The sequence below is a fragment of the Enoplosus armatus genome, chromosome 4 (genome assembly GCF_043641665.1).
Source record: "Enoplosus armatus isolate fEnoArm2 chromosome 4, fEnoArm2.hap1, whole genome shotgun sequence".
Classification (NCBI taxonomy): Eukaryota; Metazoa; Chordata; class Actinopteri; order Centrarchiformes; family Enoplosidae; genus Enoplosus; species Enoplosus armatus.
Genome location: NC_092183.1, coordinates 9,139,154 through 9,371,910, shown reverse-complemented (window position 1 = coordinate 9,371,910; position 232,757 = coordinate 9,139,154). Strand labels below are relative to the sequence as shown.

General features: G+C 41.4%; 5 protein-coding genes across 9 annotated transcripts; 2 read left to right on the top strand and 3 right to left on the bottom strand.

Moving 5' to 3' along the window:
- Positions 1–3,379: 3,379 nt before the first annotated feature.
- Positions 3,380–4,494, bottom strand: pheta1 (PH domain containing endocytic trafficking adaptor 1). The gene has a single exon (XM_070904905.1). It carries the CDS (start codon positions 4,492–4,494, stop codon positions 3,592–3,594), a length of 903 nt encoding a protein of 300 aa, XP_070761006.1. The 3' UTR covers positions 3,380–3,591.
- Positions 4,495–14,821: 10,327 nt separating this feature from the next.
- On the bottom strand, positions 14,822–20,113 carry prr16 (proline rich 16). Its single transcript, XM_070905091.1, has 2 exons — positions 19,979–20,113; positions 14,822–15,691 (listed from the first exon to the last, which is right to left on the bottom strand). Exons 1-2 carry the CDS (start codon positions 20,111–20,113, stop codon positions 14,822–14,824), a joined length of 1,005 nt encoding a protein of 334 aa, XP_070761192.1.
- A 2,321-nt stretch (positions 20,114–22,434) lies between these two features.
- On the top strand, positions 22,435–48,992 carry hsd17b4 (hydroxysteroid (17-beta) dehydrogenase 4). Of its 5 annotated transcripts, none has more exons than XM_070903705.1 (25): positions 22,435–22,559; positions 23,075–23,128; positions 24,141–24,248; positions 24,860–24,919; positions 25,077–25,098; positions 25,246–25,292; positions 25,576–25,651; positions 28,007–28,194; positions 31,703–31,794; positions 31,998–32,022; positions 32,160–32,288; positions 34,954–35,070; positions 40,012–40,114; positions 40,260–40,383; positions 40,580–40,631; positions 41,913–41,984; positions 43,168–43,271; positions 43,371–43,436; positions 43,842–43,911; positions 44,083–44,189; positions 45,096–45,182; positions 45,330–45,416; positions 45,615–45,753; positions 46,856–46,983; positions 48,021–48,992. In XM_070903705.1, exons 1-25 carry the CDS (start codon positions 22,508–22,510, stop codon positions 48,108–48,110), a joined length of 2,199 nt encoding a protein of 732 aa, XP_070759806.1. In that variant the 5' UTR covers positions 22,435–22,507; the 3' UTR covers positions 48,111–48,992. The 5 variants fall into 5 exon arrangements, with proteins under 5 accessions (XP_070759806.1, XP_070759804.1, XP_070759805.1 ...); XM_070903703.1 differs by having other exon boundaries at positions 25,576–25,660; positions 34,954–35,066; positions 40,002–40,114; XM_070903704.1 differs by having other exon boundaries at positions 25,576–25,660.
- Positions 48,993–51,672: 2,680 nt separating this feature from the next.
- LOC139283777 (dmX-like protein 1) lies at positions 51,673–98,113 on the bottom strand. Its single transcript, XM_070903814.1, has 52 exons — positions 98,027–98,113; positions 96,751–96,876; positions 93,463–93,540; positions 92,811–92,886; positions 92,484–92,628; positions 92,103–92,169; positions 91,733–91,917; positions 90,668–90,872; positions 88,350–88,530; positions 87,578–87,754; positions 87,179–87,420; positions 85,620–86,337; positions 85,014–85,135; positions 84,450–84,539; positions 83,959–84,061; positions 83,665–83,784; positions 83,081–83,299; positions 82,303–82,568; positions 81,301–82,146; positions 80,846–81,104; positions 79,861–79,994; positions 79,433–79,619; positions 79,185–79,295; positions 78,720–78,889; positions 77,901–77,998; positions 77,583–77,748; positions 76,475–76,610; positions 76,248–76,379; positions 74,658–75,448; positions 74,161–74,259; positions 73,488–73,655; positions 71,925–72,116; positions 71,529–71,605; positions 71,275–71,280; positions 69,024–69,145; positions 67,675–67,932; positions 67,038–67,222; positions 66,557–66,705; positions 66,225–66,310; positions 65,880–66,081; positions 65,332–65,449; positions 64,865–64,927; positions 62,804–62,890; positions 61,236–61,354; positions 59,866–60,013; positions 56,665–56,725; positions 56,070–56,197; positions 55,436–55,513; positions 55,173–55,264; positions 54,925–54,977; positions 54,279–54,496; positions 51,673–52,428 (listed from the first exon to the last, which is right to left on the bottom strand). Exons 1-52 carry the CDS (start codon positions 98,111–98,113, stop codon positions 52,186–52,188), a joined length of 9,189 nt encoding a protein of 3,062 aa, XP_070759915.1. The 3' UTR covers positions 51,673–52,185.
- Positions 98,114–115,213: 17,100 nt separating this feature from the next.
- On the top strand, positions 115,214–217,949 carry sema6a (sema domain, transmembrane domain (TM), and cytoplasmic domain, (semaphorin) 6A). The gene is made up of 20 exons (XM_070903637.1): positions 115,214–115,307; positions 159,654–159,813; positions 160,659–160,776; positions 172,286–172,346; positions 173,728–173,790; positions 174,526–174,627; positions 181,349–181,439; positions 182,802–182,921; positions 183,449–183,537; positions 186,267–186,484; positions 188,229–188,360; positions 190,361–190,516; positions 193,234–193,407; positions 195,133–195,273; positions 195,419–195,496; positions 200,558–200,616; positions 201,502–201,522; positions 201,735–201,755; positions 205,210–205,389; positions 216,787–217,949. Exons 2-20 carry the CDS (start codon positions 159,714–159,716, stop codon positions 217,947–217,949), a joined length of 3,087 nt encoding a protein of 1,028 aa, XP_070759738.1. The 5' UTR covers positions 115,214–115,307; positions 159,654–159,713.
- The last annotated feature ends 14,808 nt before the right edge of the window (positions 217,950–232,757 follow it).

Sequence of the window (232,757 nt, the reverse complement as noted above, 5' to 3'; positions counted from 1 at the left end):
GACATAATCAGTGAACATTTTGAATTAACCATATATACTTACCTGTACTTAATCCTTGATATTGTACAAATATTGCTATATGCTTTGCCGTTAATCTGTTTTGACATTGTGTATATTTTGGATTTGTGTCTTATTGATTTTCTTTTTTATTTGCTCTTTCATACAATTTCCCTCTGGATAAATTAAGCTCTATCTTATCTTATTTTATCCTATCTTAAAAGAATCTGTTAAAAATACGTTTAACATACTGCATTCAAAATTTTACTTGAGGTAGGCTACTCAAGCAATATGTACTTAAAGCATACAAGTAAAAGTACTCGCTATGTAGGCAAAATGGGCTCTGTCAGTGTCACATTATACATTATACTATGTCATTATTTCTCATGCATTAACATGGAAGCGGCTATACCCTTCATGAAAGTAGGCTTTATTGCAGAACTTCTGTATTAGATTGCATTAATAATAAACTTTGGTAATGAACATTGTATGAGTTTTTATTCTTTTTGAGTAATTGGTCAGTGTTAAAAATATACTTTTATGTTGAAGATACCCGACCGGAAGTAGCTTCTCTGAAGTTTGGCGATGTCTGCAGTCAGCAGCCCGCTGGTCAAGTGCGGTATGTGCAACTACCAAGAAGTCCTCTCAGATACTGTACATTTAGTTTGGTAACTGTAATCTGTGGGTGTCTGTCACTGCTTCGACTGTTATTTCTACGGCGTCATATCCTACAGTATTCGTATGTTATAGCCTAAACTCTTTTTTTTACAATAATTCCTTAAAACTGAAGGATAGCGGAACAAACGCGGATTTGCTGCCAGTGCAACACAGTACATGATATTAACCTATTGTGCAAGGAGACGACCTAAAGCGTCACATTTATCTTGTGTATGTCTGATTTTTTAATGGATGACGACAGTTTAAGTGCTTACTATAAGGAGAACTGGGGAAATTAAAGCACACTGTCTATCCGGGTTGACATTAGAAAATGTATTTATTTTTTTTCTTAAAGTCCTACTGGTTTCTGTCACCAGGCCGTTAATTACATTCACCTGTCCAGCCAGGTGTAAAGTACTCATTGATTTCACTGAAGTAAAGGGTTAAAAAACTACTGTTTAGAGTTGTTGCACAGCGACACCTGGTGAAAGATGCTGAATAGCAACAAGAATGTGTGTGTGTGTGTGTGTGTGTGTGTGTGTGTGTGTGTGTGTGGTTTCATAAGGCCAGCCCAGGCCTTGCATGAGTTCAGGAGAACCATCATACTGCACTAAAAAGAATAATGAAAGGAGAAAACATCTAATGCTTAAACCAGCCATACTAATGACTAAAACATGTCATGCTGCAACTTTATTACAAAGCAAACTTCACCTCAAGTACTCAGATCAACAGATGCTGTGATCACAGAAAAATGAACTGTTCACGACACAACATGTTAACACCGTTTATTGAGTGGTTTACAGCAAATGCTTAGTTAACAAACGACTTTTCAAGGTACCATATCAGGATAATGTTTTAAATGTTATCGGTTATTTAAAATAATATTCATATTGTGTACAATAACATCAAAAGATTGTACTACAATTGTGGAAGTCAATCAAAAAAAGATTATTGTGCATTTAGGTTACATTCTTCATTTGGCACTCCTGAATAAAGATAGATACCATTATCATTTATTAGGTTAATCTGACACATTCACAAATTCCATTAAATATTATTGTAAAAGAAAAAACAGACTGTTGTCGTCTGTAATTGCAGTAATGCTCTTCTGGTGTTAATAAAATTGGCACAACAACAACGATTTTAGATAATTAGTGTCAAAAGCATACTGCCTCGATACTGCTGTTTAAAAAAGAAACAAACCACAATCCACACCGTATCACTCCTTCCCACATCGTCGTTTCTGTACAGGCCACATGTATAACAGTAATGATAGTGCTGTGCATTGATGCAGACTGAAGGAATTGAGCCATTGTCAAAACGTGATTGCACCATGATGAGGCTTTACCAAAAAAAGAAAGAAAGAATAACAGCTGCACAGTCACAAAAGAAGAAAAGACAAACCCTCCCATCACTGTAGTCCTATGGTAATGCTTGTAAGTGCAATAACGGCGTTATAATGATAACATAAGGCACATGTGCAACAAAAATGTAAACGGCTATGTGATTGGATATAGAAATACAGTATCATTTTAGGGCCCATTTCATTCCCAGTATGGAATAGTAAATATTTATCTACAAAACAAGATTTTTAGATGTTCACATACAGTATAGGCCTCTAACACTCAGTAACTTTCAGGTTAATCAGCTGCAACAAACAAACCAACAGTATGATCAAATTAAGATTATTTGATTGTTTAACATGAAATTATCAAATGTTAAAATTCTGTAAGTTCAAGGATAAATCTCCTTTCATGAAATACAAGAGTCAAAAGAGAAGTAAGTGACAAGCATTCTTATGACACAGCATCATCTGGCCGCTGGCTAATGAGGGCTAAAAATACCAGCATCTTGCTCTGAGCGAGACATCCAGCTCCCACCACAGTCCCCAGTGACTGTCGAGAGGATGCTCTGACCTTAGCAACCATGAGGCCTCTGGGGGGGAGACGTGCCCCGGCGGTGGGAGTATGGAGGAGAATTCTGGACTAGTTTTCCCCAACACCACTTCTTCAGTATCCTCGTTTCTCTACAAGTCAGTGAATTAAAGAACCAAAGTGGTTTTAAGTTTCAGGAAACTCTGGAGCCCATTAGATCGTTAAAATGTCATCAGCTGTACAAACGGCTTCCCTCTTTATTTTATCATCTTTATTTCATCGCTTAAATGCTCAGTTGTGAATCTTATTTTTCAAATGAGGAAAGCTTGGACATCAGCTGCAGGATTTTCTGTTATCTTAACCATTGTATGCCCTGGTTTCACTATGGCAACCTGATCCATGTGGATTTGTTTTGTGCAATGTCTTTAGATTGTTGAGGCCATCTTTATTTCATTTGCATATAACAGAAATATCAGTACCATCCTGGGCTTTCCCCTTACATCAGAAAAAGACTGTAGTGATTTGAGCAATTATTTGTTGTGTTTTGGTATTTTCCAGATGCTTAGATCTAAAAATATGATCCCAAAACAATTGCACAAGTATATTTGGAAGCTAAAAGGACAGAGGAAATCTTCAACATTGGCGATATTATAATACAACAGCATGTTTTTTCTGAATTGTATCTACTACAAGCCCAATCAAGGCCAAACTCTTTGCATCTTGTAAGAGAAACTGATGATTTTAATAAATGATTACCATTTTCAATACTGTATTCTTAACATTTTTAATTGTCCTTGGCAAAGGAAATACAACAAAACATTGGAAAAAAGCATATTTTGTGTTTTAAAATTTCTTGGAATGTACAATGGATAGTGTTAACGTTTAAGACAGATTGATTCCCTTGTGCCAGACAAGATCTGGAATCAATCTTTTTTTGTGATTGGTGGTTAGACTGAGAAGTTTTCTTGCCTTTCTGCTGCGTTCAGACAGGCGTAACATTGTAGAATGTTCAGGAAGGAATGATAAAACTGAGGAAAAAAAGATATGATCCACCTCTGTTAGCTTACTGGCTCTGCAGCCACTGCACTCTCAGTTCCTCCACCTCTCTGCCATACCAGTCATGGAGTTTGGAGAAGCAGCCGGTGCCAGGGGAGACGGGGCTTTCCAGAGATGCTCCTCTTCTCCTGGGTGGCACTGGTGGAGCCCTCACCCCATCAGCCCCATAACCAATCACGGTGTTATTCCCAGAGTCTGCGCAGCCTTCCCATGCCACACAGGAAGACGGTGCCTCTACAAAGCCATTAGCCAAGGCAACTGGTGGTTTACTCCATGCAACTCCATTCTCCTTGGAACACTCCTCATCTCTCCTCAACTCATCCGTGAGGCTCTTTTGAGCAGAGAAGGGGACTGTCATGGGAGGGGCACTTGATGATGATGATGATAAGGAAGATAAAGATGAAGAGGAAGAGGATGCTCCAGACCTGGACCGTGCCACCTGGTTTCGCCTGGAGGACTTGGGCTTGCCCTGCAGGCCTCCAACTCCAGCCCCGACACAGCCACCTCCTGCAGCCTCGTGGATCTCCTCCAACTGCCTTTCCAGCTCCTTCACCACCAGCCTCATGTAGTCAAAGCTGGCCCTTGACAACGCTTTCACCCATGACTCCATGGCTGCTTGGTTCTCAGCAGCCATCTTGTACACCCGCGCTTTAGCACAGTCAAACTTGATGGCGAAGGCGAACTCCTCAGCGGACTCGCACAGCTCCACAGTGCATCCTTCAAGGACAATGACACCGATGGGCTCTCGGCTGTCGCGCTCCTCAAAGTAGAAGAGCATGTTACCCTTCAGGACAAACCAGCGCCGGTGATAAGCTGTGTTGCGCTCACCCTTTTTGAACAGGAAGCCAGTCTTGTCTGGGGGTGAGTCACAGGTGGCGTAGTGCGCCACGCTGCGTTCGTTCAGCTTCATCTTCTCCCCTCCTCTTTTTCCTCAGTAGATTCTTTATTTACCTAAAGAACATTGTAAAGACACAAGTCACGCCCAGGGTGATTGTGCTTATTAGTTGCTCTCTCTGCTTTAAATTGTGCTAAACCCAGAGACTCTTTGTTCTCAGTGACACATGACTGTATACTTTCAGTTTATTGACATGATAATATAGTAATTATAAGGATGTGAAATGTTTTATGTTCAGTTGACAAATGGTATACTAGCTCGACTCCTGTTAAAAGGAGGTCAGAGTACTAAAAGAAAAGAAAGAGATTGCTTTAGTGTTGTACTCCTGGGCACTTTAGAGGAGCAGATTCTTGCCAACCAGACTTCAACCTACACTCTCTGGTCTCCTGCCTACTGTGAAAACACTTTTACTTTAATTTCCCTGTTACAGTACAAGTGTGCAGACATAACCATGGCCAAAGTAAAACAATAATATAACATACAAGACATACTGCATAGACTTGACCCACTGCAAATGTAGGCCAAGTTTAAAAGCTAACTTATACAATAGGGAGAAATTGTTGGGTTACACGCTGTGTAATCACATGTCTGTAAACTAGGCCTCAGACTTTCCCTCTGCGTAAACAACAACTAATCCAATGTTAATCTGTTAACAAGGAAGCACTGAGGTAAAGTGAGGCTGGACACTGGTGTATCTTCATCCATCGCCTTAATTAGCAAAACTACTTTGCTTGTGTTGAAGCTTTTACATTTGATGACACATTTGCACATTTAAAGTGTATTTCGACTTACGTGTTTATCTCATATCCTGCTGACATCCACCACTGTCCTGCCATCACATCTGGAGCTAATAACTTAACTTGTCTCCCATCATCTTTTGTCCTTTTCTGTCTCTCCAAACGAGGGCTGGAAAAGACAAAGCGTTGCACACTTTATTTTCACTCCACAACTGCCAGTCACATCCAAGCAGCAACGACCGTAGAGACTGTAGTCTTAACGGTTTGTCAAGTGAGAGGTCGACATCCAGTTTGTTTCAGACGTGAGAGGCCAACATGTTACACATTAGTTGTTTTTTCCCCTCCACACCTCTGCGAGCTATTCGTGTTTTGGACGAGTGATTCAGTCTCGAGCGGTGCTGGCTGGCTAGTCACGCTTTTGACACATCAGCACTTTGCGGGAATTCATCTCTGGCTACAGTAACAGTTTCCGTGACAAGGGGGACACAACCACAAATGAACACTGTCTGGAAGCGAGTCTCTCTGTGCCAACTAGCTTTTAGCGCATTTAGCCACTTTGATGAATACAAATGTGCATCCACCGTCGGCATTTTCAGTTCACCAAACCGTTGAGCACTAGCTAGCACTCAACGCTACAGTTGTACACTATCAGTAACGAACTTATGACAGCATTATGTTAACTATCAAAGCGTAACTCTGTTATTACCTGCAGATAAAGACACCTCCTCCGGTCAGGCGAGATAACCCCGTTGTTTATTTTTATTTTATTTTATCCCTCTTCCTTCTTTCTTTTTTTCCTTCCTTTCGTCCCTGTCACGTGACCGACAGGGAGGGCACATGTTGTGAGTTACGCGGCCAACTTGACTGGGCGGGGTCTTCATGACATCTTTCCTGCCGTCACGATGAAACGGTTGTCATCCGGATGAGCGGTACCTCAAAACATGCGCACCCCGTCTTTGCCCTTGGAAAGGTGGCACTTGGTACAGCTGCTACCGGCTGCCGCTACACCTGAATGGATGGACCATGGATGCTTCCTCTGACAAAGCCTATGCGAACTAACTACAATATTATACATCATTATATTATGAATTACATTATAGTTAACAATTAAATAGAATTCTATTGATCTATTGTTTTTTTGTTTTTGTTTTTACATCTATTCACTATCTATTTTTTAATCTTTTATTGTTTTCTCTATCCACCACACATTTGAGTTGATTTCCAACTGATTTAAGGAGTAGAACATAACATAACAGATGTTTTATTTGAGTAATAGTTGTTGAGCTGCAACAATTAAACGATTAGTCGCAACTATTTAGATATATCTGTCATTTTTTAAGCAAAAATGCCAAATATTCTCTGGTTTCAGCCTCTTAAATATGCTTTGTCTTGTGTGATTGTAACCTGAACATTTTGGGAATGGCAGGGATTTTTCACTTCTTACTGATATTTTATAGACCAAATTATCGTGATAATAACTGTTAGCTGCAGCCCTGACAAGTAACTTCAACACAATCAATTTTTACAGGAACAATTTCCTACTATATACCGCTCCTCGTTAGTATAGTGGACAGTATCTCCGCCTGTCACGCGGAAGACCGGGGTTCGATTCCCCGACGGGGAGATCAAATTTTTGTACAATTCACCTCCATGGATCCATAAAGTGATTCCCATATTATAACTTTGGTTTAACCTCACAGGTTTCCTATATTAATCCTATGCTATAGTATGTTGTATAATATCTTTGGAGTGGAGTGTCAGTGTGGCTCGGCTGTAGCAGGAAGGTTTGTAGAGGATTTAGACAGCCTCTCCTCGTGTCCAGCGTGAACAAAATACTTCCAACCAACAACAAAACTTTAAGGTTAAACCAGCAAAATACTCAGAAAAGCTTTCGTAAAATTGTACATCGACAGTAACGACAATAATAATGCCACATGTGGTAAAGTGGTTAAAAATATTTAGCTTTTTTTCCTCAGCAATGACTTGCTTTCCATTCACAATGCTACAAACAGCTGCCCAGTACAACCACAGTCTTCCTGTATAGTTTTATAGTTTTTCGAGTTGGGTGTGAGTTAAATGTACATTTTCTTACCAGATTTTTCCAGTGGATTTGACAGTCACAAGACTGCCTCTCTGTCCTCTAGGCCACCGCTGCCCTGTTCCTGTAACCCCATCCTTCATTTTTAGGGCATTGAGCTGCTGGCTTTGGCCTGTGTTATAATGCCTATGACCATGACAAGCCACTATGAATTCATTAGAATTTCTGGAGACAGCCGATGGCCTTTAGCTCCGCCAGCCTGCTATCTCATCACACTAATCTTCAATTAACTGATGCAGCTGCTGATGCCATTTAATGTATTTTTCTCTCTGAAATGTTTGCTCACACTGCTTTTTGGTAACTTTGATTAAGTGAGATACTTTGGCAGTTGGTTTACAGTAATTTCTTCTACTCGACTCACAGTTCAGAGTCATGACATCCTAAAAGATCAATTTGCAAGAGCACAGATTATAATAAAGAATACAGACATAAAAATCAACTCTTTCTGTACTTGAAGTTATAAGTCAGTCCATAAAGTATACACAGACACACCGACTGATTGAGTGTAAAGTGTTTACTTCTCACAAGTTATTTTCCAACAGTTTGTGGACACACAAAACAAAATACCACTGACAGCTTTTTGAGACATTCCAATCATCTTTAAAACTGATTCTTGTTTGATCCAGAGTTTGGTCATGATTTCAGTTTCTGTGTCCAGTGAGAACAAAGAGGTGGAGTTTACAAGTGTGGTGCCTCCGGGTCTGAATGTGGAGAGAGGGTATGTGTATCAAATGTTTGATGCTCTCCAGCGTATGTTTTTCACCCCATTATTGATCCAAAATGGCCTATGAAAATGTGTTCAACTACATTGTCAATATTCTTCCTTTTTATTATCTGTTTCTTTATTTTTCATTGTGTCCTTATAAAGCACTGTGTAATCTCAGATTTTGATAATTGTTATATAAATAAACTCAATTATTACTCAATTACCAATGACTCATTGGCCTAAGCAACATGGTCCAACCCAGGGCATTAGGTTTATAGCGGCTGCAGAAATAACCTGATGGACATCATATGAGGAAATGAGAGCGAATACTTCATAACTCTATATTATGGAGAGCAGAGCACCCTGCTTGTTGGACCCACCAACAGACAGCCTCTCCACCGAAATGCATAGAAAAACACAGTGATGGCAGGACAAAGTGAAGAGTCAGTCATGCATTCATTCAGCCCCATGCCTCCTGTCTGATAAAGCACAACTAGGTATTTGGTTTACGCCGTTTCCACCTGACATTTTCTTTCTCACAATACAGCCCCAAAGTTTCTTGAAGTGATAATACTGAAGCACTTGTTGTTCATCCATACAAACAATATCCTGTTGCTATATATAAATAATGCATCCTGCTATGCCCTGCTGAAAAACACGTACCACGAGGGAATGTCAGCTTTCGTCAAATTACCTCTCAGTCATCCAACACAATATCAAAAATATCATCTCTTTAAATGTTAAAGTCTCTGTAGAAAAATGCCTGAAATATATAGATATCAAACATGTACATGTATATTTGTATACAAAGAAAATTTGATGCAAATTATTACTTCTTCAAGGACCCTTTAAAGCTGTAACTATGCCATCTATCTCTGCATGTTATTGTGAAATAAAACATAGCTTGCATGGCACCAGTTGAGCACACAGATTTTGATGTACAATGAACATAATGTCTGGACACAGACCAGTGACCACATAATTTTTCATTTCAAACCATCAGTCTTTCCAAAAATACGCTGTGATTGTGCATACGGCACATACTGACATAATATTATTTTCTACTTATCACCGGCGGACCTGTCGGGCTCCCCAGACAAACAATTGCAATTCTTAAAAGGCAAATTCCATCGGTTGGGTGGAGCTATTGATTTCCATCTGAGTATGCACAGAACAAAAGTCTGTGTAGACATCAATCAAATACTGGCTGACATCATTTCACCCCATCGTGTACCTCTTCATCTAACTTGCCTCTTTACTTTTGATGATAGGGTTTCAGCAGCATTCTAGTATTAATTTCAACTATTTCTATGTAACAAAAATATCATCTCCACGTCTACCTGTATGCACTTACATACAGTGACTGCCCTTCCTCTTTCCCCAGTTTCACAGTAACAATTCTCTGTCTCTCAACAACTGCATCTGGAGGTTGTTCAGTGCTCAAAAGTCAAAGTATGAATTTGTCTAGATGATCTCGTCTCCTGGTGGCTGAGAGCCATTAGCGCTTTATGTAAAAAAAAAAGTTTGATGCTTGGCCTCAGCTCTGGCTCCTCCCTCGCTGATCAACCAGGGTCGATCAGTGTATGAAACAAGCATCCCTTCCACTTGTATCTCGAGTATCTCAATGGGCCCTGCAGAGGGAAAAAGAGGAAACACATTAGTGTGAATATCTGCCTGCACAGAGGAGAGCCACTTGACACAGCAGTCGCAGCACCAACAGTCGCTTTTCACAGAGCAAAATGAATATATACCAAGGTATCATTGCCCACACACAAGCACCCAGACACACATGCACAAGTCATCAAAGTTAATGGGACTGAAGCGTCTCGCACATTTCCTCTATGGATTAAAAAGCCTTCTCTTTTGTGAAAAAGACAATCACAGAGCCTCGATCTTATTTTGTCAGTGTTTCTTAGTCAAGTCAGGAGTGGTTCAATGAGCAGAGGACCCCATCTGCTCACTGGGTCTGTGGCTCTTACACATCCAGTTGTTGAGATATTGCGTACCTTCCCTGCGTAAGGTGCAGCTGATGCCTCTAACTTTTAACAATCTCCAAAGCAGCGTGAAATCTTCAGATTAAGTTTGCTTCACCCCCAAAGCTTTCTAAATTGCACTGAGCCATCTCAAGCCCTTTTCTCACACATGGCTGCATGTACTCATGCATGCCTTTTTCCACTTTCATACACCTTTAAGCACATGCACATGTATCCCTTTAACATCAAAATGTATGCATATGAGTGTGCACGGACATTTTGACAAGGACAAGGACACACACACGCACACACGCACACACACACACACACACACACACACACACACACACACACATACAAATGCCCACTCACTTTCCCACATCATGACTTTGTCTGAGTCACGGATAAAGAAGCACCAAGACGAGCTAGTATCCATGCCCAATGTGCACCAGATTCACTTTTGAATGCTCTGATGTTTGGCAATGTAGGTCATGTCTATTTTGTATTCTAATGAACTTTGCATACAGTATCTCAGCTGTAATGCCTCTGGCACGCAACGCCACAATTATTTGGCTTTCATTTTGTTTAATGCTTTCCTCATGACATTTTCATTTAAATGATCATATGACACGTAGTCGATTGAGGGAAACAAAAATCAAAGTAAATGATGCATGCAGAATGGGGATGAGCAAATAGACAACTGTGTCTCTTGGCAGACTATCACCACCAACAATCAGACAGAGAAACTACAGCTGATTAATATTCACTGGCAAAATGTGTGTCTCACTCTGACACATTTATTGAGTTTTATTGCACACTGTGCACTTGCCAGGTTGGAAATGGGATGAAGACAATACAGTCAGTAGAAGCACTATAAGCACACACATGACTATTGTGTTATAAGACAACAAATTAGGTTTACATTTACAAATGTAACAATCTAACCATTCAGCTCTGTGAGGTTTTTGATTAATTATGGAGGCAGCGGGTTTACTTATTAAGCCGATGAAATGAGGTGTCGCACTAGTGACGTCAGCAGAACGTGGAGGAGCTTCTTCTGCACAATAATCTATTAACAGATGTGTAACAACCAGAAGATTTTTTCATTCCCAGAAGGTCATTTGTAATTCAAAGGTAAGAAGTGAAAGATGCAGAGGCTGCTGCAGGAAAAAGTCAGTGAATGATTAAATACACAAATGTAAATGCTGCCAAAGGTGTTTACTGTACAAAGTGTCAGATATATTTTAATAATAGATACCCCACCCACATGTGTATAGAGATACATGTGCACGGAGAGATTGTTATGCATACAGCTGCTGCCGAGTGGGAGTTAAGCATCATCCAAGGGGAGAGGAAGAAAGCAATGAAGACAGAATGAGAGAGAACGAGTCAAGGGGAGAGAGAGAGAGAGAGAGAGAGAGAGAGAGAGAGAGAGAGAGAGAGGTGGGCTATGAACTAGAGCTGTGAGCTGTAGGGAGTAGGTCAGTACAGTTGAGTCAGTCCTGACTCATGATGGAGGCGGTGAAGATCCACCTCCTCCCTGCCCATTACAACTTTATTCTCAAGCCTGGAGCACTGGAGCTCAGATAGCCATTACAAAAAAAACAGTGAAAAACTCCTACACCCATGGTCAGAGGAGCCGTGGTTTCTGTGTTACAGGAACAATCTGATGGCAAGTCATGGATGTATTAAACAGTGAGAGATGAATCTAAACACGAGGGGCCCTTTTTTGCAAAAAGAGCTGGTCAGCCAGCGCAAATGTCAAAACTGTTTCTCCCACTTCCCACTGTGGGTGCCAATAATGCACACACTCCGCCCACAAATATGGGGTGGCTGGTAAATGTTTAAAGTGATTCATGTAAAATAATTATCTTAATATGTCATTTAGAATACATTTCAAGAATAAATGGGAGATTAAAAGTAGGATATGACTTGACATATATTATTTAACTGCAACAATACCCATTGTGAATAGGGCTGACTATCAAACCTCAATACTTTTTTGGTACAGACTGAAATGTGTAGTGTCTGGTGACATTCATAACCTTCTTAGTCTTAATAAACTTTCTTTCATTTAGGCAAAGTTCTTGTACAGCTGCTTGTGTTTAGACAATATTCAATATTTGAGATTTTCTTTTATGAAAAGTGTTTTGTAGCAAAATATGTTAATATGTTAAGTTACTGAAAAAATCCAAAAACTCAGCTATTGTATCGGCACTAGTATGAAATGATTGTAAACGATACCCAGCCCTAGTGAACACTTCACCAATGTCTACTTATTTAATGTTGTGGTGACTGGTCACCAAAATTTGATAAATTTGATTTTACAGACAGCAGATTTAACTTTTGATTAAAAACTCAGAAACACTTTAGTTGGGAAGAGTACATTAATGTGCTTATAAACATAAAAAAGAGGATTATAGGTTTAGTCTCTAGACCTCAAAAGAAAAAAGACACACGCACAGCAAAAAGAAAACAAACAAAGTGCAGATGCCTTTACTTTTCCAATATGCTTCCTTAATCACACAAAGCCAAATCCACGGTGTCAATTTCCTCGGTTCATTGAATAGTGCTTTAGATAGTAAGGCAATGCTACGACAGCAAAAACCCTTATGAACTGCATCTATTGATGATACTGGCTGCACTCCATTCTGTGTGTGTCTGTGTGTGTGCGTGTGTGAGAGCATGCTGCTGCCAGACTCATTAAGATCCATTAATACACGGTAAACACAGTGAACGTTCTACACTGAGAGCAATCATCTTGAGTACAAACATGCATCCACATACGCTCTTACATAGCAGCAAACACAATACAGCCAAAACAGCATCAGTCTCCACCATCTCTCTCTCTCTCTTCCTCGCTCCGTCCCGTACTTTCTCTCGCCCTCTGTGTCCTTACTCCCGCCCCCCCTCTCTCACCCTTTCTCGTTTTTCTCATGGCTGAATATCTACTGATCCCTAATCCAGACGCCGATTTTAGATTTGTAAGGCCAGCGAGGTCATCCATTGCATTTAGTCATCAGTGTGTGCTATTTCATACCCTGATTTTCTCATACTTAATCTCAGAGCTTCCCACCCCCACAACCCTAAACACACACATGATATACATATTAAATGTACTGTATATATAACATCCTGCCCCCTTAGCACAAACAACTGCCCCCCACTCATGTCTTTACCTTTCTGTCCCATCCCTTCTTTCCTTTCTCTCTTTGTTGGCTTGCTCTCTCTCTGTGTTTATTATCTAAAATATGTGCAGCAGCAGCTCAGAACTTTGTCAAGGCTAATGTTGGTACAAAGGCTGTCTGAGGCAGTACTGTTATCTCCTGTAGTCTAATCCGGCTAATTAAGGGCATCGCTGGGAGGAAGGTGCTACTATTCTCATCCAACTCCAGGGTATACTGTCTCCCCAAGTCTGCCAAACTGACATGTGCTTTTATACACACCTATGCACACACACAGACACAGACACACAGACGTGTGCACAGACACACACATAGTTAGATTCCTTGACACTTGATTTGAAAATGATTTCAGACATACGCATACCTAGCTTGCACACACACAGGGAACATAGACTTTATTAAATATGCTTCTTAATAAAAGCTAATAAAGTGGAGACTACCAACTGCTCATATAGACGGAGATGAAATTATATTACTGCTGAATTATATCCCCTTAAGGAAATAAAGTCCAGCATTTTTTCTGCCTGATTCTTTCCATTCAAGAGCGGAATTGATTAGCTCACCGCCCATTTAGTCTCATAGATATCACAGTGAGTGACAGTGGGGGTCTACACAAACAGGACTTGATTTGCGAAACATTAATTATATTAGAAAAGGAAATTCAAGATTTTTCAATTAGAATTGGCTTCAAGGCTATCAGTAGACACAAATCAAAATGGCAGTCTAATCTAAGACTTCTCTGTCTTCACCAGCCCATCAGGTCACTCTCCTCTCATTTACTCTCCCTTTTTTCACTCCTACAGTCTGACACGTCAGCGAAATGGGACTTGTAGAGACTTGAAGAGTTAGTATGAACTCACTTGTCTACCTCTCAACCCTAATTGTTCATCTATGCTGGACTTGTGTGGATGTATAGATGCCACTACCTGTCTGCAATGACTTTTATCCTCTATAACAGCCTTTATTCAAGCATATATATGTGTGGTGGAGTAGGTGTCAGTGTATGGGAAGATCTTTAGGGCTTTGAATGAAATCTGAGGGAAGCGGGTTTTCTTGTTTCATCCAGAAGGACATGAATTAATTAGAGCCCCTCTCTGAAAGAACTTCCTGAGTTTGAGACTCGTTAGTACCAAGAGCTTCCAGAAAGACACGAATACAATTTCGTTTTAAGTCTTGTCAGCAGTCTTTTTGTGACATTTATAAAGTCCCTGTACATTTTTCAGTCAATGCTCACTACATACAAACTTCACACACATACGCATGCACCCACAAGTATGTACACACATGAATGTATAGTACAAGAACAAATGTAACTTGTATGCAGACAGAGTCACAAATACGCGTCAGTGCACACATGCAATTGCTCTTTTTCTTCCTCCCTTTCTCTTCCTGACAAACACACTCACAGATTCACAAACACTCACCGCTTCTTCCAGATCTCTCTGTGTGCGTCCCAGCGCCCATGGCGACGCCTTTCTCTCTGTTCCACTCATTTCATCCATCCTTTTGTTTCCTATTTCCCAACCCTTCTTCTCTCTGTTTGGATAATCCAAAGTTCAACTGGAGTAGAAAGCGCTCTTAAAGTAGAAAACACTATGAATGATTCAAGAATGTTTAAGTTAGACAGAAGAAGGGGTTCGGTGTCAAACTGTGGTAGTGGTTGATTTGCGTAGGATTGTTTTCTGGGGCTTGAGGGAAGGCGGGTGAGGAGGCACACAAGGTGGAAGAGTGTTTGCTGTCGGCGGGAAACTGTGGCTGACCGAGAGACCGCCGTTTTCCAACATTAGTTCATGAGGAAGAACATGAGTAGGAGGAGGGGAGGAGGAAGAGCAGCAATGCACTGGGCTGAGCCTCAGGTCGTTCAGCTCAGCCTGTAAGTGTAGTTCTGTGTCGTCCACATCATATTGGAGGTCACAGTCTGGGCAGTAGCCGTGGTACTGGACCTTCTCACTGAAACGGACACGCTCCCTTTCACGGGACTCCCTCCCAGGGGCCTTGGGACATTTGTTCTTTTCATGGCGGAGAAGAGGCATGGGTCTGGGTAATGTAGGGACAAGACCCGACTCAGGGATTGCGCTGTCATTAGAAATGAAACACGGCGTGGAGGAGAATAAATCCCTGTTTGGTTTCAAAGGAAAAACCCCACCATTCCTCATTAGAGACCCGGTAGCCTTGGATATATTCCCTGATAACACTAATGTTGGATGAGGCAGATTCTTAATGTTGTGATCCTCGGCTCTCAGCGGGGTAAGTCTGGGTGGCGGTAGGGGAGGGTGGGGTTTCTTGAGTACAGTCAGGACAGCAGGAAGGTTGACAGGGACTGGGGATATGGGCACAGGTGTTTTGAAGATGCAGTCATCAGGGAAGAGTTTCATCTTCTCCAGGCTGGAAGCGGTGGTAGTGGTGGTGGTGGAACTCGAGCTGGAGTTGAGCGTGTCCGTCTTAGAGCTGTCTGTCAGTCCGTCCTCCTCCAGTTGCAGGTCACAAGTCAGGGTGTCAATGTCATGAACAACCTGGTGACAGGAAGAGGAAGAGTTACTGTGACAGCTGAGGTCAGGAATAATAAACTATGTGGCACGAGAGGATGAAATATAAACCTACAACAACCTCAGCTTATAAAAACGAGCAATTCTGGGAAAAGAATGATGTTCCAGGGCAAAAAAAGGATAGTTAAAAAATCTGTTCGTGTAAGGAGCTGATGTCTTTATCTCATCAAGTTTTTAATTTATGAATTGAAAACCTCATTGCATAAAAGTTTAAAGAAGATACACTTTGATTTAAGAGATTGATTAATGAGATTTAAGATTGACTGAGATATCTTTATGACAACCACGCCAGGGAGAAAAGAAATATCATTACAATTTATGGTAACACCCATGAGCCTGCCAGACTCTGATTTAGGTGATATACTACAACAATCCCATGAGAACTGAGAGAAGTAACAATACCAACCTTATCCTGTAAGCCAAGACACAAAAACATCAGTTTATAATCATTCAATCATTTCCTAACACAAAACCAGTGTTAGGAAAGAATGAAAAAGACATCCTCTACATATAGCAAAAGAGTGCAGAGGACAAAGATGAACACAGGGGTATAACAAATAGGAAAGGAGGCAGATGTGAAACATCAATTGACTATCAGTCTCCTATTGGGAAAAAATCAGTATAGTAACATTCTGCTGTGAGAAAGTCAGAGATTACAACTCAAGTACAACTCAACCAAGGAGAGAGTAAATACATATCACACTGAAACAAAGGCTATGAGAGGGAAGATCCATTTCTACTGACAAAAGTGTCATATTTCTTAACGACAGCACAGGAAACAATTCATCACGGAATGAATTAATCCCAAGAGAGCAACCTTGATATGACAGAAAGGCAAAAAAAAAAAGAAATCCCCTCACACACTGCAAGCAATATGAAAGAGTAAACAGTTGCAGTGGTGCAATAATGTACACAGTGTGCCAGGGTGGAAAAGGAGACAATATTTTGGGGAGACAGGAATAGGGCCAAACAAAGAACTATTTAAATATTTTAATGAAATTGCAATCTTGAACTGTAAGATCATTTAGGAATACAGTACACTGCCGTCCATGACATGGACAATAAAGAAAACTGTGATGAAGGGAAAATTGCAGAAAGGCTCTGCTCAGTGCAGTAGAAATAATAATAATAATATAAGACTTTGTATACAGTAGATATTTAGCCAAGAGGAAATTTGTTTTCACAGCCTGCATAGGGACAAATGAAAGAATTGTTGGAGCAGAAATTTGGTTTGTTGGCACTAAGTATTGTAGGTGACAGTAGGGAAGGGAGTGGGTGGGCTTAATGGAAATTGTTGGCAGGGGGAGGGGGTCTGAGTGGGATTGATTATTTGTATATATTGCATAGTTCATGTTGGGTGTGATGATTTAAATGTATATGTATGTTTGGATCTATGATTGGATTTAGAATGTATTGTTATTTTGAACTTTGTATTAATTGCATTAGTTGTATTAGTGTTTTTGTCTACCTGCCCAGGGACTGCAGATGGAAATTAGCTGGTTGCTAAATCTGGTAACAATACACTTCTCCTTGTGTGAGGTGAATGTTTTTTGTACATGGTCCCTGAAAAATAAATGTAATGAACTAAACAAACTAAAGGCAACAAGCAATACTGGAAATAGGATTCAGCAGCACCAGTTACATAAGAGATAGCACATAAAACATACACACAGTGCACACTATATAGACATGCATACATTCTAACTGTACATACAAAACATGCTTTCAGGGCATGATGCCTAACTGCATTTAATGAAATATCCACCAATCAACATGCACCAATCGAAGGCCAACAAAGGACTGACTACACAACTACAGAGACATACAGTGCTATCGATAGACACCATACTTCAAACGCTTCTGGTTATTATCTCCTGTCCCACTCGCCATCACATGCACTGTGGACACATCCATGGACTTAGTTACTCTCCCCTACTTGTATGTCTGCAGTGCTTAAACAGTACCTGAAGGGATTGAAATTGCATGTACACGTAATACATAATGTCCAGGGAGCCATTAGTACAGGGGATTACATTTTTAAAAGGGCAGTTTAACAAGCCGAATAGACATGGTGCTAAACTCTGCTGGGAACTAATAACTGATATTCATTAATAAAACGTCCATGTATCCAAAGAGAGAGAGAGAGGAGAGTTTCTTCCCTGTTCTCTTTCCCTGATGGAGTTATTATTGCTTCGAAGCCCATGACTGAAGTGTGGTGTTGGACATGTTATTACTGGCTGCCTGATTATTGAGGATCCAGCACTCAGGCCAAAGAAAGTCTAATATAAATTGAACTGAGCACAGTTAAGTTCATAGTATCATAGCTGAAACACAGTTCAAATAACCCTTGAGAAAAACTCACCAGAAAGGAAAATGTTTTTTCCTTTTCAGCATTCATGAAATAATTACAACAATGACAATGTGCTTATTTTCATTTTTTGAATTAGTAATGCTCGTCTCAGAGTACCCAGTACATCAGCCTCCTGTAAAACACCATTGCTATCATCTAAGGGTTTGAAATGCGTGTCCAAACAGCAGCTCGAGAAGAGGCTGAGAGAGAAATGAAGAGAGAGTGGTGAGGAGAGAAACAGAGAGCGATGAGGAGAGAGAGATAAAGAGGAAGATAGAAGGCTAGGGCAGAGAAGGCAATGGGGCTAAACTCTCCATGCAGTCTTTAAATAGATAATTTGTTGGGACACACACAAGAGGTAATACCAGTATCCCAGTGTGCAGCCTCTGCTGTAGGCCAGGCAGCGTCAGTGGCTGTGCCAAGCATCTGGGCAGGGTCACTCCTCAGAGCCAGGCTCGGTTCCAGCTCTGTCTGTGAGTTATAACAGATAACTGCATTTCAAATGGATTATATCCCAAACACCGGCTTTGATAGTAACACCCCCTCGAGGTATGTGTTTAGTGTGTGCGGTGTCAGAATAACTGATCCTCTACACAATTTACAGCCAGCAAAGAGAAAAAGAAAGAGGGCACATCACAAAAACATCACAATAGACAGATTACAATGCTGTCTTGTTCTCATTTATCTCTGGCGCCCGCTGTGAGACATTGTAAACTGCTGAAAAACACAAAGGAAGTCTAATTCAGCTCAAGTTGCAAAAACAGAATAAGGGGAGCAGAGAGGCAGAAGGAGACAGATGCTGTGTCGACTAGCCATCCATAATGTAGGAACCACAGGCTGTACGCAATAGGGTTTTATTAGAATGACAGCCTGTCATGTTAGGGTGATGAAAGGTTCAGCACAGCAGGCCGGATGCCTGGTGTGCGGCCGGTTGAGGAATGTAAACATAAAAGCAGGTAAGACTGCAGGTTATTGCAACTGATGTGGCAGCATGGGATTCAGTGATTGGCATTAGAGGAAACACTGATTTGAAGAAAGCACTGTAACATGCTAATGAAATGAAATGTCTCTGCACAATGGCGCTGCTCGATGTTCTTAGCTCTATGAGAACTACTTACTGTAAATAAAAGCATTAAATATCTTCATGTAATCCCTGAAAACTACCCCTGATTCCCAGTCAGCGCCCCTGTCTCTGCATCACTGAGATTTGAATGGCCAATCAGACAGCTCTGAGAGTTTTGATCTCTGAACAAGGACTCTGTAGAGAGAAGCAGAAAGAAAGAAAGCAGACAACAAGAGATAAAGAAAGGATGAAGATGAGTGGCGGCGATAAATGCAGAAATGTGGCGAAAGATAACGAGAGACAAAGAAAGACGAAGATAAAGAAATTGAGAGACACCACCAGAGACATAGTGAAAAGAAAAGACAACTGCTCTATTATTTGGCAGGAGATAATTCGCAGCAAACAACAGCCAGCATTAAGATGATGAAATGCAATGCAAAAGCGCCTTCCTGGTTGAACCAACTTGTCCATTAAATATTAATTGTGATTACATTTTTCTCACTTTCATTAAAGCCTGTGAGTCAGGGTGAAGAAGCTGTCCTGTCATTTCACACCGCACATCCTCCTGTGCCAAATGTCTTTCATGTTGGAGATAATGATCACATACATTAGTGGACAGGGGGAGGAGCATATCTTTATGTTTGTGAGTGTGTGTGTGTGTGTGTGTGTGTGTGTGTGTGTGTGTGCTGTCATAGCCTTTTCCAGGCCCCTGTGAGGTGGACGTCAGCCTCCCATGTCCTCTCAGACAAGGATGCTTAGAAAGAACAAGCCTGTAGAAATAACATAACACATGGCAGATTAGTGCTTATAAGGCGCTGTATGGTGTCTCCTGTTCATTTACCTCTTTGAGCTCTTTGGCTACATCCTTGAGGTCTCCCAGGATGGTTTCCAAATTCTCCACGATTGTCTTGATCTCCTTTTTCACTTTCACTTTGGAGACTACTCCTTCACCCTCTGCATTTGGTGTCCCTGACATTCTTCAGTTTATGGGCACAATCTATTTCGCGAAGGATCTAAAGTCAAATCCTTTGGTCGCCACGCTGCCACTTTGCCAACGCATTATTTAGTCCTCCTCTCCCTTCACTTTTGCTCCTACATCACGGCCAGGACGGAGCGAAGTGGCGTCGGGCAGCGTTCTATATCTACCGCTAGGCATGCGCAATAGAGCGTAACACAAAAAAATAACGGTTATGTCAAAATATTGTATCATACTGTCTGCGAAACAGCGCCTGTCCACAGGTTTGTGCTTCTTACACCTTCATGTCCAGCAGCAAAACATGACGTGCCACGAATATCCTTCACGTCGAGAGAGCGCTAAATTCAACATTTTGTGAGAAAAACACGAATGCGTTGAAAACGTGTCGGCTGTAGTAAATAAGGAGAAGACCACGAAGAAGAAGAAGAAGAAGAAGACGAAGAAGACGAAGAAGAAGAAGTATACAGGCAGTTATCCAAAACCGGCACACCGCCTGTCGTTATTGTAATGGTCCATAATCCTCAGGCATCGACATAATTGTAATACACTCCTCCTTTTTCCTCAAATATACGATTCTGGTAATGAAACACCCCGGAAAGCCGCCAGGTAACGACAGCCCAGAGGCACTTTCCTCCTTAAAACACCCCGTCAGTTTCATCCTGTCTCCATCGCAGCCTCCTCGGAGAGTCTGAGCATCCAACGTCCGGGCGCAGAGGATGCTCTCTCTCTCTCTCTCTCTCTCTCTCTCTCTCTCGCTCTCTCTCTGCACGGCTGCCGTTAGTTTGTGGTTATTTTATCACACAGCCCTGCCACGGTTAAAGAGGTCTCCCAGTTATTAGTTTTATGAGGACAACGGTTGTGTGTGTTGTGTTAAAATAACTTAATTACATTCCCACTAGCTTGTAATAAACCATCTAAAACATCGTATAAGCCATCTAAGATACTGCACCAGTGAGTGTGAATGAACCCTGCTCCTCCCAGAGCCTGAACAAGATGCTTGGCAAGTTTACTTTGATTAGCCGAAACAAAAAACATGTCAATAACCTGCTTACTGCTTTTAAATGTGCATTATTTGAGCACATTACTAGCCTCAGAATGAATGAATGAATGCTTTTAAAATAAGTGTCTTTCACCAAAGGGATGCCCTGTCCAAACAGGTATGAAAGACTGTAATAAACTCTATTCTTACACTTTTGCAAACAAAGGGTGATTTAGAATATCAATTTTAAAACAGCAACAATATCACAACAAAATACAGAATGAAATGATAACCCTGTGCTGTTTTTGCTATGATAAGTCAACATGTCTGGTGTGAAACCAGCCATAGAGAGTTTATTTCTTCACAAAAAGTTATTCCTCTTGGACAGTTGGTATCATACTGGCACAGGTGAATAACATAACACAGATTGTAAATCATTACAATACTTTCTCACCAGTTACATACACCATTTTTCTTATTTGCAGTCGTTGCTGCATACACAATTAACTTAACCTCTAATAATTAGGTGAATTTGGCCACTGCAGATTACATATCTAACATATCTAATTCAAATGACTCTTTAGAGCCATGTTCTACAAGGAACAGGAGACTTAGTATTGTGAGAGGCATAAAAATACATACATTAAATACAAATATTGTGAATAAAGTTAACTTGACCATTCTGTGTTGCCAACTTGATTTTGTTGATTGATTTTCTGCTGAAAAAAATGTGGATGATAAGCAAAATGCTGTGAGGGATGAGAACAGATACACTGCTGCTGGCTCAGCCAGGCTTCAGGTTTAAATCTTTTAATGTATTCATGTCATATTAATGAACTGAAAAGCAATTTCAGATTGAGTGTAATATTCTCAGACAATAGACATTAATTTGTTTATTTTTTCACTGGCAGAGTAGGAACTATAGTTGCCGTCATCATCATCATCACCATCATCATCATCATCACCACCACCACCACCCCATCATCATCATCATCATCATCATCAACGTCATCGTTATGGTAACCGTCACCATTTATGTCATTATTCCCTAATTTTGTTGCCGACACGGTGTAAAGTGGTGTAGTAAGGTAAAAATCAGTCAGTTATAAAATGAAAATTGACAGAATTTGTTAATGGTTCATAAAATAGATCACGGGATTCACAAAGTCAACAGATTTTTATATATTCAAACATAAGATCAAAGTAGACCACATATATGAAATCAACAGTGGCGAAAACAGGGTTAATAAAATCCTGGTTTCTGATTGGTCACTGCAGAGACTGCCCCTCTCGTAATTGCGGAAGTGAAACTTGCAGAAGTTCAGCCTGCTGTCACTGAAAATCGCTGTTGCTCTTGTAGCCCCTGTGCTTGTGTCAGGACAGAGAACCATATCTCAAACGTCTCTGTCTCTATCATGTCTTTGTCTTTCGAGGGAAGGGTCGTCCTAGTCACTGGGGCCGGTGGAGGTAAAGTCGCCGTGCATACGTAACTGAACGTTAGCTAGGCTGTCATATTTGCTAGTTAAGTGTAAATCGGTTTTGTAACGTTAGCTCCGAATGCTAACCTGCCAGTTGCGGAGATTTTGTTAGTATGTGAGCCAAATTAAGCACGAGTCTTTCTTTCTGTTGTATTAGCAGCTCAGCAGTTAACCTCGGGCTCTTGCTGATTGCTAAAAGTGGCGAAACAGTTCAAGTCTCAAAGTCGTAAAAGTAAACAATCGTAGACCACGGTACCCTGATGAACCTTCTGGAAACAATGAAACACCTTTGTTTTCTGTACAATATGCATTGCTTTGACGAGCAACAGGCAAACTTTTCATTTGAAGAACACAGGGAGCAAAGTGCATGTAACGCAATACCTTATAATCATGTCATGTGCAAGTGTGTGAAAGGGCACATGCAACAGAAGTGGTTGCTGACGGGGGTGTGTTGTTCTGTAAAAGTATCCATAGGTATTTTACTGTCTGTCTTTCTTTCTGCAGGCCTTGGCAGAGAATATGCACTGGCGTTTGCTGAAAGAGGTGCCTCAGTTGTGGGTAAATAAATGACTTTTATTTTAAGCCCAATGCAACCAGGCCTTGATCTTATGAACTGTGTGAAATGCCTGCTAAAAGTGAACCTTCGTAACCTTAATTGATGGGTTTTTTTTTGCTGTGGAGAGACAGGGATGTTTGTGTGCATGTTGACATATGGCCCAGCATGATTTCAGATGTTTTCCCTGAGTTGTTAGGGACTGGACATCAGTTAAATTTTTTATCGTAGGTTCCTACGATAATAGGTTCCTGCTGACAACATATACAGGAAAGCAGCAGCTATCTTTAATTTATGTGACATGAGAGCATGATTAAAAACCTGCAGATTCTTGCAGCTGCATGGCTCACTGCTGGAGAAGAAGTTTTAGAGATGTCCTGATTTTTATTTATATAGGGATGCACCGATCAGATACACCAGATTGGTGTTGGTACAGATACAGATCCTATTAAGTGAATCGAGTATCAGCCGTTACATGACCAATCCGCAGTAAATGCAGCGTCCTGAAGTAAGCACAATGTTATTATGAAAATACATTGCTTCTGCTACCAGTTACATCCATTCAGCAGACTCAGTTTTTAGTGTCACAGCAATCCCTTACTTATATTATGTATTAAATATACCAATGAGTTTCACGCAGTGAGTTATAAAGATTTTTGAACTTGGTGGAAAGAGAGCATTGGTATCAAATTATTGGGGGAGAAAAGGTTGAATTGGTGCATCCCTAGATTTAAGTGATTAGGAGATAAATTGTAACTCAAAATGAGGCATGTCAGAAAGAAATGTGCATTGCATTGACTGTCACAGTAATAATGTCTTTTTTTTAGACAACACAGTTGCAGATGTTGGCATAAACATTTGCCCTTCCCAAAATAATAACGCTGCCTGGTCTGAACTTGCCCTTGAACTCTGACAAGGAATCTGCTTAGCTCCACTCTTCTCCTAACCTAATCAGTCGTGGAGAATTGCAGAACTCACCCCATTATTGCTAATCTTTTTCTTCTTGTTGCAATAAAGTGAATGACCTTGGGGGAGACATTAAAGGGGCTGGAAAGAGTTCTGCAGCTGCTGATAAGGTGGTGGAGGAGATAAGAGCGAAGGGGGGCAAGGCCGTGGCGAACTATGGTGAGAAGTTTGGACTAGCCTTCTTGTCTTAAGTCGTCTCTACTATTCTCTTCTCTCGCACATTATTATCTCCATCTGTTTTTTCTCTCTTGCTTACCCTCTAGTATTTAGCTTACTACAGCTAGACTCAAAAAAATAATATTGATTTCTGTCAGTCTGACTAGCTCACTGATGAAGCTGTTGTTGTATTTAAGATTTGTTTGTGAATGTAATACGTATAGGTATAATTTACCAGAAAATTTGGCATTCTTTCTATTTATATGTATTTTTGGTTTATAACAAACTATGATGCCCAGCAATCAATAACAATGTTTCTTTGAAGAGTTGACTCATCATATCATCACATCAACTTCAAAGTAATAAAAGTAATAAAACTTTATCAAATGCGTCCCTCCCTGTTATATTATTGTACCTCTAACTCTTCACATTGTTTCTGTCTATAAACATAGATGCAACCAGGAACAATTTATCCAAGAATCAGATCTATAACTGAAGCTAAACAACACATAGATATAATCATCTGGAAACCCAGTCATGCAAAATAATAGAATCACTCATCAGATGCAAACAAATATCAATGAAACGTCTATGACCATTTCTGTCATGCACAGATTCTGTAGAAGATGGAGAAAAATTGATCCAAACCGCACTAGATACATTTGGAAGAATAGGTGAGTATTGTCTTTCTATGGCAATTCTGTGGCCATCACGCTTATCTCAAGTATTGCATCATTAAATCATTTCAATTAAATGATTGTTAGTAATGTTATTAGTGCTATTTGAACTAATTATTAAACTAAATCTGGTAAAATATCTTTCCCTTTCCAGATGTTGTTGTGAACAATGCTGGGTAAGTAATTTCACAGTAAATATCACACTTTTTAGTGACGTCTAATTACGTCATCTGTTTTTTGAGAGTGGTTATTTGATTGCAGTAGTATGGGCCACTATAATCATGTTAAAGACTTAACACCCATTCCTGCTTTTCTTTGCCAAGGATACTTTGTGACCGATCCTTTGCCAGGACGAGTGATATGGACTGGGGTAATTAAATTATATCATTCACTTCACTCTAATTAACATCTCATATTATCACATCATTTCCTTTTGTTTGGCTCACCTCATAATCAAACCGTGCCACCATGCTATAAGTAGAAGAATACATTTTAACTTGGGTTTGTTGTCGATGCACCGTATGCCTATACGAACAGATTGTTTAAAAATGCACTGTAAACTGGATCTCATCCACAATGTTCTAATGTGACAGAAGTGTATAATGGTATGTGTTGTTTATTAATGTGTACTTTCCTCTTTCACTCCATTTCAGACCTGGTTCACAGAGTTCACTTGAGAGGCTCCTTCATGGTGACTCGAGCTGCCTGGAACCACATGAAAAAACAAAAGTTTGGCAGGTGAGGAGCCCAGCTACTAACAGATATTGAGGTGGATACAAACTGTGCCATCCTCCTATTACGTGGGTAGGATTTTTTTTAGAACCTACAAAGTTACATTATCCTCAGCAGGCAGTCCTTTTCTGGACTGCAATCAAGAACATATCAGTATGATAAAAAATGCTGCGTGATAAGGCCGGATTCAGACGTCAGCTAAAGTACCAAAGAAACTTAAAATGTTTTTTATGTGCGCCACTTTAAGTGGGCTCTTGAGGATATGCACTTGATGTAATGAGTATATAAAGCACGTCTGCTATCACATTATTATACACATATTCTGACTCTGACTTTAGTCACTTGATACCCCTTAATATGTCTAGCTCCATTGGTTTCATGGTGTACAAAGAAAAAAATCTACATACTGATAAAAGCCCAAGATAGCAAATTTAATATGAATATGTAAATCACCAAAGAATGAAGGAAATTAGTTAATTTGGGTATGCTGCACTATAGGTTAATCTCTGAACAATTTGAATACTATTTAAATGGGTAACTCCACAAGAAGCAGCGAAGATGTCTGTGCAGGCTCATCTTATTCATCATAGTACAGCGTGCAAAATTAAAATATCCACTGGTCTGAAGTTGTAGAGTTGAAGGTGTTTTGCCTCTCGTCCGAGATTCTTCACCTCTAGAGAAGCCTCTCGGATGAGAAGCAAAACAGGATGTTGAGGATGTATGCAGATATGTATTAATCATGTTTTTAAGGAGCAATCAGTCGCTTATGGAAGATGATTTAAACAGACATCCAATGCAGATCGTGTTATTTCTCTAACAGGGATTTGTGAACAGGCCTTTCTCCCACATAAGGCATTTTAACTTGCCAAACACAGGTGCAGCTAATGACATTAACGATGGCTGCATTCTGAAACTGAACTCAACACCTGCGCTTTTCCCGCCATGACAAGTAGAAATGTGTGCTGTGAAAAAGGCCTTTTGAGGTTTGTATGTTTTGAATTATAATTGGCGGAAGAAGGTCACACGACCTGCTCTGCTCCCATGTTACTCCAGGTAGGTGTTCTACATGACTGGGGGAAGACAGTGGTTCATAAACACTGATGTGGCATTTTGTAGAAGGTTTCACTGCATTGAGCTCAAGAATGGCTTATTATTGGGTAGAGTAGATGTAAAAAATATTCTCTAGCAGACAAACAGAATAATCATGAGCATTTCAGAATTATGTTTGTTTTTAGCTGCGACCAGCAGTTGGTCGGCCCACAAAAACGTCCCCACCCTTTGGCGGTTTTCGCCCTGGAGGCTGAAATTTGGCATGTAGGTCGAAGATGTGTGTTTGTGTTCATGGCAATGGGCAAAAAGGCAGTGTGGCAGTGGGAGTGGCCTATAACAAAAAGGTACATTACTTCTAAGTGGATTCACGTAACGTGCTTGTTTTTCAACTGTCCCATTATAAACTTCTAGGTCATTCAAGCTAGTTTTCTTCATTCCTATGTTGATTTGGTTTACTGTTGGGTATATATTCCCTTCCAATGTCTTCTGGATTTTGTGGGTTCAGTAAGATTCGTTTCTGACTTCTCAGATTCAGGTCTGCATCCCCTTGAGAGTAGGGGTGTTTTCTCTTGTGCTTTCTAGAGGAGGGAAGTGAACGAAAGCACCAAGACTTAATTCTTTTTGCTCGTATTCCAGTCATCAAAATATTACTCCCACCTGGCAGATAACTTCAGGTTAGTTCAGGGCTTCTATCCCAGTTAGAGCACGGCAGGTTAGGGAACGAATTGTGTCGGGGGAAATTAATCATAAACTTTAGCGCATAAAAGTTGTTGATTTGAAAAATACTATCATTGCCAATCCTCTGGTTGTCCCATAGCACTATGCAGGATGAGTGTGCTGTGATACGGATCACTGCTTTCTGATGACCAGTGAGACGGCGTGTTTCAGATGTCTCCTACAGTTAATGTAGCGTTGGTGCTTAACCTCATTACTTTTGCTTGACTGAAGTGAACTCTCTGCGTGAGATTACTAGCAGAATTGAATGTGCAAGACTGTGTGTCTACTGTGCATGCATGCATTTATTCCTGCATATAGCCTGTGCTCACAGTTCACATAAAGTGTTCATGCAAATTTACTATGTGTGTGAATAGGCTAGCGTCACATAACTAGATGCTTACATATGCATAGTCCTGTGTGTTTATGCATGCATGAAAAGTGTGTACCACTTTGTGAGACTATATATGTAAATGTGTGTGTGCGTGTGTGTGTGTGTGTGTGTGGGGGGGGGGGGCTGTCTGTGTCTCCAATTACTCCATAGCGATGCTTGTCACTGACTTGTTGCCTCGGGTTGTCTGTGGCCAGAATCATCATGACGACTTCAGCTGCAGGCATCTACGGAAACTTCGGCCAGGCCAACTACAGCGCTGCAAAGCTGGGCTTGTTGGGGCTTGCAAACACCTTGGCCATCGAGGGACTTCAGTACAACATCAAATGCAACACTATTGCTCCTGTGGCCAGTTCACGCCTCACAGAGACCGTCATGTCCGAAGGTAAGCAGAGAGATTAAACAACATACATAATGTAATGCCCATGTAATGTTGATTTCCAAAATATGAGGCAACAGCACTCCCGTTTGACATGCAAATTTGTCATCTAATATTCAAGAGCTGTGTTTCTTTTTTTGCTGTTCCAACGGCCATGATGAAATCATGCACCCTGTTAGTGCTTTAAAAGTTTAAATGTGTCAGCCCTTGATTTAAGCAGGCTGCTCTGGCCTCCTTATTTTACTGTAGGTGTTAGCTGTGCTTCCAAACATTCACAAACGTGAGTAAGTATGCTAATGAAACATTTATATTTTTCATGTTAAGAATATTTCTTAAGACAGAAGGTAATGCAGCATTGAATACCTACAGTGAACACAATGAAATGTCGCTCACAACAGTTCATAAACATGGGATACTGTATTTTTTGCGCATTTACATTATATCAAACAAAAAACTAAAATATCAACCAACCATTTTTAGCATTGTCTACTGTGTTTTTAAAAGGATCTCATGAGCCCATAAAGACAGGGAATGTTTTTCCAACCCACTAAACCTACTATCTGTAAATGTCTATACATCATGACCATATTGTGCATGCTCTGTGACTGCACACACGTCAACTTCAACACACACTTCCACAGTCTTTCACTTTCTTTTTCTTTTTAATCTCATTATTACTTGACGCGTTGGCAATATTGTCTTTGTTACATTCATGCCAATAAAGCATATTGAAGTGAACTGACTGCATCCCTGTTGACAGGGGTATTAAGTGACAGATTAAAGGAATGGTTTTGTTGCCCTGCCGTGCTGGTCTACAGTAGCATCTGTCACGCTGTGCAGTGCCAACTGTCACAGGATGGCCTCACCTTAGTAAATGACTTGGTTCCATATGTTGGCTTTCACTGACGCAGGGTTTTCGAAAACACAAACACTCGTCTTGCTAAACATTGCAGAATGCAGTGAAACAGGATGCCTGTTCTCCAGCACATTTTGTTGATCGAAGGGTAAAGATTATTTTCAGCACACATATGGTGTCTGGTGTTAAAATCTTTAATGGTCCATACAGGGAATTAAAAGCCTGTGCCATATTTGCTTGAATTCAATCCTTATTATTAGGACTTCAGGCTTCTTTCCCCCGGCTGAGACTTTTAAATTCATCCCTCTCACTCCATGTAGCATAAAGGGACTACAAACGTAAATTTAATTATTCAACCTTGTGTTGTAAAATTAAAACCATTAAACGAGCACTTGAACCCTTGAATCCTTTTATTTGTTTTCAGTTTTTTTTCTTTTTTTTGAATATTCATCCAAAAATACCCAGAGCTTTTTTAGAGAGCATTTAAAATCTATGTTCTCATGCATTCAAACGTTGCTCTGTGTCCTGTTTCACTTACCAGAATCAGTGCAAGTGTCCAGCAGAAGACAGATTAGTATACAGCAAACAATTCCTACTGTATAATGACAGGACTTTGACATAACAAATACAGTGGCTTGCAAAAGTATTCAGCCCCCTTGAACTTTTCCACATTTTGTCACGTTACGACCACAAACAGAAATATATTTTATTGGAATTTTATGTGAAAGACCAACACAAAGTGGCACACAATTGTGAAGTAGAAAGAAAATTATACATGATTAAAAGAAAAATTTACAAATAAAAAACTGAAAAGTACAGTGTGCAAAAGTATTCAGCCCCCCTGAGTCAATACTTTGTGGAACCGCCTTTTGCTGCAATTACAGCTGCAAGTCTTTTGGGGTATGTCTCTACCAGCTTTGCACATCGAGAGACTGAAATTTTTGCCCATTCTTCCTTGCAAAACAGCTCAAGCTCAGTCAGATTAGATGGAGAGCGTTTGTGAACGGCAGTTTTCAGATCTTGCCACAGATTCTCGATTGGATTTAGGTCTGGACTTTGACTGGGCCATTCTAACACATGAATATGTTTTGTTTTAAACCATTCCATTGTAGCCCTGGCTTTATGTTTAGGGTCGTTGTCCTGCTGGAAGGTGAACCTCCGCCCCAGTCTCAAGTCTTTTGCAGACTCCAACAGGTTTTCTTCCAAGATTGCCCTGTATTTGGCTCCATCCATCTTCCCATCAACTCTGACCATCTTCCCTGTCCCTGCTGAAGAGAAGCACCCCCAGAGCATGATGCTGCCACCACCATGTTTGACAGTGGGGATGGTGTGTTTAGAGTGATGTGCAGTGTTAGTTTTCCGCCACACATAGCGTTTTGCATTTAGGCCAAAAAGTTCAATTTTGGTCTCATCTGACCAGAGCACCTTCTTCCACATGTTTGCTGTGTCTCCCATATGGCTTCTGGCAAACTGCAAACGGGACTTCTTATGGTTTTCTTTTAACAATGGCTTTCTTCTTGCCACTCTTCCATAAAGGCCAGATTTGTGCAGCGCACAACTAATAGTTGTCCTGTGGACAGATTCCCCCACCTGAGCTGTGGATCTCTGCAGTTCGTCGAGAGTCACCATGGGCCTCTTGGCTGCATCTCTGATCAGTGCTCTCCTTGTTCGGCCTGTAAGTTTAGGTGGACGGCCGTGTCTTGGTAGGTTTGCAGTTGTGCCATACAATTTCCATTTCCGGATGATGGATTGAACAGCGCTCCGTGAGATGTTCAAAGCTTGGGAAATCTTTTTATAGCCTAACCCTGCTTTAAACTTCTCCACAACTTTATCCCTGACCTGTCTGGTGTGTTCCTTGGACATCATGATGCTGTTTGCTCCCCAATATTCTCTTAACAAACCTCTGAGGCCGTCACAGAACAGCTGTATTTGTACTCAGATTAGATTACACACAGGTGGACTCTATTTAGTCATTAGGTCAACATTCGATCATTCAGCAATCATCAGGCAACTTCTGAAGGCAATTGGTTACACTCAGAGAAAAGGGGGCTGAATACTTTTGCACACCGTACTTTTCAGTTTTTTATTTGTAAATTTTTTTTTAAATCATATATAATTTTCTTTCTACTTCACAATTGTGTGCCACTTTGTGTTGGTCTTTCACATAAAATTCCAATAAAATATGTTTAGATTTGTGGTCGTAACGTGACAAAATGTGGAAAAGTTCAAGGGGGCTGAATACTTTTGCAAGCCACTGTATATTGCCTGGCTTTTGATAGATGAAGAGCTTCATTTTAGAGCATGTTGATTCATCATACACATATTGGATACTTTAATATTAGTTAGATATATATAAAAATAAAGTTAAGGGTATTTTCCACAGACTATATTTCCCCTATAATTCCTTTAGAAAATGGTTAAGAATAAACTGTAACTTGTAATTTGCGTCTGTTAGCTCTGTAGCAAGAGGACAAACGTGTGAGGCTTGTCTAATAACTCACACCATGTACTTAAACAAACACAGCATCATTTTAATGATACACTAACTACCAAACAGAGACACTGAAGCAGAAGCACCCCTTTGCTGTTTAGGACAATTATACAACAAACGTGCAATAGAAAGAAGTACTGTACTTGTATGTGTTTTGTTTTATTTAGACCTTTTGGCGTTTCTGAAGTCTGAGTATGTTGCTCCCCTGGTCCTCTGGCTGTGTCATGAACAATGTCAAGAAAATGGAGGACTGTTTGAGGTATACAGAAAAAAAACCCATGTTCTTTCTTTCTCTTCAATAAGACGAATAAGCTCTCACTTCCATTGTACTGCCTGTAGCTTCGTGTCTATTCATTTCTTTCGTAATTGAGAAAAGTAATGTACCATTGACATATTCAGCTTCCATAAAGAGACAGTATTTTTGAATATATGTGCATTTGCTCATGTTTCATCTCCTTTCAGGTCGGCGCAGGCTGGATGGGTAAATGTGAGTACTGTGTATTTTTCCTGAGGAAATGTCTGTATGCATCTATGATATTCATTAGCCCCTGGTTCACTAGCACTGTATGTGTGTGATTTTCACCATGCAGTGACCTCTTTATTTGTGTGTGTCCATGTGTGCAGTGCGCTGGGAGCGTTCTCTGGGCCACATTGTGAAACAGAAGAACCAGCCCATTACTCCCGAGGCTGTCAGGGACCAGTGGGACAAAATCTGTGATTTTACAGATGCCACCAAGCCTGCTAGCATACAAGGTCAGTAATGCATTGGGTTCACGTTCACATACACAATAACCTAGAGAAACACATCTATTGGTGCGTATATGTACAAAGTGTACAATGCACCCTTACACTTGCATGTGCATTCACACACACACACACATACACATACACTAACCATACCGGAAACCATATCCTTCCTTTTGTCTTGAATGGTCATTTATTCATATGAATGTGATAATATCTCTCAAAACCAGTAACTTTTGCTTAGAGTTGAGGTGTTGCGGAGACTGTTTTTTCTTTGAGTCTAGATCTGAGCTGGACCCCCCTCATAACCCCTCTGGTCAGCTTTCACACTTGTTTGACTCATTCTTTGTTGACTCAGAATGATTCAGATTGCAGATCACTGCATAGCTACCCTGAATCTAATCAAAGCCATCAGATACTTGCCAATGAAATAACCATGGTCACTGTACAGTTTGTTCTTCGGTTCTTGTGTAGGTTAACTCCCTGGTACTCTATCAACTATCTTTCATGTTTAAAAAAAAAAAAAGGATTTAAACAATGGGATAGCTCTCTAGCAACTTAAAAGTGCTTGTCTAGTGTAACTTGCTACCTCAACAGACTGTATACAATCACATCATGAGAAGACGATGTGTGTGTATGGTGAAACCCAGGAAGGTTGGTTAAACAGGGTATCTGCTGCAGGTCTTAAATGTCTTAAATTCAACTGCATGAACTCTGCAGGAACCTTGCTCAAGAAATCCAGGCAATAGTTGCCATAATTTGTTACTCTTTTTTAGACTTTAATGGCAAAAATACAAAGTAGTCCAGAATAATGCTGTTTAGCCAAATAGAAAGCTAAGATATTGGGTTTGTGAATGAAATTAACCTTTTTAGAGGAAGATTTTGACATTTATTATTGGGCTGTTGAAAGATATTTTAGTGTGACAGTGTGTGACATGGGTAGATTGTTATGATATGAGAAGAAAACAGGAAAGTTGGTAATTGTTAGTGTTTATATTCAGTTGGGCCATGCTTATAATTAAAGGTGTAATTAGCCTGTATTGAGTGGAACAGAAGGCATAATCAAAACACCACCTTTGGAGAGCTTTACACACCTTATTTTAGTGAAGAATTGCAAAGCACATGGTCTGTGTCGTTGTCATGTCGTCACAATGTGCGACTGAGCTTTTGGGAGAGGGAGACCCTTCTGAATCAACATGAACTCAGTTTTCAGCCAAATCAGCCCTTTTACTATCAGTGCATCTGTATTTACAGAGTGTTTGGTAACATTGAGTGGTGTTAGAGATCAAGCGAACGAGGAGGAGAAAAGAAGTGAAGGTTAACACAATGTTGAGCATTAAACAAGCTGAGTGTTGTTCCCGAAAGGTCTCATAGAAAACAAGAGGGTGGCAAATGTTGATTATTATTTCTCTCCGCCTCCTCCATCCCTCTCCACGCTCTCAGATGTACATTCGAAGAAAGGGCGGCGGTGTTAACATTCACTGAACGAGGGTGGCAGTCCCACAGGGCGCTAGCTAGCCTCATTAGCATGCCTTTGTAGTGCCTCCTCATTTGTAGCTTATTACAGAGACTTGTTGCTGCCTCTGTTCTGTAACTGCCTGCCGCTGAGTGACGGTAATTAGTGGCTGTGGTCTTCCCAGGCTCGCTCTGTTTCTTTTCCTCCGTTGTCTCAGCTGTCTTCCTTTGTTTGGTTAGACTGAATCTGCATAGGTATTCATAACTTGTGGTACCTGGGTGAATATATTTACATTCTATGTTTAGACAATCTTTAGGCAAACTGCGAACATGCAGTGTGGACTCAACGTCTTAAGTATGCAAACAACTAATATTAGAATAGAGAACTGGTCATGTTTATTCTTAACGCACATGGATCTCGCATTCATCCGTCCATCCATTTTAAAGCTGCTCCTGGATCAATATGTATTAGACTGAAATCCTTATTGTGTGTTAACATCTCCCTGGAAGTCTATTTAACTTGACTTTGATCCTTTTTAACTAGAGATAAAAAAAATCTGGATCTGTCGGAGCAAATAATCCTTAAACTCATGATAATTATCTGGGTGATGACTTTTCAAAATGGACGCCATACATGAACAAATCGTCAGATTAATTTGTGAGAGTTAGAGTTGCTAGGCGGAGGATTTTGTTACCTTTTGACATTAACAGGCTAGCTGTTTCCCCTGTTTCCAGTCAGTGGCATCATATTTAGCGTACAGACATAAGAGTGGTATTGAAAAAAGTAAAATATGTGTGTTTTTGAAAATGTCTAACTTTTGCTTTTAAGGAAACTAAAAGCTAAAACTAAAACTTCAGCTTTAGATTAATTAACGTGCAGCTGCAGTAAAATAGTGCTTAGTCTTAGTTGGCTATATGAGAACAGGATAAGTTGAGCCGGCTAACACCATGTTAGCCTTTATTAGTTAAACCACATATGAAGAATGGTTGCCCAGGTAAAGTCAGCTGATTGTTGATAAGCTTGTTGACAGAGGTAAAAGCTGCTTGCATAATATACAAGTATCTTTCTACATGGTCTGTGGCATCAGAGATTCACATTCCTAAAGTGTAATCGATGGCACTGATGATTAATTGTTTTATCTGTCACCTCATCTTCCTGTATTTTGGTGTCTTCTTCCGGAGTGCTTCTATTCATCTGTCATCTCTCACCTTTGTGTAGAGTCTCTACAGTCAATTATTAGTGCGCTGTCTCCAGTGGAGTCGGAGGGAGAAGTTGGTGCGAATCCGACAGCTGCTGCAGCCTCTGCAGCCTCGCCTTCAGGGATCAATCCTGTGAGTAGAGGCAGCTACTACTGCTTTTTTATTATCTTTGACAGTAATGTACAGGCTATTTGCAGGTCATGAAAAGTCTTCAAAATCATTTAATTTAGTTTCCACAAACACAGCTTTAAAAGGTATTAAAGGTTCTTAAATGTTATTTAGTTTCTCTTTCCTGCTATACACAGTAATGCTAGCTACACTAGCTAGGAAGCCCATCGACTCACAGTGGGCAAGTTTTAGCAAAAACTTCAAGTGAACTTGAATGAATCAATCGTTTTTATATTTGGTTAATCCATCCATCCATTTTCTGCTGCTTATCAGGGTCCAGGTCGCATTAATGTAACTACTTATATCATTAGGAATTATTGTGATGTGCTGCTGGGAAGTCCAGAAAAAATGTGAATGAATAATTGTAGGCCACATCGTCCCTACTGGTTTTCCACCATGCTTTCATAATTTGGCTGGTATGATTGTGAAATAGGTATTAGAATGAATTCTATGTGGCATTAAAAAGGCCTTAAAAATCTTAAATCTTGCTTGGTGAACTCTGCAGAAGCCCTGATGTAAATGCACGACTGGGATACGCAAATAAAACAATTTGTATGTTTTTTTTACCCGTTTTTTTTTCACTGTATCTTACTTATCCCCTTCCACTGTCCTCCTCCTCCTTTTCTTCTTCTTATTTTCTGGCCTCTGCAGTCCACCACTGTTACTTCATAGCGTCTTCAGCTGTAAAACCTCAGACTGTTTCAAACATGGCAACTCATGACTCTTTCATTACCACCACACTGTATTTAGTCAGGGACATTAATAACCTTCCCAGAAAAGCTCCTACAACATGCATAAGTACATTGATGTCTCCTGTAAATATGAAATGGTGATGCACCAGACATGTGCCAACTGAGATCTGAGATGAGCTTTTAAAATGTGATGTACAAAAGACGTCGGAGCACAATAGTGCAGCGATGGCTCCCTGGACGGGTGCTCCCTCTCTTCACTGTGCTCCCTATCACTGAATCACAGAAAGTGAACTGGTTACAGCTCACACATGGCTGACTTGTATAAATAAAACATTGAGCCACAAGTATAAGTGTATCACATGAAATAATTATCCTCAGAAACAGCCACCATTTTCTGTTCAGCTAGTTGTACCATGCAATAGTAAGACTACATCAACAGATTAATCTGGACAGATGACTGAACCCTTTCCTTACTGTGTCTAAGTTTCCCAAATATTTAGAAATCTGAATTGTGTTGTCACAATATTATGAAGGAAAACGCCTGATTAAGCATATTTAATGAATGAAAGGGTGAACGCGTCGTTTAGTGCAGTGTGTAGGGTGCAGCATGTATCTGTTAGCATATCAGTATTAGGCAGTAATTGCGTGAGACTCAGAGAGCTGGACTGATATCAAGGTAATGTCCTAGTGGCCTGGTGGTTACGATGCACACCATATAACCATAATGTCCCTGGTCTGATTCCAGCCGGGGACCTTTGCTGCATGCTATACCCTCCTCTCTCACCGTCGTTCCTATCTAAATCCAACATGCAGAAACAAGAAGTATAACATGAAATAAAATAAAACTATAGAGAGCATATTACACAAACAAAGATAAAAATGTGTTGTGCTGTTACTTTTGTTTTAAATGCTTCAAATCTTCAATAATACCCCGTGGTAAACTTTACTTTCATATCAGAAGCCATTGTGAATCTTAGTCTCCTGTGAGACATTAATAGTCTCACTAGTCTGCTTCAATAATATCATGATTCAGTACCTAAAATGTTAAATGATGTACACTCTCGGGTATTAGTGTCCTCTCCACTGTGTCTCTGGCAGGAGGTGTGTGTGTGTGTGCGTGTGTGTGTGTGTACTGGAGATTTGGAGCAGAGTCACAATGTAGCCTCAAGACAAACATCACCATTGTGTCCTCAGCTGACTTCGCTTTGTGCTAAGCGTGTGTAAATTTTGTATATTTGTGCAGTGCTACACAAATGTGGAGTGTTTGTAGCATTCTTTGTCCTTGTGCGTCATGCAGTTGTATTCTCTTGGTGGAGAATGTATTTACGTGTAAGGTATAAATGTGGCAAATGTTTTTATGTTAGTTAGTAATTACATTTTTATTTCCGTGTCATGCCAATATATTTGACCCACCTCACATGACCTGACAAGACTTCACTGTGTGTCAGATATCAAGAATACAGCAAGACATCTTCTGGTAACACAAAGCCAAAAGGAAAATGTCAATGAAAGCATTATACATATATTATATTTAATAATTGATTAATCATTTATGTCATTTTTCAAGCAAAAATTACCTGACACACCCTGGTTTCAGCTTCTGAATTGTGTCTTATGTGATAGTAAAATCAATATCTTTGGGTTTTTGACTACCCTACAAGCAATTGGAGGATGTCAGCTTGAGAATTGGGAAATTATGACATTCAACATTTTTCATCATTCACCAAACAAGAAATCGTAATAAATTGAGAAAATAAATGGCAGACCTAATAATGTCCCTGGCTGGACTCGATGCAGACGTTTGCAATTATATGGTCAACATCTTAAACCACTTGACCACCAGGATGCACTTTTGCTACAAGCCTAGTTTTCATGTTGGTAAAGGGATTTTTGTCCTCATCACCCCAAGTAACTATCTTACACCTACATGTACCACCACTGCTTTTTGTTGTAGCTCCTGTAGCTTTAATGTCTGTGTGTACGGTGTGTATGTGTGACAGCATATGATATTAAATCCCCAGTACAGGCACATTGGAACGGTTCAGAAAACAGAATATTTCCCACATCTGCATTTAAAAGCAGCTTTAATTTTAAACAGTCCAGGCTTTATAGAGATATTCAACCAGCTGAGAGGCGGTGTTATGCAGAGTGCGAATCATATCCTTCTGCCAAGTAATATATTGTTTTGAACAATAGCTCAAAACAAATGAGTAACCACAGGACTACTATGACTGTAATGTCACAGATGTTTATGTGCTTCACAGGATATTTGAGTGTGAGTCAGTCAGATTTGAGGGTCAGAAATAACTCTTTATAGATCATTCTTCTGATTTAATAATAAAGGGACCAGCTGAACTGTGGCTTTGGAATGATGGATTTTAATATGCTTGAAAGCTTACTAAAGCTCATCTTCCCTTTCACCCCCTTTCCTGCTCCATTTGACCACTTAATATAGTTTGTTCTGCTCTATGTGGAAGTTTATTTGTTGTGTTTGTAATACACTCTGTAATACTACTACTGCTACTATCTATATTATAATAATCTGTATTTATACAGCACAGAAACAAGGCTGTAGGGGTCCTTTGTGTGTTTTCTGGGGATTTGTGGATTTTTTTTCTGGAACGTACACATTTTCCAGGCTGCCTCTTGCATTTTTAGACTATACTTTAGTATGTTTAAATTGTACTAATTTATAGGCCAACAAAATAAATTAATTAATCAATAAATAAGAAAGATACCAAAGACAGACAGACATAAATACATGAATTGTAGAAATAAGTGTTAGGAATGAAAGAGATTGTGTTTATTTTATGATACATTTTGTTGGTGCAGGTTTCTCAGTTTGAGTCTTTAATTATCAGAAAGCTCTGCCACAGGATCTCAGGCTGGGATTGATGAGGGTTTTAAAACATTTACAATACAACATAGGGCTCCACCCTCCTGAGCTTTACAAGGCATCTGTGACTTTGTGTCATTAACACTTGATTACTACGATGCTCTGTTCAGGAGTTTTAGCCCATTTTCGAGCTGCTCGTTAACAGAAGTGCAAGCACAAATCGACCACCGCTCCATTTCTGGCCTCCCTGCCACCAGTCTGGCCACCAGTCAAGTTCAGGATCCGTTTTAAAATAGTGCTGATCACTTGCAAAGCTCTGCCTGGTTGGGCCACTGGAGTACGTTTCTGAACTGCTGATTCCTCCTAACTCTGAGACCCCACAGGTCCTCAAAGTAATGACTGCTGATGATCACAGATCAGATTAAATCAAACAGGCTCTTTGCTGCTTTGTAGGTTGTACCTTGTTTCCTACCTGTATTTCAATTTAGTATTTGCTTTTATTTGCTGTCCTTCAGACTGTCTTTTCTATCTTTTCTATGATCCTCACAATATGTAAATCATTTTAAATGCTGAATTGTTTGAAAAATATTTCTACTATTCCTGTGTGTTCTTTCACTGCATTTACTCTTTTTATTGTCTCCTAACAAGTCTAAGAGTCTACAGCCATGCTTTACTTTTTCTTATTGCACGTAGACGCTACGGTGCTAAACTACTGATGTTAAAGAGGTATAATATTTACCTTCTTAATTTAGCATGTTAGCATGCTAACATTTGCTAATTAGCAGTAAACACAAAGTACAGCTGAGGCAAATGGGAATGTTATCAGTTTTATAGGTATTTGGTTGTAAAATAAAGAATTAGAATTTGACCTGATGGTGGCGCTAGATGAAATCCATCCAACTGTTGTTGAGACATTTCACATAAAAACACAAATATCTGCCTCATGGTGGCGGGTCATTAGGAGTCATTAGGATCCATCATCTGGGAACCACCATCGGTTGCACCAAATTGTGTGACGATCCACCCAGTAGTTGCTGAGATATTTCAGTCTGACCAGCCCTAGAGCCACGCTGCTAGCGTAGCTAAAAAGCACTTTGAAACTGTTTAGAAAGGTGCTCTGTAAACAGGGATTGATTAATTATTTATTCTCTTAGTGTCCATGTCCCACCTATATGGTATAAAGATTAATTCATTCACTCTGACTGTATTTGTTGTGTTTATTAAAGTGTTTGTATCCAGGTGTTGAATCCACCGCGGTATAAACCATGTTACTTTTCTGCAAACCCTTAAAAAATGCATATTCATTTTATCTGTCTAAATTACAGGATAACTTTCATGTCGAAAAGCTAAAATCCTCTCCTCTCCTCTCAGACTGTGGCAGTGGGACAAAAACTATCAGCGACCACGTTCAGCTTCACCCACACCCAGTGTGTCCTCTATGCATTGGGGGTTGGCATGTCGACCAAGGACCCAGACCATCTTAGGTGTGTATCCGTGTATGTTTGTGCTAACGGCTGTAACTGTCCTAAGGGCTCTGAAAAGTCAACCTGTGTGAAATTGAACTTCCTATGAAAGTGTGATTTTTTTTTTTTTTTTTCACACTTCAGTAACACTAATGTTTTCATGTAGGTTCCTGTATGAAGGCCATCAAGACTTTAGCTGCCTCCCCACCTTCGGGGTCATTCCCTCCCAGGCAGCCATGATGGATGGCGGGCTGAGCTCAATCCCTGGTCTCAACATAGATTTAACACGGGTTAGAAAACATATATGTATCGTCTGAAATGTCTGTTTTTGGGTGCGTGGATGTGTTTGACATTGTGTGTACATGTGCATATTTGTATCCATGTGGTATATACATATTGCACACAAGAAGAACAATAGTAATACACACTTACTCAAGACTTTGGTATGATTATATATATATGACAGCTGTTGTTGTTTTGTGTCAGATGCTGCATGGAGAGCAGTATCTGGAGCTTTTCAAACCCTTACCAACCTCAGGTATTTCCTTTCTGCTATTAAAGTACATCTGACGTATTATATGTAAGTACTTAATGTAATTACTGTAGATTTTACATCATAAGTGCACCAGAAGCCATTTTAAAGCCTCACTGAGTCATTTTACCAAGATTCATGTTACTGTATGTAACATGTCATATAACTGGGAGCAGTCTGAGTTTAATAGATAATTTAGACTTGTAACTTTGAACCTCTCTACATCTTTGCAAGCCCATTGTTATGATGCATGCAAGAGTAGGACCTCTGATGTGGGTCAGTGTACCTGTTAAGCCATGAGAGATTTTTAACTGTGTAATTATATATCTTATAATTGCATGTCCATACTGAGGGAAACGACTGCATACGGACCAGTCTGGCCCCAGTTTGTGCCTCTCATGTATTATCATTACTTTCAGGTCTCAGAGCTAAGCATTTGTTTCTCTGAAAGATAAATCCCTGACAATCTTATCAAAAACGAAGAAGGTTGTGTAACAACACTTTCTTCTGTTTTAAAGATATTTCAAATATCCTCAAAGACTTCTGTCGGTCTATGTATCATTTGCTGTGTTATAAAAAAGATCTTTAACCTGTTTCCCATTTTTAAACAAAGATGTTGCCAGAAATGACATAGTTGTTCAAAATAAACCAAACTTTAAAATGTTATCATCAGCTATATTGGTCAATATCAAGGTTACTTTCCCTTGTTTTATATTTTCCACACACAATTGTGTCTTTATATTTTCCTTGTGTTATTCAAATTAGGGCTGCAGCTGACGATTATATTCATTATCGATTAATCTGCCGATACACTTTTCAATTAAATGGTAAGTTGTTTGTTCTTTAAAATATCATAAAATACTGAAAAGTGAGCATCTTAATTTCCCACATGATATGGTGACTGTTTTTGTTTGAGTGACCTGTAAAATATTCAGTTAACTATGATGTAAGATGAGGAAAATGGCAAATCCTCACATTGGAGAAGCTGGAAGCATCAAATGTAAATTGATCAAGCAATTAATTGATTATCAAAATAGTTGCAAATCAAACAAGAAGATGTGTTAAGAGTCTTTGAGGATTTTGGAAATACGTTAAAAGCTGCTGCTGTTGTTGTTAAATGACCTGATGGATTTGATTTGATTGAACAGTCAGACAAACATAATGATAATACATGTGAGACAACGTGGGGCTAGGTGCACTCATGAAGTACAGAGCTAGTTTAGTAACATTAAGTACGTACAGGACTAAATTATGATCCACTATTAAATGAGTAAAATACCTTTTCAGGTAAACTTACCTCCGAGGTCACCATAGCAGACGTGTTGGACAAAGGATCCGGAGCCGTCATCCTCTTGGATGGTGAGTTGCTTTTCCCTTCAGGGTGCACAACTTTTATCATATAGTGTATTTATTCCATATTCATTTGTTTTCATCCCTTTAATGTGTCTTTTCCTGAAAGTTGCCTCTCAGGCTGAATTAATGAAAGTTAATTTACAGTCTGTGTCTGCAGGGATTGAAATAATGGACTGAGAACGGCTCATATATTTGTTTGACAATTCCATAGAGATGGATGATATTAGAACCACTCTGATCTATAATTAATCCGACTTAAAACAAATAACATGGGACCTGAGGTTCCCTGAGGATTCACAGACGGAAACTTGATGTAATTTCTTTACTTTCACTCTAGGAAGATAACAGAAGCGGACTGGTTTAGTGCGTATAAAGTTATTTCTGGGTAAGATGACACGTTACAGTAACGTCCTGCAGAAACAGCTTTGTTTGTCTTTATGTCTGGTTATATTTTGAATTGAGCAAATGAAATTAACCAGCCAGTATGTTGACAGGAGTCTGGATGTGATTCCCTCTGACAGCTGCTAATTGTCTCTTCACCGTCAGCCTCCATGAGGCTGTTCCGCCTGCTCTAGTTTTACTATGAAATGTGCTGTAATGAGGAAATGTGGCTGAAGCGGGTGTTCTCTACTCTGTTTATCGCTATACATCATGTCATGATATGTGGGATTGTGTTGAGTTGAGTATCATTCAAAGTAATTGCCCATCATCACCATCATCAGCCCATAGAGATTCTACTGTATTTAAAACTGTTCTTTGTTTTTGTTTGTTTTACCTCAACCTTAGTCCGTAGTAGTTATAATTTATTTCACTGAAAATGTGAAATAGTCGGTCGTGTAACTCAACTACTGTAAGTAGCTACATCACTTGAGTATTTCCTTTTTCTACTACTCAACTACATTTCAGAGGCAAATATAGTTTTTAATGCACAACATTTATTTAAAGGTACCATGCAGAGTCTTCTTGTAAACAGACACGTCTATGCGTGCCCTCAGTGTTTGAATGCATTTCCCTCCCCATTAAGCATCGCAAAGTAGCCATGTTTGCAAGCTAGCGGTCCTCTGTCCCTGTCTTTTGTCACACGTGCATTTTTGTATGCAGGACATCAACTTGTAACGTACTATTTTTTGACTGTGTTATTGCTACTTTTACATCAGTAAATGCTCTGAATACTTCTTTCACCACACAGTAAACACCTATAGTGGTGACGAGCTGCTCTGCTACAACCAATTTTCCCTGTTTGTGGTCGGAGCTGGTGGGTTCGGAGGGAGGAGAACCTCTGAGAAAGCCAAAGTACGTGTTCCATATTTGAGTTACTTTACCACAATAAGACACTGGAAGTTAATTCTGCCTCGTGTTTAATTTGTATGATTTGTGTTTTATTTCCTTCAGGCTTCTCTGCCTCCACCTAAACGGGCACCAGATGCTGTGGTGATTGATGCTACCACAAGAGACCAAGTGAGTGTGTCTGTGTGGGATTAGTTGCAGAATAAATCAGTGGCGCTGATAACATGTGGGTGAAAAAAGGACATGTTGTTTTGTGCCTCTGAAATAACCATAATGTTTCAGACAAAATGTGAAGATGCGGCAGAAGTGTTGAACAAGGTTTTCACACAGTTTTAAAAAAAGAACGCCAACTGTATGATGCAGCAGAAAGTAAAAAAGAAAGGGGAATAAAAAACGAAATCCCTTGAGCAATTTAAATGACTGCAACCGTATCACTTCAAAGACATTCTTATTTTAGGTATCTCTTCTATTGCCTTCATGATAATTTAATTTCATCTCACATCTGTGTATGGAAAGTTCAGGGGTTTATGAATTAGATATAGATCTAAACAATATCTGTTTCCCCCGCGGTTACAGGCGGCGTTGTACCGTCTGAGTGGAGACTGGAACCCTCTTCATATAGACCCCAGCTTTGCTGCCATGGGAGGTGAGAGTCCATACATCTGTTGTGGCTTGATGGGTGTCATTTTCCATCAAAAAGGCCAATGCAATTTAATTTGGTCAGGACTACATTTTCCCTGGGAATTTTAGTTCAAATTATGCGTTTTGATCTCATGTATACTTAAACATGCTGTACTAAAAAATGTTCTTTGGTCAGGCTTCGAGGCTCCCATCCTGCATGGCTTGTGCTCGTTTGGCTTTGCAGCGAGACACGTCCTCAAGCAGTTTGCCGACAATGACCCCTCCAGATTTAAGGCTATCAAGGTAAGCATTACCTGGGATTCAAACCCTGTCATACTTTTTATGAGTCAATGGCCCTCATCCAAGGACCACTTGTGTGGACAGGTTTGTTCTTCAGTGGCACGTTTAAGTAATTACAGTAATCTAATTTTGTGATTCTTTTTGTGATGTTTTCATGTGACAATTTTCATTTAGGTATGAATAAAATTAAGTAACCCAGAGCAGACGTTCAAGACGTGGACTTCTCCAAAGGGGAAAAAACACCAACAAAAATAGACTTGCAAAGTGATTATTCTGTTCACCATCTCATCATCATGGCCTGCCAGTTTACTGAGAGGTTCAACAACGTTTCTTTTTTTAATTTAATTTCTGTAGATTTCAGCCTCAGGGTGTTTATTCAAGTTGCTCTCCACGTTGACATCCTCTGGTTGAACCCCACAGTTTAACATCGCCTGCTGTATAATACTCTCTCGTCCATTTCCATGACTGTTACAATACAGAAACGGCTGATTTCTGAAAGTCGATTCTCTGCCGTGTGAAATTCTTCTTTTTATTCCTGGGTGACATTTTTGTGAATGAAACTTGCCCACAAATGGAGTGGAACAATTAGCCTAATATGGCAATTTAGGGGCGTCGATTATAAAAATGAAACCTCAGAAACAGTATCTACACATGAAAATGTTGAATTCATTAGGTTTAAAGAGAATTTGGTGAATCCGACTTCTCAAACGTCCAAAGTTCACGGGAAAAAGTTAGAGAGGTTTAGGATAAGAAAACTAAAATGTGCATGTGTGAGGCCCATTGACATCTACAGTTTTAAGCAGTATCAACCTTTACATCCTGATAAACACAAACGCACAACAAGTCAGTTTAAATGTTATAAAATGCTTTAATTACAGATCCTGTCTTAATCTCCTGTCTCTTCCTCAGGTTCGCTTTGCCAAGCCGGTGATGCCGGGACAGTCACTACAGACTGAGATGTGGAAGGAAGGCAACAGAATTCACCTCCAGTGCAAAGTCAGTGTTTATCATCAGAGTGGAGTTCATTCATCATAACAGAATTGTGGATAAATGAGTCTGACGTGTCATTTCGGTGCTGTTCTCTGGTCTTTTGTGAATGTTGTGAACGTGTTGCTCTGATCAGTGCTTTCCTCTTTCATCCAGGTGAAGGAGACGGGCACCGTTGTGCTGGCTGGGGCCTACGTGGATTTACATGGCGCATCAGAGGCTTCTCCAGAAAATCTTCCTCAAGTACGTTAGTCTGAAAATGCTCCATTCAAACAACAATCCTCCTCCTTTTCCTTTTATCAAACCCCGTCATGGAGCCCTGAAGCTCCTTTCCTTTTAGTTTTTTAGACAAAGTTCATTTGTACTTTTGGCAAATCTGTGACATGAAAACAGACCTCCACTTATCTCATGAGTGTGTCTGTTACTTCTACCTTTGTGCAGGGAGGAGGCCTGCAGAGTGAGCTGGTGTTTGCAGAGATCGGTCGTCGTATTAAAGACTTGGGTGCAGAGTTGGTCAAGAAGGTGAATGCTGTGTTCGGCTGGGAGATCACCAAAGACGGCAAGAACGCTGCTCAGTGGAGTAAGTGTACTGAATGCTGTACAAACACATTGAGCACACCACTAACTCAATGTCATTGCATTGTGGGAAAAATATGAGTTAGGTTCAGATCTTTATTGTCACATAAAAGGAGTTTTAGTTTTGCAGAAAGGCAGCACAAAAACATTCACAGTAAAATAAATAAAATAATAAACTATTGAAGACATTGAAGGTACTGTTCCTATACACGCAATACAGAATATAATACATGGTTCATCTGATGAAAGCAAGAAAAATAGGGGTAAGATAAAGTGCTAATCTGTGTGGGGAACCAAGAGGACCAAAGAGCATCTATCATGTATATTTTATATCCGTGTGATGAATTGAAACTTTAACCTGTTGCGCCTAAGTTTTAGGAACCTGTATCTCTGACCAGAGGAGGAGGAGGAGGAGGAGGAGGATGGTCCAGATGTGATGGATTTAGCTTGCCGTGCCATTTTGTCTGTTAAAAATATCTGAGAAATGAAGGCTGCGATGATTTTACTGGCCACCTTGACACTGTTGCCCAGTCAATTCATGTTTTTCCACATTTAAGTTCCCACAGCAACAACTCACTGAGAGGGCAGGGACACCATGAACCTCCTGTCAACCTTAAAGTCCCCCTCCACTCCAAAAATCTGTTTTTCTTCTTGTTCCTACAGTTGGATGTGTGAGCTTCACAGTGCAGAATGATATTATGTGCAGAGTTTGACACTAGAAGGATGTTTTCACGTTCATCTGCTGAAAGTGGAAAGTTTCTCTGGGATTTTTAATGAGCTAGAAGGAGGATTTTAATGTGGAAATTATACCTTTTTTGTGAACAAATTATTTTTATATATGTTTTTAATGCATGTGTGAAGGGGATCTTTAAATTATTATATTGCCGCTCTCGCACTGAATTTGCGCTGAAGAGATTGATGAGGTCATTTGACCCATATTTCCTTTTAGCTAACAAGCTGTCAAATAAAACCTGGACAAAATCTGTGTTAATGAATGAATAATAACTCAACACAAGTGAGTTGTGAAAGCAAAGCAGACAAAGCCAACCAACCCAGGCAAACACTCGATGAGTGATTTATTCTGTCTTATGTCTGTCTTCCTCTAGCCATCGATCTGAAGAACGGCAGCGGCTCCTTGCATAAAGGCCCTTACAGTGGGAAGGCGGATGTCACCTTCACAGTGTCAGATGAAGACTTCATGGAGGTGGTGCAGGGGAAAGTCAACCCTCAGAAGGTAACACACAAGTAGTCAGACCTATTCGGTCACAATGAGACTTTTAATAAAAGGGTTATTTACATGCTGTGCTGTGAGGAGTGTTTTTTTGATGTGAAAGCCAGATTCATGCTGTAACGGTGTCTCACAGTGCCTCCCGCTTTACATTGAGTTCATTTAAAGCTTTCTGTGCCCAAAAGGGAGCGCTTTAGCTAAAGTTTAGCATACCAGGTGCTAAAATGATGAAAATATAGTCTCATATTTTATATCCTGTCTCTTTTCCGATGTAAAAATCACTTGTACATTTTAATTAAAGTGAAAGTGCCTTTGAAGAGTCCTTCAATCTCCCTTGATCTCGCCATGTCAGAAGAAAAATGGAACGATCTATCAAACCAAGTTCAGAAAGCACTCGCGCGGGTAATCAATCGACGCTGCTTGTTATGTCTGTAGCATCTCATCTGTCACAGGGAGTGGCCATCTCTGTACAGAATTTATATGCTTCCTGGAGCGCTTGATATTGATCTGAGGCCAGTGTGTGTGTGTGCTCTTTACAGTGAGTGTCGGCAGGCTGCGGAGCTGGAGATCCCTCAGGCAGGGTCTTTTCCAGCCTCTCTGACGATGAAAGGAGCAGCTGGAGAAAGATTAGTTGGCAGAGTTAAAAAGGACACTGCTAACTGTCATCTAGGGTCGTCATAACTGCCATCCCGCCATTGATTTTAGCCGAGGAAAGCGTCGCACATAGTCGGTAGTTCAGTTCACCCAATAAAGAGCTTTTCCTGCTGCACCCCCCAGCTCTGAACCTTATGAACGTGAATGTTATTTCATTGTTCTGCTGCTGGAGCACCAATGATCACATACTCCCTTTTTTGCCCGAGATCCGGCTTGTTGCTTTTCCATTTGTGTGAAGTGTTAGCCACAGGTGTCTTGGCCCCATTTTTACTCCCTGTGTACTTGAAAATAACAGCCAACCAGCTAGAAATCAGTGGAGACAGAGGAGTGCTTTCTTGGGGAAAAAAACAAAACAGTACTCAAGTGTGTCCTTGTTTTTTTTGTTCTAGGCGTTCTTCTCTGGCAAGCTGAAGGTTAGAGGGAACATCATGCTGAGTCAGAAGCTGGAGGTCATCCTGAAGGACTACGCCAAGCTGTGAGCACCTCAGCCAACCAATCAGATGACACCAGGAACTAACCAACCTAAAAGCTCTCTTCGTCTGTCTGCTTTTCTTGCTCCGATTCATGTGTGTGCACTTACAGGCTTTGCCTCCCAAAGCCAACACATAGAAAATGACTCGTATAAATTAACGTTGACTGTAGATATAAAATAACAGACTTTTCGATCAAATAAGAGGTTTTCTTCATTGTATCACACGGATCCAGATGTGCTTTAAAGAAATCTTTCGTCCCGTCGTCAGTTACAGCGATGAAGAGAGAAGAAGCAATAAGTTCAGAGTTTACTTGGTTGGGCCCTTGCTAAATGTGCACTTAACACACCTGCCTTTAAATATCCAAATCAACATCTACTACAGTGAACCAAACTTCTATTCTAAACTATGAATAGTAATGTAGAGTTAGTTAATTATGTAAATAATGATTTTCATTTAATTTGTAATGTCAGTGCAGTTGTAATGAAATTCAATGGTTGCTCTTCTTTGAAAATAAAGCAATTCAGACTAAAAGCCAATTTCTGTATATGTTTAATCGCAACTGTTTTGGTTCACTCCAAGGCTCTCATAGCGCAGGCAGACACAGTTAGCGACTAGCCAGATATTTCCCTCAGGAGATGGTAGAGACCAAAAACAGAGCTGAAGGAGAGTGAATATTGTTACGTACCTGATTCTGCAATCACAACAGAAACTGTATGAAATGTAGAGTTTACTTGTTTTGAAAAAATGATTACTTATTAATAATTTTCACTTTATCAGTGCAAATATGATGAACGTCAATGGTTGTTTGCTCTTTAATGGAAATTAATTCATAATTAATTAATTTAAATATGTTACCTTAATACTTCAAATCGACTTGTATCTAATAAACATGAGGCTCTTTAGTTTGAAATTAGTGTCATTTTCCATCATTTACTGTATATACAAGGTTTTCATGTATAAAATGTACTGCAGACTCGGTAATGGACCTCCAAATGTCAAAAATGTGGAGTAATGAGTATGGTGACTTTGTACAGGATACCTGAGAGAAGTCGTGGATGTTTTTTATATTTCACCTAATTTGTGATTTATAAATGACATCCCACTGAAGCCGAGACGATGAGAAAGAGGAAACATTGATATGATCGACTGTCACCAGTTTTCAAAATTACAAAAAACATCCTCTCATGTTACATCATTTTTTTTTTATTACATCGGTACATTTTCTGTATATAATACATCGATTTACACGACATCTTCATTATAAAATTAGAATTATCTGATCAAATTCACATTTGCAAGATTGAAGAGGGGAAAAAAGGGAAGCAGTCAGAATTTAATGTGATTTGGTTCTTTTTGATTAAACCAAGTGAGTTTGTTTAATCTACTCACAGAACAGCTACAACCCGACGCACTGATGCAGTTAAACTGATCAGTCCTTGATGTGAGTCTTTAAAGGACAAATAAGCAGTATTTGGGGGAACTTGCTTTGATAAAACATATTTTATTCTCCAGTTTCTGCAGGAGTACATATAGTTTGGCTTTGATAAAAATAATTTTATTCTCAAGTTACTGCAGGAATACACATCATTTTCCAACCACTTTGATTTGTGGGGATAACAAAAATCGCTGTGTTTGTTGGAACCCACATCAGGAAATAAATGAGCAAAAAGAAAGAAATGGTAACCCAGTAAGAGGCGAAAAAAAGCAGGACATAAGATTACATCAGCCTTTTGATCGATCAGTCTATAATCCTAAATATGAACATATTTCATAAATATACCTGTATTTGTACAGAATGATATTCTTCATAAAGTGTCTACCCACTGTTCATCTACGACTAGTCGTTATGAGTATGCAGTCATTATGAGAAGCCTCGTCTATGGATATATACACAACTGCAATAAATCTGCTTCATCTGAAAGCTTTTCCTCAGTTTATCCTCCCTGAAATCAAAGCTAATGTACATTTGTTTCCCTACAGCAGCACAACAAGGTTCTATGGGTAGTTAGCTTAATGGATTATACTCCTTCAAACTAAGCAGCTACAGGACAGTTTGCATGAACCCCTTCCTTATTTATGTGGAAGACTCATCATGTCACACACCAACCTAGATTACATTTTCCAAGCATGTACTGAAGGCAAATGTGCTGCATGTGGATGATATGTAAAGGAAAAAAACAAGGTGAAGTGAAGGTAAATTACTATAACTGTGACAAAGGAAGTAGTAGCAAGCCAGATGAAGCAAGTCTGCTAATAAAATGAAGAATACTACAAGGCAAACAATATTGTTTCCAAGGCAGTTTTCGATCACGGTCCCTAAGGAAAATGAAAGTTTGGAGTCGATGAAGGGGAAGTGCATTGTTATTCAAATAAAACATTTCCACAACAAAATAGAATATTCATTAAAATTTGTTTCACTGCCCCACCCCAAACCCCTTTCCATTGTCAACAGCAAAGTTTCCTGCTACATGTTCTGAAGCTTAATATTGAACATTTCAAAAAACACAATGTAGCCAGAAAAGGTATTATTCATGGTGTCCCATACCAACAAGGGCCTCGTTATATTAAAGCTACTTAGTGCAACTTAATAATATAATCAATAATAGGACCAACAGTACTACAGTACTGTGCCAGCAGGGCAGAAGTCCTTTTCAGAGATTAAGGACACTTAATAATAAAAATAATACCACTGATTAAATCTAGGCCGGGATAAACAAACATTGTACATCTTATATTAATCTTATTACCAAAGGCCTGGGCTGCTTTACCGACAACCGGCCTCGTGTAGTTATATGCATCACACTACATATAATTTAGCTTAATTCTTATGTGCAAATAGTGTAAGAGAAACAGCGCATTCAGGCAGTCACATGTAAACTCAAGTCACAAATTTCGACATTTTGGAAAATACGTGGGAGTTAACGTTAGATGAGAACATTGACACGACTGTCTAAGATAAGAGTGCCATCAATCTCCTCCTCTAACATCTAACATCTCCACCAGGAAGCCAAAAACTATTGCTTTAAATTTAAGATTTTTATTATTTCCACCTTCATAAAATCAAAAACGTTTCCTGTGTTTCCATTTCAAGTCAGGCTGGGAAAAGGGCATCAGCCAAAGCCTAAAATTATAAACATGAAACAATAATAGTGAAATGAAACTGACATCCTGTAATTCCTAAAATGTGTTTCGATCCTGGTCCTCTGCTTTTCCAACCAAGCTGGCTCATTTGTGTTCAAAACTTTAGATGGAGCACCAGAATGCGCCGGGAATCCTTGTGACTGGATATAATGTGCTTCGTACGACGTCCACTGGCCTTTACTGCTTTTGTGCTGAGCGGGTTCAACAGTGTCGCGCAGTCTCGTGGTGACGTTCAAACCCCTAAAGGGATCACTTATCGTCCCTGTAAGAGACACTGCTTACATTTTATCACATGAACGCTCCAGCAGCGATTCCAGAGGAGCTTCCGCAATCACGACTGCTTTACTAATGTGACCTAAGAGATAAGGTGATGCTGTATAAGACGCTGCAGCGTTAGACTCTTCACAGTCTCTCGTCGCTCCTGCTCCTTCTGCAGCTTCACTTCCTGTGCAAAAAAAAAGACAAGGCTCTCCACGTTCAGTCGACACTGAGGTGGCAGTTTGTTTTGGAGAATCTCAGTTTCACTTTATTCCAATCATCTGTGCCCTCGGTCGTTACCTTGTGCCCACTTTAACTTCCACCACAGTTTAAAACACTTGTAGAGAGGTCTCTCCTGCGTTTGGTCGGCTTTGATGCCAAATTGTCCCTCACAAAGCACAGCAGATGATATCATTTCACTGCACGGTCACTCTTGAGCGCCCTGGATCAGACGACACGCTCTCTCACTGTGTGAAAAAGTCTGTAAATCCTATGAATGAGTCCACCTTCATTTACCCTGGCTGATAACACTGTTCTGTCATGGCATCGTTCCCCCAAAATGAACCCATGACGGCTGCAGTTCCAATCAGGTGTTAAGGTATCTCCGCAACAGTAGTGCTGATCATAAAATGCACTTCACATTATTAGAAATTGCTTCAACACCTTACTTTTCTACACTTCTCTATATGATGAACTTGACGTCGTTCTTGAGGTTGCCGTGGTGGTTGTTGTTGTTGTTGACAACACTGAAGCGGTTGGGGAGGACCCTCATCTTCATGGTTCCGTCGGCACCGCAGGAGAAGATGTGGTTGGTCGGGCCCACCTCGATCTGCATGACGCCTGTGCCGAGGTTCCTGAACAGCGACTGGCGAGCGTGTTCATTTGGGAAGGTGTAGAGCGGACACTGCGTGGCCAGGCTCCAAACCTGGGGAGTCCAGGGAAGAAGGGAAGAAGAAAAGTCAGCTGATAGTCTGTATTTTAAAAGACTAAGTATTATCTGTATAACCAAAGCCTCATATAGGTACAAGAACGCTGTGGTTTATTTTGACTTGTACCACGGCCACTGATAATTCTGATTGGCTGGAAGGTTACACCTACTGTATGACGCAGGTGTTTGCATTAACATGCCCGTTGTTACAACAGTAAGGCTTAGCTAAAAAGCTTTGCGCTAGGGTTATTTGTGTAACCAATAAAATAAGAATTTGAATCTGAATGTTCAACGGCCGGAGGAAGAAAGCAAGGACATCTGAAATTCATGTTAATGCAGTGAAGTTGTTGGTCTGGGAGTGAGAGCGCTACGTAACGTTAGCTCCACTGGAAAGACAGTTCGTATCGTGCAGCAGGATGACGCACTAGTCTATATTCTCGTGGGCTGAGTATGTCCACTTATGTTCAAGATATCAGTAAAACGTCTCTTCTTCTATCCCCGTTTCAAACTTCAGGATTTTAAAACTCCTGACTTGACATCCTTGTGAACCCCCTTCCTGTTTAGCTAGATGTTGCCAAGCAACACAGACAGTGAGAATGCCGAGGCCCGGGAACCAGCTACTGTATATTTCATGATGTTGAAATCAGAAATGCAAAATAAAAAAAGAGTTACATTAGTAAATGAACAACTGGTATTTCTTAATTTGATTACATTTGGCTCTTTGTTGGCCGTTTACAAGCGAGATCATTTTTACGTTCCATGATTGTTGGATTTCACAGAGGCATCACAACCTGGTGGAAAGTACAACTTGTCAGGTAATATCCCTTATAGATCCCACATATACATACACTCATTAAACTATATATTTGTGACCCGTTTTCAAAGATAGGAACCAATGAGCACCCACTGAGAACCATGCTTAGCTCTGAGCATGATTTGATTTGTATTCCCAGCCTGGGAGCTTTATTATTTGATAAGGTAATATAGACTAAAGTCTGTACATATTCGTTAATCTCCCAGTTCCATGGACTCTCATCAAACACTTTAAAAGCTTATAAATATGCAGCACACCCGTGTTAAATTTTCTATCAGCCAATATACAATTAATGACTTCAGATGAGTAACATCACACAGCAGCTTTGGAGTTTTTTTTGTGAGCAATCATCCGGAATGGACGTCATTTGAATTTCAAGCAGAAGTGCTCTGCACCATTTCTTGTAACATCTGTGTGACGCAGCCGCTTCATCCTTGGAGTGACGGCTGTGTGATCTGCGCCAACATATTCAAGTCAAAAAGATAAAAGACCTGCGGTCTGTGGAAATACATTAGCTGAAGACAGTCACATCTCCTGCCTGTTCAGTCAGAACACTTTCCTTTGCCTTTTCCCCCGTGTCACCCCACTTTAACCTCACACTTTAGTCTCCCATCATTCACACTGTTGTCCCGAGCAGGTGGGTAATCACAAGTGTGACATTGGTTTCGATCGACTCTGATGGCGCTCACTGTCTCCATGGATGACAGCAACAGTCATCTGATTGTTGATGTGGAGGAGAGGGTGAGACATTCACACCTGGGTGCCAAACGCCCGGCAGGACCGTTGTGTCAGCTACGGGTTAACTTTGTGCAGAGGAAGTGATCAAAACTGTTTTCATAATCAGAAAGTTTTTAGAATTACTGTTCCCAGTGAAGCTCCCGTATAAAATTTCATATATTTCATTAAAACTATTCATATATTCCCCCGTCTGGAATACACCTGAAAATGACATATTAATTAAATAGAAATGTATTTAATCGCATCAATTAACTTGGGCATGAAAAATGACCGAAGTGAACTCAGTCTAAAATACCTTAATGTTGCCCTCAGATGACCCACTGATGAAGCAGTCCTCAGTCGGATCCACAGCCAGTGCTTTGACCGGTGAGTCGTGGGCCTGGAAGCTCTGGCGCTGGTGCCTGTGGGGAAGCTCCAGGACGCTGATCCAGCCCTTCCTCCCACCTGTGATAAGCAGCTGCTGCCTGGGGGCCATCGAGAGCACGGTAGCACCGGACTCGTGGCAGTAGAAAGCTAGGGAGAGAGAGGATGGGATATCGAGGAGAGCAAGATGGATAAGTCAGAAGGAGCAGGATAGTATTGAGTGAAGCATTAAGACTGGTGGACAGAGACAAGAAGAGACACAATATCTAGGGTTTCGTTCTCTTAATTCTTAATTGTTTGGTCAATAAAATGTCAGAAAAAAGTGAAAAATGCCCATCAGAAGTCCAAGCAGACTTCTTTAAATTCTTTGTTTTGTTCGATCGACAGTCAGTCAAGATATTCAGTTTACTATTACAGAAGACGAAGAAAAACAGCAAATATTCACATTTGAGTGGCTGGAAACATTGATTTTTGGAATCTTTGCTTCAAAAAATAACAATTAGCCTGTCATCAAAATTGTTGTTGATTGCTCAGCTGATTCAAAGTCAAAGAGGCTGTTACAAAAAACTGCATCTTACCGTGCACGAGGCTGTTCGCAGGAGTCACCAGAGTGTCCCACATACACACGTTCCTGTGGAGTCAAAAATTACCAAATTACCATCCTTTCTAACATTGTAATCAAAAGGCATGTCATTATCCCTGCTGGCCACAGAATAGTAGAGCTGAATGGGAAATATTCAGCATTTAATTAGAAGTTCATGGAACAGCGTTTAATTGGGGGGGGGGGCAGTTTTTGAAGACGACTCTCCTTCCAAGTCTCTCGTACCTGTTGTCTGTGGAAAGACCCGCAGTGGCAATGAGGGAGGAGGAGCCCACGAAGACAAAGTCGTGAGCCGTCTTGTTGTGGCACTGCAACGTCTGGCAGAGAGAAACAAAGATGACGCTTAGTAATAGTGACAGTAATAGAGAAGCAGAAGAAGAGTAAACAAAAATGAGAATGACAGGAAGAAAGCGGGAGGACACTACGAAGGTCTGGGCAGACAAAACCAAAAACAAACAGCATATTAATTGGCTCTGTGAGTCTCTTACCAGGTATGGTTTGGGTGCATTCCCGCTTGTGTTGGTCTGCCAGAGACTCAAACCTCCATCAGCATCTACGATACCGAACTACACGAAACATTCAGAGACGTTAAGTTAGCATTATCATTTATTTTACATCAGACAGACAAACAGGCTGTCGGGTGCTCCTCATGTGTGGGAAGCTTCACTCTGGATTGTGCTCAAATTATCTTCCAAAACACGTCAACAGCCTCATAAGTCCAAGCGCCACTTACATAACTAAAAGCAAGTGCTCTGCATGTCCTCTCTTTCCAATTTATTTATTTTTTTTAAAGCATATTTCACTCTTTTGGCCAGAACAAGCGCATAAGATAGCACTGGCACAGGAGAGGCACCATCTGAGAAAATTATTAGCTCGAGGCGAGTGCCTGAGTTCAGAGCAGTTGAATCACTCAGCTGAAGAACAATGTGCGTTGAAGCCAAACTCCCCACTGTGGTTCGTGCCTGAATGGCAAAGTTGTGAGAGCAAGTGTGAAAATGTTGCAGAATCTGACAGGCTCACATCACAATGCAGTCATTTTGTAAAGCTAAGGATAGTTTGACATCTGCATGGCGGCAGTTAACTGTTCAATTGCCTTGTACAGTATGAGTGTGACTTTGTAACCTTGTTTCCCTGGTGGTTGAATCGTATCCTGGTGACTCTGGAGTTGCCTGGACTTCTGAAGCAGATGATCTGCTGAGAGTGACCCCACTCGAACATCCTCACGCTACCATCCTGAGCTCCTGTCAGGTCTGAAAAACACACAAAAAAACATCCATTCGGCAAATTTTCCAGTGCATCTCGATGAGCATTCTGGTCCCAACATGAGGTTTTGGCAATTCTTTGTTTCCCAAAAGCATCCATTTTATAATTGATGATGGAAAGGTTATTTCACACACACTTCCAAAAACTGTTCTTGCGACCTGCTGGGAATTATTCCACCCAAACACCTCGCAACCGAATCCCCGCTCTGCAGTTTGACTGGAAAATACAAGGCTGTAACAAGTAGAGCTCACTCAGCCTTTTCTAAATCAACAGCAGCACTGGGAGCAGAAGAAAGAAAAACTTTGCCACTTGCTAAATATCTATATAAACTTTTTGGGGTGATGTAATCATCCTCCGAAGGCTCTTTTTAGCATGAGATATACGATGTCTCTAAAGCACCTTTAAGATGCGGCTTCTCTTCTGTTACACTGACAGACATCAGAGTTGTACTTACAGTAAGGCAGTGTGGGATGGGAGGTCATTCTTCTCACATTGTTGATATTTCTCTTGATCATCTGGGAGAAGAAAAGTGAAGAGGAGGAGGAGGAGATGATTTTTAGTAAGCCAACATTAGTAGAAAACAATGCAGAACTTCATTATGATAAACAGTACTTCTTTACAACAAGGACAAACTGCTAAGAGTTAAACAATATTACACTATCTTACAGCCCTTTTCACACATAGAACACCAGCTCATTGCCAGCTTCCTCCATCTGCTAAAGTAATGGCTTTTTTTGGGTGTCTTTTAGGTAAATATTATGGCTTCATTCAGACATGACAGGACTTTTCCAGGAAAAGCCACACGATGAAGTTTAATTTGCTGGATATTCAGAGGACTGTTGTCACAGTCAATCTACTGATAAACTTTCTCATCAACTTCCTCATTTATTAGAGAATTCTTCTGCATATTTAATAAAGTCTGACTGTACCAAAACATAGAATGACAAGACATGAAGTTGGGACTCTTATTTAATTCCCATTTTCTCATATACTGTATGTAACGTGTTTTTGTGGATATTCATAATATCATTCATGCAGCTGCCATGGTGAGGAATGCTCCCTTCAAATTACGGTATTCCCATTTGAATACTGTTCCCCGTACTGTTGCCCTACATGGTTAGGGAACGGGTGTAGGTTAGCTGTCGCAGAGATAACTGGTTGGGGTTAGGGTAAGGCTTGGGCGTTGGTCTAGGTAAGTGGAAAACACAAATCAATAGAGAAATGGACTTCAACACAACACCAATCTGATTAATTTTGTGGTTGTGGCTTTGAGGCTTTTATTTTTAAACCTCTTTTGCCGAAGAAAACTGGAGTGGTGTATGACATCACGTGACCCTGGACAAGAGACTGAATGAACAGACGACATCAGCTGTCCGTAAACATCAGAACAAAACGAGGAAGGTCGACAAAGATCAAGGACACCATTCACATCTGATGCCAGAGACCAGAGATATGATCCATCACCGCATATGACCACCAGTTATCACATGACCGTTGTTCCATACCTAAAAGTGGCTAATTCACACGGTTTATGAAACAGATTGTATTGTCTTGAGATAATAATTGAGAGATACACTTGCACTTGCATTGCTCTTAAGGTGAACAAGACGTGTGTTTTATCTCTCTGTGTCTATTTAAGATTGTTGTGCTGAAGCCTTTACGTTAATGTGACTGCATTCAATTCAGGCTCAAGCCATAGAAATGTTACTGGGTCTGATTTAGTAAGACTGTCATTATCTTTTATGTAAAAATAAAAAGTGCATTAATGTTTACATAACAAGGTGTGTGTCTGAAAGGGGCTCATCTGTAGATAAAAGCCACTTAAAAAGGTCAGAATTCTAATCTTAATCATTATGCCAAAGTACATATTTAATGCTGCCTAAATGGATGGCTGTTCAACCATCATATAGAATAAATTGTCTTAATATAGTGAAGCTCAGTTAGTGTTTTCTGTCCCGTATTATGACTGGTGGCCCAGAGAGACAGACATTAACAGCAATGTCTGCCAAGGATTTTATTTATTATTGTCTCTTAATGTATTCTGCTCCAACCTTGAGCACACTGCCTGGTTGGTAAAATAATTTCGATGCAGAGTGGCTCTTTCTGTCCAGCCTGCATATCAAGAGCAATGAGCGTGCTGCTTAATATCAACAAACATGACTCACAGCTACTCGATTCAAAGACACTGCTACCACCACAATCAAATCCATCTCCCTCCCCACTGCTACCGCCAAGTTTCTCTGCTCAGTAAAAATGGATTTCACAGACTTTTCCAGCATGAAAAATGATAGCGGTCTGGGCCTGGTGTCTCACAAGCTGTAGCAGTCAGCAACATCTTTGCTCCTTTGTAAGTCAATGAGGGAAGCTAATGTTAGCAGCCATGACGCTTTTGGCAAACTGAGCCCCGACAAAGATGAATTATTAATTAAAGTCATTTAAACTGCTTTGAGGATTTTGCTTTGAGTACAAAGAAGGGCAGATCCAGAGCAACAGACAACATCAATTAATTCCAGAAAAGCAGTGAAGAGTACTGTACACTGAAGCCGTGGCAATCATCAGTATGCCGTCTTTTTCGAGGTTTAGCTGAACAACAAACTGTGTTTACTTGACTTTGCAGCTGACCCCGATTGTCTGAAGCATATTGCCAAAGTTTACATTAATTTCCAAACTTCAAGACAAGAACTCTCTGGGATGTAGCACTTAGATAATCCAGTTAACAGTTAGCCAGCTTCAGTTTTTGATTATTTTATAATCTTTATGTAGTTTCCAAAAGTGACTGTAAAACATTTAGAGATGCTCTAACATCTGAGACTTGGCTACTGAACAGCAATCTTTTTTTAATGCAAAAAACAACTTCACTCATTAGTCTTTTCAACATGACAACCTTGCAGCATTGCACAACAATATGGGTCAGAGGGGAAAGGAAGGGGGGGGGGGGGTTGAAATGTGAGTGGGTGAATGTAAAAGGAGTGAAAAGCTGGAGAGGTGAATGAATGGTGAACGCGAGAGAAGAAGCATGAGGGAAAATGTAAAAGGAGTGGACCTGAAGGGATGAGGGGAGGGGATTCAAGTTATTGTACATTCATGATTGAACAGTATATCACTGCGGTGCCTCACTGCTTTCACTTTTGAAAAATAAAAAAGTATTTTAAAAAAGTAAAAATAAAAAAACTAAACTAAACCTTTAAATGAAACAGTGGCTTCCAAAAGGGTAGGAAACCGAAAAATTAGGGCTGCAACTAACAATTATTTTCGATAATTATCGATAAATGTGACGATGTTGTTTCACTTAATCAAATCATCATTTGATCTATAATATAATAAAATGTCAGATCATAGTGAAAACAACTTTAATAAAGGCCAGGGTGACGTCTTTAAAATGCTTTTTTTTGTCCACAGTCCAAATACAAAAATACTCAGCTTATGATCATATTAGACAAAGAAAGGCAGCAAATTTGTATGCAAAGTTGTATGCTTTAGAAAACAGTTGCCCGCTATAAAAAGTATAAGTAATTTGCAGTTAATGGCCAAAAACATGCAAAACAACTCGCACGGCCCTTCAATCCAATACAGAGATCAGGAAAATAACTTGATAAAGCAGGAGAGGAGGGGCCAAGGTAATATTATCACATACAAATTCAGGTCTAGAGCTCACCACAGATGCACCCCGGCCCGTCTGCACTCCACCCAGCCACGGCATGTTGATGGGTGTGCCGGGGCTACTGTGAGTGTACGGCGTGGTGCCGTGGAGAGCGGCAAAGTCGTCACGTGCGTGGACCACCAGGAAGTCATCACCCCCAACACTACAGAGAGAATAATAATGAGGTCTAAAATGTACTTTGATCTTAAAGAGAAGACTGATATCAAAGTAATCTCTGTGCGTTCAGATCAGAGATAGATCCGAGACATGTTTAGCAGGAAACACTTGATGACAATTTCATAAAGCAAGGTAAGACTAATAATAGTTAGAAGAAGAAAATAAAAAAATTCAGCCAAATCTCTGCCAGCCTTATCTAAGAATTCGAAGAGTGTTGTTTATAGAGAAACTACAACAGAGTAGGGACAATGATAACACATACCGACAAAAAGAAACCCTGTTCTGATAATATCTCTTACAAGAGCAGCCACGCACAAATAAATATAGATTATGCAGCACATCCACACATAGACACATAATACAGATGCATATACACCACCTACACGATCATTACTAAGCCAATCACATTGTCCCACACCCACACTCATATTACCTCTGTTGGTATGAGGGTGAAAAGGTGACTTGATGTTACTCTCTGATTAATGCTAATTTTGTCAGCTATTTTTTTTTAAGTCTTAGTCCTGTGTCAAGTTTTATTTGACTAAAATTCTGGGCATTTTCGTCTCATTTTAATCAAAGAAAATTAACTATTTCAGTATAGTTTTAGTCGATGAACTGTTGACATTTTTAGTCATCAGATTATATTGAACATATCAGTCAATCTAGTCCAGCCAAAACCAATATCAATAGCTTAAAAAATGTCTTTTTGTGGTGAGCCTTAGTGTGTCTCTTCAGGATTGTGGTATTCTTACTGGCTATTTTACAGCCACATTGCTTCCCTTTTGATAAAGCAATGCATTTGTTTTGTTTTTCTCAGCCTCATTGTAACAAAAATGGGCCCAAATAATCACCTCTTTTCTTTCTCCTAAGCCCTGTTGTTGTCATTGCTAACTTTAACTTGTTTTCTGTAAAATAGCTGATGTAAGTTACTTCACGTCCTCCTGACTGTGCTCATTGTGTGCTGCCGGTGTAGTCTTGATATGGTGCAACCTCTTTTTCCTGTTTTCGTCAACAATATTGCATGTTGATATAGTCACAGGTAAGTGTTTAATGACATCTGGTCATCGTCTCGACATGGAGAGGAAGGTTGTTGACAGACATATTTAGTCATCATTTTCGTTAACACTACTCTGGATGAACCCTCACAGCCGTTGGCCTCAACAGGTACAGTATTCACACGCAAACACACACACATATTACTCTCTTACCCTTTGACTTCGGCATCATCATCATCGATCCACGTCAAGATCTGTGTGGCCAAAATGGATGACACATCCAACTCCTGAATGTCATGGGTGGAGGCCATGACTAAACAGTTACGATTTGCCTGAGAGACAGACAGATGGGAAATGGGGAAAGGGGGAGCCGGGGGACAGCGTGGATAAGGGTACGGAAAACAGGGTGAGGGCTTAATGTATGTGCAAAATTTGCGAAAGTCCACAAAACTTTTTCCAACTCATTCTGCCTGTGGTCACAAAACCATCGAACTTTTTGCTTTTAATGACGACCCAAGGTACACCATCCTTTGATAGTTGAGAAGAAGCCAGCACCACCGCTTCCCTTTAAATAAATAGCTACATTCATGCAAGAGTATCACAGTGTGAACCTCTTCCTATATCAGACAAAGAAAACACGAGCGCAACAACATCAAAGGTGCTATAGTGTAGGAGTTGTGCCACCGGCAAAACAATTTGAGATTTGTTTTGAATTACGTGCTCTGAATTTGAAGGTGCATTGGTCAAAGTGAAGCTATGACTTTTACGTTTTTTTTATTCTGTTTGAATGCACCACAGTTTAAAACTTCAAATCCAGAATACAAAACGTTGATTTTATTTGGCAGGTGGCATTGTTACATTGTTACATTATGCACAGTTTTTGTCACTTGAGGAAATACAACACTGGCATATTATCACCTGATGAAGTTGAAATGACAAACGTGTTAGCAAACAGTTTCTTATTTACACATCAAGCAGGCATGGGGCAGCATTAACATTTATTTTATACCTATTAGTCCAATATTCTCTCTCCTTTTAGCTCTGTTTTTGGTCTCCACCAACTCCTGGGGGAAATATCTGGCTCTTTAGCTACTACATGCTCCAATGTGTTCAAAAGCTAGTTGCTAACTTTGTCTGTCTGCTGTCAGCTGCTGGGCAGGTACTGTACAGTGGGCTTTATGAGAGCTGGAAAAGACGTTGATGAGAGAAGTAACGCAGAACCAAAACAGTAAAGCTGAGCTAAGAAACGCTAAAATACGCGTTAGAGCTTCGGAGGGATGCAGAGTTGATAATTGTTCTGTGGGTTTGTCGCTACAAGCAACCCCTTTCAAAAATGACAATTTGATATACTGTTAATATTAAAATATTGATTAGAGAGCTTTAAATTGTTTTCAAAGAAAATCTCTGCAGGTGAGATTCATAGAGTGTGTTTTACAGTAAACGGCTCACACAGACAAGACACTTAAATAAAGCAGTTTTTTTGTTTGCAGTTTTCCAATAACTACAACTAAGGTTTGAATATGTGTGAAGGCATGTCTATGTATTTAATGTGTTCCCAGTAACCGAGAAAAAAACTAATATAACTTTAATACAGAGATTACCGCACTGGCTTTCATAGTACTGATTACTAAACAAATTGAATCACACATTATTCTGGAGTTGGACATTGTGAGAGTGTGAGGTTTAAATAAAAAGATAATCCAATGAAGTCCTTACTTAAAAACACACTATGCTTTTCTCATAGTATATAGTGTTGCAGTGACATCTGTGTGAGAGAGTACCTTGTTGATGGCGAAGGCTGTGATGATGTCAGATTCCTTGTGGATGATGCGTGCTTTTCCTCCGGGGCAGCCCTGATGTGACTCAGTCTGCACAGACGAAAAAACAAACAGACACAAATCATCACCGTGGAGATTCAATCATTACAGTTGGAAACGTTGGAAAACATTTCCTGCAGACAAATAAAAGCCATAACTTCAGAGACATTTCTTTTCATGCTACAGAACCAATGACCCGACAAGATCCATGGGGGGGGGGGGTGATGAATGAAGAGTCAAATTTATCGTAGAAGATAACAGAGCTGATGTTGTAAGCCTACTCTTTGTTTTCTACACTATATAATAAGTGCACTTTATGTTTACGTGTTTGTTTGTTGTGCCTTTCGAGGTTAGGAGAGGACATGTGAGGTGCATCAGGACACAGCACACATAACTGGGTTAGCGCCATTAGATAGCACGAGCACAACAACCCTTGAGCAATGAGCACAAGCACACACTGTACCACGGAGATCCTATGGGATGTATGCAGAGTAGGCTATACTGTAGACTGTAGCTCTGCATATTGTACAGAGATGGTACATTTCGATGCCAAAGTTGGTCAAAACGAGACAGGCATCCTTTGAGCATAAGATTGAATTAAAGTTTTTACTGCTTTTATTCAAGGGGAAAAGACCACGTCTTTTTCTGTCAGATGGAATAAAGTAAAACTTGCAGAAATCTAAATATGGTGGTTTGCCATTTTCGCCGAGCACATAATCCCTGTGGGACGCAGATTCACTGCGACAGTGTTGGGCCCATTAATCAGAAGCTATTCAGCTTCATAGCTTGTCCTCTGAGAGACTGGGTTAATTAACACTGAGCCAAATGGAGTAGCTACAACGTGGCAGCTTGCACAGTGAGAGCCACACGATTAGAAAACCTCTATGAAGCATCAGCGTACAGTGCAATTTAAGATTTATGGTTCACATTCACATTAATATTTAGACAGCTTAATGTAAGATTAATATCCAACACTGACAGGAACATACAGAGTTCATGGCCCGGAAAATACACAAACTGTAATTCTGTCAAGATCACAATTTTTATGTTTCTTAGATTTTATGTGACAGGCCACATTTACTATTCTACTGTAGGAGGCAAATACATGGCACATGATGGTGATGTCCCATATCTAATCAATGGTGCACTTTGTACCACCCACATACAGTATGGTGAAGTGAAGTATGTGTCAAAAGGTTTCACAATATCTGTGCAGAGCAAAGGAGTGTTTTCTCATTGATTTTGACAAATCAGAAGTATTGTTGTTAATTAAAACATCACATATTTTTGTGAACATGCAACAAAAACTCACATAAAACAATGCCATTTTCTGCTGCAGGCTGGTTCTTGGAAACTTAGATTTATTATTCAGAGTTACGAGAGAGCAGGGACGCATGATTAATCATATAAAAATCTCAATTACAGTTTTAGCTTCCACAATTAACCAAACATGACTTTGGTGTGATAATGACACCATTAGAGCGATGCTCCGGTCTATGCTGTAAAGCGCACTGGCAAACGGTGTGACCAATCATTCATTTCTGAAACCACTATGAAGTCCCTTTCGTCAGTTGTGACCAAATTCATCTGGAAGTATTTTCTGCAGTCTTCATGTCACAATCAATTTTTTTTAATGATATACTACAAAAACAAGCAAATGGCATGGTTTTATCTATAAAACATTCCATTTTCAGGATTATAATCTCCCAGACTTTTAACACAGAAATGTCTCTCCCACCCCGAGGACTGGGCATTGTTTGATATTTTTCAAATATCAGTGCTACTGTATACTTCACTGAATATAAACACGCACTTCTAAAAACAAGAACTTTAGTCATCTTAAAAATTATTCTAAATAATTTGAAATAATTTTGAATAGGATCTAATTAAATCATTTAGAGGCAATTTTGGTTCTTGACATTTTTCAGTACTTGTTGCCATGGACACAGTTTAGCCAGTACGGAGAGTTGGTACCCAGCCCACCCCACCCCAACCCAAGTCACAATTTATCTGAAGCAGCAGTACCTGATGGTTTCCTGTCTCCTCCATCCCTGAACATTTCATATTGTCAGTCTGGTCCTCACCCGACTTTAATGATTGGGGAAGCAGCACACACGCACGCACAAAACACACACACACAACATACAACAACAACCAGTGATCCATGCAGTCAAAACACACACAGAAACTGAATTATTGTGCTGTTAATCAAACAGGGTGTAATTATTTGAATAAAATTAAAGCATCAACATGCAACTGGAGGCAGTAAAAATACATGTGGTCGACATGCGGAACAGAAGAAGCAGAAAATGCGCCAATGGGGATGTAAAAGCAATAATGATGCAGTGCGCCTGCGGGGTAAATACAGAGACTTGTGGATTTTATCATAACAATAGTTAATGTGTTATTCAGTCACAATTAATACAATGTGCTAGCTGTGCAACATGGAGACAGTTCATGCAGTGGGTTGGCATGTTGTAAACATGGTGTACCTCGTTCGGGTCCCGTTTCTTGGTAAAGATGTGTCTAATGAAAGTCTCCTGCACTTCTTCCTGCTTGACCAGAAACTGCCACAGACGCTTCACTGGCAGCGCTGAAGGGTGGCTCGTCCTGGAAAGAATAGAACACCTCCAGCATATTAACACACACGCTCATTAAATCAGTTGTATCAGTCCACTGAAGCACAACTAAATGTGTTACACAATATTATTTCTGATTTGTGCCAGTGGTGCTGATCTGAAAACTCCACATATCTGGTGCTTAAGGCAAAACACATGAAATGCACATACAGTAACAGTAAACCCCTACAGTGCGTACAGTACGAGCCATGTGGAAATCTATAGGGGTCACATCTGCTGAAGGATAAAACTTTGAATCTATGGAGATTTAATTCATGATGTTTAAAAGCTGAAGGGTATATCTGTAAGCTTGGAGCGATATCATAAAGGATGAGTTGCTTTGTCTACTCAAAAACCTTTCGAAGCCCCTGGGTGAATACAAACGTACATCAACAAACAACAACTAAGGCTCATGGTGGTACCTGAACGGGGTGTTGGATGGTTCAAACAGGGCCTTGTGTCTGAGCAGGGCGGGACCAGGTGTTGCCGTTTCATCCTGGAGGTGGGTGGAGATATACTTGGAAGGGGGGCCCCCGAAGATCTCCAGCCTTTTCTGCAGCACCTGCTCCCAACGCTGCAGCGTCTTCAGCACAGCGTGACACAGTGGAGAGCCCACAGGCAGATCTGCGTTAAATAGAAGCAGGCACACACAAACAAACAAGAAGGCAATAAGATTAGCTAAGACAGGCAGTGAGAAATGGGGCGGCACTAACCTACATCCTGGACATCAGTACATCAGAGGGGGTGTGGTGTATTTTAGTGTTTACCTAATAGATCATATCCTGCCATTGGGTAAAAGGACTTGAGGTTGACCAACACCAGCTGAACCATTGCCAGACGCATCAAACACCAACTGGGAGGAGAAGAATCAACAACTCAGATTACAATTTTAAACATACTTTAAATGGGTCCAACTGGGGCCATAAAGTTGTGTTCAGACTGAACGTGGAGCTAAATTTAGAGGCAGTGTGACTGAATACAAAGTCAATGGAAAAACACAAACAGCTGTAAACACATGCAGGTTTACTGGAGGCAGCTTGGATTAAAGTGAAGAGGAGTCACTCTTCGCAGTGATAACCACTCAGCTGTGTGTCATTACCTGTATGAATTGTGGTTCGAATGCTCTCTTTGCGGAGAGTTGGGGTCAAACACATCTTCATATTCATCATCGTCTTCATCTTCATCTTGACTGCCCTGGCTCTCCTCTGAGTCATATTCAATTCTGCTTTCTGATGGTGGCAGCGAAGGCTAAAAGATATAACAACAACAACTATGAATAAGACAGAGACACAAACAAAAAATACCCAAATAAAAAATAATTTTTTTAAATTAAATTTTTCTTTCATTTGCTGCCATTCAGCTTTGTTGTTTATTATAGCAGGTAGACATAGCTAGATGACTGCAAATTGCCTGTGTACTTCCATAAGATATGAACTATAACCATAACGATAACATGATCAAAATATAACTATGCCGTTATACATGAACCCTGCATAAGAAACATTATCCTAATGAAAATAAAATAAACTCAAACTAAACTCATGTTAACAGATTTTTCGGGGGTCGTTACTTTGGATTACCTTGGCGATAAAGTAATCCCAAATGCTGAGCTCTGGAGGGACAAATCGTTCTTTAAAGATGGAGGCAGCTTCTTGTTCCACCACAGGGCCGTGCTTGGGACTGGATGGGGGCTCCTCTCTGGATCCGCTGCGCGATGACAGAAGCCTGAACCGTCTGGACTTCCTTTCTGAGCCGCTTGGTGAGGCTGGGGTGTCGAGAGAAAGTGTTTGTTAAATTGCCGCATCTATGATTTCAGCTGTCATCACAACCCTACGCTAAGCCTGACGTGATTTTATTTTGCTAATGGCAATAACATCAGCTGTAAATATTGAACTATCTTCCTAAAAATAGAAGAAAAGAACAGCAGTTTGAAATGTCTAAATTTTGTCAAGTAAACAGGAATTACAGTGGCATTACATCAGGTTTCCTCTACTAACCACGAGAGAGTAGCACGGAGAGTGTGAGGGAAACAGCTCCCACACTAATAGGTTGATGGATTTCACTATGACCCACAGACGGGAACCCAATTAATTTAGCAGGACTGATTTGATTTAGCTACTGGGTCACCTTTAAAAGAAAAACCCCACACAGAGAGACAGCCACTCAGGCAGAACGTCGGAAAGAAAAACCAGATCAGGCAAACTAATCCGTCCTAACCTGGTGGGGGTGTTCTTGTTGGGCTGTTGGGTTTCTCTATGACAGGGGTCCGGGCGCCTCCTCCGAACACCGTCACCCAAAGCTTGCTGTTGAGGGGGTGGGCCACGATGCGAAACAGCTCGTTGCAGGAGTGAGTGGCCATGCCGTGAACAAACAGACTGAGGAAGACAGCAGTCAGTATCTCACAGAGCAGCACAGCTAAGCCTGGCTGGCTCTCCTCACCTGCTGAGCTCAACAGGCGAATCAGAGAGGCGATACCTGGAGAGACGGATGAGAGGAAGGGAAAGCGGGGAAAGAGAAAGGAATGAAGAGAAAAGGACAACAGCATTTTAAGAACCATTTAAAAATGAGTAAACTACAAGGACTGCAGTGTGTATAGTAGATGACCAAAATATTGAGCTTACTAAATAAAATACACAATGTGAAAAAATGCAAACAAAACACACCAAGACCACATTTGCATTTGAAGAAACAGAAAGCAGATTACACTTCCCACTGTAAGTCAATTTATTGATGAATGCGTTAAAAGGTTTAATTAAAGGAAAAGGTTGTAAAGATGGATAATGGGCACCTCCAACCACAGTTAGTTACAGGTGCAGACCAGAAACAGCAAACAAAGGAAAAAGAGATGTTGTCCGCACACTCAAACAAGCTCCCAAAAGTTTGTATTGCTGCATCTTTTCAACCTACAAGATCAAACATTTGTGGTTGGGTTTTTTTTCTCACCTTGTACAGATAACCTCTCATTTTCAACCTCTCAAGTAAAAAGGCTCACAATACTCAAAAACAATGTTTTCTTATTGTGAACAAATCCCATGAAAGGAACCAACAATGTATTGATCCGACTAACAAGCTTATTCCTCAGCGCAAGACCTCCAATTGATGTCCAAAAACTACTAAAAACAAATCAGTGAGCCACGTTGTTGCACTGAGTGACACGTTCCTTCATTATAATGAACATGGTTGTTTATTCTGAGTCAATCCCACATACACCGTCCAGCTACTGTAAATACTCACTAGAGCACTAAATGTGTATTAATCCGGAGCTGAAAACTGTCCTCAGTCCTCACGCACTATTTACTCATGTTTTAGTAACGTTTGATAAAAACGACAGTGACTTGCAGTATAAGGAAATTACTGAGCCTTTTTAAAAAAATCTAACTATATATTCATGACCTGTTTTAAACAATGTACAGTAGTAGTTGCTCAGTAGCAACGAATGAGCTTGGAGTTGAACGGTTGGTAAGTACTAAGAAATTGGTTTGGGTCTTTCACTTGTTGACAAAAAGAAAAATATGCTTTGTTTCTTTTAATTCAAGCAAAAAATGTGTTTGGTTTGGCTCATTTACCTGGCCACTGTGAAGGGGAGGTGTTGGGCTGAACAGACTCATCCATGCTGACAGTTCTGATTGGCTGCTTCTGAGACAGCAACACACTCTGATATACGGTCCCTGTGAAATGGTTCACATGGCTGTGGGAGATTCAACGGGCAAAAGAAAGCAACAACACAATGTCAGTACGAGGTCACAAAGCAAAACATTCATATTACATGTGACATTTTATAAACTGGGTTAGGTGGTGTAAATATATAATGTCTAAATGTTTTATTTTAAATGTGTTAACTTTGTTCTGAATTCTGGGATGATGTTTCTAAGTTACAGGCACTATGATGCAGCTGTCAAGCTTTGTTCAGTCAAGACATGAAATACTAATGGGCTGCATCTCAGGTTACGTCAGTACTCAAGTTCTCGCATCAAGTGACTTTTCAACACATGAACACAAAGAAAAAAACTTGGATGGTTGCAGAGGAAATGTTTACAGAGAATGTTGAATGCTTAAACCACCAGGGAGTTGACTTTCTAATATGCAATAAGTCCCCTTTTAAGCTTCGATGAAAAATCATCAAAAAGAATTAAAAAGTCAAAGAGAACATCACTCAGAGAGGGGCTGTCAGTGTGGTCTTAAAGCACTTCGACAAATGTAATCCCTAAAGTAACACACCGCACTACAGGTACAGGGACCTCTAGTGCTGTTAGGCTTCATACAGATGTACCTGTTGGTTGTTAACGGTTAACTAAATTAAACTGTAGTCAACATGATAACAGAGAGAGAAAAGAGCAGAACACGTATATAAAATACTGTCAACTTGCCGGCAACACTCAACTCCCGCAACCTACATTTTGAAATATCTTTAAAAAAATTCACACACACTCTCACACACTCGGTCTCTTGCTCACACACCCAATAGGAAAAAAACAGAAGCACAATTGCATCAAACCTCTGCAGCGACACACCAGGAGAGTTTATATCATAATTACCATAACAAAGATGGTGTTAAATTAGAAACAGCCTTGCTAATTTTGTTCGACTGCTCAACTAACAAACAGTAAGTGATAAATGGTGGATGTGTACATGGTGGATAAGGAAGATGCAAGTTATGTGAGGTTTGAAATACCAGAGAGCTTGCTCTGTAAAAATAATGAACGTTCACTTTCTTAGTAAAAAAAACAAAAACCTTTTTGACACATAATTTAATTGATACAAGCAATACTGTCTCACTATCACTATAACTCTAAAACAAGGTCTCAGCCTGGTCAAGCATAAGTTAAAATGATTCTGTACAACATCAAGCAATCTGGCTGAACCGTGACAGGAACTCACACAGCAGGACAGCTGTAAGCCAAATGCGTTACTTAAGAAAAAAAAACAATCCCACACACACACACACACACACACACACACACACACACACACACACACACACACACACACACACACACACACACACACACACACACACACACACACACACACACACACACACACACACACACACACACACACACACACACACACACACACACACAAAGTTGAAATCCTACTGGGTTGTTGTCAAAGTGATTGGGAGTTATGGTACGTACGTGTCTTAAATAAACAATGTTCCTCCCATCTGTCAAAACCAGAAATCCAATTAAGTATTTACAATAAGAATGACAAACAGCAGCCTTGCAGCTTTCATAAATCATTCTCAACACGATCAAAACAGACAAGTGACTGTCATATTTTTGGTTTGTATTTTTCTTTTTCTGAAGTCACAGCACGCTTTGTAAAACCACCCTCAAGCATGCGCTAAAATAATTTTTCATGAACAAAGCCTAAGACATCTCGAATAGCATTTTTCATTTTGGTATTACATTTGTAGTGTTAGACTTGAGATGTATGTGTGCATTACCCTCTCATTATAAAGTATGCTTGGTTACCAGTAGTCATGTCCCTTCCCCCTTATCTCTTATCATTCTGCTCCAATAAGTCTAAAAACCTTCTCAAACACGCACACACACACACACAAATGAAACCGGGGGACACAAATTAACATTATTTTTGCCAGCAATTTGTCTTTTAAATGCTAATGCTTAGAATAGGCAGACAGATCACTCTTGATGGATAAATAATCCAGTGCCGGCTAGCGCTGTTAATGGAGTTGTGTCAAGGTGAATGTGGTGGAAAATGAAAAAGTTGTATCAAAGTTAAGCATCGCTTGAAGTCATATAAAGAATTCAAGAAGCTTGCTCAGAGAGATGCTGCAGTGTAGATACCCACTATGAACTCAAACCTTTTTTGAGTCAGGCTGCATGAAAGCACTTTTTCAAACACTGGGCTGGGATCTGCAACGATTTATTTCCCTAGATCCCCGAATCATTGCTCAGAAATGGACAGCTTGACAGCAGCTCAAGGTTTGTGATGTATTAAAGTTCAGTATGCAGCTGCTGATTATGTTTGTCGAACAGTCCCTGCAACATGAAAGCCTAGAGGGTTTAGAGCTTCAAAATATTGGTAACAGGTGAGGCACTTACCTGTGGGTGTGTCCATCACACAGACACTGATATATACAGGCGGACAAGGAGGCAGCCAGTGTGTGCATCACATAGATCTGAAATAATAAATAATTAGTGTTTGAAATGCATGAATAAAATTAAACACACCTAAAAGAACACAAAAAAAACCTTACAAGTCCAAGCATTTGTTTAACATTCACAATACAAACTTTAAAATGAGTTCCAATAATGATATATATATAGTGTTTTGCTTTTATATATGAACAATTTTGATGAATGTATTTATTTTTAAAGAATTGCAGTACTGAGTGGGACATTTTAAAAAACAACTTTAATGGTGTCCCTGTTTCTACATTTATGCAATCAACAGTACCAGAAGAAGAAATGGAAAAATGACAGCAGAGACTGTGTTACCTCATTGTTAACAACATCGGGATGTGGAGGAGAGTCGAGCGCATTGATGGTCTGCAAGATGTCATGGGTCAGATTGGTCAGGTAGACGATGGGATTGGCCACCACCGTCTTCACGTTAGCTGTGCAAGCCATCAGAAGAGGGATCGAGGTTTGTTGAGAACATGGCGTCACTGCTGATTGGATGGAGTCATCCTGTGGGGAGAAAAATGAGAGAGAAACATAATAAAATGTGGGTTCAGTCATTAGAGTATGTCTGCAGGTATACTAACAGATGCACTCATGAATAAACATTACACATTGACAATGTGGATCACGTATCAGTAAATTAAAACATTGAACAGTTTGTTCACAAAAAACACTCATCATATACACTGAGACATACAGTATACTTAACTACACTTCACACACACCACAGTAAACTTAAAAAATAAGAGCAGATTTATTCAACGTTCTCATTTCTTTTTTTAGAGAGTAAAACAGACAGCTCACAAAGGGACCTGGGAAATGAGGGGGTGCTGCTTTGAACTGTGAAACAACAGCCTTTTCCTGAGCCATAATAAGTCATACATGATCCCATACAGCGCATGATGCATTTTCTAGTGTATGTGTGAATGACATTAGATAGGCGATGAAGGGGCGCCTGGTTTTGTGTGTGTTTCCTAGATCCCTGAACATGACTCTCTGTGTGTAAGGATACCACAGGCTTATGTTCGTCACGCTTTATGAATCACATTCAGTTGTCACTAACCTCCTCAACAGAAGCCCTGCACACTGGCTGAAGTTAAGACAAAGATAAATACAAACATTTCCTCGACAACAACAGAGAAATTTGACAACCATGAGACCAGAGCTGGGACAAAAGAAACTGCTTTTATTTCTAAATCAAAGTAGGAGTGCACAAAGGACTCCCACTGCCCATCGACTGCACTAACATTCAAGAGTGTTGCTCCCATGGCGGCTCACTGAGTTGTTTACCTCCTGAAATTTGACTCAACCTTCTAATAGTCAGCCTAAGGCAGGACCTCCCTCAGGAGCTCGGAGAATCAGCACAACCTGTCAGCCTATTGCTGGCGGGGTGCAGGCGATCGCCAGCACAATAAGTAGGTCTCTGTGTGTGTGTGTGTGTGTGTGTGTGTGTGTGTGTGTGTGTCTGTCTTGGGAATCAAGCTTTCATATGGCGTCATGTTCATCTTTCATTTGTACTTTGCCCCTCATCTGCTCAGTACCCTTCCCTTCAAAGAGAATATGTTATCAGATAAATAATACTACAGCTCTGCTTGACGGTGAGCATGTTTTTAAATGCAGCTGATGGTTATTATCTTTTGTGTTGCAAAAAATATATTTTGTTTACATTTACAACGATCACAGTTTGAATGGCCAACAAGTAGCTTATTGATTAATTGACTTATTGTTTTATCACTTTCACCATCAACCTAAAAATCAGTTAGTGCGGTTCTTTAGTGGCAGCAGCTACAAAGCCAGACTTTCTTAGCTACCACTGAAAGATTGTCATGCTCCATCTATCAGTGTCCTTCACTGTGCATCTGTACTTTTTTTAATTACCTGGTGAGACTCTTGAAGCAATAAGATGAGCTCCATGCGTACAGAGGCCAGTCCTCCACCATGGGAGCCATGCAAGCTGCAGTAGCTCAGAAACATCCTCAGTAAGGGCTGGTTACTCTGCAGCCAGTGTCTCCTGCTCCTCTGGCAGTCACCACGAGGACTCCCGGGCTGGAAAAGCATTTTTACTTTATTAGTTTCATACACAAATCAATCAACATCACTGTAAATATGCCAACGTTATCCGTCTGGCTAGTGTTCAAACAAAAGCCCCACAGCGCTAAAAAGAACAATGTTTTAAAACAACGCACATTAATCTGTTCTGTCAACTATAAATAAACCAGTGGGTCTTTGAAATGCAATTTTAATATGTAAATACGCAGTACGTGTACTGTGCAAGGGTGAGAATGTGTAATTATGTTTGCTGCTGAAACTGAAACAATGGAGCAAAATTTACAGCAGCATGTTAGAAGGATGTTTGTAGCCCAACAATATAAACAGAGTTCAAACATTCAGATATCCAAGGAAAAATGCTGCAACAATTTTTCAATAAAATACAATTTTTCAAACTATGTTATAGTGCTGTTGTCTTAATTCTTTATTACAGCAAGTGTTGCATTGATTTTTCCTCATGAACATCTGACAGATCTAGAAGCAGACAGCTATCTACACCCACCTGTTCCTCCTCCACCAACCCAGAAACAGGGGCATCACCCTGGACAGACAGCTCAGGCAAGCAGGGCTTGTAGCTGCAGCAACGCTGGAGAGCCACCACCTGGAGAACACAGGATTTTATCTTAAAATCAATTCATCAAGAAGGAATTCATCTTGCATGAGTGGGAATGAAAGCAAAACATTTCACCAAATTGTCAAACAGGAAGAGGCAAACAATTTTGTTAGAGAAAAACCACTGGAGTTATTACCAATATGATGTTTATATGCACCGACACAGTGCGCACACAGAGATGAAATCTTGAAACATCGAGCATGAAGACAGGAGGGATGTGTGAGAGTTGTGCAAGTTATAAAAGTTTTATTGAGTGAACCTAAGGGTGCAGCCAGACTAATGCTTCACCACACAGATGGATATTATTAACAATATTTAAACGGAAAGAATATTATGGATTTGACCTTTAAGTCTGTAAAAGTGTTTAAATATGCGTGTGCCGTTACCTCTCTCTCTAACCACTGGTAGAGCTGATAACGTAGCTTCCCTCCATCCAGTTCATACCCCGTCGACAGGGTCCGGAGCTCATTGGTCATAATCTTCAAGCAGGCAGTAAACTTCAGCTGGGCCGCCAAGATGTCATCAGATGGTGCTATGAAGTCGTTGCCGTCCTGACTGTCCTCTCCCGTCATTGTCTCCATTAGCGGCGACATGGCTTCCTGCGTGTCCTGGAACACACTGCTGCTGTCTGCAGTTCTACCGCTCTGACCATTTTTAGTTTCGTCCTCTTCATCATCTTCATCATCTCTGTCACTGTCCCACTTCAGCTCCAGGGACTCATCTGGAATTGTCAGTGATGGCTGGCTCCAGTCAAAACTTAACACTGAATCTGACTGGCTGTTGGATAAGCTGTTTCCATCCGACTCGTAGCCGTTCAGAGCGGGCTGAGACCAATCCGGGTCTGAGGTTTGTCCATTCTTGCTCCCAACGCTGAGTTCAGTAGCGATGCCTGTATCCTCCTGGTTGGGGAGCTTGGAATGCTTGCGGACTTTGGGCATCTTGGAGAGGATTTCAAGTGCCAGCATGGGGCAGCCAGCTTGCAGGTGTGCGTATGCAGCTGTGAAAAACAGTCTTCTCTCCTCCAGGCTGATGGAGTCGGCCCTGCGACCTTCAGCGGTCAGGCCAACTTTAGCCTTCTCTGAAGAGCCAAAATGACGGCGAAGAAGGAGTGGGTGAGTACGAAGGTAGGTGTAAAAATTGAAAACCTCAGGGTTACATGTAGACACAGGTGAGGAACCTGTCATAGATACAAAGAGACAGAAAATTGGCTTTTATCTGTGTTGGTGGTAAAAAACAGCCACCTTTACTGCTTTAATCACAGTACCTGCAAGGAAACGCTGTGTAATTGGATTAGGCACAGAAATAGAGCTTTTGCTGGCCTGACTGCATCTTTGTTGAACTTCTAAACAAATTGAGACATGCGGCATGTGAGCACTTATACACAGACAAACTGCATTCTGTGGTCACTTAAAAGGCGAGTAGAGGGTAGATTTGGGAGTTCAAAAACTGACAGTTTATTGAGAGCGGCCGGTGGACAAAAAAGTGATGCATTAAGTTCACTCTTTCATCCAGGTACAAACAATCTCAAAAGGACCACACAATTCATACTGAAAACCCAGCCTGGACAGCACATCATCTATCAAGTAGAAGAACCATTTAGCCAGTGTTTTCTTCTCTGTGAGCATATTAAATGTGCTTTAAGAACATAATTTTGGAACACATGTAGCACAGGGATGTTAAACTGGGACTGGTTGGCTCTTAAGTCAAAGGGAGGTTCATATTAAGTTCACTTGTTCATCTATTCATAAAGGCAGGCTTTGTATATTTTCTTCTGTGTCCATCTGTGTTACTTTGCTTTGTCAATCTCACAGTGCCAACCCGCCTGGTTTTACCTGCAATGCTGCATTTGACGGGCTGGCAATGTCCACAAGGTGAACAGGGTATTGAGAAATTTCAAAGGCTTCTGACAATACAAACTTTGCATAAGAGCACTGCAGACCTACCAGCATCACATTTGCCCTCAGTGGACCCAGAGCTGGCGCTGTTACAAGGCTGATCGAGTAGAGTGTCCAAGGCCCTGCTGTAGTCCTCCAGGACCCAGTGAGCCATGCTCCGCAGGAACGGGTCCTGGTGGGCTCGAATCTGAAACACAAAGAGAATTATAATAGCTGCTGGAAAGTCTAATAACAATGGGTAGTTTGATTAAATAGGACATTTTCGCCAGTAAAAACAATGGCTTGTGGAGGCTATGACATAAACAAACTCTGCACCTGTTTGTCTTGTCCCAGAACATGTCTCTGGAGGATCTTCTTGTAGGTGGATGCTGTCTCGAACTCAGACTCATACAATCTGGAGATCACCAGGGCCAGCTGCAGGTCCTGCATTTTCTCTAAACACACCTGGAGGAGGAAATAAAGATAGATATCACAGTTGGTTTCTGAGCTATTGGCACAGTACTGAATGGGATGAGATAAGACAAGACATAAGCAGACAAATAATGTATATTCTGGATATAAAGTAATCCAGTAGGAAATAACGTCCCCCCGAAGTCATAGCTTTCCTGTTTATCTGTTAAAAAAAAGGAAAGAACCAAAAAATAAAAGTCTGAGCACACAGCAAAGAGTTAGTAGATAGTTGACGTTGTTGTAGTTGTCCCCAACTGATAAAGTGTGAGGTGCATTTCAATGAGACTACCTCCCAGCCAGAGAGACCACGCAAAGTCAATGATAGCCCTTTGCCTGGGTGACACTCATTTCCATAAAAGCTCCAGTTACTCACACAGATGAAATAATGTGACTCATTGCTCCGGGGACATTTGAAACAGAAATAACCTTGATGAGTAATAAAGGTCAAGCAAACAAGATGACCAGAAACAGCCCTCTTGATGCGTGAGCAAAAAGATGGAGAGCTGTAGGTTTTTTGTGGCGTAACCCAAACCTGATAAATGGCAGAAATTCTAGCTGTGACTAGTGCTGCTGGTTTATGAATGTGACAACATGCTATTGAAAATTCCCACAAAAAGGAGGAAAGACAGCGACACCCATCAACTGCAAATCAATAATTCTTCAGTGCATTGTGCTAAAAGCTCCTGGCAAAGACACCACTGTGGGGATGAGCTGTTTTAATAATAAAAACGATGCCGCACACTACTGGTGGTGAGGTCTGTTTTTGTAAATGTGGTTTCAAACACTGCCCTTGACTGTGACTTGTTGGAATAAAAAGACACAATTACAATGCTACAGACATTTTGTAAAAACAAATGAGCAGCACTTCACCACTGAAAGCAAGGTTTTTAACTTTGGCAAGTGGCATTGCAGCGGAAGGAACAAGTTCTTCTTGCAAACAAAGTGTCATTTCTATTTTCCACTTGCCTCCACAGCATCCTTCAGGGAGCCGGCTAGAAGGAAGAAGGCTGCAGAATGCTGGAACCGCTGCTTTCCCAACAGAGAAAAGGCATTTTTCAGTGCTGCTTTCCTCCACCGGTCCTCGCTGAAGTTGTTGCGGAAAAAGTCTGTCATTTTGGCATTCTTCTGAGACCTGGAGAGAAAGACATTATGAATTCAAAACAACAACAGTGGTGTCATGTCTTCAGTGACCTGACAGAGCTAATCCTGGTTATGGGTAGGGGCAAAATTTGTGATGACTGTATGTGCATGTGTATTTCATATGCATATGTTAGTTTTGCTTACCTGTACAATCCCCAGACCACTGCCTTCTTTTTCAGCGCGAGGTAAAATATAGCTGCATCCAGAGGATCATTGTTTCTCTGTAAAGAAGCCCTGGCAACCTGACAAAATAAATGAACAAAATACATTCAGCTCACTCGCCAGCCTATGCAGTTTTATCCACAGAACAAGTTGTAGCTTTATGGGTCATTTCAGGGAATAACTCAAACTAAAGTTATAGTGCTGTATTTTATAGCAACCTCAGTTTCACTTTCACCTACCTGACAGCAATTCATTTATAAATTAAGCAATCAATATGAAGTACACAGGGCTAACACGCTAATGGCCAACCTTCAAAGCCTTTATGTGTATTCTATTTCTATGTGACTATAGCATCTTTAAAATAATTCTGCGCAAGTTCTGTTTGGAGAAAAAGGAGACAACCCTGATCAAAATGAGTTTAGTCTATGTGTTGTTTAGTGTCAGACCAACAGTTTAAAACACAAAGATATTCAGTTTACTACCAAATAAGCAAAGCAGAAAATCTTCACATTAGAGAAGCCAGAAATAGAAGGTGTTGGGCTTTTTTTTGTTGAACAAATCGCCACATTCAAATGTAGTTTCAAATATAAATGGAAACTGTATATTAAACTTAACTCCACAGAGGTACTGGCTTTTCCGTTCCATATATACCTCCTCTTTTACACTGATTTACTACTGGACAATCTGCAAATTTGTACTTCAAAATTAGACAACCGAACTGGCACTGGGTCACTGTTTCAGATTCGAGCACAGCCACCTAAATGTATAATGATCATTAACTAATGTCATTAGCTGCCTCACCTTCTCAATACACCTGCGTAGCTTGTTGGTGCTGCGCAGCCACCAGCCCACACCCATGGAGCGCAGCTCAGGCCAGGTGGGCTCCCCCTTCTGCAGGGCAGGCAGCATGTTCAGCAGCTCCTCCTCAGCTTCAGAGTGGAAGGCCCAGGCATAATGACATGTTGACAAGCCTGCAGAGAAAAGAATGTGGGACATGTGAAACTTACATAAAGTCCTGCATGTTCATACAAGATGAAAACACATTAAGGCATTTTGGAAAAAGAACTAAATGTGTTAATTTTGAGGGACATCTGCCCTACTAATAAAAATGTATTTGTAAATTTGGTCTAGTTAGATTAGAAAAAGAACATTTGTATCGATGTGAAAGTGGCCCTGTACGAGTGTGTTGAATGCTACAGTCTTTGCCTGCTCGTCCGCGATGAAATGCTCCAATGAAACAGTTTGACAACCACTATCACACTGTACCTTGCCGTAGCAGCTGTGCTCGGTGTGCTGGAGGCAGGGAGGTTGAGAGGAAGGTATGGAGTCTGACGGCCAGCAAGAACTTGAGACCACACTCATCCAGTGTCTCTCCACCTGGTAAATGAATGACAGACGGCTCTTACTGCGACTTCAAAACATAATAAAATTGTGTTGTGGAACGGAGCTCTTATCTGATGCATTTCTAGTCATTTCAAGAGCCCTTATTTTATGTTTTTATTTCCCTGCCGTACCTTTACTCTTGACCTGGCTGTCCTTGAGGTCTGTGCTTGTGGTAGCGATGGTGTCGGCCAGCGCCATGAGAGACATCTGCTCCATACGGGTTAAGCCTGGCAAACTGGAATGAAGGAGGTGACTGGACAGAACCTGGGCATGTTCTGGACCAAAGTATGTTGGACTGTACTGGGACAGGTCAATAACCTAAGGACAGTGAACAAGACAGAGGACCGTCTGTAAAACGAATTATATGGTAGACAACACATAATAAAAAGGAAGCAGGAAATAATGTATTTTAAGGCAGCAATATATCTAAAATGAATCTTGACATGCACAATTCTGCATGTTTAAGCTACACACTGGAATAAAAGAGCCCAAAATATAGCTGTCCACTCTCATTTTTATGAATTCTCTTTTAGCCAAGCACAAGCCAACAGAAACTGACCTTGTTCCCCGTTTCCTCTTGATCGTTGTCCAGAGGTTCCAGGTCTGCTATGCTGGGTGTTTGAAAGAGCTCATCATAAGCATCAGTGTGACTGGAACTGTGCCCACTATCTCCGCTCACACTGCCCACTTTATCTGTAGGGAGGCACAAGACAGAGCTAAATTACATGCATTACATAAGAGGGGAGACAGCAGATTACATTAAAATACCAAAGAGCAGGAAAGTCTTTGCTGTATACATGTTTCTGCTTTCATTATTCTCAGTGGTGTCCCCAGAGACACAATGAGGAAAAACTAGAAGAACAGGGAAGGGTAGTAAAAATGGTAGTTGCTTTTCCAATGTAAATATTGTTTCTCCGCAGAACATTTTTGTGTTTGTCAGACTTAACAAAACAAAATTTTCACTCTTTTCAATTCAGCACAGAAGAAAATGTATCTACATTCTACCTAATTTTATTCAGTTGTTATCTATAAGTCTTTTAAGGTTAGTATAGTCCAACATTTCTAAGCATCTCTATCTCCATAGTTTTTCTTTTTCTTTGTGTTAATTGCTTTTTAAAGTGATGAGTGGTCCGGCTCTAGCTTTATGTTCAGACCTGTTATTTCCTGCACAGTCTGAGATCAGCAGGTGAAAACACTTTGCTAACAAAATAAAACAAAAAACACAAACAAAAAAAACCCCTAGGCAATGCCTTTGTAGACAGTGCAAGACATTTCTGCACAACTGTGCCTTAAATAAACTCACTATAATTGGCTTGCATTCAATAAATCATTTTTTTGTAACTTTGTACTGCAAGTTAACATCCTTTGTCCATTTTTTGCTTGGTTCATTATTGTCATTTTCCAACTTCATATTTTCTGAATATGATTATATTTTCAGTACTTTGCTTTACTTGGCTTATGTTCAATACTAATGAAATAAAGTTTACTATTATTTTAGTCATTACTGAATATTATTATTCTAAAACCAGGTGTTGTATACCAACCAGGTTTTGGCAATGTGTCCTCATCAGCTGCTAGAAGCGCGTACAGAGGCAGGGGAGGGATGGAGCTTATCTCTGTGTAGTCAGGGGTGGAGTTCTCAGTTTTGCTGAACATCTTCCGGTCTCTGGCTGTGCTGCCTCCAGCGCTGATGGTTCGAGAGCGCACACGTTTCTCTGGATTGGTGGTACTGTCTTTAAGTGCCACAATTTCTCCGGCAATGCATTTCACCAGGTGGGAGAGGATGGCTTTGGCACGATAAACCTTAAGACAGATAAATTATGTTACATATTTATATTTTGAACATAAGTCAAATATTGGTTGGTCTGCTTTGCTACAGCTTCAACCCTTCAATTATAATAACAACTGGAAAAGGTGCTTAAATAGAGAACTAATAATTAAAAGAAAAGATAAAATACATTTAAGTATAGACAGTAATTGAGTAATTTCTCTAACTTACCTTCCCTAGATCCATGAGCTCCAGTAACTGTACAGGATGGTACTGGGGCAGAGTGGGAAAGAGTTGGTGAGCTGCTTCAAAAAGCCCAGAATCTTCCATCTCTGCAGGCAGGTCATAAACTGTTCTCTTCCCACTGAGTTTCTGAGCCAGGCTCATCATCGATCTTGTCAGGGCCTTTTTCGGAGGGGCCAGAGAAGACATGGGGGCCCCAGGGCTGAGACCCTCCTCCTGGCTCTGTCTGACGGCTGAGATTATGGAGGAGACGCTGCTGCTGATGTCTATATCTTGGGCGATTGGGGCATTGGGTTTGGGTGGTGCTGGGGGCTGCCACTGGGAGTAGACGTGCATCTCACAGTCCATGCCTACCACCAAGATGCCATCTCGCACCCAGGAGAGAGAGACTGGAATGGGTAATGAGCCTTCAACAGAGGAGACCAGATGGACTGATCGAAGCAGAACCAGGCGAGACAAGCTCTGGTCTCTGCTGGCATCAGATGAGAGACAGAGTTCTGGAGGCTTCCCAGAGAGACGGCCGTACATGTAAATCTTTGTCCCAATGCCGACAGTCAGAACATGTGACCCGTTCTCTTGGGAGACCCAGTCCAAATGAACCAGGCTCTTACTACTAGAACCATGGCAGTTCTCGTTAGGTATAGAGAAGACCACGTTACTTGGAATATTGCCACTCCCAGTTGTGCTATTGCTAATACCATAGTTAGCTGTGGGATCTGTGCCATCCAGGACTATAGTCTGCTCCAGAATCCACTGCGAACCACCAGTGGACTCACACTGGAAGATGCCAATGTGGACCAATGGTTCTCTAGTGTTTGCTGGGTTGGGGCTTGGAGTGAGATTTGGGCTACGCTGTACAGTCAGGGTTGGGGTCAAGTGGGTGTTGTTGTTGTTGTAGTGCACATAAGGGGAGGAAGCAAGGGTAGGAGGAGAAGTCAACAGTCCGACAGAGTTCAGATGAGGTGTTGAGTTCAGAGGCATGTTTGGCATCTGCCTGTAAGCAACTGCAATCAGTCCAGTGTGACAGCAGCTGACCTCTACAGGGCAGCCTTGCACATTTACTGCGCTGCTGTTGGGAAGCCTCTCCTCCACCAGGAGAGGCCATTCCTCCCACTGGTACACCAGGTTGTCCATACTGGAAGGTTTTGTTGCAACGACATTACACCTCCAGAAGCGCACCTTTCCATCAGAACAGGAAGTAGCAAGGAGGTAAGGCACACGGCCAGCTGGCAGAGAACACGACGCGCTCAGGTGACCTAAGAATAGAGATGACAATTCACTTTTAGGCAAGGAAGTTTTTCTCAATATCTTTATGTTTTCAGCCCTTCATCAAAAAATCAAAACATTGATTTGAATCAATGTTCTAAATCGTTTGCTAACTGAAGCATCATTTCTTGAAGGTCCCATGGCGACACAAAATTTTCACTTTTGTCTATACCGGTGTCTGTAAAGACCTCAGTAGCTGCTAAATTTCTTTATCTGTGGTCTGCTATTAAACTGGCACATTTACATTGAGGACCCTGTTTTAATTCCATTATAACAATACTGTTTAGGCGCAAAAAGGAATGTAATTATTATTACTACTATAATTAATACCAACCCTGCTGCTGCTATCAATGTTGCCCTTTTTTTTACACAGAATGCCTTGTGTTGTGCTCATGGACTATGTACTTGTCCTGCAAGCTGTGATGTTTGTCTCCTGCATTTCACAGAGGAAGTTCATAGACGTATGTCATGTGTATTTGAGTGTGTCCTCATTGTCCCTCACCTGCTGAGGGTGTAACACTGATGGCTTCCACCCCTTCTGGCAGAGCCATCTCTTGGCTGTATAGCCTGTGTGTTGTGAGGCTGAGGCGACATGCACTCTGCAGATTGGAGGTGCAGGGTTTACTCTTCTGAGTTACTGGAGAACTGAACGTGTCAAAGTTAAACTGAGAGCTGTTCATAGGAGAAGCTGTGGTGGCATCCTTGTCAGTCGTGGTCTCTTCTGTGGGGACACAAACAGGAAGAGGGAAACCTCATTTAGAAAAACCAAGACAATTTCTGTTCCCACATTATTCATTTGTATAAATTACTTTGTGACTGACACTGCATTTGAGCCATTATTTGCATTTGAAGAGTCCATAAATATATTTTTTGTTAGAAAAATTCAGTTCACAGAATATTCTGAAACACTGTCCACAATTTCTTGGGGTGTTCAAAAGCAACTACTATTTCTACATGATCAATTCAGAGTTATTGCTCACTAACGGATATCACAATTTGGTCAAATTTCCAGTTCTTGTAACTTTCTCTAGGGTAAAACTGTCCTGATACAAGCGCTTCTTCAAGTTTTTTATTTAAAGTACCCACCCATGGTGACGGGTCGAGCTGCAAGATGGAGATGCCACATGTGTAGGAGCGAGCGACCTGTTGGGGTCAATTCGACCACCACGAGGAAAAAACGTGCCGAGAAGGCCGGCTCGCTAGAGGCTGCAGGGAAACACACACACACACACACACACACACACACACACACACACACAGAATATCAATGAACAGCGCCACTATCGATGTGTTTGATGGTGGTGCAAATGTTTGATATTAAACCTTAAAAATATCTACATTTTAAAGCACAGATTTAGAAAAAGTAGATTTTGTTTATACCAGTGTGAGGAGAATCAGAAGTTTCCTGCGTGCTCTCCGTTCTCTCACTGCCGAGGATCAGATCCTCCTCAAAAACATGCAGGAGCTGGGTCTCCTTCCCCTGCTGCAGAGAACAACAGCTATTACGATACAGACACTCATCCACTACGCAAACACGCTGACACAGACACAAGTTGTGTTAATGTTACACAAACACACACATATGCACACACACACTGCCTGAGGGGATGAGAGAAAGTATGCTCTGCACCCATTTTTTTTAAATGATCGACCTTTCACATTCAGAAGTCAACTGCAGAATATCTTATGCTACCAATGGTCTAGAATTCAACTATGGCTATTAAATATATTACAGTTTATATATCCTTTATGTCAGGGGATAAGTTTATGTTAATATTCTTTTCAGGCAGAAAAGACAGACAATGATCAGAGAGAGAGCAAGAGCAAGGCACCTTTGTTTAAATACACAGTTATACATAATGTATACTTACAAAGCCAGTAATGACATCCAGTTCTATAATACAGCCTGGTTTAGCTGTGGATTGCTGACTGATGATGTTGAACACCTCCCCAACATATTTCTAAAATGAAACAAACATTAACATTTTCATTATTTCACTATTATCAAAACATACAGTTAATGAGCCAATTGTGCTTCAGAAAATTTAAAAAAATATTACTATTATTTGAGCCGTCAAAGAAAACAATGAAATTGTTGTTTATATGCAATGCAAGAAAAATATTCTTAAAAATGACTATTAACTAAATATCAACCGTCACTTCTTGCTTTATTCAACTCTGATGTATTGGATCACTGCTATTCATCTTATTCCTCACATGTTGTTTGATTGTGTTTCTATGTAATTTTTCTACAAAGTCATTCAAGGCTGAAACTAATGAAGTGCCAAGACAAATTAACAACACCACATTACCTCACTGATTCAAGGGAAAACACTGATGTGTCGTTATTGGTGAGCATAAAAAAATGTTATTGCAATGTTGACTATACCCTGCAGAGTTTGTTGTGAGTTTGAGAATCCTGTTTCATGACTTACTGATATTTCAGGATTGGAGAGCTCACTCAGGAGTTTCTTAGCTTCAATAACAGCCTGATACAGCCTGAGGGAGTGGCCGTCACTTGCCACAAAGCAGGCGCTGGGAGAGTTACAGTACACACCTGAAGAGAGAAAGAAAGGCATAAATTGTAACAATTTATTACACTCGTTTTTCTAAATAAATATAAGAACAAGTACAGTACATTTAACAAACAAGCAAATATTAACTAGACTCCTGTTCAAGTCAAATAAACTATGTACACTCCAGCAACAATTGTATTAGTTGGAATCTATTTGGAAATGTAAAACTTTTATGGGTTTTATGAAGTTGAAATTAGTTATTTTCACAGGATTTGTTTATTTATATACAAATGAGGGTGAAACAGACTCAAGACTGTCAAATTATAGAAATTATATTTATGGAGATTTCATGTCCCAAAGCTAGTCTCAATTGGCCATAGTTAGTTATTCAGAAAAAAATAACTGCATTTCCTTCGTATTACTGAACCAAAATAACTGTTTGGGAAACAAAGGGAAATATGAAAATGAAGCTGTGCTAAATAAAAAGGCTTCAGAAATCTCCAAAAAATATAAATATTTTCTCACCTAAACAACTGCTGGGAATGAGCGTAGGCAGCCAGGCTACATTAGCAAATGCTGATGCATGGAGAGAATTGATCCGAGCTAGCTCGGAGACCCCGCCTGACAAAGACAGCGGGCCAACAGGGTCCACTCTCCATAAAATCAGCTCACTGTAGATCGCATTGGGATCCTGGGAAACCACACCCAGGGACACGCGGCTGGGCCGTGACCCACGGGGCAGAGACGTTGAATGAGAGAAAGCAGAGGAGCAGGCATCCGCAGGAGCCAGGATATTGTCTGCCTCTGGCGTCCTCAAGGCGTTGTGGTGCGAGGTGGTGAGGAGGAGAGGGAGTAATGAGTGACAGGCCAGGTCATTGAGGTGGAAGCGGTGGCCACAGTACCGGGACTTGTGAGAGACGCTGAGCACAGTGGAGAAAGCAGAGTCCTCCGCGAAGCTGACCGCCCACTGGTTCAGGGAGCCATCGGCATGTTTGGAGATCATGAGGACGTTAGGCGTGAAAATGCTTAGTCGAAGACTACTGCTGGGTGCAGATTTTCCTTGACCTCCGTAGCTTATTAGAGCAGATTTGGTTTGAGGCAGTGTGCTCCCAGGCGGTCGCTGTCTGCCATGTTGGATAGCCAGATCCACATTCTTGTTGCAGGCATACATGACCACACTGTGGCTCAGGGAGATTGCATCTCCTGTAGGGAATGCTACAGGGATACGGGACACAAATGACACCTGAGAGAGAAAGAGACACATCACAGCAATGAAATGTAAAGCAACTAAAACTTGCAGCTAAGAGAGTTAATGATAAGAAGGACTTTTTCTTTTCTTTTTTTAGCTTGAAACAGCTTAAGTTCCCATGTGAATGTGGTAATGACACAGATGGCACTGAAGATCATGAAATCTTTTTACAAAAGGGTTAGCTCAAAACAAAGGGCTGAAATTCTTCTATTCTCCATTCAGAAGTTGAGTGACAACTGACCTTCTGAAATTAATTCAGTCCCTAAGACAGTGATAGAGACTCGAGGGATCCAGCCTTCTTCACTTTCCCCTTCATATATGTAAAAAAGAATAATGTTCAACAGTACTTATGCTAATAATAATACCAGGATCCGGTCTGTTTTATATAATTAAAAGCAGCCAGGCCTAATCAACCTGAATGCCAATGAAACTAGGGATTCTTTTAGCTGCCTTGCCTGACTGACTAACTGCTATGTCACGAGATTCTCATTATTTCACCACTAATAAAAACGCATCAAGGGACTTCTGAATTTGATATGAAGTTGCACACAATTAGAATATAATTGTCTGAACGGCTGGATGAGAAGCCATTAGAACAGGAGCTAGACCATCACGGCTGTTAAAATGATTCACAACCTTATTGAGATGATAAATTCATTCCTTCCCACAAGAAGGGAATACAAACAAGTTGCTTGAAAGAGCAAAAAGACCAAAGGAAAGTCTGCTTAGTTTACAGTGCTCGTTAAATTATAAAGTAAAAATATAATTAATATTTGCTTTACTGTAGTTTCCCATAATAACACTTCTGGGTCTCTGTCATCACCAATGAACGTACCTGAGCTTGTCTGAACATTCCTGGCTGGTATTCATCTAACCAGTCCACATGCCAGACTAACAGAGAGCCGTCCATGGGATGGATACTGAACAACATGTCTGCCCCTTTATTCCACTCCTCTAACAGCACGTCCACCTGGTGCTTCACTGCTGCCAGAGGAAGCTCCACAGACTCGGGTCCTTGGGGGTCACTTGGTCTGTTACTAGTATCTTCTTCATCAAAGTTATCCTCATCTTCAGGATCTGGAAGAGAATGCAAACCATAGTGCCCAAGAGTAAATTGGTAAGACCAAGCATAACGCAATACATAAAAGTCTGACCTTTACATTGGAAAGTCAGAGTCTAGTTGCACACCGCTTTCAATAAAATATTAATGCCGGATCCAAGTATTTTTCTGTACCTTCATGGGAGCATTCGCTCTGTTGCTCAAGGCTGCCACGGAGCTGCTGCAGAAAGACCTCCATAGCTAAAGTGAAATGAAGCTCCTTGTTGTTGAGCCAGTGGACAGTAAAAGGACCTCCAGGTTCCTCGTCATCCATGGCACTCAGAGAGGAGATGGAGGGCAGCAGAGGAATGTCTGTGATGAAGACATTACAACGTTTAGAAAAAGAAGGCAAAGAATAACAGAAATTTACATAACATTAGATTGGGGGCATGCAGGACAAAAATAAATTAACTTCAATGAATACGAGTATGGTTTGAAGTATGCTAAAACATAACTCAAGCATACAAATACAATTCTACAAGACTTCTAAGCCTCAAGGCTGAAAGAATCTACAAGATTTTTCCCTGATTCAGGTCAAATTAAGCTGTCAAAACACAGAGGAACAAAATGAAAATGCCATACAATTACTCAGAGCAGCTCTCACTGTGCACAAAAGCTCATTGGGATGTTAAATAAACAACCTCAGGCAATCTACAAAATTTACAGCATTTTTGCCATAAGAAATACAAGGTGAAGGCCTCTGACCTCCAACTGATTTTATTCAAGCAGAGCTAACTATCTATGCAGTCTCCACGGTTTAGGAATAACTAATGTGTTGCTATACTGTAGGTGTCCTACAAATTCTTCACTAAATTTGGAGAATGTGTTTGGTGTTCAACAGGATACTGGTAACGAGGATCAACAGGATTATCAACTAGTTACAGAAACGAATGTATTTGAGTTTAACCTGTGGCAGGGTTGATGCTGGCAGCGATGTGGAAGTGGCAGAGAGCGTTGGCATGGGGCATGTTGCTGCTGCTCTTCTTGTGGTTGTAGTGTCGGCTCTGATGGTGAGGCAGGCAGCCAGTCAGAGAGGGCTGGGGCACATCCCGATACAAGGAGCCATGCAATGATTCTTGAAAATTCAACTGTGAGGAAAACATAAATTCTTCAAGTTAGATCATCGACAAACAATATTTTATGTGTTGTGACTTACAACATGCTGAAATTCTGATGCCAAAAATACGTTGATTGTGGTTACAGAAATTAAATCTATATTTTATAAATGTAGATTGCCTTGACTTTATCAACATGCTTTTTCCATAACTTACAAATGTATGTACAAATCACAGGAAGAATGAGATCTGGCATGAACCTCCACAGAGTTTTAGATCTTCTTAAATAACTAAAAGCAACAAGAGTTTTATATGGTTGGGCAGGGAGGTAAAGCACCATAGTTTCTCTTCAGGCTGGCACAGAGAAGCAGATTAAAAACTACTTTTGGAGGTTGATGTGAATGAATCAACTTGTTCTAACTAACAGGGCTTCACTACTCTCCGCCCAGCCTGACCTGAGCTACTCTGCTTTGGTGAGCAGGTGTTTCTCTTAGAGATGGGAATTTAATTTAATGTTATTGACGTTTAAATTACATTTAAAGGGTCAGAGCCAGAGAGAAACAGGCAGCATGGAAGAGTAGCTAAGCGAGAGGAATGTAAAGGGAACTGAAAATAAAAGTAAATGTAATTTAGTACTTGATGTAATTTGGGGTTTTTCTGTTGTTTCACAGTAAGGTGTAAATACCTACAGTTCTAGACTTGAGCTTCTGTGAATGCTAACGACAAGGTTTCAACTTGTATCAACAGTCTCATATGAATGACAGCCAAGAATTTGAAAGACAGAGCATCTATAGGTTCATGGAGAATATTTAACATAATAATGGGTTTGAATTTCAGATTTTATGCAGTAATATACTACAGCTGTAAGGCTTTGTCAAATATTGATAACAAATGTGTGTACACTTACCATTTGACTCTGCATGTGCCATACTGATGTGTGCAAAGCAGATACACATACTTTTGAAAGGTTGTGATGGAAATCCCATGTCCCTGTCTCCTCTGGAGGTGCTTAAATAGCATCCTTATCAAGAAACTTTGGGCTTAATTAACTTCATTGATTTTGTGAGAAATCTTGTACTGCTCATCCCACCCTCAGGCATCACACTAAAATGGAGTTTAAAACGGGGGCTCTCTCAGTACTGTCCATCCATTCAGCTTTGGAGGAGGAGAGTTAACTCAGACTACTGCCTGCATCACCCAGCACAGTCTGTGATGTTTAATGAATAATTCCACACAAGTACTCTTACAGACTCTCCTCAAGGCATAGCAGAGAAATTTGCATACCTATTTTTCTTGTAATCTAATGTGCCCTGAGCTCTGTAAGTGCCAGTGAGACCCATAACCATTTAAATGTCCATATCAAAATGGATGGAAGTACTGTGTTTGAGGCCTAGCTAGGCTGTCAGCAACAACGTACGTCACTTAATGCAGAAGACAACACCAGTACAAATGTGAGGTAGCAGCAGCAAAATGAGACAAAAAAACAACCATCAAAAGTCAAAGTTATAATTTTGAAGCGTTGCACAGATTACAGAAAGGAGGCAAATATTCTTCACTGATGCCTGACTTAAGCCCTACGAAGCTTCAAAAACCATCTTCATGTCTGATAGCCAATTAATTTTACCTTTTAACTCCACTAAGCCTTTTTTCCTATCTTCTTTCTCAGTCCTACATTAGCAATGGTGAAAATACAGCAGCTTGGCTTCTACTTCGGGCCCAAATGGGGCAAACCAGACATCATAGCATTTGTGCCAATTATTTTCCCACAATTATTTTTAATACCATTATGGTGACTCCGTTTGCATTTTGTAACCAAAATTGACGACTTAGCTTTTGGCACCTACAGTTATACTGTGTTATAATGAGAAGTGTTTCTGATATTTTGTCCACCCCATTTATATCAATAAGAGTAGACGAAATATTATACACAGCACTCATTAAAACGCAGTACAGCGCAACAGCACTGGAAACTACAGCCTCCAAAATGACCATAAAGTTTAATCAATACTTATCTAAAACAGTTTCAACAAAAACTGAATGTTTATACATCCATGGTTATAATTTATTGCAAGGTTGCCGGGCTGTTGTATTGGTGTGTTTTTTTAGTTAGTTGTACCTAAATAAACTGACTGTATTTATCTTAAGAAGAAATTACATTAAAGTAGCTTACTTCCTGTGCTGTTCTTCCTTGCGTCTTCCCATTGCAGGTGTTTTTCCTAGATTGACCAGCACATCTGAGTGTGTCACTGTGTTGGCCAGGAGCGTGGTTGTTATGGTAACCAGACAGGAGGCTGTCACCGGGCAACAGCGTCTCTGCCCAGAGCCGGCACACGCTGTCCTTGCAGCAGGTGAGCAGAACATTACACACTGCACCTCTGTTAGGAGAAAGGGAGGAAAGGAAAAAGGGGGGGGGGTAATGGAAAAGGATGAAGTCTGCTGAAGGGCACTGAACTTGTCAGTAGTGATTTCTATCATCTAACGCCAATAGTAGTATTCAACAGCAGGTCAGAGGAGAAACACCTGTAGAGAGATAAGTTAAGGTAAAGGCCAAAAAGTGAAGGTTAACAAAAATATTAATGACACAGGTGATGAAGAAATTACTAATCTAATCTTGTGCCTAATGTAGGTCATGCTTATAGAACACGTGTTTGCTTAAAAAGGGAAGCAATTGGAATATACAAACAGAGCAGATTGCCAAAGGGGGAATAACACTAATAACAATAATATTGTTTTGTTATTGTATCTGATTGACAGACCATAAACATAGCAGTAAAACCTGGATCATTCTGCCTTGGCATAACACTGTCTTACTGTCTAGGTTAATTCTCTGAGCTGATTGGTAGAGTAACAGTAATCTCTTCCTAGTCAGTTTCCAAAATGCTAGATCTGCTGTGAACTGTCACATTATAATTTCAGAGAACATTTACTGGTTACATAAGATTAGCAATGCTGTAACAAAACAGGGCAGAACAATGTACAGTGTGAGACTGTAATGGTGTAACAATTCTGAATTTGTTCCTTATAAGAGTTCATTCATTTTCATTCCACCCACAAAATACTGTACATTCGGCAGCTAAATAAACAGAAAAAGAGATACTACCCGTCTACCCAGTAAAACAGGTTATGTCAACTGGGTATTGTTTTAGTCATTATTGTGCTATTGTTAACTTGAGAAAATAAAGGAATCATGGCTGTAGCAAGGGGCTGTGAAATGCTGCCTTGACAGTGTCCGTACCGTGGCATGTACTTGCTGGTCTTCCTCCAAGAGAAGCCAGTAACAGAGCGGGGATGGGCCAGGTAGACAAAGGAAAAGGCCAGCTCTCCCTGGACACTGGTACTGGGTTCTGGAGGTGTGAAGAGTCTGGAAACACCTGACTTCCACTTACTGGTGCTATACCAGACTTTTACTAGGCAGTCATCCTGAAGAGGAGAGACAAACAGGGATCTAAATGATTCCATGCTGTAGGATGTGCTGTTACAAGTAGGTTGTGGGCCTGAAGTGTTTGGCTTTGTCAGTGTGAATAAACAATGCAAATGTAACTTGCACAAACTAGTTTGCATCAAAACCCGTACAGGTTTAGCAACTCCGGATAAAAGCCACTTACCTGTCCAGCAGTAGCAAAGAATTCCCCGTCAGGAGAGAACTTCATTAAACTGACCGGAGAGGCCGTCCTTCAGACAAAACAAAATAACAGTATTTTTAATATTAAATATTACATAAGTCTGTATTTTCAGATATATAATATAGAGCAAGTAATGGCAACTGTTTAAGACAGAATAAATAAGTTGAAATAAATGTACCAGTATTGGAACATCAAAACAATTACCAAATTGTCTATTAAGTACATAACTAAAAATAGTGTTGATATTGTAATAAGTTATCCAGTTTGAGTACATTTGGGGAAGAACAACACTCCAGTTAAAGGTTTCATAACAGAAAGCAATAAAATCACCATCTTAAAAACACAGTACATTACAGTTCTTACTTGCTCTGCCAGATGCATCTCCAGGCAGAATGAGAGTCTCTCATGGTCATTTCTGTCTGCTTTCCCGCTTCTTCAGCTTCATCTTTAACACCGTCAACATTAGACCACAACTGGAGGCTACTGGAGCCAGTTAAGAGAGTGCTGCCTGGGTACACAAAAACACATTCACTCTTTCAGGACGGATACCACCCAGGTCTTGTATATAATTTGTTAAAAATATACTGCAAGAGAGGTTTATGTACTGGAATTATAGTACCAACCCAACAGTGTTTTGAGGACAAAATTGGGTGTTTCTGTATTTTCAAAGAGCACAATGCATCAAAGTACCTGTGGGATGCCAGGCCAGGTTCCGTACCATAGACTTTAATACAAACTGACCAGTCTTCTGCCATTGGCAGTTCACCTTCTGTGCAAATAAAATAAAGAGAACATTTCTTTTTTTTTTTTTAATACGATGATAGAAATCGGACTAAAAAAACAACAATTTCCTTTTGTCCCTCATATCAGTAGTTACAACTGCATAACAAGAACCAACAGTGAAGCTGCTCTCATGTGATCCACATGTGATCATGCCGCATAGACAGCAGCTGTAAAAGTAGGGAACTTCTGCAATGAAAGAGGTACTGAGTTGTTTTTAAGATGTGTAAAATCTTTCCATTCCTTGAGACTATTCTTTGACTTCTCTAACAACAGAAGGCTGTTCAACACTGATACAGCAAACCTAGGACTTCTGCACTGCTATAGAACAGGAATAAACGGTAAACATGATTGCAAGACTTCATGCAATATTTCAGTAAGAATGTGTATGTGTGTTTGAAATATTTGTTCCTCCCTGGTGACTTTCTGATGAGTTTGGAGGAAAAATATTCTGCTCTATTTCAAATACCAACTGGCCTGAAAGTGAAAGGTCTCGATTTTCAGGATGATCTGAATATATGCATGACCAGCCTGTGACCGGATGATAATGTAGGCTACTCACAGTCAGCGATGTGTCTTTTTGATCTGGGTGCTGAACAGGCTCAAAGACACACACAATGCTTCCATAGGAAGCTGCAATCTGTCAGCAGAAAAAAGGAAAAGGCAACAAGTTACATAAATTTTTTCCAATACAGAATGAAAAGATATCAATGAAAACATATTTGCAAGAGCCATATATTATTTCACACATTATATTCCATTTCTAAATATGCAAAAAACTCAAACTATTGATTACAATTAAATGTACAACATTTGAAAGATACAACGAAGAACATTTCATTGTAAAATTGTCAACTGTATATCTATGTAATAGACTGCATGTTTTTGCCTACTAACTCATATTTCTTGTCGAAGTAAACTCCTTTTTCTTGACGTGATACAGTAAATAATGAATGTAGATCCTTATTCAAGATCCTAATTGGAAAGCCAACAAAAAAAATCTACAGCTTATTCTATAAACTATGACATGTCTCAACAGTAAATGAGTCCCTGGACAACAAACCAAAAATACCTTGAGCCGAAACAACCCAGTGTTGACTCAAGAATGTCTTGTCTAGCATATGCACACATCCCACTCATGCATTGGTTAGGGCTACATGCTATAGTGCTTTCCAACAGCCACAATGTTAAACAGACTGAATGGGTGAAATGTCTGTGGCAATGACCATAAATACCAAGCGTAACAAGGTCCGAGCCTTGGATAATACATGCTGTGTCTCTAACAGGGTAAATAATACGCCGACTGTCAGAGAATGAATACCATGAAGGAGTGAGCAACACACTCACACGTGCAAATGTGCATGTATTAATTGACTCACATACAAGCACAGTCTCACAAAATCTTTCTAGACACAAAAAATCTTGAGAACACAATTCATTTGTAATCAAAGTGCAGTGGAGAGCAAAATGTAACACATTTGCATATCTAACAATATATTTAACTCTAGTCCAGGGAATAAAGTAGTCAAGTCAATATAGTATATAATTTAAAATGATCACTATTTGTTGGTGAGATCATATTATGCTGCAAGAATATTATAACTGACATCTTAAAGCTCCTTTGAAACAGTGTTAACTTAACCAGGAACAATTTGCTGTTTTAGCTAACAAAGTTGATTTAATGCCACTGCTTTCTGCTGTTAGCAGAGGTTTCTCCCTGTTAAAATTGTGAGGTAGTCTAACACAGAGTTGTTTTGTGCTCTAAATAAATTTGTCTTGATGAAATTTCACAACGCAACCTGGTGGAACACCAATTAGCCTGCACTATTGTTTAATTATAACTAATTACTCGTTCAATATAACAAGTTTGGAAAATACATCGCGTTTCATTGCAGTGGGTCATTAATGCTTACAAAACGTATCTGAAGTACTACAACACAGTACGAGTGCAGGGGATGTGTGCTGAACAATGCTGTGTAAACAAATAGCATTGCAAATACCTCAGCATGGAGAGGGGCAGTGAGGTGGAACTGGCGAGCATAACAACTGAGCATGCTTAAACAGATGCTAGACCATGCTGGAGGCATGTGAGGTTACTTCTGGCCCAACTGAATTGGATTAAACATCACATGAGGGGAGTGGTTAAGGAATGGGTGAGCTTTTTTTTTTCTCCTCATTTGAATTAAATCAGGCCTGTCTGCTGTTTTAACAAGGCCACCAATAAAAAAATAAACCCAGATTACAGTGATGGCCTGTCAATGATGAGCTCTAATATCATTATCAAGTAATTTATCAAATGTATGCAGATGTAGTAATCCTGGAAAGAGGAATCGGTAATACTGTAGCAAAAATGCAGGACGGGATTCTATAGCACTCTCTCAAGCTTGAGAAGTATGGGAGATGAACATTAGAGGTCTGCAGAGATGGTACAATTTGTGATTTGGGGTTTTAACTGAAAACGGGTGACATTTGGTCATATATCCTCCAAATTCTGAATTATTTTCCCCTTGTAATCACTGCTACTGATATTAAAACAATACAAGATGGTATTATTATTATAAACAAACCCTGCAGATATTCAGACCTGACCTTTTGCAGCTTTGCAGTTGCAGATTTTATGGCATCAATCTACGGATGAAAGGACCAGACTCTAGAAGAAGCTAGTCATGAGTTGGGACTAACAGCGAGTCAGCTGGTGTCAGTAGTTTTATAACTTTCACATCTGTGTCTTAGCTTTTAACTTATTCATTTTAGAGTGTATAAATCATAGACATGAAACAGTGAATTCCAAACTTAAGGTCAGTGCTTAATCAAAATATACAATATAATTAATCTTGCTCCTAAATACTTTTTTGCAAATGGGACTAAGCCCAACACCAACTTCCTTCACAAAATCCACCAGAAAATCCTCCAAGACAACAAGAAAAAAAATCTGATCCAATTCTACGTTTAAAATATTCCTGTAGCCATCAGAAAGTGTACACACAAGCAATTCTCTTATTGTCTTTATAGACTCATCAGAAACATCAGAAAGACTACATAACATTAATACGTTTTTGCAAATCTGTCCCACATACAAATCGCAAACACACCACAACAGATCTTTTGTTTGTACCACTTAAAACCATTAAAGAGATCATCAATGGCATTACAGCACTGAATGTGCCTGCTGTACCACCGTTTGCTTTACTGGGTGATTTTTCCCTCACTTGGAGTTGATGACATGAAGCTCAAGTTCATTAAAAAGAGCCATTGATGTTGCCAACAAATGTCATTCCTGAAAACAAAAGCTGCCAACACTTATTAAGCAGACAACAGAGCTTGCCACTAATGTGCCTTGCAAAACAGTTACAGTTACAACAAAATTAGGTTGGGATTCATTGGGATTTTGCTGACACTCTGAACTGAGCTTGCCTACCACACTTGATCAAAGACACATTCCTCCAACCCCAATTATGTGGTCAGTAAAATAAAGTGAAGTAAAAGGAAGGAGAACTGTACGTGATTGTGCTGTGCAAAAACACACTTTTTAGTGCCCTCACTTTTTGTCACCGATCTCCTATTTTTGCAGTTTGATCTCTGTCAAAGTATTAAGGGTTGGGTATGAATATGATCTACAATGCAATATTGACTTAAAATATTGGCTTAAAGATAAAAAGATAAAAACTAAAATGCCCATCAAGTATTTGCATTTGAATATGCTTTTCCGATGATTAGCTGCAAACTAAAAACATTAATTTAAAGTGAAATGTTTGTACTGAACAAAAATGGTATGGCATTTCAGGAATGTCCCAGTTTGCGCATCAGCCTGAGGACCCAACATGACAGAGCAGCACTTCATTACTCTTACCTGTCCACCCTGCAGTGAGCAATCAACACAGCCGACCTGGATGTTGCCATGTTTGGCCCCTGGGATGATCTGCAGTCGCTCAAAGTCACTGCCCAAAATCACGACGTCACAACCTGAGGCATAGGCCTATTAAGAGACAAGGAGACAGCAAGAAGTCATGACGGACGGGCAGTGAGATGACGATGATAGTCAGATCCACCCAGAGAGAACTGCATGAAGGGTCACTCAAACTGCACTTGTCCTGGAGCCAATATCACTGCAAACATGTCACCATTCGACAGTTCTAGAGTACTAAGTAGAGTAGATAAGATTAGAATTCTACGCTCCATTTCTGTGGCTCTCAGAAGTAGATCTTCACATGTGCCGTGACTCACTATGACTGTGTCTCCTTAACAAGAGGACAGAAGGACAGAAACAGTTCTCCTATTGATCCATTCTCTAAATAGCATGGGAGTAGTATCTCATAGAGTTTGCTTTGAGATCACAGAGTGCAAAAGCAGTCAGAGGTACTGCCTTTGTATTACAGACATGCAGCACAGTCTAAACAAGGTCTTCCTGCAGTAGAGGGAAGCACTTTTGCACTATTAAGCACGACCTAATACAACAGTTAACATAACTCAATGAAATAAGCTCCATTGTAGTGCAAGTTTAAACTAGCATTGATATAATTAAGCATTTGACTAAGCTAACACATCCCTATCTGTCTGAATAATGGAGGGAGTTCATATTTTGAGATTTTTAGTAATTTACACCAGAAGTTTATGTAAAGTTGTTTTTAACAGAAAAGCTCCAATATAAAGAAAAACTTTTATTTTATCTGACAGTTTTCATTTTTAAGCAGTAAAAGTCTTATGAAGGTGTAAAATGTTCAGGAGTTAAGCATATTGGCTGTGGTACATCATTGTCATTCATGGATCCTTTGTTGCACCTGTGCTTAACTCGATTTGTTCCTTGAAAGATAGAAGACCAGTCCTTCTCAGCAGCATTGGATGCATAAAATTACCTGACATAAAATTCCTATTGCCTTATGGCCAGGTACTAGACAGGATCACTTTGACTTTGGTCTTAGACCATGGGGTAACACTACCCTTAGCAAAGCCTTCTTGCCATCAGTGCTTTTTTCCATACTGTACTTTCGCTCTGCTTTCTACGTTTACACTCAAAAGCAACTCAATGAACAAAAGTCTGTTCTGACAGATCAGTTTGGCCACCCGCTAAGACTCAGAGCTCCTCAATGGCTGGGAGGGAAATATTTCAAGAGCTTGAAATATCTTACCGTGAATGGCACATTGTTGATGCTCCCTACAGAGAAACAATTGTCTCCAGGGTTGACAGCCCCTGTGAGGACCTGATGGAGATTCATGCCTCTTGTTTATAGTCCCCTTGTGTTCCTTCCTCCTCTTTCCTTTCTCACAACACCCTCCCACTCCAGGTGAGATTCATAGGAAACCATGGAAAGGATGTGTTCATCTTCGTCTATAGCTTGCTCCACTACAGTGTCTCTACAGACTTTCTGTTAGGAAACAAGGAAGGGAGACATAAAAACAGAGAGATGTAAACAGAGAATGTTTTGCTTCAGTAAACATCAAGCCTAGAGCATATTTCTGACTCACGGGTATTGACTGCAAATTGATTTAACACTCTGCACTTACACACATATTATCAAGGAGGAAATAGATGATCTACAAATTGTTTCTGTTCCACCACATTGTGCAAACAGGCCATCAAGTGTTCTTAAGCCTTTTCTGCACCAATCCAAAACGGCATGAAATGAGTCTCACAATGTGACCTTGATGAACCTATGTGGCATACAGACAGCTGAAAAAGGCATATTGGCGTCAAAGCTCATTCGATCCCATTGGCCTATATTAAAATCCGTGCCATTTAGCGTGTCAGCCGTTTTAGAGGTTATCAGAGAGTTCTTTCACTGCAAAATAAACGCAGTCAGCTTGATTACTGACAAACTAATTACCATGCATAGGAACTGGAACAAGCAAGGTGATGCTGTACAAGTACAGTGTCACATTAACAAATAAGATAATACAGATAATCCTGGCACTGACTTTTAAGAAATGCATTTGTATGTACAGTATGTCACCTCAGTATGCTTGCAACAAAGTCCAATAGACTAAAAAGGCCATTGTTAAAAGGGTGCAAAGCAGGTGTCAGTGAGCCAAGTGGGTCACCACAGTGCAGACTTACACCTTACTACAACACTGCAAGCCCGGTTAATCCACTTTGTTCTGTGTCAACTTGTCTTACAGTCTTTGTCCACTAAACTTTGCTGCAGACACAGGTTTGGTCAACTGAGTAAACTAACACGCACAAAATATACAAATCCTTATCACATGTCTTACAGCTTTACTGATATATATCACTTTTTAGGCGCAAGATACACAACTTATTGTCATTTTAACGTTACAGAACAAAATAACATCTTTTGTGGAAAACAAGTCCTTGAAAGTCAACGTTTGGCCTACAACATTAATACAAAGTGCAGCAGTAACGGTATATTACAACTGGAGAAAATGTGAGTTAACGTTATGTTTCCTGTGCTGTGGCAACTCACGTGATAACGTTTCACTCGCCAGCACATTAAAACACAGCAAATGACACCACATCCAACTAACATTGTGTCACCCGTTTAGATAAAACGTATAATTAGGTAAGTGTCTCAATTATTTTAAGCAAACACTTCATATATTAGCAACAACTGTTTTAAAGTCCTCGAATGATGGCGCTAACTTAGCTGTCAAGTTTAGCTAGCCATCTGCAGTTTACAAAACAAACACCATTACACCACCAGTGTTAGAGAAAGCAATCAGCTACTTACCCTGTGCGGCTACTTTCTAACATGTCCTGTAGATACAATGATGACGGTTACCTCTTTCAACTGCTCTCTTTCATGAATGTATCTCTCCAACGTTAAATGTCACGGATTCGCTCTCCTCAGTTAGCTAGCGTTAGCGCGCACTAGCTTGTGTAGCTCTCTTTTAGCGAGCTCCTGAGCTACAATGCTAGCTGCAGGTCACTTATGGCACACATTCAGTGCCTGACAACCTCTTGCTTGCCAAGACGAGTTGCTATTTAGTTACCTCTCAAAATGCTAACCATAAGAAGGAGCCAACCTCTCCCCAAGGTTAGCAAATACAACGCTCCCAAGGAGGAAGCTTTTCCTTATGTTGAAGATGTGTCATGATAATGACTGTTTCGTTGCAATGCATTATGGTCCTTGTAGTTGCGTTTTGACAGCAGCGCTAGAGGGCACTTGCACTCTCCTGCCTACAGTTGAAGTAACATAAAGGTTCCCAATCTTTTTAGGTGATTTCATCTTGTGTAGTTTCTACATTTAAAATATTGTGGTTGTAGTCAGTGGCGGAAAGTAAGTACATTTACTCGAGTACTGCAGTACAATTTTGACATACTTGTACTTTACATAAGTATTCCCATTTTATGCTGCTTTTTACTTTTACTAATACACTACAATTCAGAGGAAAATGTTGTACTTTTTTCTCCACTACATGTATTTGACACTTATTGTTACTAGTTACTTTTTAACATAAAAACATATATGCTAATATGACACTATGCAGCATAATACTAATCTACCCAGTAGTATACAAAGTATGTCAAATTAGCTCCTCATTGACCGACTACAACATTTGAATGCTCTTGTACATGTATTTGTTGGTGGAATAATATAATATTCTATAATAATATAACACTGAGCCATTCTGTATAATTACTTTTGACTCTTTAAGTACATTTTGCTGACAATATTTCTGTACTTTTACTTAAGTAACATTTTGAATTCAGCACTTTTATTTCTACTTTTACCAAAGTAAACGATCTGAGTACTTCTTCCACCACTCTAGTGGACACCGCCCCAGGTGTGGCTCTTAGGCTGTGACCAAAGGAGGGAAATGCACACAGGTTTTGGTGGGAAGAACAAACAATGATATTTATTTACAGGAACGGAAACAGAATACATTAACTACATGTATGAAATGGTCAATCAGTAAATCAGTAGTGTTAGTGAGTGAGTGCGTGAAAGTGCAGTGTTGTATGGGGTACAATAAAGATAAGTAGCCTCCATCTAAACCAAACCAAACAAAAGAAACCATGTGGTGCAACAGGGAGACAGGGAGAGCCAGCGGTTAAATGAGAGAGAGGAAGAATGGGGACGGCTGATCCTAAATGCATACTGGATGGACTGGCAGTTGCACCCAGTTGCACTAATCCAAACTCTGCTTACCAGGACCTGAAGGGAGAACACAAAATACAAGCAGCAGCCCAGGGCAAGACACAAACCCACAGACCCTGGCAGAGCCAGAGGGCCGACACATGTCCTATATATTGTCAACATGAACAATGAACTATGTTCCTCCTGTTTTTTTTGTTGAGTGTGCACTAAATCTATAATTTTCAACTTCTGACTTTAGTGGTGTTCAATTATATTCCACAATGTGTGGTCAAATGTTTGGAAATTGAATCTAAATGTATCTTTTATGCTCTATTCTTGTCTGAGAAGAGGGACAGAGGTGGGGTGGGAGTTGTTTGAAGTCATAGCATTAAGCTTAAATAACCACAGGGTGTCACTCTTGCTCAATACACTGGATTCCAGTTTACTTTGACCTGTCCAAATGATTGAACTGGGCCAGCATTCCTGCCCCTGTTATCTCCTATGATTTTTTTTCTTCTTTTTCCTGAACATATTTCCCTTTTTCATCCTAGATATAAGCATGTATAAATATTTCACATTATTGCTATTTTCGTATCATGGCGAATGGTTGACGGAAATATGGCTCTAAGTCTTGCAAACACGATGAGATTCCTTTCATGAACACAGAATAAGCACAGCATAATATATAATCTTATATATATACTCTATGTAATATTTAGCCAGCACCTCACTCCTTAATTTCTACTTGCACTGTATTTTCGTACATTCAGCCCAAGCTCCACTGTAAAGGGCAAAACATTGTTGAATGGGGAAGTGACTGAGGATGGGGGGTTGGAGACTTCAAACTCAATTAAAGCATGTGGAGATAAATGGGACAGACACTCCATGAATAATTAAAGTGGCTGACATGTCAGTAACATTAGGGAAGGTCGGCGACATTTATTGTCATGGCAGTTGGATGGTGGTGATGATGAAACTGTTGACTTCCCAGTCAGGAAGTAGGTCACAGCATTATTAAAGATGTAGCTTCATAGTATAACTGTGCTAAATATTGCATCGCCTTTCAGCTTTGACACACACACGCATGACCACTGTATCACTGCAGGTTAAATTTATGTGCACTTGATGTAAGGAATTGACATAATACACACCTACACACAGCTACGCACACACACAATCCGTCCTATAGTGTCATAATGTCACCCTATCTCGTTTGACCATCTCAGTTTTCTACCAGTGTGTTTGACTTTGAACAAAATTCACAGAGAAAATAAAAGAGAATTCTTTCATAGACAAGCTCTAGTCCACCGTGTACTGTATAAAGGATATTGCTGTTCAGTGCGATATTGAATTCTTTGAGTTTGTGTAAGAGTGTGTAGTTCTTTGCCAGCAACAGTTTCTTTTTAGTGCACCCAAAAAAATACTGTTCCACACTCTCCTATTTGAAACTGGAAATAACTATGATAAAGTTTAGTTTAGGTTAGTTAAGTGTTAAAGGACACAACCGATACTGGAACTGAATCACTGACTAAAAGTATTATCTTATATAAAGAGTTTTCAGTTACAGGGAGCATCATGTACTCTCAGGCTAAGCTGTTATTTCAGTGGTAGAGTCAGAGAGGTGAAAGTTAGAAGAGGTCCTAAAAATATCTGGTCGCCTCTGTGTTTGGTCCAAGATCCTTCAAAACCTACAAGATTGTTAATCTGGAGAAAATGGTCACGACATGTCAGCACTGTTTACACATAATAACAGTAAACTAGACTGGTGACTAATGGTTATTGTTGAGGTTTAGGTTGTTGCCATTGTCTTAGCCTTTATCTCCAATAGATAGACCCATATCTATGATATCTGCTGTCCACCAACACTAGTAACAACAAATTATTTTACACATACTTTACACTCTTTGTTTATCTTACTATGAGTCCAGTAACATGTATTTCATGCTGGTAACCGTGAAATATGCAGACACAAGACGCTAAACCCACCACTCAATTTCATTCCCTCAAGTACAGTTTTGTTCAAGTGCAATTTTTAGTTTTATTTTTTCCTTGTCCGTCCTTTTCATGCTTCATTTTGTGTATTGCAGATGCTGATAGTGTATAGAGCACTCTAGTTACTCATCTATACTATGCATCTGTTCTTCTGCTGCTGTGAGAATTTCCCTGTGTGGGATCCATAAAGTTTGTCCTCTGTTATCTTTTTAGTTAAGTGGAAAAATATCAGTACATAACTTATTATTCATGTTCATGATCGTCTTGATTTTTGGTGTGCAAATTGATTATATTTTGGAAGAAGAAAATGAGATAAAGGAGAAAAATAGAAAGAACTGAATTTTTACATTATCTTTACACAGACACAAGAGGGCAGTATCGAAACATATAAAAATCTATCAAGGCTCTGCAATTTAACCTCACGGCCAAACTCACACTTGGCTGCTGCATAATTCCATTGTTACATGAGAAACAGGCACAGCATTGCAAATACAAAATACAGGTGGGTGAAAATACCCCAAACCACTGGCCTGCTCAGTTTTAACAATCATGTATCTCCAGATGACACCAACATAGATCTTGATTATGAAGTTTGGGTCTCACTCCAGATAACATGAACTGAGCCCCAGCTGCTCTGGAAGGTTGAATCAGTCCTTCCTAATGCATAATCCATGAGTTTTTATTTTCCCCTTGAAATGTGAGTTGTCTCTTTGAAGTGTTTTGTGGTATTATTATACTGTGGTTTGACGAGTAATAATGTTGATGTCTTGTATGAGCTGTAATTACTGGATCTGGAGGTAGGAGGGCAATGCCAAAATGGGCTTGAAGTTTCAGTGTGGCCGTGCTTTGATGTTTCATGGGGTGGGGGGTGGGGGGCGAGGCGAGGCTGCTTTTCCACTGGAGAAAATACCCACAAGTTGCCGAACTTTTTCTTACAAACAGGGACATGAGTGACTAACCATAATGAAGCATAATGGCAAATCAAACAACTGTTCTTTTGAAGAGACTAACCATTTAGCATTTGGCTTCAGTAATCACAAAATGATAAATACTCTCATCTCAGGGTAATTATGTGTATCCTTTAAACACTCATCAAATGATAAGCTTTCGTTTTCGTGTATATGTGCAAAACTGCACTGAGAGGGATAATGGGCTTTGTTTGCACTCTGGAAACCAAACCAGCTGCACTGCACTGCATGATAATATTGTTTTTGTTAGTGCCATCTCAGGCAGAATTTCCATGTTTGTAATCCACCGGCTCTTTCTCCTCTGTACTATCATTTCAACACTGTCCTACATGTCTGCGTAATGCAGTGACCTGAGTCAAAGCGTCCTTGGCTGTGAATGTTGTTGAGTCAACTGGAGGTGTGTTTATGTTTTTGGCTGTCAGCTCTTGTGAAGGCCTGCGTACATCAGCGCACGCATCCATCTGTGCGCGCGTGCACGTGGACATGTGTGCGTCATTGCATGAGGTGTCTATGAGTGTATCTCCTGTGTGTTTGTGTCGCTCTCGAGCACAGCTTCGTCCTGCAGGGGTGACTGTGAAACGATGGGAACAGACATTACCATCGGAGGAAGAGGGGTTAGCAGGCAGGCGGCAGGATATCCCATCACATTAGGACTTGCTGCTGCGCCCACTTCCTTCAACTCTTCCCAGCAGCCGGATCCAGAAAGAGGTCAGCAGAGGTCAAGCAGTCTCCTCCCTCTGTCATTATCCTTCCATCACCTGCCGCCCTCTGTGCTGACAACAGAACTTTCTCTTCTCTCTCTGCACTCTTTACTCATGGCACCAGCTTTAGCTCTTTATGAGCCCTCACCCCTTTTATTTTCCTCTTGTCTGACTTTGCCTTTATGATTTTCACATCTTTTTCTCTCTCCATCTGCTCCCCAGTTCTCATTCCTTTCTTAGCCTTTTATTTGTCTCTTTTTTGCTCTTTTGATAGCCCCGCGTCACTCTCAATTTCCCTATGTCATTTTCTCTCACAGATGCTGAAAACTCAGGGGTCCCTCTTTCTGAGACCTTTTCTTGAGTCTGCAGCTGATCTCTAGATTGCAACAGAGCTATACACCCACTGCTGCGTTCACAGACAGACTGGAGATTGAACTAAATTCTTTCAGAGGAGGATCTCTGGTGAGTTTTTAGCAATAGAGGAGAAGACGAGCTGTGTATTGTGAGCCCTGAGAGCGCAGCCTAATATGTGTCAAAAATACAGCTAAAATCTGGGGCAAGTAATGCAATATAGATGTTATGTCATCATGAATATTTCATGAAACACAACAATGTACTATAATAGAATAATGTATGGGTATTGACTAAACTGAGCAACAGAAGTGATAATTTGATGTCTTAATATTCTGTCATGCAAATTTAAAATGAAATATTTCAGCCATCTTAGCAAAACACAATAGCTGCCTCCACACAGAGCAAACTTCATCAACTTAATTCACATTTTAAACAATGTTTAAACAATATTTTAGCAGTATCCCACCCGAAACTGCATATTAGTGATTTTCATCTCACTTATAAGAATTGAAATTCACAAAGTTGTGCTTTATACTGAACGTCTCTCCTTGTTTTGAGCACTAAGACTCAGTGGTTCACACGTATTTGAGCTGGATTTGCCTAGATGTGTTTTGACTTTGTTTGAGCTCAGGTCTCTTCATCATCAGATGCTTTGGCATCATTCTTTTGTCTGGCTGCCTCCTCCTGTCTCAGGAAATGTGGAGTGAACTTGCTTAATGAGGAGACAAGAATATTTTTACATGATTTAAAGAGAGATCACAGAGCAGGCGTCCAGAACACATCTCTCTCAAACAACACACATCTGATAACAAATCAGATACAGTGTAGACACACTGACTGTAGATGAAAAACACGTACCACAGGAAACTTTTCTGTCTCCTGTCGTAAGAAACTAGACTCACATATATACAGTATATATAAAGTGTACAAATGTCCAAATTCAGCACATGTGAAAAGTTGCTATTTTTGACATAACGTATACAGTTTATATCACCTTCACTTAAATGATCCATAACTTAGGTGAATGTCGCGTTGCTAAAAACAATTCACTCTAGTTGACCTCAAATCAAGAATCATATCATGTTCAAACACTGAACTGTCCATATTTTCTACAACATCAAATTATCTGTCAGTAGTAAAATTTGAAATCCAGCATTTAGTGGCTTTGACAGATTGTTGAGTTACGGCTGTTGAATATACCTGTAATGGCTCTGGTTGGGCCATTATCCTCCATGATATCTGGTTATTATCCCTGTCTGATTTATACTGCTTCTGTCGACCCTCACCCACGGTGACCTACATTCACTTTCATCTCACCCATCAATCATTTAGCAGTTCAAAGCCAAGGTCTGTCTGTAGAGGAACGCAGAGGGCTTGATCATAATGGCATTAATTCTCCAATGACACCGTTAAAAAAGTGCCCAATATTATGCACCTAAACGTGCTGTCACTGTGCGGCTGTGGATGAAACTGAATACAAACTGCAACACACCAAGAGATGATAAATGGGAAGCAGATTGTTTTGACAATCATCATCAATGAGTGGATTTATCCGGCCGTTATCAAGACCTGCAGTAAATGCATATTCTGTGGTTTTTCAAGGTCAGAGTCCCGTTTCAACAAATTCTTCCCTCTCCTGTAATATGGACCTTAAATCCATTCATCCACAAAAATGACCCACTGTGCAGAGATACTTAATTAGAATCAACCCCTGCAGACACCAAAGAAAAAACACAGAATGACTCATTAGACAACAGCGATGGCAGAATATGTAGCAGACTGCAGTTCAGTGGCGTTAAAAGAACATACTATTCACACACAGCAAAGGGCAAAGAGAAGAAGAGACGGAGACAGACACAGATGGACAGAATGGGAGTGAGGAGGAAAGACAGAGAAATGCCTCGGACTGAAAAATAGATGAGTACTATGGGTGTGTAAGAAGAGGCTGGATGACTTATTCAGAAGGGACTGTGTGTGTACATGTCATTAAATCAGCTGCTATGCCCACATCCAGCCACCCAGGTGAGGTTAAAGCTGGAGCTCAGGGAGAAAATTGAGACACTGGGGTCGGATCTGGATGTGGATTTGGATCTGGACCAACGGGCCTGGGATGAAGATGGGAATAATAATATGCAATGTCAGGGGAACATCTGCTTCCACTTTGTATGCCATTGTAGTTCTTCCGAGCTATACCGTGCTCTGCAGCATCATTTTCTCATAAAATCAATTCCAGTCAACACCTGATATGCATCGGTAGGCGCAACAAGGTGAGCAGAGGTACACTGCCACGGTGTGTACACAAATATTTTGCTTGCTCCTGTAGACAGAGCAAAGAAACAAAGGTCAGCTATGTTTCCTACAAAACTATGTGATAGAATGTGAAAACTGGGCAAACTTTTCAAATATTCTTCACAAAAATCAATAATTAATCAAGCTGCTGCATTAGCTTGTACACAATATAAATACATTCTCAAAATCATTCTGCCTTTCATGATACCATTGTGGTAAATTACCTCTACCTACCTCCCATTTTGCTAACATTTATTTTGGTGCATCAGCTCCCCCACACAGCAACTAATAGGGGGTAAAAAGAGAACACACAGGTCCAGACTCTTGAAAGTCAAAATCAGGATATTTGATCATATATTGGCACACAATGCCGAAATGCCATTCACAAATCCAGGGATGTGTTTAAGTACAGGTGATCCTGTGTCGTCAACACCTCCACCTGGGAGGCAAATTACAAACAGACTCCATCAGGACGGACACAGCCGTACATATTGTAGGTAACACATGTATGAGGTATAAATAAATACATTTATGAATAAGTCAAATCAAGAAAATAAATGAATAAACAAACAAAAATATGAAAAAATTGGAAAAAGAAGGGATTAAAAGGAGGTAATGTCTCTCAGTGAAATTTGATCCAAGTGTACATCAATATCCCAAATCCAGTAAGACACTTCATAGACAATTTAAGCCAACTAAATATGATTTCCCCTGTATACAACTTCTTGTTATCACTCGACTGAAGTTCCTTTCTTAGGTCGTGTGACACTTCAGGAAGGTCCATCTGCTGGAAAAGGGAATATGGAACATTTTTGAAAAGAAAAAAGGTAGTAAATGAACGTTGTCTTTAGAATATTTTGTCACAGATCAATAAATATAATCCCAGCAATACTGCTGTTTGGTTATGTGATGACCCAGTTTGTTTACCTGAACCCTCACTGGTAGTCCCTCTCCACCTTACGGCTCCATTTGCAACTGACGTCAACAACCTCTTCTGTCTTTCAGACCTCATCACCAGCATGACGTCCATTTGTGAGGTAGATGAGGGAAGGAGGAGGACACAGGCCCACATGCACAAGCACTCAGCCCACCCACCCACACACACACACACACACACGCACACACTGAGTCGCATCTGAGATTCTAAAGACTATGCTCTCTAACTGTCACTCCTAGTTACAGACCTATCATGCAGAAATGCTGACTTATTCATGGCTTTCATGCAAACCTGGATGCAGAGAGGAAACTGAAGCTGGCTGGGGCAAGGCCCAGCAGGCTGGTGTGTGTGTGTGTGTGTGTGTGTGTGTGTGTGTGTGTGTGTGTGCATGGTCTGTCTTACACTACTTTGCTTACTGTACCTTACTCAGCCATGCTTTACATCCTTTTGCCATTACAGGTCAGACACACACACACATATTCAGGATGTATGTGCTGACGTAGATGCCTCTGGCTTACACCCAGGGCCAATTTCTAATAAGGCTAATAATATTTTTGGCAGCTGTTGACTACATATTCATGACAGGAGAGAAATACAGATTTTGCAGTGAGTAAGGGCGAATACATTTTATCCCTGAATTATCTGGTTATATTTTCATAATACAGCATATTCACTGATAGTAGCCTAAAGCATGGCTTACAGATAATTGCACCTCTGTTGGTTTAGAAATGCCTAGATAGTCAAATAAAGCAGGACTCTGTTAGAGGCCAATATGCAACACTATAGCAGCATGAAATCGATGACAGCAGGTGAACTATAATTAAAGATGATAAAACATCCTAAAAATTGTTAAACGAACATTCACACATGCACACACGGGTTGTCTATTTGTTTCCTATTCTTGTCGGTGTTTAGAGGTGAAAATAGTGATAAGTAGCTGATGTTTGTGGAGCTGTATGCAAGTCAGTCATCTCTGAATACAAATCAGTTACCAGAAACCTTTTTGCTACCAGCAGTGCTGCTTGAACGTGTAGTGCTGATGGAGTAAAAAAAAAAGAAAGATTCACTCAACTGGAATTTTCTTGGAGACCAATTAAAATGGTGTGAAAGTGGATGGCGCTAGAAAAATGTGAATGCTCTTCCTGTGACACTGGGTGATTCTTTTTTTCTGTAATTCTTACTATTGATTACTTATTATTATAATACATAACCACCAAAACTCTGTGTGTTTGTGTGTTTAAGTATATATTTGTACTGTATATGCATGTCTGTGTGTGCGGGTAAGGGATCTTTACAACATTGAAGTCATAACTAGGGCATCTGACTGTCACTCCCTGTAGGGTTTTCTTATGATTCAAGCTCCACTTTAGATACTTTATGCATGTATATGTGTGTTAATCTGTGTCAGTGTGCACATGTCCACACATATATGCAGATGAGTGCATGTGTGAGAGACAATCTCCCTGCTTGAGATGACTGTCAGGCATCTAATAATCATTATTCACTTTTTTTTTTGTTTCCTGCCTTCATGTTGAAACTGACACTTTATCTTCCAGGATCAGTTGAATATATGATTTGAGGTATTTGACAGGTACCTCACACAGAGATGACATATCAGCTGTACAGTAAATATAAACGCACAAACACACATGTAGGAAAAAGTTTACTCATGCACACACGGAGGAATACACATCTGCCAACAAATCCTTCGTTCTGTGCATTTTTTTACATTTTTAGTCGATACCAAGACTTGTGATACCAGTATGGACTAGGTAGACAGATGTGGATGGTTTCAATAGGCTATTTTACATGTATAACTGGTCATCTGCTATATCTATTACCTGGCATTATGATAGTTTCCTTATATTGTAGCTAATTAAATCTGATTTGGCTTACCGTAATACAATAGTCCTTTCCAAATTGAGGCCCATGTGCTAATTGTTAAAAAGCACACATCCTGTTAAAACACCCTTAATTGCTTCAATCCCCGGTGTTTAAACACCCATGAATTCATGTTGTATCATTTCTAAGTTCAGTTTATGTATTAGTTTAGTTTTAATGTTGTCTGATGAACCTCCGGTAGAGACAGACTCAAGGGTTTTGGAGTGAAAAATGTACAGCGACAACAGCTGAATAATTTCCCTCTCTCAAGCCAAACTGCCGAAAATACAGCTGGGACACCTGTGTAGCCCGATGAGCAAAATGTTTAACTGTGGGACCCAATGGTGAGCACTTCATTTTCCTTTGCTCAGTTCATTATTTTAAAATTTTCTGGGCTCCACATTTTCAAACAAATGTTTCCTCTGATGAAAAACTGGCTGTGAGGCTGCGACTACTGTAATATTTTCATTTTGCTTTCCTGTAGTACATCACATTGACTTGGGGAGCTTTGGTAATATAACACAAACAACTCATTTAGATGACAATCTCTCTAAAATATCCACAATATGGGACACTTTGACACCTTTATACAAAATGATATTTGGGTCCCGAGAAAGCTGTTTGTAAAATACTTAGTTTCTCAGGACAATTCCACATATGAAGTGAATGAATACACTTACAGTAGTTGTTGAGTATAGTGATATGTACTATACTACTACTACTAATCAGTTCACACTTCATAATTAATCACTATGATGGAAGTATTTTATTTTTTCCTTATTCCTCCTATAGTTTACTTTGTGACATGTTAAATCTCAGCAGATGGATTTTGTTCACTGTCAAGCTGTCTAATATCATCGCAGACCCTCACAGATAAATTGGCCTGGTGCCATTCACAATGAACAGTCAATCATAGTTTTTTTTTCACATTTCTCTTCTGTAACTGTACCTAATATTAATAATAGTAATATTTTGGTCCCTATTATTTCTGCAAGTGCTGCAGACTCATTATACAGTGTACTGAACCTGGACAAAGTTTCCACAAACCCACAGTGTCACCTTCAAGCCTGTAGCTGTTTACCAGTGTTAGTCTAGATCCTTATCCTCACTTTCCTGTCTGTTTCCAGCATGACGACAGAAACAGCAGAATACAGTCCATGTTGTGAATGTAGATATAGCTGTCGTACTCCCAGAAGTCCCACATGGAAAGGTTCAGCAATCAGCAGTATGTTAGCCACACATTTTAGATGGAACTACATGTTTACTCTTTTCCACTTTACACCTTTTGGGGAAAATAACAGGCTGCGGTGCCCATTAAAGTACTAAGAGGAGAGGTAGCAGACAGATTCAGTGATTGGCCTGCAACAGTACAATGGCAGTTACCACTGTAAATGGGCTCTGCTCCTTTCTCAGCTGTCTGTATGATCCACAGGTGAGCAGTAGCCATTAGCACTCTGGCAGCAGCAGCAGTGGCAGTTTTAACAAATGATGTTCCTCCAGTGGTCCAGCTGTAAAACGCACAGCCCAGCATGCTTTGAACATACATCCTATCACCTATATCATAATGTGATATGAAAGCAACAAAACCCCAAACCTGCCGAGTCCCACGGTCACACAACAGACCGTCTGTGGGTTTGTTATTTCTCAACAAGCATCTTCTAAACCAATTAAGATTATGTGAACTGGAGAGTGTGAGTGTGTGTGTTTGAATTATGTCTCATTAAGTATTAACATACACACATATTGAGTATTAAGATGTCCGCTGCAGTGGTGGAATGTACAGAAGTACATTTATTTTGAGGTGTTACTTACTTGAGTATTTCCATTTTATGCTGCTTTATACTTTACTACTCATTCACTACATTTTAGAGGGACATATTGCACTTTTTTTTTTGTTTTTGTTTACCTCACTACCGTTATTTCACGGCTAGGGGCAAAAAAGCATGTGATCATCTTATAAAACATGATGCATTTTATAGTTTAAACTACCCAACAATATATAAGTTATTGAGATGCTTGATGCAGGCATCAGTGGTAATTAAAACAATAAAAACAACACTCTGTATAATGAGTACTTTTACTTTACTTTTACTAAGTACATTTAGACAATAATACTAAATTTTACTTGGAGTAAATAGAGTATTTACACAGTATGGTGTTTCTACTTTAACTTCCTGCAAGTACAGGATTTCGAATAATTCTTGCTCTGATGTACTGTATGTTGTTGTCACAGTGCATGTGGGTGCAAGTGTGGGTGCTTACATCTATACTTTTTCTGCACATTTCAGCATGTGCATGTATGGTGCAGCATGGTTTACTGAGTCTCTGCATTTTGCACGACTAGTTAGATATAACTGATTGTGGTGCAGTGGTGGAAAGTAACTAAGTACTATGCTTAAGTACAATTTGGAGGTACTTCTAATTTACTTGAGTATTTTGATTTTATGTTACATTTTATGTAAGTAAGACTTTTACCTGTCACAAAGTGGTTTTACATTAACGTATTTGTACTTTCACTTAAGTAAAGCACTTCTTCCACCATTGTTGTGGTGTGACAGCCTCCACTGGGAGACTTCATCGACTGGGAGAGAGGAGGAGGAGAGGGGTGAAGTGTCAGAGGAACAGGAAATTGCTGCGTGTTGTTACACAGATGTTACTGCTGCACAATGTCCAGAGGAAGGAGGGCGCAGTTCCTTTAGTATCTTTTCAGGCCAGCACACAAGGGTGTGAATTAGGTGTTTGACATTACTGGAAGCCAGTAAAAAAGAGCAGATGTCTGTGACACTGGGAATGTAATGTTTAGATCCAGTTCCAGGGGTTGGAGAGGACACAGGCGGGTATAAAAACTGCTGTAGTCTAGTCAGGAGATGGGGGGTGGGGGTGTATGGAGCTGAGCTGAGTCCCTGAAGAATGGCTGGTGTGTGCATGTTGTCTGTCCCAGTCGGCGATGTGATGGTTGCTCTATTTCAACCGCCTCTCCTCCACACACACAGAGTCCTAATGCGCATGGGACAACTTTAGCAAGATAAGCGAGATAAGCTCTGACATGAGCATATTTCCAGAGTTCAAACTAACTGGTGTGTATCTTGACATTATTGAGCTCGAATTATACCCTACCCGCCTCCCACACTTAGCAACACTTCCACTTCAAAGTGTGTGTGAGAGAGAGAGGGAGTGAGTGAGAAAAATAGGGAGAGATTAAAGAATGTAAAGACAGAGTGTGTGAAATACAGAAAGGAAGGTATATAGTTTGTTTTGGATAGAGCCTTGCAGCATTTGCATGACTATTGATGTTTGCAGATCAAAACACTTTTATCATCTGGTTTTCTGTATAGAATCCATAATGATTCACCTGCATGTGCCGACAGTGTTACTTGCACTCAAACACATCCCTCACGCAGAATTTTAATGAACTTCAACAAGCCCACAGTACATTATACTGTAAGATGAGATGTATGATATATAAATGCACTCCAGGCAGCTAATTGCCAAAAAAGCACTTATAGTTGCACATGCCTCAACCACATTTTAAATTGTCTGTTTATAAAAAAGGTATTTTTAAACAAACCACACAAACAGAATCCAAATCTGCCTGAGTGAATGATTGAAAAACAGCAGCGTGACTGTGCTTTCTCCATTATGTGCGCAGCCGTGGTTCAATTGCATGATGGCAAATGCGTTTTTGTTTTTAAGGCAAATGAAATGATAACAGATGAGGAAAGGACTGGCAGGCATGAGCGCATTAGTTTACTTTAAAGAACAACAGTATAGTGTTTGGCATCGGGCCTGTGGAGGCAGCACTGTACTGAGCTGTTACAGTAACAAGACAGCAATAGTGCCTGACAGGCCACTACTCAGGAGCACAATTACACACACACCTACACACACACTACTGCTTTAACAGGTGGCCTGTTATTATGTAATGATAAGCCCAAAGCCTCACACACATTAGCTTTGTCCCTCTGGAGCCTATATATCTATATATGATCTAGATGTCTACGCATGCTCGCACTGTAATATAATGTGTGTTTGTGTATCTGAGAACATGTGCAAGTAGTTATGTTTGTGTTTTGTGGCAGGTTTGCAGTTTTCAATCTGCCAAATTGATGTTGATTTTGGCTTGGTTTACGACTAGGAAGGTGTGTTTGTGTGTGTGAGAGGGAGAGTATGTGGAGCGTGCATCCCTGACATCAGATTGTAGCCTAAATGTACCATAAAGCAACAACTTCTTGAACTTTGCTTTTATTTCAGACTTTACCTGATGGCTGCTCTGATGAGATCAAGGCCATAGAAAGGACCCATTAGTAAAAACCCAATGACTGCAAATCATGTGTTACTGTGTGCGTGCGTGCGTGCGTGCCAGTCCAGGGCCAGGAGGGACCACCTGGGAAGGGAGGGCGGTCCAGAGACAACAGACAACAGAGCCTTTGAACCATAATCACATACCGATTCGCATCGGCTGCGCACAAAAAACCGCACAAAGTGGGCAGATGCCGGTGGCCTGAAAGAGGACCTGCATCTTTATTGTGTCTTCAAAATTACCACTGACAGTTTGCATGACACAGAGCCAGCAGACCGGCCTGCATGTCTACAAAATGCCAGTTAATGTTGTTTGAATTTCCAACTAACCTCTTAACATTTTCCCTTTTTTTCTCTCCCGTGTCGAAACTATTAATCGCGCTAAAGCTTTCTCATTCTCCAACGCGCATTCTTACGAAATGCCGCTGCGTAAAAATAGAAATACAGTTGTCCATAACTGGCACCCATTGACACAATACCTCCCGTTCCAGAGACGTAGCTCCTCCCTATGTATGTGTGAGAGCGTGTGTGTGTGTGTGTGTGTGTAGCGGGTGGGTGACAGCTGGGCTCGCTGCGCTCCGCTCCAGTCTGGTAAGAAGCTTCATCTCCAAATAGGATGACCGTCGGCTTTTGTGGAAGGGACTGCATTCAGCTCCGTAGCTAGTTCTGGGACACCCGGTTGGTTCCGTGCGTTCAGTCCTACCTGAGGGGAGTTTTAAAAGCCACAAAACGTCGGTTTTTCTCTCTAGTGTGGATTTCCGATGGATATTCCCATTTGAAGAGGTGTGATTTCAGCGCGGCATGTAACAAAAAGAAGCGCAAGAGAAAAGTAGCGCTCGTATTGTTATTCTGAAACGAGCACCGTCTGAACTGCTTTGAGAGCCACATCTCATGGATTACTAAAAGACAGAGCTGTGAAACCACTCCGAGGCATATCCATTCATGAGCTGAAGGTAAGATTTCTTTGTTTATTTCAAACTTTAGGTGCGCTTATAGCCTGTACCAGCCTTCCTCCAGCTCCGGAGGCTTGTTTTCTGTACAGCCAGGCTGCCGGGCGACAAGTGCACACGCTTCTCAGGGTGACTTCACCAACTTAGGGTGATTTCGTATATTTATATAGCATTTTTTAAAGTTATAAAAAAATCCGAAAGTGCTAATTTTTCAATTCAAATGAGAGCTGCGATGCTTTCCTACAAGACAAATATCTTCTGCCGATATGAACAGACCACAATTTCACGCGTAATCCCTCTTACGCTGTTTACCCATATGGAATAAAGAAGTGTCAGTCTCAGAGGACCTACCGCCGATCACACTGAGTCTAAACACAAAACAATGTTAGTATCATTCAGGTCGCAGGTTCATGTACTGCACGGGAAATAAGACATTGGCTTGTGGGAACTTGCAGGACTCGGACCGACTCTTGTCCTCTTGCTCCTCCGTCCGTCCAACAGTGTTTTCTCTCTCCAAAGATGTTCTATCCAAACTACAGCCACAACACAAACACGGACAACTGAAGTAATTATATGAGGAGTCTAATGACATTCACGCCTGATTTGTTATGAAAACATGCAAACACTGAAGTGCTTGTTCCATTACTACAGAGCATGATGGGATTTTCATTTGCCATTTATTCTCACATGATGAAAATTCAGAATTAGAGCAGCAATTTACATGCAGACTAACGACGCAGTCTGTGTTTCCAGTCTCATTGTTTCTATACAACTCTAATCAGAATCACAGAGCTGTGATGTGAATTAATTCATTTTACACACACATTTTTATTGTTCTTAAATTAGTTACTCTGCAGGCCGAGACTTCTCTCTCTCTCTCTCTCACACACACACACACACACACACACACACACACACACACACACACACACACTGGCTAGGGTGTGTTCAAGGATTTCAAGCCATACCAGGAGGCGGAGTGGTCACTATTACTCAGGTCCAAAAGATCAATCAAATGTTTGTAATTCTGACCAGGAGACAAAATTGCACCGGCCTTCAGAAGTGGATTTGCCATTAAATGAAGTGCTGCTGCACATTATTTCTTTAACAAGCTGGGAGAGGAGATAGAGGCCTCACAAACCACATCCAGCAGCCTGACTGCCAACACCCAGTCATTGCCAGTGGTTTCCCTCTCCTCTCCTCTCCTCTCCTCTCCTCTCCCAGTATGAAAGATTCCCCCAGAGGCACTGGGAAAAGCTGGAAAAAAGGATTCAGCAACTCTAAATGTAGGTTATAGATTATCAAGTGTGCAAGGGTGATGATATAAATGGGTGAATCCAAAGAGCTTTGAATGCCCACAGCAAAATGTGCCTCCTGTCAGCTGATTTTCAGCAGCAGGACATGCTGTTTTGGAAACATGATTCTAGTATCAGCCTTTACAAAAAAAAAGAAATAAAAAAGATAGAAAGATTCCATGCCAACTCTGAGAGGAAAGGGTGTTGTGTTTCATCAGTTATTCCAGTGTTTTTCGTCTGTGACCTCGTGTTATTTTGCAGTCAATATACATACTGTGCTGGGGATTACACATAGATCTTGAATGTGAAACAGCAGAATGTTTTAACATTTTACCACTGCTCCTCCTACAACATTAGCCTCAAGGCATTCAAATGTCCTGGAGGCATTTTTTGAGATGTTGCACGGGCTGTAAATCCCACCACAATGTTTCATAAAGGCTACAACAACACAAACCATGAGCGCAGATCCTGCTATTAACACATTATACAATGACATGTTGTGGTGCTGATACAGGAATTACAGCATGATTACCTTTGTGACAGCAGCCTGCCTGTTCTCTTCCTGGAGAGGCAGAATAGAGCACAGCGACCCAGAGTTGTTGCTTGTATTTGGAGCAATGCTCCGTGGAGCGTTTGATCCGCCGATCCCCTAACAATAGCAATGGGGATGGCATTGTGTGTGACTGATGTGGATTTGTCACACTGTATGTGTGTGCGTGTATGTGTGAGAGAGAGACAGAGGGAGGCAGAGAGAGAGAACGAAAGAGAGGGAGAGTTAGTTACCTTTGCCAGTTGAGGGCAGATGCAGATGCAGCCTGAATACAGTAGGTCTGAATAATTGATAAATGGCTTTGCTCGCGTTCAAATGAATTGGCCGGTCAGCTGCTGTTAACCATTGGTCCTCATTCAGTTAGTGTCAACACCCAGCATTCAATAGTGTGTGTATTTATGCATATTTTATAAAAGCCATCTTTTATTGATGTACGTCCTTCGTGTGTGGGCTGGTGTGTTTTTTTTATTCTTTTTTTATTAGAGTGCGAGAGAGCATCAAACCCCTCTCACTCATCTGGATGTGATTTATTGATGCTTAACCCATTTTCCAGATTCCACATCTTTCTAAATTGCTGCTGCTTCAATTACACTGCCTGAACGCTAAATGACAAACCTGCTCCACTGTGGTAGTGGAACAAAAAAAAGGATAATCATGAGCTTGCGTATGTGTTTTTTGTACATTTTGTTTTGGAAACACAGGTCAGCACAATAAAAGAAGCTCGTGTTTTAATGGAGCTGTCCATCACCAGGTGTTACATGGCACATTTGCTGATTTTAGCTGTACTCGAGTTGGCTCTCTTTTCGGATTCAGTGGGAGTCTGTTGTGATTCAGAAAGTGAAAAAAGAATCAGAAAGATATTCTAAACCGCTCTAACAAATTACACAACTCCCCCTCTATATAAACATTTTACTTAACCTTCTGCTGCTCCATCTCTCACGTTTTTTTTTGGTTTTGATTCCTTTGACCCTCTGAAGTTGAACTCATTATTTGATAAATGCCTTTCATTTTATCATACTGATATTAGACAGGAAGAGAAGAGATGGCGGACCTACGTCTACATCTGCATGTATCTGCTTTGTTGATATGTTTGATTTTCTAAAAAGCCAGCAATTTATTTGCTCACTACCCCCCATCCTTTACAGTTAAGTTGGAACATATCGCACGCTGTTTATCGGAGATGATAAATGATATTCAGTGTTCTATAGAGACCTAATATATCTCACCGTGCAGTATGGTCCAGTGTGCTCTTCACAGCATGGCTCATTTAAAATGTAATCACTCGCTAATCACTTGCTTCAGCCTGTTGTTCCATGATCTCTGTGTCTTTCACACACACACACACACACACACACACACACACACACACACACACACACACACACACACATGCATGGCGTTCCAGTTTCTAAGTTTCATTGTGTCGTTCTAACTGGCTGCTTTCCCCCACTTAGCCTTAACCCTTCCGGCTCCCTATAAATGACTCTACAGTGCATCCATTGAATTAACCGTCCATGTGTTAAACACTCTTCATACTCGTTACATTAGCATAATTGATTGAGTGTGTTGTCTATGCCAAGAAAGCCCAAGGCATGAAGGATCAGGCAAAAGGCTTATTTGGGCCTGGCGCCGCAAGTCAGTGGTAGAATTGGCGGAGTGTCTGTTGGTGTTTTGGCTGTTGGTCCTTGGCAAAGCTTTGTTGTTAGAAATTAAGTGAATTTGAAAGTGATAGCCAGCGCATTCAGGAGAAGATTGTTGAGGAGCCAAACTTTACCAAATGCGTGCCAAATGAAAAGTCAGCCTATAACATCAGGTTTCTCTTCATGGAAATGTTGAACATGCAGTAATACCTTTGTCACCGCTGAGTGTGGTCGCCTGTCATTACTCAAATGGAAATGGAAAGGAAATACATTTGCAGGGATAATCCAAAAGTAGCAGGGCTTTGTGTGATTGCCTGGGAGATGGATGAATGACTGGCCTTGAAAAGAGCCAAGTCTTGTACTACAGATCAGATAATGTAAATCGTGGTACACAGCATAAAAATATGATGTTCTAGTTCCCGTCCTGCTGTTGTGCTTTTACAGGTGAGAGCAGCCAGCTGTGAGTCATGGAGACAGCCACAGTCTGTTAAGACTCATTAGGGCCGCTGCTGAGGCTGTGGTTATTTCTGTGGTTAGTTTGCTTGTTGGCAGCCAATAAGGAGGTGTGTGTCATGATGTTAAGCATGAGGAACTCTATTTTAGCCCTAACTCTGCCTTTAGGTGTCTGTGTGTGTGCGGTGCGTAAGTCAGAGCCTTTCCTATTTTCGGTGTGTATATTACCACAAAGCACGGAGGGTGGCTAATGGTGGCGGGGGGGTTTGAGAGTGTGTACTAGGTGTGTGTACTCTCTGTGACTATGCGTGCATGTTTGCATGGCGTTGTTCGAGTGCATCTGTCCCTCCTCCCCAGGCCCCAGCGATTGGCACTGCATCTCTCATCTATTAATCATAGAGAGCGCTTGCTCTCTCATTCGGTTGCCATAGTTTCAGGACCTGAGACAGTGTTGGGGTGCCTGGCTGCCTAGAGAGAGGAGAAGTGAGAGGAAGAGGAGGAGTAGGAGAGAGGAGGAAAGGAAAGGAAAGGAAAGAAGTGTGAGTATGGAGGAAAAGAGGAAATTATATAAACAGTGTAGCGAGGGGAAGGCGGAACAATTGAAATAGAGCAGAGGAGGAAAGAGGGGAAGTGATTGAAAGAGCAATGGCAGGCTAACACACCAAGCAGGTCCTCACACTGTGGATGAGTGTGCTTCAAGAACCAAAATGGATTCCATTTTTATCTCAGCAGTGAACCCTCTATCTCCTTCTGTGCGTGCATCTTTTCAGTCTCTCCCTCTCACACACACACATACAGTATATATAAACTCTCTCCATCTCTCCGCACTCTCCTTCCTAAAGAGAGCAGAAGAATATTTTCACAGTAGGCATCATCATCTTGTGAATAGCACGCTCATGGGGCTGGTGCATCTCTAGTGTGTTACAGTACATTGAGCGGCTGTTATTTCACCTTGCTTTACAATGGGAAAGCCTTTCACTGAGCTGAGATGGAAGATGAGCTAGGGCCTCCTGTTTCATGCTCAGTTGGATGTTTTGATGGTAAATCATGCTGAATTCATGTGTTATTCAATGATGGATTACAACGGAAATCGACCACTATGGAAATTTCCAAGGCAGGGAATACCTCTTGCTATCAGGCCTTGTCTCTCTGTCTCTGTCTCTCTGGATTTATCTGCCTGTCTTTCTCTCTTTCTTCCTTTTCCTGTCCTGTTTTCTTTCTCTCTACCTTCCTCCACATTTAGATTTTCCCCCTCTGTGTGCAGAGGGAATACTGAACATGCACTGTTACTTTCAGAAAAGGGTTTCTTGTTTTGGCTGTAGGCTTTGTACCTCCCATATGACCTCATAATCTCATTTGGGTCTTTTAATGGCTAACCATGCACTAATGTGGTGGTTGTATTATCGCCTTGTCTCATCGCATCATACCCTGCTTGTGAGCATTTCAAATGGGAGCTTTCGGAGTGTAGGCAACCAGCAGCACTGTAATCATGGGATTCTCAGCACACACAACCACTTTTCTCTCAAATGTGTACACACAACTACACATAAACTCATATGCACACACAAAAGACACATGTGAGTAGACACAAAAGGGCAGTTTCTTTCATGTCACTACGAGAGAAGAGGAATAAAGAAAGCATCTCATTGTTACAGTGGTGCACAGTGATTGCCAATGGGCAGAAACCCAAGAATACCTGATTGTAGAGTACACTGTGTAATTCCCCCTTCACCATGTATGGACTTTCTGCAAGGGAATTACCATTAGGGGACAGAAGGACAAAGGAGGAAGTGAGAGGGTGCGTTTGCTCTTTGTACTGATGGCACCGAGGTGGTTTTGTGCCTTTGAAGTGATGGGATTGCAGGTGACATCATAGCGGTCGCATTCTCAGGTGCAGCAGGTGAATTAATCCAGGTGGGGGAAGAGGGAAAGGTGTGTGTGTGCAAATCCGGCGTGTTAATGCTCCTGAGTATCTTTGGAAGCAGGCATGCATGGCTGTGTGTGTGTGTGTATGTGTGTGTGTGTGTGTGTGCATCAGTCATCAAAGCAGAGGAAAGCCAGTGTGTAAGGTGATCTGTATGCTCCTGGCAGAGCAGCAGTCATACTCTCCCAGAGGCTATAAGCCTAGCTGAATGTGGAACAAGCAGCTTCTTCTTCCGAAAGCCCCACTGCTGGTTTCCATGTGCGGTCCAAGCGAGGATAGACAGATTTAGTTTATTATCCATGTTTCTGGATTTCCTCCACAGCAACATTTTGGTTCAAATGATCTGTCAGCAGGGACTTACAGTATAGTTTCACATAATCCAATATTGCTTTCTATCTCGTGATGCAAACACTTATAAGCTGGCCCCAAACCTGGCAGGACGAGTGCAGCTTCAACAAACTGATATCTTAGACAGCGGATAATTTGTAACAACCATCCCTCGCTCATCTGACACACTGATGATGATGATAGATTGCTTGTAATTGGCCTTGGGTGAATATTAATTATTTCCAGGTGGCTGGTAAATCTTTACAATGACCTGTAGTTATTCTGACACATAAACATGAAACATAATAATGAAAGACTTTTACAATCAGCCATATGAAAGCAATCAAAACAATTTGGATACATTCAAGTTGTGGGTATTAGTCGCTAATATCCAAAAACCTTACACAACCAACATTATTTTAGTTTATGTTCACAGTGTTCCTTACAGCAAATAGAAAAATACAGACTACATGTGTTTCTTCAGAGTTTCCCTCAAACCTTGTTAAGAAATCAGCCTTCTCCTGGTCACAGTGGCTGGCAGACTACAAGTGATTCCCCTGAGGGTCCTCTATTTCAGAATCCAATCAGGCAGAACTCGGAACAATATTACCTCTGTGTGTGTGTGTACATTTATTACATAGCTAATGAACAAATTGCAGCCATGTGGCATGGCCTGGTGGCGTGGCTGGTGAAAAAAGAGACACAAGCAGGCTCACACACACACACACACTCCAGTCCCCAGCCACCGTCTTCTCCCTTCCCTCTTTTCACCACAATACACACACATGCACACACACACGCCCAACCACAAGGCCCCCAGTGTTCTTGGCCTGTCTGTCCATCAGCTCATGCGGAGCGCTGGGCTGGGAGTACTTATCATCACTCTGCTGAGTGGAGGCCTCACAAAGGCCCACTCACATCACACACACACACACACACACACACATGCACACAATTCAGTCAGCACAGGGAGACTGCTTGGTATAGCCAGGGCTGCTGGACTGATTAAATGTATGGTGTGACAGCAGCCTGAGCTGACACTGGGAGGAAAGGCACCTGATAGGCAAATGGAGACTAGCAGGCAGGTAGACAGGTACGATAGGCACCCTATCTCCAATGAAATACATTAATTTAATTTGCTTTTCCAAATACCTTTGTGGAGGAAATGTAACTGCTGCCTGAGTTACATTTCCTGGGAATGTGTAACACCCTTATACCACACAGAAGAGGTCAAGTTGTGAATGGCTGGACATGCAAGTTCACGTTGTTCAGGCTAATAAAACACTTAAAGGTGGCTTTGGTTTAATGAAGAAGTCAACTTTGACTTTTTCAGTGTTTAACCAGAAATTCCTGGCCGTGAACGTGACACCTCGTAAAACCACAAGGTGTTGTTTTTACACCTAAACAAACACGATATAATGTGTTAATTAGTGAGTCTTTGGAGGTGCTGTTAGGCAGATTTTGCCTCTTTTGGACGGAGCTGTTTCCAGTCTTTATGCTAAGCTAACGGCTGCTGGCTGTAGTTTCATATTTAAGTTACAGACATAAGAGTGGTATCGAACTTCTCATCTACCTCTAAGCAAGAAAGCGAATGAGTGTATTTCCTTCTACTATTCATTTAATCATCACGTTCAGTATGAACATTTTGCATTGGCATTGAACTGTTAAATGTAAATATGTTCAATATGAACATATCTTCTTAATATAAATGCAATCAAAGTATCTGTATGTTTCTTACAAAACACATTTGTTAATGCAAATTAGTTGTGTATGAATGTAACTTTTAGGAGACAGGAGGAAACATTTTGGGAAAGAGGCTAACAGACAAGACAGTGATGGAGATGTCCAGTAGAAGCAGATATTTAGGGTTTTAGGGGGCATGGAGGAAGGCACGGACTCACAGAGGTAACTGGGATATTTAAGGGGACGGGTAGAGAGGAAGACAGCCTGCCAGAGAGAGTAATAGAAAGAGGCTGGACTGTTAGCCGGGGAGACAGGCTGTGAGGTTTTGCGGCACACAGAGTAAGAAACTCAACACATCTCCTTTTCAAAATGAATTCTTGTGAAAAGCAATAATATTTCACCTCGCCCCCAATCCATGCCCCTTTAATCTGGACAAAAGGTGCTCTGTATGTGGGCAGGTAATCAGGAAAGCAAGTTGATGGGCAGGAAGACAGACAAGCTGTGATGCAGGAAAAGAGAAATTGTGCCTTGCATGATAATGTATTCATTCATCCCCCACTCTGATAATGTTCACAGCGTGCTTGGCTTGATTCATTCATCACAGTCAACTGGGGGCCTCTTCACGTCATTTGTTAAAAAGCTTCTTTGCTTTTCTAAACCTGTTAAGGTTTTGATTTGTGTGCTGACTGGATTATTCAGGAGGTGATTGCTTCTGGGTTTGTGAAGGTGTGTGAGGCTATGTGCATGTATTTGAGCTAGTGCCTTGTTTGTGTATGTATGCACTCTTGCATAAATCGGTGTGTGTAGAGACTGAGAATTCTGCAATGAGGCCTATTTTGGTCTCTGAGTAGTTAGTTTTGATTGGGCAGCGCAGCAGCTGCATACTGAAACGCTGTGTCTTTTGATCTACTCCCATCCTCAACTAATCTGGGGCCGTCTCATCTGTTTCACTGATAAGTTCTCTGTGTTTGTTTCTTGTGGGATCTGTTTAATTTCATCCAAATAACCAAGAAATCCTCTGTTTATTGATTGTGGCATTATACAGCAATTGAATCCTTGATTATTTAATTGGGTTTGGAGTCTGAGTGAGGAAGCATGGCTATGTGCCCAGCTCCTCTGAAGAGAGTTTGATGAGTCAAAACTGGTCAGACATCATCACAGAAAATTATTCCTGTTTTTGGAAGAGATTATTAGAATGTGTGTGTTTTCTCAGTACCGTATCCTGTTTGCATGAAGGCTTTAAAATCCTGCTACGTTCGACAGGTAGGAAAAACAGAAGACAGCCAATTCATTAGTCACCCCCTCTTCAGTTTCCCTCTTCCTCCCTATCTTTCTCTCTCCTTCTGTGTATTTGTGTCAGAGTACATGGGAGCTAACACTGGCTGCATGAGATCTAGTAATGCTAGCTAGTCTAGTAATGCTAGCCTGGTAACTAGATATGAACACAGGACGGCAGGCGAGGCTATCTAAACTGTTAATCATTTACATGGAGTAACTGGGTCTTACTAACGAGGAATGGCTCTTTTTCCAACTTTGCACTTTGAACTATTTTCTTGCTTCAAGTGATGTTTCATCTTTTGTTTTTAATTTCTATCCTCATCGGATGATTTACCAGGTTTTCAGCTGTTTTTAAACTTGTATTTAAGGGTAATTTAGATTTGGAATTAGAAAACCACAATCTTTCTAAGTTTTGGAGCATTATTTTTATAGTTCCTCCTCAGTGACTCGGTTATTAGAGAGAGTATTTTCAACACGACTCCACTACCTGGTCTCCATCTTGACTTTACACTGCAAAGTTACAGTATGTTACATCACCACACATGACAACAAATGCATCAGACAGCAAAGAAAGGAGGTGGGATGAGTCTTTGGAGGTGCAGCTCTGACCTAGATAAGCTTGGGAGTTTGGCCTATTGTTGTCGTTCAGTCTGTACCATTGATCTTCATCCTTCTCCTGTGGTGCAGAGGATTTGCGTCTCTGTTCAGTCCTGTGAGGTGCAGTCATCCAGGGCCAGCTGAATTCCCTCAAGCTGACTGGTTGATTGTTGCAGACTCTATCTAGAACAAACAGGTTTTCATGCTGCCAGCCGATAAGACGGGACATGGTGGTGTGTTCACACTGGCGCCACTGCAGCAGTCATTTGTTTCACACATTAACAGGTGAAGGACTTAGTGTGTGTTTGCAGTTGTGTTTGTCTGTGTGTGTGTGCGTGTGTGTGTGTGTGTGTGTGTGTGTGTGTGTTAGTCAAGCTGTCCAACTCTGGGTGACCCAGACTTTGGTAAATGAACAGACACAGATAACACAGACTACTCGAATGAATGAGATTCTGGTAACAAATAATTACATCATTTGTGTACATTACCAATAAAGTGTACTCACATACACACAGGTCTACGCACGTCTTACGCACACCTGCATGCCCTCACATGCACACACGCACACAGGCATGCACAAACAAACATAAACACGTGAACTCAATAAAGCAAGACCTAAAGGCCTGTAAACCCGTGACAGCTGAGCAATTAAATGACAGGTTTGAAATACATCCCATGGTAGAATTTAGTACATAACTGGGATTCCACCTTTTTATGGCTGCCGTGATTTTATGTGCTTCTAGCAGTACATATTGACCATAACTGTGCAATATATGTTGTACAGTTGTGCTTGTAGGCTCAAGAAAGAATGAAGAAAGCTTGTTTAAGAATAATATGGGAGCCATTTAGCACCACGTACGAGCACATTATTTAAATTTCATAGAGGCGACTCACAGTGTAACCCACTCATAATTCCCCACTTTCCGACATTTGAATAGTTGTATTCTGTATTCTGGACAGTGAGATATGCTGATTACGGAGGGCAGACCACTGCAGGGTTTCAGCTATTTTCATTTCCACTTTACACCAGCGTCTCAGTCTTGTTGAGGGTGATTGTCTGTTAGAAGCCGCCTACATGGTCTCAATTACCTTGGGAGGCTGTATTTCTTGCCCCTACCACCTGCATAATAAGGCGTGACTTTCTATTTGCGTGCTCTCATTGCCTGTCCCACCCTGGAGGCAGTCAGATAGTTATTCCTTCATCACGGGGATTTCCATGCTTGTAACACTGGGCTAATTACTATAGTAAATACTGCCTGGGCTGTGACTACAGCATCAACTGAATGGAAGGGGTGAGCACAGGGGAGATGCATTTAATTAATTGATTGTTATTTGGAATCCTCTGCGAATGATTGGAGTCAGTCTGACACAACAGAGAAAGAGTGGCGCTATTTTTATCCAAAGCACCTTACCGGATAGCAACAGAGTGGATTTTTTAGCATGGATGAATCAGTCTGAACCAGTTAACACTCTGTTGTAGTGTACAAACTTTGAATAGGTACTATGATGTAGTGGCAGCGCTTCAGTCAATTTAGGATAATCCAAAAGGAGCAAAGTCTCCCACTTTGTTCTGACAGAGCAATTTCTCATCTGCTTTTCATCCTTAATTCTAAGTGCCACTATATTGAGATTAAATAAAGATTGTGGTTGGGGGAGGTATCGATTTTAGTGGCTAGAGCGTTAGCCGATTCTCAGGAGCTTTTTATAGCCATTAGCAATAGTTATTCATTCCCTGGGATGCATTGTGTTACATCTAAGGAGGGTGTAGGAGCGGATGGCGAGATTGTGATCAATAGAAGCATTAATACTGGTTTTGCCCTGTGTGTCTTTCCTCTTCTCACAAATGGCCACTGCCTTCCTCTTTTAGACAAAACTGCTCCTATCATGAGTTCAGCTCATGGTTCAAATGCGCTTGAATATCGTCATCATATGATGTGTGGTCATAAGAGGGCAGCAGCAAAACCATAGCGGGACGGTTAGTCATAGGAACAGCTTGCTGACTACAGTAGGCCTGCCATATGCCTCAAGTAAACAGAGCTAAAAGGAGATATTATTCACACTGGGATGTAATGAGGAGCTGAATGCAGAGAAAAGGTGGGGGGGCCCAACAAGTGAAGAGGCTTTGGTTACCCTTTTAACTGATAGCTATCTCTCAAATGGACAGAGAGAGGAGCGCACCTGTATTGCGGACATTTGTATAAGAGGACAAATAGTGTATTTTATTACCTGGTGGATGAAGGAACTTTATCCACCTCTGAGGGGTTTTATGGTGGAGTTTGATGAACAAATATGTGTGAGAGATAACAGGCTTTGGACAAGCTTTTATGGCATTGTGACGGTTAGCTGGAAACTTTAGAAGATGTGCATACAAGAGTGCAAACTCACATGCATGCATAGGTACACATATGCACACACACACACACTCAGGCATGCAGGTATGTTCACACAAGCCATCATATACCATAGATATAGCCTCTCAATGTCACTCATACATCCAGCGCTACACAGCAGCACACATGGCCTCAGGGTGAAGACATGCTATGCTATGGTTGCGTATGTGTCCCTCCCTGGTATCTACTATCAGGGTTTTGGGCTGGGTTCTGTGTATCAAGTGACAATGGGTCGGACATGTGCTGGGAGTCAGATGACTTTGTGGTCAGATGAAGATCTGATCCGTGAGAAGCCTGATTCTCTGACTCAGGTTTTCTTTGTTTTGTTGGGGTCAGAAGTCTGCTGTAGACCACAATTAAATGATGAAAAGAGGTCAGCCGGGATGTAGTGACCAAACTGAAACTATTAGTGGATTAAACGATTAGGCATTCATACCAAGGTAGCTTTCTCTTAAACGTCTCTGACCATCATCATCATTTAAAAGAACATTTATGGCCCTTTGTTATCTTTACAAAAAAAAAAACATTTATACCATATGGCCCACCCCTAGTGCAATTTAATCAATCTAATGCCTTAGTCACAGAGAGACTAGTAGACCTCACACACTTAACACAAACAGAAGATTGTTCTGGCACCATCAGTCCCTACAACGCAACTGGGAACACTAAAACAAGGTATGACACAATATTGCTGCATAATATAACACTTTGTCACACCATCTGTTGTTTCCAATTTCTTTCAATTACAATATGTTTGTGAATTTGAACACGAAAGTGCGGCCAAACTAAGAGCACTGAGTCATGGTTTCTAACAGCATGACTATTTCCTCAAATACAGATTTTGGCAGTGTGTTGAATATAGCATGTCTCCCGCTTTGTGATGTAATGAAAAGACATGTCACAGTGAGTTTAGGTAGATCTGATTGCAGGGCTTGTTCTGTGTTCCCTGTATTGAAACATACTATGGATCAGATTTTTCATGTTCAAGCTGAGAAGAACATGATTCCTGTGAGCGTTCAATCGAACCTATCTGATTGTGTTTCTGCCCACCCACCCTGCAGGCCAGGGATGTAAGCTATAGTGGTCGATCACAAAGAGCCATTCAACTAAACTTCCTCCCCCAAACAGATCAAATGTATAGATAAGTCAAACGAACTCATGTTGGGTGCCAGACCGAATCATATGATATTTCCCCCTTTCTCTGCTTCAGTCAATACGGCTGTTCTTATGCATGTGGCAGGCCTGTTCTCTCAGCTTTTAAGGTATAGGGATGCAGAGGAAACTATCAGGTGGCGGGAAAAGCTGATCTACCTGCCTGCAGGGTGTGAATTCCAGATTTGTCACCACAGGAATTATTACTCACATTTACAGTCTGCCCTGGTGCACATACAGATATTTTGACCCGGTAAGACAAGAGAGGAAAATGTGGTGACATCTTTGGTAATAAGAAGTCATTGCTGTTCTACATTTGAATGGAAAATGGAATGACGCATCCGTTTGATTCAATTTCTATTACTGATTATGTTTTTTTTCATTTGTCCTTGCCGGCATTGTTCTTGCATCTTCGGCTATTGTACGGTGGCTCATGCTAATTACCCAGTTCTTTTTCTATTTACTCTACACAAACCTGTTGTCAGAACCGCATTAATTCCTGTGCATAAGAGGATGCTTCCAAGAAAAGGTCCAACTTCCACTGGGTCTTTAGAAAAGCAAATGAAAAAGCTTTAGAGCACGGCTGAATCAGAATTGCATCGCAGTGATCAGCAATAGCAGCAAAACATTTATTCATATGAAACCGCTTTAAAATAGAAAAAAGGGCAAGAAGTACCCGTTCTCTTCCATCTTACAGATTTCCGTTGTTGACACACTGTAAGATTTGAAGTGTTTCTGTGAGGAGGAGGTGGATGAGGAGAGAAGAGAAATAGATCTGCCTTTGGTGGAGGTTGGCCTCTCAAGTGCACAGTATGGTGCTCTTGTAGTTGAAAGTGTGTGCATGTTTTTGTGTGAACATGTGTGCGAGTGTGTGTGTACATCAAAGTTTTTGTTTCATGTATTTTCTCTGTGCTTATGCCCGCCCCGCTGTGAGCTTGTGTGTACTTAGGTGTGCGAGAGTGAGCGTCTTTGCTGCTCTGTCAACCCCCTATGAAGTAAATATTGCAGCGCTGGGAAAGCAGGAGCCGGGAGTGCCAGGCCAGAGCAGCACAGGCGAAACAACCTGCGCACAGACCCTTCTTTATACCCCATTAATAACACAGTTCCACGAAGGACAGCCTGAGGCCAGAGAAGGTCTGTCAAGGTAGTTCATTGTGCTTTAGGAAGTGAGTTGTTCATATGGTAATAGCTGCTGGAGCGGGTTCCTTCAGAGCCTGTTTGTTTTAGTGTAAGTTGTAGTCACTCATTGAGGGGGACAGGATGGAATGTGACAGGGTGCACTGCTGTTTAGTTACTGTAGCTTAATTGACCCTGAGAAAAGGCGAGCGAAGGCGGGGGGAGGAGGAGGAGGAGGGTTGGTGTAGAAAGAAGTAGAGGAAGAGGAAGAGGGAGGGCGAGAGAGAAACGGACAGAACAGTGGGAGGGGGAAAAACGAAAGCAGAAATTGATAGAGACAGAAGAAATGAAAGAAAAGAGAGGACGCTTCATTATGGCAGAAGCAGCTCGCTACTGGAATCTGTTTATCTGTTCAGTCGACAGGAAAAGTCTTGTTGGTGAACACACAGCACAATGAGATGGATTTCCTCTGAAGTCCATTCTACTAATGAGCCAACTTGTCCAGAATCATCATCTTTTTAATTATTTACTTAATTTTTATTTATGGTTCCATTTATGGGTTTTCTATTTATTGCATGCTGATCTGCTGTTATATTTTCTGGGTCAGGGAAAAGCTGAGTCTTGTCTTTTCTCATTAAGCTACATGAAGATAACAATCACAAATATGTTGTGGCTCAGCAGGGAAACATATTTTGAAAGGTTTCTGCAAAATAGGAATTTCTCCACCTACATGGGATCATGGACTTGTACTCACAGTATGTGGTTGTCACCATATGAGGAGCCTGGCTTCATGGGAACAGATATTGTAGAACAAGACTAAGAGTCACACTAGCAGCTCTGTGAGGCTGTACAGTGGTGCTAAATTCTAATGACAGCATGCATAAAAGGCTAACAATGACAATGCTAACATGCTGATGTTCAGCGGGTATATAGAGTACCTTGGTCAACATCTTAGGTTGGCCTGTTAGTTAACATTTGCTAATTAGCACTAAAGTTCAGCTGAGGCTGATGGGAATGTCATTAGTTTTCCAGTATTTGGTCATTAACCAAAGTATTGGACAAATTAAATGTTTGACCTAATGGTGGGAATGGATGAAAAGTCATGGGATTTCCAAGCAATTCATTCTGTGGGTAGATGAATGTACGCACCAGATTTTATTGCAATCTATCTGATACTTGTGAACATATCACTCAAAACCACACATGTTAACATGCTGGTGGAGCTGGATGAAAAGTCAGAGGATCACCAAAGTCATTAGGCTTCATCTTCTGGGGACCATGAATGTATGTATGAAATTTCATGGCAATCCATCCAATAGTTTTTGAGATTTATGCAACACTAACCTAGCTGAGTTTTCCTGAACTACTTTTCACAGTTTTTTCTTATCTTATCTTAATGTGTATTCAGTCTGTGCCAGTTCCTTCTGAAGTGAAGGCTTTGGTAATACTTTATTTGTCTAAGCTTTCATATTCAATGTCAAGCTGTTTCTTTTTCTGAGGAACACAAAGTTTTAAGTGGACAGAGATATTGTGTGTGTGTGTGTGTGTGTCTATGTGTGTGGGTGTTTGACTGTCTGACATTCCCCTGAAGCCATTACTAGGTAGGTTTAATCTGACAGATGTGATGGATGATGGATGACACACACACACACACACACACACACACACACACACAGACTTGATGTGCGTGGGCTACATTGCCACCCTCATCTTTTACTCAAATGTTCACCAAAACACTGGTTCAAAAAAGAGTGGCAAGGCCACAGACAGAGATAGTAAGTCCTGACCCAGTTTTCTATCTCCTCAGTATGAAATCTCTCTTCTGTCTCCGCTCTACCCCGAGGTCACGAACTAATCAAAAATGTAGAGACCTCCGCAGACCTTGGTCAGCCTCCCCATTATTTGGGTTAAAGCTGAGCTGAAATCGGTGGAGCTATTTTAAGGCTCCGGCTGCTGCTTGCCCTGTACTTCCTATATCTCTCAGTGGGAACACAGAGTCATTGATCTATTGCCTTGCAGCCCTCCTTCACCCCCCGCCCGCAGTGAGAATCCACAAAGCATCTCCACCCCGCAGCTTTCACCTTCAGATGGCATACCAGCCATACTGTGAGGAAACAAAATATCAGTGTGAAAGAAAATCAGCTGAAAATGCTTAAGTGACACCATCAGCCTCACATCACAACACCTTGAACCTTCTTGATAGACGTTTCTGCTTAGTGTTTGGCACACAGAGGCTATAAATTATAGACCCTGAGACCCTTGCCCCGCACAGTGTTTGGGAATAGAAAAGTATTCCTCAGGTGTGCAAACTGAAACAAAGATACAATGCTGGCTGACTCTCCAGCCAAGCATTAAATAGCCTGGCGGAGGACTACTGCTGATGATGATGAACAAAGAGCTCATGTGCCTCTCTTTGAGAATAGATATTTTTCCGCTTTGCTTTATTGCTGCTGTTCAGAGGGGAGCTTGTTTGTGGCTGTTTTTGGACTTATTGGAGTGGATCATTTAACTGAAGAGTGACTACGCAACAGTTTCTGTGTTGGATAAACCCTTTACACAGCTTGGGATTTGAAGCTGTTTCTATGAAAAATACACAGCGAAATTATTGATTATTTCACAAGTTTTTGGAGAGATTTGGCACTATAGTCTAGTTTCCATCCAAATGCAAAGAAAATGTGAATTAATGTGTTTCCATCCATTACCATTATGTAAATAGTAGGAGGTGGGTACATTGATGTAAACAGCTGGTGGCTCATATTCTCCACTCAGGTACCATTAAACCATTGCAGAAGAAGAGGGTACAACAAGATGAAGTAATTAAAAGACTGCCAGTCAAACCTCAAACGATGTCAAAAACATGATGGAACTGTGATGTTTATGTTTGTTTCACATATTTGCTGTTTTGTCTGCCATTATTTTTTGTGTCTTCAGAGTAGTGGAAGCTTGACTGGCAAAAAAGTCACATGCTACATGTACGTCATGATTTATTCGCAAAGTCTGTTTTGTTTTTACTTAACATCAACTCTTCCACCTCAACCAAGTTGAATTTCTGGCATTCCCACTCTGCTTTTTTAATTCACATAAAAACAGGTGGATGGAAACACACTTAATGTCAGACAAAACTCTCTATAACTCACAATAATACCTCACAGTGGGTTATTTCCTATAATTTTGAATGTTTATTTGACCAGGTATGAGGTCATTTTGCAAGCTTCACGTGTTCTGGCTTGTCGGGAGCTCTGTGACATTGGAGAGGAGGGTGAGCAGCAGGAGAAACTAAACGAATGTCCATAAATATCCCACATTCATCTTCCTCTCTCTGTCTGACTCAGTCTCTCTCTCTTTCTCTCCCCCCTCACGTTATGTTCTTTAAGCTCTCTGCTGATGGTCAGTCTAGAAGAGGTGAGAGGAGAAAATGACATCTTAAATCCTGGAGTATGTGTGTGTGTATTAGTGTGTATAAGTGTGCTTAGTGAGGGTTAGTGCCAGACTGTCTGTGTGCACTTCACACTCCTAATCTCTCATATAAAAAGTCAACAGAATCTAACTGTTTTCAAAGAGACGAGGAGACTTAAGGGATGTTTGAATGTTAGAATAGTTGAAAGGCGAAAGCCAAGTAATTCAGATGAAATCATCTTGAGTGTGAGTTGAGATGTAATGACTATGGATCATTTTGACTCATGACAGCGTTTACCCACACTACAGGCAGGAAAAATGTGCCTTTTCTGTAAACTCTGGTATTGAAATGAATATCATCAGATGTCTTTCAAAAACCCTTTCTTTTCCCTTAAATCCAGTGCCAATAAGCAGTTGGGGGAGGGGCTTGCTGAAGTGATAATGCAACCATTGAGACATCTCGTCACTGTGACATGTGTTTTGGTTCACCAGCAATCGGGGTCGTTCATTCAAAAGTTCCCCCTGCGCCTACTCAATCACCACTTTAGTTTACATAGCCTGTCCCTTCGTCTGAGGTTCCTGCTGCAGACTCTCCTGCTATGTCTTTGTTTGTTTTGGTAATGGATTCCAAGTTGCTATTGTTGTTTATGTCACTTGGTGATTGATGGGAAAAATTCACCTTCTCTTAACTCCCCCCCCTCCTTCCCCTCCCAAAGCCATCCGTGTATGCCCTCCAGGATGAACACACAGTGAGAAGAACAAGTTCAATCCTATGCTCCTGACAAAGTGACTCACTGGCATCCGGATGCTCGCTTTTTTGGACCAGCGGGCCGTGCCTTTAAATCAAGAAGGAGACCTTTCTGAAAACAAGGTTGAATCTGTGTGGCTGTGACAGCGCAGCCTGCAAAGGGAAGACTGAGATTATATGCGTGGACGGTTTGGGGGTCCTTCTATTCATCGGCCATGTCACCCCATGGGGGAGGACTAATTGGTGGCCCCAAAGAGCCCCCTGTTTTGTCCCCGGTGCTCACAAAGGCATCGGGGTGCGGTCGCGTAGAGGATGGGGGTGGAGGGAAGCAAGCAGCAGCGTGGACGGAGAGAGGAGCAGGTTTCCCATAGAATGGTTGGCCGGGATGAACTGGAGGGGGGCCTCGCCACTGGGTTGCAAGGGGACACGACACACTCATTCACTCACTCACTCACTCATACATACACACACACACACACACACACATATACACACACTCAGTGGGGGATTCTGGTGCCAGTTGCTGGCCTCCTCCTCTACAAATGATCCAAGGCTGACCCACATAGTCAGCCATGTGTGAGGCTTCCCTTTATCCCACAGCCCAGTTGAAACATTGAGTTATGGGTGTTCTCTGGTGCTCCCTGCCTTCTCGGCTGGGACTGCACTGGGGCCCCATGTGGGCTGACATTGTTCACCCCGACCCAAGGACAATGAAGCTGTTGGCTGGGCAGAGAAAGAGAGAGAGAGAGAGGGGGGGGGGGGGGGGGGGGGAAGATGGGTGGAAGAGAGAAAGAAAGATGGAGACAGAGGGAAAGAGATTGAGATGGACAGAGTGAATAATGGAGAGGTACAGATAGAGAGATAGGAGGTATAGAGACTGTTTGGGGTGAAAGAGACAGAGAGAGATTGCATCTTTGGTAACACAGAGGGAGGAGGCAAGAAACTTAGATGACAGAGGTGAGGGGAGAGCGAAAGATATGCATGAGAGATAGAAAGAGTGTGGCAGTAAGACAGATGGTGAGACAGGCAGCGAGCAAAAAGACTGAGCCAGTATGAGAAAGTATTGATTGCAGTGTGTGCTGGGTGTCTTCAGCTGTCGTAGTTGGATCCAGAGCGAGGTCGTTAGTGTCTGCGAAGCATGGAGCCACGGACATTAGTGGCTCTTTAACAAACTCAGTATTGATTGGGACTTAGAGGGAGACTTACATGTATACCAAGGGATAATGTCCTGTATGTAATTAGCACCATTGCTCTGATAGTGACATTGCACAGGACATAAGGAGGAAAGAAGGAAGCCATCAGTTCCAATCGGATGGATGTTTTTTTTCAAAGTAAATGCTTAATTTCATAATTTCTTTCCTAGCAGTTTTTATGAGCCTTTTAGCCTACCTGCCCTCACCGATATTCAATCTAGATTCGGGCGTTTTATGTGGTTAAAAGCAGCTGATGAAGCTAATACTAATAGTTTATCTTAAAGGCATAAAGAGGATAAATCAGGGAATGGAATCTACGACTGTGTCATGGATCATTTAACGTGTTCTCATTCTCGCCTCGCCTCCACCGTTTCTCCCTCTCCATTTGGCCATGATTAGTGACTAGCCAGGCTCTCAAAGAGAGCAGTATAATTGACAAATGACTTTAGCTAATCAAGTGATTGTAGTGATGATTACTGAGAGAAAGTGTTGCCTCATATGCAGCGAAGCAGGTCAAGCGCGCACACAATTAAAAAGTGCAAGTAGTATTTTCAGATGCAGTTATTGCAGGAATTGCTGCTGCCTGCCGACTTGATATTACACTATTGCTCCCGCCGTTAAGAGGGAATCTTTTGTGAAAATCATGCAATGTAATGAGGGCTAGGAGTCGCCTATTGCATGTGTAGGGTTCTTGCACATATGCATGCACCACATAGACACACATATCCACACATTTACCCAATTAGATGTTTACATTACCCAAGACAAACAAATTCATCTGTCAGATCTCTCTTTCTTGAAGCAGTCCCTCGGAGCTATTTGTTTTGACGTTTTGCAGCATTGGTGTCCACAGTTATAGATGAAAGATCGAATGATAAAAGCTGCCTGGTTTCAGGAACAATCTTTCAGGCAGCTGATGTATGTCAGCTGTCATGTTTTTAGGTATATCTGCAAAGATCAAACACTTGTTCATGTTGGACAGTAAAGACTTTGTGGAAGTGGTGGCATCTTTAGAAAGAGTTTTCTATCAAAGGCTTTGTTGCAGTTAATTGCCTGTAGCATTAAAAAACATATGGCTAAGTATTGATTTACACGCTTTTGTGTGCGTCAGTCAGGAGTGAATACTTTTATGTCGTTTCATTAAATTTCTTGTTTTTTTCTCGGCTCACATTCCTACTTTTACTCAGCTTACCTCCTAACTCTTAACTTTTAAACAAAGGGTTACATGATTCTGACTGTGTGTGTGTGAGGGCTGTCATTGATGAACAGTCCTCACATGCATCTTCCAGCACTCACACACACACACACACACACACACACACACACCACACCACACCAAACCAGTAGCATGTCATCAAAAGCTTAGACTTAAGCGCTGTGTGTACGCAGCACGCTCGCTTCTGGAACCCATTTTAGAGTGGGGTAAAACCACATGAAAGGTCTGCCCCTATCCTTCCGCCCATACCCCCTTCCCTCCTCTGCTGCTGTTCGAAGATTAGACAACTTTACTGGATCTTATAATCAGTGATGTCAACCACAGATGAAAATGCCCGGCCAAATGCATTTTGATAGCTCTCAAGAAGACGTAGACATATGCAGGCCATTACGCTTTTTTCCTCAAAGACAGCTGCTGCCTCTGAATCTCAGGACTCCCTAAAAGTCTCTGGCATAAATGGAAGGTAATTACCATATCAGAGATCAAGACTCTGGGCTCTGACACCACTTTTTCAATTACTCAGACAGGTTGTTAAGATGCAAATTCAACAAAATGGCTGAAACCCCCAGAGAGGGATATAGTTTCACACCCAAAGCTGCTTCTTGAGTTTCTTTGCTCATCACATTTTGACGGACAAAGAGAGAGAGAGAGAGAGGGAGAGAGAGAGGTAGGGTAGGGAGATGCAGGCAATCTATAATTCATTCTATTTGTTAGCGTGAGAAACCAATGTCTCCTCTGAGCGCAAACTTCTCTTAATTGTTTATTCTTGGCAGTGTGTTTTAATTTTTAAGCATGCAAAATCACCTCATTCAACCTTGTTTCAGGTCTAATTTTGTGTTGATATATCGTGCGTAGAGTTTGAAATATTAAATCTGGTGCATGTTTTTTTTGGAACTGGAACTTTAATCTGTCCCTCACGACAAAGTGGCTCTTTCATCAAATATACACGAGAAAGTTTGTTTGTCCTTAAAATCTGTATTTTCCACTTAAACCTTTGCCCTGGTATTTAGCCTGTGAGTGTTTCCTCGCCATTGCATATGAAAGGGTTAGAAACCACCTCATTCAAATTTAATCTGTAAGTTTGTTTTCAGAGTTCTAATATTTAGCTTGCGTGGATGATACCTTGTAACGCAGATGAGTTATGCAGGAGCAATGTACAGAACGGTACTGTGCGTCCCCTGCCATACTTATGCAAATCTGGGATTCTGCCTTCAGCACAAGCTCAGAGGAAATGATTCATAGCATATGTAAGGGAAGATGTTGGAGAGCGAATACACAGAGAACATGTATTCATGGCAAACTGCACACAGATGAAAGAAAAATGTTTGTATTGGAGGACAAAAAGATAACAAAACAGCCACAACCACTTTTTAGATCAAAACTGGCTTGAGCTGCACGCCCGACTGACCGGGCAGCCGACAGACCATCATTGGCATCCTTAAAAGCCCAGCGCTCTTGCTTCTGTGGACCTAGCAAGACATGAATGCTATGAACAATGAGTGGAACTGGCATAGCTCCTGTTTCTGCTCTCGAATCATTTTACAGTTTCCAGGAGTTGAATAAAAGTAGAAATTACAAGATTTTTTGTGATGTGTCAAACATGCCCTGTTAGCTAACAGCAACAAAAAAAAATTTCTCCAGGAGATATCACTGGATGTTGTATTTTGTTTCTCAAAGCTCCCTGTGGAATAAATAGACACAAGTAAAGAGATGAGGGGACACCCAGAGGGAACCAGTAAAGACAGTGACTGAAAGACATGGAAGAGCAGCCTGGTTAGACTGGCGCTGCCAGGAACGCCGGGAACATTGTGTGTGTGTGTGTGTGTGTGTGTGTGTGTGTGTGTCAGGGCCTGGAGGAGGGAAGTCTCTCGCTGAGGTCATGCCATGCAGGCCTCTTCACTGGGGCCCACCCTGCCTGGCAGCCCCACACACACACACACACACACACACTGGGGTTAGTGCCAAATAGAGACTTGAGGAGACTCCACAGCTCTGTGGTATGAATGGCTGTCTGTTAACTGTGTGTTACCCTCATCATGACGGCCTCATTATGACGGAGCTGAATTGTGTGGGTATGGTTGTAGTATGTGTGTGTGTGTGTGTGTGTGTGTGTGTGTGTGTGTGTGTTTGTATAGTCGGCAAGAGGGAAAAAGGAAAAGAAATAAAGAGAGAGACTGACAGATACAATGACATAAAGACCTTCATGTGCGTTCATGTGCAGCATGTTCATTTAGTGTGTGTGTGTGTGTGTGTGTGTGTGTGTGTGTGTGGCCCTGCTCCTGGGGTATTCCTATGTGCTGGAGTGTATCAACAGGATGTTTCTTCTCAGTGAACACTTAACGTAGGATGTCTTCATTCTGCGAAGGAAGAGGACTCCTACAGTTTCTAGAAAAGCACTGAAGGGCTTACGTAATAATTTATTAGGATTACATATTATGCACATATACATAAAGTTCGCTTGCTTTCCATTGTTGGTGCCGTGCCCAATTTTCCCCTTGACAATCTATACACAGAACTCATGCATTATGCAGATCGCACACGAGGACTAGTTTGCTGTTTAGGTAGAGAGAGAGAGAGAGAGAGAGAGAGAGAAAAGTATCAACTCCATAGCGAATTATTATAGCACACACACACGGCACAATGTTGTTTAGACAATCTTACATATTCAGAAAGAAAAGGCAAGAGAAATGCGATGATTGGAGTGTTTTTTTTCTTCTTACTTCTCCCTTGCCTCCCTCCGTCTTTCATGCTGCTTCTTAGAGTTAATAAAAACACTTTTGTGGCAAGGGGGGGATTTATTTGCATTTCCATGCCATGATTTTCCGTGCCAGTCTTTGTTTTTCCTTTAAGTAAACATGAGTGTATCCTGAGTGTCGCGCCCTCTCTTTCCTCACCCCTACCTTCACCCCCCCCTTTCCTCCTCCCTCTCTAGTCTAGCACTTATCTCATTACTCCCTTGCGTAGATTATTTGTGGTGCCTCCTCTCCTCACCCCTCTTCATCCCCCACACATTCACAAGAAAACCCTCACATTTACACCCCACTCTCTTCTCCCTCATGCCCTACTTTCTTCTCCCCTCTTCTATCAAGTAGTGTCATCCCCTTGCTCCTCTGTATCCCATGTGCATACTCCCCTCTTTCTCCTCACCCATTTGTACTGCTCCCCATGGATAGAGCCCCCGCGGCCCCATGTCTCCCATTCACTCACCAGTGCCATCGCGGCAGCATAATAACTTTTAATCGGCAGTCTTCCCTGTGCTCCCAGTGTTTCATTATGGCCTTGGCTCTGCTCCCTACTCAGGCGATTCTGATTGTTGCCGGAGCCGCTCTCAGTGAGCTTATGTCGGCCTCCTACTTGATTAGAAGAAAAGAAAGAATGAGTGCATGAGGAGGGAGAGTGAGGTGAGAAAGATAAAGACAGCAACTGAGCAAAAGATATATTTGCTCAGGGAAGAGTCCACTGAAGAGAAAGAGAGACAAACAATTAGAAAGGAGAAACGGCATCTCACACAGAGTTGGAGAGCGTTGGCCGGCCTGCACAGTGAGCGGGCGATAGACGTCACCTTTGCTTTTAAAATAGTTAATCTGCTCCTGGAGGGACAATGACTGCTTTAAGTCCCTCTCCTCTCCTCTCTCTCCCTCTCTCTCTTCTAAGTCCCTCCCATGTGCTAAAGCCCTCTGAGGCACATTGCTCGGATTAGCTTGTGTTGTTGTTGCATCTCTTTATTTCTATAGTGCCAGCTCTGGATGCAAATACAGCAGTTATATATACTACTGGATACATGCATACATGGGTAAAATGCTTATCTGTGAATAGCGGGATGATGTATATAGTGTTCATACACAGAATAAAAAGAAAACATGATGTTAAAGCTACTGGCTATTGGAAAAGCATATACTGTAGAATTGTTTTTAAAGGAGCTCACACAGTCTTTGCTACACTTGAGTGAAAAACAACAAGAAAAACTCTTGTACTGTTGAACCAAACAGCTGTATTTTAATTTGTGGATCTATCTCATGCAGTTTCACATTCAATATGTGTGTATTTGTGAATGCAGCCGCCAGTGCTCTCTTAAAAATAGTGTTCAGCGTTGCAAATAAAAGTCTTTGGGTACTCGCCCAGTGATGTTCCCTGACTGCAATTTCTATGTCATTTCCCTCAGACTGTATTCAGGCTCTGGTCGGGAGGGTAATTTTACCCTGACCCATCTGAAAAATGTAAGACACGTGTGGTTGGTTGAATTCTGATTGATATCATGCAGTAGTTCCACAGTCCACTGTGCAGTATACTGTAATATCATTGGAGATAATGAAATGAACTGTACTAACATATCCTGTTTTTTTGAAAGTGATTATATCTCGTCCGGCCTCTAGATTATCCTGTCCGTTTAGATGAATGTGATGCACTGTATGGATTTGAATGATCTGGTCATAGTCACGTGTAAATACTCTGTAGGGACCATTCAAATCTGTCCCGTCCTCAAGTGTCCCTCATCCAACCCTGTCTCATAGAAATTACATTTATAGACTTAATTTGTTTTTCCAATTATGTTTTGTACAGCAACATAATTGCTGCCTGGATTATGTTCCCTGGCAACATTTTTTTTATGGAAGTGCTACCTTTATGTACTGCACAAAAGTCAGCGTCAGAGTTAGCTGCTACAAGTAGAAAACCCCTTCAGGCAAATTGTGATTTGTGATATTGGGCTATATAAACAGAATAAAAAATAAATTGACTAGATATTGTATGCAAGAGCGGCTTGACACAAGAGCAGGGAAACAAATGAAATACGCTGTCAGGGAACATTTTGCTGACATGTTCACGATCAGCATTTTGTGACTTGTCAAACACGTTAATCAACAACGTTTCCTCATTATGTTGATGGCATTATGTTTGTTTTGAAACTGTTGCAAATGAATAATATATAAACATAATTTCTAGGAGACAGGGTTGCCTCATCACAATGCCACAGTATAGAACTACTCTGTTACAAGTAACCAGTATTCAAAAGTATTATCATCAAAATATACATATGCAGAATGGCCCATTTAAAAATAATGTATATTATATTATTGGATTATAATTATTGATGCATTAATGTTTTCACCACTTTAATGCTAATTTCCCAGTATGATTTTACCTTGAGTGAAGTCTAGTGGGACAAAAAGGTTTACATAATAAACGTTAGAGGAATACATTTAAAATTGTCCCACTTTAAAACACAGGCTTTCTATGTTAATTCAAGATAAGATGTACTTTGTTATCCCAGAGGGGAAATTTGGCTTGGGCAATAGTGTTACTCATACTATTTAATATAATCTAATTTAATATAAAGGTCTCCTCTACCTCAGTGGCAGCCTTTGTCTTTGAATCCTGTCACCTTTGGCCTCTTTCCTCATCCACCCTTCCTCCAGTGAGTCAGTTGTGTGCCCCCTCTGCAGCGATGGCATGAAGGGATTAGCTGCTGCTGCCCGTTTTTGTTGTCTTGTCCACCAACCAATCTCATCAGCAAGTCAACAGACACCAAGGAGGCAACAGTGGACTTGTAGTCGAGCAATCCTGAAGGGCCATTTCACTTCACACAGACAGTTTTGACAGCACTTCAGTTGTCAGCTTCAGTCTTTTGACAGATGTAGAAATGGTGTCAAAGGGCAAAGCAGATGTCTGTTTCTTCTAGACACATGTCAGACGCAGGCATACCTGTGTGTCTGGACTGTTTCTACTGAAATGGCTCAGATTCATCACCACATAAAAATGCAGACAGTGTCTTTTTACATGCTTGTCGCTCTGCCCCCAAGACAGAAAGGGCTTTGAACAAGCTTTAATTCCAGATTTACAGATGCTGGCCACAGAACACCCTCACTGGTTGAAAATATTTAGACTTGCAGGGTCTGAGGTTGGACCTCCCTACGACATCTACCTAAATACCTTGAGTAAATCACCTCATAACAATTGTCTCCTAACCTGTCAGGGGCGTGATTTTAACTCATCACATTAATATGCCACAAGAGAATGAATCTCTACGGCATCATTTCACAGATGGCTTATCTTTGCAGAAGAAAAATGGAAATTAAAAATGAAGTCTTCTGGAATGCTGCACTGAATTGGCTCCTTCAGAAACTGTCGAACTGAAGTGACTACCAATTAACAACCTGAGTTAAGAAAGAAACAAAGACAGTGAATGATTAGATGCACAGTATATAAATGTGTTTTACACATGCTGATGAATTCTGTCTATTATAGTTGAAGTTATCTTCTCTTTTGGAGGTAAAAGCAGAGCGATGTGAAATACTGGGTTAGGGACTGTATTGTTAACAAAGTCTTGTCCTCAGTATTGTGTCTGGACATTTGGAGATTTTAATGAACTGAAGATTATACTCTACAACTGTAGAGTTGTGGCAGTGTGGTGAAGGCTTTGAATTAGCATTTAGGAAGATAACATTTCCAAAAAATATAATTGATATATAAAAATAATGAGCAAGCATTTTCATTGGGTGTAGTGGCACCTCTGGGGATTTGGATTTGACTTTGGGATTTCCAAAATCCAGGCTACGAACCATGTACAGTATGGAGTTCCTAACATTGTGGTTTTCCATTATCGGGCTGAAAGGACTAATAATGGAAAAAACAGGGACAAAGAAAAATACACCACTTGATCTCGTTGGATGTCATCCACCATCTGTATTTTACATGATTGCACAGATGCAGGCGGGTTGGACAAGCAGTTAGATATCTTGTCTTTTAAATGAATAAATAATACGTATGCACAGAAATAAAAGTTGATGCAGATCCTCCTTCAACAATGAGACAAGATGCTGTGGAGGATCTGTACTGCTGCACTTTAGCTTATAAGTCAATTACACAGAGACAAAGTCAGCATTTATAGTAACAGGCTAAAAGAAGCAGCTTTTGAAGTGCTTAAAAAATAACTTGACATAATGAAAAAATACACAGGACAACTTTATGATTGCTAAGTTTGTTAAAGTTCCTTTCAAATAAGCAGTCTTCTGAATTCTGCAGGAGTATTTTCGTTAAGCCAGCTTGATCAGGGTATTAAGCCATAGCATTGTCTGACAAGATAGCTCCTTTGCATTGTTTTCTGTTCAGAAATTGCATGTCGGTGGAATTAAATGCACAAACAGTTAAATGGTTTAAGTTACTGGATGAGCAACTTGATCCTCTTATGTCTTTAGGGGCCCTAACTCTGTCAGTAAAGCACAGATTTCATTGTTGCAGCTAGCAGACTGTAAAGTGCTGTCTTGCAGGCTTTCTCCGTGATTGCGTGCACGTGAAGGTGCATGTGTCTGATGCTACAGGCCCTGTCCTTGGATTAGAGATGGTGGCGGTGGTGGTGCTGCTGGTGGTAATGGTTTGGATGGGATCATATCTGGTTGGATGAAAGGAGGATTGGAGGGATGGATTTAGGGGAGGGGCAGGTTACCCAAGGGACTCATCAAAAGAAGACAGAATGAGGGAAACAAGAAGAAAGGAAAGAAAAAGGAGGACATTTCCTATCCTCCTTCTTTCTCTCCAAGGCCAGTGTGACAGCAGCTCAGGCCTGCTTACAGTTGTTGCCTTTTAGCTGAGTGGATGTTTGAACCCTGAGCAACCCTCTCCCTCTCCTCCTCTATCTCTTTCTCCCTCCTGGTCCTCCTTGCGCCTTCATTTTGTGTCTTCAATTCCATTAAGTTGATTTACATTATTCAGACAAACTCATTAATCACATTTTCCCCTGGATATAATCTGCGTGTCAATCTGAACCCTGGCGAGGGAAGCAAAAAAAAAAAAAAGAACGATTGAGGTAAGGAAAAATGAGGTAGACAGATGGATTATGTTCTGCTGGAGGGTCACTTGGACTAAACAGCCAAAGCAGCGCAGTTCACTGTGATTACGCTCATTTTTATAGATATTTTGTCTGCGTGAGGAGAGCCAGACTTGTGTTTATCTCAAGAGCCAGATGGACATGAGAGAGATAGAGAAACACCGAGAGAGGATGGGAGAGGTAAAGCCACAGAGAGGGAAAGCCAGAGACGGGGGCAGGAATGGGAATGGAGAAAGAAACTAGAAACTAACAAAGAGAGAGAGAGAGAGAGAGAGAGAGATGTGGAGTCGGGGGAGGCTCCAGCCACAGTCTTTCAGTCGATGATGATGAATTACTTTGACAGAGACAATCAGGATGAAATGTTAATGTGAGTGTGCCAGAGGATGCAGTCACAGCCAGACTAAGTCGTCCTATGGGGAAATGAGATGGTTAGTTAGAGCACACACACAAAGGCAGACACACACAAAGGTACAGATATACAGTCATGCAACAAATCACCAAGTTAATGGAAGTTATATTCGCTGGCTGTTTGTTCATGTGTATATCGCCGCAGTGAGGGATGAAATGTATGAAATGTCACTGCTCTCCTGACCATTGTAAACAAGTAGGTGTGTGTATATGTCTGGGCAGTGTTTTGCTGCTAGAGCTAAGAAGAGAGCTTCATACAGTGTACCAGAGGCTGTGTGGGCTGCTGGGCTTTCCTTACAAATCCATGTTTTCAAATCTCAGGATGTGCTGTCACAAATCAAATGAAAACTTTTGGGTACTAACATCCCTTGTGCACTCCTTTCATTCTTTCTAATGATGGCAGTTTTGCAGTAACCCAGTGTCAGAAATAATGGCTACATGTTTATTTTTATAAATACTGGAGATGGGTGGATCTTCCCACTCCTTTTTTTTAGCCAAGCTAGTTTCATGGCTCTATGGATTACGAGTCTGTCGGTTGATTGATCCACACTGAAATATCTCAACAACTACTGGATGGATTTCCGTGAAGTTTTGTACAGTCATTCATGGTCCTCTGAGGAATAATCTTAACGACTTTGAAGATCCTCTTACTTGTTCTGTAGCGCCACCCTGAGGTTAAAATTCTAACTTTGGTTTATGACCAAATACCTGCAAAACGAAAGACATTCCCACCAGCCTTTGTGTTTAGTGCCAATTAGCAAATGATGATGTTAACATTTAGCTCAAAGCGCTGCTGTGCCTAAGTATAGCCTCACAGAACCACTTGCATGACTATAGACTCTTAGTCTTATTTAATAAAACAAGCAAGATCATCAGTCATCCATAAAAGGATGTACTCCAAAATGAAGGTGTACAGACCTGCTGCTGCGGTCATGAATCACTGTCTTCTGGATCTCAATCATTTAGGTTTGATAAAGAATAGCTGTTCTTTTGTCTCTTTCACATACCGAAGTGTTTGAGACAAAAAAGAGGCCTCCCTCCGCATGATTCATCAAACTCTCCTGAAAAGTGGACTGACATGGTAACTCTCCATCCACTGAATAAACAGTTATGATAGATGTGTCTGCTTAACCAAAAAAAGGAGAGGTTTTTTTTTTTTGCTCGTTTTCTCTCTCAGAAATCCACCCCTTCTCTAGCACACTTCAGCAACCATTCCCTAACTTCTCTTTAAACTCCCTCTTCAGATCTTTCCATAAACTGTGGGAGCGTATAATTAAGAGAAGCCGGTTTAAAGCGTTTTATACCTGATGTACTGTAGGTTTGTTGTCTGGCAGTCAGTCAGGCAGACAGAGCAGGAGACAGACAAACAGGAAGACAAAGAGGCAGGCAGACAGGGAAATAGCTGGATTTTTTTTTTCTTGGTTTTGATTGAAAGGAAGCAGTAATCATGGCATTAGCTTAGCATAACGGTGAGTGGGCTTGACAGGCTCTGGTTTCTCTCTGTGTTTCCACCGTGTAAAGCCTGGGAGCTGCAGGTAGGCACACGCCCACCATATGACTGTCTGTAACACAACACCTGCAAGGGCAAGCACATAGCCACATGCTGGATCGCACAAACACGCACAACAGCCCATCGCTGCAGTCTCTCTCCTCAGTCTCTTCACACTCCATCCTTCATTATCACTCAGACTGAGAACAAGAGGTCAGGGCTGAGGCTCTCGCCACCTTCAGTCTGGCTCCTGTCGTTTTTATTCCCCCCTCCTCCGTCATTATGCTGACAGGAAGTCGTAATGCAGATCTTTAGATGTGGCCCAAGAGGGGAAACGGAAGAGGTTAGAAGGTTACAAGGTTAAAGATGAAAGCCAGAGGAATTGGTTTTAAGCAGAAACCTCATGCGTGTGGTTTATTCCGAAAAACCTCTTTGTTTGCTGGCGAGTGGCTGAAATTAAAGATTTTTTTCCAAAAAAAGAAAGAAAAAAGTAATCAGTATTTGTAAATGTGTGAAATGGGGAGGCTGTTAAAGCTTTTATCACTTGAGAGGAACAACACTTAGTGAGTTATGGTGTGAAAAAAGGGATTTATTTTTTTCACATTGCAAGTTTTCAGCAATTATGCAGAATTATCGTAAACTGGAAATACTTCCCTGCTTATTTGTACTCTGGAAATTATACCACTTCTACATGTCCCATTTTCTTTGTTTAATTATTTTGAATGCTATATGGTGCATCTATTGTTTACACTTGAGTAAGTGTTGGCAACCTGGTTTTATCATTTGATCTGATGACTGTAGAATTCCCTAAACCATATTAAATCGAGTAAGTAATCCTTTGATGGAAGTTCGAAAATTAAATTTCAAAACAATTGGAGCTAAGCAGACAGTAGTCTTTTATTTTCCAGGACCCAGAAACAGCCACAGTAAAAGAAAAAAGAAACTTTTTTTTTTTTTTTTTTGCACTACGTGGGCAGTTTTTATTTTCTTTGTTTTCATTTTTTTGTCCTCTCTGAAGAAAGCAGTAAGCATTAAACACACAGACGGAGCCCTTTCATTTGTTTTCCTTGAAAGCTAGCCTGGTTTGGCCTGGCCTGGTCCTGCTCAGTTCAGCTCAGCTCAGCTCGAAGACCCCACAAGGGAAATTTACAGCCATGATATATAGCCCTGGCCACTGAATTAATGCAACATTTCCATTAGAAAGATTGCATGACACAGCCGATATAAGAAGTTAGTGATCATAAAGACGCTGTGACACAGCATGGAAAATTACTTATCGGAGAACCGTCATCTGCGTTTTGCTGAAATTTGTGACGGGAGACAGAGACTGCATGACATACGCTTGTGTGGAAGGGCAGAGCAGAGGGAGTGAGACTGAGGAGGATCTTGTAGCTTGTAAATGTCTCATGTGACACTTGAAATAAATTTCTACACAAATGTCAATTAGGTTCTACATATTCTAACACTTGGAGGAGGTGATGATGTTGGATGTAATTTCATACTGTTCTCCATCAGTTAGTATGTGATTTTGAAGTCTCTGAAGTACAACCAGCATTCATTGAAACCGTACACTGTAATTACAGCATAATTACTGTGCATATGAGAAACAATGACGTGAGTCTCAGTTCAAACAGCTGTTAAATAAACACAAGGTCAGATTCCCTTTGTTTTCACACCATACTGTACTGTATTATCTCTGTCTTTATTCATTTTATTTTTTCTTATAAAACCTCTCTTTGTATCAAGTCTCGGACCCCAAAGTTGGCTGCACTGTGTGTGTATTCGTCTGTTTTAAAATGACCTTCCCTTCAGAAAACAGCATGTATTTTTAGTTGTCACACGCTGTTACATTTACAATCAGCATGTGTACTTTTCCCTCATGCTACCCAACCAGCCAAGCGTTTAAAGTGCTATGGGCACTTGCATTGCCATTACATCACTTACAGTAGGCAACAACAGACGAACATCGGGAGAATTGTACTCCTCTTCCCCATGCTGATCACATAACATTTTTAGCTTGATTCACTTTTATCCCGGGGCTGTCTTTTACACTGCTGCATAAATGAACTTCAGAGCCGCAGAGCTGCATCGCTGTATCGCTGTATTGATTTTGTGGTCTCATTATAAAGAATCCACCTCTCTTGTGGCACCAGTATTCATACAGCTCATTACATGAACCTGGCGTTCAGTGTTTATTAACTTATGCTTCAGTGCCAGTCATGCGAATGCTCTCAGTTTTATAACATCTTTGACATTAAAAAACATCCCATTCTATTTATAACTTGTTGCAATGTTAATTATCATCAAATGAGCTCATACGAGACTCAAAGTGCTATATGCACAGCAGCCATAAACACATCTTGAGTTAACTGAGGTTAACTAATAATCTAACCCCATGTACGTACAATCCTAAAGGGATTTTGTTTGCAGGCTCATAGCTGTTTGTTAATGGATAATTAGCCTACACTACTAAGTAGGCTTTGTAGTTAATGGGTTCAGCGTCTTGCATATAGATTTTATTATTTATTCATGGCTGCACATGGTGTGATTGTAACACAGGCATGTTAAGGTCATAAATTGCATACTTTCAATAGAAAGCTTTTTGGATTACAAAATAGCCTTTTTTTTCTACATAAATATATTTGTTGCCTTTTAGAGACAGTTAGGGAAATAAATGTTACTTGTGGTTTACTTCATAAGCTAAGACAGGGTACAAAAAAGGATTTAAATTAGTCTATTTTCCATTAAAAATGTTACATGACCACAGGCCGTCACTGAGTGGGGGCTTGCCTGTAGCTAGTTCTGTATTCCTGTTGTCATGAGTGTCTTAGAGCTATAGCTAGCAACACAAAGAGTCTACAAGATTTTGGGTATAGTGACACACTTCGTGGTCTAATAGCACTGATTGGCTTGGCTCTAATCAGGTTTAGAGACAGAGACATTGGTTTCCTGAAGGATTACGTGCTTATGTCACTTCTCTTATGTATCGTTGAAAGAATCTTTTTTTAAATCTCGTCTCTCTACTGTCTTCTGTTTCTTAATTCCTCCACATCTTTCCTTTTGCTACCTAGTTTATTGGCAGTTAAACCAAAACACAAGCGAGACACAGCCTTCAAAGATCGTTCCCATGTCTCAGTTGATCACTGTACTTCTTGTATTGCGTTACCTCGTCTTGTGACATAATGGTAATGGTAATAACAATCACCACTCTGCTGCAGACTGACTATGTTTATTTGCAATAGGCTGTTCTGCATTGTGTTCTACATTTTCTTTTCATAGATTTTGTTTTGCACACTGGCAAGGCGTCTCAATGATCTGCCTGCCTGAATATTGTCATCTCGTTCATTAGTTTAGAGCTGGATGCGAACTGCATCACTCCTACAATATGGTCTGTGGAGATAACAACATTCAGACAGATTCATTCCGTACATTGGCAATAAAGCAGCTACTGTGGTACAATGTGTTGTCAGTCAGTGACTGCGGCCTCATACAGCAGCAGGATTGAATGTCCTGGTTTATCGGAGATGATTCATAATGCTATTGGATATGATGCACTAACAGAAAACAAGATACTCTGTTATCAATATCACAATATCACGGGTTAACACAGAGCGTAATTGTGTTTAGTTTATTCCATCCTCCATTATAAATATGTGTTTCCTGTCATAGAGGGAAATGGAGAGAAAGACAGTGGGATGAGGTTTTATTCCATTCTGAAGATGTATGTGGTGTTTAGTTGCAGGGAGGGCAGGGGAGCTGAGGAAAGGAAGGAAAGGAAGAGAAAGAGAAGGAAAATATGATGTACAGAAAGTGACTGAACAGGATGGTTTGTATTAAGTGAATAAGAAACAGAGACAGATACTGAGAGAGAGAGACGAAGGAAGTGTGTGCTGGTGGCGTGCTCTGCTCTCGCCTGACCCGTGGCCAGCACATTACCTTAATAGAGATTAGCATCATGCTCACTCAGATCTGATAGGCCCGTTGCTGTGGAACGGAAGGCCAGCTAGCCAGTTATCAGCGAGGACACAGGCTCAATCACTTAGCATAATGGAACCTGCATCAAATGAACTGGGAGCTCAACAAGGAACATGCCATTAACCGAGCTGAAAATGATTTTCTGTGATGGTAAAACAGCAAATGAAATCATGCTACATTTGCAGACTTTATGACTTATGACAGATGCACATGGTATCTTCTGTTATGGAGCGGCATTATTTACAAGGTAACATGATATTTCTATGCCGTTTACTTTTTTCTTCGGTCACAAGGACATATAACTGATGATATGTGTGTGCTGATGTCTCGCTTCGCAGCATTGCATTGCTAATGGAGCAGTTGCTAAGAATGCTCGATTGATGACGCAAAGCCCGCTGATCAGCAGCGCAGAGAGGACTACATTAGGGACACAATGAGGCACAGACAGACATTGTATCACACCTTGTAAAACTCTGAAGCACACCTATTATGAAGAAGCAGGAGGCTGTGAGATGTGAAAACTGCACCAGATGGATACAACAAAGAAAACCATCACACCTCTTATTCAGTCCCTGCAGGCCACCCGCTTATATCCTGTGTCTGCTTTTCCAGTTTAGTTGCAAGGAGAGAAAAAGAACGCAACAAAAACATCTGCATAACTTGAGTGTTAAAGCACATGCAAAAAAATACAGGGTCTATATATATATATATATATATATATATATATAGTCTTGCCATTGCGAAGTGAATTCTTGGATGCATTCAGAGCAGATGTCTTGACATTTCTGCCACAGAGTTGAACCGCAGTACAAAGTTAAACACAGGCGCTATTTTATCATCAAGGTCTCTCCGCTTCTGTCCAAGAGCAGAGGTCATGTCGGTTGCAGATACTGATGCATATGATTTTCATGCCTTCATACATACATGCTATTGATTTCAACTTTATGTGTACTTAGTCAAGGTCCAGCAAGGGTAGAAATGCCCATTTCTTTCCTCCAAATCTCCTTGAGCCTGTTATATCCATAGTAAAAACCACTTAGTAAGCCGCCGTTTAATATCGACTTTGAGACTTTTCTCATTTACAGTCTGGGCCTGTCGAGGAAAAGGGTTTGTAACTATCCAGCTCTTGGGCCAGACAGCTATTGTTTTATTGATTGCTCATCCTCTTTTATTTGCGGGGAAACTACCCCAGGAACACAGTGTCCCTCAGCTACTTCTCCCATACTCCTCTAAACACCCAAACTCATTTCTGCTATGACTCAAAGAACTTATGCATGAATCGCTGCAAGTCTATCAAGCTTTCCCCTCTTCCTGTTAATGAACCTTTTTTTTCTCCCTTCCAGAAATTACATCAAAAATCATTTTAGGGCTCATGCATTTTGGATTAGGAAATACTTAACCAGAGACCCACAGAAATGGATTTCTCTGTTATGCTTCTCCCAGCTGATGGCTTAGCTGATGTTTACTGAGGACGAGAGCCCGAGGAAGATGTGCTTAACCCATTCCTTGAAGTCATATCTACCCCTACATTTAATTCCTCCTGTGTTGGATACACATTTCTAAACATATTGTCATACGTTTTCAACCCCAGGCAGCCTACTTTTAAACATTACTTGACTCACCAACCTCGCAGGCTGGAAGTCCCAGGTCTGTATCATGACTAAGCATAGCATGGCGCAGCATCCCATGAAGGTTTCTCGCAGTTGGCCTTTGTAAAGTCAGTTTCCAAGTAAAATGTGCATTATGCCGTGTGACAGTTTCAACACCCCCATCGCTGCTCCACAGGGCACTGTGCTTCAGTCATTCCACCATTTCTCTCTCTGTGGAGTTAATGTGGCATTTAGCTCAGTGACATTTTTACTAGTATTTCTTCTCTGCTGCACCTCAAGAGAAACACTGAGTCTCACTTTGTATCCTTCAGCTCCTTCTCCTCTTTTGACCAGGGTCAAACTCAACACTGGATGGACAATCTTAACTCAAAATGACCAGCTACTGTATGGATTGACAAAAGCTCGGCCTCATGTTACGAGGTATATAAAAGGGAAAAGGGATAAAGAGGGTGATGTCAAACAATCAGGAAGGCAGGCGTGGTAGCATCAGACCAAAGAGATAATTGGATCAAAAGAGAGACAGAGAAGGCCATGTGCTACCAAGCATGTCCTTATCAGCGGCAATTTTCTCTGCTTTGCCCACACAGCTCTGTATCAGCTGCTTCCAGATTGATTAAGTTGCCCTGCTTGTATCATCAGCGATGATTGACAGGCCTGGAAAAGGTTTTGATATTTAAATGTGTAACCTCGTTCATTTTTGGGGTCAATCTCTTAAGCACCAATTGTGTGTGTGTGTGATATGAGTTGGGCTTTGTGTGTGTGTGGTTGAATGTGTGTCACAGAGTGGGGGCTTGTTTTGATTCATAAATGCTTTTTCCAGGCAAAGCAAAGGAGCAGCCTGCACCACACTCACCTTTTTCTTCTTTGCTGCCATTCTCGAGGAGATGAAGAGAAGTGAAAAGAGAATTAAGAGGATGAAGAGAGTGGAGAAAGGGAAGAATGATGGTGATACCATAACAAATGTTTTCATTAAGTCTGTGAGAGGTAGTGAGGGAACACTCACAGGACAAATGGCTATGGGGACCTTATAGACAAAGAGTAAACAAGAGTAATAGTCTATAGCCATGCTAGCAGCTCTGTGAGGCTGTACTTGAGCTAAATGCTAACATTCTCACAATGCTAACATGCTGATGTATAGCATGTATAAGGTTTATCATGTTCACCATCTTAGAGTTTTAGCATGCAAACATTTGCTAATTAGCACTAAACAGAAGGTACAGTTGAGGTTTTGCAGGTATTTGGTCATAAACTATTGGAAAAATCAAGATTTTGACCTGATGATGCAATCCATTCAGCAGTTGTCGAAACATTTCACCAAAAAACAAAAATGGCAACCTGATTTTGGTGCTAGAGGAAAAGTCAGAGGTTAAGCAAACTCAGTAGGATTCATCTTCTGGAAAATATCTGCACAAAATTTCATGGCAATTTATCCAAAAGCTGTTGAGATGTTTCAGTCTTGACCAAAAAGGTGGCTCTACCGACTGACTGACTGACCGAGTGACATTGTCATTCCTAGGGCCACAGCACTAGCATGGCTAAAAATCTGGGTCGTAATCAAGAATGTTTTCTGTGCTGAGTATGCACATTTTAAAACCCTCTTTTTGGTAATGTTTTAGGCTAATCTGACTCTATGTAACATATTTTTTGTGCTAAACCTTTGGCTGTTAGAGGTTTTCCAGAGTAATTTTGGAGCTCATCACAGCCCCAGTAGCCTAACAAGCTCTTGACCTACTTTTAAAAACAATGTAGTGAGTTGTAGGTAGTTATCTCCTCTCATCTTTCTCCTCGGTTGATTTCTGCTGGTGGCAGGGTTGGTGTGATGTCAGTTTACTTTGGATCATTCTCAGACAGCGAACACCCACTAACCTCCCCTCCTCTTCCCCTCCCTTGCTATCTTTTCCTTTCCTTTCATGTCCTCTCCTCTTTCCTTTCCTTTCAGTTCCTTTTCTTTACTCCCCTCTTTCTATTCCTCTTTCCTCTCCTCTCCCCTCCTGGTTACTCATTTTCCTTTTCATTTTCATTTTCCTCATTGCTCAATCTATGGTAATTTGCTATAAAGAGTGTTCTCAATACATCCCGAAAAAGGATATCCATTGCTTTGCGACAGATAATTGTTTTTAATGATTAAGAAGCACAGAGGCATGTCCAGGCCTAATGGCTTTTAGATCACAGTGGCAGAGTTATAAAGATAGCAGCTTATCTCCAGTCACTGAATGTCTTTGTTAGGTTGCTGTTGTTCCAAGTTGGCGCTTTGCCTCTGTTCTCTCGCTGTTCTTATGTCTGTCGTTCTCTTTCTCTTTTCCCTCTCCTCTTTTTGAGTCGTCTTTGGCCCGCTTCCAGAATCAATCCGTCACCTCTTTAAAGGGAGACGTTCTTGCATTTGGGCTTCTGTTTCAATGAAGGGCCTACAGCGACAGGGTGCCTCATTCATGTCCACTTCATTGTCTTTTAATAATCAAACCATGATGGATTACCTCCATACAGATATTTGAAAGCAACATCTAAGGGACGAAAAATGGGGGAGGAAAAGGAAAACACCAGTATGCTTTTTGATAGCTTTGTGGGACTGTGCATGTGAGTGTGTGTGTCTGCATTTGTGTGCTTATATTGGATGCTAGTTTGGTTCTTGTTCTCAAAAAGACAGGCGGGTTCCTCCCTCTCGCTCCCTCTCCATTCCCTCCTCTTATCATGGCCTCCTGGGTTCAGGCAGACAGCTCCTCCTGTCTTTTCTCTCTGATTTATCAGGCAAGGGCTGACAAGTGTAAACACCTGCCAGAGTATCCTCCCCATTTGAGAGCCCTAGGTGGTTGGATGTGTTCCATTTTTTATCCCCATATGGTGGATCAATGCATTATTCTCACCTGGCTGTCTTTCCAACGCTCTCTGCTTGGTCTTTGTCTCTTCTACTTTCACACCTCACCCAAAACACCATTTCGTCCAGTCCAGCCTGCCCGTGCAATATGGTATGGTATATATGGTATTTATGTGGCTGAGTTGTAAAGGTGTGCAATTTCAATGTGGTGTTGTGGGACATGTAAGGTCTGTTTCTGCTGTGAGATTGTCACCCAGCAGAAACTTCTGAAGTTGCAGGAATTCCCCGGCTGTCATTATTCCGCGTGTAAAATCACTTCAGCTTTTATACAGTTCCAGCCACCATGACAAGCAACTGGAAAAGCAACTCACAGACAAACTTCCTTTCTCTCTCAGACATCCCTTTCACTACTTTTATTCATGCTTGAAGGGCTTGTTTATCTCTCGTAGTACGGAGGCGTGCAGTTAGTTTTGATTTTATTTGTCCAGGTTTTGAGCTACATATTGAGCTCTCCCTCACTGAGTTTTCTACCCAAATACAATGTAGGTGACGTGAATAGCTCACAGATTTACAAAAATGACTTTTTAAAGCAGTACATTTCCAGAAACAATGTCTGGATAGTCCACAGAACATGTAGTGAACAGCTTTCTTTAGAACTACTTTCTACCAGTCATAGTCCTGTTGACGGTAATGTCTATAAATTATCATGAGTAACGGGGACATGAGTCATTATCATGAGTAACGGGGACAAACGTGTTTCCTCATAATTTGGTTAAACCAACACTTTTATTACTACCCAAAATTCCTGAACTGAAGCAAAAGCACAAACACTCTACGGAATTCTGCTTGCGTCATCTATTACGAAATTCCTATTAAAGATACACATAGCAGCACCTCCTCCAAATGTGGTGACTGGCCACAATTACAGACACGTAACAGCACATTGCCAGTAAGCTACCTCTTCTCTTTGGCATTCCTGTCATCTGTAAGCCCTTCAGCACCAACCTGCGGACTTTACCCAGACTGCCGAATATAAACACGAGCAGGCTGCCCTCGTATCAAAGCTGTCAGACAGCTTTTATAAGAAGCTGCTGCTTTAAAACCTTCGTATGGAACATTTCCTCCAGACTCGACTATGATCAAAAACCCAATTGCAAAAAGACAAGACTCTGTTATTCTCAATAATGAGAATGACATCATTCACTATTGCACAATTTGATCATGTGGGACGCGACACAACAATGTCTGAAGACAGAACATACGACCTTATGTTTGTCCTTAAACAACAGGTCAATTATTCTATACAGTTCTACTATGTAAAGCCATATATACATAGCAGCCATTCAGAGTATGTGTCAAGGACTCAAGTATGCACTGATGGTCATGAAGCAAGCTGTGAAGAACACAAAAACAAAAATAAACACAAAAGAAGTCCTCCAAGTTTTCTGTAACTTTGACACATAAGTGTTGTCTGATCTGACCATTTGTCAGTGTCTTCCAAATCTGTTATAAATCACTGTTTCAAAAATGGAACTGTTATTTGATCTCAAACCGACCCATCCATCCTCCTCGACCGCCTCCCTCCGGCTCTGTAACATCACACGACTTCCTCCTTTTCTCTCGACGGAAGAGACCGCTAGAGGGCTCTGTCGCTGGAGCGTAAAACATTTGTTGTTTTCAGACATTTGCTGAAATGACTGATGCTGTCGTTTTCAGTTTCTAAACACATTCAGAAGCATCAGTCTATCATCGACAGGTTTGCTCTGATGTAATTAAATGGCAGTCTCACTTCATTGCGCGGGCTGATGGCTGGCACAGTGGGGGCCTTCAGGAGATGAATGGCTGGGACCTTCTCAAGATTAACTAGTTGTGGTGTGTGTGTGTGTGTGTGTGTGTGTGCGCGTTCATGTGTATAGGAAAATCTGCCCAACCAAGCTTGATTATGTGCACCTGAACTTTGGTTGTGCACATAACCAGACGGACAAACTAAATGTGTGACTAAATGACGGGTAACATTTCCTTCCTGTTCCTCACTTGAAGCCCACCGCGGCTGACCTTGTCACTCTAATAAATGTGTGTTATTTAGTGTACGTTTGAGCTCCGAGCACCCATAGCTAACATGTTGATGCAACAGCAGCAATAACATCATTAGGTCTGATAATATGTTTATTGTTAAAGCTAATTCCGTTTGGGGCGGCTGCCCTCATGGGGCTGCTCAGTATGGGGAGAGGAAGTGGAGAGAGAACGAGTCTGTCTGTGTGATTGAGGTTGTCTGTCTGATTTGAGTTGTATGAATTTGTTTATTGCCAATATAGTTTGAGTTTGGTCGTGTTTTCTTCAAGTTTTCTGGTGCTTCTTGCAAGGATACAAGGTGACTGAGTGTGTGCGTGCGTGCACATGTGTGCACTGTGTGTTATTCATAAGATGGTGGGGTATATAGAGGGATTCTGGGGGGTCCTTGTGTTTTTATTACCTGCTGGTGGCCTCCCGCCAGCATCCAGCTTGATTAACTCTCCCCTTCCTGCTTTACACACACGCACACACACTTATGCACACACACAAACCAGCTACTTTATCACTGAGAGTGTGCGGGAGGTGTAAGGGAATAACAGCAATGCTTCTCAAAATGTTATTATCTATTAAAAGCCTGAGGAGGAGGCGCAGGGCTCCGCTGTTACTCTTTATGTCTTCTCTTTGGTCGCTTTTCAAGGAGAGCTTTTACAAGAGAGGAAATCCACACACTTCCACCTGCGCATGTGTGGTTTTTGGCAGTAGGTAATTTATTGTTGAAGTTTGAGCACATGTTTAAGCCTTGATTCCGGGATACTGATGTTCTCAGTGTGTATGTGCTTAAACAGACGTCTACAGTGCTGCACAAAAGTAGCATTTTAGTTCAGGATTTAACACACACACAAAGTCACACTCACTCACAAGGAAGCAATTTGCTCTTCCACAAAAAGAGCGTAATTCGGTAAAGACAGACTGTGCCTCGCTCCCTCCTGTTACTCATGTGTGGCAGCTGGTAACGAAAGGGCCACTGGAAGGCTTGGAGGTTTCACTTAAGTCATTTTGTGCTCAATTTATTTTGTGTATCACAGGAGGCAGTGTGAGATGGTTTGACTAACAGTTTTTAGCATTCGATTACACCCCATTGATATAGATGGAGGAGGTGCCTCGCCCTCAGCAGCCACAGATTCTCATCATGTACAAGATAAATGTCTGGATCATGAGAACAGTAACTCTACAACATCTACATTCATTTGTAGGTTCACATTTGATTCTGACATAATCGAGACATCTAAAAATGTCATTGCAGAATTATTCCTATTTATTAGACTCCTTTTCTTGCTCAGTACAACCTCCATCCGTCATTCAGTGTGCCAGCCCCCTCAGGGCTAACCTCTCTGCCTCGTGCCACTTCCTGCTCATCAATCAGTCAATTACTGGAGGACTTCCGGGTCAAGGTTCAGGAGAAAAACACATTTCAGTCCTCCGCAGAGGTTTACTGTACTGTTTAGGGAGAAGAAAAAGCTAATTTCTAGGTACAATTTGGACACAGTTGGAATACATAGTGCAAGTGCAGCTCAGTCAACCTTGGCTGTATGATAAAGGTGAAGGTGAGGGAAAATCCATTTTAGTATTTTTTTCTTCATAAAATATAGAGTGCGGTACAACCCCCCCCCCCCCCCCCCAAAACAGTGTAAGCATAAGAGGTGTAGGCCAAGGAAGGAGAAAGGCGGAAGAGGAACGGAGCGGCTTGCGAGATCAAGGTTGTATCCAGGCTTTAGTATTGGTATTCTCCTCAGTGTTAAAGTGAGTCTCCCAGTGAATAGTGTTTTCATTCCTCTCCTGAATGAGATTCACAGGAGCATGGAGAGAGAGAGAGAGAGAGAGAGAGGGAGAGAGAGACATGACAAAGAAAAGAGAAAGTAATTCCCTCTCTCTCCCTTTTTCTCCCTCCTTCCTTCCCCCTGTTTGCTCCCCTCTCGGACATACAATAGCGAATGAAAATACAGCGTGGGATAAACAACTTTTATCAGAGTGAAATGAAATTGACTATTTTATTCAATTCTTCATCCCTGAAGCATCCCCTACTCTATCTACCCAGCAACATCTCACCCCTGCAGCTTCAACTGGGAGAAAAAAAAAGAAAAAACGTGCTTTATGCAAATTAAATGCTTTATTCTTGATTAGATTACAGACGCAATAATTGTCCTGGATGATTTATGGGTGTAATTTGTTGCCACAAACTGCGGTAGAAAAAGCTCTGTTGCCATGGTTTGTTCAATGAAGACATTAGATCAACACAATTAAGGGCATTTGCTATAAAATCCACTTCAGTGGGCACATATACATTACATTAGAAAATTAGCTTGTTGAGGACATTGTGCTTTCCCAGATTTAAAGGTAAATAATCAAGAAAAAAAGCAGAATATGGGCAGTCGTCACGCTTATCGAGTGAGAATAGAGAGTCAACAGTTGGCATTTAAGATTGAGACCAAGTGCAATGAGAAATGAGATGAAGAGGAAAGAAAGGAGAGTACAAGCCTGCAGGTGGCTCTTAAACCAATGCTGTGGTAAATTGGAGTGTTTAATAGCCTTACTGATGCACAGATTTAGCCTGGGGTAGTCATCGGCCTGTAGGAGTTGGGATGTGGGATTGCTACCCTTGTAGGAGACTGACAAGTGGGAAATTGGGTACTTGCCACGCCATCCCGTCCCATCTCCAGGTACTGCTGATACTTTACAGCAGGCTAATCTCAACAAGAGCTCACCCACTTCACTAAGACCCTGTCACAGAGAGAGAGAGCGAGAGAGAGAGAGGAAGAAGAGGCACAGAGATCTTCTCTGCCTGACATCGATCTATGACGCATATTACCACTCTAATCCAATTAATTCTGTTTCGCTTGCAACGCGGCTCACTTGAGTCATCGAAAATGCATATATAAATATATCTCTGACAGATTGCAACGGGCCGTGCAAAATGCACAAACAGCTAATTCAGGTGGACTTGAATTTGTTTGGCTAACTCCTTTCTTTTTCTGCCTCTCTTCGCCCCCCAGGCTTCTGTGTTTCTTTGTTTCACACAAAGAATGCAGAAACCGAGGAGGGAAAGTAATTGGGGAGGCAGTCAGGTGAAAACAGATTTGTTTGACAAACTTTTTTTTTCTCTCCTTTTTCTCCCTTCTGCCTTTCCCCATCGCTTTCCTTTCATCCCTCTCCATCTCCTCTTTCTCCTCCTCCTCATCTCCCACCTCTGTCTCTCTTTGCACAGGCTGAGGTAAATCTGTAGCAGAGGACCAGCAGCAGCAGCAGCAGCAGTGTTGGTGCGACCATGAGGTCAGAGGCCTTGTTATTCTACTTCACGCTACTGCAAATAGCCGGGGCGGGCTTCCCCGAAGACAGCGAGCCTATTAGCATCTCACACGGCAACTGTAAGTATATTCTTTCTTTCTTCTCTATCTTTCTTTCTCTTCGTGTGCACTGTCCCTCCTCTCATTACAAGTCCTCCCTCGCTCTCTCACTGCACTCTTTTCCCTCTGCTCTTTGTCTTCCTCTTCGCAAATCCCCCTCTCGGTATCTCTCTCACTTATTCTATCCCTTTGCTCCTCCACATCCCTCTTAACCCTTGCTTCCTCTGCAACCCCCACTTCCCCCCTACACTGAATGCATTTTGAAGACATGGGGTGTAATTTGGCGCCCAAGGATAGGCCCTCTACACACACTAAAATGAAGGACTTAAAGGAGCATTTGAAACGGAGCCCACCCCACATCAAAGGATAATCTGCTATTTTTCTGTTGGGCTCCTAATGCTGTGTGTGTGATAGTGTAAACGCTGTTGCAGGCTATAAAGATACGGTCATTGTTTCCTCTGTTTCTCTCTGTGTTTCTCCCTCTATCCTACCCAACGCTACTGGCCAGGAGAGCTGAATGAGAAGCCAGCCAGCCTCACATAGACCTGCTCCTCTATTGGACTGTTTGTTCAAACCAAGTGCTTTCATCCAAAGCCACTAACAATAGAACGATTGCATGGTACAGTGCAGCGCATTTTTAGCCTACAATTTATGGTCACAGTAGGAGCTCTGTCAACAACTGTGGTGGCATTTTCTCATCCAGCTGAGACACATGGGTTGACATTTGACCCAAAACCCAAGTGACACTTGATAAAAGCTGTGAAATTCATTAAATTCCAAATTCCTGTTGTTATCGCTACAGTTACTACAGTTATAAATGTATGGTTAACACATGCAGGGCTTACTTTTTTGTCCTCTCCTTGCAGACACAAAGCAGTATCCAGCATTTGTAGGCCACAAACCTGGCAGGAACAACACCCAGCGGCACAAACTGGACATCCAGCTCATCATGATCATGAACAGGACGTTATACATAGCTGCCAGGTGGGTGATAATAGCTATTTGTTCTGATTTTTTGAACATGTGTTTTCTCCCCACCCAGGAGTGCGTTCTGTTGCTATTTCAGACAGAAACTTAAGGCAAGTTTTACTACTTTTCTTTGTGGAATAAAAGTGCAGGCCTCTGTAGATTAGGATTAATTAAAGTGAGCATGTGTGGCTCCACCAGGAGTATTGAATCCTTCATCATCCCCTCTCATATTACAGTTGCTGATTGAATTTGACTTTCAGTTATGAATGATTCTCATCAATTGCTGCCAGTTGAGGATTGTGAACATGTGATCCCATTAACTCTATAATGGCTGAGGGTGGTGAGATCCGCTGCGGCCGGGCTATCAAACCAAACTTTGGAGCCCTGCTGTACTGTCTTCTTTTAAAGTTTTGGGAATCAGGAGGGACTAATGCAGAGCAAAATACTGAGACTTTAAAGCACTTTGCAGTCTGGACTATTTCTTCCATTACCTCTTTGTTGTTTTCTATTTAGGGCTCGCCGTCTGCCAAAACCCCCTTTTTCCTCATACGATGTCCCTGAAGACTCGTGCCCTGTTTTGGTTAAAGACTCAGGCAGACACACAAACACAGGCACTTAAACAGATGAAAACTATAGATGAATTAAACACTCATCTCAAAGAAGACAATTTTTTAGAAGAATACTTCATGCAATCCTCATTCAAGGTCTAAATGCACCATCTAGACAGCCTTAATGCACATTCTGTGTTGTCAATAAACAGTAATACGGGACTAACACAGAAGTTTAAGACTCTTTATTTGTTGGCAGTCTAGTTGCCCTCACAAATTGATCTTTAAAACTCTTTGTTTCTCTGTCTGGCTGTTTTTCCCTGTCTGTCACCTGCCTTTATTGCTTTCTGTCTATCGGTCAATGTGTTTTTCACCTACGCATCTTTATTTTTGTGTGACTCAACTTTCAGAGATAATATAGTTCAATTACACCATCTGGAGCCATGGAGAAAACCGATATTGATTTCTTTTTCTCTCTATCAGTATTTTAGAAACGTTCATGTTGCCTCACCTCATGGCAACGTCAGGCCCCTGTCCGAAGCATCAACAGGCAGGTTTACCTTCAGCGCAGTCTTGAATGTGCAGTATAACCTTAAGGCAGCACTGAAAAGGTCCTAATAAAATGGATCCTTATCTGTTTGTTCTGTGTAATTGAGTGGCAGGCTTGATTGGATACTGTTAAAAGCCACAATAGGGGTCTTTCTTTGTTTTCCTCCCAAGCATGTCAAATTAAGTGCCTGTGAGAGGCTGCTGCTTTAAGTGGCGGAGCTTTTTAACATATCTGTGGTCATTAAGAGGAGGTGTGTGGAGAGTGGGTACAGGAAACAGAGCGAAAAAAGAGAGAAAGCCTCTGTGTGTGTGTGTGTGTGGTGTCGGGTGCCAGAGACTTTGGTCTGCCTGTCGCCCACCTGCTCCACATGGGGTGGCAGGGGCCTGAGGGGTTGGGTAGGGAAATGAGACACAGAGGGTTTATTGGAGGGGTGTGTGCATGAGAGTGTGTGTGAGAGAAGGTGTGTGTTGCCCGGTTTAGTATGCGGACCAGTTGTCGCATGGATTTAAACGTGATTTCTTGAGTGTGATATGTGGCCCGTAATGTATGTGTGCATATGGAGAGACTTTGGGGATTGGGAACATGTGTTGGTGTGCCTGTGGGGGTGTGGGCACTGCAGCCTGTAATCGTGCCTGCAGTGAGCTGCGCATGTGTTTGTGTGTGCAAGTGCGAGGTCACCTGGTGCGTCGGTCCCACACTTGCATACTTGCTTAAAGCAGACGGGAATTCTGACACATGGCCCGAGTTATGTGACCCCTGCATAACTGGAATGGCTGCCCCAGATTAGACCGAGCCGGATGACCGCCATTGATCCTGACACAGAGAAGAATGTTGGAGTCGATTACATGGACACACAAATGACGGGCCGTGCACAAAGATCCATCGGCTCTAACAGGATATCGATAAAGACATCTAAAAGTTCAATGACGAGCAGTTTAGAGCAAACAGTGGAGACAATCACCACTTCAGAAATCAATGTGAAAACCAGCCAACAGTCAACCCAGCGAGTCTCATGCTACGAAACAACGAACAATGCTGCTCAAAAAAAAAAACTAGGCAACATCAATAGATGCTTTTATGATGGTTGTCCAGTCAAATGACTTGTTTATTCTGGGGCCAGCATCACACAGCTTTGCCATCATGCCTCTAGACCAGTGAGCCTCAGTTCTTGGTGCGCAGCAGCTTGCAGATGGCCACTGTGAAGGCAGTCCAAAGCTCAACACTGTTTCAGCATGTTTTTTGAATGGCTGCTCAGTGTATTAAATCCTTTTGGCTCCTGTTTTGGCGCTGGCAATAAAATCACAAGATTTTTAAGCTATGAGATGCATACAAACATAGCAACTGATGAAATTGTAAATAGACAAAAGTGGCTTAATCCATAGAGGGAAAGGAGCAAGTCTTTGGCAACGGAGGGAACTCAGCAACAGATGCAGTGATTGATAATTCATCCTCGGGTTTGAGCCTTGAATGAAATGTATTGATTTAGTGGAATCAGAGACTCTTTTTGCAGTCCTGTTTGAGCCATTACATGTGGGCAGATATTGAGGAAAATGGCCTCTGTTGATGAGGTCATACGGCCTTTTCAATATGTGTAATATATGATTAGCCCTCTTAGACTCATATATATTGAATGTTGATTATGAATTCAGTACATGACTGGATTAGTCCCTTAATATTCTGAATCTTATTCCATGACTCAGTTTCCGTCAGGTGCATTATCCAGAAGGACAGTACAGCCTGATAAGATATCAGACTGCTGTCTTTTCATATGCTGGCTATCACAAAGACTCTTGTTTATTCAGTTTTAACAAGACAAGCATTGGGCTGAGTTTAGTGCTGATTTCTCTCACTTTTCCTCAAATATCTGTTCTTAACCAGATGGATGCATAGCACATCTTCTGCTAACAAGTCCCTCCTTATATCACAGATGCATCTGCACACAGAGAAAATAGCTGTAAATTATGAATCATAGCAAGAGGTGTTTGTTGATGAACATGAGAATCGACCTTGAACCAAATTGGCTTATGTGCAGCCGCTGTTTCATACATTTTTATGGTACCAATCAGCTGTACCTTATGATAAACTAAGACATGATGTATATTAAAGTCCGGGTAATGAACATAAAAACTTATTTATGTACAAGCTCAGTGGTTTATGTGTGTCTGCTGCCATGTGTGTTTGAGGTGTTTAGCAGCAGAGTCACGTTCGGTAAAAGCAATAAACTGTTCTTGATGCAGTGAGAGATGGACGCAGGAGGATTCTTATCCCAGCGGTCCATATTTCATGGTCAGGGTACACTATGTACAGCATTCAGAGGGAATTCATCACAGTGCAATGGAAGATTTATCATTTTGATCTCTGGAAAATATCTGCGTGTGCATGAGTGTGTGCCAAGGTGTAGCAATAGCAAGCCATGTCATGTCCCTTCTCTCCAGTGTATGTGTGTGTGTGTGTGTGTGTGTGAGTGTTCAATCAATGGGTTTGATTGAAGCCCCTTGCTATGTAGCAATCAGACAGATGTATCCAAACTCTAATCTTCATTCTCAGTCTTTTATTTCTTTGCCTCGGGGATATCTAACTCAGGATGGCTGAGGATGCCAATAGAAACTGTGTGTGTGTGGTCCTGGATTTCTACCTTTGTGAGAACTACTTTGAGTTTTAGAGCTTCAGATAGTTTTTGAGTTTTAGAGACTTCATAAGTGTAAAGAACAACTTCATTGTCAGACCAACGTGTTTCGTCTCGTGGCCTTAATCAGGATCATCATACACAACACACATCACAAAGAACTGTTAGATAAGATGGGTGTGAAACAAAAAAAAGGTTAAAAAATAAAACAAATATAAAAGACAACATACATATCAGTTAATGGGGCACCCACACATAGATGGGCTGGGTATATATGGTCATGTAGCTTAAGGCCAATGACATTCCCAAACTGGTGAGAGAGAGGCAATGATGTATCCAATAATAGCTTTTTTCAACAGCTCTCACTTATTGAAACTGCTGTTACAATTATTTTTACAACTATGTTTTTGTTTTTTACGGAAATTGATCTTATTTCAATCAGTTACGATAACATCGTACTCACAAAAGTAACTGCTGGGATCTGGGGACACGGCTACATATATATTAAGTTTGATGGAACAAGAGTAGTCAGGCGAGCACACAGGTTGTAAAAAAGCTAACAGTTTTGTCAGATTATCTAAACCACTTTATTTGAGGGTGAAACCGAAGCACCCAACAATGTTGGTAATAATCTCATTACCCAAGAAAACTGTGTGTTCTTGTCCAAATAAGATGGTAACATGGGTTATTTTTGTAAAAACATTATCTGACTGCCTATGTTGACTTCTTGGTTCACTTCTTTTCAGCAACGCCACCAAGTTCCAAGATCTCAATTAACCTAATGTTATACAATGCTATTGTTACGAATATAAAAATGATGGCTAAAACCCAGGTTATGTGAAAGTAGAATTCCCCTTTGAGATTAGAGAAAGGTTTGAGGACATGAGGAGAAGAGGCATGCAGAAAATGAGCCAGACAGTCCATATATAACTGTGCATGTGTGTGTGTGTGTGTGTGTGTGTGTGTGTGTGTGTGTGTGTGTGAATGTGTTACTGTATAGCCTGCCTAGTGAGCATGCCCCAGGTCTCTCCACATGCAGGGCATAGTCGCCATTCCTGGACCTCAATCGGCCTTCACCATGGTAACACCAACCACACTCTGTTTACACCCCTCTATGAGGCTGGGAAGCATGGGAACCAGTGGGAGAATGTATGTGTGTGTGTGTGTGAGAGAGAGAGAGAGAGGGACAGTGAGAGATAGAGGGAAAGATCAGTGTGAGAGTAGAGAGAACAAAATTTGTGGTCGCCCCGTTAGCACTCACACAAACACACAGAAAAAGACACACATACACAGTCAAAAATCCTGATTACCTTCTCTCAGTTGAGTCCTCTGGAACAGTCGTGCCTCTGTGGCCACTGTTCTTCCCTGTCGGGTCTCTTTGGGTCTCGCAGTGGAGGCCACTAGAGTCTCCATTATTGTAGCTGCACCAAATCCTGTTAAAACCCACTAATGACTGGGATTACACGGTTGCCTCCTCTCCCTCTCCTCGCAGCACCAGCGACATCCAGCCACGTCCGCACTCTCTGAAACAAAGCTTGCAGCTCCAGTAATCTTAATCACCTGAATTAAAAGTTTGAGCAAGTTTCCATTCAAAACGTAACTCTGAAAATATGTAAAATACTTTCTCTCCTTTAACATTTTTTTTTCGGTATTCATCCAGCAGAGTACATACAGAGCCTGGAAATACTGCAGTTGCTACAGGTTGTGGTGGCTACTCGAACAACAGTAATAATCAACATTATTAGGTTGTTGCATTGATTCCATTTGTCCTTGTCCCCTTGAGACTTGTTTTTATACAGCTGTGATGCTACCTTCTATGTTGTTTCAGCATTACTGGCTATGTTTGGCTGCCAGCCTAATGTTAATGCAGTGCAAAATAAACAGTGAGGCAATGGACAATCTAAATGAGCAATAGACATATGTGGATATACTTATACATGATGTGATCTGTGACATCCCTTTACCATATGTTAAAATGTTAGCAATACTGGTCAATGGCTTGTTCTGTTAGTTGGTGTGCACACAAGTAATTAATTAATGAGCTCAAATAAAGTAATTCAAAAGCCTGTATTACTAACTTGAGAACACAAATGACTAATTCCCTTACTTACTGGGCTCTCTAGTAATAAAAATGGAGATGTGGAAAATATTTTGAGACTACTGGATGAATGTTAATCAATAAATGTTAAGAAAATCACATCTTTTATGCAGTTATTATGCATGCCTGCTTAATTGCGTGAAAGTGTGCATGTTCAAAACACGCCACTCACCCCACTGACCCAGCCACACACAAAAACACACACATATGCTCAAATACACACTCACAAAATGAAATGCGGAGAGAACCGTAATGAGAACTTCAACCTTCGAAAAGAACAACCTGCCTCAGCTTGGGGGTGAGTGAACTCTGGCATGTTGTATTTCATGCCACCACATCACCGAGGGCCTGTCGGTGCCCTTAGCCCATTCAGAACCTCAATAACTCCCTTCACAGCCCAAAGGTGCCTGCTGGCTTCCCCGGTTCCCTCCCATCCACTTTGTGAAGAGGATTTGAACCAGGGAAAGCCAAAACAATGTACAATGGACCCTCCTCTACCACCCATGATCCAGTTATGAAGAGAGAGGAATATGGGTGGAGAGGGTGAGAAAGGGTGGGAGGTGGAGAGGAGGGTGGACGTGCAGGCATTTAGTTTGCGGAAAGAGGGGTGGTGGCAAAAGGTGCGGGGTGCATGCAAATCGCGTTCCTCTCTTTTCTGCTACCGGAGTGCAAGATTTGACAAAGGCCCAGCAGATGGACCAAGCTGGCCCGCCGTCACCCCAGAAGAAATGCGCTGTTATGAAAACGACATTCTTCCACACAAAGCCCCTGTGTTCTCATGGCCACGCATGGCTACATGTCCAACGGACATGTCACTCTATTGCACTCAATCTCACACTTTTGCCCGCGCTCAGTTGGTCTACTGTCTTGCCTTTTCAGCTCTGTTTCAGGCTGTACCCATCCTTTTTCAATGCCTCCATATTTGTGTCTAAGAGGATATTTGCATACCTTCCGTCCTACTCATACATTTTTGTCGCAGAATTTCGGGAAATACGAAGCCCACGCCAAGTGATTCACATCGACAGCCAATGTTCTGCCCGCATTGGTTGTCAAAGGCTTCTGTTATTTCATTTCTCTCAGAATCTCACGGTTTTACGAATGTCATGATTGACAGCACAGCCTCTATATAGCTGACCCTTATGTTTTGTGTAACAGCACTGAGCCATCCTCTGAGCATGTCTGATTCACAGTTAGCAGTCGAGAGTGAGCAAATGATTGGAAAGAGAACAACACGCAGCAATACATCTTCCGGTGGATTTCAGTAAATGAAGTCACTCGTAAACAGTATCCAAGGAAAGGCCTGGTGACACAAGACAAATTCTGACTGGATTGTAAATTTGAGTCTGAGACTGATTTGAGGCAATTCAATTTGGGTCCAGTGGTTGGCATAGATAATAGATTTTGTTATGTCCATCGTGAAGTAACGTCCATAAAAGATGCTCCTTGTAACCTCAGAACTTGCCTGAGAATCATTTCGTTTTCTTCAGTATCAAAATAATCCGGTGATAGTTGTTCGAACATCCATGGGTACATTGCAGACAGGAAGTGCTAATAGCTAATTTGGCATACTCTTTATGGTGCCAGTTTGCCCAGTTATAAACAAATATAGGCTATAAAAATGGGGCTCAAGTTCTTGCCCACAGCCCACAGGGATGGGCACAGTGTCAGTCTTTGAGAACCCCTGGTATAGATTAATTATGATGTAGGTTGAAAGGGCTCAAGACGACAAACATAAGCTTCCTGACAATGCCTGATAATTTTGTTGGACCCAGCCTGAAACATCTGGTGTGAGTGGTTCAAGATTCACCGTGAAATGTGACAGTAACTGAGGCAACAGTTAGAGGATGAAGAAGAAAATAACAAATCAACTGGCATTTACAGCTATGCTTACTCACTTACTGTAGATTGCATGCATTGTTAAAGATTCATCATCTACTCATCTTGATCTGAACGTGAGTTATTACAAAACCTTATGTAAAGGATATTACCTGATCTAAAATGCCTGTATTAGTCCACATAGAACGGAAATGAAGTGGAAGAACACCCATGCAGCATTTTTCATTCTCATAAATAATCCTACAAGTGAAATGTAAATGGTTTCTATTCTAGGAAACAATAAACAATAGAACACCTATTTCTATATTCACACTAATCACACTGAACGTCCCTGCGCAAATGGGAACGGGCTGTTGCATAATAAAATTCGGTTGTATCATTACTCCTTGCCACATTTTTGCTCTAACAGGACAGCAGCTTTTACTCAGACCAGTTGTTTAGTCTGAAATAAGCTCAGCGGGCAAGAACTATTTTGAAATCTGACTCATAACAAGAAAATATTTAAGCAAGATGAAATGAAACCTCTGTAGGTTTCTGTTAAACTCCTTGTTGGTGTTCCAAGCTTCAAGATTTCAGAGTGGACAGTTTACCAGCAACCTTTTAAAGGAAAAACACTAATTTCACATTTAACTTTTCACATCATCTACAGTACGTTTGGTTATTGTTTGTTGTGTCTTTTTGTTTCCTGCTGAGCTGCATTAGTCAATGAATCGATTCGTTGACTGGCAGAAAATTAATCTGCAGCTATTTTAATAATTGATTAATCATTTCAGGTATTTAAGCAGAAATCTTTGGGCTTTTTCACTATTTTTCGACATGACATATACTAAATGATTAATTGATGAATCGAGAAAACAAAGAAAATAATCATCAGATTAATCAATAATAATAATTGTTAGTTGCAGCCCTAGTTTCATCATCCAATAACTCCAATAATAATAATAGTTTGTGAATGCAAAGCTTTTTAGTAAATGAATGTCAGATCATACCCCGTGGCAATAATGTAACTTCACCAGGAAATAAAGGTAATGAAATGTTTGCTGTGGTGGATCATGTATTTCAAGCAGTTTTCAAGTTAATTTTCATATTATTAATTATTAAATACATGGACACCTCTGTCTAGCTGGAAGGTAGGAAATTAATTTTAAAACTTCAGGTTTACTTTGGAAAATGGTCCGCAATAATTTTAACTATATTCGATCTGTAGTTAATGGTCTTCAACATACAATACCACCAGTGTGGTCCTTGAAGACCCTGCCTTTGCTATCTGTCCTCTCTTTTATATACAGTTATATAGATGTGACTCACACACCAGAGGGAAGTGAGTGTGTTGTAATATGATTTCAGGTGCAGTGGTGAAGAGGGGAAAGGGTGCATGTGTGTGTTTGTGGGAGCTTGTTGGGGTAAAAGGAGGAGGGGGTGGGGAGTCTCCTTACACATGTGTGTGTTTAGAGAGCTGGTGTTGACACAGACACAGCCGCTCCATTGTCCTCCTCCATCTCTAGTCAGGATGTTTGAGGGACGCCTCATCGCTTGGCTCCCTCTAATCTCTGCTGGAACCAAAAACCCTGCGGCTGGAAGGCCTCGGCCCTCGAGGACGCTGTCAGCACCAGGACAAGAGAGGCACAAGTCAGGGAGGATAGCTGGGAAAGTTACTGTCGAAAAATTATGGAGCAGTCAATTACAGATTACTCATGAGCTGTTTTAAAAATTGCAGGCAGTAAAATAACCCACGGGATTAGACTAAATCCGCCAAGTAATCCTCTGATTTAATAGCTTTTGATTTAGTTTTGTCTTTTTAATATAAAGTTTGAATTTTAAATTTGAAGTTAAACGAACAAGTCGCTGAACTTCAGGAGACACAGCTTTAAAGCAACATTATAGTGATATCATCCATCACTGTTATCGCCCATCATTTCCATTCAAATGTTTCTTCTTCTCTGTCTTTATGTGTCTAATGTGATGGTGGGGATTTATTTTAAATCTTTGACAAATTACAATTGCCATTTTAATAATGAAATTTACTGTAGCTCCATGATATGTATCCTGTTCCCCTGGCAGAAAGGTGAAAGAAACACTGAAACACTGAAGGGCCGTTCAGGAACCCTGGAAATTCAATCCAAATCAATTAGCCTGAGTAGTGCAACGCTAGTGATACCAGAGAGCCTTAATGAAAAACATTTTGCAGCAGAGTTTGCGGTTTTTAGTCATTCATTTTTAGTCATGGCAGACTGCACAGTGACCGTCAGCATCTGGCATTTGCTTGAGTAAGTGAACTTGAATCTAGGAAGGGTATGGTGACGCATCTCACTGACCTAAAGTTGACTTCCTTCTTTCCCTTTCTTCTTTCAAGGCTGAATATTACATGTTTTTAACTTCAATCAATTTCTGAATACTGCTTTGAATTCAGTTAGGGCTATCCATTGTGAGGGACAGAGCTAGCAGGAACAATGGATTATAGGTGGATTTTCAAAAAGAGAAAGCAATTTAGAAAATGTTCTGGGCCTATAAAAGATGTCAACTAAACAGAACTACAGGGCTTTTGTAAAAGATAATGATAGTGTTGTTTTATGTAGTTAGTGCTGTTGCTATCGTGGTCTATAACTGATCAATGAACTGTGCAAAACCCTGATGAAGGCAAGATAACCGAAAAATGTTTGGTGAGGACTTTAATTTCAGTGTATACTTGAAAAGACGAAGTAGTGACAGAAAACATAGCAAAGATTTCACGGAGAGATTTCACCCATCTCCTCATCGGAAATGTATCCTCTCCCACAGAGAAAGCGGCACTGTTTTCTTAATTTCAACGGCTCTTAAAGATTAATTATTCAATTTAAGCGTCGTGGCTGATAATGTACAGTAGACTGGGTTTTATCCTCGAGGAGATGGCGGTGGCCCCCAGGAAAGCGATATAAGTGGATTCATTTCAAGATGCCTGTTCCTCCGAAGACTTTATTAGATTTAGTTAATGAGAGAGCGAGGCAGGCTGACTGGCTGAGCGCAGGTTGGGGAGCTGGAACGTAATTAAGCCGTGAGTCTGACGATGCCACTGTTATACACTTTGATTAAAAACACGTTCAACAGCTAATCTCCAACAAATTAAAGCAGTTACATCGTTTGGCACGGTCACCTTTGGTTCGCTCCTCAAACGAAGAAACCCCCCCTTTCTTTCTGTCTCACACCACTTCTACACCTACTACCCCCCGCTGCGCCCTCCCTCTCCCTGTCTGCACCCTAATTCTCCATGGTAGGTTGGTGTAGCTACATGCCTGGTCCACCACCAGCCGGTCGGTCTGTCTGAGATGTAGTTAACCCCTGTGCGTTTTATGTCTTCCATATGCCCTGCTGGGGCCTTTATGGCTGGACTGTGTAATACAGGAGAAGCCTGTATATTTCTAGGCCAGCACACACAAGTCTTCTTGTCTGAACTATAATGAGTGTTAGTATAGATTTCCTGTGGCTCAAACACTAGGCTTAATTGACCTGAACAGCTCTGAGTGACTTGGCACCTCCCGTCTCAACCCCCCCCCCCCCCCCCCCCCCCCCCCCCCCAAGACCTTTCTCTGGGACAAAGAGGCTTTTGTCCCCGGGCCTGCGCCACAGCGCTCTAAACCTTTGTTGACTGTTTCTGTCTGACAGAGCAAATAGATCTGGCCTCCTTTTGTTTATTGTCATTTTTGAAGTTTGAACAAAGTTTATACAAAGCCCCATTTTCTGACGTTGTTTGCTGCCTGCAGGGGGAAAACACAGGGAAGAATAGAAATGGGTTTATTGTTTGTTGGATTTCTGACTGTCTGCTGCTGTCTAACCTCTTATCTTCTCATCTCTCTCTCCCCTCTCTCTTGCCCTCCCTCCATCGCTCGCAGGGATCACATATACACGGTGGACACAGACACTGCCAACAGTGACGAGATCTTTTTCAGTAAGGTGAGTGAGACGTCTGTCTCTTTGAGGACGTGTTGTTCTCAGCGTGCTGTGATTGACAACGTAACCCTAATACCTGCACGTGGGTGTATGCGTGTGCCTGCCAGCAGTCTTACTCACCCGCTCACCGGTGTGAGCCTGCCGTGCTTGCCGTGCTGACCCCGTTAAGAAGATTATCCAATCAATCAGCTAGCAAACCGTCTGCGTCATTCACGCTCATCAGTGGGACAGCGGAAGGTCTGCTGGCTGAGTAACGGAAGCTGAGAAGACAGTAGAGGAAGTGAGGGACGCTGGTGAGGAGGAGGAGGAGGGGAAGAGGATAGAAGGAGATGAGCAGGATAAAGAGAGGGAGGAAAGGAGGAAAAAGAGGGAAAGGAAAGATGAGATGAATTGCAGAAGGGCGAGAAAGACAAGATGGGCGCAGAAGGGAAGAAGATCCCATTGTATATTTTCAGATTATTCAAAAAGCGCCTCATATTTACATGGGCCCTCGGCTGTAATAACCCACTCTCCATTCCATTCCAACCACTCCTTGCTGGCATCGCTTGCCCTTAACATTATGCATGCAAACAGAATTAAAATAAGGCCATTTTCGTGTATACAACAACCCGCCATCCCTCCACCTCATCCACTTCAATGTCAAAGCCCGGCGAGTGGGTCTTAATGAGAGCAGGCTGCAGATGAAAGGCTGGTGGGGGACGCGCAGATTGATTGATGACTGAGGGTCTTTAATCAGTGGCCGAGCTCCAAACATGTTGTACAACAGCGGCGGCTACGCTGCGGTCTGAATCGGCGGATCAGCGCTGACCCTCAGGCCACACAGGGGAGGGACAAAAAGTGTTGTGTGTGTGCATGACTGGATACCAGTGATTGACTGATAGGTGTGTGTGTGACAATGAAAGAGGGCTTATACGTTTAAGTGTTTGTAGTTGAGTGGCAGGTATTGGCTAGCGCTGACCTATAGGCCAAGGCAGTGTGTGTGCGTGTGTGCGCGCGCGTGTGTGTGTATGTGTGTGTGTGTGTGTGCACACAAGGATGACCAGCCTATCAATCCAGCTCCCAGCGCTGAGGAGGGATCTGTCCTTGGACAGACTCTGTTCTGATCCGGGGTCAGTATCGTATTTCCTTCTCCCTGGCACAGAATTAGAAGTTCAAGGAGGTAAACTGATCTCCAATCAGCACTTAGAACAAAGTTCACCTCAGAGCAGGTGCCTCATTAGGAGAATCAATGACTGAGAATCTCAGATGATGATTATTGATCACAGTATAGATTGCTTATTGAGCTCTATAGTGCCTTCTGTTTTTTTTCTCCTACTTGAATGTTTATCTTGTTTGCTTTCTCTCCCCCTCCTCCTCTCCTTTACCTCCACCTTTTTTTCCCCAGAAAATGACATGGAAGTCCAGGCAGGCAGATGTGGACACCTGCAGAATGAAAGGGAAACATAAGGTATTGAAAACACGCACACACTCCAACACACAAACGCCGCAACTGCTGTGCCTACACCTGAACTTCATTTATAGAACAAATGTCACTCTATTCTTCACAGAGCACTTCTCCAGCAAGTCACACATTATACAATGTAGACAAGCTGCAACAGATCTCCCAGTTTCTTTCTCTCTCTCACACACACGCACACACATGTGCATGTGCACACACATACACACACACACACACACATGCACACACACACACACACACACACACACACACACACACACACGCACATTAACAGGAAACCCTGCAGGTGCAATAACACTCACATAACCTTGTGCTATCACAAATTATAGAGCACATCAGTGAGAATCTACATATAGAATAGCAGAATGATTGTATTTTCTCTGTATTTACATTAAGTTTTGACAAAACTGTGCAAAATGATTTCATTATTGTCCTATAAAGACACCGAAGGGTGCAATACATGTAAAATCAGCTGTAAATATGTCTTAATGTACCATGAAGACATGCTACATTTCATGCTTTTATGCTTGATGTTCGTCACACATGCCTCTCACTGGTCTGTAGAGCACTACATGCTGCACTTCAAAAGAAAGAAAAGAAAGAGCCTCTCCCTCGTTTTACAAACCACATGCGGTCCTCAGTGTAAAAGTGTGTATTGTAAAAGACGCAAATGTCACCATGGACGTTTTTTCTTCTTTCTCTCCCGGCCTGCGCTCCCTGAAGGATGAGTGTCACAATTTCATTAAAGTCCTCCTGCAGCAAAATGATGACACCTTGTTTGTTTGTGGAACAAATGCTTTCAACCCCTCCTGTCGAACCTACAAGGTAGGAACGATAACACACATGCACAAATATCAACATCTTTGGTGCTCTTTGACCTTCTTTTGACCTCAATGACAGGCATTCGTCACACATACTTTGCACATACAGTCTCTTAAAACTCCTATTCGCTCTGTCTTCTGTCTCTTTTTTTCTTTTTTCCTTTGTCACGCACTCAGGGATATTTTTCACATGCAACCCCGACCATGTGGGAGTGGAGGGGTGGGGGTTTGAGAGGAGGTTTGAGCTATGAAGCGATGGACATAGATGGATGACTTCCACAACTCGGCAGGCCCTCATCCTATGTCTTTATCTCCAGGTGTACTTTGACACGCTCGATTTAGAAGCAGAGAAACCTAACTACCTACCGTCTTGCATACACATTCACTCACACACATGCGCGCACACACACACACACACACACACACACACACACACACACACACACTGAAACGCAAGTGAAGACACAGTCCTGAAATCTCCCCTCTCCTGTAAACAGACGCCTTCATGCAGGCATGTCTGGAATAGTTTCAAGATCCAGTCAAGTTAAGAAAGAGAGCAGGTAGACATTAGTATCGACTTGATGGACAAAAATAGAGATGTCAAGAAAAGATAGACATGGAGGGTGTTGTTAATTTCTTCTTCATTCCCCATGATTAGTATCAAATAATACACATCAAGGGAAAAGCAGAGATTGGCATACAGGGAAGCAGATAGAGGAAAAAAAACATACAAAAAAAATTCAAGAAGATTTCAAGCCATACAGGCAGGCAGAAGGACAAACATGAAAAGCAGATGGGCTGTCTTCAAATTGCAGCTGAAGATGTCCCAATTTTTTCTGTCCCTAGTGACATAAATCTGATGTTTTTTGATGCCTTAGTGGGAGAAGTGAGCATTACATTGAGTAAATCTTAGCTCATTCACAAGACAATTTTCACTACTTCTGCAAGCTACAGGAGCTGGGCTGACCTGACAAGACATGCCACCAGAAAAAAATAATTGGTAATTACCAAAATTTGATCAAACCTCAAGGCACATACTATGCCTGAAATAGACTCAAAACTAACAAAAGTAGAGGGAATGTGATTTCATTCAAGCATCTGTAGTGGTTATATTGCAGAATAACTATGAGCTGTCACCCAGAGAAATCAGATATGAACAACCTTGTACAGGCCAGAAAGAAAGATGTAGGAACAATCAGACAGACAGGCAGACAGGAGGACAGACACAACGACTCAGCAGACGCTCTGTCCTGAAGGATGTTATTGTTTGGTTTGTTAGGATGTGATGCGATGGTCACAGCACACGGAGATGTTATCTAGGTGGCCTGTGGGGAAAACTCTTCTGCTTTGGTTCACTAGATCTGTTTACCAGAGAAACAAGGCATCTCCGCTCCGTTGCCTTTGTGGTTCAGCATGCCAAGCACACGGAGTGGACATCTTTCAATTCACTCACTCCTCCTGCAGGGAATGTGGAATTTATGTCTCCGCATTTATCAGGCGTGGTTAGCTTTTATAGGTCCTCCGGCTATGGTTTCAAGGTTTGTGTTTTAGCTGTTACTGCACTGATATTGCTGCTAGTCCGGTAGAGTTAAGAGGAAATTAAGTGTTCTAAAACACAGTAAGGCTTGGTAAAATGCATATGCACACATATGCTTGCCTGTGCTAACATAAAAATCAATGCATGATGCACATCAATTACTGTGCATGATGGACGATGTTAACCTAATCTCAAAATAAATGAGGAAGGGTTTTTAAGAAAAAGATCTAGTAATTGTGTGAGAAGTAACACATCTGTCCATAACAATACAATAAAGTACAATCATTTTATTCAAGTGTTCGTTAAAATATTTTCCCTTGTTTCAAATGTCCAATTAGCACTTGCATATTTTAGTGAGTCAGTTTAATGTGCTTGCAACTGCTCTTTCCCACTGACACTGTAATTATTTTAGTTGAGTACAATAGTCATTGTAGTCTAGAAATAACTGAATCAATATGCCATGACTAAATTCAGATTAAATATAAAGGCTGTCAAAAGAGTCAGATACTGAACAGCATGTAGAATGTTATAAAAATTACCACTGATCGCTTGCACACACACATGCAAATGCCTGGGCACATGTGTAGGGAAGAACAGAAGTGTGTATGCACCCATACAAATACTGACAACTGTGCAAACAGGCAAACATACAACACACACATTTTACAAAATCATCAGACACACACACACTGCACTGCTGGCAGGCTGGCAGACTCTCTGGGCAGATACCAGGCCTTTGATGGCGTGCTGGGTTCATCCACTCTGCTTGGTCAAAAGTGTGTGTATCTGTGTGTGTGTTTGTGGTTAAATCCACCTTGGCCACAGTTTTCCTCTCCATCTCCCCAGTGTGACAGCGCTGAAAAGAGCTTCTGTTTCGGGGCCAGCCTCATCCCACATTAATCAACAACGCTGCAAGGGCGAGCGGGAGGGAAGGCGGGATGGAGGGGGAGCAGAAGAGGAGGGAGACAGAGGGGGGGAAGACAGAGGGGGCAGGGAGGGCTCCCGCCCAAACCAGCAACACCCCACGCTGTCTTCTGTTCTAACACCTTTCCTGCCTGGTTACCTCTTTATTTTTACCTTTTTTTTTCTTTTCTTTTTTTTACAATTCTACCAATTTTCTCTCTTCATTAGCTTCTTCTCGTTATCCACCCTTCACCTGGTGTTGGTGGCGTCAACACACACACATGCATGCATACAGAAAAAACACAGACAGACACCTGGCACAGTCCTCTCCCTCGGCACCCCACAGCACCCATCTCCTTCTCTTCTTTTATTTATCCTCTCTCCCTCCTGCCCTCCTCCCTCTCTCCTCCTCTCCTGCCAGCCTTAATTCCTCTCCCCCTCCATTGCTCCCACCACTCCGCCATCTTTTCCCTCTGTTGCTTTCTCCCTCTGTCACTCCCTTGCTGTGTTGTAATAATAAACACCCCATCCAGCTGGGCTGATATATGACTGGAGTCAGTTTCATCGCCTGTTGCCGGGCGAAGCGGGGGGAATCAGTGGGGAGGCTTGGAGGCAGTGGGTCCCAGGTGATGTGTCCTCGACTTGATACTGGTGGATTGAGGTGTACTGGGAAATTTCATCTGTGCCAAGTCTTTGCATTTGAAATATGATTAATGCACACAGAGGAATTTATTGTAATCAACAAGGTGAAAATGCATCCACACAGAGCTTTCTATACTACAGCTTTTCCAGAAGCTGATTGATTGACATAATGTTCATGACAAAGACAATAGCATAGAGTGTAAAAGGTAATTAATGGTACATCAGTACACATAATTAATCAAATCATTGTCATATTTGAGCAATGTTTGTTCACCGTACTTGTTCTAAAAGATCAATCATTTTAGAAGTTGAAGGTTCAGATAAATGAGGTTCTTCCTCTGTTGGTTAAAATAACATATTTCTCTCAGCAGCTGCAAAGACTCCAGTTTCCTGCTCTAGCGTAAAAGGTGGTCAGGGGAAGGGTTCATCCTCCCAGGACTCAAAAACAGGTTGCAGAGAAATGGGCCATGACCATTAATCTCCCAGGGAGATGTGTCCTTGTTTGGTTTACACAACTGCTCCTGGCCCAGGTGTGAACTTGCGTACTTGACCTTTATAGATGGAGAAGGTTGTGCAGGTGGAAATATGGTTTGCATACAAAGAAAAGTGTGGGGACTCAACTCAGCTGCAAACTGTAGGACACCGACCTGAAAATGTATCAATATTTCAGGTTCCAGGATCTGTAAAAGAAAGATTTTCTTTCTTCTTTCTTTCTTTTCTTTCTCCTTTGTAAGGATTAATCGGTCAGTGGCCGCCCTTCCTGATAACAACAATTAGGACCAGATCATAAACCACAATCATGAACCAGGAAAATCTAACAGAAATTAGATTTGCAGAAGGAAGCAGAAAAAAATGCACTTCATCATTTTCATTCTATAAAACAAACAAGGAAACAGTTTCAAGTAAACAGTTAATAAGTGGGACACTGGCTGGGTCTACCCTAAGTTTGTCCTCTGTAAGATTTCACAAATCCCTCAGCAATGATAAATAAAGCTCATAAAGGAGTCATAAAAACAACAGAAGACACAGAAGCAGAACGTGTCCCTCACCCCGAGTACTGAAGCCGATGCTGAACCAATTATAACACTCCTGATGGGCATGTTTTAGATCTACATTGTATTTGTCTAATTAATTAGCATATAGCCTATGGAAAACGCCAATGAGCCGTTGTAGTAATGAATTCATCTAGATACACTGCACCCCGAGCCAAGGTTACTGTACATCCGTCTGCTACAGTAGATCCCTACAGAACAGTATGTTGTTAATGCAGCGCTGACGAAGTGTGACAGCCCTACTGTTCCCTTCCCATTACTTTGAATTGTGTTTCTACAAAGCTGAGGCACTTCTTTCTCTTTTGCAGCTAGAGTGGAGTTGACAGCATAATATGGTTTGCCTGGTAAACAAGGTAAAAAAATTCCATCTGGCTGCTTAAAAATCAAATTTCTTTATGGTAATGTTTAAAAATGTTGTGGTTCAGTGTGGCAGGTTTATGGATTGCTATTGCCCATTTTGAAAATACTGGATATTGCTTTGGACAAGGCTAACAGGAGCTAGTGAGCGCTTGGCTGTTGTTTCTCCGCACATGCCAACTTGACAGGAGACTGGAGCTGTACGTATATCTGCGGCCGGGCTGGGAGTGCCTTTCCTCTGTTCAAACGGCAGGAATAGATCAGTGACAGCCAGCCAAGCCCAGTAGACGGAGGTCACAGCCTCGGTGAAATCAACTGAGGCGACGGAGGGGTGGGGGGAGCTGCTGTGGCGTGAGAGATATGTGAGTGTGTGTTTGTGATGTGTCAGAGAAGGAGGGAGTGTTTGTGTTCGGTAGCTGACACAGAAGCTGCTGACGCTTCAAGCTTAACCGAGTTGCCCCGTCGCTCTGTACATCCAGACGCTGTGATTCAGTGGACGCACCTGACCTTCAGCTACTCACGTCCCTTATGATTAACTCTGCCTAATCTATAATTACGGTCTCTCCTGTCTAATAACAATATATATCTTCAAACCAGCTCGCCTCCATATATTATCCAACCATAATTTCTGAAGAAACAGAAGGAATGAGAAATCGAGAAATGTGCTGCTGGTAGTGGTTCTGTGTTTGTTGTAAAAGGTCACTTGTAATTTTCTCTGCCAAATCAGCCTCAACAATTTCTCTGGCAGGCTTTTCCAGCATTGCGCCGGAGTGTGTATGACCTTTTTAGTGGGCAAATGATAACCGTTTCCGCCGAGACAGGAATAGAAAACAAAATGACCTGTTTAGAGACCAGAAAGGGCGGCATAAGCAGTTTGCAGCCCTGGCAAGCTACGATCCTTCTTTGTCGAGAGAAAGGGAGAAAGTGATGAAGTGGAGTACGGGAGACATAGAAACAGAGATGGAGAAGAAAAATTACTATGTATTGTAGGCAAACAGTGTGTTCAGTAATCTTCCCTGACCTCAGCCTCTGGCCCGTGCAGTATGGCTTTTCTTCACTTCTCTCTTGTGTGTGTGTGTGTGTGTGTTTGTGGGTATCTCTGGTCTTTAGCCAGGGTAAGAGAGTGTCCTAAGGCGTGCTGGGGAAGACAAGCCAACCCCTGGTGGGATGATAATGACCTTTCACCCACATCTGATCGTCCGCCATGCACTGCCAATTGCACTGCAACCAAACTGGGCACAAAACAAGAAAATCTTGTCTAAATTCCAATTCACAGAGATCATCCCACTAAGTCCTAAACTAGACCAGTAGGGCTTCTTAAACAATGGACAAGGCCTCAAAATAGCTCAAGGAAATGGGGACTACTGAGTGACTGAATGACACAATTAGCTGTACGTTTGGATATACTTCACTCCCAGAGATAAGAAAAGAAAACTTTTATACAGTCTAGGTGCAGAATTAAAACTGCGATCGCTCCTGAAATATACCAAATCAGGGAACTTGCCCAAGGAAAAGCTCTTAGCATAAGACAAAGTTGAGGCTGCAAAACATAAAGTAATGACTACTGTATGATTTACTATTTAAAAACTACTGTGGTTTAGTAAAAATTTCTCACATTCCCCCGCTCAGGGCTGTGTGCTCACCCATTTTTCCTCTGCCCATTTATTTCTTCTTCACAGCAAAAGCAGAGACTTTAGAAATCAGGACAGGGGGAAAGCACTGCCATAAATGGGCTAAAGATCTGTCTTGAGGGTTGTTAAAACTCTTCTTTAACACCAGTACAGTTGAAGGATAAAGGATTGCAGGGGGAAGCAAACCACATCCACCCATACTGTGGAACATGCTGCTGTGGAAAATGTCAGTTTTTAATCTCCCTCCACGACAGTTTCCCAGATACTCCCAGATGGGCTGCTTTGACAACTCCCAGTAGGACACCAGAGTGGCATCCACGGGGTGTTAGTTTAGGTCAGAGTTAGATGGACACACTCCTGGGCTGGGCACCACTGCTATTTTGGACTATTTTATTATAACTCACACCATCTCTCTTCACTTTAACACAGTATTTTTGTAGTAGTGCCTTCAGATTGTCATTGTTTTGACATTTCTCATTTTCCTCTTCTAGATCTTTTCCTCCAAAGGGCACCAACACTTCCTGTCTTAGTTGTATTTCAAGTCCATTGTTTAGTTTGACAACACTACATTGTCTTGACCTTTCACCTCATTTGTGACCCTAGTTGGACACCCTGGAGGCCCTGGGAGAGGAGATCAGCGGGATGGCACGCTGCCCATATGACGCCAAGCACGCCAATGTTGCCCTCTTTGCTGGTAAGATTAAAATCATCTCTATATTTAAAATCAACAGTTTATTCATCTGTATTTTCAGTACTTGATTACGTTGATTAAGTCCTTTCCTGTCGCTTCACATGAGAGAAACTCTTCACAAACTTCCATTAGGTGGAAATAGATTAAGTATGTGTGATACTACCACTACTCAGTGACTGCCATGAGGCAAAAACATTCTTCCTAATTTTCTCCTATCTGCACTTATTAAACATTGGAACATGTTTGAGCTAGATGGGAAATTTGAGTCTATTTGAGCGAGGGGATTAGTTGCGGTTGTATTTAATATTGTTCTTAATACCCTGCGGTTTATTCTAATGGCAATGCTCTGACAACATGTCAAGAATGAAAGCCAATCTGTGTTACATGCACCAGAGCAGATCGTCGAACTCGAGGCCACAGTTGCTCTGCATCAGGAATTTGCTGCTTTTTAGAGCCCTTTGGAAACGCATCAATAGTACTGTGGTAACAGAAAAAAAACCCAGAATAATCTTTCTCTCGCTTTTATTGTACTCTTCTGTCGTCCTCTTTGTCTCTCGTTCACTTTCTTTCAAAATGCATGAGATCGAAAATAACTCACAAACGGATTGGACCGGAATGAGTCAGCTTTCCGTTGGCGGGGTGCGATTCTTCTGGTGCAACAGACCCGCAGGCTGCTAAAGACATCCAGTCCCCATTATTATTTGCTGTGAGCCGATTTATGGCAGTATTGATGAGCTGTCCCTGCCTGTTTAAAGCCGAGGAGGAGAGTAAACGCCTAGCTTGACCAGTTAATGTGTGGCAGAGCTGCTTGGAAGGAGCTGGAAGCACTGAGTAATCAAGAGGGTTCCTCTGACTGCCATCCTTTCAATTATGTAGTTTGAGTTTCCACTGTGGTTAAAGCCAAGGCAGGCTGAGGTCATGCTGGTGGTGGATTGTGTTCGTGAAGCATGTACGTGTACGTACGTGCACGTAAGACTGTGTGTGTGTGTGTGTGTGTGTGAGAATGCAGGGCTTCAGTGTTTGTTTGTGCTTCTGAAAGTGTGTTTGCGAGAGTGAGCAATTACAAATGTGCAACATGTTTAAGTGTGTGTACAGCCTGTTTGTTGTCTATCAGAGACTCTCTTTGGTTTGTGTGATTCATTCATTTTCCAGGTCTGAGCCATCTGAAACATGTTTGTGTATCCAGCCACAGAGAACAGGAATCTCTGAGTGGCTTTGTGTGTTTCTCTTTTGACTTGACCCTACTCTCCTCACCCTTTTCTCTTCCTTCATGGCTCTCTCCACCGCTCTCTCTTCATTCTTTGACTATCTCCATCTCCATCTCTCCTTCTCATTGCTCTTTCCCTCTCCATGTTCCCTCTCCAGATGGCAAGCTGTACTCGGCCACCGTAACAGACTTCCTTGCGATCGATGCGGTCATCTATCGTAGCCTAGGAGACAGCCCGACTCTGCGCACTGTCAAACACGACTCCAAATGGCTGAAAGGTGAGTGGGGGACACACAAACACATTCTCTGTGGTTGGAAAGCAACCAGGCTGACTGACAAGTTAGAAAACAAACTCGGGTTTCGACATGCATGCTTGACCATGTGTTTGTGCTTTTGTGATTTATGATTTGTGTGTGTATGTGTCTTTGTGCCTCTGTGTATGAGTCTAGGTATGAAGAGCAGGAGCACTTATGCTAATGCCACACGCTCTGTTTGACGCAGTACATTTTGCCAACCTGTTCTGGTAGAGTCGATGTAGCCAGGAAATTGCTCTGCCCCAGGGAGAAACAAGCACAAGTCCAGCCTGTCAAAACGCAATAGAGAGATCCCTCTTTCCTTGAATGCAAATTGTTTCGCTGATATGATGGATGATAGATTGAGGCACTCAAGGCTCACAGTCGGTGCTTTTTTGCATAATATGACAGATATTCTGGCTGTTTACTGTGAAATATGGTGTCAAAACTGTTTTGCCACGGCAAAAACGTCACTTTGACTCATATTTTATATATTTTTTTTCCTCCTGCAGAGCCGTACTTTGTCCAGGCAGTTGATTATGGAGACTTCATCTACTTCTTCTTTCGGGAAATTGCTATGGAGTACAACACAATGGGAAAGGTAAGCACAGCCTCTATTCTTCTTCTATTGTTTGAACACTAATCAGAGGTGACTTCCTATTTACCAGGAGAATCAGGAAGTGCCTGAGGAAACTAACAGGATATGGGTGTATCACATAACTGGAAGGAGGCTTTCAGGAGCTGTAAAGTAGCCAAGCATTTTTCAGTAAGAGATAAACACTGGGCAGGATGCAGGGCCTAAAATAGATCCAAAAAGAAAAATCTGTGGATGTCTGGAGATCCCATTTTGAAGTCTAAATATACCGCTTGAATTGCACGTCCGCATCCGTCCGGCAATGCTCCCATTTGACCTATCGTCTCAATGTTTCCCGTGAGGAATTCCACCCAAGTGTCTTCGAGAAATGAGACGGAGTACAGGAGGAAATATTGAAGAAGAAACAAGCTTTTCCTCAGGTTTTTACACAAGAGGGACAGTAACAGACATTTTTCTATTAATCCCCTCAATTCAGTTTTTTGGACCCTGCCCTCAGAGAGTTTAATTGGATACCAGGTGGAAGAAAATACGTTATGGAAATGAATCGCCCAATATGTATTTTTTCAGAATAAATGAAAGGAAAGACACAAGAGAGGAAAGAAAGAGAGGGGACGAGATGAGAACAGAGTGGAGGTAACGAGAAACACAGACATAATGGATTCGCTGCCAGAAGTGACAGGCATGTGTTATACAGAGCATGAATACAGATCAGGCCTCTCAATCTGCTGGGTGTTTTGAAAGCAATGTCGGTATAATTACGCATGTGGTGGTAGAACTGATGGTGCAGACAGCAATTTAACATTTAGCGAGTGATATCTCTTCATTATTATAAAGTAGATTGGCCTTCCATGACAATGTAATCAGTCGTTTGGGCTTTATAACAAATTGAAAATCTACGATGGCAGGTTTGTGTTTGCTTTCATGTTGGAGTGTTACATTGTTATCTGGAAAAAGCAAAAGGATAAATATTTCTTCACATAAGTGAATTAACGAGCCATGAGTGAGGTATTTCTTCTGTGTGAGTCATCTGTTCATTTGTACTCGTTAGTGCGTGTGTGTGTGTGTGTGTGTGTGTGTGTGTGTGTGTAGGTAACACACAGATAAGCTAGTGTTCAGCCATCTTTAGCGAAGAGAAACATGAGAAACTATAACGTTATATATAAAGCTGACATAATTCCACATTCAATTTGACAGTCTCACCTGTTCTGTGTAATAAGTTTTCTGTAATCTCAATGCTCTATAGTCTCACAGTGAACAGGCCCATGTCCTGTAGGTGTGTGTTTGTGTGCGTGTGTTTGAACGTGTGATTTCTGTGCTTTCGTGCATGCATTTTTTGGTTGTAATATATGCATGAGTAAGGGCGTGTTTATGTGTGGTTGTCTGTGTGTGTAGAGATCTGGTTTAAATGCATGTTCGCTCCCATTCACGCTGTTTACTTTAGGTTACAATTTCAGGTCAGGGTTAGATTTATTGCTGTTAAGTATAGTGTGACAACAACTAATTACAATACCGACTGCGCAATCTTACGGCAGAGTTGTAATTACAACGCCGGCTCCTATTTGAAGCTGTAGACTTTAAATTTTCTGTTGCCAGGTGCTGACTCTTTAACAGCATATCAAACACACCAATTTACTCTTCTGTGTCTTTAATTTGCTATAAAGTGATGAAACGTTGGATTAAGACACTGCGGTGTCTCCCAAAGATTTTTGTCATAACAGAGCCTAAAGTGTCTTCTTCTGGGAATCAAATTGAAACGTTTCTTGTCCTCTGACTTTGGAAACAGCCGTTGACAACACAACAAGCAGGAGTTTGCCCAGTTGTCATGGAAATGTTCAAACTTCCATTTTTTTCTGAGCACTTTAAGGACCAGTCCCTGCTGTAGTTTCAAGCAGCATGGCCCAGTCGTCCATGCTGCTTAAAACCTTAGCTTTTAAGCTGCATGGACGACTGGGTAATCTGCTAATGAAGATCATGTGATACAGTGTGATCAAAAGGCAGAGAACAAGGCCAGAACAGGTACTACATTGTGGTGAAAATGTTTTCTCAGTTTTTTTGCCTCGTAAAAAGGCAAAGTGCAAAGTAAAAGAGAGAGAAAAGAGTTAAGTGAGGGTAAAAACATATTTATACAGGAAATTATGGTCCAGTATGTTTTCTTACAATAAGAGGCCGTATTATTATTTCATATTCAAAAGATGATCACCAAATTGTTAATCAGTTTTGTTAAACCAGCCTGTGGTCTTAAAGGGGAATTTTACACATCAAAATCAGTTTACAGGTCTTGGGGAGTACTACTGCATATATAAAAAAAGTTGTATAAAGCCTTTTATGGCTCCAGAGGGAGCTACACGAAATATGATGAAGTGCCTCAGCGTCACTTGGCTCTGAAGACTACAAGTTTGAAAATGATAAAAATCTGGGAGTGTGAACTTAGAAAGAAATTAACTTACTAGACCTTTGTAGCCCGCATCTTATTTCTGCTTAAGGCTGGTGGCTCGAGGCTACATTAGCCGCTACTAGCACCTGAATCTCTGACTGAACTGCCGGCGGTCAAGTTGCAGGTAATGTGGGTATAGTGGGTAATGTAAGCCCCAGGTTTTGATACGTAAGAAGAATGCGTGGAATAAAAAAAGATGATCTCTGTTGCTAAACAGTTCAGTGACTGCAGAAGTGACAGAAGTGACCAATAAGTGAACTAATCACATGTAACCTTTCAACTGTCTGTGTGTCTCGGTCAGGTGGTGTTTCCCCGGGTGGCCAGGGTTTGTAAGAACGACCGAGGTGGCTCGCCCCGTGTCCTGGAGAAGCAGTGGACCTCATTTCTTAAGTCTCGCATGAACTGCTCCATCCCCGGTGACTCCCACTTCTACTTCAACATCCTGCAGGCTGTGACAGATGTCATCCACGTCAACGGGAGGGACGTCGTGATGGCAACCTTCTCCACACCTTACAACAGGTACCCTGGAGAACAGAAAACTAAATAAGTCATTGAAAAATCAACGCGTGTCGAACATAAATAGGTCTGAGGTTAGCAACTGTCATTTTATTCAGCTATCTTGTATTCCCTTGTCTGAAATGAGTTCACGTGTGTCAACAGCTGTTTTGCACTTTCCATTTATTAAACCGATGATCTTTCTCAGTTTGAAGTACTTGCCCTCAAAAAACAAATGCCCTCAATTCATCAAATTATGGCAGTCTGACCTTTATTAATGTTAGTAGCGTGTGCCCCCGCTGTGCCTCTTGGCAACATGTAATTCCTGAGACTACTGGGTCAACATTTACATCTTCTGTCAAAACTGTTTTGTTGCCCTTTTGACACGCAGGTGTTTAATCTTATTTTTCCCTTTTACAATTCATATTCAGAACTGCTTTCATATTCAGAGGCAGAGGGAGTTGTTATCTAAATTGAAAATTACCACAAAGCCATAGAGCTCGGCTGATAGCTCGCACATATTGTAATTTTCCATTTTATGGCTGCTTTTTAGCAGATAAGACAATTGCTTGTGACAATGCAATTGAGCATGGTTAATGGACATTAAAACCCAATGAAGCAGTGCCTCTGAAAATTTCTATAAGCGCCAGTTTTGATCCTGGCATTAATTTTCCATTTCATAGTCAGGGGGTGAAATTAGACAGAGCACATTCAGAGCGTAGGCAGCTCTCAGGGTTTGTGTCATTTAATTGTCTGTCTTGGGTGTCTGACTGGGTTGCCAGTCACTTGCTAACTGGCTGGCTGGCTCACCATCTATCTGCCTTGTTAACAGCTCGATATAAACAGACATACGACTGTTTAATTTTCTGTACATATCCAATACAGAGGGTAATTACTGTGATTTAGTAGCTAAGCCAAGAATCAACAGCTCTCTGACCTTGCTCTCTATAATACCACCCTTGTGTATGCTGTCTCCCCGATGTCTACATGAGTTTGACCCATGATGCAACGGCCAGAAAATCTGGCCAGCTGAGAGAGATTTCTCCTTAAAAGAAAGTCTGATAAAGAATAAACAATTCCTAGTTTCAATTCTAATTTATGAGAGCACGGAAAATAGAAAAGTGACTCAGCGATCTGCTACGCATTGATTCCACACAGACGGAAAGAAGCCAGTGGCTACACTGCTATCACAAGATGGCTGTTTTTCCCTTAAATGAATAATGGCAATACTAAGATAATCCGTTGTCCATATTTCTTGCCCAACAGTGGACTCGTGATGAACTTTGTTGCCCCGAGGCTTTTGGGGAAACCCAGTCTTGGAGGGAGGGGTTAAGGAATTTGTGTCCTCATGAGGCTTGGCAGGCACAAACACTCTAACTCATAAACTACTATATGCAATAACACTACAGTATATGCACTGATATAACAGCACTGACGCTGTAATCAATACAGAAATATGAGTAGTTGCTACTCGAAATAGAACAATTAATCATTTCTATTGAAAATAAGTGAGGGACGTGAGGATAAAGAACTTGACACCTCTTATTTTTCTAATATGGCAAAGCCTTGGCAACATGGCCAACTTGACTGTATCCCCCAGTGTAAACATGCAGCAGCTAAAATGAGCCATCCTCCTGGGATTTAACCCCTCTGAAAGGGGATTGTAAATCCATTTTTCTGTCTCCTGGTGACAGTCCAGACTTGGCAAGGTGTTCTTTGATATGTTCAGATTGTTTATGTGGGTTTTTTTTTTTTCTCGTTGTGGCAGTATTCCAGGCTCAGCAGTGTGTGCCTATGACATGGCGGAGGTGGCCAACACGTTCACAGGGCGTTTCAAAGAGCAGAAATCCCCAGACTCCACCTGGACGCCTTTTCCTGAAGAGAAGGTTCCCAAGCCAAGGTACAACAGCAGTTAATTAACCACAGCACGCACACACACACACACACACACACACACACACACACCCTTGCACACATGGGATTTAACACAGTCGCACACACATACAGTACATTCAGTCACTCTCTTCCTACCTTTCTTCTCACTCCTCTCGCTCTCTCTCTCTCTCCCTCACACACACACACACACACACACACACACACACAGGCTATGAAGCCCCCTGATCAATGCATAAGACTTGTTGAATAACGGTATGTTAATATCACCACATTTTTAACTCATGTTGCATCATTTTTCAATACATCTCTACTTGTTCTTTAGTAAAAGATTACACATCCTATGTCACATTGCGTCACGTCCACATACTTTATGCACAGGTACAGTCACACAGATACCACCTCTTCTCACAGTTGCACCCCTAACCCATTACCTCACCTCTCCCCCACACGCAGCTGCATCAAAGAAGCGCTCAGTATCAACAAATGAAGCATGAGATCATTTTACAGATGGCTGGCTAATTCCACAAATGCACCAGCCTGATCAATCTCCCATCTATTGCTTGCTAATTAGTGCGCAAAGAGCTGCTCTCCTATCCTCCAGAAAAAAAACAGATTTACTACAAAGATCTGGGCCACGATAATTGTTGGTACCCTGTGTGTGTGTGTGTGTGTGTTCCCATATGGCTAAGGAGGCGGTTCTTCACCAGCAGAGAGCCTGTGCTGTACTCTCTGTGCATTCATTTCTATATTAAGTGTGAATGTGTATATGCAAGTTTCCTCAATTAGCATGTAATTACTTGTTCATGCTCAACAAGGGCAGACGTTGCAAAGATCAGATACACCCACCGTTGTTTTCTGCAGCGATTGATGTGATTGATTTCATTTCCATACTCTGGTGCGTTCAGACCGTTTATCTGCAGGCAAACAGACGGAGAGTTGTTACAATGCCACCTAGGTCTGGCCCTGTAGCAGACTGTTCCTCCATGTGTTAGACTCTCGTACTGAATCATTTACAGGTTTTCGCATTAAGAGATGTCTGTTTGCATTCTGCCCTCCATATGCCTGCTGACATAAATGTAGCTATAACATAGAATGTTATAGAGCAACCTTTTTTAACATTAGCAGCAGCTGACTTGAACTCTTTTTCTGTACTTAATTTCAAAAAGGAGGACCTTGAATAGTTCAAAAAGCAGTTTTCAAATATGTTTTCTTTATAGATTTAATACAGTAGCACTTCACTTTCTCTTGCAGGATTTCATGTTTTTATAAAAACTAAATCAAACGGCATTTTTCTTTGAAATTCTGTCTTCTTCTTTTCGTTCATATAAACATGATCGAGATGGATAATAGAATGGCTGAATGGCTTTTCTTCATTATTGGATTCCATTTATTCTACTTTTACAAAAATGTATATAAAGAAGGGTTTTTCTTAGGAAGAGGAATATACATTTCTCTTGAGTACACACATATATCTTTTTTAGGGTTTGGTCCTTACATGTTGACAGTGTCAGGCATTCAGTGGCCAGCTGGCTAATATTTCTAGGACCTGGTGTGGATTATGTGGTGTGGCAGGGTATCAGAGACCACGCAGTAAAGGTTTTACAAGCTCTCAGAGGTGAGATGCCTGCAAAGGGGATATGCTATCAAAAGCAGCTTCTCTTTTACAAGCCGCTCACCAACTCCCTGTAAAAGGATCAGATAGATAGAATGTCTCAGTGCTTTACCTCGAGTCCAGAGAAAGCAAGACATCTTGTGTCCTCTGCTCTGATCAAAGGATCACTTGGAGTGAGAGTTTAGTGATTTAAGGTTACACTCTCATTGATTTTAGGGAAGTAGAACTTTCTGTTTTCTATTGGAGCTCTGGCCTGAAAAATTGCTCATTCCCCTCACAGTCAATGTAGCTGTTTTTCTTTTGTGCTTTCCCCTCCTTCTATTCACCATTTTTTCCTCTCTCCCATTATCCCTCCTCCTCATCCCCCTTCTCTTCCTCCTCTCCATTTGCAGGCCTGGCAACTGTGCCGGCACTCCATCCATGGAGAGGTACAAGGTATCCAATGAGTTCCCCGATGACACACTCAACTTCATCAAGATGCATCCTCTGATGGACGAGGCCGTGCCCTCCATTGCTAGCAGGCCCTGGTTCCTCAAGACCATGGTCCGGTAAGGATTACACACTCCAAAGGCCGTCGCCATCAGGGGTCCATGAGCCTCTTCAGCTCAGGACAATAATTATGTGAAGTGCTGCTCTGAGAGTCGAGCTCATTAAAACACAGTAGTACTCCACCACAGACCGGCCGCTGACCCATTTTCGCTGTAGTAGAGGAAACACAGATCTACACTATACTATCTCTCTCCCAGAGTGACCGCGCAGTGATGTGATGAAGAGAGAGTAAACAATTTCTCAGTGATGTTTGTCTTCATGCTGAAATGTGTTTGTTATGAGAGGTCGTCATGCAAACAGAGATTTCATATTTACACTTATAAGCCCCTATTAAGAACATGAATCCAGCTATGTTTAGTCTTTGTCGCAAACTTGCTTGCTTAAGACCTCTGAGGATATTTCAAAGAGAGGATACTGGAGTAAAACGTTTTTTTTTTTGTTCTGTGGTTGTTTTTTTTCCTGCGTTTCTGGAGTTGAGCCCATTTCCCAAAAGCCAGTGCACTGTGGCTGATGCCGTTTGATCATAAAGGTCTGTCTGGCTTTTAGCTCCACTACACACAGACATTTCAGCCAGCCTCTGGGGGAATACGACAGCACACCGCCATCCCATCGGCAAGGCAAAAGTAGCTGACAGAGCATTTGGTAAAAAGTAAGAAAATCTAGTTTTTAATTTGGACCTGGTTCTGATTTGCAGCTGCTCGCGATTAGGAGTGCGTGCCTTGACAAGCCTCAGCGGTGGTAACATCACTTTAAAAATGAGCTACAGAAAGACTTCTTCATAGGTTTTACAAATGATTTGCATCGTATCATATCTTGCTGCTACTTTGCTGAGGTCTGACCTACATACTGAGCTGGCTTAGTCAGAATATGAACATCTTTCATCAAGGTTATCCCATCAGCTCTCTCTGTATCATACAACCATATATTGAATAACAGTGTTTTTGTCTTCACATCATCAGCAATCAGGCTGTTTCATTTGATTTGAAATGACACCACAGTGAGCAGAGCCTTGCATGCAAGTCAGAGGCAGTAGTTAAAAGCATTATGTAAGCTTAAAAAGCATCATGAAGGCATATGGGGTGGAGGAGGAGTGAGGCCTTTTATGATATCTGTCTTAGGATGTCTGTCTCGATGTGGAATACTATTATTGAGTTGAAGTCAACTGGAAACAAAAGCACTAATAGGGTTTGATCCTTGTTACACCCTGGAGAGGACACCCCAATATCCTGCAAGAGCTTTTGCTGTAAATTTGAAAAAGCTTTTCTGTCCTTAAACTTGCTGTGCTGTGGCGGGGACCTCAGCTGGCTGGCCACAATGAATCAAATGGAGGGGGAAGACACTCTGAAGAATCCCCCTCTTGAGATTTGTATCCTGAATAGGCAAGACAGTGAATGTCTTAGTCCTTGAGATTGTATTATTTTGCTGAGACCAAATCCCATTGACACAGTCCTTGGAGCTCCTGTTTTGCTTGAATAGATCAAAACCACATTAGACCTTCAGATTGCTGTTATTGTTGATTGGATAAAGCCACTGACACGGAACATTTTAAGAGATATTTAAAGAAAACAGAAGGGGAGATGGGATAAGAGGATGTGGCCTTGTTTTTTAATGGGCTCTTGGTGTAAACTCTCTAGCTCTCTAGTAAGGTTAAATTTACATTTATCACACCCAAAATAAATTCTGGACCTTTTCACACATTTTCATATAAAGAACACTGGGTAAACCATTAATGAGGGTAAAAGTGGACTTCCTAGATTTCCGGATAAACTCTCATCTTTAATCTTTTAATCCCATCTCCTTCAATTAAAAGATCATGAAAACAAGCATTTGCATAATATACTGTGATGGGCAGATATGTACCTTTTTGATAACTTTTACGAGTTTCTTGGCCCTGAAAGTAAAAGAGATAGATACTGGCATCCGTGATGCAATGGAATCAGATGGTAAAAGTAAATAGCCTTAAGAGGTATTTCTGAAAACCTGTTCTTGTTATTTGATCAGTCTGAATTTTCCTTCTAACACCCACAAGCACAATAGGGCACGGATCCAAAACACACAGGTGTCTAATTTTCCAACTTGAATCTGTTTGGTATGTTTTGTTGTTTTTTTTTTGTTTTTTTTATAAATAATGAAATGAAAATTGATTTTTATGCACATCCACCTGCTGCTGACGGTGTGATCAGCAGCTGTCTTTTAGAAAGGAAAATAGAGCTTGCAACTGTTGTCTGTTGCTTGTGTAGTGTTTGTCTTTGAGGAGCCACCTGACGTGCCCTATGGCAATCTGATTGAGTTTCTAATGAAATAACAATCAGTTAATGAGATAATTAAGAATGTGTGTAATCTTCCCTGCTGTTCCTTATCCTCTTTTAGACATCTAAGGTGAATGATGGAAGGCACAACAATTGATTGACTGATTATATAATTATAATTTGGAAATTATATTCAGCTATCTATTTTGTTGTCCTTGCTTCTTTATTTTTTCTAGTTGCTAGTATCTTTTTTTTTTAATCAATGCAAATTTAATCTCAAGTTTTTGAATGTGGTCCAGTAGAAAGAGCAATGTACTGGGATAAAGTTCAAAACATGTACTTTGAATCCCTGCTGGTGTTCTTCATCACCATCTGTTGCTCTTCTAATGGGCAAAAGCTAGTTCCTCTCTTGGTGGGCAAGCTGACTAATTAATTGACTGATTGATTGGTTGATTTATTTATTCCAGGTATCGTCTGACACGCATCGTGGTGGACAATGAGGCGGGTCCCCATAAGAACCACACAGTGGTCTTCCTGGGATCTGAGAAAGGCATCATCCTCAAGTTCCTGGCCAACATGAACAACGGCTTCCTCAATGATAGCCTGTTTCTGGAGGAGCTCAACGTCTACAACCCTGACAAGTACGTAGGTCGGGGTGTACATGTGTATGTGTGAGAGAGAGATGGATAGAAATAGAGAAACACGTGGATACAGTTGCTACAAACAAAGGAAGGTTATTGCATATGTGTGTGTTATAGAGAGAGAGTATGTGTGTGTGAGATTCTCCATGTTTCCAACCATCTCCCGACTCAGCCAACCCACCAACCCACCAGCTCCATCAGTACCAGTCAGTTCCCCCAACCCAAGCTATGTAGTGAAGCCAGCCAGCCAGATGGCTACTCTATCATTTAAAAGAGTTTTATCAGGTTACACTCTGCCCAACCGCAGCTACTAAATTAAAGACATCGACCCCAAGGCTCTGGATAACGTAGCGCTGTGGTTCCCAACCGCAGCGGAGCCCAACTCCTCCAAAACGTTGGCTGATTAAAGGAAACACACACACTCACTCTCACACACCGAGGTCTGTGTTTGTCTTCAGAGACTCAGAGATCTCTCGCTAATACATTACACGGCTGTTGGTGCATGTATGGATGTGAGTGTGTTCACGGGGCGCGTGAGCTGGGCACGGCCGGGTGAGCGGGTTGAGCTTTGTTGTGTATTTGGAGTAGAAGTGAATAAGGAAAAATCAGCCACAGTATGACCCTGCCAAAGCAAATATTTAGTTGAGGGGTAATGGATGAGGGGGAACGAATGGCAGTACAGAGGAGGGAGGACCAGAACAGAGGAGAGGACCACAGAGGAGAGATGGAAAGAAGCAGAGTGGAGAATACGTTATTGTGTTAGACAGCCGAGAAGAAGAAGGGGAAGGAGAGCGAGGACTTGACAGGAGGGCTTTCAAGGTTACCACTGTTTGTTATCCAACACGCTGTGGCCATGTGACGAGCCGTATGGAGGGGATAAAAGGCAGGCACTGTCTTCTCTCCTCTCCCCTCGCTGTGTCTCCTTCTTGCCTCCTCCCTCTGTCTCCCTTCTCTCCTCTCCTCTGTCTCGATGGCTGTGGCCGAGCATTTGTCGGCTGCTGGCCATCTGGCTTTAGTCGCATACAGTAAGTGACTTTGCCCACCTGCTCCCCTGCCTGGCTGGCTGGATCAGCGCAGGCCCGATTGCCGTGCATTACCCAGTGTAGATGGACTCTAAGCCCTAATTGAGAGCGTTAATGCGGGACCAGAGCACTGCGAAGGGGAGATTAAATCCCAGGAGCTGGATGGCGGGATGGAGAGAGGAACGGATGGAGAGAAGGGATAGAAAGCTTGACACGCCCAGAGGGATTAGAGTGTGCTCCTGTGGGGCCGAGTAGACAAAGAAGACTAGCAGGGATGGAAGAATGGTGGAGTTGCGGGGGAGGGAGTTACGTTAATGTTTGTGGGTTTTACAGTTAAGTGCAGTGTTATTGCTGACTGCTCACAGTGCCCATCTGTCTGTTTATCTGTTGTATCTGTATCACCCCTTTCTTTATCTCTCTTTATCTCCCACTCTGTTCCTGACCCCATCTTCTCGAGTCCGGCATTATCTCTGTTCTCCCTGACCTCACAGTTTGTCTCGCTGCCACATCTTAATCTTCCTCTTTTTATCTCTTTAAATGAACTGTGAAATCTAATTTTATGAGCTCTAACATCTCTCCTCACCAACTTTTTTTTTTGAAGACTTTGTCCCTAAATAACATTTATCATTTATCAAGATAGTTGAAGGAAAGAGAATAATCCAGGTTTTATCCTCTCCTCTGTCTTCTTCTCCCTCTCCTCTAGGTGCAGTATAGATGGTGTGGAGGACAAGCGCATCATCGGCATGCAGATAGACGGCAAGAGTCACACTTTGTGGGTCGCTTTCACCTCCTGCGTGGTTAAAGTGCCGCTGTCTCGCTGTGAAAGACATGGAAGATGCAAGAAGTAAGTTTGATGCTTTCACATGAAATCGACGTTCATTCACAAACAGGATTCTTCCTGATAGGGCAAAATACTACCCCAGTATACAATATGATGAGGAGCTGATGGTGTGTGTGTGTGTGTGTGTGTGTGTGTGTGCCACATCCAGGTCTTGTATTGCCTCCAGAGACCCGTACTGTGGTTGGGTGTCCGAAGGAGCCTGCAGACAGGTGGTTGGCAACATCAAGTAAGTAACAATCACAATTGGCTTTTTTCACAGACAGAGACATTTTGACTTGTCACAGTAGGAAAAGCACAGGTGTAAATAATAAAACTTTCCATTTAGCTGCTTCAGTTTCAGGGTCCTGGCATTGTACATGGCTTACAGGGAATACTTGAATAGAGCAGAGCCATTGTTAGTGTTATTAGTAACACATGTGCTTTTCCTTCAAAGAATCAAAACGTCTGCTGCCTGCAATCTATAAGAGTTCTTTGTGTGTTCAGTGTCCCATTCATTTTCTGCAAAGACAATGTTAGGTGACTGGCAGTCAGGGAACTTTTAAGGCTTGGATGGGCATGAAACTAGGGAGAGTTTCATGCCCTTGATTAATCACCAGTAATCAAGATGAGCAACTGCATTTGAAAATATCTAGTTATTTGAATTAAGACGTCAGAGGTACAAACCTGTATACATAAAAGTGTAAGGAGACAAGTCAATTAAGACTCCAAATGAGCTTTTTTTGTATGAAACATTCAATCAATGATCTTAAAATTCTGTTGCATTTGCTGCTGAATTAAAGATTACACTTTTTAGAAACCTGATAATACGTTCAGCAGTTTAAATCACTTTCAGACTTGGCAACCATTTTGTGTTGTGTGTTTGCTACAGCTCTGGCTTGTGCCCTTGACTGGCTTCTTTTGGCCATATGATGATCCAGACAGAATAAAATGTGTTTTTTTCTTTTCAGAAAATAAAGAACAAAGTTGCAGTAATTTAAACTGTTGGCCGCAACATTAGCCTTTAATATTGTTTAATTATCCAGGAGACTCCAGTGCTTCTATGTTTGGGAACATTAAGGATTTCGTCCAGAGAAAAGTTTGAAATGGGATTTTAAAGTATAGAAAAAGAATTTCATCTCCTCCCACTTTACAACTCTATATTACTTTCTTAATTCTTAATTCTTTCTTAATTTCTTTGAAATCTGTGGAGTTGAGCCCTTTTTACATTATGTCACTTTTAAAATCAATGTTCAAGTCCATTGAAGCCTTAATAAGAAGAAGCATTAATAGTGAAAGATCATCCATTACAGTTACAACACAGCCAACATGTAAAAGTTGTGTTGGTTACATATGTACAGCTGAGAGAAGTAATTAAAATGATGCTGGTGATCTTTAAAAGCCGCGGACACATGTGTTTGCCAAGCAACTTTCATAAAACAGTATCCCACCTTCTTTGTCATGCCTGGTGGCATTTCTCTTTCGATTTGTCGTGTCTGTGATCTTTCTAATTTTATGGTGTGTAAGTGCAATTTCCTCCAGCTGAAAGGGCTATTGGAAGGATGAATGGAAGGAAAGTGTTGTTTGCCCCAGGCTCAGGGTTGGGTACGCAGGGCTGGGGAAAGCTTGATGGTCGCGGTAACTATAATTTGTGGCTGCAATTATGACACAGAACGAGATTATGCTTTCTGAACTAACATCATATGGAGTTTTGTGGTGGGAAAAAACATTTTACCGATGAAGTCATAACAAAAGGACCAGTGCTCCAGTGGCTATTTGACGCTGAATGAATTTGATCCCCCTGCTGCAAAATGATTGGTCTGGCATGCCAATATACCAAAGGCACACGTACCCACAAGCACACACACACACACACACACACACACAGAAAAAAACCCAAAAAAACACGCAGCCCATCCTATTATTATTCCGTAAAGCTGCAGTGGGTTGTTCTGATTGAGTTTCCACTTTGGAGCAGGAGCCGACACAGAGGCATTAAGAGGGCAGATGACCTCGCTCCTTTACTGTACAATATTGAAGTGGGGGGGGGGGGTAGGCCCGGTAGGATCTGTTGGTCCCTGGTGAGCTATTCAAAGCATTTGCCAGGTTGGACAGAAGGATGGATGAAACGAGGGAGGGGAAAGTCAGAGGCATTTTGGTGTTAAATAAAAAAAGGTTCGCTCATACAAACAAGTCCCTGCAGAGAAGAGACTTCTATTTCTTTATATCAGTCTCCCTTTCTTACTTTTTCTTTTCCTCATTAAAATAAAAACCCTGTTGCAGAATCATCTCTCCCTATTTCTTTGTCTGTCTATTTGACTACATAACCTGCAACCTATCTTTCTCATTACCTGTGTATGCCCATCCCTGTCTGTGTATCTATTTTTATCCATCTTTCTTTTTCTGGCTTTCCTCTGACATAGTCTTTCTCTCTTGCATGCCTCCCCTCCTTTCTTCTTCCATCTGGCCTCAGCTCTTATGTGCCAGCTTTCCCATGTGGAGTTATGCCACTCATACCTACTGCCTATGTACAGCTTGCACTCTGGTCTCCTGCAATATGGTCCCCAGTCACCCCCTGTTCATGCATATGATTCTGTATGGTTGTTATTATGTAAACTAGGTACATGAGTGGGTTTCACTGACAGCAGATCAGCATATTAATAGTTATTAATTATAATAATTGTTAATTATTTAAGTCATTGTCACAGCCACCAACCCTGACTCTTCTCTGGATCAGGGGTGGGGTCTTACACTAATTAAATCTGCACACATACTGACTTACTACCTGGTGAAACCCTGATTAATAAAGTCTGACTTTATTACTTTTTAAATCAAAGCCATGAATCAAAATGAATGGGTGAAACATTATGCATACTTACTTTACACTGTATGTACAGTATATTAAGTCCCTCGTCGCCCATTCACTTGTGATATGCATAATTAATGCTATTGTGCCTGACCTGCATTTCAGTCCCCTCACATCTCCACACATCTCACATAATAATCACATCTGATGCAACATAATATAGAAAAGTGGCCCTTAGCTGTCTCCAGTTATGTACAGTGTAGTTGGAATCAGATTTAAATATGCATAATGCAGTTGCAGTGGGATCTCAACCCTGAGATGAACCGTCTGTAGTGACACATTCGAACACACTGCACTTCACTGTTGCTATAATGCAGCCGCTATGGGACCTGAACCCTTTAACTGAGGGTTCACACTCTGGTTCGTTCACTTTCACATGTGCCAAGCAAGGCCCAGACATTGCAGCTGTAGTGTGACTACTCATTGTTAATTCATCTCGAGACCAATGGGATTTAAACCTTGTAATCTTCATCTCAACACAGTTTCACCACAGTATGTAATGTTATTATCAACCATGGAAACCATGACCACAAGGTTGCCAGTGTTTTGGTCTTGTCAAAGAAGCCAAACAACATTTCATGGCAGGGCGGGACGAGGTGAGGACGTCCGGCAGATACCAGCAGCGCTTGCACGGCATTTGTGCTTAGACAGGTCAATTGTGCAACTCTGCGTCTGCTTTGTGATTACGACTGTTTATGATAAGCAAATCAGATAAGCTGATTAAATGTACCCCCAGATATGAAAAGAGGATGCCGCTGTTGTTGTTTGTGCGGCTGTTATTGTTGTTGCTTTTGAAGGGAAATTGGTTATCAAGAGGGTAAAATTTACCATCTCCATCACAATTAAGGTTCTGTCAAACTGGAGGAACAGATGAATATTAAATTAATGCATGAAAACTTTCAATCATCTCCAACATATAAATATACATGAAGTAGTGACTTTGACTTTGCTCCTGATTTGAGAATAGTACAGCAGAAATCCTCCCAAAATCTCCTGTACTTGTCCTTGTTTTCAGGTTCACGCTCTCGACTCTGATCAGGGGATAAGGGGCGGGTGATGCTGTTTTGGAAAATCATTCTTCATGCTATAATTGTGACCAGTGGAGGGTGAGGAAGATGAGAGGCGGGTGGACAGGCAGGAGGAGGAGGAGTGGCGAGGGGGCGGGGGGCTGAGGAGGACTGTGAAAAGCTGTCATGCGTGACTGTGATCCTGGTTGACAGTTGGTCCGCTCTGTTTCACAGATCTCCTTACTGCCTGCGTGGTGGTCTTTCAGGAAGAAAACAGGTCTCAGTGCAGATTGCATCAGAAAATAACATCTCCAAAACTCTCTCTCCCTCCTCTTTCTCCCTCTGTGTCATATGATGGCCCTCAAGCATGGTTACCCCTCGCTGCCCTGGTCTTGGCCCATGTGATTGGGACTACAGCCTCATATCTCCACTGAACCTAGATGATGTCAGATACTAAAAAACAGGAGAAAGGATTGAACAAAGTGAAGTTCTCATAAAAACTGCTTCATGCTTTTGTACATTTCTTCCATCTTTTTTAAAGGAATGGTTCAACATTTTGGGAAATACACTTATTTGCTTTCTTGCCAAGAGTGATGAGAGATGAGAAGACCAACACCACTTTCATGTCTGTTCAGTAAATATGAAGCTGAAGCCAGCAGCAGGTTAGCTTAGCTTAGCATAAAGAATGGAAACGGAGGGAAACATCTAGCCTGGCTCTGTCAAACTGTAACAAAATCTCTAAATCTGCCTCTGAAGCTGACTAATTAATATGTTATGTCTTGTTTAATTTTACAGGGGGGGTTTGTGCCTGACTATTTCTTGGCCGGGACCAGTAACTTTCCAGAGAGTATCCGCTGGTTTCCTGGCAACTGCTCAGAGCCAAGTAGTGGTCCAGCACATAACCCCCATTTTTACACATTTTGTACAGATTAAACAAACAAAGTGTAACCTGTTAATTAATGAGTTTTAGAGTTGTTGGTGGGTGGATTTTGTTACATTTTGACAGAGCCTTTGTCCTAAGCTAAGCTAACTGCCGTCTACTCTCCCTGCAAGAAAGCAATTAAGCCTGTTTCCCCAAAATGTCTAACTACTCCTTTAAAGCTGTACAACGTAAGACAACAGTTTTTTATTACAGTCAAATAAAATATGAATCTATTTATATCAACACTACTGGCAATGAGTCCCGTGCCAGCTATGGATTTACGAGCCTGCCAGCATTCATCATAACCACTGATTTTAGGCCTCCAGGGCACCTGCTAGGTGTTCTTTGATTTGGTTCCAGTATAGGGCTTTCTGCAGCCTACACTGTGTGCAAGCATAGGGTACGCTGTGTTTTTGTTGTAGCTTTCCTATAGCTTTGTTACTTTGTTAGGTGTGGCGAGCCTGCATGGCCTGGCCTGTTTTCCGCTGCTGACCATGATGTCTCTGTTCCCCGCAGATCAGCCTTTGAGCAGGACGTGGAGCGTGGTAACACAGATGGCCTGGGAGACTGCCAAAGTAAGCAGGCCCTCTTCACTCTTATCTTTCCTCCTCTTTTCTAAACCCCCCCTACCATTCCTCTCTTCTCTGTTAACTCAGTCTCCCTCTTCTCTCGGCCCTCCGTTTCCTTCTTCTCTGCTGTCACCTTTTTTTCCCCCCGTCTGTTCCGCCCTCACAATCCTCTCTTTCAGCCTCTTCCATCCATCTGTCCCTTTTGCTCTCACCCTCTTCTGTCCTTCTCCCGCTGTTTCTCTGGTCCCCCGGTCAATAGAGTGTTGTGTCCACTTGGGCAAAAGACTGGGTTCCTTCTTGCAAATCGCAGCAAAAACACAACACAAACATTCAGCGACACACAGGGAAGGGATTTTACTTGTGAGCGGTTACAGGGCTCATTTTGAAACACAAGCACAAAGACAGGGCTCTCAACCCAGTCAGCCTCAGAAGTCTTGAAAGGTCTCTTTTACTCTACAACACAGCAAATGGCACATATGGAGAATGTATATTTGATCTTTTCATGTCCAGAGTAACTGTTTGGATTCAAATGTGATACTCTGTTGATATTCTGCTGTGCTGCTCGGTTTGCAAGAGAAACTTCAAAACAATTTGACTTTCCCCTCATCTTAGTCCATTTCATCTCAATTTCCACTATTTACTCAGAGTAAATGAAGGCGGCATTTTCCCTTCAATTTTATCAGTATGTTTAGTCAAGGGAAGCCATGGCGTTGGACCTTCATTAGCTGTAGAAGCCATAGATCTCCTCTGATTAAAAGTTAGGAGAATATTGAGCCACCAGTCGATTCTGAATTACTTTAAAAGTCATGGCTTTTGATCATGTTAAAGCATAAGCTCTCTTTACTGCAAGCAATAACACGTTTCCCCTCATTTCTTTTCTTCTTCCTCCAGACACCTTTGTGGCGCTGAACGGTAAGTATCCTGCATATACTGTAGAGGCAATCAAATAAAAGACAGGAGCTGCATTTCATCTCCCCTGACTCTTTAACTTCAACCACACCTCTTCGTCTAGTCAATCAATCATTCCCTCTCAAGCTAATGAAAACTCCTCCCACATGTGTAAAGACGGGTTATTAATGACTTGAGGTTTTAACTGAATTCATTTCATTGCTTCTTTTTGATAGACAATCCTTCCAGTTACGAAGGTAATGAAACATTACAGCACGGTCGGTCAATTTCACTTCTCGTCGTATTTCCCCTCATCCATCCCCTTTGCTGTTTAGAATAAAGGACGTAGAATTAGAAATCACAAATGTAGAATTAAAAATCTTTCATGCTGATTCTGATCCTATTAGTTCTATTAGACCTCCTCCACCTCGTTGTTCCCGCTGCCCCTTCTTCTTCATCCCCTGTGCAATATCATCGATTAGCCCTGACCTTTGCTTTGCTAATTGGATGTATCTGGTTGTTGGTGGTTTGAGGCCTTGATGGTGAAGAAATGCCTCAGTGTGCACATTAAACAGGACATGTGTCGACAGAGGGAGAGAGGGAGAGAGAGAGATTAAAATGGCCTGTTTAGCATAAGGAAAGATCCGATTTGTCAACTGCCACCAAGCATGTGCAAACTCTGCACACTCAAATTCAAAAAGGGTAATGTAAACATGCACGTACATACACACATTTTTAGTGCTGGCTTCTTCCTGCAAATACGTTCACTCACCTGAGCACACACAACAATATCACAATCAAACTTCACTGCTGGCTGATTTTCATCACTCGAGTCTTTTTAAAGAATGATAAACAGATGTGATTAGCTCTCAGCAAAGTCGCTCTTATCCATAGCACCCACACCTACACTCACATCTACCTGTTTTTTTTATCTAATCGGAGGACACATTAGTTTGGTTTCGGTGAATCGCTCTCTCTCTCTCTCTCTCTCTCTCTCTCTCTCACACACACACATACCTCGCAGCTGCCAGATCAAAACAGTCAGATCCATACAGACCGACAAGAATAGATATTTTGAAGTCGTTCCAGAAAGCCCAGCCCCCCCCCCATGTCTGTACCCCCACTGTGATTCTCCCTCCTTTTGGAGATCTAGGGTCAGAAAAGGCATCTGTGTTGGTGTGCACCCCTATAGTGCTGAATATGCTCCCACAGGCTTGGCTCTGTGTTTCCAGGCGCACGCACACACGCACATATGCACACACACACACACACACACACACACACACACACACACACACACACACACACACACACACACACACACTCACACACACACACACACACACAGACAACACCCAGTTTACAACCCCCAAACAAAGTCTCAGCCGTTGCCCCAGCCCCTCTGTCTATCTGTCAGTGGTTGATATGGATTTGAAGATAAATAAATGCCCCCTCTCCATTCTCCTCTCCTCTACTCCAGACGAGACACCCTCGCCTCTCTTTTAATCTGTAGAAAGAGAGGGATGTGCATCCGTCGGCAGTTTAGGGCTTTTTTTTTCCTGATCCGTGGAGGAGCTCTGAGGCTCCAAGCTCTCTCTCTCTATGTGTGTCATCTGCCTGAATTGCACTTCCCCTGGCGGTGGGGGAATGAATTATAAAATAGGCCTGTCACACTAATCTCTCAGCCTTGGGCCAATAGTTAAATAAATCATTTTAATGATTGCCACGCCACACGAAGGAGGAGGAGGCTCTGGGTGGTGTTGTTTGTGGGTGTCTGCTGTGCGTAGTCTACCAGCAGCATCAACGTTAGTCCCCTGGAATGCCTCCCCCTCTTCAAACACAAGCATAAACACATATTGAAAAGGCACTCGCACATCTGCAAACATACACACACATTGCTGTCACCTCCTCCGTGGAGAGAGCGTGTCAAAATGGGAATTGGGGGTTGAGCTCCGCAGAGGCTGTTGATAAAAGTGTCGTCACTCTTCATCTAGGGTGGATTTTTTTTTCTTAAACGTGTGGCTTAAATACATTATATTACACACAATATATAGCTTGTGCAAAATTGTGTAGGGTGGCTTAAGTGTAAGCATGTGGGATGGTAATGTGATTAGCATGGTTCAAAAATAAACAGTTAGGCAAAGCTTGTGCACAAATTCTGCTTATGAAAGAAAATGAGAAAACTGAGACGGGAGGATGCAGGAAAACACCCAGACTTTTTGAAAGACGTGCAGTTATAGACGGAGAGGAGATAGATATGATCCAACACCCACAAAGGAAAGAGTGTCAAACTTTAAAGTGCATTCGTTTCCACAGAGAGACACGCCCTGTGTGTGCTATTCTTGTTAAAGCCTCATCATCAGTGTATCTTCCTGGCTGTGTTATGATACCCTCTTCAACTGTTGGCCAGCCGTAGTAGCATTTAGCCATTAAGGAGTTTAATTACAGTGACGAGTCAGATCAGAGAAAGTTCATTAACTCTTAATGACATATTTCTGATGATTGGTCTAGCCATGTGGCTGAGGGCCTTGCTAAATAAAGATACCGGCGGTACAGATATGAAACCTTTTGCAGGTCTTTGGTTTAAAATAAATAATGGAGGGAAAAGTGGGAGTAAATGGAGATGGTATGAAGAGAAGACAGGAGTGGATAGGAAGGAAAAGAGGAGGAGGTTATGAGGAGAAAGAAAAGGAGGAATGAGAAGGGAGGACAGAAGAAACAAACTTGTGCTGCAATTAACTAAATTTTTGTTGTCGATTAATCTGCCAATTAATAATAAATTCATCATTTAGTCTATAAAATGTAAGGAAATAGTGAAACAACAGAATCTTTCACAAGCATAATTTCCCAGAGCCCAAGGTGTCCAAAACGCAAAGACATTCAGTTAAATGTCACATGAGACGAAGAAAAGCATCAAATCTTAAAAGTTGAGAAGATGGAACCAGAGAATATTTGGCATTTTGGATTGAAATATGATTACATTTATTGATCAATCATCATGATAGTTGCCGATTCATTTTCTTTCAATCGACAATTTGCCCCAGCTTCAACAAACTTTATGATTTTAAGTGAAAGAAGTTAACAACGCATATCAAAATGAATTGAACAGTGCTTGAAAAGTTAGATTTGAAGTGACAGAAATGTAGCGTGAAAGAGCACGAACAGAGTTAAAAGCTCTTTACAGTTGAAGAAAAGTTACAGGCAGACTCCTCGACAGGAGCGATGGAAAGAAAGTTTGTCTCTTGTCCTTCATATCAAAGGTAGGCACCCCATGGTGAGTGAGGAGAGATACGATTGTACTCTGCTCTGCTCTGACAGGCCCAACGGAGCTTTGACATGTCAGTCAGAACAGGAGGAGAGAGAGTGAGAAAAGACAGAGAGAGGCTGAGAATGACAGAAGGAAAAAAAAAAGAAAGGACACGTCTATCCTGAGAAACACACACACACACACACACACACACACACACACATTTGCTAATGAGTTGCCCCTGGTCACCAGGGAGAAACACTTTGTTGCCTCACATATCCCAGCAGCTGTCCTTGTGTGTGTGTATCTGTGTCTGTGTGTATGCTTCAAAGGAGGAATAGATTTGTGTGTATGTGTGTGTGTGTGTGTGTGTGTGTGTGTGTGCACCCCTGCTGGCCTATGCTCACATGCACTGAAGCCTGCCCCTGTCTGCACCGAGCATTAACCTGTGTTGTGTCCGGCAGGCCACCATCACCGCCACCATCACCACACCCTCTCACTCCCCACCTCGGCCCTACCCGAGGCCGCCGAGGGCCCCCTGGGGCGGGGCCGCATGGTGGAGCGGAAGGACCCCCCCATGAGCTCAGACAAAGGGGAGGACCCCTACGTAGCCGTGCCCTCTCAGACTCAGCCCGAAGCCAATGGTAAGCCTTGGAACACAACAGTGAGGAGTCAATTTGGTCCATTGTCACCTGTGGCAAGGGAGAGGGGAGGGGAGGGAAAGGGAGGGGTTTGTGTAATTGAGATTTACGGCTGCCTTGGTGCTTCCAGCTGACGAGGTGTAGAGATAGTGGATCACTTTCTCTGTAGGGGACAAATTGCCTCACTCTGTGCGCATAAACCCCCCACAGAAACGTACGCAAACATGCGGTACAAACATATGCAGACACATACACATTCTGTGCTCACTGAGACACATGTACGCACACTCAAACACTCATACGCGCACTCGGTAGGATGGATTTATTATCCATGGACTGTAATGTCCCACAGGAGATGTAATATCCAGACCATTACACCCTGAGAAGGAAGATGGCGATGTATTTATTTCCTGGAGAAGATGGCCCGGTCCCCGGCTCTGTCATGCTTTGCGACACAGTGACATGACATTGAACGCCCTTTTCTCCTGTGTTAACAACCTGCCTAATGCTGCAACGCCTCAAGGGCGGCTCGCTGGATAAATGAGACAGAGAGAAAAGGAGAGAAGGGAAGGGGACGAGAGGCACGACACACATCGATGGGGGGGGGGGGGGTCACTGCAGCTGCAGTGCATGTTTGGTCCCTTAATAAAACATATTATAGATCCCATTTAAACAAAATGCAACGTGTCCCTGCCACATACATAGTTCACGAGAGGCAGCCTCACCATGGCCTTGAGAAGATACTGATTATTAATATTGGTGATTCATCATGATTGCTAGCATAGAAGGGACTTTCAATAGACATACTGTATATAAAGAGACTTAAGAGATTTCATTGAAGTTGCTATAAAAATTAATGTGCTGCAGTGTGCCGTTTCATGCTAAAAGCTAGCCACAGTTTGTGCCTCTAACGTATTGACATTATATTCGAGACACGGCGCCTGAGCATCCAATTTTCCAAAAAATAAATATTCTCTTTAAGGAGGCCAGGAGGTCATTTCCAGAATTTGCCCAAAGACTCTTTTAATCATCTGAGTTAAAAAAGTATTCTGTCTGTTGCATCATAACAAGGATTTTGCAACCTGGTTCTCAAGTTGTGCCTCTTTTTCTTAATCCACGATGGTAGAAGGACATCACAGCTCCTTACTCAATCTGAACCAAAACACACTATCATTTATATTGGTATATATTTATGTTACTTTAGAATATTTTATATTTTCATGCAAAATAAGAGGTTCGTTTTTTTCCAAAAGCAAGGACATATGTCATTTTTGGCTACCTTAATCTACCTTTTACCTTTACCCTGCAACCCTAAGAAACAGGTTAAAAATCTTTTTTTCATGGTGCAACAGACCAGTTGACGATCATTTTTCATCCAGATGTTGATCCAGAGTGTTTGACGATTTTGGAAATACCTTCAGAACAGCAGCAAGTGTTAATGGGTAGGATCGACAGGTATATGTTTTTTGTGACTGTATTACTTTTACTGAATGTAATGATAATACATGTCAGGCACAAACCGAGGCTATCTAAAAACACACCGTCTCTCATAATTACAAACGCTAAAATAAGCTGGTTCAGTCTGTCACAATACATGTTCCAGTATCTCCTGTCTACGGAATAAACAGTGACTACAGCGCGTCAGCTGGGAGCAGTAAGACACCAGTAGGTAGATCCAAGCACAATGGTGGCAGAGACTTCAGACAGCATGCCTACAGCCAGCATCACAACATGCTGTCGCTCCCCTTGTTGCCTTTACCTGAGCAGGAGTAATATTGCTTGAGCCTCACAATGAACGATGAAGAACGCTGTACTTTGAGACTCACACATAACTAAAGCTAAAAGCTTCCAGGAACCTTTTAATGTAATGTGGGGGCGTTCCAGGCTCAGGTAACTGCAACAGGGCTTCACATTTCAAAACAATGCTTCCTGCTGTTTTTTCTGTATGATCATTATTGTTATTATTATCATTTCTATAAGACACCTTTGCAGCTTTGTTTCAGTATTTATCAGTTCTATTTCAATTTCAGCTCAACAGTCTTTTCTTTTTCCTTTTCTCTACGAGTCAACTCTGATGAGATTTGTTTGATTTTCTTGTGTTGGTTTCTTGTGAGCAGTTCTTGATATTTTGCATGGCTTGGTCTGAGACTCTTATTTTTTTTTTTTGCTATTTATATATTTGCCTTTTTCCTGCCTTGATTGCTTTGATGGTATTAAGCACAGTTTTGCCTCCATGCAGCTTAATGCTTTTCTGCATGGCAAGTTGAGCACCACAGTCAACAGTATTCATTTCCCGCTCCACCCATCCTGCCTCCTCTTCCTTCCTGTCGCCCTCAGTATTATTGGCTTCAGGTGTCAACTGTACTGTGAAAACTTAGCAAAGCACGTATGTGAAAGTGCAAATGGAATCAATATATGAGAAATGATTATGGAGTCTGAAACTAAGTAAATGATCCATTTTATACACATTTGAATGCCTCAGAGACAAATCCATGCAGCCCATCATTTTATAGAAGAAATGGGGGATAAACATTTAACCATACCATCAATCTCTCAAATTAAGTAAAAAAAAAGTTCATGCTTGAGGGAATATTTATTAGCTCATACCCAAAGTCGTTTGCAAGCTTGTTTGTGATTTAAAAGAAATCACAATTACTCCTCAACTTTTTCATTTGCAGTTGAGACATTGTGGAATCTTATCTGCTAATGAATATTACAGTGCTGCCAATATGTATTAGCCCGACACCACCAGAGTAATTAGAAATGCTGCAAAGTGATGAGTATTCACACACTGATGATATTTAGCACCCAACAGCATCATTATACGGCATTCCAGTGGGGCCATCGCAGTTACCAGGTGGCCGCTTGTGTTTCACAGTACATTTGAGCTCGGTGTTCGTCTGTCTGTATGTCTGTCTGGGCCTCATCTGTCTCTGTTATATTTTCTTCCACTCTTGTCACCCCACCGTACACCTCTCCCCTTGCCTCCCATCGCTCACCCTGCGCCCCCCAAAAAAACCACCAGCCCTGCCACTTTTCCACCATCTACTGCCATTGTGATCAGTCTCCCTTCCACAGGACCTCTCATCTGACTGGGATGGCATGTTCCAAGGCTATACCTTTAGTGCAAATTAATTCCTGAACCAATTTATGGAGCCTCCTCCCCCAATGCCCCTCCCCCGCTGCCTCTCTCTGTCTCTCTTCCTCCTCCATCTCTGCACCCCCCCCCCCCCCCCCCCCTCCTCTGTCTCTCCCCTTGTAGTCTGTCTCTTCTCCAACTGGAGTCATATCTCTTCCCCTGTCTGCAGGAATGAATCCTTGCCCTGCTCCCCCCCCCCCCTTGCTCTCTCTCCTCTTTCTACCTCTCTCTCTCTCTCTCTCTGTCAGGCTCAACTCTCCCCCTCTCTATCCTCCCTTACATCCACCCTCCCCCAACACGACCTGTAGCCACCGCTGTGTTGCTCCAATTTATGGGTTCATTACAGCAGCTATCCATGGTAGAAGGAGAGGGGAGAGGTGGAAGAAAAGGGGGATGGAGAGAGACAACGGGGGGAGACATGGGAAATGAAGGAGAGAAGGCGAGACAGAGAAAAGGAATGCACATGATAAAGATTTATTAAACAGAACAGGACAAAAATGTAATAGTGAAGGTTATAAGGGAGAGAGTGAAGCGATAGAAGGGAGACAAACTGGCTTAACGATAGAATTGAACAAACGAGATGGAAGAAAGGGGGAATAAGAGAGGATATCAGATGCTGTGAGATATTGTAGCTCAACAGAGTGAACAACAGTGTTTCTCTCTCTCTCTCCCTCTCAGTCATTTGTTTTCATACTGGGCCACAGATTTAAACCCAGCAAACTAAACTAACCTCGGCTGAAATAAGTGTCAAATCTATCAAAAATCTACAAGTGCATCCCTGTCTCCTATAAATTAGGAGATTTAATCATAAAATGTATATATTAGTTACATAATGAGGCAAAACGTTGATAATGAACATTTCAGCAAAATGTTCTTTAACAAGGTATTGCATTTACTACAATATCTGCTCATAGCAACAAAAACATGATTAAACTCATTTAGATTTATGTTAAGGAACGGAAAAATAAGCATTAGGGATTAGGGTTAAGGAAAGATCATGGTTTTGGCTGAATATTGAAAAAAGTCATCAGTGACTTGAAGCACGAGACAGGATGAATTTACTTGGTTAACGTTTAACCAAAACCCATAACCCACCACCTCCCAGTGTGTGTGGTATATATATGTAACACTTCCTACACAAGAACAAAAACATTGCCTAGGAACATAATCCAGGTAGCAATTACGCCACAGTGTAATTAGTAAGCTAATTAGTATTACATAAACGTAATTTCTTGGAGACGGGGTTGTCTGGTGAGATGGTTTTGTTTTCTCATTCCTCATTATGATTCACAGGATTCTGTGTCACTCGACTGAAGATGATGCAGTGTTTACATTTTGATAAACTGAAACTTGATTCGTCAATTAAAATTTGAGGAACCACAATTTATTTGTTTCCAAAATAGCATGGTGTCATTTTGATGATTTTTTTTGTTGTTGTTGCCATTAGACGAGAGCTTCTGGAGTTTATTGAGAGATACGATTTCCCTCCATGTCAGGATTTCATGGTAATACCAACTGTCTGACAGCTGCTCTGCAAGGGTTATTTTCAGCTGCAGGCAGCTCTCTGACACCTGTGTGCCAAGGTGGTATGATAGAGGGAGAGTATGACCCCGCTCACACAGCGATGCAGAGCTATTTTTTTCATCCCAAGAAGTCTTGGATAGCCTGAGCATTTCACTTCATCTCCCTCTCTGGGAGGCAGTTGAAGGAACATTTCACCATCGTTATTAGGGATGTCAATCTTGAATGTTACCTGTAAAATCCGTCCCATGCTAGCAGAAAAAAATAGCATTGTTTGTTTACAGTCAAATTCTGATTTCCAACTTTCTAACAATGCACAGATTTAGACTATCACACATCACCTTTCAGCTTTATTTCTTCTACCACTAGTGAGCAAAAAAAAAAAGATAGAGGAAGGATTTCTTGGTTGTCTGATTATGGAGACATCTCTCCTTTCAAATGACTCTCCCTTGGAGGTGAGCCGACAAGATTTGAGGTAATAGACGCTTTAGTTTAACATGAACTGACATAAACTGTCAGATGATGTTTTTGGCTGGTGACGTTTTTTCAGGAGCTTATGAGGGCGAGCACAGTGGGGAATGTTGTGTTGGTAGTTTCATATGTCCTTGCAGTAGAATGATAGGATTTAGGTTAATCCTATAAAAAGGGATGATAGGGTTTAAGTTAAAAGTTGGTGAAGTGGTTAAAGGCAGGACGACTGCACTGTAGCAAAGACAAGAAAAGCAAAGTCATTATTTAATCAACTTTTCCTACAACTCAAATTCCTGTCATTATAACACCTTCAATATTGTATTAACTGCAGGATTTTGGTTTAGTGTTTCTTACTGCCCAAAGATTGTGATAGGCCTTTGTGAGGCAGATGAATTATTCGCAGCTCATTGTGAATCACAATAGAAACAGTGGACTGGATGTTTTGCCGGCATTGCGCACTTCCCTGACTGACGTCAAGCCATAAGCCATAATTTCCTCCACTGATTAGCTTATTGTTCTCTCAGACTCTCTTTTGTATTCTACACACATTTGCTGCTTACTTTTCCATTTTTATTTATTTTATTTGGGTATGCCTTTCAGTCCAGACCTCTTGCCATTGCTGGTCCATGCAAAAGCTTTGCTTTGTCTTTTTGGCCATGAGAGACTGAATCTCATATCACGGCAGCTCATCCTTTTGTGCTTTTGAAGCTTGTTTAACCGACATTCAGCTGTCATTATTCTACTTTGAACTGAATTTAAATGGTCACGTTCACAATGTCCACAAGTGAGCCACTCATGAAGTAGACACAAGCTGAGCCTTTGTTCTCTGGTGGTATTACGTAGGGCCTGTTGGATACTAAAACATTTCTGAATGATTGTCAGAGGCTGCATTCAAAACTGGATGAATTACAACACATATGGCACTTTAGTCACCATAGAAGTCAGAAGCTTGCCACTCATTTTCAGCAGACAAAGCATGATAAAATACGCATGAGTGGGTCACCATCTGTATAACAGTGATTCATCAAGATCGAATACTAATTAACGGGAGTCAACATTAAACAAAAACTCTCAGGAATTCAGACTGCAGTTTTTCTCCATAGAAAAATCCATATTTTTATACATTTATGATCCCAACACTCACAGTAAAGCTGCACCGCCAGGGGTAGCAGTGAAATTCAGAAATTGTTTTATTTGTGTTATTCATGCTGGGTAGTGCTTTTTAACACCTCTATCACCCATGAATACAAACAGTAGAAGTGTCAATTTAAGGCATCAAACACCTGATAAGAAATGTTCCCAGGGAAGTGTCATTTAGGTTGATTTCCTGTGAGTATTAAATACTACAGTTTGTATGCAGGGAGGTGGATAGGTTAGTACATTGGTGTTAATGCCTGAGGTGCAGAATGATATAATTAGGGGTTTAATTATATCTTAACTGGCTCATCAGTATGCTGTGCACTGGCTCAGGATTGTCTGATGAATGCTTTAATATTAAATAACACCATTAATGCAAGTGCCTCTCGAACGTAAACATACACAAGACTTAATGGGATTATTTCCTAACTGGAGATTAAATAGAATTTAATGAATTGCTGTCATCATCTAAACGGCAATGTCCTTTTTAAGAGATAACACCAAGTCCCTGAAAGCGAATAAGAAGTTTCTAAAAGCTCTCGTTGCAGTGAAGGCAGAGCAAATGTGAGGCAGTAAGCACTTTCTGCTCCTCTCCTTCATCTTTTCTTCTCCTCCAGTAGTTGACAAGCTCCACTGTTCTGTCTTTCAACAAGTGACACGACGGTGAGTGCAGTTAAGTCTGATTAAGATTTTTATCATTTTGTGTAACGGCCTGTAGTCAGAGGTCAGGGCCCTCTCCGTAACCTCTCTGTGATGTTTAACTACCTTTGAAGTTTTCCCAACACCAACACAAAGGCAAGCTCTGTGGGCTTAAGTCAGTTGGCGCTTCTGAAGAGATTAAACGAGTGTCTATGTGTGTCAGACAGACAGAGAGAGAGCATTCACAAGTTCCAGTCACAGCAGATTACAATGTTTCTGATTTACAAGTAAGTGTTGCCGACCCAGGCTGTTTTGACAGCGAGAAATATCTGAGTATCTGAGATATGTGTTTAATATCTGAATGTTGAGGCCCGAGGCGGTGTGAAATTCAAATCAATTCAACCGCCGAGAAAAGTGTCGAACTGCAGGATGCCTTGTGAGGCATTCTGGGGGCGAGGCAAGAGTTGAAACCAGAAGATTAGAAGTCACTGTACAGTCAGAGCCCCAACAAGATGGGACTAAAGCAGAAAATCTGTGGGTTTTAGCAACACTTTGATACTTTTCAAGGTCACGTTGTGAAAGTTTTGACAAAGTTTTGCCGAGATCACAAACGGGCCCGGAAAAATGAGCGGCGTAGCCACCTTGATGCAAAACCCCGAAGTCCTGTGATTCAACAGAGGTAGATCCTGTGTCCTCTGTGGCTACTTTCATTCTCTTTGATGTTCGGATGAGAAACAATTCCTCACATGAAAGATGGAAGTCTTCAAAGTTTCCTCTGTTTCTTTCTTTCGTGATTTACCCAAGGCCTTCGGCTAAGTACCCTCCAGAAGTGTGTGTGAGCACAAGAGACATGAGTGATGGATGGAAGGGGAGAAAAAGTGAGGAAAAGAATGAAAGGATTTTTATTTTTTTTTAAAGACTCATACAGGAAGAACCATGCAGTGCAGGTTAAATAGGGCTTTAACCTCGGCTCTCACACCCGGAATAGAAGACAAAGATCCAGCTCCACAGTTCGCCTCCTTCACCAGAATGGACACCCGTTTGGCTCTGCTTCCCTCTGCCTTTGTTATTCAATGTGAAATCCAAATCCCCGGTCGAAGAAAGTTAACCTTTAGCGGTAATAAATTCACTGTCATGAAAATTCATAACAGTTTTGACTTGCTCTTTTAGCATGTAAGCAGCGCAGACAGAGATGGATGAATGTATTTACATTTAACAAGGATTATGGAAAAACGAGAGATTTGCCAAAGTATTTGTTTATGCTTGCACTTTCATTTTCTTGCGTAAATGGTTTTCTGGAGTTTTTCAGTGCTCCTCTCCTCAGGTGAAGCTGTGTTCCTCTTCCCTTTTCTTCTTTGTTCGCAGAAGCACTTAACCCAGCAGCTCTCAAACGGCACCCGTCACCATTGTCGTTTCTGCCGAAGGACGATAACTCACAAAGACCACGAGGTTATAATTACAGTCCTCCCAGTTTCTGCTGAATATGACACTTAACCATATGGAAGCTGAGCAGTGTGAAAGAAAACACTCTGAAACACGAAGAAAGTACTAAAAGTGATTCATTGTTTCTGTGAAGGAGAGAAGTAGCAGAAAGTGGGGAGAAAAACAAGATCTAAGTGAGGACATAATGAAGTCAACAAAATGAAAGATTGCAGGGAGGAGAAATATCTCTCTCGTTCGCAGATGTTACTATATGAGATGGGAAGCAGATGTTTCGTCAGACAGGCGGGCCATTTGGTCAAAGAGTCCACAGCATAACACATGTCAAGCCTTAATGCTTCACTGCAGATAACTCTCATCGCTTCTCACACTATCTACACAGCAGGGCAGGTCCTTGATAAGAAAAGATTTTGGCAAGAAAAGACATTTTTAAACCTTTTGTTTAACATTCAATGAGGTATGGCTGAGCTGTGTGTTGTCAGCACTCTATTAAAGACAAAAGTGAAGTTTTGTTTTTACAATAAATGAGGAATGATCTGAACAAAAGTAACTCCTCTTTTTTTTTTTTTTATCCAGGTTGAGCTTTAAAGTCAGAGACTCAGGCGTTTATTTCAGGCTAGAAAAATTGGTTTTAAGTCATGTTCTTGGACTAATGAAGTATGACTGCAGCGAGTGAGGATTATGGATGTTAGTTCAAGAGAGTCTGGATTTTGGTTCCACGAGAACAGATTACCGCGTTGTCTCTGTGCCTGCGTTATGTCTCGCTGAGGAGACACAGAAAGAAGATATTCTCCGAGTACGTCCTCGGTGACACAGCCGAGCTGAAAAGCCTAAACATGATTACCCAGCTCCTTCAGGACTTTACAGAATTATTGCAACTAACGCTTCATTTTGTGGCTTCTTCTTTTGGAAAATTACAGAGCAAAGTGAAACACTTTTATGATGATCTGCAAGAAAAGTGAGGTGATTTGTGGAAACAGCAAACTGTAACTGTGACAAGATAGCAACAATCGGCTTGTTGACAAGTGTTTTGATTACTGCGTTGTGTTAAACTTTGATGTTGTGACTCATACTAAAGTATTTTTGAATGTATTTGTTTTGTCAGCTCCCTGTGGGAAGTGTATAGTGCTCAGTGTGTGTTTTGAGGAACAAATTGAATGTCCATGTTCATGTAGCTGTTGCCTCTGCTGTGTCATTTTTCAATGTAGATTTCACTTTAACTTCGACAAGACATAAACAAGGTTGAGTCATAAGAAGGTAGCGAAAAAATTTGATTTGTAAATTAAAATGCCTACGATTTCTGAGAGCTGTTATACAAATCATATCACCCACATACTTATTTTAGAACACAGATTTGCTGTAAACACACCTCCTCTGTGTAGGAGACACACACTGGCAGAATGGATTATGGGAAGTTGGATTCCATTCATTCCAATGAATGAATATCAGCTTATTGTCTTTAGTTATAATCATCCAGGGCGACTGAAAGCTTCCATCTTTTTTTTGCATTTTACAATTTTGCAGGTTTTTGTGACCTCCTCGGGACACAAACAGCACGCACAGAGAATTTCTTTCACGTGTATGTGATGTCAATGAATAATATATACCATGATGTGAGACATTGACTGCAGTGCACACGTGTAACTGAGTCACGTTATCAAGACCAGCGGTGCACTGTGGGAGCCTTTTTACGTGATAGAGCCCACCTGCCTAATCCTCTGTCTGTGGTAACTGATCTATGTTGACCACAGGTCATGTGTGAACGCATTATAAATCTCTCTGCTGTGGACTGGTGTGTTTCACCCAAGGAACAGAGTGCTGCATTAGATGTCTACATTCATCAACAGGCTGGAAGTTATCATCTGTGAACATGTGTGTGTATGTGTGTTTGGGGGTTGTACATGTGTCCACACTTGTGTGTATGTGTGTGCAGATTATTGTTGACCCCATTTTATTACACACCACCTTCATGCTCCCACTCTCCCACCGCTCGAATACTTCATAGCTGCTTTTATTGAATTATCTTTTATTTGGCCGTATCGCAGCGTGTCTTTGCCAGTCTTTGAAAGTGGCGCTTTCATAAGACACTGATGACACAGCTCATTGGATTTAGTGTCTAATCAGAGGCTTTTTAATGTATTCTCTGTGATTCATGAGATTGGATCCATTTATGAAGATTTATGAAAAGTCTTCCATTTGCATCTATGAGAAGAAAGGGTTTGGGTATTTCAGGCTCCTTTATCTGCGCTCATATCTTTTTTTCATTTCAGCAGAGGGGTTTATCTGGGATTTAAAATGTGAATCATAATCACCCCTCCAAAACACATTTTCAGTCTAAGATTGGATTTTCGGGAAATATTGAATGTTGCTACTTCGAGCTACCATTTGTGCCCGCCTTGAATAGGTGTTCCTTATGATGGGATAAACTCATCTTCATTTGCATGTTTTTCATGAAATTGTTTAAACCTCTAATCTTTTTACCCAGAAAATATCTTTTAATTATTGTAATTCAATATCATTTTCTATTTTTTGGTTAGTCTAATAATAAGCATCTTTCCCTTTTCTTGGGGCCAGTTCAGACCAAAGATTCACGACGAGGCGAAATCGCTTTAAACCGTTGCTGGGAAAAGTTGCAGCGACTCAAGCCGCCTGATGTCGCTGGCAGCGGAAGGAAGTTGCCAGTGGTTGATTTTAGAACATAAGGCACATCACCTGTTTCAACAGCTAATCAGCTTGTGAGTTTTGGATGGATGAAAGAGACCACTATCCTCATTCATATATTACATCCAGCTACAAAAAAAGCCTGAAAAGCCGGCAGTTAGAACGGAAGTACAGAGAGTCGTTGCTATGGAAACAATACACCTTATCTAGTCACACTGGTGTAAACTGGCAGGTTTCAGAACGTTGCATTGCAAGTTTCAACTTGTCTGGTCGCGAATCTTTGGTCTGAACTGGCCTTTAGAACCCAGTTCCCGCAACACACAGCAGCAGCAGTATCATCTCTCCTTCTTTTAGTCTGCCCGTCTGAATGTCATCTCCACGTCTCTCTGCAGGTGTGATCCGGGAGAGCTACCAGAAGGGTCGTGACCAGCTTGTTCCTGTGACCTTGTTGGCCATCGCTGTCATCCTAGCCTTTGCCATGGGCGCCATCTTCTCTGGCATCATTGTCTACTGTGTCTGTGACCACCGGCGGCGAGACATAGACCTGACAGGCCGCAAGGAAAAGGACAACCACCATCTCCACTCCCGCCGGGGATCCATGAATAGCGTCACCAAGCTGACGGGCCTGTTTGAGACACAGGCCAAAGATGGCCGCCCCGAGGCAATCCTTACCCCTTTGATGCACAACGGGAGACTGACACCAAATGGGAAGATGCTGATAAAAGCAGACCAGCACCACCTGGACCTCGCTGCTCTGCCAACACCTGAATCCACCCCCATGCAGCCGCGTCGTAAGCCCAGCCGAGGGAGCCGGGAGTGGGAGAGGAACCAGAACCTCATCAACGCTTGCACCAAGGACATGCCACCAATGGGTTCCCCTGTTATCTCTACAGACCTACCCCTGAGGGCCTCACCGGGCCACATACCCAGCGTGGTAGTCCTGCCTCTGCCACAGCATCAGCACCAGCTCCAGCCTCATCTGCAGCAGCACCAGCAGTCCTACCAGCACGAGTACGTGGAGCAGCCCCACCATAGTGACCTCAGCATGGGCCACGGTGTCATGGACGACCAGGGGGCCACCCTGGAGTACAAGACAGTCAAGAGCCCCTGTCACAACCTCAACATGGTGGATCCAGATGGGGTGCTGCCGCCACGTGTGCCCCAACGAGAGGCCTCTCTCACTATCCCTCCAGCCGTCCCACAGATGGGAAAACGCCTGGAGGTCCACTCGTCAGTCTATGGGCTCCGGAAAGGATCAGCATCCGCCGCTTCCGGATCCTCCGCCCTGAAGAAGCACAACACCAACTCATCTAACTCCTCCCATTTGGCGAGACATCACAGCTTCAACCGCGTGGAGACTCCACCCCCTGCCCCCCAGAGGGTGGACTCCATACAAATGACAGCACAGGGCATATCTCTGTCACGGCAGCCTGGAATGAGCTCCTACGGTTCACTGCCTCGAACGGGCATCAAATATCTCAAGCCTGATGTCCCCCCCAAACCCTCCGTAGTCTCACTCTCAACAAAAGTCAAGTCCAGTGACTCCTGCACATAGTCAGCTAGATAGCCAGTCAGTCCAATGGGAATGGACAGTCGTGAAAGTTTTTTTCTGAAAGAGAGAAAAAACAGGGAATACTGTACAACTTGCATCTCCTTTTAGTGTTTTTTGTTTGTTTGTTTTTGGTGTACAGTACAGTGGAAAATGCAACACAGTTTTTTTAAGAAAACACTTTCTTTTTATATAAATATGTAAATATTATACAAATGGTTGTCGTCATTTGTTGCCGTCATTGAGCACATGCTCTGACTGGCTCCCAGTTTCTCTGTAAACACACATGGGAACATGTGCTACTGAAACAGAAGAAGATGATGCTGTCCTTAATATTTCATCCAATGGCGCCCTGTAGCATCCAAGGTGGTGGCTCTCTTGTTTGTGGTGTCTTTGGTCCACCGGGACTTGACTTGATACTTTGTCATGCTGGTAAAAGCACATAAGAAGACAGCAAGGGAGGTCTGGAGAATAATCGTTGTACAGTAGCTTGAGGACTGGGAAATCTAAGTTGGAAACTCAGAGAGGTTGTGCTCAGACTGAAAGGACAGACAGCTGCCTGAATTCTGTGAGAAACTGTGAAAAGCCTCTCAGTGTTACAGCAATCACGTCCTGCCTGGGTTTGACTGAAAGCCTGGGCCAGAGGAATCTTCTACTGTACTGGTTACTGAATAACACATGACTGTTAATACTAATAGCTTGTTGTATTTATTTTTATGAAGTGCTTTTGAAAAAAAAAAGACTGACTTTCTAGGCTCGGAGAGAGAGGGAGGACAGAGAAGAGATCTTTTAATATTAATTAATCAAGTGTGAGAAAAAAAAACATATTTAAAGTCATTAAACTGGAGCCCGTAGAACTTTCTTGATGACTGAAGGTCCACTAGGTCTTACTGTGTGCTCAGTGGGACTTGCAGCTTGAGATATATATGTGACCTCTGTGAAGAGGAGGAGATATTTATTTAAACTGTGCCAGACAGGGACTTTTACCTTCATGGACCAGAATTTCCATTGTTTTAGACCAATCATAAAAAAGACTTCCTGAATCTCACCCTTTCACTCCTCCAATGAGCATCCCCCCAATCAGCACTGTGGTTTTGTGTGAGTCAGTAACATTTGTCCTGATTGGTTGCTGGCTTACCGGTGCCATCAAAGCGCACTGTTGCATGTTGCAAAATATAAGAGAAGCAGCTGCAGCAACAGTACGGGAATCTGCATACACACATACGAAAGGAAGCTGTAAGTGACGCTGCAAGCAAACGGAGCGATGCTTCCAACTCGGAACGTATCGTCTTTTCTGGTGGCGTCACGCGGACGAGCAGGTGAAAAAGAAAAACTATGAAAACATCTGTATTGCCTGCTTCTTTTTCCACATGTAAATTTGTGCCTTACACAAGTAGTGACAATGTTTTCTTTATTAGCTGTTATCTTTGTCTCCTTGTAGTATTTTTTTTATTTTTCTTACGTCATGATATTTCCCTGGTTTGATAAAAATGCAATTAAAGAATGTAGGTGTTATTGTTGTAATTCTGGTCCCTAGACATAACACACTTACAGTCCAGAGGAAAGAGAGGAAGGAGGATTTCCTTTCTTCTTCCACTCTTTCTTTCTCACACACACATACATGCACATACACACCTACACACTCATATTTGTGGTTCATTTCTGATTGTGCCATTAATGCGCTTAAAGCAACCCTTTATGTTGTGCTGGCAGTGTCGATGAAGACGTTGTGAGTGTTTTTGATTTTATATTTTATACAATTTAAAAGTCCTGGTATTTGTTTTTACTTTTTTTGTTGGTTTTTGTTGCTGTCTGTTAGTTTGGAGTGATGGTTGATTGACTGATTAACTGAGCAATTAACATTTGTTACTTGAGAAGGCCAATGTATGTGTATCTTTCTGGTGCACTGCAATAATAATGCAACGTCAACACTAGCAAACGTACAGTAAGAGATACACATAAGCACCCAGCGTACTAACACAGTTCTAGGCTTCTTGTGTGCATCGTAACAGTTGTTAGGCAGTCGCATTAACAGGCTGGTTCCTGTGAAGAAAGTTGACATTTTAAAACAACAATATTAAAAAAAAAAAAAAGTACCTTATTTAACCCCCTTTTTGTAAGAGAAAACAAGGTTTGAGGAAGTTTAGAGATGCGTTTTTTATTTTGCTTCACTAACTCTCATTATCAAGGCCTTATGAATGGCTGAGAGTTTGACTAATCTGACCCTTTTTTTTTGCTTTCACTTTATTTTTACTTGAGGATTTTTATTGATCACCTCCCCCAACACTTAAATCAACGGAGCACTCCCTTAGTGTTGTATGTGTAGATAGGTAAAAGTTTTCTTGATATCAAGCAATTTTCTGTTTCTCAATGGAGGAAAGCCAACTATGTCTCAATCCACAGCTAACGTGAGGAGGACGTGTAGGATCTGTGACCTGACTAACATGTGTACATAGACGCTTGCAGGGTTTGGTTGCAAATGACGGGGTCATGGGCAACAGATTAGGTCAAAACAGGAGCCGGGAGGAAGGGCTGCCCCTTCAGAAACACGATCTGGGGTCAGTTGAGACAGTTATTCAAGTGATTACTCAAAGCTATGATCTTCAAAGCTGAAGCTGCGTTCACTCCAGACTTTCAGAATACCACTGCATTGTAGACTTGTTACTGGGCACTACAAAGCCCTATTTACACCCTCCAGTGTATTGAGGAGTGCATGAACCAGCGACTTTCCCAGGCCTGGAATAATGCTGATCTACAACTAAATATTTCTTGTTTAGAAATGTTCAGCTGTGGCGTCTCTCACCTTGGAGAATTGCCGTGTCCACACAGAATGTGAACAAGAATATCTGTCGAGGTCAGAAGGTTAAATGTCCACGTCCTGTGTTGACGAGTAAATTTTGCTGTGGGTGCATTTAAGATTCTGTAACATCAAGTGTTTTGATGTCAGAGTAGGGTTTGAACATTTTAAAGCCTGAACTGGGTTTGACTGTGAAGGCTGCTGTGGACAGTGAGGTTCTTTGGTGTGTGCCTTTTTTGTCTTTCACCCTTGTTATAATACACTGCTATTAGATGCAAATCGACTCTCTTCTCAACTTCTCAACCTTTTGAACTTTGTAAGCTTGTAAGATATTGTGACGTCACAAAGTTTTTTGCCCTACTCTCTTCACTTCCTTAACATCTGATTCACAGCTTAATGTATGTTGTAAAGAAAAAAAACTCTTTAATTTAATGCAAAATGTAATAAAAAAAAAAAAAAGAAAATAAAATTCTTGTCATGAAGACTGTGATATGTCCTTGACTTTTTCACTTGTTTCTCCGCCTGAGGTGGTTATCTTTAAACTAGGAACATCGTGTTTAATTTTGTGCAACTCTGTTTGGGGAAAACTAAGCCTGAGTTCTGCACTGGATGTGAAAGTTCTTTCAATTGAAAATCCATTGTATGGAAAATTTTGTGACCTCAAGTACACTATTCTTCTTTGCTTGTAAAACCACCACCAACCCCTCGAGATCTGAGAAACTTTTCTTTAGAATACAATTCTACTTTTGAAACAAAGCACATCTGTGTGGATGAAATGAAACTGAAATGAAAATGATTTCTTTAACTTCATATTTAATAAGTGAAAATAAGACTAGGCTATGAGCAGAGGGAAGAGGCTCTGTTGTTCTATTGATCCTGTCTGTTAAATGAAGCAAACAATTTGATGGAGATTGTGGGCAGCTCTCTGTTTGGCAGAGTGGTTCAGAAGGCACCTTTTCAGCTACAAAACATGATTGTCCACAGAGGCATTAGGGGTTCATAAGTGTAGTGTAGCTTCAGGGCAATCTATTTCAAAATCACAGGTAGTAGAGTAGCCTCTGAGATGTAGTGAGGTAGAAGTTACTTAAAATGGAGTACAAGTACCTCAAATTTGTACTTAAGTACAGTACTTGAGTAAATGCACTTGGTTACATTCCACCGTTTAATGCAAAGGAGAAACCCGATTAAATATAAAAAGTGATAATACCACGTCAAAGCATCTTTCTATGTCTGTCTCACATTAGAGTAAGACATTGTTAATACTGTACATTCATGTCTCTGGTTTAACATAGTTCTCAAAAACAAATCTTATCACCCACAGAGCATCAGTGCTGACTAATACTAACCAGAACAGCTCCTATTTCACATGAAAGCCTCCAGTTTCATATGTTAGCACATCCTCGGTATCACTTTGTCAGGAAATGTGGCTTAGGTAGGTAGTTTGACACTCGTGCCTTTGATCTTGAGGTGAGTCATAAGTTACAAGCGTTGGTACAACTCAGACTGCGCATGGAGATCAGATAACCAGGATGTGGTGCAGCTAATGAGGCCTGTCGCTGCCTTCACAATGCAGTATTGTGTGCTCTCCATTCAGGCACCCGTGTGTTGTTGTACAGCTCAGAGATCAAGATTCAGATATTCACCACCGAGTCTTTTCCAACATGACAAGAACACAATCATATCTAGTGGTGACTAGTGTGAGCTGGTATAAGCACAGAGATAGTCAGAGTGTGGTGTGGTGACCTCAAAGGTTGGTATTTACGGGGTCAAAACAGGTGAATCCTACTTCTTTGTGTGTGTGTGGAGGGGGTGGGGGTGGGTTGATAGATTCAGAGATAAATGTCTGTCCTGTCATAGTCAGGACTATAGTAATCCATTGCATGCAACCTAATCTGTGTCAATACTAATGTAATATAAACCACCTAATGTAACTGAGTTGTTTTATTATGTCAGCACAGTTTAGTTAGATATTATGTTCCTCACTTGTCTTTAAGTTGGTATCAATGTAGTACTATAGTGTTTGCATATAGAGTGTTAAAGACATTTATTTAAGTTCTCTTAATGTTATGAATGTGTAATCACTTCACTTGTTTACTTGTGCTTTTAAATGATGGTACACAAATATGGTGTGAGATGTGCTTAGGGTGCACAACAAACCTGATGCGTGGATACAGAAGAGTATGAGTATTATAACATAAAAATAATCATGCTGCTGTCATACTGTGTTTGCCACTTTTATTTATTTAAGATGGCATCATGGAAAATGTAGTTTCTGTTCACATAATTTGAATGGACACAGTGTCTGTTCACACCTTGTCTTGCTTTAGCCTGAACTGTTCAGGTGGTGAGTGGGACAAGAGTTAATCACATTACATATCATAATATTTACTTTATTTTATGTCGTAAATCTCCTTAGTTAACCTCCAATGTCCAGAGTTGATGTTGTTGTGTGTTAGTGCAGATATGATAATTTCACTACACAACCTCCTCTTTCAGTGTAGTCCAGTTGGTTATACAATTATATTGTTTTGCTTTATTTTGGGTGTCATTAAAATGTACACTCATTAGCCAGTTTATTAGGTGTTCTTACATAAGAGGTTTTTATGTTTTGTCTGCTCCATTTATATTAATGAGGGTAGACTAAATATTAGAAACGCCTCTCACTGAAACGCAATACAATTTGGCAACACAAACTGCAGCCTCCGAAATGGCCATGAAGGATAATCAACACCTCAAAAACAGAACATAATGACCTTCATGAAAGTTGGATTTATTGCTGTTAGACGCCATTAGTTCATCAGTTTTGTACTGTTGTACACTGAGTTGTACATAACTTGTGTAGTATCTCAGTCTTATGTAGGAGTGCCAGAGAGAGAGAGAGAAACCTGTCGATCAAGGATTACTTGATGTTAACTGTCCCTGTACTCTCCGTGGCTTCATACACTAATACCTTAATGCATCTAGTAATCTAGAAATAAGTATGAATTGCGCTTTGATTAGCAGTTGCAGTAGAAATACAGTTGGCAACAAATCCCTCCAGTGTGAATCAGCAGCAGTCACTCCGGCTCATGCCCGACATTATGACCTGTCGATCCAACAGCTCGATGGCTCTTTTCCAGCGACAGCTACAGAGGGCAGCCCGCCAGACTTTCAACAATCCCGGCAACAAACCAGCCACCCAGCCAGCAGACCAGCTAACCGGTCAGCCAACCATTAAACCCTCCAGCTAGCCTTTAAGTAAACCATGTAGTCATCCATCCGGCCCCTGCCCCCACCAGCCCAACACAACTCTAATCCAGCCTGGCTGTGGCAAGGCAATGCTCATTTCGAGTGCCCTGCAATCTGTGGTCACAACAAGCTTAGCTGTGTGCTAATCCTCGCCGTCCCATCTAGCTATCATTATCCCTGCACTGATACTGTCTGCATCCGCCGCTGCTCCTAATGGCATCCTAGGTTTTATTATGCATTTTTCTGCCAAAAAATGGTTGCTGCAGCTACAACAACAACACAGACACAAAGGCACAAAAGGATAGACAGATAAACAAACAGAAGAGATAATTATCTGCCTTGTCAAAAAAAAGCCTGCATATTTTCAAATAAAGTCAAAATACAGAGAGGCAGACAAACACACACATATGAGCACACACACATGAACACACTCCTGAGTAATGAGTCCCCTGTGAATTAATATGACTCTCTATGAGTCATTAATGGAGGTCAATAGGCCCCTTAATGGCCATTCTCCATGTTGGTTGGTTTGTCGTTAATGTGTCATAGTACAAGTAGCCTACATATGAGTTTCATAGTGGAGTCTGTGTGTCTGTTTTACAATCGTGTGTGTGTGTGTGTGTGTTAGTCTGTCCAGTGTTCACGGTTACATTACAGCAACTCCAGCCATCTTTAACCAAGTTAGCATTAGGCTACATTCAGCATACACATTGATTAGTCTTCATCCTAAAAGCGTTTTCTCCTGTTACGTTAAAAGTGAAAACATAATCTTTGAAAATATAAACAAATATAAAAGCTAAGCAGCTGAACAGGGTTATGTCATTATGTCATGTATTTTTCCTTATATTTATAATACAAGGACTAACAAGCTCTACACTGCAACAACAACAAGTTAGCTGGAAACACTGAAATGTCAGCCAGCTAGGATAGAAAGCTTGACAGGCATAGCAACAGTAACTAAGGGGGGCTGGCTTTTGTTAAGCATCAATTGGGAAACTTTGACTCATTACCTCAATATTTCAATATTTTTTAAATCCTGACTATGATCCTGACAGTGTGTCCCTCTGTGTGTCTGTATGTTTGTGAGGTTCCCCCTATCAGTGTGTTATGCTGTGTGTGTCTGTGGATGTGGATGTGTGCATGTACACTCTCTCACATACTCTCTATGAATGCCGCTAATCCTGAACTCTGAGGAAAAACAATCTTCCAGAGGAGCTGCAGAGCTTATTGTTGCTCTAAACCCGCCCCGACAGACTACTCTTCACAATAAGCTAGAACTTAACAAAAAAATACTGGATTGGAGTTACTGTATCTGCACTTTTGTTTAGTATTATAATGGTATACAATGCCAAACCTTTGTTGCATCTTGCTGTTAAATATTGAATGTAATGATTTCTTAAAAAGGCAGTGGTAAAGCATCACAGTGGTAATCTCCGCTTTGCTGAGGCTTTGTGGCTTAACGGCCAGCAACAATCTTTCACGCTGCACCTTATGTCTTGTGCTCTGAACAATATCTGCTTCACTTCATATTAAGCTGATTAGGTCTTGCAGTAATCTGGACGTTGGCCAAAATTCAGTGCAGAGCAGACATTATTGCCTTGTCGAATACATAAAAGCACACTGGAGACATTTTACCCTTGTAGGAAGCGCATTAACACATCCCAAGCACTTAAGCTGCACTAAATGTACCTTTAAGGTATTTACGTGGCCTTGTTGTGAAGTGGCGAGACCTGTATAGGTGTAAACAATAAAATAGGCTTCCATGCTGCTGATGCTATTCGTGAGTTGTGAAGCAGTCGCAGAGTGCAAGGACAAATATAAAATCAGAAGAAATTAAAATAGAGAGTTACTTCAATTAAGACATTGTTCAGATATGCTCAGTAAAACAGAGCAGATTAAACAAATACAGTGTAGTCAGTCATTGTGAGACTGATGACATAGCCTTCTGGTTATGTAAGTGTACCGTCATGCATCTTTCTGAGAAATATAATGCTCGCATTTATACAAAATTCAAAATGTGTCCTCTCTAGTATTCCATTGGCAATAAACATGCATTTGTTCGATTGACTTTAAACAGGAATCCATTAAAATTTCCTCGAATGGGTCTTATGATATGATGGCTCACTGAGTAAGCAAGATGCTCCAAAGGGTAGCTCACCGCAGACTGTCGTGGTGATAACAGCCTATTCTTGTATGATTTCCAGCGTACTAAAGCATGCATCATTCAGCTCAAACTTCTCAGAACCCGAGAAGAATCCAGCAGAAGATTCTCAGCGAGGATTCACAGGAACGAGGGCGAGAGCAACTGTCTCTCACGCTTTGAAAAAAGCCTTGGGCTGTGAAGAAGCAGCAAGAGGAGTATACCTCTGAGACTTCTGATGGCAGAGTGAGCAGGGAAAAGAGCCAAGCCTTGTTCTGCCGTTATAAGCCCTGTGCTGCATACATTGACGAACGAGCAGGGGAGAAATTGGCAGTGGGAATAAGGGCAAGACGGTGTAAATTTGGAGCACAAAAGGCTTAAGGGGGCACTGTGCATGCATCCCTGTAGCCCTGCACACACACATACAGTACAGTATGCACGGGGCTTAAGAGGTGGCTGTGGAGAATGACTGGCGAGGGGATCAAAACAAAGCCCATGGGTGATGTTGGAGGGGAGCTCAGGGACTTGGGATGGAAGTCTGCTCCTCATCTGCCGGTCATATGCACATTCGGACGTGCACACGCTCTCACACATATTCAAAAAGTCTAAGAGCATAATGACCATAAGAGTAGGAGAGATAACCCCCCCCCAAAAAAAAGACACACCACCAAGAGAGAAAAGTCAAACTCACATGCATTCATGCACACATACACATACACACAGCATAGGGCTCTAACTGGCTGATATTGCCAGGAGTGCAAGGATAATCCTGTGAAACTGTGTTTGTGTGGAGAAACTTAGTTTCAGTGGCCAGGAGAAAACACCCTCGAAAAGTTGAGAGGAGATGCCAATCAACTTTATACCACAATAATCTGTGACCTGGTTTCTCAATGCTGTCAGCCTCTTTGAGGGGTGAAAATAACAACAACACAGCTACATCCAATTATTTTCGTTTCAGGGCATTTCAACATTTTCTGTAAGCATGCCTGCTATTTTCATATTTCACAGTTCAGAGCTACGACTGGCCTAATCAAAACACCATATGAGTATCTGTAGTGTGGAACAAGAAGTGTGAGTTGTATTTGCAAAGGCTTTAGTGTGATGTAGCGTTCCTCCAACAGCGCAGGTTCAACGAGTGGCAGGAAAATGTGGTCATCATTTACGGAGAACCAAAAAGTCAAAATTTATGGTGTCATCATGTGAGGAGCCAAGAGTCATAACTGGGGTGACAAAGATATAAATGGGAAATGACATTTGATTTATGATTTTGCATATGTTGTTAATCTTGCACAGGACAGACTAATCAATGTGTTTGAGTTTAAACAACTCCCTCCCAAAGTTATAAACCCGAGCAGCAACTGACTCTTTTCTGTGCTGTGAGCTTTTTGAATAAAAGTGAAAACAGAACTGATTTTGTGGGAATGACAGTTACTTTAAAAGTATAAATTTTAAGCAAACTTTTGAACTGTTGTATTTCCATCAACTGGTTTGGAACTAGGCTTGTTGCAAAGCATGGGTTCGTCAGTAGTTGCCGGTATAGGCTACGCTTTACACATGGCTGTCATCCGCCAGTAAACAGAGTAGAAGAAGTAGAGGTTGCGAACCAGAAACAAAACAAGTGGCCTTGGACATCTAACCCATCTACGGGAGAAAAATGGACAGAGGTCCTCAGGAATTTGTCTCTATTGGGCAAGTTTTAATTGTTCTTTCATGTCAGCTATTGTTGGCCATGTTTCATGCTGTCCGGAGACGAACCTCCACAATCAGTCATGTGAGTTAAATGTTCACTACGTCAGACCTTATTGGTAAAGGTGTTTCCATATCCCATTTAGTGCATCAATTCTTTTTCGAAAAAGGCAAAAACCACCTCGAGCGATACTTCAAAATGCACATAAAAATACATTTATAGAAACACGGCCTATGTCTCAATAAGTTATAGCCCAAAAGAAGATTTGTGCTTGTGTGCAAACCTCAGAAACCTAAGACTCATTTTCTAAAGATCTGATCTTTATACATGCTCAACCTTGAATATAGAAAAGTAGTCTAAAGGTGTCAGTTTGCTTCAACTGAAGTGCTCATTGAATGGTTGAACAGCATCTGAAACCCCAACACCTCTCTAACATCGGAATTGGGGCGGCTGCATCCAACAACTTCTGCATCTTTGGTGAAATCAACAATCTGACATTCTGACATGCAGCGATTAGCCAGGTGTACGGAGGTGAGGAAGTAAGCAGAGTTCGTCTTCTCTATCAAGCTCTCTTTTTAGATTTTTCACATTGTTATTTCTGTCCCTTTTCGTGTGGACAACCAAGTGCAACACTATGGATGCCTTCGAAGAGAGATTGTCCAAAAGTGTGTGTCGTTCCCCATTTAAATGATTATCACGCACCGCCTTTGAATGTGGTTCATCGCAACAGCTACAAACACTTTTGCCTTCAGAAGAGGTGGTTTTGAGCATACTGTCAACTTAACAGTGGCCGAGAGTAATCAGAATACATTAGTGAGTTTGGGAATTCTCTGAGCCCCAAAATGTAAATTTTTGAATAAGTGAATAAAACTTTACAATCCAATACATTTTTAAAACTCAGCTTTATTTTCATTTTCTTTTCACAATATGAGTTTATTTCAGGTCACTCTTATTTCAGTTCAGCAGTTTTTAGTTCAGTTTCTTCCTTTTCCAAAGTCTGTTTTTATTTCAAAGCACAGTTTTCTCCACTGACAAATTGTTCTGCCAATTCAAATGTCATAATTGTTTTTCAAATTGCCAACATAAAGTCTTTGTCAAACGAGACAAATAGGGCAGAGCCAGTTCTGTGATTGGCAGTTTGCTCATTCAAATCACAAGAACTGCCACTTTTTTATGTAAGAAATGTTTCCAGCATACAGAATATTCCCATACAAGTGCATCTTAAATCTTCATAGATGTATTGATGGGTGGTATCCAAACACATTCAAATTTAAACTCAAGTGAAGACATCTTTATTTAGAAATTCCATTATGGTCCTTGACCCAGAACTTGTTTCAGTGTCCCAGCAGTCATCAAAAACGTGAGAGGAGGAGGTCAAAAGAGTAGTGTGTTGAAAGTCTCACCTCCCTCCCATCCTCTCAGACCACTGTGACAAGGGACAGGAGTGAAAACATGCATGTGTGAAAGCTGCCACATACTTGTTAATTTGCTGACAGGGTTTCATCCGTCTACTCTGAATGAGAGAATAGACTTTGTCATCTTGTTTTGCTTTTCCACCCTGTGGAAATGTACTGTAGCATCTTACTTCACTTAAGAACAGAGCTCCATCTGCTTTTTTATGGTTCGACTGGGTTCATTTTAGTACCGTCATTTCTCTTTATTTTATGTAATCTTTCATTGTATATTTATTTCGTACAGCCCTTGCCCTGCTGTTGCCCTCACTGATGCGTCTAAGAGTTTTTTTTAAAAAGCCCTCAGATTTACAGAAGCATGGAAAATTAATGAGCATGTCATCAGCAATTGAGATTCATGGAGATTCATGAATGTTTACTTTTTACTCCTCTCCCTAAGTGCCGGTCATTCAGGAGAGGAGACGTTAATGAATGGATGAAATGGAAATGTGAGTAAATGAAAAATGATGAAAAAAGGGGGTCGGTTCATATTTAGCCGACAAAGTGGTTTCTGCAAAACATGCATTCTCTTCACTTAAGACCATTTAAAGCAACATTATGTAACTATTTTACGTTAAGATAACAGCTTCAATGTCATTTAGATGGTACACTGACTTGTAATAGGGAGAATGGTGCCTATTACATTGTCACTTTGCGCCCCGAACGTCTGTTTCTACACTATGTAACTTGGTTGAACGGGTACGATCTCTCGCGAGAAGCGCATAATGCTTTAAGGTACTACGTCACACATGAGTCGGTATTCCCAGTACGGACATTACGGCAGAGGCGAATGCGAGACCGAAGAGGACGTTGACGGAGGAAGCCAAGAAGAGAAAAAGAGAGACTGGATAGGAGTAAATCTAGGCTATGTTAGCAATGTTGTCAACTCGCTAGTTTTTGATCATAACCCAAGTCAGCCCACCACATCCAAATCCTTCAGCTTGTCAACAAATGCACATGTACAGCTGTCCATGAGGGCGAATAAATTGTTGCATAATAAATACATATTCTTTCATTTAGTTTCTTTAAGGACAGGGCAAATACATTCTCCCAACAAAGGCACACATAGTCATATGCTGTAAAAATTATTGTTAATATGCACCTGAGTTGAGACTGTATGTATGAGTGTCAGTAACAGGAAAGAGTCTACAGCAAGTCTACAGTGGTGCTTTGAGCTAAATACAAATGTCAGCAATGCTAACATGCTGATGTTTAGCAGGTATAATGTTGACCATGATCACCATGTCAGTTTAACGTATTAGCATGGAAATAATTACGATAAGTGAAAATTTTGACTCCTAGTGAAAAGTAGAGATGAAAAGTCTTTACAATTTATCCTCTGGGGACCATGAACGTCAATTCATGACAAGCCATCCAAGTTGTTGAAATATTTCTGGACCAGAGTGACTGACTGACTGACTGGCATTTCCATCCCTAGTGCCATGCCGCTAGCCTGTCTAAAACTCCACGTTAATGTCTTCTGCTGTATTATATGATGTAGAAAGTTAATATAGAAAGTTATAGAGCCAGAGACATATATGCTGAATTGAATTCCGCTTGTAATAATGAACAATGGACCCACATTTGAAAAAGAAAACATGTCAACGTCCCATCAAAGATCAAAGACTTCCCATCTCACATGCTGGTCATTCAACCAGGACCTAAACTGGAAAAGACGGCGCCTGATGGCTGCTGATAACGGTTGTCAGAGGGGATTGTCTGGGCCTGTCTAAAGTAAGGAGAAAGATGTTGCCTAGTGAGCGTGATCGCACCTTTTTGGCAACAGCCATACCCTGAAAACAAGAACATCTAACTGAGATCACAGAGGGATTTTGTGAGCATGTTTTACCATGGACAAGTCACTCCTGACCCTGGGTGGGTCAGATCGCCCAGTTAAGAGAACGTAGTTTCTTGTCTTAAATTATGTCATAATGTTGGTTTAAGTGAAGATCATGAGTGTCCAAAGGTCTTTCAGGCGGCTCACAAACTTGAAGATAAAACTGCCTGCCCTCATGACACCTGACAATTGTTGCCTAAGGGGAGATTGTCTGGTTTGTTTGATTCCGACATCCATGTTAGTCGTATCAGATGGAAAAAAATGTAAGGCTTGGTGTGATAAACATTTCTCTCTGTCTCTGTGGCTCACCAAACCTTTCACTTTCCTATCAGAGACGCAACTTGAAAAGGACAGCCTTGACACAGGGATGGATAGAAGCTGTAGAAAGTTCATGGAGGAGGTGGATTTTAAACCCTTTGCTCATCATCTGGTTTGCTTGTAATGAAGCCATAGACACAATGTCAGGCTGGGTGCAAAGTAAAGCATCCTTACAATAGTATTATCTTTGGTTCTGTGGAAGAATGGACTGTCATTACCCAGAAGGTTGAATTCCTTTCAGTTCACATTAAAGCAAATGTGTCCTCAGCGGCACATATTTGAATGGAATTAGAGCTAATGGAAGAGGCAAGCAGTTCACCAGCTTCGTGTATTAAAACAGCAGCGGGAGTGAGAAAGATATTACAGGATGTGGGAAGAACGGATGCTTGTGTAACATCTTTGGCTCGAGCAGAGGCAGCCTCGGACGGAGGACAGAGGTTGTGCAGAAACACGCCCACAACACTGCACTTACTGTAATGCACGGAGAGAAGTGGAAAGGTCATCGGATGCTATTTTGCTCCAAGAATCTCAAGGTGAGCCGATGCAAAAGATGGGTGAACTCAAGTAGATAGATGTGATATTATCGCAGGTAATGCGAATTTGTAGGTATAGAGAGATAGCACAACAATATTGTGATGCAGATATGATGCAGATTACCCAGACTCAGTTCGCCATTAACAACAAGTACTGTATGCACATAAAAGGAGAATTCCATTGCTCAGATTTATTGTGCATATGAAAAACATGATGTGTTAGAATATAAGATGATTGTCTCCACATACAGAATTATGGATGTCTTAAAAAATGACACACTCATAATTTTTCCATTTTACATCCTTTTAAGGAAATGTGCATATGAGACAGTTTTAGTTTGTGTCATATATCCTCAATTTTCAAGTTCTTTTGCAGTGCAAGACTTCCTAAAATGTATTCTCCAGACAGATATGTATATATATATATATAAACAGTTTTCTTAAAGCACAGGCCTGTGTAAGCACTTCCCCTCTGCCAGATGAGCCACCTCCCATATCTTCACACATTACAGTCTCTCTGTGGTATCAGCCCAGCATTCTGTGTGTGTATGCAGACGTAGCTGTGTGTAGTGGTGGCTGTCGTCCTAAACTGCACTTCTGATATGAAAAAAAGGGATATCTTACTGAGCCACAGATGTGGCCACTGAAAGCAGTCTCTCTGCTTCCCCAGAGGAATAGTTTTTAGAAAATCCTGCGGAAGTACTGCAGCACTAAAGAAATGTGAGAAGAAGCTGGCTAAGCAGTTGATAGCAGGTGTAGACGTTATTATAGAGAGACCCATTTAACAACAAACTACTGAGCTTCCCATTATATGATAAACCGT

Bases quoted from the DNA above. Each gene is read 5' to 3' on its own strand.
- sema6a (XM_070903637.1), top strand. From the start codon at position 159,714: ATGAGGTCAGAGGCCTTGTTATTCTACTTCACGCTACTGCAAATAGCC. The intron at 173,791-174,525 runs GTATTGAAAACA...CGCTCCCTGAAG, and splicing joins GAATGAAAGGGAAACATAAG to GATGAGTGTCACAATTTCAT. The intron at 193,408-195,132 runs GTACGTAGGTCG...CCTCTCCTCTAG, and splicing joins AACGTCTACAACCCTGACAA to GTGCAGTATAGATGGTGTGG.
- prr16 (XM_070905091.1), bottom strand. From the start codon at position 20,113: ATGTCAGGGACACCAAATGCAGAGGGTGAAGGAGTAGTCTCCAAAGTG. The intron at 15,692-19,978 runs GTAAATGAACAG...TCCTGTCACCAG, and splicing joins TAGCCAAAGAGCTCAAAGAG to GTTGTTCATGACATTGACAC.
- hsd17b4 (XM_070903703.1), top strand. From the start codon at position 22,508: ATGTCTTTGTCTTTCGAGGGAAGGGTCGTCCTAGTCACTGGGGCCGGT. The intron at 40,115-40,259 runs GTGTGTATCCGT...GTTTTCATGTAG, and splicing joins AAGGACCCAGACCATCTTAG to GTTCCTGTATGAAGGCCATC. The intron at 40,632-41,912 runs GTATTTCCTTTC...ATACCTTTTCAG, and splicing joins CAAACCCTTACCAACCTCAG to GTAAACTTACCTCCGAGGTC.
- LOC139283777 (XM_070903814.1), bottom strand. From the start codon at position 98,113: ATGAATCTCCATCAGGTCCTCACAGGGGCTGTCAACCCTGGAGACAAT. The intron at 92,170-92,483 runs GTAAGAACTGTA...TTTTGTCTGAAG, and splicing joins AGATGCATCTGGCAGAGCAA to GACGGCCTCTCCGGTCAGTT. The intron at 60,014-61,235 runs GTAAGAGAGTAA...TTCTCTCTGTAG, and splicing joins GATGATGCCGAAGTCAAAGG to TGTTGGGGGTGATGACTTCC.
- pheta1 (XM_070904905.1), bottom strand. From the start codon at position 4,494: ATGAAGCTGAACGAACGCAGCGTGGCGCACTACGCCACCTGTGACTCA.